Source organism: Marmota monax, unplaced genomic scaffold (genome assembly GCF_021218885.2).
Source record: "Marmota monax isolate L192 unplaced genomic scaffold, Marmota_monax_Labrador192_F-V1.1 WCK01_AAM20220418_F8-fsc00030, whole genome shotgun sequence".
Classification (NCBI taxonomy): domain Eukaryota; kingdom Metazoa; phylum Chordata; class Mammalia; order Rodentia; family Sciuridae; genus Marmota; species Marmota monax.
In genome coordinates, this window is record NW_026691988.1 from 6,395,260 (window position 1) to 6,683,617 (window position 288,358).

The following is a 288,358-nucleotide window of genomic DNA, read 5'->3' on the forward strand; positions in this document are numbered from 1 at the left end:
AGAGAGAGATCAGGTGAGAATGGGAATTTAACAGAAAGGCCATTTTAATAGAAATATGTATGGTACCTGAATTTCCCCATTATTGGAAGTTCACATTTTTGGGTCTTTTTTCCCTTTGAACTTTACTTTCATTGTTTATTAATTATGTAGGAAAGCAATACTTCTATTATAATCTGTAATCATTTTAAATGAGAAGAGCAATAATGTTCTTATGTTTACACTATTTCCCATGACATGTCCAACTAATGTAAGTTTTTTTTTTTTTTTTGCTGTTTAGGCTCTAGTTATTGATCTGTACAGTGGTATCTGCTATGTGGGATTATGTGTAGTCTGTCTCTATGTAATTTGTCAAATATAATAATAAAAATTACCTGGTGGCCTGTGGCAAATGGAATACAGTCATCTTTGCATTGGCATAAGGGACTGTTTGTCTTGCCCTCCCCAGTGTGACTCCTATCAGAAGAGGTTTTAACTAGGAAAAAAAAAATACAAGTAACTACAATAAGAGCTCAAGAAAACAAAACCTATGCTGTGAAAACTTAGCTGAATGTCCTGAAGGCACTCAGCAATACTGTGGATTTGAATTGCAAGTTGATCCAGGGTTTTTTGTTGTATTTTGACTAAATGAAAACATGTATCTATACACTTGCTTGTTTGGGGATTGGTTGATTTTTGTTGGCATGTTTGGGGTCTCTAAATATTTCTGTTCCCTTCCCTTCCCTGTCCTCTTTGTATTAGCTTTTCTAAGATATACATAATCAATACCTCTTTGCAGTTATACCAGAGGCTGTCTTCCTAAAAATGCATTAATGTTGCTTCTCCAGATAGTAACCAGCTCCTTGCAGTGTGGCTCCAGCCACAACCACTGTCCTGACTTGTGGCCTCAGTTCCTCTTATCAAAAGACAGCTGGACACAGTGTTGGGGAGGGGGCATCTGGCCTCCTCTGGCTCTGAAGAGAAGACTGTGCACATCTTTTTCAAACTCCATGTCACCAACGTCAGAGTGGTAGCTGGAAATGGGTCATGGCAGGAGGAGTAAATGCCACGTAAATAGTTGTTGTACTGTATTTTGAGGAGACTAATGGCAAGGAAAAGGAGTCTGTATGGGTTCACTACCCTAAGAATATCAACAAGGAATATGCTCATTTCTAGTAGTAGAAAATGTGACTCACAGCTAAGAGGGGTTATTTTTCTGACATTAAGAAAGAGGACCCAGAGGACTGGGAGCAGCATTGCACCCTCCTCTGGTTCTTCCTTTACATTGGAGACTGCTGTTATAACTTTGGAGGTTGTTGCAAGTCTTTTCATGCAGGACTGAGGCTGAGAACCACCATGGCCAACTAATCCTCCTGGTTGACCTCAGGATAGATACCAAAGCTCTCTCACTCTGGTGCCCAGGAAAATTGTGCCAACTTGTTGGCCAGAATGAGCTCACATGGCCACCTTTTACTAGAGGTCGTTGTGGGAAAGATCAATTTTAAATTTCGACCATATTGCCAGGTCTTTTCACTATTTATCTTGCGACTTTCACTCCCTCTTCATAGCTCCATGGAGTTCTGTCTCCACCAAACTAACTCCTATAGTTCCTAAGTGATCTGCTTAGTCATTAGACCTTAGTGAAGTTTTGCCAGATTATTTCCATGTAACGAATTCCTCATTTTCTAGTTGTTTGCATGCACATTTTACACCACCACAGGATGTACGCATGTAGTGAGTGCTGAATTTTAGGCCTATTTTTTTTCATAGGTTGCTTTTCAAAACGTAATTCTTGCAACTCCTCTCTGTTCAGAACAGTGTTGTTCCTAGTGATACCTGCTAAGTTAAACTGAGGAAAATGTACACAGTACCATTATTCTTTTCCACCATGCAGAGAGCACCTACTATGCTCTGTCGGCCATCCAAACACTACCTAGCAGCCAACTCTTCTGGAACTTTGGACACTTAATGTTTACACAAATCACAGGGATCACAGATACAAGTCATCATTGTAGGCCCCATAAAATTTCCATTATCTCTGGTGAAACATTGCATTGAGTGGACTGCAGGGCCTCCAAGAAAATTTTCCAAGGAAACTTGAGATTAGAATGAAGTGACAACATTCCATCTCTTAGCAGAGGAAAGGAACATGCCCACCGCCTGATGAGCATGAATCCTGGGCGTCATGGCCTGAAGCTCCACGGGTGGGTGCCTCCTGCAGGCTCCAGACGAAGCTCATGGCAGGCAGTGCCACGTGGGCTCGTTCATGGGGGAGAGAGTCAAGAGACTACTTATTATGTGTATTTTCTCCCTTTCCTGCTCCTCAGCCTTCTGTTTCAAGTTATTTTTGTCCTCATCTCACACGTTTTGTCTTTTTTCAGACATGCATTAACAAACGAGAGAGACGGTCTTTACTGGCACTTGCATTTTTTTTTTCTCCTGATGGATTCAGCCCCGAAACGTATGTGTGAAGCGCATTAGTTTGAAAACAATCACAAGTGGTGAAACGGTGATTCAGGAACTATGGGGTCAAAAACGAGAAAAACAAGGAAGGAACAGGGAGAGAGAATCGAAAAACCTACGCGAAAAAAGCTATGATGACACTCAAGAGAAAGTGAGAAAGGCAGTCAAATCGCAAAGTCAAAAATATCCCCTGCTTCTGTCTTTGTGGCATAATTTATCAACGTGGCACATGTCTGAGGACACATTCTGTTCTTCAGATCGTAGCTATGTCTACAAACAGAACGAGCTTGAGGGGAGAAAACTCAACCCAAAATAATACTGGGTTATTATTTTTAAATGACCTGTTGCTAATTTGTCTTTACTTTTAACTAGTTGGTATATAATCAGGTCACCTATTTACGCAGGTAAAAAATATTTGTCTCTTCTTATTCACCCATATGTGGTTTACCTGGTCTCTCATTCTAGATCCTCATTCAGAAGGTTTGAAGGGTCCTCTGGAGGAAATCCATGCTCACTGCACTGGGGCAGTTGCTATGTTCATCTGCCAAGGTGTTGTGTGGTTTGGGTCCTCAAGGCCCACGAACATCCAAGCAAGCACACACACCTCATTTCTGCATTGAATGCTTCACAAGTTCCCACGACTTCTTACTTTTTAAAAGGGAGTATATTGCCTTACATATTTTGTTTTAGAAAAATGTTTCACCAGGAGCAAGTTGAGGAAAGAAAGTGCCATAGTCATCACTTTTGTCAAGAGAGACCTGCTCAGATCTGTTTCAACAAACAATTGTTTCTATGGATTGGAGGTTCATTCATTAGACCAACCACAGAAGGAGAGAATAAATTAGTCAAATTCCATACTCATGCCATATGACTTCTTGGTAGAATATGAAAACCTAAGACTCAGGCTTATATTTGAAACATCAACTTTTTTTTTTCTTTTTCTTTCTCTTCCTTCTCCAACTTTTTTTTATATATATTAGAAATAGAACACAGGGGTGTTTTACCACTGAGCTATACTCAAGCCCCTTTTTTTCATTTTTTTAAAGTCTGAGACAGGGTTTCAGTAATTAATGAAGCTGGCCTCAAACTTGCAATCTTTCTGCCTCAGCCACCCAAGTACAAGTTTGCTCCATTGCACCAAATTTCAACTTTAATTCTTCAAGTTTTTAAAAGATACAAAGAGATATTCATGACCCATAATTTTATTCCTAGGTAAATAAGCAACAGATTTGAAGCCACATAAACATATGTCTATATAAAAACCTACATAAGTATTCACAATAGTATTATTCATAATAGTGAAAAAGAAAAAAACCCAAATGTGTATCAACTGATAAATGGATAAACAATGTGATCCATCCACATAATGGAATGCAGCATAAAAAGGAATGCAGTGGGGTTGGGGAGGGAGCTCTGTGACCAAGTGCTTGCCTAGCGTGTACAGGGCACTAGGTACCATCTCTAACACTGAAGGGGATGTGGAGGAATGAGAACTTATGCCACAACATGGATGAACCTTGAAAATGTTATTCTAAGTGAAGGAAATGAGGCATACAAGGGCACATAGTGCATGATTATGTTTGTACAAAATTTCCAGATTAGGCAAATCCATATGAATAGAAAGCAGAAGAGGGTTCCCAGTGGCTGAGAGGAAATGAAGAATGGGAGTGAATGCTAATGGATGATGGTATTTTTGTGGGAATGAATCAGAGGGTAGTGCCAGTTGCACAACTTTGTGAACATACTAGAAACTACTGAATTGTATGCCTCTAAAGCATGAATTATTTGAGGATTACACATCAACAAAGAAATAATAAAAGGTACAGTCTTGGTATCAAGTTTATGGTACCATATAGGTGATTCTGAGATGGATCTCACAAATAGTGCATAGGTTTTTAAAAAGAAAATAAAGCAAAAAGGAGCCTATTTCTATACAGTGGGAAAAAAATAACTAAAAAATGTTTGCTGTTTCTTCAATATAGAGAGCCTCGATTTTTCAGCAACTAAATCTAAATTGAAACTACGGTACACAGATTTACAGAGTCTGCAGTGGGCAAGCCTCTTAAAGGGACTTTGGTTGTCTGAGCTCCTTCTGTCTCATTTCTGGGATTTTCCTGCCTTTTTATTTGAGTGCCATGTAGGAACCCAGTACTCTGATGGGGTTTCATATCCCAAGCTGCTTCTGGGAAGAATGACTGTGCTCTCAACTTAGCAAAGCTTGAAATGGGGGATCCCATATTTCAGTGTTTTTATTTGAACCCATAGAATGATCCGCTGTGGGTGTAACTTCAGGCCTCAGGGGAGGCAAGCAAGGAAATAGCCTTAGACAGAAGGTAGATGCCTTGTGCTTCTGAATGAAGCTCGAGGGGCAACTAAGGAAGGGGGCCTTCTTAGCCCTTAGTATAGTTTGTGGTCTGGCAGCCTCAGTTTGCCATGTTGAGTGGTTAGTAGCTGGATGTACCATACCTCACTGGAGCCATCTCCAGAAAGTTAAAATACATATCCAGGAACTTTGGATAGTTTGGTGAACATTTCCTACATCAAGTGAAATGCTGTGCAATAGGGTTTAGTACTATACACGATACATTTTAAAGAACAGGCCCTATGCTGTCCTCACAAATGTCCCTAGAGCAGTGTGCATCGTAGGCCCAACCTTCTCTCCCTCACTCCCTCTTCCTTTAGGATATTCTCCACCTAGGATATTCTCCACCTACGCCCCCATGAGTATGGTCTCCTGGTAGATCCAGCTCCAATACTCACAGACAGGGCCAGGAATAAAAATGACAGTCCCACTCTTCCAACACTGGGCCTGATGTTCTTGTTCTCTTACCTGCTGCTCAGTCCTGGGACTTGAGGATTCATATGTATATGGACATTACAGCTCAAACCCAGGAGACCTGCAAAGACTGGCCCTTTAGCCACCCTCAGTCAAGGAGTGCAGTTTTAGCAGTGATTCTGTGACTTGAAGAACAATCTACACAGGTTCTGGAGGAAGGCTGGAGCATTTAGAAGGAAAATTTGAGTTCAAGGTACCCAAAACAGGAGCCAGAAAGAAGTACATTGGTTCCAAGTGGGCATATTCCCTTGGCTTCATGGATTTTTGTTTTCTGAAATGACAGTAAAGACACAGGACCTTACCTGTATTCAAGGGCAGAGCTGCCTGGAAATCTTGTCTCACCAGTTCATCAAACAGGCTCAGTAATGGGCTATGTCTTAACTCTGACAGGAAGTACAGCTCTGTCTTAAGCCACCTCCTAAGCCCACACTCTTTTGTCTATATTATAGGACACATATTTTATATATGTATCTATCATGCATGCATGTAGGCAAGAGGACCCTGACAAATCCTCTTAGAGAAAGGCAAGAAGTTCATGAGATTTGGGATAAGCAGGCGAAGGCTTGGATCCTGAGAGAGTGCCTTACAACACACACACACACACACCCCTCTCCTTACATATTTGAGTAATTAAGTTTTTACTGGTTCACACCAAGACACTCAGCAGGACTCAGTAACTTAATGGATTTTTCTCAGTTTTATTGAGCAATAAAGTTGAGGTTTTATTTATTAAAAAATGAAGATGGTTTTTAATACTGCAGGGATAATTTAGAAATTACCATGAAAGGTAATTGATTTTTATAAACATGTATATAATATATTTTGCACTAACAAGCATTGGCATTGTGATTTGTCGTGCATGTGTTTTGCTTGTACTTTCCAGATTGCTAATGAACAATGTGCTATAGTACATTTTCTAACAAGCAAAACATATACGTGCATTTTAAAAAATCAACTCTTTCCTCAACATGGGACCAATAGAAAGAATTTGGAAGGATAATTCTTGCCGAAAAAGATAAATTCACCTTTTTTTATGATCACATTTTTCCTCCCAACATTGTTCACAAAAGCTGAAAAACTTGTTTGTGATGCTTCCAATACTTCTAGTTACTTCTGGCTTTACAGCTATTTATTATTTGAAAAAGAGTATTTGAAAAGAGTACTTAGAAGAATTGTTTGTTCTGCATGTAATTAACCAATGCAAGGGCTGTGTCCTGGTTTATGATAGCTAGAGAATCCCTTTGGAGAACATGCTTATGACAACCACATAATCTCTTCTGCAGTGTGATGTCTTCAGGGACACACCCTTCTTGGGTTAAATTTGCTTTCTCAGACAGACCAGAAATAATCACGAAGGGCGGAGCTTCTTCTCATAAGTCCTCCCTGTTCATTTAATTGATACATATCCATCAATCTCTCATGCTCCTATGTGTCCTCATTTGGGTTGATTCCCTCGTTTGCAGAACTCAGGACATAAAACCCCTCAGGATCTCTTGTTCAAAGATCAGGAAAAAAGGAGCTTTCCTTTCTTTGTTTCTCTCTACCTGTCACAATGTTTTTAATTTTCTATTGAATATCATGTTCCCAGTGGCACAGGGGCCTGTGTAAAGTAAGTGCAGAATTTTCCAGATACCCCTGGGCCTGTCCAGAAACTTGGTGCATGGGATGTGTGTACATAGATGCACTTTTGACCCTCCCTGCACCTATGCTTAGGCTCCGGCCAGGGAAAATAGTTGTAGTCTTTGGATAGGGGAAGAGGAACCAGAGGCCAACCGCCTCATGGGGACAAGCACCTTCCTACTCACAGGCTGTTTGTCCCTTTGCACTTCACTGAATGAAACCCAAAGTAAAAGATAAAGTTCCTTAAAAATGTAAGAGGTAACTGCAGATCATCAAGCCCTAAGCACAAGGGCTGCTTTGGGAGTGGGGGTTGCCCTGGTGTCATGCCATACAGCTGGCCTCAGTTTTTACCTGTTACCACGTTTATATCTCCTCTGGGACCAGCCTGGATGGACAGTACACTTGCTGGAAGCAGTTCTTAAGCTACAAGTTGCTTTGGATTCACCTGAATCCATTGGGATCAGGGAGCATTTTCCTAAGACTGTCTCCTATCACATACTTGCCAGTGTCCACTACAGGGGAAATGAGGGAGCAGGCCATGACATTCATCTGTGATTCATACCATTGCTCTGACTTCAGAAGGATTCCAACCTACATCATTTTTGAGAGGTGAGGAACTCTACACAGTGTGCTCTATCACTTCTGCACTAGGTTAATATCACTGTGGTTTCTTTCCTTTCTGTCCGCAGTGATCACAGGGAAATTCAGGGAAAGCCTGGTCACCAGCACTGCCTCCTGGATGGCTGACTTTGCCTCTGTAACCACTGGGCAAAGCTGAGAAATGGGAGGACAGAAGGGATGATTTCCAGCCTAATTCTCTATTTATCTTGACCCTCGTTCCACAAGCAAACTGAAGGACTATTCCTTTTGACAAACTAGTATATTTGCTTTACTGTCCATCATGTGTAGATTTTGTTATTTTTTATTTTCTCTATTTCTTATTCACTTGTGTTTTTATTAGTGTTTTCTTTTTTTATTTTTATTTTTTTTATTTTTAATTTTTTATTGTGATTTATTAGTGTTTTCTATCACCCGGTACATGAAGTCCCCTCTCCATAGTTCAATGACACATGCACTATTAAATGGTTTTTGAAATAATGTAGTTTTTTTTTTTCCTCATGGAAAAGTTATACATGTTACAGAAAATGTGTAAAATTTAGCACAGGAGAAAAAAATCATAACAAGAATCACCATCTTACCAGAAATAATTGTTTAACATTTAAGCATATGTATTTTTCATCTTTTTTACATATCTGGCTATGGTGCATGTATTATTGAGATCTTGCAAACATTACTTTGTAACATACTTTTATACATTCAATAATATATCATGAATACTTTCCATATTACTATTAATCTAAAACATTATTTTCAAAAATTTTTAGTGCATAAGGTTCAACTGGAAAATAAAGATGCTAAGGTCCCTTACTCACTGAGGTTATAAATCTCAGCGGGTACTCATAAATCTGAGATGTGCATTTTTTTATTTTATTTATTGTTTTGTTTTTTTTTGTACTGGGAATTGAACTCAGGGGCACTAAACCACTGAGCCACATCCCCATTCCTATTTTGTATTTTATTTAGAGACAGGGTCTCACTGAGTTGCTTAGTGTCTTGCTAAAGTTGCTAGGGCTGGCTTTGAACTTTGAACTTTTGTGTCTCAGCTTCCGCTGAGTCATTGTGCCCAGCCTGAGATGTATAGTTTTTGTTTGTTTGTTTGTTTTTAATATTTATTTTTTTTGTTTTAGGTGGACACAATATCTTTATTTATTTTATGTGGTGCTGAGGATCGAACCCAGCGCCTCGTTCATGCCAGGCCAGCGCACTACCACTTGAGCCAAATCCCCAGCCCTGTTTTTTTTTTTTTTTTTTTTTTTTTGTGATGCTGGAGATTTAACCCAGGGCCTTGTGCATGTGAGGCAAGCACTCTACCAACTGAGCTATACCCCAGCCCGAGATGCGCATTTTTTAAGAGACATACCTGGTGATTCCGAGGATGTTGATCCTCAGAGCTTACTGTGACAAGCACCAAATTCTATAATATAATTTTTAATTGCTGCACTGTGTTCCATTGTAGAGATGGGTTAAAATTTTATTAAATCAATTTTATATTGTTCATTTCACTTTAGTTTCCAAATTTTCACTATCATAATTAATTCTTCAAATAAATCTTTTTGAACATCTCTGATTGTTCCCTTAGGAAAATTCTGCAAATTAGTAGAAATCTGGGATTGCAAATGTGAACAAAGTAGATGGTATTTTAATCAGAAAAGCAAATTCATAAGATATAAAATACTTTATGATATAACTGTTTCCATTTATCAAGGAGTTTTATATGCAAGGACAGTGTGCCTCAATTTTTTTTTTTTTTTGATGCATCAAGATCAGCTGGAGGGCTTGTTAAAAACAGGTTGCTGCCACCTCCTCCCTGTCCCCCTCTGGTTCATTTGGTCTGTACTGGGGCTGGCAATTTGCATTTCTAACAGGTTTCCAGGTGATACTGGTCTTGCTGCCCCCATGCCACATTTTGAAAACCACTCCACTTGTCATTATTCTGGGTGTCTTATGTAAGTTATTAAATTTCACAGCAGTCTTTTCTAGTTGAGGACTGAGATCCAGAGAGGGTCTGAGGTCATGGGGCTAATGGTAGCAGAACTGAGATTTGATTCTAAATTTGATCATTTAAAGGCTGATGCTTTTCCCATAAGGCAACATGGTTTCTTCATTTTACTGTCCATAAATAAAATACTTCAGATGGCTTCAGAACAAACAGCATAGGTTTCTGTGTGAACTCCACCCCCATCTAAAGGGGGTATAAAGGAAGAGAGTGGTGGGAAGTGTTTGAGAATTCTTAAGGGAAAACTGATTCACTGAGTTATACTCCACCATTCATATCTGAGCGAAGGGCTGCTCCCTACCCTCCTGGGTTGTGGCTGCCCTGTGGACATCAAGAGAACCTTTTCTTATCAGCTATACAACCTCGAATAATCCTCTCCTCTCCAAAAGCTACCAGCATTCTACTTCACACAATGCTTCAAACAACTTTTTACTAGAACTCAGAAAACAAATTGCAACAGGGCATAAAACAAGGCACTCCTGTCCAGCTGGATAGTTAATAACTCCCAGCAGAGCAGAGAGGTGAACATTTGTGAACCTACACCCCAAATCACCAAGTGACACACATCTTTCACAACTAAGGACCTAATTATGCAAATTTTACCTGTTTGTTATCTTGGGCTCTTACCACCCTGCTGTCTTTCAGTGTGTTGATGATCCCGTGTAGAGATTATTTATTTATGTATCTTTCAGGCTCCATTTATTCATCCTGTGAGCACAGGACTTGACTCTACTAGGCACCTGCTAGAAGAAATGGTATGATGTTCCTTTAAAATGTATTTTGTGTGGCTTCTAGTATAGCTTTACTGGACAGGATCCCTGAGAACAATCCATTCTTTCTGTTCAATTTCATAATGGAAAATTATATGACTTTCATCCATGTCAAATATGAGCTCAGTCTGGGATGTCATATTCGGTGACACATCCCCAAAACTATTTTGTCTAGAGCTTACAATTCCTGCTTTTTTATTTTTAATAACTTCCTAAGTGGATAAGGAAAGTTCCTAGGCAGAGAAGATTTGGGATGTCTGGGGAAGAGTGCATGCTCTTAACCTGAGTTACTCCAGGTGCCAGAACTAGTTCATTAATTGTTTTAGTGGATGAACAATTATGGAAATTATAATTGTCTGACAAAGGAAGCAATACTCAATAACATGAGGAATTCTCCATAATTTGAGAATAATTATCATTCACACTGGATCTTTGTATATCAGAAAGACTGTCAAAGACATGTCTACACTGAGAAATTTGTGGACTCTGAGGATCCTGTATCTCTGACTCTGTCTAGTGAATGAACTTAAAGGGGGAGTTGGGAGGCCAAAGTCACCCTCTTTTTATTTTCCCCACATTTGTTACAGGCCATTAGAGTTATATTTAATGGTGGGATTTGTGGGATATTCACACCTGCACACAATATAACTATATAATTTGGCCAATATCATTCCCCTGTAATTTCTCTTTCCATCCCTCCTCCCTCCAATTTAATCTATTCCACCGATCTCCCTTGGATATTCACGAGATCTTCCCCACTGTTTTTTTCTCCATTTCCCCTCTCTGGCTTTCACATATGAGAGAAAAAATATAATCCTTGACCTTCTCAGTTTGGCTTATTTCATTTATTTCTCAAGATCCATCTAGTTTCCTGCAAATAACATAATATCATTTTTCTTTACGGATGAGTAAAATTCCACCGTGCATATGTATCAGCAAAGCCACACTTTTGAAGGAGGATCTGGTTGGCAGGTGGGAGAGGGGTGTAGGGTGTGTCAGAAACAGATTATGGAAAAACCTAGCACCTTCCTTTCTCCAGTGCCTTCAGTTTTTGTACTGCATTTAGTGTCTTTCACTGGAGAGCTTTTCTCAAAACCCAGCAAGTCACAAAAATAGGCATTTGTGGAATTGTTTGAAACATCAGCATGTAGTCAAACCTTATTAACTGGAATCCAATTAGCCAGAATCATTTTGAAAATTCTATTTTTTAGAAAACATGGGGAAATTATCTAAAACAAACCCACACTAATGACTTACTATAAAAAAAGGGCATTTTGTGGATATAGCATAACTTCAATACAAATTCTGCTTAATAGGTTTTAGTGATGATTATTAATAGTATAATGATTCCATAAGAAATTCTTTCATCCAAAGATCTTACTCTTTTACTAAGAAAATGTGTTTCAGAAATATTTTCAGTAGTAAAGATGAGAACAAAAGGAATTTTCTATTTATCACTGATGTAGCCAGGAAATTTAATTAGCCAGTGTACTCTGATTACTTTTGGAGTATGAAAAACTCAGCTTATTAGTAATCTATAGCATGACTACTAAGCACTGTTGATACAATCAATATTATATAAATATAAATATACAGTAGCCCCTCATTATCCTTGGTTTTGCTTTCTGTGGTCCAAAATTATTAAGTGAAATATTCTAGAGACAGTGTAAGAGATCATACTTATATAACTTTTATTAAGTATAGTATTATAATTTCTTTATTTTATTACTAGTTATCATCATTCATCTCTTACTGTGCCTAATTTTTAAATAAAACTTTATCATCTATTTGTATGTATAAAGCCTAGTCTATATAGGATTCAGTACCATCTGTATTCCACTGGGAGAATTGATGCTTCTCACTCACCAGTAAGTGGGTGGGGGTGGGTGGGTGATAATGTATAGCCCCAAAATTCCCAGATCCTACTGTTAAATCACTTTTAGTGTTTGCTCCTTTGCATTTCACTATATATGTGCAATAAGTGGGAATGAATTAAATTTCTTTGGGAGCAGTTTTTCCAGGGGCTAACTTGTTTGAACTAGGGAGATTGTGAGGTCATGTTTTACACATGAGCCCCTCTGTTCAGGTTCAGAATCTCTGGGCTCTTCTGTTTTCACCTCTTGCTAGCTTCATGCCCATGGGTAAATCATTTCTATCTTGGAGTTCTCTGTAAATTTTCAAGGCAAGTGCCATAGTTGTATCGTTATGAAGATTTAGGAAAAGGAAATGAATGATAAAATTTCCATGGAGCCTGGCACTGAGGAGGTACCAAATAATGTCTAAGCTATGAGATTAAATTTCCTCCCAATTGTTCTTGCTATGATATTATAATTCTATTTTTTTTAATTTAAAGGAAAACTATGACCATTTACAGTGCATATCATCATTATGCATTTTAGCAATAAATACTGAAAAAGAAATCTGGCTTATAAAAACATTTGGTGTTGAAGTAACACAAAGTTCTATACAACTTTATGATTTTAAAATGAACTGTATAAAGCCCTAAATTAACTTCTTCAGAAGACTCAACAATATTCACACATTCAGGATTAAAAACACTCATTTTGGATAAGTATAAAAGTTATTTCTATACAAGGTAGAAAATAGAAACCATGCAGAAAGATATCAACTAAAGACAAAAGTCTTCCTTCCCCTATATGAGTCCTTTTCCTCCTCACTTCAAGAGTGCCATTTGTACTTTTAGGATTTTTAATGCATCTATAAGCATTTGAATCTGTATTTGTTTATAAATGAAATCACCATATCTATTTCTTTCCATTTAGATATTTTTAACTTAAAAGTTTATCTTAAAGATACTCCCATGCTTTTAAAAAACATGGATTCTGTTTTACAGTTATTTTGTAATTTATTGATAAAGTTCTTAACTGATGACATTAGATTTCCAGATTTTTTTCTCACAAAGGAAACTAGAAAATGTGTGTGTGTGTGTGTGTGTGTGTGTATGTTCACAAGTTGCATCTTCTAAGCCTTAGATAAGTTGCATTCTCTAAGCCTGATCCTAACTATTGGAGAATCAAATAACTTATTGAAAATAAGCTTTGTGAACAGTATTGTTAAGCACTGTTTGAATCTGTATTCGTTTATAAATGAAATTACCATATCTGGTCTTTTAGTACTTGGGCTGCTATCACAAAATCCCACAAGTGAGTAGCTTACAAACAATAGAAATTTATTTCTTGCAGTGTGGAGGCTTGGAAGTCCAAGGTCAAGATGCTGGCAGGTTCAGCGTCTGGTAAGGGCCCCCACAGATGGCAACTTCTCACTCTATTCTGGCCTGGCAGAAGGGATGACAGTTTTCTCTGGCCTTCTTTTACAAGAACAGTGATCTTGCCCTCCTAACCTAATTAGTGGCTCCACTTCTAAGCTTATCATCACTGTGGGGGTCAGGATTTTAACACATGAACTCAAGGAGAAAATAAACCTTTAATTCGTTGCAACTGTAACCTCTCAATAAAAAATAGGAATAAGGAGTTAATAAATTCTTACTAATTCATAATTATCTAGTGATAATGATTATTGTTAAGAAGCACTACACTAAGGTTTCCCAAATGTCCAGTGTTTTGAATATTGACATAATACTGACATTAGCTATCCATTTATTATTAATTTGAAATATGTTCCCCTTATGCTTTAAGACAATGAATTCTTCCTTGGAACTTTTTATCAGCAGGTTCCAAACACATTGTTTTCTCCCATAACTATAATGTAAGCAGGGAGATCATTTCCATCACCCACTTCAGGCCTTTCCCCAGTTTGGAGTAAGGTTGCATACACTTTCCATGAGAAACCTGGTCTAAAGTTGGAGACAGAGGAAAAAATTCAAATCCTTAAGAAACAATTGTTCACTGAGTATTTAGTAACAAGCAAAGAAGTGATTGCAAGAATCTCTGAAGGGTTGCCACATTTGTGGTCAAAACTCTTGAATGGGGCTGGGGACATAGCTCAGTTGGTAGAGTGCTTACCTTTCATGCACAAGGCCCTGGGTTCAATCCCCAGCACCACAAAAAAAAAAAAAAAAAAAAAAAAAAAAAAACTCTTGAATGGCTTTTTGGGGCTCCTGCCGCCAGCCTGCCCTGTACCGCTGCCCATCAGGCTTCCCACACTGTCAGAGGGAAGTGAAAAGCCAGAACAGTGTGAAGTCCTTTATTGCTTTATATATTTTTTTCCTGGTGAAGGTGACAGTGATGACTGCAGCTTCTGGCAGCAGAGGTGGAGGTTTCAGTGCCTGGTGTCCAGTGTCTGGACTTGGGCCTGAACTTGGCCTGCCCCTGTCCAGAGGCCTCAGCCATGGGGACTTCCCTGGGGCAGCTGTAGTGCTGTGCAGATTTCCAGTCTGGCTTTCCTGCAGCAGCTCCAATGCTTCTCGATTTCTTTGCTACTAAAATAAGCAGAAGAAGTTCTGTTATTTACAATTGGGTGCCCCAAATCCCAATTTTCTCAGCCCCCAAACTCCTCCTCTTCCCTTATTTCAGTGCATGGTAACTTCACCAGTTGCTCAGGCCCATCCAAGGCTTCATTTCTCTGAGTTTCTCTCAGTATTGTCACAATTGGTCTTTCATCATATGTTCTGAGCCGCTGCAGCCAGTTGTTAACACAGCTGCTAGAGTGATTTTCCATAGAGTAGGTCAAATAATGGTGCTCTGCTTCTAAGAACCCTCTGATAGGCCCCACTCCACTGAGTAAAGTCGAATCCTGCAGTGGCCTACAAGGCTCCAAAAGGAGTGCTCACTGGTTTCCCAACTCTGACTTTGTTAAGTAGACACTCCCTCACTTGATGCTTTCTGCACATGCTGACTCCAGGTCTACCCCATCCCAATGACCCCTCAAGCACAGCTCCCTCCTCACTGTCCCCTTGCTCATCTCAGCATTCCCCCAGCATACCCCAAGCACACTAGCACCTCAGGGACTTCCCCTGGCATATTTTGTGCCCAGAGCCCCTCTCCCTCTGAGATACTCCCCACCATTTCTGCAGTATTCAGCTCCCTTATTTCTTCAAATGTCCTTCTTTGAGCACCAGAAGATAATCTCTTGAGCTGGAATAGATTGCCCACCCAACTCATTATCTCTCTAGCTCTGCTCTATTTTTTTTTTCATAGCATTTCTTACCTTTCAAAATATATACTTATTTGTTTATTTGTTTATTTTCCATTTAGAATTTAATCTCCATGAAGACAGGGATTCTGATTCCTGCTATCTCCTCAGGGTGTAGAATGCTGCCTCACTTGTAGTAATTACTCAAAAGTAATTTTTTGAATTTGTTGAATAAATAAATGAATGAATGAGTAAGTGAATTTGAATACACATGGCATCCTCTGCTCTGAGAGTCGAGGGGGAGCTTATTAACAGTCACCTAAAAAAATATTGTGAAGGCATTGACCTTAACGGTAATCAGTCAGAGACCCTGAAGGAAATGACTGACTTCCTTGACATTCTTCATGTTAATGACAAAGCATTGGATAAGATTTACTAAGGTTTGACTGAAGGATTTCCTAAATGCCATTAGAGATGTCTAAGGTATGATTTAAGGAACACATTAAGGGATCACTTGTCCAAACAATTATTTTCCCTGATCTATTATATGTCCAACTTTCTCAATGTTCATTCTCTTGTTTAAATTCTACAAATATATTAGGATCTACTCTAAGAAACTGGAATACAGCAGTCAACAAGTCCAAGCCCAATCCTATCCTTACAGAACTCTTCTTTTCTTTGGGGATAAACAATAAACACACACACACACACACACACACATACACATGTACACATAAAGTGTCAGGTAGTATTTTTTTTTTTAAAGAGAGAGTGAGAGAGGGAGAGAGAGAGAGAGAGAGAGAGGGAGAGAGAGAGAGAGAGAATTTTAATATTTATTTTTTAGTTTTCGGCAGACACAACATCTTTGTTTGTATGTGGTGCTGAGGATCGAACCCGGGCCGCACGCACGCCAGGAGAGCGCGCTACCGCTTGAGCACATCCCCAGCCCGTCAGGTAGTATTAAGTGCCATGAGATAAATTAAACCAGGTGAGGGAAAGAGGTATAGAGGTTGTGTATGGCTTCTAGTCAGGGCAGTTGAAGAAGTCATGTTAAGGAGGTGACATTTAAAGGGAGGCCTGAATGAGTTAAGGGAGGAAGCCACACAGACAGTGGCTTCAAAGATCCTTCAAAGACACCTCCATGAGAGATGAGTGAGGTGACCTCTGGCTCTCTAGGAGATGGAGCTTAGGCACCTGTCATAGTCTTGGAGTTTATGTTTTAGCCTGAATTTCATGCACAATGTTTTAGTCTACACTACAATGTGTATGTTTTATTATAAAAATAATTTGTTATGACTATGTATATGCTGTGCGACCTTGAGGCTCTTTCTACATATCAAAGGACAAAATTATAACAGTTTAGATCTTCATCAATTTTATTTTGTATTCCTAATTGGGCAATTCTTCATTCCACAAAACAGATTAAGCATTCTCATGGGCTGAACAGAAAAGGTTAGTTTTATGACAGAGAAGGACTGAAAAAAGCATAAATGAAGAATGAAAAGTGGTTTGGTCACTTCAAAATAGTGTTCTGTAAATGATGAGAGACTGGAGAGTAGAAAAATAACTGATTGGTTAACATGAGCTGACTTCAGGTTACTTTTGGTAAAGATGAAAGGACTTAAGGATAAGGTGATTTATGCCAACTGGCCTGTTTGGAAAAATTTTGCTCTCTTTCTCCTGAGGAAGGTCAGTTACTCAATTGTTTTCAGTTTGAAACCTGAATATGAGTGATTCTATTTGGAATTTTAGTTTTTTTATTTTTTTGTTGTTTTTGTTGGGGGTCCAGTGAAGGAGCCTAGTCAAAACCTGTGGCTTCCTATAATTTTTATTTAAGTTCGTATACCTCAAGATTAGGATGTATTTTGCTACATCAATCATTGCCCAAGTGCCAGTCACCAGCATGATGAAGCTGGGATTGTCCAAAGTAATAGTGAGAGGATATACTTTTGTTTTATTAAAATGAACATGAAGGGACTGGGGCTGCAGCTCAGTGGTAGAGCACTTGCCTAGCATATGTGAGGCACTGGCTTCGATTCTCAGCACCACGTAAAAATAAATAAATAAAATATAGGCATTCTTTCCATCTACAACTATAAATTTTTAAAAAATGAACCTGAAAATAAGAAGCAAAGTTGAAGGAGCTATAGATATACATAGGTATAATTTTTATTTCTCCCTTACATATAATCCAAGTGCTAGATTTGAGGTACTAGCATTCTAATTTATTTTTAAAAACCCTGGTTTCAGTGATGTTTATGCAAAGTCAAACTTAAGTCAGTTTGGGGGATGTTTGGATTTTTCTCCTGCCAACATTGGGCTGATTGGGTCAAATTTTCTGTGTAGTTGTTTTGTGCAAAAAAAATAAAAAAAATAAAATAAATAATAAAATGTGTAGAAGGTGTAGCTATCAAGCTCTATAGCAACTTTTTGTTTCATTTCTGCAACCTGTGAATTGAGGATAGTATTTGATGTGCATCTTCTCTTAAAGATACTCATAAAGCATAGTTTATGCTCTTGGGAGGAAATAACACATTCTTACCACTTAGTTAATCCCCATCATCTCCACATAAGTTTTATATCTTCATGGGCTTTGATGGGTCTCTAGGATTATGGGGAAATGAAGAATGTAGAACTACTGTGGGAAATTTCTGGTCAGGGACATTTGAGGTACATCTTATTTTGGCCTATCTTCTTCCTTCTATGTCCAGGGGGTGACATACTGAGGAAGAGAGCATCAAGCTGGAGGGTGCTAGGTTCTGGACTTTAGGAATATGTTGCATTTTCTTGGAACTACCTACCTCAGGTCATCATTCATGTGAGAGAGACGTAGCTTTCTTTCTTGTGTAAGCCACAATTATTGGAACTTTCTATTATGGGAAGCCAGACCTAACTCTTATAAATACATACATATGATTTCAAAGTTTTTTTTGTTTATAAAAAACTACATATGCTTCCTCATTTCACTTCTTCAATTATGCATTGAAGTACCTGGAACAAGAATTATCATTTCCATCTTTCAAAGAAACAAATCTTTTAGGAAGGTGACTAACTAATGGACAAATAACTACTAAATAGAGAATCCAGATCAAATATAAATTTAGTATCACAAATTATACAAACATGTGCATGTCCAGACACTCCCCCCACCAAAGTCTTTGAAATCAGACAGACCTGATTTCAAACTTTCTGCCTAGCTCTTGTTGCCTTTAACAGATACCTACTTTTTATGCTCCTCATGTTTTATCTTCGAGGTGTATAAACAATATTTCAAAGAGACAGAGAATGCCAAAGGAGATAGTGTTTGTGAGGTCTGTGTGCAGGTGTGGCACATAGTATATGCTTAATAAATAGAGCTCTTAATGTTTATTCTTCTAAAGATTATTCAGGTATGGGAATAAAAAATGTCTGGAAGAGGAAGACTAGAAAAGATGAGCCTGCTTAAAGTTTTGTGTGTCTTTAAAGAATCTGAAATATTTTGACTTATTAGTGGTTTAGAAGACCAGATTACCAAGTGTTGGTGGCCAAGATTTTTTAATCCTCTGAACACATTCAAGGTACTTCTTTGCATCTATATTTAAGGTCAACATCACAGGAAATCTCCTTTGCTTTCAATCACGTCATGAGACTCGAGAAGATGGGAAAGTGGTCATTCCAAAGTGATTTTTAAATTTCTGTGAAATAAACAGAAGTGAGTGCCCTCCCTAGAGTAACATGTTAAGTTTTATATCTCAATATACATTGTTTGAATTTACCATGCAAATACCTACTGTCACATTACAGAACTTCAAGGAGATCTATGAACCTTTAGAGAAACTGAGACTTATGAATTTCCTGACTGGTCATTTTAGCTGGGATCAATGTGGCAGTGAGAGCTGATGCTGCCACCTGTGGAGTGAACAGATCAGATGTTATGTGATTTAGATTTTGTCTTAAATTGAATCCACTCCAGACTACAAACACAACGGAAAGTCAGAATAATAATGTGAATCAGCCCGTGTTGCAAGATGCATGACATTTCTGAGTCTGTCAACAATGACGAGGGTTCTTCGGTTTGTTTTCTGCTTTTCATACTCAACTAGATAAGTTAATGTTTGCTTCGTTCTTACTCAGAACAATTGGCCTGATCAAATAATCACAGTGTTTCTTTGCCACCACTATTAGGCAATATTTGTTTGATGGAAAGGACTCTGGTAATTCAATTGACTGTCTAACACAGGCCTCACACAGCAGGAGAACAGAGTGGTGGCTGTCAGAATGACTGTGCTCATCCCGCTCAGGTCTGACATTTCAAGGCAGGATTTGATTACAACTAGCAATTTGGAATTATGGGCAAGGAGATGAAGCACAGAGTCCAGGAAACATAGAGACTAAAATAACAAGACAGTGAGACAGTCTGCATTACATTCCCACTTCAGACTCAAAGTAGGAAAATGATCTTACTGAAAATGGCTCTCACACTCAGAGTATCAAAGCCACTTGCAGACACTGTCAAGTCAGTATACTTCTTAGCACAGGTGCCAATCTGTGGGGTCCCTCTGAAAAGTCCAATGCCTCAGGGAAGACTCAAACTCAACTACTAGACATTTCTGAGAAGATAAAATGGAAAGTTCTAAGCTTACTGGTGCTTATGTGTCAACTTCAATCACATTTCAGCAGTTACTCCAAATTCAGAATACTTTAGTTTCTTATTTTTTCTCTTTTTTAAAAATACTTTTTGTTGTTGAGGGACCTTTATTTTATTTATTTATTTATATGCAGTGCTGAGAATTGAACCCAGTTTCTCACACATGCTAGACAAACGCTATACCAGTGAGCCACAACCCCAGACCCCTCCTTCTCTTTTAACACAGTTGTTTTGTTTGTTTGTTTGTTTTTGTTTTTCAGGTGTTTCTGTTTCCATTTTTTTGTTTTACAATGTGTTATTGGTAAATATCTTTTTTTTTCCTCAAATACTTCTAAGTTTCCCTTATGAAGACTTAATGCCTGGGGAAAAAAAAGCAAGAGTAATAATGTTAACACATGCATACAATAGTATGTGGACATTTGTATATGTATATTTTGTATATTAATTGGCATACTATATGTAAAAGTTCTTTGTAAATTTATTAACCATTACATATATATACATATGTAAAAGTTCTTTGTAAACTTATTAACCATTACATATATATACATATATGTATATCCATGTATATATGTATATATATGTAATGGTTAATAAGTTTACAAAGAATTTTTACTTATAGTATGCCAATCAATCCTGAGCACAACAATAACATCCAATGCTCTATCTCTTCCTCCTGTGGGCTGAGTACAGTACTGAGTTCACCATGCAATGTCTCTAGAGATGAAAGTATCAAGGAAGAAAGACAATTAGGAAACACATTTGGATGTACAGGGGAGATAATGAGGAGTAGATAAACAAATGCTAGACTAGGCCTGAGCCATCCTAGGAAGAATGCTGTTCTGCCACTTATTTCTATTATCTGGCCTCTGTTTGCTTTTGTCTAAGGTTAGATGAGCCCACACCTGCTCCAACTCCATCTAATCTAACTAAATCAGATGACATGTTGGAAGATCTTCCTAGTTTTCCAACTGCAAAATAAATATTTTATTACTTTTTTTAATCCTTTACTTATCCCAATATCTGTAGAATCAACCGTAACAGAAGCCTCAGTCTATTAAAGAATAGAAAAGATTAACATTTTTAGAACTGTTGGGGCCTTTCAAAACAGTCTCTGGACCATTTTGCTTCTCTTATAATAATTACATTCATCTGGTAGCCAGATACCTGAGTTGCAATCTATTAAGAGTAGAGGTCAAGAAGAAACCAGGAGAATCCTATAGGATCTTTTACAAATACTTTTCACTTTTAAACTTTTTTTAATGGTGAAGTCTATAGACAGTATCTAAATCATGTGGCATGGTTATAAGCAGTTTTGTTTACTGTACCCTACCATTACCTATTAGCCAGAAGCTCCAGGGTTGGGCCCAGGAATCTGCCTTTTTGAGAAAACACACTGGCTGATATATTTATGCCCCATAACCCAAGAATTCAGGCTGAAATTTATAACTTGTAAGAGAGCATTTGTTCTTCATTTCTTCCTAGGAGTAACAAGATTTCTCTATCAACAGTCTATTAAAATCAGATATAAGTGCTTAAATAAAATAATGAAGAAAATAATAATTAAGGAAATAATATAATAATAAAAGAAATGAAAGAAAATAATAAGATAAGGAATAATGAGATAAAAGCAGCACTCTATTTATGTGCTGCCACAGTCCGGCTGGCTGCAGCAAAATAACCTGGGGGGGTGACGAATAACTTGTGTACGTTGATACAGCAGGAGTAGGAGCCCTTTATTGCAGGACAGGAGCAGTATTTATACATTCCACACAGCTTATCTAATTAGCATAAACTAGATACATCAGTCAACCAATCAGGAATCTCTACACTTAATGGCTCACTTTTGTTACTTCTCAAACCACTCCCTCTGGCATTTTGCCAGGCACCATCCAGACTTGTTTACGAACTCTAACATTCCCCTGGCTAAATGCCAGGTGTTATTTTGACTTGTTTACAGACTCTAACATTTCCCCCTTTTGTTTAATTTAAATAACAACCATAGTGGTTTTTACACAAACACCATAAATAATCTGCTACAAGCAGAAGGGGAGGATACAAAATGTCACAATACCAAGCCAATTGATGGCTCCATGCAAGAAGCCCTTGGAAAAATTATACCAGCAATGACACTGTTAGCAAAGATAACGAATTGCAATTTGTTATAGATTACAGTTTGTTGTCTCAGTCCAGGTAAAGCAGTGTCTCAATAGATTAACTCACAGTCCCGGTAAATCACAGTCCAGGTAAGTTCTGCAGGCAGCTAGCTTAAATCACAGTCCAGGTAAGTTCTTCAGGCAGCTAGCCTAAGCTGTAGCAGCAGAAACAGCAACAGATCCGAAGTCTCGTCCGTTTTTCAGCCGAACTTTCATCCGGTTTTCAGCAACACTGGAAATTTTTCCATCCTCGTCCTCACCGGCACTGGGACGAAGGCAGGAACTCTTGCAAAGATGCTAAAGAAAATCCTATAGCATTCCACTAAGAAAACAACCTTCTGAACAATTTAGTACATTATCTCAAGGTTTTTTACATGTAAATAAGCCTTAATGGTGCTCTTTACTCATTAGCTTCCAGGTGTGGGAGAACCATTGTAGCTTAGTTATTGGCATTGAAAATGACCAAACATCAGGGACACCAGTAGTGTCTTCTGAGGCTGTAGCGTCCCGGGTAGCCCCAGATGGCCCTGGGGAGAGTCCCGGTCTCAAACTGCTACTGGGCACAGGGAGCAAGAGCCTGCGAGACTGTGCCTCCAGGTCAGGTCTAGATTTGGGCTTGCGGCAGTGGAAGAGCCAGCTCCCCGGCCAGGAGGCGGGGAAGGGCCAGTCGCCGCCGCCTCTTGGAAAATCCTTGCTGCGCTGTGACCAGCTTGCACACTCTGACCAGCTTGCACACTCGGCAGCCGCCTCTCCGCTTCACGCACCCTCCGGTAACGAAAAGTATTTAGTAATAGCCTTTTGCTGCAACTTTTTTCCTGATAATCCTTCTTCTTCTGAACTTTCTTTTTCTTTCTGACTAGAGTTCCTGGGCTCTTATCAACACATGCCCTAACTATTCTTGGTTCCACTGGGGTGCCTTCTTCCCTTAGTAATTTACTTCTCACCCCTTCCATATTTTCGTCATAAAGACAATACAATACACTTAGACAAAACAAGACACAAACATACTGTATCAATCTTCTCCATTTTCTCAAAATGGTCATTTTTCCTCTCGCCCTATCTGCCTAGGGACGAGCAGATTGCTCCCGTCCTATCTATGGACTGGCAGCTTTTTTTTGTCACTTACCCCCGAGTGTCCCGGGGTCCCCGTACGGGCCACCATCTGCCGCAGTCTGTCTGGCTGCAGCAAAATAACCTGGGGGGGTGACGAATAACTTGTGTACGTTGATACAGCAGGAGTAGGAGCCCTTTATTGCAGGACAGGAGCAGTATTTATACATTCCACACAGCTTATCTAATTAGCATAAACTAGATACATCAGTCAACCAATCAGGAATCTCTACACTTAATGGCTCACTTTTGTTACTTCTCAAACCACTCCCTCTGGCATTTTGCCAGGCACCATCCAGACTTGTTTACGAACTCTAACATTCCCCTGGCTAAATGCCAGGTGTTATTTTGACTTGTTTACAGACTCTAACAATGTGCAAAATCTGACTTCATTTTTTATTATTTATATATGACAGCAGAATGCATTACAATTCTTATTACATATATAGAGCACAATTTCATATCTCTGGTTGTATACATAGTCTGACTTCATATTTTTAAAAGCACTTTGAAGTAATGTTTTCTCAGCATTCCTTAATTGAATGGTGCATTCACAAGAGAACTCTGTAAAATGTTTCATCTCAGTGTTATTTCTGGTCTCTTCTAAAGAAATAACCTGTAAGACAATAAATTGATAACCAACCAGTTATTTTCCAAATCAGGAGGAAGCCTCAACTAATTTTAAGAAAAAATACTAAAGTTGGGCCTGGTGGCACACGTGCCTGTAATCCCAGTGGCTCAGGAGGCTGAGGCAGGAGGATTGCAAGTTCAAGGCCAGCCTTAGCAATTTGGGCCCTAAGCAACTTAGAGAGACCCTGTCTCAAAATCAAAATATAAAGTAAAAAGGACTGAGGATGTTGCTCAGTGGTTGAGCATCCCTGGGTTCAATCCCTTGTCCCCCACCTCCAAAAGAAATAATACTAGAATCTCAAGGTATTGGCAGTCTGTACTGCATGTGGAGATAAAAAGGTAAAGATTCTGCCTCTAATTTTCCATGAATATGGAATAATGTAGGGCAGCTTCAGAAGCTATACACATATTAACAATCAGGGATTGATCATTACTAATTCAACATACATTTATTGCACAACTGTGCCTGGCACTGGTCCAGGTTTGGGGATAGAGGAGTAAATAAAACAAAGGCTCCCTAGCACTTACATTCTGGCAGAGGAGGAAGAAAATAAAGAAGCTAACTTTTGGTATTTCTAACATGTCATGTGCTAGAAGATGATAACAATGAGGAAAACTTATTTATTCTGAATCTGCCATGCTAAATTATTTTTAAATTCTGGAAACAAAACTAGAAAACAATTCACTTAACCACACACATTTCTGGTCACCTTTACACAATAGTCAACCTGTATTGTTAAAATTGACCTACTGTTTCTGAGAGGCAAAATTCTGTCCCCTTGTCATTCCTGACCGTTCACAACTGTGCCCTATGTGATGTTGCTCAAATAAAGTAGCCAATCAGGAGATTTGTTTTCTGTTCCCTTTTAACACTTCTAACTCAGGCAACTAAACCAGTTTGAGCCGGATAGAGAATTAAAGCCATTCTCTGGAGTCTATCCAGGGTCTATGGATATCCATTTAGCTTGCAAGACTGCAAACTAATACCCACATGTACCAGCCAAAATCACATCCTATTTTTTCATTGCTGAGTTATTAACATTTAGAATTGTAATATAACCCCAGGTGAAAACTGTTGCAGAATTTTTTTGGAAAGAGTTAAGAAGCTTGCCTTATGGAGTTCCTGTTATTTGGGGGGAAACAAACAAGAAAAACAGAATAAAACAGAATAAAAGCAACAACCCACTACCAGCTATATATTTTCTTTTTATAAACTGACATCATTTCTGACCAATGTGGGAAGCTACGTTTTTTTCAGGAATACATTAGCAGCAGAAAGCATGCTACCATTAGGATTAGAATTAGTTTGGTAAGTGTGTATCAGGTTTGATTTAGTTTTTCATATTTATCTTTGTGCTTCAGTAAAATTTTCCCTAGGGAAAAATATACAATAAAGTTAACCTTCATGGCAATTAAATAATTACCTACAAACTCCAGCCTTTGGCAATTTTAAAAACAAAACACCATCTACTTCACTATAAATACGGTTTCCCTTTTTGTCGTATTAATGCTATTCCATGGAAAGTTGCTGTCAGAAGAAATCCCCAAAACAAACATGGTTCAAAACTGCAGAGCAGCTGTGCAGAGGTGGATTCTTCTAATCATGATTGAACATGAACAAGAACAAATAAATCAAGGAGGAAACTCCTCAACTTCTGATGACCTAGTGAAGTCCGCTTTAAAGCCAGATCAATATCAAGCGAATTGCAAAAGAAGTTACACAGCAATCGGGAGAGTGACAGCAAAGCCCACTGCTTCTGGGGATACTCACAGGTGCCACAAGCATGGGAACTTTATTTTGAAATATGTATCACATATTTGAAACGGACAGTGTTCTCAACCTTAGCTTCTTGGCAGAAACACCGGCTGAGTGTGCACATAGCATAGGTGGATGATAGCAAACAACCTTTGGGCAAGCAGTGTACCTCGCAGCTGTGGGCAAGTTCTGCTTCTCAGGGCACACAATCCACAGGGCCAAGGCAGACAGGCGCAGTGCCAGGAGGGGGGAGGCATGCAGTTTAGAGATTTTGCCATGGTTTGTTTTTAAATACATAAGTGAGTTTTTAAAAGTTGATTGCAGCAGGATTTTCAGCTAAGGCCACATTATTGGGAAATGGCATGCTAGCAATAATCATCACCTTAGCTAGTGTCCCTCAAAAAGTTCAACTGGGGTAAGAATAATCACTTGGCCAAGGTCCCCATAGACTGCTCACCTCCGCTATGCTCTTCCTTTGTCCTGAGACTGCTCTGCCAAACATTCCACCTTTAAGCACTGTTTTTAGGGAGAACAGACCTTTCATCCTGAAGAGGGAACAGCTGAGAAAAGGCCAGCTGGGACTTTTGAACTGCTTTGGAACTGAGCCTCTGGGGCTAGAAATCCGTTTTTTGTTGCTATGTATGTAACCCTAGCAAAAAAAAGAAAGAAAGAAAGAAAGAAAAAAATAATAAATCACTGCTTTCTTCAGCCATTTGTCTTTTAGTTGTGAGTTTCTTTAATGATAAGATTGTTTCTGGGCCTGTGCTATTTCAAATGACTGCTTTTGTTTACCCACATGCAAAAGGTCCAAAAATTGCAGAATCAGAACAATTTGTGTGTGTGTTCCATGATAGATCTAAATAGATCTAATACAGCTTCCATAAGTGAATTTACTAATTTTCCCTTCAATAGGGAGTCTTACCCAGTCTGTAATGTTAAGCATGTGTTGGACTGAAAGATGTTTACAATAGTTTTTTTCCCTAAGTATTCTTTAAAAGAAAGTTGTCTTCCATTATTTTAAAGAAAAACCAGGACAAAGGATATTATTTTACACACAGCCATGGCCTTTCTTGAAATCCACTATCGCATCTCAGTTTTAGGAGTTACACAAGTTTTTTGCCTCACAGTTCATTGCCTGGCTTGTGCCTGAGATTCATTCCATCAGCCAGTTCAAATCAGGAGCGAGGGGCATTTGAGCTGGGCTTCTACTCTGCCAAGAAAATAATCCCCTCATGACCGGTCAGCATTTTCATTCCCCAAAGTTGGACTGACCTTTCAAAAACTGAGGTTCCTCAAAGTTTGCAAAAAATAACCTTAGAGGCAAATAAAATCCCCCTTGGGGTGTCATCCCCATCCTCATCATTGACTATAGTCCCTAGCTTTCTTTTTTCAATGCGGACATTGCAAATTTATGACTCTTCAAAGTGGCATTTAGTTCCTAAAACATTCGGAGTCAGGGCAAAATTTGCATAATTCTATTAAAAGGCTTATACCTCAGCTTTGAAAAATATTTGAGAAAATGTGATTTAAGGAAAGGCATTCTTATCTTTTGGTCCAGAAGGTGCTTCATGGAACTAAGCTTGTTAGTGTTAGTATGGCCAGTTAAGCAAGGAAAACTAAAAAAAAAAAAAAAAAAAGACTAGAAGGATTTCTTTTATCTGCACTTCAAGTCTGCAGTGGTTTAAAGCTTAAGATCGAGAGGGATTTTCTGTCTCTTTCAACTGTATTGCAGATTTGGAAACTGGAGTCATGGTACAGTCATGGGAAACACAGGTGCATTTCTGTAGATTTTAGAATAAGATTTATTGGCTCCTTTTGATTGAGGGCAGTTCACTTAGGTGTCATTTGGAAACTTGAGTTGATCTTAGCTAGATCAAATTTGAGGCCCTGTCATCATGTCTATTTTGATCAGATGATGCTGTCCATCATTCACAGGGTGACAGCCAGTCTGGCATACATTTCCCATATTCAATTTCTCAGCTAGTACCTAATGGACCTAACAGCTCCAACCATGTACTTTACCAAACTGACTGCAGTTCAAGTGTTGCCTGTGTCCCACCATTCTCCATTATCAGGCTGCTGCTCCCGGAGCTGAGGACTGTGTGTCCTGATGATGAGATGCTGCCTGAAAACTGGGTGAGGTCTCCTACCTCTACTGTGGCCGAAGAGAGTGCACAGCCCCCCTTAGCACCATCCACAGCCTCAAGCCTACTCACCTCTATGAGGACTGACATCTTAGCCAGAACCTGTAAAGTCTGGGGACCTCACATGATATGTGACTTCATTTTCATTCCCAGGTCACCTGAATTGTCCTCAAGACCAGAATAAGACTTTTAAAGTCCCTATGCTCCTAAGTGCATAAGTAAAATTCTAATTTTACTTTTTAAATAACATAAAATTTATAAGTATGCTGATAGCAGAATAATTGTCTTTTAGGTTATTTATTGAAAATAAAAGTCTGGGTGAATTTATTTCCTGTTGTATATTTATTTCACTTATCTGTGTCCATGGGATGCTCCAGGAGGACCGTTGTGTCAGCCCCTAGTGGCCATTCTTTCCCCCAAGAATCTTTTCTGCCCAGCAACATGCAAACTGAATTATACTTGTTTTTCAATGCTTAAGAGTTTACTGGGTCCTACTTGTATTTAGTGTCTAATTTATAACCTTTTCCAGATGATTCTGTGAGTCTCCTTACACAAGTTACCTGACTTTGCAGTCCCCTTTTCGGACAAGTGATGTTTTTTACCCGTCTTGCCATGTGACCTCAAATCACATTAAATGAACATTTACTTTATTTATTTTGCTAAGTGTCTAAATAAATGAAGACAATTTAGGAATTTTATTTACAAATTTTTTAAATATATTTAGGGAATTTACTTATGAATTTATTTCTAAGTTAATATGTTATTTATATCTATTTATTATTAATAGATTATTTTATTTAAGTTATATTTACTGAAATTTTTTTAATAAATTTTGCTTATCTATTTAGGAAAACTTTCCTACCATTTTTAAAAGGTGACTTGCTTACCTGGTAATTGCTCTGGGAAGACATGGCTGACTATCCATCAGAGATTGCACTTGCAGGTACTGCATGCGTACCACCAGTTCACCTTCACACACCGAAGACCAGCTGGTTAACCAGAGTGGCCAATTTAGGATTGATGCCTGAGAACCATGTTCTTATTATGTAATACACAGGCAAAGTCATGTTCCTCTATCTAGACACAGAGCAAAAATGTATAAAGTTCAGCCAAAATTACCACCCCAGGACACAGAACAAAGAAACAAAAAGTCCTGATCAGATTAGAGCTAATGAATCAGTCTCCAGCCTGTTGTGAACTACCAAAGTGCCAAGTCGTTTCAGTGAACAAACAGTGGAACAAAAACTTGGAGAACAAAAAGTTTTCTTAATTATTTGCATTCTTTTGACAGCTGTATTTACAAGATATTTTCTATTGTCTGCTACATCTTGCCTCCCTGTGGCTATGATTTTAGGTTGTAGTTTGCAACACATTGCAAGATAGTTATGATGGTCATGAAAATGAGTAAAATTCTCTTCTGAAATGTATAAAGGACAGTAGACACGTATGCTTCAACTTCACTAGGATTTGTAGATGTGTGGCAGTTACAGGTTAGTTTTTATATAATTTAGTACAACCATTACTGGACTTAAAACATAAGACATACTATATTATACATTATGTAGTTAGAATAATATCATGAATAATTCTCATAGTTAATATATTTTTATATGTTCCCTTTATTCCTAAGTGTGAATTTTTAAGGTGACACTTTTTGCTGATCACTACCAAAGCAATCACGGCTTATGTTGAAAGAGATGGAAAATACACAAATATAAAGAAAGCCAGTAAGAATCACCTACAACCCAGAAAGACCCATTGCGTAATGAGGTAGAGAAATTCTACTTCTAGACTTATTTCTCACATTTTATTTTACAAAATCACATCATACTTCAACTGTTTTGTAATTCTAAGAATATGTACATGGTTGTAAGCAGGTTTTTTGTTTTGCTTTGTTTTGTTTTTGCCAGTTACTGTTCTTCCACATCACCTTTTTAAATGGCTTCATAGTTATATTGTCTCATGCAAACTAAAATTTCAACAGCAATTCTGAGACTTGCAGGCTGTAGTTGCCAGTGGCCCACTCATGGAGTCTGAAGGCTCTTGCTTCTCTGGAGCTGGTACCTTCACTGATTTGCTTTGAATTCTTTTAATTGGTTAAACCCTTTTGTATTTTCTCTGTTCCACTTGCAACTTCCTCATTGCCCACTGTTTTATATCTACCTACTATGTGCATTTTAATTTCCCACCAGGGCTCAACAGCTTTGGTACATAATGTACAAGAAGTAAGGAAAAAGTTAAAGGATTATAAAATAAACAAAAATGACTTTCTTGGGAAGTTAGACACAGTTTAAATGGGAGAAACACAGTGTTTCATCCTTTGTAACTAGCATGATTTTGTTCTCTGTGGTTTCAAGCAGATTTGTAGAGAACATAAGAATAAACATGATGCGTATCGTGATAGAATATGTATCATGTACGTGTATACCCATGCATTTCGTACTATCTGTGGTTTGGGGCACCCATTGGGAATCTGGAAATGTGCCCTCCATGAATAAGGTAGTATTAAAGTATATTTGCTATTTTGAAAGGAAAGAGGAGAAAGTGGATTGTGATGGCTTGGACTTAGTTCCCTTGGTAGTTCCCTTTACCTAGAAATTGCTGTTTCTGCTTAGCCCTGGGCAGCACAGACCAAGGTTTGGTAACAAATTAACACTGAAGTCTCTGTGGCTCAGAAAAAAAAAATATTGTTCACCTACAGACAGATAGGGACTCCACTTTATCCCAAGATTGAACAATGCAGCCTCCCTTTACCTGGGCTGGTGCCATCTCAACATGTGACGTGGCTTCCACAGTGGCTGCTAGAGGGGAATAAAAGGCTATAGCATCACACCAGATCTTAATGACCTCTGCCTGACTAGAAATGACACTTGTCTCTTCTGCTCCTAGTCTCTGGGCCAGAATTAGTACCATGGGATACTGAGATGGTGGGAGTTCTGATTTCCAAGTTCTGAACATCAGAACTCCTTCAATCTCAGTGTGGGCCTCTCTTGTCTTTCTACACATGCTTTCTTCAACCCCTCATCAAGTTCTAGTATTTTAAATGCCACATGTATGTCATAATGAACCCATTGCTTTCTTTTGTCAAATCTCCTCTCTGGCCTCAAATATTAACTATCTCTGTGGCCTTCCATCTGGATATTTCATGAATATTTCATACTTGATTTATGAAAAATGTAACTACTGATTCCCTTTTCATCTCCTGCCCCCAAGTCTTATTCTCCCCAGCCTGCTCTTGGGCAGACAATGGCACCACCAGCTGTTTACCTGTTACTTAGCACCAAACTCCTGGCCTCCTTCTGCCTCATATCAGTTGCCTCCAGACTTGAATAAGTAACATATCATCCACTGGGTTTTCTCAAACCAGTAGCACATAGAAAATTCTTCCTAAATACTTGATATATGAGTGAATGAATGATCACCTGGGAGAAATAACAATGACCCACACAATTTACTTAGCATTCACCAAGTGCTAGGTGTTTTCAATATTATTACTGTATTCCTAAGAACCACCCTTCAAGGGAGCTAGCCAAGGAAAAAGGCTCGTAACACTAAGAGTTTTGTATGATTTTTGCTTTTATTTCTTTATTTTGGCCACTTCATATGGCTAAGTTATTTTTTTTTATGATATAACTAACTAACTAACTAACAGTTAGTTAGTTAGTTCTAAGTGTTTTATACATATTATCTCATGCAACTCTGACTTATAACATACAGTAGTTTTAATGCACCATTTTATTCATGAGAAAACTGAGATTAATAGAAGTTAAGCAACTTGGACTAGGTCAAATACCCAGAAATTGATGGGGCTGATATTTAAGCCCTGGTCCACTTAGTTCCTGGGGCTATGTATTTCCCTGCTATATCATAGAGCAAACTGCAGCAAGTATCTAACAGATAAAACATCTTATGAAATACTGCAGTAGATGATTTTTAAAATTTCTCTAAATTATAATTTTCATAATTATATTGTATAGTTATTTTTCTCTACTTCTTTAGATACCACTTCATTAGACATCTCTAGCACCACTTTGAAGATTAAAAATAACTTTCTAAGTTTCATAGAAAAATCTAGAAAAAAATGTTCTAAACCCATATGCAAATTGCATCTGATTTGATGGTTAAGATCTCCATAATTTTATATATTTGCATAATATAAACGAGAATTCCTACCTTCTTAACACCTGGACCACATTAACAAGTTTGGCAATAATTTCCAAAGCAATGCCAGTTGATACACCCTAGGATGTCACCCCAGGGCTGACTCACTCCACAGAATACCTAGTGACTCCAAGTATTGTTCTCCAAGATTCAAATTTGCTGAGAGCTATTCTAAGTACCCCTTGAATAAAAAAAGATCTTATTGTAATTAGCATATCTTTAAAAAGAGAAATGTCTATACTAAAATTCTCTGCCTATCTGAATATAGCTTCTTTGATTCCTTAGTTTTATTCCTATAGTTCTACAATTATATGGAAATTATTTCATGCCAACTTCTCTATTCACCATTACTTTTAAAAGGAAGTTAATGAAAGTGCTCCACTTGACAAACTTTTGCAATAGGAAAAGAGCACTGTAATATTCGAGTGAAATAACAAGGACAATTGAAGCCATGGGAAGCAGTGTCAATTTTCTAAGCAGTTCAAGCTGAGAGTAATAAGCCTGCATGTGAAGTCAAGAGATTGAGGTTGAGGAAGACGCAACAAGAGATCTTGACTCCTCTTCCTACTTCGTGCAAATGGTCTTGGAGCTCCTAAGCATAAATATTACTTTTCTCTCTGGTAACCTGTATCAAGTTAAAGACAATCACTTTAAATTGCTTTTTAAATTTACAAGGCAGCAGCATTCTGAAACATTTCCAGAAATTATTTGCATTCACATAATGATAGAGGATTCTTATCCAGTGCCTACCAGGTTCTATTCTAAATGGAGCTGGACCCAGGGAGTCTAGCTCCATTTCATTGAGCTGCCTCTTTATGACAGGCTATTTTAATAAGTTCTTTAGTTAGAGAAATTCATCTTTTGAACTCGCTTGGGTGTAAAAGTGAAGCAGCACATTAAATCAGAATGGAGATGGAGATGTACCATCTCCATCTCCACCTCCACTTCCAGCTCCACCAAGAGGCCTGGAGTTACCAGCATCAACACCCGCTAGCTGAAGTTCACAACTTCAGAAAGAATGTCACAGATTTGGCCCATTGCAAAGGTGAAAGGATGAAATCTCCCTTTGAGTTAGTGGGACTCATAACCCCAAGTCTTGGGAGGTGGATGGCATTGAAGAGAGGAATCTTGAGATGGATATACTTTAAGAAAGTGACGTTCTCCTATTTTAGGAAATGCTTCTAAAACTGTTTCCAATTTTTAGAATGAGGATATCTTCTTTGAACTGCTCACTGGTGTTCTTGCTTTGCACCAACTGAATGAACATGATGGCCAAGGAAGGCAGACTAATCCCACCTGCTCACTCCAGTGGCTTCCACGTAGGGTTATGTATGGCTCCTGGGCTAAGAGTGGAGTAAGACTCCAAAGGTAGTTTAGAACAGCACTTCTCAAACTTGGATGTACTTGTCAATCAACTGGGGATCTTGTTAAAATGCAGATTCTGTGTCAGCAGATCTGAGCCTCTGCATTTTTTTTAATTTAATTTTTTAAAAAATTCTAATTTGTTATATGAGACTCCACATTTCTAATAAGCTCCCCTGTGATGCTGATGCTGCTGGTCTACAGACAGCACTTTCAGCAGCAAGGAGTTGTAGGACATTCTTGCTTGGAAACAGAGGGACTTTACATGAGGTATCTTGACTCCTCATCTTATCTAGTGCATATTATCTTGGAATCCCTCAAATAATAATTTTAAAAATGACCTTATCACAATTAGCAGATCTTTAAAAAGAGAAAGATGTATTAGTAAGAAGCAAGGAATTAGAAGCTGCTATGCCAGGTGGGGAGGCCAAAGAAAAGTATGTGACAATGAGGAGGCAGAGAGAGTCAGAGGACCTGTCAATTGGAAGGAAGAAGGACCTTCACATCTGGGTTGTGCATGTATTTTCATTTGCTGCATATTTCTAAGCAGATAGCATGTGGGGAGGACTGTTCTTTGAAGCTGTTCATCCCTCTGCTGTTCTGTTTGAGTCAAGACAGTATTTTTTTTCTGGTCCTACGGGTATCTGTCCTGGCCCTGGGACATTTATCTATAAATTTTTCACCAGCAATGCTATCTTCCACTGCTGTGAATAATAGAGGTTATGGTCTATTAAAGGATGATTCGGGGTCAAAGCTGAAGGATAATGCCAGAACTAGTTATGTTTTAGTCTCCTCTCCCAGAAAGGTCAGTATGCTGGAGTGTGAGCAATCTCAGCATTCTGGTTTCCCTTAGCTTACCAAGGAAAATGATTGAGGGCGTGCATCGACAGCTAGCAGAAGCCCTAGGGAGAGAAAGCATTGAAGAACTTTGCCTCCTTAAAACATCAGCAAAGGGATGATTATTTGGATTGTCTAAAGTATTTCCATAAGAAACGGAATGGAATTAGGAAACCCAAATTTAGATTAGGTGCAATGGAGCAGTCTTCCTGAGAAAGAAATGGTAATTATAGAAAGGCCTTTCAAAGGAAAGTGGTGGAAAAACTTGCTAATGTTTCTCAAGACATGGTTAACTTATTACTTCTTTTCCCAAGCAGTTCCATGACAGAGTTACTATCACAGGGAACCAAGACAATGAGTGAAATCAAGCCATGCTCAGGGCCAAAATAAACTGGGTTAGTGTCCTGCCGGTTCTGGGTGAGTTGGTGCCTGGCTACCACCCTGTGAGCATTGTCTCTGAGAGCACTTCAGGGAATGCTGGTCCCCAAATCCTGCCACAGCTTCACAGCCAGGTGAGGTTGTGCTTGTGCAACCACCTCCCCTACACAAGGCTAGAATCCTTGTATATTTTACAAGTAGCAACACCCTTGTAGTATTTCTGTGGACCTTGACTATTTTCCCTTCCAAAAATTATTTTTAAACATGGAATCAAAACTAAAGAAGTACACATCTGTGGTTTAGATGTGGGTAGTCCTCCAAAGTTTCATGTGTTGGAAGCTTAGTCCATAATGTGATGATACTAAGAAGTGCTAGGACCTTTAAGAAGGGTCTCGTGGGGGGTCATTGCTGCCCTCTCTCCTCTCTCTGGCTTCCTGTCTTGCCATGTGGTCTCTTGTTCTTGCATGGGTTTTCACCATGAGGAAACTGTTGTGAGGTCTTTACCAGAGCAGAGTAAATGCCAGTGCCATGCCACTGAATCTTCACAACTGCCAATTAAATATACCTCTTTTCTTATAAGGGGTCTAGCCTCAGGTATTTTATTATAGTCATAGAAACAGTTTAATAAACACCCTGAGAAGTTTTGCTCTCCATTGTCCCATCTACCATCTTTCTTTCTCACCCATGCTACATTATTATTGAGTGTCTGCTTATTTTTACATTATTTGTTATAGACATCTGGTTGAATATTTTTATACCTCTCTTTTTTATGCAAAATGTAGAGCTTTGTAATCTGCACCTTGCTTTCTTTTTTCCACTTAATATAGAGCTTTCTGTCCATCAGTATGTAGACCTTCTCCTCATTCTTTCAGACAACTGTACACTGAACTCCTTGTTAATTTCCACTTTTTTCTATTGCCAACAATACTACATGTGATACCTTTTGCATATACTACTTTGTATGTATACTATTTTCATTAATGACTAGATTCTGAGGTGTATCATTACTGGCTTAAAAGGTAAATTCAATGTTAATATAATGATGCAGTCTTGGTAGATACATCCAGTCTCCTTTCCTTAGGGTTGGAGCATTTTTTGTTCTCCAGTAATGTATGAGAATAACTGTTTCTTTCTTTACAACCTTGCCAAAGGAGCATGTGTCACACTTTCAAATTTTGCCAATCTGATAGGAGACAAATGTTATCTGAGTGTAGTTTTCATATCTGATTCCTTACGGTGAATACAAGCTTTAAGGGTCATTTGTGAACTTTTTTCCGTGTCCTTTTCCCATTTCTATTATTGTTGGTTTCTTTAGTCTTTAATTCTGGGAGCTATTACTTATTAAGAAGATCAGGTTTTATTTATGAATTACAATATTTTGATCCATTTTTCTTTTGTCTTTGGATTTTGTAGGTTTTTTTAAGCCATGCTTAAGGTTTTCACAATTATGTATTTAATTTTATCATTATTTTTTATTTAGGTTTTGAAATTTGAGTCATTGGTAGAAAGATCTTCCCCCACTATAGTTTTATAACAACATTTACTTATATTTTTGAAGTACTTATTTGGTTTCATTTTTTACATTTAAATTTTTTATTTATTTGGTGATTATCCTGAAGTGTGCTGTGAACTGTGGGTCTGACATTACCTTCAGCTCATTTGTCTATATGCCATTTACTAAGAATGATCTGAGATGCTGTCCATACCAATTCAAATTCCTGAGATGCTGTCCACACCAATTCAAATTTGGTGCTCATTTCTGAAATTTCTACTTTGTCCCACTGGTCTGTCCATCGAGAGGACAACATTACAGTGTGGTAATCAGCAAGGTCTTATACAATGTGTTAGAATCTGAATGTTTTCAAGTTTTTCTTCATACTCTTACTCAGATCTTATTAGATTTATTATAGAGAATAAACTTTATAATGATATCAAGTCATTCTATCAAGAAACACTATGTGTGTTTTGTAATTTGTCCAGGTGTATTTCTTCTCTCTCAGGAATATTTTGAGTTTTCTTCATGTAGGTTTTGTCCATTTTATGGAAAGCTTATTTCCTAGATTTTATCTTTCTTGTTGCTATGGTAAATATTGGAAACATCTTCTTTTTCTGGATATTTGCACACATGAAAGCTATTGATTGCTGTGCATTAATTTAAATTTGGCTACTGATATTGCAGTATTTTTCCAATCAATTCTGTTATGTGTTTTATGAAAGAAAAATATATCATTTGCAAATGTTGTGAATTTAACCTCTCCCTTTTCATTTCCAATGCCACTGTTTTTCTTCCAATAGCATAAATTAATACCTGTGATGAAATATAAGATATTATTAAATATTAAATTTATATTAAATATAGTGGTATAGTGGACATAAAATTGTTTTATTATGAAAACAGTTGAAGAAAGTAGTTGAGGATTAGTAATTGAGAATTCTTGAATTCATAAACTATACTCACTTGGTTATGGTATATTATCTTTTAATATGTATATGGTATATTATCTTTTAATGTGTTGTTCCAGTAGTGATATGGAAAATAGATCTAGTTTTCTTTTTATGTCAATTTAAAATTAGACCTTGGAAATAACATTATATTTGCTTTATACGAAGCATGTCCTTTAGACAATCTCAATAGCATTTGAATATTCTGATGTATTTTCCTCATCTTTTTCACTGCTGCAACAAAAATACCCAACTAGAAAAACTGTAGAGGTGGAATAGTTTATCTGAGGGTGCACATTTCAGAGGTCTCAGTCCATATGTACCATCTCTATCCCTTGGGGCTCCAGGTGAGGCAGAACATCATGGTCAAAGAATGTGGCAGAGGGAAGCAGCTCACATGATGATCAGAGAGCAAAGACTCCATTTGCCAGATACGAAATATGGGCCCCCAAAGTCACACCCCCAGTGACGCACCTCCGCCAGCCAAGCCCTTCAGTTTCCACTCAGTTGATCTCATCAGGGGATCAATTCACTGATTGGGTTAAGGTTCTCATAAATCAATCCTTAGAGGTTTCTCCTCTAAACCTTCTCTCTGTTGACTCACACATGAGCTCTTGGGGACACCAAATACCTAAACCATAGAATGTTCTTTAAAAGTTTAATCAAATGCTCCTTTGAAACCTGACCTGGTTCTACATGTTTTGTGTTCTGACAATTAAAGGAATCTATGATGCTCTTATTTAACATGAAATTTTATTTCTTACCAAAGCTAATCTTTCAGAAATAGGCATCATCAAAGTAAAAGTGTTAAAATCCAAATCTTAGTGGCAAGGGAAAAATGACACTTCATTTATATGAAAACAATAATTTGATTAAAAGCTGATAATTTATGAAAAACCATGGAGGGCAGCAGAGTGGAACAACATTTTTAAAATGAAAGAAAAAAAAAAGTGCCAACCAGAAACTTGTGCCCTTTAATAACGAAGAAGCAATATGTTCTTAGATGAAAGAAAACTTAGAGAATTTGGCACAAGCAGAACTGCACTACAAGAAATGCTAAAGATAGTTCTTGAGACTGAAGAGAAATGATAAAAAAAATGAGAATCTCAGATTCACAGATAAAAATGAAGGGCATCTGAAATGATAATTGGATAAACAGACAGACTTATTTTTTTATTATTTTTCACCTTAATTTTTGTATGATCAGTATGACATTTTAAAGTGAAATATATCATTATCTTGTGGGAGTTGTAACATATCCACCTGTCAGTTACAGGAGAAAGGACTGGGATGAAGTCAATACAGATCTTATGCAGATGCAAGTCTTCTATATTTTATATAACAAAATAATGTGTAAATGGAAGTAGACTATGAAAACGTTGTTGTGTGTGAATGTGCGTGTGTTTATACATACCACCAACATACATAAAGCTAAGAAGCCAATAATAAATCTAAAATTTAAATTACAAAAACTATCTAAGGAAAGTCAAGAAAGGAGAAGACAGCAAGAAAAGTTAGAAGAGATAATATAAAATCAATAATAAAATGGAGAACCCAGTCACAAATATATCAATATGTACACTAGTGGTTTAAAAACTACACATAAAAAAAAGATAGTCAGAACATATATAAGGGTAATATCTCAAATATATGCTACCAGCTAGAGTTGCACTTTAACTATATGGAGAAAAATAGATTAAAAAGTACATGAGTGTAAAATATGCACCATGAAAATAGAAGGTATAAGGAGGCGGGAGCAGCTATACTAAAATGAGGTTAAAATATTTAAAGATAAACATTACCAGAGGAAAAGAGGGACATTTCGTAATGATAAATGGGTCAATTCATAGAAAAATATGACACTAATAAAAGTTTATGGCCCAACAATAAAACTTCAAAGTACTGGAAACAAAAATTGTAATTTCCCAATCATGGTAGAGGTTTTAATACCCTTCTCTCAACAATTAAAGGAACAGGAGGACAAAATAAAATTAGAATCACATAGATTTACAAATGTGCAATCTGAACCTAACTACTACTTATAGAACCCTACCCTCAGTATTTAAAAAATACAAAAATTGTATTCTTTTAAATTCAATACACTACATTTATCAAGAGGGATGAAATATTCAACTGTGAAAAGTGTCACCACCAGCTTTCTAAAATAATGAAACCAGACTGAATGTGTTCTTTGATTATGACAAAATTGAATTAGAAACCAGCAAGAATAAGATATCTAAGAAAAGTTCAAATGCTTGGAAATTCAGCAACATCTTCCTAAATAATTCATATATTAAAGAAAAAGTTGTAAGCGAGTTTGGAAAGTATTTTGAACTAAATAACAACAAAAATGCAACATCATAAAAATTCCATATTCCATTTATGAAATGCAGTGAAAATGGTGTTAAGGGCAATATTTACAGCTTTTAATTTATTTTTGGAAAAGAAAATGATCTAAAATTAATGATCTACATTTCAACCTTATGAAATAAGAATAAAAAAGGCAAAAAGTAAGCCCAAATCAGTAGAAGGAAGGATATAATAAGGATAACAATAAGAATCAATGAAACATAACTAAGATACACAATAGAGCCTCATTATTTGAAAACATCAATAAAATTAATAAAAGTCCAGCCAAATGGGGTTGGGGCTGTGGCTCAGTGGTAGCATACTTCCCTAGCATGTGTGAGGCAGTAGGTTCGATTCTCAGCACCACATATAAATAAATAAAATAAAATAAAGGTCTATCAATGACTAAAAAAATTGTTTTTAAAAGTCCAGCCAAAGGATGAAACAGTAGTTATCAAAAAATGGGAGATGATTTCAGATTTTATAAAAAGTAGCAAGACCATAACATACTGCCAAACATAACTTTTGCCAATAAACTTGACAATCCAGATGGAACGGACAGATTTTTTTTTTGAGAGATACAGGTTACCAAACCATATCCTGCCACAAAATTAGAGAAATCAAATATCCCTATTTAATAACATAATTTAAATCCACAATTTATAACCTTTACACAGAGAAAATTTGGGACCCAGAGAAATCTTGATATTTTTCTTAAATATTTAAGGAAGAAATAAAACAAATCCTAAAACAACTCAGAAAACAAAGAGAAAAACACCATTCAACTCATTTAATACGATTAGCACTATTTTGATAGTAAAAGAGCAAAAAAAAATGAAATTGGATGAAATTTAAAACTTATTCTTTCAGGACACAATGCAAGAAATGAAAAGGCAAGCTGCATATTGAAAGAAAATATCTGCAAAGCATATGTCTGCTAAAGGGCTTGTGTCCAGAATCCATAAAGATTATTTATAATCCATAGCAGGCAAGCAAACATGAGGAAAGATTTGGCAAAAGACTTGAACAAACGACTCATACAAGAAAATGTACAGATGGCAAATAAGCATATGAAAATGTAGTCAACATCTCTAGTCAGGAGAATGCAAATGAAACCATTATAATATTCCACTACACACCAATTACAATGACTAAAATTAAAAAGACTGGCAATACCAAGTGATGGTGAGGAGTGTGGAGTAATTGGAATTGTCATAGTGCAAATGCAAAAACGTTGACAGTCTTTTGGAGAATAGTGTGTTGATATCCTCTAAGTTAAAATGTGCATCCCATCCCTGGGTATTAAAGTGAAAAATTACACATACGTCCACTTTAAGACTTCTACGTGAATGCTTAGAGCAACCCTGTTTATAAGAAGAAACATGGAAGAAATACCATGTTTGTGCCACTATAACAGAATGCCTGACTGAGTAATTTGTAAAGAACAGAAATTTATTGGCTCATGTTTCTGAAGATTGGAAAGTTCAAGACCATGGCACCTGCATTAGGCAAGGACTTTCTGATTGTATCATTCCATGGTGAAAGGTACAAAGATAATACAGGCAAAAACGAGTCCAATTCCTGATTGGTGAGTATGTACTAGGAAACACTACTCAGTATTGTAATAGAGCAAAATACTAATATAAATAATCTGAAAACCTAAAATTATGCTGGGTGTAATAAGTCAAACACAATAACTATCTACTACATGATCCCATGCATATTAAATCCTAGAAAACATAAAAATTATGTCAGAATAGTGATTGTGGGGCCCAGGGATTAAAGGAGAGTGTTATGATTTGAATGTGTCCTTCAAATTCATATGCCAGAAATAAACTTAATTCTCAATGCAATAGTGTTGGAAAGTGGGGTCTAATGGGAGTGTTATGGTTTAGATATTAGGTGTCTTCCAAAAGCTCATGTGTGAGAAAATGCAAGTTTTAGAGGAGAAATATGAAACCCTTAGCTGAATCAGTGAATTAACCCTCTGATGGAATTAACTGAGTGCAAACTGAGGATGGGTATGGTGTGGCTGGAGGAGGTGGGTCCCTGGGGGTGTGCCTTTGGGTCTACACTTTCTATCTGGCAAGTGAGTTTCTCTCTGCTATCTGATCATGATGTAAGCTGCTTCCCCTATTCTTCTGGTCAGCTCTTTTAGTCAGAGCACTGAAAAAGCTGACAAAAACAGGGAGGTATATAGGTCATGAGGGCCCTGCCTTCATGTGTGGATTAATTATCACAGGAGTGGGTTTGTCATGAAGGTGAGTTTGACCCCTGCTTGTTTTTGCCGTCTATTACCTTTGTACCTTCTTCCACGGAATGATACAATCAGAAAGCCCTTGCCTAATGCAGGTGCCATGGTCTTGGACTTCCCAATCTCTAGAAACATGAGCCAATATATTTCTGTTCTTTATGAATTACCCAGTCAGGCATTCTGTTATAGCAGCCCAAAATGGACCAAGAGAGAAGGTATGAGGAGGTTTTTTTTTTTTGGTGATAACAATAGGAATATGTGATTCTAGTGGCAGTAATGTGGTTTTATAAAATTGCTGAAACTCATCAAACTAAACTCTTAAAATGGGAGAATTTTATTTTTGATATATTATATCCCAGTGAGTTTGAAAGGAAAAGTTCCAAACTAAATGACAATTAAAACATTACACATTGAAATTATTGCTTGAAACTAAATCAACCCTTAGGAAAATGTATAGCTTTAAAGGCTTATATAAGAAGAAGCCTTAAAAATCAATAATCTAAGTTTTTACACTAAAACACTAGAAAAAGAAAATTTTAAACTTATACTAAAAGAAAGAAAATATTAACTAAAAGAACAGAAATAAATAAAATAGAAAACAACACAGAAAATTTAAAAAGCCAAAAGTTAATTCTTTAAAAGGACTTTCTTTTTTAAGATTTTCTACATTTGTTTATTTTTCATTTTTTTATAGTGTGGTTTTTAAAAATCTGTTCTTTCAGAACAAACATGACAATAGAATATATTTTGACATATTATACATACATGGAGTATAATTTATTCTAATTAGGATCCCATTCTCTTGGCCGAACATGATGTGCAGTTACACTGGTCATGCATTTATATACAAACATAGGAAAGTAATGTCCGATTCATTCTACTGTCTTTCCTGTTCCTAACCCTACTCCTTTGTCTAATCCATTGAATTTTTATCCGCTCCCCCATCCTCATTGGGTGTTAGCATCTGCATATCAGAGAGAACATACTGCCTTTGGTTTTTTGGGATTGGCTTATTTCACTTAGCATGATAGTCTCCATTTCCATCCATTTACAGGCAAATGCCACAATTTCATTCTTCTTTATGGGTGAATAATATCCCATTCTGTATATATACCACATTATCTTTGTCCATTCATCTATTGAAGGACACCTAGGTTGGTTCTATAGTTTAGCTATTGTGAATTGAGCTGCTATAAACATGGATGTGGCTAGAATACTATAGCATGGTGATTTTAAGTCCTTTGAGTATATACCAAGGAGTGGGATAACTAGGATAAATGGTAGTTCCATTCCAAGTTTTCTGAGGAGTTTCCATACTGTTTTTGAAAGGACTTTCTAAAATTGATAACCTAGGAAGACTGACAAATATTACTTGCTAATATTGTAAAAGAAAGAGGGAATGTTACTGGATAATTTAGTCTTTAAAAGGACCAAAAAATTATATTTTAGAAAACTTTATGTCAAGATTTTTAACATCTTTGATGGAAATGGACAAATTCCATGAAAAACATTTTAATTTAAACTGACACAGAAAAAAATAGTAAGTCCAAATTATACAAAATTGGCTTGAAAATGAAATTTGTATTAAAAACCTGTACATAAAAATAATACCAGATCTAGATGGTCTCTCACATTAGAAAATTCTTTAGAAGTTATGAATGAGGAAATTAATTTTCAGTCAATTTTATGACGCTAGATTAATTTGATATCAAACTTTTTGATGCATTACAAGAAAATAATGGACCAACATTCCTCATGGTCATCAATGCAAAAATATTTACCAAAATATTATCAAATCCAGCAATCTATAAAAAGAACAATACATTACAATCAAGTAATGCCTACCCCCGTTGTGCAGGGTTGGTCCAATTTTCAAAAAGCAACTACTATATTTCTGACTTATGTTACAATATGAATGAAAGTTGAGTGGTTTTTTTTAAGTGAAACAAGACAGGCACAAGACAAATACTGTATGATTCCACTTATATGAGGAATCTTTTGACTACTTAGTGTAGTCAAAAGAACCTATTGGGAGCTCGACTGGAATTAGATCGATTTTATAGATTAATTTGAGAAAAAACTTACTATTTTTAAATGTTTTTTATAGTTGGAGATGGACAGAATGCCTTTCTTTTATTTGTTTATCTTTATGCGTTACTAAGGATCAAACCCAGGGCCTCACACATGCTAGGTGAGCCCTCTGTCACTAAGCTATAGCCCCAGCTCGCAAGAAGAAACTTATTCTTAATATCAACAATTTCTGTCTATAAATGTAGTATATCTCTCCCTCTTTCCATTTTTTGGGAGGTCTTCTTACATTTCTCTCAGCAATGTTTTATATTTGGTAGTTTTTAATACAAAGGCCTTACACTTATTTTGAAAACTTCAGTTCTTAGTATCTTATGTTCTTTAATATTTATTATAAATTTAATTGCTTTTTACAATTTCACATTTCCAATTATTTTCCATTAGTATATAATTTTTTGTGCATTCTCAAAAAACTAAGATCAGTTAGTTCTAGTAGTCTTTTCTTGTCATCTGTAAATAAAGATAGCTTTATTTCTTCTTTTCTTAATCTTCTGCTTGTTCTTCCTTAAATTTTTAATTGAATTTACCCAGTAAAGTCCTCTGAGTCTGGGGATTTCAATAATTGTTGTCTTAGGGGGAATTGATCAAACAAAGGCATATGAAATTTTTTAAAGTTATTGAAATATTCTATGTCATGACTGTACTATTGATTACATGGATATACCAATTTGTCAAAACTCATCAAACTGTATACTTCAAGCCAGGCATGGTGGTGCATGCCTGTGATCCCAGCAGCTCGGGAGGCAGAGGCAGGAGCATCAGGAGTTCAAAGCCAGCCTCAGAAATTTAGCAAGGCCCTAAATAACTCAGTGAGACACTGTCTCTAAATAAAATATGAAAAAGGGCTGGGGATGTAGCTCAGTGGTTAAGTGCCCCTGGGTTCAATCCGCAGTACCCCCACACCAACCCAAATTGTATGCTTAATATTTGTATACAAATTTTATCTCTATAAGATGTAGTAAAGTGAAACACTGAAGAAAAGGAGAAAAGACAGTGGAGATATTCTCACTCATGTGAAATACATTTTCCCATCCATTTTGAAACTTAATCCTTCTGTCATTTGCTTGCATTTTCGTACTTCTCCTCTACGTGCCAGAAAGTTTTCATTTGCTTGATTGATAATTCTCTATTTTAAATTCCTAGTCTAAATCCCTTTGATTTTGTTGAGTTGATCTAGTTGATTTAATCAGGATCAAAAAAAATGAAACTTCAAGGGACTATAATTATTATTTATTAGATTCTTAATGATTAGACTTTTACTTATTAGATCCTTAATATATTCTAGATAATATTTCAGGCACTGTGTATTGCAGGTTTCATTTATCCTCACAAAACCATGGCACTTCTCTTATTTACTAAAAAAAGCTGGCTGAGCTATAGAGAGGTTAAATGACTTGCCCAAAGGTGGTCATTTAATTCATGTTGAAGTTAGACTAGAGCCCAGTTCTCCCAGGTTCTCACTACTTTGTCCAGTTCAGGTAACACCACAGAGAAACTACTCTACCACCACCACCACCACCGCCCTCCCCACACTTTATGTTTTTTGGTTGCCATGTTGTTTGTTGGTTTATTATTTGACAAAGGTCTACTGTATCGAGCCCTTATTCTGTACCAGAAGTGTGTTTAGGTGCCTGCTGGGAAAGAATTCAAAACCTAGTGTGGATGAGAAAATAAACAAATTCTGACAGGCAGCCTAATAAAGAAAATTACAGTGTAAGATGGGAGCAGTCTCCAGAGGGACACCTCAACAGACTGTGGGAATAAGAGGCGGGTAGGGGCAGGTAGGGGCAGGCTGTGGGAGGGGAGACTTCATGAAAGAATTGAGGCCTACATGGAGCCAGCCAGGTGAGAGAGCACGGAAAGATGATCCTGCAGAGGGAGCAGCCCAGGCACAGACATGGCATCACCAGAAAATGTCTTTTCTAGAACTGCAAGCAATTTCGTTTAGTATTCAGGTCAAGCTCCAGTGAAAATGGAGACTGCAGAATTAAATAGAGGCTGAAGCACAAAAGACCTTGTGCGCTCGCTTAAGGTGTCTGAATTTTATCCCGAGGCAAGGGTAGGACATCCAAGGAGTTTAAGCTTCTTAAGCAAAGGGAATTCAACCTATTTGTGTTCTGGAAAGATCATGTTAGCAGGATTAGTGGGAGAAAGAAAGCCTCAAACTACTGTTGCTATAACACAGTGCTGGGGAGCCCCAGCAAGACTCTGTGGAGAACCATGAGAGAAGGACGAAGACGGCAGAGTTGGCATGCCTGCTCACCTTCCAGTGAGTCACAAAGAGAGTTCTTTCTCCTGCCTCCCTTTGTTGGCATGACAAGAAGAAAGAGTGATGCACTGATGGTTTTCAGGCTTGGATCCAAGTAGCTCATGGTAGTGCTTCCTGATAAAAGGATGCTCAAGAAGCAGGTCTTTGCAATCCTCCTTTCTTACCTTGGATAGACCCTAAACCACCTGCATGCCAGCTTTTCCTAACAAATCTGTGGTATTCTACAGTTATCCAAATAGCTAGCTCGTGGGTCCTTTTGTTATACTTCAATATGCATAGATTATACTTTTATCCAATTCTTTAATCTTGGCATTATTCCTCTATTAATAACCTCTGATAAGAATTTGCAGAAATGAGGCCATTGGACAAATGCAATTGATTTTCTAACAAAAATTACCTTTATTGGCTACCTGAAAGTTATTGTCTTCTAAGAGCAGGAAAACATGTCTGTACAAAAAGCACAACTCCCCTTTTTTTCTTTTTCCTTTTTTACTTTCTTCATCTTTCTCTTCTTCTCTTTCCTTCTTCCATTTTTCATTTTGCCTTCTTTCTTTCCCTCCCCTCCCCTTCTCTCCAGTGCTCTCTTTCTTTTCTCTCTCTTTCCTTTTTATTCTCTCTCCTCCCTTATTTCCTCCTTTCCTCACTTCTGTCCTCTTTCTTTTTCTTCTTGTTCATCTGGAAGACATTTTTCTCCCAACCTGAGGGATTCCAGTGGTTGGTTTTAGCGTGACCATTATGAACTCTCCAACCTGGAGCTACATGGACATAACCTGAGCTCAACTTTTCCATAGAGGGCTCCATCAAATGCCCTTCTTACCACCTCGTGCTCTTCCCATGACCCATGGTTTAACTTCTGCAGGATGGATTACATTCTCTTCTCTACTGCTATGTAGATATCACCTCATGGAAAGAAGTTTAAAAATAATTATAGGATCATCAGATGTGGCATTGTACCAGTGAGAGGGAAGATATTAGATGAGGGGAGAATGGACATGAGAGAAGAGAGAAGGCCCAAGTTTCTACTTTAAGAGAGGACTTTACCACTATGCTAGGCAAAGGTGGTGGATCAAAGTAGAGGAAGCACAGAGTGCAGATTTCCACATGACCATGATGAAATATTGACTGAAGCAATAAAGCAATTTGAAGTTAACCTTTTTGTGGACTTTCAATCATTGCACCATTGCAATCGGGCTTTTTATACAAGGCTTAGGAAGAGAAAAAGGTATTGGGACACCAGCCACAAATTCAAGATATGGGTTTTCCATTTATTCATTATCAGAATTAAAAGGGTTCATTCATTTAGGTTTCCATATGCTGACACATCCATAATTTCTACCTCACAAGATTTTGTTGAGAATTTACTTAGATAGTCTTGGTAGAAAGTTTCCAATTTAAATTTATTTTATTATTACAATTTATTATTATTGTTGATAAAAATATTCAGAGCAGAGGATAAAAAAAAGCAAAGCACAAAGAAAGTTAATTTGTGGCAAAAAATATTTTTGTATAAAATCCTGCTATCTCCCTAAAAGTCACATAAAATGGCACTTTTAACTTTAGTCGAGAGCATTGTTATAAAAATATCTTCTTGCATAGGTAAATTTTGGTTTGAACTATGCAAATAGATTTCAGTTTCTTTAAAAAAAAATCACAAAAGTCATGTTTTTTTTCAGTGGGGTAAACTTCATGACAGATAACCATGATATTGAATCTCCGCTATGATAGTTATATCAAAGTTTAAAAATTTTTGCTTCTTTTTAAAATTATTTATTCATTTTTACTTAATCGATTGCTAAGAGTAATATTATTTAGTTTCATTTTTATTTCTATTAATCATAAGCAAAGATCATGAGGTATATGTAAATCAAGGTCATTGGGAACCAGACTGGAACCACATCTACATTCTGGCCATAGATCTGGACACTTACCAAGTTTTGGGTTCTGCAAACAAGTTTTATTAAAACAAACAAATCAAACTTTCTAAATAAATTTGATGCAACATAGACCATTGCCTCCAGGCAGCCAAATCTGGTTTATCAGGGGTAAGGACTCAATAGGTAACAAGTAAACCTGTGTACACAATCTATATCACTAGACTGAACATAACAGCACACATATATTACTGGAGTAAATATTGAAACATTCCCCTTCAATAATGACGACTAGATTTGAGACAGATCTCAGTAATAAATAACCAGGATTCAATTTATTTAAAATCTATATGCAGATTTTTTTTTCCATAAAACCTAGCAACCCACTTAATATTCAACTCACTAGGGAGATTAGTGTCTAATGTGGCAATTAAAACGGAGACACGCAAGCACACACACAAAGAAAGTGCTATGACTGTTGTCCTTGATCATTCAGTCAGCTGGTTGGAGAAGATCATTCCATACAGACCCTTTTGCTGGATTTAATCAGGCCTCCTCCAGGGGATACCACAGTATGGATTTTACTTTGAAGAGTCCCAAAGAGAGCAAAATTCATAATTTATATTGTCATCTACCAACCGACAAATCTCATTTGAGAATAGTAGGGTAATTACTCTTAGGTTATGGACAAAGGTAGTCAGTTTTACTACCTCTATTGTTATAGGTAAACATAATTTCACCATTGTAAAAAGAGACAGCAGCATATGAACGAAGCCTGGAAAAAAGAACATGGGAAAAATGAAAAACAGTTCGTGTTGGAGCAATGAGATGGAGTGAATTTTATTTTTATGTTTTAAAATTACTTTTAACGTTATTTGTATTTTTAAGTTCTTAATGGATTAACGAATGCTCACCCAATGGAGAATTTCTAGTTATGTGAGCATCAACTAACTCTGTTTATTTTGCACTGTTTATTTTGCTCCCACAGCTATGAGAGACATTTTGAGCATTTTCTTTGCTCATTTCCACGTAAGCCTCATGGCAGCAATGCACAACCTAAATTCCTTGTCGCCGATTTGTCAGGACTAGAGGTGACAGTTATGTTTTAATCATGAGATCACATTATTCCAAGTACTTGAAGAATGATATATTTGATTTTCTTTAAGAATCTTCTGTAATTGAAGATTGTTTTAATAGCCTGGTAACATGTCATTCTAATTCTAGACTTTTCTCCCTCTTTCCTCCAACCTCCCACCCGCACCCCAGTCCAACTTTGCTGGATCAGTCTTCCCGAAGCTGTGCCTCTTCGTGGTACTCTGTTATACACTTCAGTGGCTCCCCTGAACACTTTTGATTGCTTTCTCTCCCCCAAGGCTTTCTGTAATTTGTCCCCAACTAATTATACAACCTTTTCTTCTAAATCCCAGTACAAAACTTTGGTTTCTTCTTCCTAAAAACCTCCCCTCTGCTTTCAACTTAACTAAATCCTGCCTTGAATCCCAGTTTATTTTCTATATCATTCAACATAAGAAGTCTTCCTTGAGAATCATGGCCCAATTTTAAAGCTTTTATTGGTTAAGTATTCCTTATTGGAAATGCTTTAGACAGAATATTTTAGATTTTGGATATTTTTGAATTATGAAATATTTGCAGATATATAATGAGCTATTTTGGGAATAGGCCCTATGTTTAAAAATGACATTTATTTATGTTTTATGTATATCATATATCCATAACCTGAAGATAATTTTATACAATATTTGACTCTGACACATCACATGAGGTCAGGTGTGGAATCTTCTATGTGTGGCATCTTGTTGATGCTCAAAAAGCTTCCAGTTTTGGAACTTTTTGGATTTCGTATTTTTGAGTTAGTAATGTTTAACCTGTCTTTCAAATTCCCATTAAAAACTTATTGCATATACTCCTATTACCATACAAGCATAAATAAACTTGGATTATTTTAAAAACTTAATATGTAGTTTTTAATCAGATCAACATCCCTTGTAACAGCTACCTTTTTAAATATCTATTTTATTATTTAGGCATTATATGTCTCCAAATTTTTAAATTCAAATAATATGGTCTAGAGTTGCTACTCCGTGAATACTTGTTGAATAAGTAGAGAGTGCAGTTCCCAGCCAGAAAGCAAACTGTTAAATTTTGACCATTATGATATCGGCCAAATGGGTTAACATTTTTGTTCCTCTGTATTTTCATGTACAAGAGGAACCAGTAAAAAGATGATCTTTTAATTCAGCTTTGTTTTATTTCCAGTGACTATTTCATTCTAAACCTAGGCTTCTACCATACTCTGTTAGCAAACTTCCCTTAAGAATTCTTGTCTGAGGTAATTTAAGAACTTCTTTCTAGCAAGCCCTTACTTGGCATTCATAGGGGAAATTTACTAAGACAACTTCCTCTTCATTACTTTCTTTCCCTTAGTTTCAACTTTTATCTGTAGACTTCTTGGGATCTGGAGCATGCCTCAAGCCTGGGAAACAGGCATGCATGGACTGGCTTCAGAGAATCTGCCAGCCTGGCTGTGTGGCAAGGAAATAGGCAGACCACGGCAGAGTTGGGGCTCAGTGCTGGAGGACAAATTAGTAGAACAAATGTAGGAACATTAGATCTAAGGAAAAGGCAAGGTTAAACTTTCAGATGTAGGTCAAAGCTCAGATTCAAGTTGGCTGGCTGCTCAGAGTTCCCAGAGGTCAAAGTCCAACAGGAGCAAAGGTGGAGGTGTCCTGGAGGTAAGAAGTAGGGGGAGGTGCCTCAAGATGGGGCAATTCCTGCTGGCCTGGTGCACACTTGAAAGAAGAGCCTGGGCAAGTCACATCTAAGTTCAAGCTGGCTTCTGGAATCAGGCAAGAATGGAGCTCAGAGTGGGAGGTTAGGCAAAAAGCTAGGAATCCAAGATCCCAAAGAAGCAGGCAGAGGCCTCAGACTCTGGTGAGGACTAGCTGTGTCAAGCCATAGGGGGTCTTTTACTCAGGCCTTGAGTTTACAGGAAAGATTAGTGGGGTCCAAGGTAGGTAGGATTCCTTGATGCTGGAAAGGCGATGCCTTCTCCATTCTCAGAGAGGTTGAACAATGGCCTACAGGACACAATTTCACACCAAATCATTATATTGTTGTTTGCTGGACACATATCAGAAAAAGAATATTAGGGTGTGCTGGGTGCAGCCCTAAGGACCACAAGGGGTTTTGGGGCCAAGATCTGGATCATCACTCCTTGACATCTGGCAATGTATCTCTGGTTAAGAGGGACTCACCATCTCAGTCCACAGGCAGCACATTGACGAATACACCAACCAAGTCCACATACACCAAGAGGACCCCACCAAGAGCATCTCTTCTAGTGACTGGGACCTGCTTCCTGTGGAAAACTTCAGAAGGAGGGAACTGAGACTGCGAGGGGGTGGAGAATGTGGCAGGAATCCTAACTTTCTTGCTTAAGGAAGTTCTTAACAAGTACCCATCTGCCTTCAGGGAAGAAAACTTCATTCATTTTAGTCTTTCCGATTCAGTTCTCATAACCAAATCCTGTCGTCAGCAATCTGTGTTTCCTCAGCAACAGCATGGTCCCTGCGGACTCAGTTGCAAATGTTCTCCCTGTAACAATCTATTGACGGGTAAAAGGAATCCATATATGCACCACCTTTTTATTTCCTTAGTGAGTAATCACAACATTTCTTTGGCTATCTAAATGTATTCTCTGAGTCAGGTAAAGGACATAGTAATAGTTAATCAACAGCAAGTAATTCTTGGGCATTTAACAATGTTCTAAACACTTAATCATACTTAAAACCAACTATTAATGAAGCTTATAAACCATTTTGCAACTCTGAAATGAATTTCTCTACAGGCTTAGAGAGTATTAAGCTCTTTAAATTTTACCAAACAAATATTATTCATACTTTAATTCCTGGGAAAAGAGATTCAGAAAATGAGGTTAATGCTCAGTTGTCCTTCCCTGATTTAATGAATGCTCACTTCATTTGGGGTGCTCCCAGGGAAGGCTGAACATTCTTCAGGTTATTCCCAAACTGGATGAACATTAGTGACCCACTTCATTATTATTATCCTTGCTTAACAAAAGAGTGAGAATGTAAATTGAAAATATTAAGGAATAGTTTTTATTTAATGTAAGCATTTAAGGTATAGAGGTAGCAATTTTTTCTTTCTTTTAACAATGACTAACTTCCAGAAAAATGAATCAAAAGCAGAGTAGTTTATTTTAATGCCTTTGAAAAATACTGAGGATTAATAGAAATCACCTTCTCCCCTGTTTTTAAAATAAAAGACTGAATACTAGAAATTATTTAACAAATACAGCAATATAGTAAAAGCCATTAGTTTGATAGCTAGGAAAGGTAAGTAGAGAATAAAAGAAGGTGAAGAACAAAATAGAAAAGAAAGAATATAACACCCTCCCACCTGTGCCCCAAGATAAGACTAATCATGTTTTTTTAAAGCAATTTTCAGAGCAAGGAAAGGCAATTTTTTTTTTCTATAAAAAGGACAGATACAAACTAATCTACAATTTGTAAACCACCCACATTCTCAGTCTCATATTCTTTTTGTTTATTTTTTCTTTTCTTTTTAAATAACCTTTAAAAATGTTGAAAATATTCTAAACTCACCCCTGTACAATAACAAGCAGTGGGCCCTTTGACTCACATGGTAGAGTTCGCTGGCTGCTGCACTGATTTCAGAATAAGGCAAATGTTGACAGAACTGGCTCGCTACTAATTTTATATGAACTTTGGATGTAAATGTGTTCTTGACATGGAAACTTACTCTTTTTAATAGAAAAATATGTACAGTTCCTTCTTGGAAAGTGAAAATTAATGTGTACAACTTCACTTTCCCAAGAGAAAGGATCTTATTTTAAGGAAAGGATTCTCTATCTTGTGACCTTCTAATTAGGTTAGTTCTGAATGCTTCAAATTTCCAGCTTCTAGAATAAAAACTACCTGATACCCTCACCTGCAGGCTGGCTGTGCTCTTCAGCTCCAGGTCTTCTTTCTCTGAAGGATTCTTTCATAAACTGGACCCTAAAAAAAAAAAAATCACTTAAAATCACTTCGGTTCCTTACAAAATTTTTAAGTTTCGTGCTTTCATTTCTAAAGAGAAAAATCTATTTGCTATGACCAAATTCAGCATTATGTAGGTTATCACTGTCAAGGTGGGTTTGGTCACAGGAATTTGGTGTTCTCTGAATTCAAGAGCTCTAGCTAGTCTATTTAGGCTACTATCACAAAATGACATAAATCAGATAGTTTATAAACAACAGAAATTCATTTCTCCCAGTTTTGGAGGCTGGGAAGACCAAGATCAAGGGAGATTCAGTGACTGGTAAGGACCTATTTTCTGGTTCACTGGATGATAGGCTTCTTGCTGTGTCTTCATATGGTGGAAAGTTGAAGGGTCTCTCTTTTATAAGGGTGCTAATCACATGCATGAGGGCAGAGTCTGACTACCTCTTTACAGCCCTAACTCCTAATGTCAGTACCTTGTGGGGGAAGATTTCACATTATGAATTGAGAGGGAATACATAAACTTTCATACCACAGTAGAACATTAGGTATAATGGCAAAGAACACTGTTATCACGGTATCCTCTAGATAGGAAGCCTTAGCTGTAAACAAAAATCAAAAACGCATGAGTGAATGCAGTCATTAGCTAGTTTAGTAGCAATTTTCTTAAGCTAAGCCCAAGTAGCTGTGGCAATAGAGAAAACCACATGCTGGTTACTAGTAACTTTGGTAAAGCCTCATCATTGTTCACACTAGACTCTCCAAGTTAACTTGAATTTTATTGAAGTGGTTTATGTAGTTAGTTTATAAATTTATTTTAGTTCTTTATTTGTATAATTATAATAATACCCAGCAGGTCAAGCACTGCAAGTCTGCAAGAGTCTGTATTAAGACACCTATATCTAACTTGGTGAAAAGAATTCATCAATATTGTACCAGCAAACTAAAAGCTATCATTCAGATATTTAATAAAATGACCACACATATATATGAAAATTTTAAACATTTTAAATCAAAGATAAAAGTATTTGACAAAATAAATTCTAATAATGCAAATTAATTGAGATGATCATGTTGAAATTTATTGCAATGTGGGGCTGGGGATGTGGCTCAAGCAGTAGCGCGCTTGCCTGGCATGCGTGCGGCCCTGGTTCGATCCTCAGCACCACTTACAAACAAAGAGGTTGTGTCCACCGAAAACTAAAAAATAAATGTTAAAAAAAAATTCTCTCTCTCTCTTTCTTAAAAAAAAATAAATTTATTGCAATGTTTAGCATTTAACCGAATCTCAGGCAGGCTGCCACCTTCACCAAAACAATATCTTCCTTATAGTATCATATATTTTGAATAAATGGTGAGCACTTATTTGTTGTACAAGTTTTAAAATTTACCTTTGTTATCTGAATATTGTACATGAATATGAGAATGCAAATAAAATCATTGTTTGGCTCCCAATTCTTTTGTAACTAAATCTGGTAGCACTAAGGAATAAAATATTTTGAAAATATTAATTATATCTCACTTAGATTCAAATTAGATGAATTATTTTGCACATTTAATGATTAAGCCTGTTTAGGCAATTATTCTTAGTTTAAATATAACCTACTAGAGGAGTCTGCATTCATTTGCTAGGTGGACTCTCAGCTAAAATGAAAAGAGTATGCCAGACAGTATTTGCATATGGTCTTTTTTATTTTTCATATGTGCAACTTGGAACTTTGGTCTTAACCAAACAGAGATTCACTTTGAGCATTCCTATATATTTTTTTCATATCTGATTTTTTTTCTTTTATAATGTTAACAGAGGTGTTATCCTACTTTAGAATTCCCTACCTATTCTATATGATAAAAAGAGATAACCACTCTTTTTATTTATTTATTTACCTGTTTACTTATTTATTTATTTTAGTTCTGGAAGGTGTGGTTCAGTGGTAGAGTTCTCCTGGGTTCAATCCCCAGTACTACAAAATTAATTAATTAATTAATTAACAAAGAGAAAATTAGTAATTCATAGGTTTTTGGTCTCACGTTGCTTTTACACTTTTTAAGATTTGTTGAGAAACCTAAAGAACTTCTGTTTGTAGGGATAATGTCTATTGCCAGTTATCATATTAGAGACTAAAACCAAAAACTTTAAAATCTTTATAAGTGCATTTAAAGTAATAATAAACTAAATATGTGCTAGCATAAATAATACATTTTCTGCAAAGCAACTATATTTTCCAAAACAAAAATAATTATAGAGAAGCGTGGTTTTGTTTTACAATTTTGCAGACATTAAAAAATGTCTGACTTATAAGACAAGCTAGATTTTTGTATTTGTTTCTTCATTCAATTTATTGTATTGTTTTGGCTAAAGTACTGTCATGTGTTCTTAATGATAGGGATATGTTTTGTGAAGTGTATTATTAGGTGATTCTGTGGTGTGGACATCCCAGAGTGTCATTACACATACTAGGATGGCTATGATGACATAATCATACAGGACCATGCTCATATATGTGTCCCTTCATTGAATAAAATTATGTGGTGCCTTGATTACATGAGAAAAATCTGACTTCATACAGATATGGAAAAGGGAGGACTCTTCTATCAGCCCTTTCAGACAATTATGGGTATTCTTTACAAAAACTCAACAAGTCATAATTTCTTAAAGGTTAGAACATGAAATCTGAAACTATATCAATGAAATCTCTGTACCTCATTACATCAAAATTCACTGGTCTAAAAAAAAGTTCATTGATCTTTTGCTTTAAACAAATATTTTATTCAATGCTTTTGTAATATCAAGTGTTGGTCACCTGGAAAACTTGACTCAATGATGTATGTAGAACTTAATGTTAGCAAATGTCATTATAAAAATCTCAAAAAAACACATCATCAGTCTCATCAGACCAACAACAAAAACACAAAGTGTGCAAGTTTTGATGCTGTCAAGCTCACAATAGCAGTTACAAGTTTAAAAAAAAATTCTAATTTTCTCTTGAAAGCTAAGATTTTATCATTTAAAACTGATAATGCCAAGTCTTTTTTGAAATGACAGACCCACTTTGTTCACTTTCAAAAACACATCTGCCAAATATAAAAGTCTGAAAAACCATAGCTTGTCCGTTGTTCTTTCAAATAAAAATAGTGTTTTATGACAAAAAGTGGCTACTTCAGGCTGGAACTTAATAGTACCAGTACTTTTCCTTGAGATGAACAGCCACTGGAATGTACTTCCTGAAGTGGCAGGAAGTACAGATAGAGAGGGGCCCTTGAGCCATTCACAGGAATTAGTGTCTTATTCTGTGAACATCCAGAAGCCACAAACATGTGGGTGGATGATGAGATTACATTTGCAGTTTAGAAAGAATACCTAAATCCTTAAGGATGTACAAGAGGAGAAAGAAATCCAAGGTCTCTTGGAGGTCCATTGCTCCCCTTCAAGCGGCCTCTGTGCAGGCTGCTTTCTTTCAGGTGTGCTCCCTCTGAATTCTTCTGTGCATGAAGTTACATCAAATTCAGGATGTCCAGGTGAAGCTCTCCCAAGGATTCTCTCTCCCCACTCTACCAGAGTGTTGGAGCCTCTGTAGCTCAGCACATACCAACTAGATGTGGAGATGTTTGTCTCCCTTTGTGGCTCCCTCAAATCTTTATAGCTTGTCAGGTGGTTAATTTCATGTGTCAATTCAGAGGGTATTTTTGATAAGATTGAAATTTAAATCAAGAACTTTGAGTAAGCAGATTCCCATTCATGTTGTGGGTGCCATCTAATCAGTAGAAGGTCTGCATAAAACAAAAAAACCTCAAGAAGGAATTGACAGCAGACAGCCTTTAGACTTTTTATTAATGTAATGACATAGAGATTTCTTTTATGGCTTTCCTGGGTCCTGAACCTGTGGGCCCACACTACAGATTAGAATTGTCCAACTTAATTCCAAATCCTTATAATAATAAATAAGTAACAAGCAAACATACTATTGGTTCTGTTTCTCAGGAGAACACTGACTTAAACAGTTATTATTTTGATAGTCCCCTATAGTTGGCTTGGAGTTTCTTGGTAGGGACGCATTTTCTCCTACAGTTTTAAAAATTTTACTCTGATGTATTAATCCAAATGTGGTTGTTGGATTAGTTTAGTTCTCTTTTTTTCTAACAATTTTTTTCCAGCATATTTCCTAAGAATGTGGGGGTTCTTTTTCTCTACTTTTTCTCATCACTAAACCTTAACCTAAAATTCCAAGATAACAGGAAAAGTCTCAATCCTTTAACAATCCTTTATGTAACCTAATATAGAGAAAACATATAGATGAGACATTTTATAGTTTGTTTGTTTTTGTATCAAGGATTGAAGCCAGGGGCAATTAACTCATGAAGTTGCTGAGGTTGACTTTGAATATGCAATCTTCCTGCCTCAGCCCCCTGAGTTGAGGAAATTACAGGCATGTGCCACTGCGCCTGGCCTAGATGAGATGTTTTAGATAATAGCTTATGTGGCTTTTTTTATTGCAAGGAAAAGATTTACTTGTTACCTCAAGAAATGTGGCCAAAGGATCATACTCCAGGGAAACACCTACAGAAATAAAGAAAACAGGAATCTTAACCATGTTTGTTCTTCAGAAGGTTAGTATCTAAATGAGAGTCCAGAAGGTAGCTCACAACCAGAAATCACAAGATTTTAGTTTCTCACATAGATTGGAACACAGTTAATGTTGAAGAAATTGACTCCTCTGGTGCTGAGGACTGACTGGGTTATTCCACTGGTGATCTCTTCAGTATTGTCTCTCCTCTGCATTTCTGTGTATTTATAATTTTCTGCTACCATCTAGCTAATTTTAACTAGACAACTTAAGCTCAGAGTCTCAGGAGAGAGGATTGAGTAGGTCTGACTTGTCTCCATCATTCCTAAAGAGCAAAGCTTTTAGAGTCAGACCACACCTCATGGCCTGGCATCATCAGCTCCCTTTACTCTAAGTATGCACGCTATTGCTATGGTTTAGATATGAGATGTCTCCCAAAAATTCATGTGTGCAATACAAGAAAGTTTAGAGGTGAAATAATTGGGTTATGAGAGTCTTAACCTAATGGGTGCACCAATACCTTGATAGGGATCAACTTGGTGGTAACTATAGGCAGGTAGGATGTAAATGGAGGAGATGGGTCATTGCCCTGGGGAATATGTTTTGTCCCTGGAGGATGGAGCTGTCTCTCTCTATTTCTTGGTGATCATACCCTGAGTCATTTTCCTCCACACTCTTCCATCATGATGTTCTGCCGCATCTTGGGCACAGCTGACTATGGAGTGAGCCCTCTGAAACCATGAGACCCAAATAAATTTTTGCTCTTGCTAAAATTATTCTTGTCAAATCTTTCAGTCACATTGGTGAAAAGCTGACTAAAACACCCTATCTACCATATCTCAGCTCAGTTTTCTGTGGGTATCAGACTGATGTGGAACAAAATGTGGTTACCTACTCCTAATGAACTTCCGAGAATAACTTCCTCTGCAGGTGTTTAGATATAGTGACTGCCTTTTGAAGAGGACCACAGGTATGGCTGCCATCTTAGGCCTGATATGCCCTGTAGATCTATGATTTTAATATAGTGTAGACTTACACAAAGAGTATGAAGAAATCCTTTACCACCTCTTTAAAGAACCATTTTTCATTTTTTAATTTATATATGACAGCAGAATGCATTACAATTCTAATTACATATATAGAGCACAATTTTTCATATCTCTGGTTGTATACATAGTATATTCACACCAATTTGAGTCTTCATACATGTACTTTGGATAGTAATGGTCATCACATTCCACCATCATTAATTACCCCATGCCCCCTCCCTGTCCCTCCAACCCTTTTGCCCTATCTAGAGTTCGTCTATTCCTCCCATGCTCTCACTCCTTATCCTACTATGAGTCAGCCTTTTTATATCAAAGTAAACATTTGGCATTTGGTTTTTGGGATTGGCTAACTTCACTTAGCATTATCTTCTCTAACGCCATCTATTTACCTGCAAATGCCATGATTTTATTCTCTTTTATTGCTGAATAATATTCCATTTTGTATATATGCCACATTTTTTTTATCCATTCATCTATTGAAGGGCATCTAGGTTGGTGCCACACTTTAGCTCTTGTGAATTGTGCTTCTATAAACATTGATGTGGCTGTGTCCCTGTAGTGTGCTGTTTTTAAGTCCTTTGGGTATAGACAGAGGAGAGAGACAGTTGGGTCAATGGTGGTTCCATTCCCAGTATTCCAAGAAATTTCCATATTTATTGGCACCAAAACAGACTGATAGACCAATGGTACAGAATAGAGGACAAGGAGACTAACCCACAAAACTACAATTATCTTATATTAGACAAAGTTGCCAAGAACATGCATTGGAGAAAAGATAGCCTCTTCAACAAATGGTGCTGGGAAAACTGGAAATCCATATGCGACAAAGAGATTAAACCTCTATCTCTAACCATGCATAAGACTCAACTCAAAATTGATCAAGGATTTAGGAATACAACCAGAGACCCTTCATCTAATAGAAGAAAAAGTAGGACTGAATCTCCATCATGTGGGATTAGAGCCCAACTTCCATTTTTCTTTTAATGTTTACTTTCTTATTATTTGTACTAATCAGATTACATTGCCATAACAAAATACCATACAGTGGAAGGCTTAAACAACAGAAATTGATTTCTCTCTGTTCTGTAGACTGAAAAATCAGGTGCCATCCAATTTGATTTGGTTTCCTGGTGAAGCCTGCATTCTTGTTTTCAGATGGCCATCTTCTCTCTGTGTTCCAACATGGGGTAGGAGAGAGAGAGAGAGAGAACACTTTCTGTTCTCTTTTTACAAGTATTAATCATCATGAGGGTCCCACCCTCATGCTTTTGTCTAAACCTAATTATGTCTCCATAGGACCCATCTTCAGATATAGAATTAGGGATGTCACATATAAATTGGGGGAGGCATGATAACATTCTTTCCCATTCTAATTCACCCTCTTTATGTTTGTAGCTCTGAATAGAGTTCCAGGCACCAAGCACCCCAGTCTTACCATCCCGACCTCACTTCACGACATACCTATTCTCTGTTTGACTTATTTGCCCAGAATCCTCATTTCTGTGATAGCATCTAAGTAATAGTTCACCAATCCCTTAGAGTGGGGTACCAACAAAAGCCAGCGAGAGCATGAGGTTTCCTTCTTCTCTACATGGTGGATGTTCCTGTAGCTGGTGGCCAGCCAGGACTTGAAAATAAGAAAATCTGGAATGGGACTGGAGTGAGTATTGGGCAGTGAAATGGATAGCATTGAATAATACTATCTCCCTAATTCATCTAAATATAGAGTTTGCTCAGGATGGGCCCAAGGGATCCTAAGAAAATGTTAGCAGAAAACTCAATTATTTGTGTTCTTACACCTGTAAACAACTCGAAAGCTGTTAACTTCTATTGGCCCATTATAGCCCTCAAGTCAATAATTACTGACTTGTTCTCATATTCTGACATACTCCTAAACAATATAATGAACTCACTTTTAGATCCATTATTTTCTAACTGCTTTTTATTGGTGCATATTAATTATACTGAATTATGAGTTTCTTTGTGTAATACTCATATATGCATATAACACTCGGTCCTATCCAGCCCCATATTCATTCTTACCCTTCCCTCCCCTCCTCTTGATCCCCTTTCTTTCCACTACATTCATGTCAACCTTTTGTTCCAGATTCCACATATGAGAAAAAAAACGTGATATTCTTCTTTTTGAGACTTCTTGCCAATCTTTAAAGTAAAGAATTGCTTCATTGATGTAGCATTTAATAGAAACATTGAACAAAATGTTACAATTCTACCAGAAGGAAGAACAAATATTTAGCAACCGATGTTGATTTTTCAGATGCGTATATCACATTTACTCAGTAAATAATTCAGCTTGTCTGGAAAATTAGTATTTTGATTATTGTTGAGTTAGATCTTAAATCTGTACACAGTCTCCAAGATTTAAAGTTATTGTAAGCAGAGGAAAAGTCTGTCTTGTGTGTATTTTCGGAGTCAAAGAGAGAGCCAAGGGGATCTTTATGACCAGGGAGGCTGTTGTGTCACCACACACAGCATTTAGCAAATTTTCTTCAGGTTCCCATTGTCTCTAAAACATTCAGAGAATTTAAAAAATAATAATAATAATCAGCTGCAAACTGTTAATGGTGCCCTCAATACTGCCTTGTTAAAAATCTATTAAAAAAATATCACTTTGTGCTTTTTGTAACAAGAAGAATGGTGAACTTTTCGTCTATTTTTAAGTTTTAAAAGTGATAACTGAGAGCATCTAATATCAGTCATAGAAACCTTTCCAGGTTATTCCAATCTCTCTGGGCCTTGGTTTCTTCAGATGTCAGATTGGGAGAACAGCGTCTGTTAATGTTGTGGGATTAGAGATAAGAGTGCATGTCCAGCGCCCGCCTGGCACATGGCAAGAACACTCCTCACATTTTTATTTGGCAAAGTGCTGTGGCCCTCTGTTTACATTTACAGAATGTGCACATTCTGTGAGTTTGATGTTGCTTGAAAGCCTTCTTTCCTGCCTGGTGGCCGACTTTCCCTTTTCTTATTGTTCTAAGAATACTTCTCCATTTGGGCCATTGTAAATAGTAACAATTGTTTGGTTGTCCCATCAGATGGGAGAAGCCTTCCTGGAGCCTGCCTGACACAGCTCCTGTCTGATCTGTCTACCAGCTCAGGAGTTGGAGACAAGGCCCAGAGCTCTCACTTCCTCCTCTAGGAAAAGAACAGTGTCCCCAACCAAAATAGATCCTCATCATCTTGCAAACACCACCCAGAATAAATACAAAGGAAGTGAGGGTAAAAACCTGCTGTGGTGGTTATTAAGGGAGAATTCTTCTGAAAATGGAGAGATTTCCTAGGCTTTGTAGCAGGCAGTGATTGGTATTACTGTGCTTGAACCGTAATTATGCCAATTCCAGCTTATAAATGGAATCATATGCAGAGGGGCTCTATTTTAATTAGTTGAACATAGGTATTTTGTCTAGAGTAATATGCCTGGGCAGCTACATTTACAAACAAAGATAATTAGTCAAAATTCATAAAAACCAAATTATTCATGGAGTTTTGTGGAAAATTAATTAATATTTTGGCATTAAACAAATAGTAAGCTTCAGGTCCTTCACATTTGTAACAAATCCTGGAATAGACAATTTCTGTATCTTTATAACATTTTAAAATTAAAGCTGGATACAAATAAGTATTAAAAGTTGGGGGAGACAGCAGCACATGGATCCTTCTCAAAAATAGATCATATATTATGTCACAGGGCAACTCTTAGACAATATAAAGGAGTAGAGATATTACCATGCATCTTATCTGATCATAATGGAATGAAACTGAAAATCAACAATAAAAGAAGGAAGGAAAAAGCATACATCAATTGGAGAATGAACAATAGGTTACTGAATGATCAATGGGTTATAGAAGACATCAAGGAGGAAATTAAAAAATTCTTAGAGATAAATGAAAACACAGACACAACATATCGGAATCTATGGGACACATTGAAAGCAGTTCTAAGAGGAAAATTCATTGCTTGGAGTTCATTCCTTAAAAAAAGAAAAAACCAACAAATAAATGATCTCATACTTCATCTCAAAATCCTTGAAAAAGAAGAGCAAAACAACAGCAAAAGAAGTAGAAGGCAAGAAATAATTAAAATCAGAGCTGAAATTAATGAAATCGAAACAAAAGAAACAATTGAAAAAATTGACAAAACTAAAAGTTGGTTCTTTGAAAAAATAAACAAAATCGACAGACCCTTAGCGATGCTAGTGAAGAGAAGAAGAGAGAGAACTCAAATTACTAGCATACGGGATGAAAAAGGCAATATCACAACAGACACTTCAGAAATACAGAAGATAATCAAAAACTATTTTGAATCCTTATACTCCAATAAATTAGAAGATAGTGAAGGCATAGATAAATTTCTTAAGTCATATGATCTGCCCAGATTGAGTCAGGAGGATATAGAAAACCTAAACAGACCAATATCAATTGAGGAGATAGAAGAAACCATCAAAAGACTACCAACTAAGAAAAGCCCAGGTCCCGATGGGTATACAGCAGAATTTTACAAAACCTTTAAAGAAGAACTAATACCAATACTTTTCAAGCTACTTCAGGAAATAGAAAAGGAGGGAGAACTTCCAAATTCATTCTATGAGGCCAACATCACCCTGATACCTAAACCAGACAAAGACACTTCAAAGAAAGAAAACTACAGACCAATATCTCTAATGAACCTAGATGCAAAAATCCTCAATAAAATTCTGGCGAATCGGATACAAAAACATATCAAAAAAATTGTACACCATGATCAAGTAGGATTCATCCCTGGGATGCAAGGCTGGTTCAATATACGGAAATCAATAAATGTTATTCACCACATCAATAGACTTAAAAATAAGAACCATATGATCATCTCGATAGATGCGGAAAAAGCATTTGACAAAGTACAGCATCCCTTTATGTTCAAAACTCTAGAAAAACTAGGGATAACAGGAACATACCTCAATATTGTAAAAGCAATCTATGCTAAGCCTCAGGCTAGCATTATTCTGAATGGAGAAAAACTGAAGGCATTCCCTCTAAAATCTGGAACAAGACAGGGATGCCCTCTCTCTCCACTTCTGTTCAACATAGTTCTCGAAACACTGGCCAGAGCAATTAGACAGACGAAAGAAATTAAAGGCATAAAAATAGGAAAAGAAGAAATTAAATTATCACTATTTGCAGATGATATGATTCTATATCTAGCAGACCCAAAAGGCTCTACAAAGAAACTATTAGAGCTAATAAATGAATTCAGCAAAGTGGCAGGATTTAAAATCAACACGCATAAATCAAAGGCATTCCTGTATATCAGCGACAAATCCTCTGAAATGGAAATGAGGACAACCACTCCATTCAAAATATCTTCAAAAAAAATAAAATACTTGGGAATCAACCTAACAAAAGAGGTGAAAGACTTATACAATGAAAACTACAGAACCCTAAAGAGAGAAATAGAAGAAGATCTTAGAAGATGGAAAAATATACCCTGTTCATGGATAGGCAGAACTAACATCATCAAAATGGTGATATTACCAAAAGTTCTCTATAGGTTTAATGCAATGCCAATCAAAATCCCAATGGCATTTCTTGTAGAAATAGAGAAAGCAATCATGAAATTCATATGGAAAAATAAAAGACCCAGAATAGCAAAAACAATGCTAAGCAAGAAGTGTGAATCAGGCGGTATAGCGATACCAGACTTCAAACTATACTACAGAGCAATAGTAACAAAAACAGCATGGTACTGGTACCAAAACAGGCGTGTGGACCAATGGTACAGAATAGAGGACACAGAAACCAATCCACAAAACTACAACTATCTTATATTTGATAAAGGGGCTAAAAGCATGCAATGGAGGAAGGATAGCATCTTCAACAAATGGTGCTGGGAAAACTGGAAATCCATATGCAACAAAATGAAACTGAATCCCTTTCTCTCGCCATGCACAAAAGTGAATTCAAAATGGATCAAGGAACTTGATATCAAATCAGAGTCGCGCCGTCTGATAGAAGAAAAAGTTGGCTACGATCTACAGTCGGTGGGGTCGGGCTCCAAATTCCTCAATAGGACACCCATAGCACAAAAGTTAATAACTAGAATCAACAAATGGGACTTACTCAAACTAAGAAGTTTTTTCTCAGCAAAAGAAACAATAAGAGAGGTAAATAGGGAGCCTACATCCTGGGAACAAATCTTTACTCCTCACACTTCAGATAGAGCCCTAATATCCAGAGTATACAAAGAACTCAAAAAATTAGACAATAAGAGAACAAACAACCCAATCAACAAATGGGCCAAGGACCTGAACAGACACTTCACAGAGGAGGACATACAGTCAATCAACAAGTACATGAAAAAATGCTCAACATCTCTAGCTGTCAGAGAAATGCAAATCAAAACCACCCTAAGATACCATCTCACTCCAGTAAGATTGGCAGCCATTAGGAAGTCAAACAACAACAAGTGCTGGCGAGGATGTGGGGAAAAGGGTACACTTGTACATTGCTGGTGGGACTGCAGATTGGTGCAGCCAATTTGGAAAGCAGTATGGAGATTTCTTGGAAAGCTGGGAATGGAGCCACCATTTGACCCAGCTATTCCCCTTCTTGGTCTATTCCCTAAAGACCTAAAAAGAGCATGCTACAGGGACACTGCTACATCGATGTTCATAGCAGCACAGTTCACAATAGCAAGACTGTGGAACCAACCTAGATGCCCTTCAATAGACGAATGGATAAAAAAAATGTGGCATTTATACACAATGGAGTATTACTCTGCATTAAAAAATGACAAAATCATAGAATTTACAGGGAAATGGATGGCATTAGAGCAGATTATGCTAAGTGAAGCTAGCTAATCCCTAAAAAACAAATGCCAAATGTCTTCTTTGATATAAGGAAAGTAACTAAGAACAGAGTAGGGACGAAGAACAGGAGAAGAAGATTAACATTTAACAGGGATGAGAGGTGGGAGGGAAAGGGAGAGAGAAGGTAAATTGCACGGTAATGGAAGGAGACCCTCAGGGTTATACAGTGGAGGGGGTAGAGAGAGAGGAGGGGAGGGGAGGGGAGAGGTGGGGAGGGGGGAGGGTGGATGATGGGAAAGGCAGCGGAGCACAACAGACACTAGTATGGCAATTTGTAAATCAATGGATGTGTAACTGATGTGAATCCGCAATCTGTGTATGGGGTGAAGGTGGGAGTTCATAACCCACTAGAATCAAAGTGTGGAATATGATATGTCAAGAAATTTGTAATGTTTTGAACAACCCACAATAAAAAATTAAAAAAAAAAAAAAAAAAAAAAAAAAGTTGGGGGAGAAGAAAGCATTGCATTAAAGAAGCAGCTCCATGAGCAATTAAATTTTGACTTTGCAATTAATTTATTGTCTAACTACAGGGAAAGGAAAAATATTCCAAAAGAACTGAGAGTGAATCTTCCCCTAATTGATGAGCAGGAGCTTTCAACTAGAAATTCATTTGAGCTAGAGAAAAACTAAATTATATTTATCCCTCGTCAAAGTTGTGGACTGACACCAACGGCATGCATTTTCTTTTTTTTTTTTTAATTTTTTTATTGTTGGTTGTTCAAAACATTACAAATTTCTTGAGATATCATATTCCACACTTTGATTCAAGTGGGTTATGAACTCCCACCTTCACCCCATACACAGATTGCAGAATCACATCAGTTACACATCCATTGATTTACATATTGCCATACTAGTGTCTGTTGTGCTCCGCTGCCTTTCCCATCCTCCCCCTCCCCCCTCCCCACCTCTCCCCTCCCCTCCCCTCCTCTCTCTCTACCCCCTCCACTGTGTAACCCTGAGGGTCTCCTTCCATTTCCATGCAATTTCCCTTCTCTCTCCCTTTCCCTCCCACCTCTCATCCCTGTTAAATGTTAATCTTCTTCTCATGCTCTTCGTCCCTACTCTGATCTTAGTTACTCTCCTTATATCAAAGAAGACATTTGGCATTTGTTTTTTAGGGATTGGCTAGCTTCACTTAGCATAATCTGCTCTAATGCCATCCATTTCCCTGCAAATTCTATGATTTTGTCATTTTTTAATGCAGAGTAATACTCCATTGTGTATAAATGCCACATTTTTTTTATCCATTCGTCTATTGAAGGGCATCTAGGTTGGTTCCACAGTCTTGCTATTGTGAATTGTGGCATGCATTTTCATACATTTATATATGAATATTTCAAAAACAAACTGTTAAATGGTTGCCTCTCCCAGCAGGGAAAGGTTACACCCATGGAAGGGGAGAGACTGTTGGTTTTACTTCGAACATTTCTGTAATGTTTAAATGTCAAAATAAATATGTATTACTTATATGTGTCAGTTGGCTATAAAATATAACATGGGTTCAAAATAATTTTGTAGTACATGATAAAAGTCAAAACTATTTGGGGCAAATTATTAGTTTCTCTAAATCTCAATTTACTAATTTATAGTATGAAGTGATTTGACTAAGGGATTAATATAATTGCTTCTTGCTCTAAAATTCTCTTAAGGCAGCAACTGTCCTGTTCTTGAAATGTCCAACCATATCGAGTGGAAAAGACTTGATTTTTGTAAGCGACTAAAGTAAGGATCCTTCTAATTTCATGTTATAAAGATAATGAGTAAGAAACTATGGTGGAAAAGAAAACAGAAGGAAAGAAGAAATAGGAGTTTGGTTATCAATCTCAGGTCTGCCGATGGTTTTGTGCATGGTTATGGGTAAGACAATTTCAACACTTTGGGTTACATTATATCTCACAAGCAGAAGATCCCAAACCTATTCTATGTGAGAATTGGTTGGAAATTTTTTAAAATTACACATTTCATACATCCAACAGAAATGTCACCAAAAGCACTATTTGTCACATTAAGAGAATGAATGAGGAAATGTTAGTGCATTCATGGGACTGCATACTACAAAGCAGGTTCAGCAGACTTTTTTGTTTAAAGGATCAGAATCAGCCAATTGATCTTTCCTGCAACTAAACACTTCCACTGTGGTGTGAAAGTAGCTGAAGAAAATACGCAAATTAGCCTGACAGCTTTGTGATAAAACTTTATTTACAAATCAGGAGCTTGGTCTTTTACTATACAGCAATGGAAATAAACTATAAGTACCTGCACTAGCATGGACAAATTTACAAACACACTCTGAGAGAGAGAAGCTAGATTCAAAAGAGCACATGCTGTGTGATCCATTTACATTTTGAGATTTGTCTAAAATAGGCAAAAGTAAGCTATGGTGTTAAAAGTTAGAATACAGTGGTCATCCTGAGAGCACCATGCTAGTAGGAGTATCTTTGGGGGTAAGATTTCTCTATTACTTAATTTAAGACTATGCTTACTTCATAAAAATTAATTTTTACATTTATAGGACTTGAACATTTTTTTGATGTAAGCTTTATTTCAATGGAAAGTTCATCGTGTGTGTGTGTGTGTGTGTGTGTGTGTGTGATATGCACGTTTATTTATTTCAGGGTCTCATCCTGTAGAATTTGAGTTAGTTGGTCAGGGTTATAACTTGAGGATCCATCTTAAAATCCAGCCTTGAAGAGGTAAGTAAGTAGCCTGCCCAAGGTCACATTATTGGCAGAGCTGAGACAACAGTCTTTTACAGTGTTGGGCATGGGGTGAGTGAGTCCTGCAGAAAGCCAGGACACAGCACCCGTCCTTGAGAACTGATTGAGATTTAGCTAATGGAGGCCAAGGTCACATTCCAGGCTTCAGCCTAGAGGGACATTTGCACCATCGTCTGAATATTCTCATCGATTTCTGCCACCTGGGTGACACCCAGTTTGATGTTGGCAGAGTGCTGCAGGAACTGGGAAGCTGCCAAGGGCCTTCAGAACCCAGCAAGGGCGCAGAAGCCAGCTCCCAGAGTGGATGGTCTCAGCATTCTTACCAGCTCCCTGCTTCTCTCAGCAGAAGGCCTTGTGGTGCAGCAGATGCACCCAAACCCGGGTTCAAGGAGATATGGCTTCACATTCTGGTTTTGTAACTTGGCAAATTACTGAATTTTACTCAACTTTAATTTTTCTTATCTGTAAAACAGGCATAGAATCTGCCCTCACGGCATCCCACCATCTTTCTCACACACAAAGAATTTTTTTGCCCTTTTTAATCTTCTTTGAGCCAACATGTATTGCTAGCACTGTTAAAACTTTTGTAAGAATTATCTCATTTAATCCTTTTCAGTGAGGAAGGTTCATTTATGATATTTATTTTATAATGGAGAAAATAGGAATTGAAGAATTTAAATTGACCTGTCCAAGGTCACACACATAGTTAAGAGGCAGAACCAGTTTCCTATGGAGGAAGCCTGGGACCCTGAGCTCTTAGCCATTGCTTGCAACAATGACAATGCCTGGCAACTCTCATTGTTCCTGTACCTCAGGCAAAATTTAATAGAAGTTAATTCTGTACTTCCTCTTTTTTTAAGGAGCTATGAATTGGATCTGAGATCTGGCAGTCAAAATACGTGGAGTCTAGGATGGGGTGTAGCTCAGTGGCAGTGTGCTTGGCTTGCATACATGTAGCTTTTGGCTCCATCCCAGCACCCCCAAAACAAAACAAAAAGAGAACCACCTGGATTCTAATGGCCTGATAAATCACCTTGCTCCTCACCAGCATGAAGGTACTTGAGGCAAAGCCTCTCAAGTACTCTTCCCTTGCTGAATGAATTTGTACTCCCTATGGGTCTGAATGCTTGCTCCAAATAGAAAATAACTTTAAAATAAAACATTTTTTGTCCTAAAATCTCCTTTAAAAGTTGCATTAGTTTCCATAATCTGACTTTTTAAAAAAATATATTTAGAACATAGTTGTTAAATTGTTTACTAGCTAAATCTCTCTTTATGCATGCATGTGTATACAATCTCTCTCCCTCCCCCCTCTCTCCTCATCCCTTCATGTAGTTCTTGTTTCTGCTTTTACTCTGGGCACACCTAGTATGCTGTGCATTCCCAAGGATAACCTTGAAGAAGGACTCTCAACTTGCTTGGAAAAGCAGAGGCTTTGGTTGAATTCTTCAGGGCTCCATATCTGTACTATTCTATTACTCTGTCAGTCTGTATGAGATGGAAACTTATGACACAGAAGTTGACTCCTGACCTGATGTGAATTCCCAAAATCCATCCAGATCAGAATCTGCTATTTCCATTATAGTAATCCATACACTTTTGACATCTTGCCAGCTTGGCAGATAATGCTGGATTTTCTACAAATTGAAAAGTGATGATGGGAACATGGGTGTTGGTGACATGCTGATAAGACATAACCTTTCTTTATATGGGATGCTTTCTCATAAAGTCAAATGAAAATTACCTATCAGATTTGGAAACCATTTGACCAGCAAGTACATTTGGAGGACAAGAATGATAATTTCACAGAATATATGATCAATTGCTTTTACTATTTGCTCTTATTTAAAACTCAGTTAAATTTAGTTGAGAGAGTATTGCTCAAACCACATACAGAAGTAAAAAATGAAGGTTAATTTTAATGAGCCAATATTTTGCTCTTGGTGCAAGGGTTAGCAGAATTTGGGAATAACACTTCAAATTAGTTATTATAACATATGGAATATAGATTGGAAGCATTACATTTTAAAACCAAGCCATAAAAACACCGTTAATTTTGGAAGGCACATTATCCAGTAGGGTTGAAAGATTTAAGGTTCCAGTAACCGGAGTTTAGAATTCCAGAACCCAGAGAAACTGTCATTTTTATTGTTTTGCTTAGTTTGGTTTTATTCCAGGAAGTTAGGAGACACTGGGCCAGACAGCAAAGATGACAAGCCACGATGTGAACGTTTCCTCTCTATGAGACAGGAAATGCTTTCAGACCTGCACATGACTCCCTGCAAAGCTTGCTCTTTGTTTTTCCGTACATCCACTTGTTTCTTTGTGCTTAATTCTATGTATAACGTACAGATGAGGCAGAGAGAAAACTGCAATTATAGGACAATGTGCCTACTAAAGAAACTGCTCTCATGTTATCAAGGAACAAAGGAAGATGCTTACCACTGATTTATGAGGAGACATTTAATATAAACTCAAGGTGTTTTATGAAAGCAGCCTCACAAAGGGCCTCATAATAAAAATTTGTCAGGCCACACACATACATATACACACGTGTATGTGTACACATATATATGGCTATCCTTCAGGGGATTTCAGACTTTAAAATTGCAATCACTAAAAAGCAGTTTGAACAACGAATACCTTTTGAATTTGTATTTTCTGAGCTCTTAACGTTTTAATCATGCAGACCTTGGGAATTAAGAGCCCAGAATATTTTTTAACATTTGATACTGATTAATCCTGTTTTTGAATCTGCCCATCTGAAAAAATGGAGTTGGTATAAATACAGCAATACAGCTATCACATTCCCTACAGTGGTCCAAAGGTATGCTCCAAACTTTTGCAAATATATATATTTAAATATATGTATTTTTATTTTTAAATTATTGAAAAATGCTGATGAAACTTGCAAATTTACCATAACAATGATCACAGTGTTATGGTGCAACTCTTCCTCCTATAAGTATTTCTGATGAAATCATAGCAATATTATTTCAAGTCAAAGTAAAAAACTGTAGTAGAATGGTAGTCCACCTCCTACAGCAGGTTTTTATTGAAAAAAAAAATCCTACTTTTACTTTAGCTTCAGTTTTAAAGGAGATATCTGGTTCCTGATTCAAGGGTGAAATGTCAGGTCTCAGGATTTGAAAACAGAATTGAGGTTTGACAGGATCATGCTCCTTCCAAAATTTGCCTGGGAGCACTTTTCCTTGTATCTCCAGCTCCTAATGACCCTAGGCATATCTTGGCTTATTTCTGTGTAACTCTGATCCCTAACCTCAGCTTCACATGGCTCACTTCTATATTCTGTTCTTTTAGTGTATCTCTCCCTTATTCTTATAAGCATAGTGGTCTTGGGGGATTAAAGATGCACCTTATTTCTTAGGACCTTAACTAATTGTATCTGAAATGATACTGTTCCAAATAAGGCTGTTCTGAGATATTGGGAGTTAGAACACCAACATATCTTTTGGGAGATGCAATTCAACACATTACATCTGCCACACACTGTTCTAGGTACTAGGATGTTAGTGTGAATAAAACAAAGTTTATTCTCTGCAGGTGCAAGGAGATTGACACTAACCAGACAAAACGCAAGGATGTCAGTTAGTGATAAGTGCTGCATGGACAATTATATAGGAGAGCATGCACTTAGATTAGGTAGAAAGATCATTCCAGGTGTAATCAAACTGAGCTCCAAATACAAGAAAAAGGTAGTCTTACAAAATAAGAGATGAGGATCCCAGGCAAAGGCTCCAGGAAAGGGAGAACTTTCCCTCATCCCATTTGTCACAGCAAAAATCTGTCAAAATGAAGAGTTTCTATTTCTCCTGTGAGTTTATGTTTGCACAAGTTATCTAAGTTTGGGCTTCTGGTGGGTAATTTTTTGTAAAGTTATGAATGGATGGGATGGCAACCCAAGAAATGGGGCCAATTAATGTTGTCAAGAAGGTATTCTTTAGTTTGAAGATGGTATATTGTCTTTTGGGCCAGGAGGCAATTTTTATAGTTGAATAGCTACTTACCAAATATAAACTGAAATGTCATTAAGTCCTACTTATATCTCCTTAAATGATGTTAGATCTGGTTTGCATCTGTGCTTCATAAGAAACATTAGAATAATTTATAAGACAACCATCCCCAAGTTTATCTTTAAATTATACCAGAAATAAAATAGAAATAGCCATTCTGATAAAATGTGGCCATATTTCACAGAAGTCACATTTTTCTTAGAATCCCGTTCCCTTTTTAAATTGTTTAGATCTTATAATATAGGGCATAGTGATCTAAGACTGAAATCTAAGTGGTCTTGTCTCAAGGAAAATTAAAACATTGCATGACAAAATGAAACACTGCAGAGATTTAAGAACCAAAAGCTCTTGCATCTTTTCTATGTCAGGTTTGGGTTTGCATTTTTAATGCTCTTAGGAAGATTCACAGTAAAAATAGGGCACCTTTTTTAACATCTCTGTTGTTTGCAGACATAAGCATATTTTACTTACTGAATTATTAACTTTTTCATATGCCTATCAATTTTTAGAAAAAGACCAAGAACTTGTAAAATAACATGTCAGAATTTGTGATTCAGAGAGAGAACAAACACACCCAGCTCCCAGAATAACTTCAGGACTGACCCAATTGAGTCTCAAATGGGAAGCTTTCTAAGAGTATGGATGCTTCCCAGCAACTTTCTATGAATTCCCGCAAATAAAATTTAATAAGGACCAAGATCTCTCTTAAGATACTCAAAATTTAAAACTGCTGATATCTTCATCCAATTTTTAAGGGAAAAAACACCAAGTTATAAATTCTTAAGAATTAATCAAATAAATGGAAATCTTTCTATGTATTAAGCATTTCAAAAACTTGCAGGAGAATTACACTGTTATGATTTGAATTTTTGAAATGTTGCCAAAAAGTTCATGTGTTGAAGTCTTGGTCCCCATTGCAGCAATATCCAGAAGTGGGGGTTTGGGGAAGTGATTCAATCATAAGGGCTCATTGGTGGATTAATTCATCTAATGGATTAATAATTTGGATTTCTGGAAGGAGGCAGAAATGGTAGGCAGGTGGGGCATGGTTGGAGAAAGTAGGTCACAGAGGACATATCCTTGGGGGCTATATCTTATCCCTGGCTCCTTTCTGTCTCTGTCTTTGCTTTCAGATTGCCATGAGATAAACAACTTTCCTCCTTTATTCCTTCCTGTCATGATGCTCTGCCTCATCCCAGGCCTAAAGCAATGGAGCTAACTGACAAGGGACTAAAACCTCTGAAACTGTGAGCCAAAACAAATGTTTCCTCTTCTAAACTGTTTGTGTCATGGATTTTGGTTATAGTAACAAAAACTGACTTACACAATGAACTTTTCTATTGAGCTGTATTTCAACTAATTACATTAGAATAGAGACAGGAAATTAAATACAAAGCCAATGCTATTCAACCCATTTAGGTAAATCTATACTGCTCCAAACAAATTAGACTAGTGACCCATTCATTCCTGGGATGATGAGAACCAATCTTCCATTCACCTTACCTCCCAACTCAACCTGGGGTAACTGGAGGCCATAGATTGAGGTATGGGCAATTCTGTTAAAGCCCAGAATACAGGTACCATGAAAGCTGAAGTTCTAAGCATGCTCCACCAGGGAAACCAAGAAAGGAGGTCAGTTTTTATGCAGTTGTGTTTTCTGTTGCTTTTTATGACGATTTCTCAGATGACTGAGTACAAAGCTGGTTCCCTAGAAGAGTTAACAAAAGAGCTATGAACACTTGATTAATATTAGCTTAACAAATAATTAATAAAGGCTGGTGACGTCAGAAGTCACATGTAAATAAGCTGTTCAGAGTGCTTTATCTGTGATTGCTTAGAATTAAATCTAATATATGGCCTACTCCAGTGAAAGGACCTATAAATGAATATTATTTCAGCAATAGAAAGCTGTGCATTCAAAGCAAAGAAGAAAACTTTTTTTTCCAACTTGTAGGAAAACTGTCATTTTCCTACTTTTAAAAAATTATATGAATTTATGATGTGAAGTGTGATAATTTGATTCATATATACAATATTTAATGATCAAATCAGTGTAATTGATATTTGTGTCTCCTTAAACATTTACCATTTTGTGGTGTTTGTGTGTGCTGGGAACCTTTAAATGCCTCTCTTCTAGTTCTTTCTAAAATAAATAGTAAATTGTTATAAACTATAGTTCCTTTCCTGTGTCATAGAACTCTACCTTCTATATCTCAATTAAAATGAGCCCTCTCTCTTTTGGTTCTAGAAGTGTGTTGTAAGAGCAAGCGCCGGAGCCTGTTGGCTCTTTCTGGGGGTTGGTGTTCCTTTTGTGCCTCTCAAGCTTCACACATTTGTAAGTAACTGAGGATAGCATGCATTGCAGAAAAAAAAAAAAAGAATCTTGCTCTTGAGGTAGTTTGCAATGTCTAGGGACAAAACAAACGTCAGCAGAGAAAGGGAAATAGCAACATGCTCAGTAACAAAACAAATGCAATCTGCTATTTAGGGGGAATGACCTGTTGATGCAGGTGAAGGAGAGCTTCCTTCACGTGAAAACTGCCATCCTGGTGCATGTCCAGGGAACCCGGCTGTGCTGACCTGCTTCCCAGAGACCTTTCATTGCCCCACTCAGATTTGCTTCCAGGAGGGTCTGCACACTGACTCTGCAGAGTTCCACGCATCATCAGGGACTGGGGATAAGAACAAAGGAAGAAACTTCACAAGTGGGGTTATTTTAGAAAAGTGGAGGGAGGGAAGGTAATTGGGGGGTCCTAGGCAGGACATAAGTATCATGAGTCAGCTAGACCTGTGGCTTCTGGATGTTTTGCAGATTCCATTTATGTGGTGAAGCACACATCCTCTTTCTTTTTCATTCTTGCAGGCTCTCTTCTTGATTCTCTGTCACACTTGAAAATGTCTTCTGATGGATTTTAAAGCTATGATTCTCAAGCAGACTGCTCTGGCCTGCCCCGATGGTTTGATCATGATGGCTCCCCAGACAGGGACTAGACCAAGGGAAGTAATAAATGGGATATACGGGGTGTATCAACATATATGGGGTGAATGGGTTTAGACTCACTATAGTTGTTAGACTCACCATTGGTTTAGACTCACAGTGAGTGTTTACCTCTTTAGTGGTTTTGACCACAGAGGGTCCCACATCTACTGTTCGGAGAAAATAAATCATCATACCCATTAACCAGAATGAGTCAGTTGCAAAGAAAGGCAGTGGGGAGTGGAAGCAGTGGAGAAAGCTCTGCTCTGCCTGTCATCCTGAAACTCAAGATCCTTTCCTCTAGTGCTCAGAAAACTATAGCCCACAGATGAAATATGGCCTGGGAACTAAGACAGGATTTTACATTTTAAAGGGGGAGAAAAAGGAGAATGAGGAGGAAAATGAAAAAAAAAAAAAGAGGAAGGCATGTAGAAGTAGAAGAGAAAACTTATAATACTACATAAGGTGTAAAAGATATGTCATCTAACCTTTTACAGGAAAAGGTTCTAACCCTGGATATACTCTGCAGTTTCCTAGGGTTTTGAAATCATTGGTTCCCTTGCAAGCAACCACCAATACAGAGGAGGGAAGGAGTTGTTAGAATTAGGCTTTGAGGAGGCATGTCCACCTGGTGGGTAGAACTTCATGACACTGACCTGTAAGAAAGGATAGGAAATGCAGCCAAGCTCTGAGCCCAGGAGGCAAAGGGATCTGGTGGGTGAAAATGCAGGTGTTCCATGGCACACAGGTTAACTGCTGGAAGAATCAGGCAGTTGTGGAGCATTCAGGAAGGGATTAGAGTCCTTTGGATCAAGGTTACCATGGTGACCCCTCAGAAGAAGTCACAGTATGTTGGTCAATGAGCAATAGGGTGGGAAATGCAGGTAAGGGGATGGAGACAGCCACAGCCCAAAGGTGGAAAATGTAAGGTTGCCCAGACAACCATGCTCACAAGGAAAAGACCCCACAGGGAAGTTCTGGGAGATTGAGGTCAGATGGCAACATACTTTAAACATCATGCCGAATGAATGCCAAATTGTAAGAAATCTTTCAGGGACTGAGGATGTAGCCCAGTGGTTAGTGGTAGAGCATTCCCCTAGCATTGGTGCATGACTGTAATCCCAGAGGCTCAGGAGGCTGAGGCAGAAGGATCACAAGTTCAAAGTCAGGCTTAGTAACTTAGCAAAGCCCTAAGCAACTTAGAGAGACCTTGCCTTTAAATAAAAAAATAAAAAGGGCTGGGGATGTGTCTCAGTGGTTAAGTGCCCTTGGGTTCACTCCCAGGTACAAAACAAAACAAAGCAAAACAAAAACCAATTATTCAACCAAGGATTTGTTTCCATTTTATTTATGTACTTCTTGCTTTATGACATCCTTTTCTGTAAATCTGGAAACCACAGCTTGGGAGCCTTTCTGAATAAAGTCTACCCTTGGAAGATTGGTATGCTAGGATTTCAAGAAATGAAATTATATAAAAGTTGACTCATCTCTTTGGGGGAAAACATCAAGCATATAATCATACATTCAAAGAAGTTTATGATAATATTTGTTCTCAAGTCAAGGAAGAAAAATAAAACAAACACCCAGGGACCTGTCACCAGCAGAAGTAATAGGACACTGACACTATGAGACTCCTTCTGCCTCCTCCACCATACCTCCCTCTTTTCTATTCCCACTTCCTATAAAACAATTCTAATATTCATTTTAGTCACTGCTGCTTTTCTTTATAGCTATTCCACTTTTGTATGTGTTTCTAAAAATAAATTGTTCGATTTTACCTGCCTTTAAGCTCTGTATGGAAGGAACCATATTATGTATCTTCTTCTGTGAATATGCTCCATATTATGTTTTTGAGATACGTCCAAGATGCTGTTTGTAGCTAGTAGCTACTTCATTTACATAGTTGCTATAGTCAGCTTTTCACTGCTGTGACCAAAAGACCTAACAAGAATAATGTAGAGGAGGAAAAGTTTATTAGAGGCTCACAGTTTCAAAATTTTTAATTCATAGATGTTGCTTTGAGCATAAAGTAAGGCAGAGCACCATCATCAGTGAAAATATAAACCCCAAAGGCACACCCCCAGTGGCCTACCTCCTCCATTTCACACCCTACCTGCCTACAGTTACCACCCATTTAATCATTCAAGTGGATTAACACACTGATTAGGTTAAGGCTCTACTAAACTGATTATTTCACCTCTGAACTTTCTTGCATTGTCTCACACATGAGCTTTTGAGGGACAACTCATATCTAAACCATAACAGTAGTATTCTACTATATGTCATCTAGTCTACGTTTAAAAACCATTCCTCTTTCTTTTTAAATTGAAGAAAAATCATCTCTTCTAAAGAAAGCATTAAAACTAGTACTGAAACAGAGACAAGAAATGAAAAAATAAGAAACTAGTTAAGGATGCACTGGTCTTAGTAGAACTTTCAAAATTTCAGTATGTCTCTTTGAAACTCCTTGTTCTTACAGGAATATAGAGTTTGGCTTTTCATATTGTGTTCAATTTGACTTGCTATGACATTGATCTGTACGTTTTTGTGTATTTTGTTGTTGTTTTCAAATCAGTAGTTTCTGCATGTGATTGAAGGGTTCTAACTTCTTTGGAGACTGCCCTCGTTCCTTGTCCCTCGCCCTGCCGGCTAAGAACACTTAGTGCACTTGGGTACTAATAGGTCTCAGATGACATTGGAGGGCATTTGGGCAGGGACCTTCCTGGGAGAATTTCATTGCACATATCAGGCTGCTGATAGTGCAAACTTTTATAATCCAGTTCTAAACATACAGTAAGTCTGACTGATAATTTTATATTATTCATCTTCATTGTTGGGTTTTTGTTCTTGAGTCTATTGAAGGGTTAATTTCATAAATGAAAACAATCCAGATGATTTCATCCAAATGCACCACAATCATAAATAAAATCAAACCATGTCCCTCTCATGTCTTGAGACTGGCTAGGGAACATTTCTCAACTCCTCTTGATAGATCCATTCATCCATTAGCCCAAGAAAGCTTGAAGTCCCTGTTACAGCACCACAGAACACTGGTGCACAGCCCCAAGAGAAACCTGCCATGTTCAGGTCTCATGATATCGTACAGCTCCCAAGAACATTGATCAGCCTTCCTATAGAAGGACACAAGAAAATATTTCTATGAGTGGGGGAACATTTTGCTTCATTGACATTTCTCTGAGTTCCTTTTCCTTTTTGTCATATACTTCACAGGCAGGTTTCAATTCTGAATAATTACCATATGTTTGCCTCCCCTTGAGAACAACCTGAGTTGCAAAAATCCATTTTAAAGCTTCTCTGCTTAAAGCAATCAGTTCCATAAATTATACATCTGTTACTAGATATGCATTTTCCAATAGGTAGTCTAAAGCCATCCCCCATGAATATTCATCTTCACATTAAAGGTGGGAGAAGCCTAGAAACATTCCCCCCTCCCTTTTTTTTCTTTTCTGCCAAGAGGCAGATAATCTTTTATGAAAAGCCTGTTTATTACTGGTGGGGAGCTTTATTTCTATCTTCAGAAGCATCATTTTAGATTTGGGTAATCGGTTCAGCAAACAGCTTCTTTTAAGCGATAAATATCAAATTAAATCTACAATTAAAGTTTACTAAAAATATTGGTTGATATAATTTTGTTGGTGGTAAAAGTATAGAAGTAGAAATGATTGGTGATGATTACTAATTATTCAGCTTTGTTCAGAACACACGTGTCCATAGAGCCATGGCTCTTTAGCTAAGAAGCCATTGTCCTGGGAAAGACCTTATGCAGAGCATCTCAGTGCAGCTGTGCCTAGTCAATACTTCAACACCCCATCAACTCTTGACACTCAGCTTCCCAAGAACAATCAGAGAAATAATAGAGTGAGTGCCAAAATGGCCATCCCATCTCTTTCGCTTTGTTGTTTTCTCCATTGTTAGATTTGACTTATTTTTTTTAAATGCCATCAGGACCAGGGTGTGATAGTACACAGCTGTAATCCCAGGGATTCGGGAGGCTGAGGCAGGAGGATGGCAAGTCTGAGGACAGCCTGAGCAACTTAGTGAGAGTCTGTCTTTAAACAAAACGAAACAACAACAAAAAAGTCTCACTCCTGTAGAAAATTTTGTCCATATTGAACCTGAAAGTATTGAATTATGAAGATGCACATAACTTTCCCTCACAAAGGTGGCGTGGGTGATGAAAGAGATAAAAAAAATTAACAAACAAACACCTTGTCTAGAAGTCCTGTGCTTCTACTGGAATCTGGTTCCACCACAGAAGCTCAGAGTGACCTTGGCTATGTTATATAACTTATTTACTCATTTCCTCAAATGGGAAATGTTGATAAAGTATCCATCAACCCTATCCACATCATGGGGTTATCTGAGGATCTGATGAGATCATTTCTGTGTGAACGTTGTGAAGCACCCAAGTACCATGTAACATATGACCACAAGGAATCTGCATGCCGTTCTTTGGCCTGGCAGTTGAAAAGCCAAACACAAGGAAAATGGAAGAGGTGGGTCCCATCATATTAAAGGAAATAAGCTGCTGGTCCTATTACTCACAGCCTGATTTTTAAGGCCACCTATGGTATTTTTTGAATCCTTAATATTAAATAACAGAACTAGGAATTTTCTCTTAGTATCATGAGCCTGAGTCTAGATGTTTCTTCCTTTTACTTTTCTCCTTTTCTTTTTTTTCTGCCTGCCTTCCTCCTCCTTCTTTCCTCCCTTGCTTGCTTTCTCTTTCTTCTTTCTGTTTGTTTCTTTTCTTTTTGGGGACAAAGTGGTCCCGATAGGCACTGGGAAAGGAAGCAAGGAGCTCATGACTAAAATGTGTTTTAAAGGGACCTTGGCCATTTGGTTCCCTATTACAGGAGCTGGGGACAAGAAAAAGAGCTGGCAATGGGGCTTCTGCATTTGTGTCTCTCTGTCTGCTTCTGAGGGACACGGAGCAAACTGCAGAGCTGGAGACACAGCAGAGAGCACCTGCCCGATGACTCCTGGTAACCATTCAGCCCAGTGTGCTTTCAGAACCAGCTATAGCAGTGACAGGCAGATGTGGTCAGAACAAGGGCAGCCACAGAGCCAAAGCTGCCAACACATGCTCTTCCACTTTTGATGGCAGTTCAAAATTTTGGATTCTAGAAAGGAAATAGAAATTTTGAAAAAGAGAGAACAAAGGTCTTTCTTTCCCTTTAACTGCTCAGCCTGTGGGACTGAATTTTGGAGGGAAAAAAAAAAAAAAAAGAAGAACTATTGTTTGTGCCCTCTCAGGGCTTAGCAAGTATTTTATCATGTTTTCATGAAATATACTGTTAGCTCAAAAGCTTTGTTTGCGTGAGGGTGTGTCTTACTCATGGGTAGAAAATTTCCATAAATTTTTCCATTCTGTTTTTTTCCTCCCTCCTTTGTTCACTCATTCAGGATCTTTGTCCCTTGTGATCCCACATGCACTAATCCTAAGGATTAACTATTTGAGATTTAAAATTTCAAAGATCAAAATGATGGGGAAAAATCAGAACTTGTTTGGTGTAGGACCAATTACTTGCCAGACATGACGAGTCAGGGTGACTCTCACTTCCTTAGTCCGTCAACCCATGTTTGTTAAGCAATTATTCAGTCAATACTATATCAAAGGCACTATATATATTTTTGTTAATTCTTCAATTCAGCAAATTAACTGATAGGAGTGATTTTGTCACTAAAGTGGCAAAATCGTTTCCGCACTTGCCTCCTTCCCATTTGTTCTCTCTTCTAACTCCTATGTCTGAGGCAGGTGTTGACAGTTGTTGTTCTGTGACGGGAATTTTTAGAAACACCAGCACTGTTGGGTGGACATATATCTTCATCAGGAAATCACAAAATTGGTTTGAGAGACGGTTGCTTTGAGAACCACCCTCTCCTTCGTCTCATCTGTATTTAGTGTTCCTGCTCTCTACTGTGAATTCTGTCTTTCTAGTCATGGCAAAGCTTGTCTTGTGAGCCACGATCTTACTTGTTTTCTAAGAGAAACTCTACAAAGATTCACGGATTGAGAACAGGTTGATATCAGCCCTCTCTGAGATGACAGACTAGGAACAAAACAAAAAAAAAAAAGGACTAGGATTAGCACATGGACAGGTCCCCAATTTGAGATGCTTCACCTTTCCAGGACAGTCAATTCTGAAACTGTAATGGTCAGTTCCTATAATGAATAGCATTACTGGCAGCCTAGAGGGTAAATTTTGAGACTCTCTTTTCATTACGATGCAGGAGTATATCACACTGCCTTTTGCCAGCAGCACATGTTTAAACTTAAAAGCAAAAGCAAATTCTTTGAAGACTGAACATTAAACAAAAAAAGGGAAAAAAGAAAGAAACCTTGAACCTAAACACATTTTCGTCTCTCTGGAAAAGCAATTGATAAATAATACACTCAAACTGTGAATACATTTTCACACTGTTAAGCATTTATTTATTAAAAAAAAATAATATGTTGCCTGAAACAACTCTGTTTTGTTAACCTCCCCAGGGCCAGAACACATACATATATTCTATGGAATTGGTGCCTTGTAGGTAAGAGAAAAGAAATGTGTCAGATGGAATTTTCAGGAAGGAAGATCATGCCAGGAGATGCCAGCTGCTTCTCTTATTTTTAAAACAGAATTCTCATCTCCATAATAATCTGCCATCAACTGTGTTTGTGGTGTGTATGTGTCAGCTTGGCTAGGCTGAACTACATTTCCCAGAATTCCTGTTCCTGTATGCTTCTGGGTAAAGTGAGCTACAGAGAGGTTCTTGTTTGAGCTAGGAGGGTGGAAGGGAAGCAGTAGCCACGTTGTAGCTCCCTCATGCCATGGCCCCCCTCCTGGCTCACTTCTCTGTTGTGAGGCAGTGACCAAGCTTACAGCAGCTGCATCTCACTTTGGATCCTCCTTTGGCTTCCTGATTCCTTCTCTGGTAAGTAGAAAACAGCAACTGCTCTGGACACAGATGTAAGACATCTAAATGGCAGAGGGTAGAAAATAAATCCCACAAATATCTAGGGGTCTAGTCTGAGGCAGGCTGGGTTCCATTTTTTACCACTTCTAAATCAAAAAGCTATCAACTATGAGTGGGGCCCAAGATTTCTAAATCTAGATTGTTATTAAAGCAGCTCTGCCACTTGGACCATATGATCCAGAAGATCCAATAGTGTGTAGAATGTCAGTGATAGATACGAATGAAGTTTAGAGCATTCTTCAACAGACGGATGCTTGGACATGGGTCACTCAGTTACTCTGTGACTTGAGCTACCCTTTATTAGTGTTGTCTGACCTACCAGGCCACAAAGCTGAGCATCCATGGCAGTGCTCCATTAACAAATGGAAGTGGGATATATGATCTGGGCTTAGGGAGGTCTGAAGGAACTAATGTATTGCACAAGCACGTTGCCTATGTATCCACCACCTTACTTCTGTTATATTGCTTCTTTCTCTCAAACTACGCCTATGACCTCTTGGAGAACTTCTTAGGAGCAATCAGTAGAGAAAAAATGAAATTTCAGACCAAGCTTCCAGATGATTCTGCACATTAGGAAGACACCTCTCAAAAGTGGACAGCTAAAACCAAATGGACAATTGAAACACAACAATCCCACTCTGGGATGGCCCTGTAGGTCAGCAGTGAAGGGAAATCTTTCCAGTGTACAGAACGACAAGCAGTACATCTGTTGTTCCTTTTACTTGAAAGAAGAGATGTCCAGAAGGGCAAATCTTCAATAATTCATGGGTCAGAGATTTGGAAAGAACATGATTAAAAACTTGGTGATGAAGAAATCTGCTGGAGAGGTAGCTGATAGGCTTCTCCAAGTGGGCAAGGTGTGTTAGGATATTCGTGTTCCATGTGCATGCTCACAAAGAATGAACTCAACAAAGGAGGATTTTCACTAGCAAGCAGATAGGAAGAGCCATTCTGTGCTCCTCAGTCCTCTTCCTTCCCCAGCAAATCCTGTCATTATCAAACCAGATCATTAAAAATGTAGCAATGACAGAGAGCATTGTGGAAGAGAGAACTTCAGCTTTGGTTCAGCAACATGGGCTTCTACCTACCAAGGCCTGTCTAGCTATAGTCACTGTTGTGTGCCCGATTTGCTAACAGCAGAGGTCCTGACTTGGCACCCTTTTCAACTATTAGCTAGCCACTAATTGGCAGGTTGATTACACTGGATCACTTCCCTCATGGAAAGGGCAAAGTTTGGTTCTTAACTAGACTAGACACTTACTATGGATATACATATAACTTCCTTGCTGACAAAGCTTCTGCAAAACCCACCACCAAAACCATGTGCAGAATGACTTATTCACTATCAGAGTATTTCACACAGCATCACTCTGACCAAAGAACTTATTTCACAGCAAATAAGATGTGGAAATGGCCTTGCATAGTCTACTGATCTTACTGTGCCCCTCATCACCCAGAAGCAGCTGGCTTGACAGAATAGTAAAACATTCTTTTGAAGGCTCACTTATAGTCTTTGACGATTAAAAAAGTGCTCTAAATCAGCATCTAACATATAAATCTCTATTTCTCCCTTACCGGTATCCATGGGTCAGGGACTCAAGGGATGGAAATGGGAGAGAATCCTCTATTTTCCCTAGTGATTCTCTAACAAAATTTCTGCTTTCCATCCATGTGACATCAGACTTTCAAGGTCAAGAGGTACTAGTTCCAAAAAGAGGAATGCTTCCATTGGTGTACAGATAATTATCTGATTGAACTGGAGTGCCACCTGACACTTTGACTCATGTCATTGAATTGTCAGGCAAGAAAGGGAGTGATTGTAACTAGGCTGCTTCAACACAAAGGGAGTAAGGAGGAGTACGTCCTGAAAATTAAAGATCTTCTAGGTGGCCACTTAGCACTCCCACATCCTGGGATTAAAGTCAGTAGAAAACCACATTAACTCAGTTAAAAGATTGCCCGTGACCCAGTGCCTTTGAGAATGAAGATTTGGTTCATTGTACCAGGCAAGGATCCATAATCAGCTGAACAAAAGGAAGAAATGACCACTAGGGCCACATGACCAGTTGTAGACAAAAATACTGTTTGAGTTATGAATATCTATTCCTCATTTTGCTATGGCTCTGTATAAATATGAATATAAGTATATATATGTATATATATATATACACACAAATATACATATTTGCTTAACCAATTATCTTTGTATTTGTCTTTCTCCTCATTCTCTTATCATCTAATGTAAGATATGTTGACAGTAGTAACTTGACATGTCAATGTACAATTTATAAGACATCAAAGGAGAAGTGTGAATTAACTACATGAATGAACATCATCCAAATTAAAAAAAAAATTGGATCCTCTATTATAGAAAAGTTCAAGTGGGTATAGTTGTATCACAGTAGGTAGAGGCATGATTCTGGGTTTTTTAAAAATATTTTTTAGTTTTCCTCATTTCCCTCTCAGAGGATTTGTCACTGATATACAGAAATGCCTTTGATTTATGGGTGTTGATTTTATATCCTGATACTTTGCTGAATTCATTTACTAGTTCTAGAAGTTTTCTGGTGGAAATTTTAGGATCTTCTAGATATAGAATCTTATCATATCAGCAAATAGTGCTAATTTGAGTTCTTCTTTTCCTCTATGTATTCCTTTAATTTCTTTTCGTCTGACTAATTGCTCTGGCCAGTGTTTCAAGAACTATGTTAAATAGAAGTGTTGAAAGAGGGCATCCCTGTCTTGTTCCAGTTTTTAGAGGGAATGCCTTCAATTTTTCTTCATTTAGAATGATGTTGGCCTGGGGTTTAGCATAGATAGTCTTTATGATGTTAACATGACTTTATTTTTAGTTATTTACATGTGGTGCTGAGAATCAAACCCAGTGCTTCATGTAGGCTAGGCAAGCACTCTACCACTGAGCTACAAAACCAGCCCACGACTCTGTTTTCACCTTTCTTTGGAAATCAAGTATGACTTAAAGAGACGTCAGAGTGCCATGTTGTCAAGGGGTGGTGGATTTCTAATGAGCGAACTTGACCAGGCTGAACTCTGGTCCCCAGAATTCCCTTTGCCGTATGTTTCTAGATAGAGTGGGTCACCAGTGAGATTCTTGGACAAGACTCAGAGGCAGAAGTGAGGTGGCAGCCATTAGATATCTCATGCATGTTGTGTCCTCTCAGCTCACTTACCTCCTGCCACCAGACCTGCCGTTGTTCCACCTTCTCCTGGATAGATACTCTTTAAGCTTTTCTAACTCCTGGGCCAGGTGTGTGTGCTAGGCTCTGATAAGGGCCCTGCAATCAAAGTCAGAGGCTTTAAGAATTGAGATAATATTTGGCCTGTGTTCATGAGCTCTAGCTGTGTCCAGGATTCTGGTATGTTCTGGCTCTCACCCACCTTTCCTCACATCCTATCCTTAAATTTCAAGCCCCAGCATCAATGTGAAGACAACAGCTTTACAGATGATTTCATCACACACTACAATTATGTAAGGTCAAATCCCTGCAAAAACACACACACAGTTACATTTCTGCTTCTCTTATTGAACACTGGCTCATTTGGTAATTTGTTTAAATTTTAGAAGATTACAATCTTTAAAAATAAAAGTCTGCTGAGGTATAATTGACATTTAATAAACCACACATATTTAAGTTGTACAATTTGATGAGTTTTGACATATGCAGATACCTATGAAACCAACACCATAATCAAGACAGTGAGCATATTCATCACCCTCAAAAGTTTTCTTGTTCACTTTTCTAACCCTCCCTCTCCTATTTTGCCTCCTCTGACAGCCACCAATGTGTGTTCTCTTGCTTTAGATTAGTTTACATATTCCTTAGTTTTATGTAAGTAGAATCATACACTATATACTCTTTTGTCAGGCTTCTTTCACTCAGCATAATTGTTTTGAGATTCCTCAGTGTTGCTATTTGTTCATTCTCAAGCAGTTTATTCTGAAAGGTTAAATTCTTAATGAATGACATTTTGCTTAATTATAGGACAATCACAAGCATTTAGATGCATTGTGACTGAGCATAATTTAGAGAAACAAAAATCCAGGCAGTCAGAAGTGATATGTTGGGAGTATTTCCTCATAGCAGGAAGATTTATAGTGTCATTACATCAGCCTTACCATTAAGTGGAGAGGAATAAGTTTCTTGGGAAAGGGCTTCCAAAGACTGGACTCCTCCAAAAATCTTGGCCAGTGGAATAGAGCTAGACAGCACTATCTTCAGAGGTTATCTCAGAAAGGGATGGGACACTGTTCGCACATTGCTCAGATGAGCCAAGTGACAGATTGCTCCACAGGGGGCCTTAAAACCTCCCAAAGTGAGTCATGGAAAGTAACATAATGCAGTGGGCATTTTACTGCCAATCAAGAGATCTGGATTTTAACCCAGAACTGTCACTTACTTATTACATATGTGACTACAGATAAATCAGATTCTCTCTTTGAATCTCTTTTCCTCAACTGCAAATTGAAGGAATCAGACTATATGATCTTGGAAACTTCTATATTCTACACATCTAAGAATGAAATAATAAAGGCCCAGAGGACCAACAGGTGTGGTTATGCCAAGAACTATATAGTCTGAAACAAATCTACATTAGAAACTATGCAAGGTATCAGAGTACAGCTATCCAGCCAGCCATCAATCCACCTAGTAAATGTTGACTAAATACCAAAATGTATAAGACACTATGTGTAAACCTGGAAATTGGAAGATGAATATGTCCTCGCTCCTTTTCTCAAGATGCTCATAGTTTGCTGATGGAAGATAAGCTTATTCATGACTAATTATAACGTGGTTATTTCAGAAGTACTTTCACAACAAAGATGGTGTTTCAGTAAATATATCGATCCTCAGAACCTTGTACAAAATTGGAGGAGAATTCTTTTGTTGTTGTTTTCTGTGGAAATAATTGAATATGAGTATTTTTATGATAAAGGGCATATCAGAAAGTTCCATGTGAAGATGGGAAGGAGGTATTAAAAATGTTTCTTTTGGAAACTCGTGGTCACCCTTACTCCTGGATATGTTTTATACTTCTTATATGTACTGATTGCTACAGTTGCTGAGGCTAGTTTTGAACTCGCGATCCTCTTGCCTCAGCCTCCCAAGCCACTGGGATTACAGGTGTTTGTCACTATACCTGACACATGGTATATATTTTTGAGATTTATATCATAAAGGCTCTAAATCACATATTGGTTCTAAATCAGAGAGCCAGGCACCACAACACATGCCTGTGATCCTGGTGACTTGTGAGACTGAGGCAGGAGGACCATGAGTTCAAAGCCAGCCTCAGCAACTTGGCAAGGCCTAAGCAACAGTGAGACCCTGTCTCAAAAAAAAAGGGTGGGGTGTAGTTGGGGATATAATTCAGTAGTAGACTGCCCCTGGGTTCAATCCAATTCTCAGAACCAAAAAATAAGTTTTAATTAATTATCCAGAGATGATTATAAATCATTAGATTTCTGTTTTTAGATCACTTCTTTATTCTTTTAAGTTTTATCAGACTCAAACAGCTGTAGGTTAAAAGAAGGGAAGAAAGAGCTTTTGCCAACAAAGGAAGCTTGGATATTACTTCCATTTTTAATTGCAATTGAAGATATCATCAAGTAAACAGTATTAACTAGTATTTATTATAATATGCATATATTAATAAATAAAAATAAAATATGCATATTTTAATAAATATAAATAAATTTAAACTTTAAGTGTTTAGCTATTCATCATCCAGAAACCTGGGTGATGTTTGCTCTCCTCTCTGACTTGCGTGAAGCCAGCAAGCTGGGTCACGTGGCTGGCTGACCTCCCAGCACCACCTACCTCCAACTCCATGAGATGCCATCAGATCCCACCCAAAGGAGCCAGTCGTCCTCCTGAAACAATGAGCAATTCTTAGGAGACACAACTGGGGCTCTGTTGCTGTGGCACAGGAAGGCTCGATAAGATCTCCTAGCCACAGCATTCTTTTGTGTCAGCAGACGCAAGTGGGATGTTCCTTCCACAGCTCTTACTGAGCAAGAGGAAGCAGGCTTTGAAACACAATGTTCATTGAAATCGGCTTTCATCTGAGGAATCCCAGGGTGGCTCCTGCTTCATGATGTGCATTCTGTCTGCAGCTGAGCTCTCCTGATGCATTTCCGTTGTTTGTTCTGGGGGGAAGGCAGCACCTTTTTGAGACTTACCCTGTTACTAGGTAAAGGGCATCACATTGTGCTGGGCAAGGCATTATGTGTCAGGATGTCTCCAGTGAGTCTGGAGAGTAGGGGAGCATTAAAAATAAAATAGACAACAATCACGTCCTCTGCCATCCTGCTTTCTGAGGGGGCAGAGGAATACCAGGCCACCCTTATGACTCCTGAGGATGCTTGGTGACCTTAGGAGCAGGAAGCTATTCATTGCTCTAGTGGCTACTTTGTGAACAATGCCACATGCTACAAATATGGAACTGAAAGTAGGGCTCAGTATGGACCCAATAGAACCTGCCCAGAAGCAGGGTGGGCTCCATGGTCCATTGTGGAGAAATTCTGGCTCTTAAAGGATTAAAAAAGGGAGGTGGAAATAATTTACAGTGTCAATCATGGGTAGGAAGTCTCCCTATCCCATTGTCCTTGTTTTAAATTTTAGTAATGTATCTTTTTTATGGAGAAAAATCAGCCTGGATCCAGAAAAGTTGTTCCTTTGATTAAGAATAGGTCTAAGACAGAACATAAGGAAGCTAAGCAAAGATGATTTAGTCCATCTTTTTTCTTGCTAGACACCTTTCTCCATCTATCACTGTCTCTTCCTTCTTTGTTCCAACTTATCTGAGCCAATCAGCTTATAATGCAAAGGGAGATAATTAACTCTGAATATTGATAAAAAGATGAGCATTGCTTTTCCCTTCCATGGGATTTTTTTAACTCTCTATATTTTTGTTCCCATTTAGACTCTCAAAGAAAGCTGGCCAAGTTATATAGGCATTGACTATGTCCAGCAGTAGGAGTCAGAGACAGAGCACAGTTAGAGAACTTTGAACCTCAAAGAGAGATAGCAGCAAAACATGGAGAAAAACCCACTTTTCAGGTTCCAAGCAAAGGCTCCCTAGGCATGTGGACAAGCATCTACTCTCCATCTGACAGATAAGGGTGACATTCATCACCACCAGAGGGCTAAAGTCCTCCAAATGTCTGTGTGCTTATGGCAAGGTAGAATTGACTCACATAAAAGGAGACACCATACTGAAAAACTTGAAAAACCTGGAAGATGTTTCCTGGAATCCAATGTACTTGTTCTAGTCTGAAAGAACAAACCGTCAATCTTGTAACTGACGTAAGACACTGACGAAAATGATAACCCAGGTAGTGAATTTTCCTAAGAATTAAATGAACTGAAGAAGTACTAAGAAATCAAAATTCTAGCTAAAACCCATGAAGAGAACCAAAAACTTCTCTTTAAGTGGACAATCTTTATCTGAGCTAGCAATAAATTCTTGAATTTCTGCATTTTGTTGAGTTTTCATGAAATATTCTTGGGAATGGATTGTCCAAACGTAGGTACAGTGGAAGTTCTCAATTTCCCTTTCCCTACCCTTTCTTGAATATGTTATTCCTGATTGTGGAGTGCAAGTGTGTGGATAAATACTTATAAGCACAATTTATACTGCACAGTGTGAATGTGTATATATGCATATGCATATATATATGTATGTGTGTGTGTGTGTGTGTGTGTGTGTATATATATATATATATATATATATTATGGGATAGGACCACACTAGTAATGTCCAGAAGAGAGATCACATATCATAGTAGAGCAGTTCACTTTAATTCAGCCAAAAAATGTACTAAATACCGGTGTGTCCAGGACTTGTCTTATAAGGAAACAAGATAGGCTTCCAGGGAGGAAATGACTGAGCTGATACCTAAAGCTTGAAAAGAAATTGTTCAAGTGAAGAAGGTAAGGATGGAAAATCTATATAAAAGAAACAATGTGAGAAAAGGTAAAGGGTCCTGGAACAAAAAGGCATATGCAAAGAGCTATAGGTAGCTTGGTATTCCTGAAAATTTAAGAACAAGGTAGAAACGGCCTGGGGGCAGGAGACAAGCATGAAGACAGACCGAAACCCGCTATCTTTTATTTTTAAAATAAAAAATATAAATATTTCTAAAAGTAAAAATAAATTAAAAAATCTTTAAGAAAGTAAAATATATTAGATTGAGGTCTCTGAACTTCTGATGCTAAAACTCTTGGAATTTGGTAGTTCGAGGTAAGGAATCAAAACCAAGATTTTGCTGTGATCAAAAGACTTAATTAAAGGTGATGAATGACAATGAGAGTTAAAGTCAGGGGCAAACAATTTTTGAGATCTTGGCCAGTTGTTTATGGTCTCTTAGGAGAAATTTAAAGAGCCCTAGAAATATAACTCAATTCTTTCTCCCTTGGGTATAACCAACAGGACATCTATGAAGACTATGGTTCTGACTACAATTCTTTTCTCCATAGGAGAACCTAGAAATATGTAAGGAACTTTGCCACCTTTGAGTTGCAATACCACTGTTTCGGGAACACTGCCTTGGAATGTAATTTGCATTAAAGAAATTTCTTGGTGGTAATATCAGTATCTTATATAATTTTCTTATGTAGATCAACTAGCACCTAAAACTTTGTACAGTTAAATAGGATGTGCTAATGAAGAAGAGTTAATATTTGAAGTACCCAACAGAAGGCATGCTGGACATATTTTCCTTACCAGAAAAAAAAAATGGGAGGGCACACATCCAGGAACTCAAAACAGACTCTGCTGGAGCTGATTGGCAATTTTAGCCTCTGCATCTGGAGAGCTATTTATATCCAAATCCTGATAATTGGTGGTAAAGGAAAAAAAAAAAGGAAAGAATAGATTGTTTAAAAAAATCCATCATTCACAAACTTTTCATTTTAAACAGTTGTTTTAACTACTACATTTCCCTAAAAATTTCAACTAGACATTAATAAAGAGTCGACTTACAACCTAGTGTTTAATATCTTTTTATGTTATCTGCTGACCCTCAGGAATAAAAGTCAAAGGCTGAGTAACATCATTGTTGGATCACCATAAACAAACAAAGGATAGCAAAGGAAGAATCATTGCTATGATCTGCTTTGACCTCCCATGACCACACTATACAAGTTTAGGAGCTCACAGAGAATACAACTTAAGCACTGAGCCTAATTACTTGAGGAATACTCACATCATATTGCACACATCTTTTAAATGCCAAACTGTGCTTTTAAAAAAATGCAAGTTCACACAAAACTAACAAAAAGTAATTGACTAGAAAATAATTATAGATCCTTTAGCTTTTTAATCTGAGTCATGATATACAGCCAAAAGGCCAAGTCTCAATAATTCTAGAAGGGATGTTTCTGAAAGAAATTTTATCAAGGCCGTCTGCAGAGAACAGCTTCACAAAATGGTACGTTTGCTTTAGGAACTCAATTTGATAAAAGCCTTGGGAAAGGAACTCTCCTTAGGGTGCATCCTTGCTTTAATACCCAATTTAATTAATTATGACTGATGTTAAGTACACCACAAGTTTATCTGATGCCTTATGACTAATGGATTCTATTTAGGCTCTCTCACTTATCAGAATTAAAGTAGGCTTTTGTTCTGTGCCCTTTGCTTTGTGGCGTGAGCCAAGAAACCTGTACACTCAGCCCATGGTTCTAAGGTGAATATCAACCCATCTTAAACCCCTCACCACATCTCTAGAGGATCACTACAAATAAGACATGGAGAGTGTATTAAATTTCTTTCCATTTAGGGTACACTTTCAAACTCACTTACTTGTTTTTGTTTGTTGATTCGTTTAGCAACACTCCTTGAGTGTCCCTTCTATCCCATGCTCTATTTATGTAGTTTTCAAGAAGTTCAGTTTTATTGACCACAAACCTATGAAATAAGTTCTATTATTAAACTCATTTGCCAATAAGAAAACAGAGTCTTAGAAAATAAATGCACTTTGCCTAAAAACACTCACTTATCAAATAGTAAAGATGGGACACGACCACAACTTTCTCACATTGAAACCTGAACTCTTATTCAGCATTCCACATTAAGCCCTATTTTATTGCACCAAAAGATGTTATATGTGATAGCATTAAGCAAGCTAGGAAGAATATATCTTCAACAATCAGATCACTGAACTTCATAAACTTCTTTAGGTGAATTCTCTCCAAATTTTGCAACATGCTCATACAGTATCTCAAAAAGAAGAAAATCCCTAATAGGAGCATAAAGGAAATAAAGTGTGGGTTCAAGACAAAGACGTGAACACTCTTGGAGCAACTGCAATGAAGGCAGATTGATGAAGAAGAGAGGAGACAGTGGGCCTCTAAAAAGATTGGGTACCCTTCTATACCTGTGCTCGAGAAGGCAAGAGCACCATTTTTACTAGAACATGTATTGGTTGTTACAAGTAATTACTTCCTCAATTATCACACCTAAGAATGGATCCTTCCAACAGCAAAAGTCAACTCTATTTTATATTTCTCTTATTTTCTCATACCCTGCTCTTATTCTTAATCTGCACAGAATAAAATGAATCTCTAATCTAATTCGTAAAGTTTTGACATGCTACTTGTTGAAAGTAGTTAATTTTCAGTTTACAAATTCACAAACTAACCATTAATTTCCAGATCATTTTGGAATTGACTAGATGATCATCCTCAAGTTTCATGTCAAAAGTTCAGGGCTGGAATTCATTTGGCAGGGAAGGACAACCAAGTGATGCAATTGATGTTGAATAATTTCTCTCAGAGAAAGTTTTTAAGATTCAGACCTTTCTCTGAAATGATATTTTCTATCCAAATCAAGAAAAAGGGAAGATGTATAAATTATATCTAATAGTTCCAATGACATAAATACATCTTGAAACATAAGATTTAGTAGCATGAAAACCTTTCGTGAAACTTCTTTTTTGACTTAAGGAAAGATAATAGATAAGGAATAATTTCTGAAGACTGTAGAAAAATTTCAACTATTGTCTATCTGCACATAAGTAAAATCCCTCAAATCCTAGGCTGCTGATTTGGAAAGTGAGCTGGAAAGTGGGAGATTTTAGTACATTTTTCCCACTCCAAAACTCTGTTAAAAAAGAAGCTGAGATTTGAGATGAAAGACCTTATGTATATGTGGTAAGCTTTCATTTTGGTTATATAATTCACCTTTATTTTTTTAACAGGGACTCTTTTGAAAATCGTAATTCATCTATAATTCCAGTCATTCAGTGCTGATATTGTTTTTAGTAAGATAATGTCTAAAAGAATGAGATCTATATATCCAGATGAAAGTTTTGATTTGTATTAGATGATAATTTAAACTAAAGCCATACGTTTTTATTGTCAGAGGGATTGAACCTGAATTATTTTTTTTAAAAAAATAATCTGGATATTGCAGTTTTCAACACTGCTTATAGCAGTCCTATCATGGAAATGTAGAAATAATTTCTCCCTCAGTTTTTTTCCAACCTCAGCATCTGAGGTGATTTGTTTTATTTTTATGTCCTCAATGCCATTAAATGATAACATTTAGTAAAGTCACATTTCACTGTGGCTGACAATATCTGGTGAGCACAGAGCTTAACAAAACAAAGCTGTAGTAAGAGTTTTGGCTTTGCTTCATATTTCATTTCCTGTCCATAGCTTATTGTTCACAAGGCTGGAGAGCCTTTTGACATTCAAAGAATATAAAATTCATTTACCATTTTCAAACATTTATACCAGAGTAAGAGAACTGAGGACACTACAGTTCTAAAAAGAATGCAGCAACCCATTAAAAACACTTTTCCCTTCATTCGCTTTTATAATAAATTAAAGCTTAAGATGACTCGATTATACCAAATTAGTTGACTAAAGTTTGGGGGGCATTTTGATCCTGAAATATGTATCAGACCTTTCTTTCTATCCATCCTACCTTACACCAAAGATTATCTAATTCCAAGATAAAATTTTCAATGAGGTAAAACGAAAAGTTCAAGGACTGTTGTCAATAGAAGAGTCATTGGTTTGCTATGATTTTTCCCGGGGCTGACTTTAAAAAAGCATTTACTGCATTTTGAAGTATATTTTCCACACACTGAAAAAGCATTTATGGAAAAATAACATTCAAGTGAGAAAAGAAAAATCTGCTCACTGCTGCTTCATCCTCTCTACACAGAAGGATATCTGGGGAAAAGTGCTCATCACATCTCTGGCTACACTCAAGGAAACAAAAAGAAATTCTATTGGATGATATTTCTGTTTTGAAAAAGAAAGAAGAGGCAGGGCTTGAAACCATGGAGGAGTACTTACTTCCTGCATAGAAGTAGCTGTATGAATGCAGTAGCTGGCCATCCACCTTCCTAGAACCACACCAAGGTCAGGAATTTCAACTGAGTCCTAATTTAGGACAATTCTGACACATTTTATGTTTGTAAATCCAGATACATACAGACCCACCAATTTCTTAGCAAAATCACTGTTCTTACTCATGCCTTTTTTTTTTTAACTAAAAAAGAGCAAAACTGGTGAAATGGTACTTCTCTTCTAATACATGAGGACACAAACCCCTCCCCACTCCCAGGGAGTGAAATGAATGAGTTTTTCTGGAATTATGAAAAGAGACAATTACCACCAACATCACAAAATTATTAAGTTATGTGAAAACATAACAAAAATTGTTTTGAGTTTTGAAGTATTATTTTTAAGGTTTTCACTAATATTCACACTCTCAGGGTTTGTTCCATAGTCTCAAGGTCAAATCCAAGCAAGGGTCCTTAGCTGTGTCCAGATACTTAACTATGTTGAAGCCATTCCATATATTATTGATGAAATGTGAAGCGGTACATCAATTTTGGAGGGTAATTTGGCAATACCTATCAAAGTATCTTGCCAGAAGATTTCCAGTTTCAGCTCTGTGGTGAAGGATCTTAGAAGCTGTCACCATCATCCTTATGAATAAAATCCTCATGATTTTTCTTGTACACATCAGAGAAATGAGGGACAAACTTCCCCCTGCCCCACTCAAAATACAATTTGGAATGCAGAGATGAATCCAGCTCAGATCTTCTCACCAGAAGCAGCTGTTTCTGGAATCATAAACTGGTAAGAACTTAAATGGCAATTTTGATAAATTGCTAGAGGCTGGGGCTGGAGAATGAGCAATTCCTGGGGGATGCAGCCTTAGGAATAAAGGATGTAAATGCTCTTGAGTATTTGGAGAAGCCAAAGCTCTTGAGGCAGATTTTTAAAAAAGAAAGAAAGAAAAGAAAACTGGAGGAATCCAAATCCTCCATCGCCTATAGTTACTTTAGACTGAAAACACAGCCCAATTCTAGAAGATTAACATGAAAACCTCTTACTAGAGGTCAGTTCAATTATGTGGTATTATGAATAATGGTACTATAAAATTTCACATGCAGGTTTTTATGTGAAGTTAACTTTTCATTTATCTGGGAAAAATGCCCAAGAGTACAGTTGTTGGGTCATACAATGAACACATGTTTGGTTTATAAGAAAATGTCATAATCTTTTCTAAAGAATCTGTAGCATTTTACATTTCCACTGGTTTCTGCACAAACCTCACCAGCATTTGATATTATCATATATTTTTCATTTTATCCATTCTGATAGGCATACAATGCTACCTCATTGTGGCTTTAGTTTACATCTGTCTAATGACTAAGGATGTTAAACATCTTTTCAAATGTTCATTTGTCATCTATATATCTTTCTATTTTTGTACATCTCTTCTGTCCATTTTCTAATTGTATTGTTTTCTATTCTTGAATTTTGAGATTTCTTCATATACTTTAAATATAAATCCTTTGTTGAATATATGGTTTGCAAATATTTTCTGTGAGTATGTAGCTATTAGCTTTCCATTGTTGTAACAAACTATTCTAGATAATCAACTTAGATAAAAGTATTTTTTGGCTTATAATCAGTCCATGGTCCATTGGTCCATAGTTGTTTGGGGGCCTACAGTGAGGCGGAACATCCTGGTGAGAGCACATGGTGAAAGAAGCCCTCATTTCATGGTCTGAACCACAAAAGAGAGACAGGAATAGGTGAGTCCCTCTATCCTTCCCAATCGCATACCCTCAGTGATCTAAAACCTCCCACTAGGCCCCACCTTCTAAAAGCTCCACCAATCCCCAGTAGCACCAAACCCTAGACTGTTTAACATATGAGCCTTTGGGGACATTCTAGATCCAAACCATGGCAGTAAAGCTTTTTTTTTTTTGTGGGGAGGGGATACTGGGGATTGAATTTAGGGGCACTTGACCACTGAGCCAGATCCCCTGCCCTATTTTGTTGCCACAGTCTGTCTGGGCAAAATAACTGGGGGGGGGGGGACAAGCAACCTGTGAAGCGGGAGCCGCTTTATTATGGGACAGAGAAGTATATATACCCAACTAATTACACACAGCTTAACTTAATTAACATAAACTAGATAGAGCAATCAACCAATAAGGAATCCTCATCATCTTAATGATTACACACAGCTTAACTTAATTGACATAATCTAGACACAGCAGTCAGTCATTAAGGAATCTCCATCATCTTAAAGGCTCGCTGGCGTTACTCAGAAACCATTCCTCATAGCATACTGCCAGGCGCCATCTTAACTTGGTTGTGGCCCTCATCATTTTGTATTTTATTTAGAGACAGGGTCTCACTGAGTTGCTTAGTGCCTCACTTTTGCTGAGGCTGGCTCAGCCTCCAGATCCTCTGGGATGACAGGCATGCACCACTGCACCCTGCTAAAGCTTGTCTTTTCATTCTCTTTGTAAAGTCTTTAGCAGAGAAAAAAATTTACGGGATGTTTTCATTCTGAAAACAAATATCCATCAATGGGTAGATAATTAGACAAGCTCTAGCATATACATGCCATGAAATACTGTTTATCATTATAAAGGAATGGACTAGCAATCATATAAAATCTTGGATGAATATCATGGGAATTGAGGAAAAAAGTCAGTTTGAAAAGGTTATATATGACATGATTTCATGTATAAAACATTCTTGAAATGTCAAAGTTATAGAAATACAAATAGATTAATGGTTGTCAGAGACTGGCAGGGAAGATTGTGGTCATGAATATAAAAGGGTAGAACAGGGAATCCTGTAATCAAGTTCTTCAGTATCTTCACTGTAATAGTTCCTATCCAAATCTATATAAGTGAAAGTTGTCTAGAGCTAACTGCACAAACAAATGAGTGCATATGAAATTGGTAACTCTGAGAAAGATTAGTAGATCGTATCAACATCAATTTCAGTTATACAAAATGTTATTATTGTGAAAAACTTTGTGAAAGACATGTAGGCTCTTTCTATATTATGTCTTATAAAAGCATATAAACCTATATTTATTTGAAAATAAAAATATTAAATCCCTTTGTTGTCAGTTTTAAAGGGTTTCAATAGAGAATAGAATGCAAATGAGTTCACTTGCATTACGAGGCTTACCTGAAAATCTGTGAAATGAAATTCTTTAAAGGAATACATTTGTGTTATGGAATATTCAGACAAATAGACAAGGCTTCTAAAGAACTTTTAACAGTAGTTACTTTGGATGTAAATATATACAAAAATATGTATAAAAATAATGAAAGGTTTAGATAAAGAAACAAAACAAATAGCAGGTTGGCATACTTAAAATCCAACTATATCAATAATAATTAAGTGTAAATAGTCAATCAAAAGGAGAAAATGTCAGATTGAAGAAAAGGCAAGACTCAGCTATCACTACCCACAAAAAAAAATACTTTAAATGAAAAAAATAAATAAATGGAAAAAGATATGCTGTGCTAAATCTAGTCTAAGAAAGCTCAAGTGACTCTGTTAGTACAGGAAAACATAGATATGCAAGCAAATAATATTATCAGGGCTAATGTAAGTCATTTTATTGTGATAAAGATATCAACTAATCAAGAGAACATGAGTTTTAAATATTCACATACCTAATAACAAAGCCTCAAAATATATTAATCAAAACTGATAAAACTTTAAAAAGAAATAGGCAAATCTATAATTAAGTTGGAAATATCAACATCAATCTTTGAATAATTGATTGAGTACACAGGAAATAAGAAATGATATAAGAGTTTATATCATTGAACAAATTTATCTAAGATTCCTCATTTTTAGTGTCCTTATTGAGTGTATACAATTGACTCTATCCATGAAGAAGTTTCAGAAACAGAGATAATGTGTTCAATTCATTTATACTATTTGTTGCCGCACAACTTTTTTATCAGTAAAGTTTTGGCGACCCATATCAATTATCAGAAATCCAAAACAGTTATTGAGCCTGCAGTGACCTGTCAAGTGGAATGCATTTATAAATTCATAGTTATCTTATTGACTGCAACACTTGCAAGATTGGAATCTGAGCCAAGTGATCCTATGTATTAGTATCTGCTCTTGGGTCATCTACTGTCCTTAGAGTCCTATACTGAGAAGAATCTTCAAGCTCTGTAGTTCAAAGCAAGTTAGTGTATTCTGTGAAGTTGAATCCCAGAAAAAACAAAAAGGCGTAGAACCCTTGTGTAAAATATTAAAAGAAATTCATGGAAAAAGTAAAGGATGGGTGAAAATGTCAAGAGTGATTCAAATCAAAAGGATCCAAAAGATGAAGTAAGAAATAGGTGTAAAGTTCAACATAGAATCAAGAAGCAATTTTGATGGATTCCTATAACCACGTGATTATCTACCTTGAGTTCTAACAATCTTTTTTAAGAAATCCTAAATGGGGAATTTAGATTATTTGGGGACCAAGGTGAAGGATAAGTTTACTGATCCTTTATTTGAAGGGCTCGTCATTATGGAGTTTTGTGAAAAACTAGAAAAATAGAAGTTAGATGAGGCTACTCACAACTTCATGACAGTTTTTCAGTGTATTTTAAGTCCCTACTCACTGTGTTGCTTTGACAAGTCATTTAACTTCTTTGAAACACAATTTTCTTGCCTATAAAGTACAAATAATAATATCAACCTACTCATAAGGTTGCTATATGCAGAGTACGGTATTAGAAATACCATATGCCACAGAGAAGACTGTCCAGTGGATTTTGCTTCAATGACAGAAGTGTCCTTTACTTTATGACACTCAATAATGGTGGCCACTAGCCACATGGTCTATTGAGCATTTGAAACCTGGCTAGCTAACACAACTGAGGAACTAAATTTTGAATAATGTAGACTTATTTAATAAGTTAAATAGTCTCAGTGGCTAGCGGCTACAATACTGGATAACACAGGTAAAGAGCTAAAGAAAAAAATCCCAATTCATTTTTTGGGGATTCTCTTTCATATGCAGTGGGAATGTTAGAAAGTCTATCAATTACATTCTGTATTAAATCTATTTTAGAGAAGAAAAAAAGAAATCTGGCGTTTAACTTCCTAACTTCATGCTACAAATGTAATATTGAAGATTCCCCCTAGAGAGAGTTCACATTTTTGTTTTGTTTCACTGTTTACTGTAACTGGGAACTTGCATCCAGAAAACAGATTGAAAAGTACTTTCTCACTTGTTTGTAGGTGAGGAATTTCAGTTATTTTTTTTATATTCCTAAGGTCATAAGCAATACCTTGGATACAATCCACTTACTATGGCTCTCAGCATAAAGGTCCCCAAGGCCATTATTGATAGGCCACTCCATGGTATGCAAAGTCATTTCTGAACAGATCCCTGAGGAGTGTGCTGAGATTTGTTTCCTTGACAATGTTAAATTTATCCTTTCTCAAATGACTAGGAATGGTTTCAACAAAAGACAGATAGATAGAATTATGTTCCTTCAAGTCAATTAAGTAGCCTCCATGTTTCCAGAAGGATTAGTTTGATTCTTAAGTCATGCTAGTCCTTACCTTTAATTTTATTGGAATGTTCTTGACAAACATCTTCTACCTGTGCCTTCAGTGTTTAGTCGTTTGTATGGGTATGTTTTCATTTCAGATCATAGTAGTAGAATAATTTTTACGTGATTTGAAAATACTTGACTGAGTGAAAAGAAAATTGATAGCTAGTGAGGATAAAACTTAATTGTTCATACTCCTCTGATCCTTTTCTACCCAAAATAAAAGAAGAAGTATCTTCTTTTTTATCTTAATCATTTAGAAATTAGAAAACCCGAATATATGCTTTTGCTGCTGAAAGAGTCTGAGTTACCTTTCCTGTGGGCACACTGGCAGGATTTTAGTTCCTTCTATGCACCTAGTCCAGATATTTGGTATCAAGGAGCTAAATCACTTCAGACAACCCACTCAGTTTTTAACCTTTCATACAAAAAATATGGGGAAAAAATCTCCCTGGGTTTGAAAGGAATTGAATTTCAAAGCCTGATGTGGTTGGTAAATTTACTTTGATTATTTCATACTGGGAAAGAAAATGCACTGTGCCTATCTCAACCTTTTCACTTATTGTTGCTGATTATTGGTATTTACTCCCTTTCCCAACAATCTTACATACTGCAATGAAAACAAGTTTAAAAGCATTCAAATAGATTTTCTTTTATTAAAGATTTTTGACAACTTATTCTTATATTATTTTGTGCATTTACTTCCTTCTCTCCTGCTGTTTATTTTGTTCCTATCAGAGAAATTTGATGAAGATTGGGAGGCTATACCCTTTTTAGCTAATTTTGGTAATATATTATTGAATTTTATTCACAATTTTCATTGATATTCCCTATTAGAATATCTTCCATCTTACTACTATTCAATCATTGCCCTACCTCCTTTTATTCTCTTTATGAAAATTTCAATATAATTAGCTCTAATGTTTCCCTGAAGATTATTTGGCATTACAGACTTTTGGTAATATCTCCTCTTGTGAGTTAAGAACTATTCCAGAATTACTGCTTTGAGTACAATTTTTAACAATCTGATCTGCAAAAGTCTTATTTAGTATAGATAATGAATCTCTCTCTCTGATTGCCATGGAGGTATACTTTGCATTGAAGACAGAGAGTACTTAAAGAATGAATAGAATATTTCTTAGATGGTTTTCATACGTTTTTAAGGTGTAGATTGACTGTACTGACAGATATATCCTCTTCCACACTATATCCCACCATTGCAGCTAGCCTCTTTTCTACCATAGCTTGTCTGGTATGTAACAAACCTTTTTATTGAATGAAGACATAACCAGTATCTCTGAAACCATGTGACTATGATTCAGACAGGGTATGGACTGAAGCTGACCGGCTGTGTCATTGACAGTCTAATAAGAAGCATTGCTTATATAATCTCTTCAGAGTCTGACTGATCCCAGAGCATGCTGAAGCACATCACTTTCAAGTAACATAATCATCTCTAGGACACATATATGGAACAAAACAGAAGCAGGCAATTGATCCCAGTTCTTAAACTAAAGCTTATTGTTGGACTAAACTCTTTAAACTCTTCTACCAACAAATAAACTTGTTTGTCCTTTCGGCATAACTGAGAAGGAAATGATATGTTACTGGCAGAATCCCATTCTTTGTCTTCCAAGACCACACATTGAAAATAGTTATAATTATTGATTGAACCCTATGTCTCTCTCTCTCTCTTTTTTTTTTTACTGGATGCGTTCAGTGTGTACTTGGAGATGAACTATGAGAAATATCTAAAATATTTAGTCTTCTTTTTTCAACTCTCTGCCCTTTTTTTGTGATCATAATAAGACCATTGGTCTTGCCCTGATTAGGGTTCATTGTGAATAACTTACTCTAGTACATATCGTGTTCCAAGCATTTACAACAATTTTGGCCTCAAATAGGACTTACTCCAGTTCCTCTTATTCCTGTGTCCTCTGCCATTGACTCCTAAATTATTCTAACCTAAGACCTGTTCATGGAAACCTTATAAGAAACTACTAAAAGGCATTTTGGGGAAATAAACTGCTCTTTTAAAATTTTTTTTAGATGTTATTTTTGTGTGGTGTTGAGAATTTAACCCAGTGCCTCACACGTGCTTGGCAAGCTCTCTACTACTGAGCCACAACCCCAGCCCAATAAACAGTTTTGTTTTTTTTTTTAAAGAGAGAGTGAGTGAGAGAGAGAGAGAGAGAGAGAGAGAGAGAGAGAGAATTTTTTAATATTTATTTTTTAGTTTTCGGCGGACACAACATCTTTGTTTGTATGTGGTGCTGAGGATCAAACCGGGGCCGCACGCATGCCAGGCGAGCGTGCTACCGATTGAGCCACATCCCCAGCCCAATAAACAGTTTTTGAAAGAAAAAAGAACCATGTTTTGTATGGGATATTTGAAATGGAAATAACAGAAATGAAAAGAATCTAAGTTCTGTCATTTTGAGTGAATGGTTCATGTCAAACAGAGTTTTGGGTGGCAAAGGTAGAAATGAGATACCTTTTAAGACATTATTTACAAACAAAAATTAATACCTTTCTTAATACTTTAATAAAAGCTGTATTTTGCCTTTTCCTGTGGGGCAGGGGGAAATGCACCAGGTGTACTTTTGCTAGTAAAAAATCTCAGCCCAGAGGCCTGGGATTGTGGAAACAAGCCCAGTTTGCTTTATGAAGTTTGCCAAACCTTGTAGGATTGCAAACCTACTGTCATGGGGAGAAGAGCAGTGGATGGCTTTAGAACTATGAGCATGACAACCTAAGGGGGCCAGTAGTCTTCAAATCTGTAGAATACCTTGAGGTTCTCAGATAAAATGAAGCAACTTTTATTTTCTTATATGACAGGCCAACTGAGCCTTTTATTGGATTATGCAGATTTTAATGACTGCAGATCACTTTGAAGGACAGAGGGTAGATGCTTTCTACAAAGTGATGTATGAAAGTTCTGATATTGTATTTGCAGCTGTTCAGACCTTGCATGGGCAGTAAACTGTCCATACTTAAACTTTACAGATTTCTCCCCTACAAAAATTGTCATCAGCAAAGAGGTGTGGTCTGGTCTGAGTTTAGTTTCACATGAGCCAAGGAGCCTAAAAAGAAGGAAGAATTCAAGGAATACTGATGGGGTGGAAAAAAGATATGTGCTCTTTGAGGGTATCAAGCATGTTTACTTGCAGTCTCTTTTCTTTAATCCAATAAAAGTATTGGCAAAGTGTTTGGTATTTGAGGCAGAGTCGTGGGAGTACTGTCACGATGTAACTAAAGATGGTGGGAAAACCAGTTTGAATAGAGTGAGATCCAACTTGAACCTTTGCCCGTGCCAGGAACTAAACCCAAGTCTACCCACTGTTGAGTGTCAAAAATGTTGAGTCATTAGCCTCCTTTGTGGTTCATCTGTTTCTGAATGTCTCTATGTGCCTGCTTTTCTTATAATCTTAAAAAATAGACTTGCTTGTGGCATTCAGGAGGCGATCCTCAGCTCACTATATCCTCATGATACGTAAGGGATGGGTATTAAATGAAAATTCTCATTAAAATATATTTTATGAGTTTAGATGTTTTCATTTTATTCCTGATATACTTTTTAGGACCTGTGTTTTGGTTTTATTTAGATTCTGGAAACAGTCAAATGGTACGAAATCTGCTTGTGTAGATTCCATTTCAGAGAATATTAGGAAATAGAACTGTGAGACATATTTAAATACAAGCTCCAAAACCAGTATTTTTTTTTTAAATCTTAGAGTAACCACTAATTATTCAGTGGTGCAAGGTAAAGTCTAGGTCTACAGTTCATCCCATTTTCTCTCTCTCCATTTTTTTTTTGAACTGAAAACACTGCTTTTTTAATTATTTTAGTTTTTTCGTTAGACCACCTTAGAGAGGTGAATGACCTCAGAGTTATCCTATCTTGGTCTTAGATAATCTCTGCTATAAAAACCCTTGCTAGAAGGAATGGCAAGAATAGGGCTGCTCTAGAGAGGATCGTAGGAAAAATCATGAATTCGTGTCAAAAATAGAATTGTAATTATTGACATGTTATGTTTCTGAATCCATGAAGGAGCCTGTCCACTGATCACTGCACTGAAACTCTTCTAAAAGCATACTACCCATTAGAAGAAGGAAATCTATAAATGATTTAAAGAGCTAGAAGATTTTATTCCATTTTATAGCAATAGAACCATATAGAAATATGGCCAATTTTGTTTTAGCAAATATGAACATTCAAATATCTCCTTACCCCCCCCCCCCACACACACACTTTTATCTTCTTGGTTCAAAACAGCTAATTTTTTGTGAAATCTTCCCCAACTGCTCCAGGCAGAAATTAGTAGTCCCCTCCTTTGTGTTTTCTTAGTTCCTCAGATATATCTCTACTCTGGAATTTCTCTTTTTACATTAGAATCATTTATTTAGATTTCTATTTCCCTTCACTTCCAACTAGATTATGAAAGCAAGGACCATTTCTTATTCAGATTCATGTCTCAATGCTCAGAACACAGTAAATATTATATAAATACTTAATGTATATGCAAGTGAATGAAGGAATTCATCAAATTCCTAGAGTCCGAGTAGCTATACCTGGATTCTCTTGAAAATCTTCCAAACAACCCATCTTGGCTCTGCAGCTGAAGATATTGCTCTGTGCCTACAGCATATGTCATTAATCACTCCACCATTTGTTTGTCCCTGGATTGAAGGAGCCGCCTTACTTAAAGCAGGGGTGGATAGATTGTACCATGTCTAACCCAAAGAGGCTCAGTGGCTTCAATAATTAATTAACCCTTACACTTTACTTAGCACAGGGGGGACTCTTTAATCCAAAGCTGAGAGCTAAGAATTATTAATTGTTTCTCATACCTAATAAAATGAAGACTCAGAAGTGGGATCTTTCCCCAGATCACATAGTTAGCTAGGATGGAACCATTAGTAGAACCCAGACCTCTGGCTCCAACCCTGTCATCTTTCTCTGACAATGCCTCACTTGATCATGTGAATGAACAGGAAAACCATGGGTGTACTTTGAACTCCCAGGCAAAATTCTCATAGCTTACAGACCAAGACCAAGTGCGGGAGGCCATTTTGGAATCAGCACAACCTATTTCTACAAATAGTCCTACATCCTCTGGATACAAAACCATCCATCCTTTCTGGTTTCATTAGAAAGGGTACTGGAAATTATCTCAAAGTTGTGCTGAATTAATTGCTAGAATCTTACTATGTGAAATTTTTGTCCCTAGACTTCAAGAAAGCCAGATCAGAACTATAAGAGAACCCAATGATAAAAGTGGCCAAGGGATGGACAGTGTCTACAAATATGATAATTGTGGGCTTATTTCCCAAATACTATGAGTAACTCTTGAAACCTTAAAGTCCATTTTCCCAGCACCATGGAGTTAGAGAAGATAATGCTAATCCCCAAAAAACAAATGCCAAATGTTTTCTTTGATGTAAGGAGGCTGATTCATATTGGGATAGGGAGCAGGAGCATGGGAGGAATAGACAAACTCTAGATAGGGCAGAAGGGTTGGAGGGGCAGGGAAGGGGTATGGGGTTATTAATGATGGTGAAATGTGATGATCATTATTATCCAAAGTACAGGTATAAAGACACGAATTGGTGTGAATATACTTTCTATACAACCGGAGATATGAAAAATTGTGTAACAAGAATTGTAATGCATTCCGCTGTCATATATAAATTTCAAAAACAAAAAAAAAAAAAAGAGAAAGCAGAAGAGCAGAAAGAAGGTTATTGTGATAGTCAAACTAAGAGGTGATAATAGCTTGGAGTAGGGAGGTGTTCTAGTTATTTATTATGACTTAACAACTCTCCTATATGTAGTGAGGAAAACAACCATTTCATTTTGTTCACAGATTCAAGTCAGAGCTTCGAACAGGGCACATTGAGGGGAGTTTTGTTTCTGCTGCATGATGTCTAGGGCCTCATTTAGGAAAATTCAAATGACTGTGGGGGGGGGGTGGAATGGCTGGGGGCAGAAGGAATTTGGAGCTTTCCCTGTCCACATGTCCCATGCCTGCCCTGAGGTGATTCAAAGCCTGGCTCAGCTAGGGCTGTCCACTGGACCTATATATTACTGCACGTGGCTGGGTGTCCTCACAGCTCAAAGGCCTCAACAGTACTGTGTTGTTCACATAGCTACTTGGCGCTCCAAGTACAAGGGTTCTGTGACAAAGGCAGAAGTTATATTGATTCTGACAACCCAGCCTCTGAAGTCACATAGCATCACTTCTCCTGAGTTTTGTTTTCTGAAGCAATTATAAGCCCGTCAGAATCCAGGGAGGAGACAGACTCCCCTCAAGAGGATAATACTATTTACATGTGTGCATATATACCTACATGACATATTTGTGGTCCCAATGTCTGAGCTAAAATGTCTATTGTGTGTCAAAATATTTTAGGTTGATGAATTGCTCTATATTAAAAAGTAATATAATTTGAAATTTTGGTGGGAAAGCAGATCCAGATATTCAAATTTGCAAGGAGGACAATTTCTCATTGAAATATACGAAGAAGCTTTTATAAAATACCAAAATATGGTCTTTTCTCTTGAACAGAGGTACCAAAATAAAGGATATAAACACACTTGGGAAAAAAAGAAATAAATTTTATTATAATTACTTACAATTATATTTCAAAGTATGGTCATATGTGCCCCTGTTAGAAGTGAAATTCAGAGCTTTCTAGTTCCTGGGTTACTGACCCAAGATGACAGTTTTAAAATACTTTTTTCTGGTCTAATGGTCAGAGTTTCTTACTATACCCTGCCTAGGTACCCTTCCAAGGAAGAAGATAAGCAAGATTGGTTCAATCCATACAGCATTTTAATAATTCTAAGCACCCTATGACTCCTCAAATAATGAAACTTAGAGTCCAAATAACCAATAAAGGCAAAAACATTGTAGAAAAAAAAATTTAGGCTCTTGTTTTTGGTTTTTGTTTTTTTCCCCCATTTCCTATACCCCCTGACCTTTTGTTTTTCACCAACAGTTTTCCATGATTAGATGATACAGTAGGAAGCAGAGAGCAAAGGGTCAGTTCTTGGCTTTTGGGTTTCAAAAGCTAGATGGTATATCTGGGAGAGTATTTATTGCATAAGAACAAAGGTTTCCCAATCCTCAGGATTCTGGTGAAGGTCTTTGGTTGAAAGAAGGAGGAGAAAATCTTGAAGAAGAGACATTGTACACCTCTGAGAAAGATGAGTTCTGTTCCTTGTCCCCTGCCAAAGGCTAAGATCCCAGATAAACTTGTGGTACCTGAGACTAGAGGGACCTGACCTTTCTTCCTTTACAGCTCTGGGGAGGGAGCAAGGCCAGAGTAGATATAGCTGCACATTATGGATAGAAAGAGAAAGCTCTCGACCTCCAGGCATCCTGTCAATTTGGATGAAGCAAACAAATCTGAAAATATGAAAGGGTGCAGATCTCAGGGAGTCTTCTAGTCCCTCCAAGTCCTAAAGTGATTTATAACTGAGAAGTTCTCCTCTGCATGTGAGAATTGTTCCCAGGTCTGCAGGACATGGATAGGCTCAGAGTGTTTCCTGAAGTCAGCATGGTCCAGGAGCAGCAGCATGACCTCTGTGCCCCCTAGAGGGCCTTGGTAGTATCTAAGAGAGAACAAAATGCTGTGAATCTTTGCGTTTGGGAACATGGGACAACCCAGCACCAATGCACGAAAGGCCAGTCAGCAGGATCAAGGATATTTCAGGGCATGCAAGTATTAGGAAAAGGACCCACAGACCCACTGCTGTCCTTGAAGCTTTGCCTGGGGAAATGCCACACACAATCCAGGAAAATGGGGGCTCAAAATAGACATTAAATAAATTCCTACATAGGTAAAATTATTATTTATGCACATCTCACTTTGAAGATTTTTAACCCACTAAATGCCATAGAAAGCATCTCAAATAATTTGGTCTTCCTTAGTAGTACTTTTTTAATAAAATCAAAAGTGGAGAGGAAATATGGTAGTCCACAAACCTTCAGACATATAGACAGTATTGAGCCTAAATATCTCCTGCATCTACCCAACTCAGTGCTTTACTTTGGGAAATTGTATATGTTTAATGAGAATGAATTTTAGGAACTTTTAAATTATCTTCAATGATACTTCATGCTTTATTTTATTTAGTGTCTTCTAAAATGAAAACTGCATATATATGTATATATATATACATATATATATATACACATACACTTTACATCTTATACATATGTATATATATATATATATTTACAACTTATCTTATTATTTGAGAATTTGAAAATGAGAATTACACATTACAGAATTTTTGTCTTGTGACAATGATTTTATTTTGAACTCAGGGAACAAGATTTGGCTTGCAATAAACTAAATCTGCAAATCCGCAGTGGAGAAGAGCTCTTTAAGACAGAGTTGCTTTGTATTCAGCAGTAGAGATCACTAATAAAGACACCAATAGAAACTATTCAACCTCCCGTTCAAATATTTTCTAAATTATTGGTCTCTTTGCAAGAACATTTTCCTCTGGTATAAACAGTGGCCGTGAATAGGATGAGTGTTTGAACAAAACAAAAGTACCAGGTTTCTTCTTGTTACCCAAAGAGCAATAAACATCAACGGTACAGCAGCGCCCTACACAGCAGCTTAGGTCAGACAATGGGGCTTATATTGGAGGGGCCGAGATGTTCAGTTCTCTGGTAACATGAATGTCCAGTCCCAGCTGGGCAGACACCAATAGCCAAAGTGAACAGTTGCAAAAGAGCTATTGAAGAAAACTGGAAAGGCTCCCTTTCCCCACAAAATTATTGAAAAATGCAATGAGGCTGCATCTGGGTATCTGAAAATGAATCCTGTCATTATTTTGAGGAGCCATGCTCTGCTGTCTTGCCTTACCCCTGCAACCTATTCACAAGATGTTGTTCTATTGATTTATCTTATCAGGGCTGCTTGTATCGTCGGTCCATGTTGGTGCCAATGAACAAAGAAACACAAGGAACCAGATTAACAAGAAAACTATGATTTTCTTTAAAGTAATTTTAAAACACTGAAGGGCAAAATGATGATTTACATAATCTTTAAAGTATGATAAATATTTGATGTGTTTTCTAAAAAATATATACACTCACACATATATGTACATTTCAAAGAAAACTGATTTTCTTCATTTTTCAAATAGAGAAGCTTAACCACAGAGGGGTTTAATAATTAAAAGTTTGGTGGCCAAAATGACAGCCTGATGTGCCTGATCCTTTCCTAGGAACTATGAACATAACTGTAACAGTGACCTTCATTGTTTTTATTTTTATTGCAATTCATAAGAAGAAATTCATTTTCTTCTGCAATTTAGCACACAATTCACATGTGTAACAAAAGAATCATGAAGCAAAATAAAATAATATGTACCTTTTCTAATGCAGTGGTACACTGTTAGTTTTATTTCTCAAATTGGTCTTGAACCACAGTTTGAAAAAGACTTAACTAAAATATCTCCACCAAATGACCCCTGGCCTTTGTTGGAACACCCCACTACAGGACTCTGATTTCTGTAATGGTTCATTCTGTTTCTGGACGTTTCTATATGTGGAGCTTTCCAGACCTTAGGAATGACCATCAAATCTCTTATGAGCCAGATTGGATATTCCTATTTTTTTTTTTTTAGGTGACATGCATTCTATTCTGTCCACTCATCTTAACAATACATCTCATTTTAAGATATTCCAGCTGTACCATCAGATTGAAACTCCAATCCTTTGTCACAAATACCAAACCTAGATTTTGGTATGTAAAATGCAGAACTATTTTTCTATTTACAGTTCAAAATCACATTAACCTTTTTAGAGGTTGCAGGCACACTGGCTCTTAATGATCTTATCAGCTTCACCAGAAAATCCATTTGCTCATGACAATCGATCTCACTGTGGCCTAGTGCCAATTTGATGTGGTTGTTTATGATCACAAGTTAAATATTGACAGACTTTGAACACAGAATCTGTGCCACAGATAAGTCACTAGATGAAAAGGACAATTCCACTATTCACTTTATTTGGTTATCTTATTTTTGAAGTTAAACAATACATAAAATCTTAGAATGAGTTTGATGCCTGCCATTACACTATTTCTTTGTATATTAACTATGCTTCATTCCTATATAAGTGTGCTTTTCAGAAAAGAAAAATATATGCTCGTTTGAGATGAATTTGCTTTTCTTTTTCTTTAATCAATTTTTATTACTAAGGACATTTTATTGCTCAGTTGTTTTTATTTTGGCATTCCAACCCCAATCAGATATTTCATTTTAGGGTTATTCTTTTATGTAAACACATGCTTAACTCATTTGTGATTTGTTTCCCAAGTCCCATCGAGATTGCTCCAAGCAACCTTTCCTTTTCCAAAATTAATTGTACTTTTTTTTCTGTTTTTATTATGATAATGTTTGCAACAAGGAATTGGGCATAGACATAGCCCAAGTACATAGGTTCGGAGTTCTGTAAAATCCTTTAACTCGAAGCACAGGCTCCCAGAATAAAATTTTATATCAAAGAGTGCTCATAGATAGATGCTGTTGAAAGACAAAGCTTCATATGACAAAATAAAGGAAGAACTGGCCAAAGACTGACTACTGCACATCGGATAGGAGATTTCTTCTGTGCAAGTGGGCAGCTATGTAACATGGATTTCAAAGAATAGGGGTAAGTATTTAGTGTGCTAAATTGCAGAAGAAAATGAATTTCTGCTTATGAATTGCAATAAAAATAAAACAATTCTTATGAATTACAATAAAAGTAAATGTCATTTTCCAGACTCTGCTCTCTGGGCAGGAAATGAGTGCTGCTGAGGATAAGAAACTATCCAGCAGAGATCCTGGTTCTGTGTTCCCAAACATCATCTTTCTTCATCCAAAGACCTTTTGGGCCTGTGTTATATATTGTACCTCTGTGCAAACTGGGTTTGCCCATGGTTAAGTTTCAAAATCAGTGGAAAAGATGGAATTGTTATTTTTTTAACTTCTTTTTCAGTTTGATATTTGGAATTGTTTCTGTATGGGCACTATTTTATAAAGTGGATGTATATAAATCTCTGTCCTACCTGCTTTAGGGCAGGAAAAAAAAAGGTGTCTGCAAGGATCACTAGTATTTTTACTTACTAAGTTCAAAACATTCTGTAAAAACAACAACAAAAAAGATAAAGAAGAGAGAGAGAGAGAGAGAGAGAGAGAGAGAGAGAGAGGGAGAGAGAGAGATATGTAGTGGAATAAAGTAAAAGCTGACAGCTAAGTTAAGGATAAATAATTCAGCAAACTTTAAATGTCAGGTGTCAGTATATTTGCATATTAGCTATCAACTGCCCCTTAGCTTTTGTTTGCTTTTCTACTTCCCAAGATTCCCAGGAGACTCTTTCATCCCTACCCATATTTGTAGGTCTTAGTATTTGTTATTATTTGGATCTTAAATGTCCTCCAAAGGCCTATACATTTAAGGATTGGTCACCAGCCTGGGGTGCTACTGGAAGCTGGTGGACCACTTAAGAGGAATGCCTAATGCAAGGAAGTCAGGTCAGTGGGGAGCAAGCCCTTGAAGTGGATACTGGGGCCCCATACTCTTCTTCTTTCTTTGCTTCCCAACTATCATTTAGGTGAACAGCTTTGCTGTACCACATGCTCCCACCATCATACTCTGCCTTGCACAGGCCCAAAAGCAATGGAGTTGACTATGAACAAAAACTTCTAAAATCATGAACCAAAATAAATCTTTCCTCTTTCAAGTTTATTATCTTAGCTATTTTGTCACAGCTATGGAAAACTGACTAACAGTATTAAATGACTCATCTAGACCTGGGAGGAGAATTTTAGTTCTTATTTGTAGCCTTGGTTTACTTCTTTTCCAGTTTGTCCTTGACTTAAGACATCATTGACCACTGGACTCCTTTGTGGTAGATCTCCCAACTTATAGCCACCTTTTTATGACTGGTCCTATTTTGGTTACTCTCTCAGATTCAGTACCCTTCCCCTCCCTAAAACCCTATCCTTCTCTGAAAATGGGAGTCCAGAGTTCCCACCACTTATTGTGCCCAGTTTTTCAACATCTGCTTATTCCACCCAAGAGCGTATGACCTGGAAGAGGTCATGCCTCCTGAGATCTCTTCTTCCCCATTTGGCTGTTTCTTCCACCTGGGTACAAGTAATAGTATTTCCATCTCAATCTCAATCTCAATCTCTCTCTCTCTTTCTCTCTCTCTTTCCATTTTCTGAGTCACTAAAGAATTCTGAAAATGGCAGGTAGAAGAGTTGAGTTGTTTTTGGTGGTAGTGCTTTGTTCTGTTTATCTATCAAAAATTGTCAAAAAAATGTTTTTAACATGGTTTTGATTGTGTGGCAGGTCATCCTTCTAGTTTTATATCCTAGTTCTGTTTACAGTCTGCTTTTGCTTTTATCTTTCCCCACGTCCTATTAAATAAATTAAATATCAGATGCAAATAATAGTCTACCCATGTCACCCCTGACATACAAATCAAGGCCAATCAGTCTAGGAATCTATGTATATAGGCTCATTTATACCTCAACACCAATTTGTGAGATGGGTATCATTAGTTCTCCTTCTTTCTCCTCCTTCTCCTCCTCCTCCTCCAATTCTTCTTCTTCTTTCATTTTTTTTTTCTTTGTAGATAAGGAAAACTCTATTGTGTATATACACCACATTTTATTTATCCATTCATTCATTGATGAACATCTAGGCTAGTTCCATAGTTTGGTTATTGTGAATTGTGCAACTATAAACATGGGTATGCATATCACTGTAGTTTGATGACTTTAATTATTTAGGATAAATACCAAAGAGTGATATAGAGGGATAAAATGATGGTTCCATTCTTAGTCTTTAAGAAACCTCTATACTGCTTTCCATAGTGGTGATACTAATTTACAATCTTATAATTGTGGATCTTCCTATTTCTCCTTTTACTGTTACAAGTTTTTGTTTCACATATTTTGCAGCTCAATTACTTAGGGGTACACATTGAAGATTACTGTATGGTTCTTTGATTCTTTTATCCTTATATATAGTTGAAGGCAATTTCCTTAGTCTGAATTCTGTCTTATCTGATCTGATGTTAATACATCACTTCTGTCTTGTTTATTTTGCTTTTACTAATATTTTCAGGGAATATATTTTTCTACATTTTCACTACTGACCTTTCTATACTATTATATTGAAGTGAATTTCTTACAATTTAAAAAAATTTTATAAGCATATAAAATTATGAATAATTTTCTTTTTATCCACTCTGCCAATCTCTGTCTTTTACTTAGTGTATTTAGACAATTTACATTTAATGTCACTATTGTTAAGTTAGGACTTAGTCTGCCATTTTGTTGTTGTGTTGGTTCAATTTCTTCTGTTCTTTGTTTCTCTGATTTCTTTTAATTGCCTTCCTATAAGTTGCTTGAATGTATTTTCTAATTTCATTTTGATATATCAAGAGTAGTTTTGTTTCTTTTGTACAGAGTCCTTCAGTGATTGCTACAGATATTTGGTTTTACATAATTTATCACAGCCTATTGTGTCAGTATTATACCATTTTGGGTGAAATATAGAACCCTCACCTCTTTGTAAGCCCTTTCCACACTTCATTACCAAGCAATATTGTTCATCAAAGTTCAGAGATAATGTCCAACTGTGCCAAATAACTGCATATTAGATAGGCAAACTTATGTGTATCTCATTATTTTCACCCCTCACCCATGGGCAATGGTGGAAATCTATGGCAGTGGCTTGCCAGGTGAACCTGATGTGGGATTTAATTTGCTGTGTTCAGAAGAGATGATCCCAACATACTCAAAGCAAACACTATTCTTTGACCAAATCCATTTCATAAATTTGCTTTTTCATTTTGAAAATAAGAATCATTTATGCCAGGGAATAATATTATTAGGTAATAAAATAAGTAGAAATGTTTTGCATTCCTTAGATAAGTTTGTTTTCTCAAGAATTTCAACTGTTTTCAGATATTTCTGCCTTTCAAAGCTAATGGTAATGACATGAGGTCAAGAATTATACTGGTAAGTAAAAAATAAAAGAAACAGGAAAGGAAAGAAAGAGGAAAGAAAAGCTGAGAGGGACCAGTCTTACTATGAAAGTAAGAATCAGAAAAAGTTTTCTGATAAATGCCCCAAATTCTAAGACATGTGCGGGGTCTTAAAAACTGATCCAAATGAGAGGCCTGTCCCCCACCTCATTTATTTGACTAGTGAGCAACCCTGCAATGATTTGAGACTGATGTCATTTTACAAGCCTCCTGACAGAGAAGCTTCTGGGGAATGTAAATCAAGCCCCTGCAACAATCCAGACAGGCTTTCTTCAGCATCTTCCATTAACGCCACCCTACGGGTCAGTGCAGAAACCTCAAGGTCCGAATGGGATGGAAAAAAAATAAGTCCCTCAATCCTTTAATCTATTCCTAGTAGATAACTATCATTATCTGCAATCACTTCTATATATAATTAGAGGGTGCATTTTTGCATTACAAAAACTATCCCTAATTATGTGTTATTTGCAAATTGCTGCAGATCTACATTCATCCTTATGATGAAATGAAAGTCCTTCTCACCGTATTAGTATCATTTCTACACTCTTTCTCCCCTATCCCCAAACTCCTAATTTAGTGATAGGTAGCATTCAAAATGTTTTTTGTTAAAGTGCCTACCTGCCTTTCCAGCATCCATACAGCATGTTCTGTGTCAAACCACCCATTCATCCCTTGTCATCCTCTGGCAAAAGCAGGAGATAACTCATGATGAGCAAAGCACAGACCCAGGCAGGTTTTTATGCAAATGCTTTATTCTCTACTTGGAGTTCAAAGACATCTGATTACTCTAAGTACTTTTTAGTTCCATTATTTTAAAATAGTCCTGTAAAGTTATAATAAAGTTATCCTTTTGGATGGTCCTCCTTCAAGGGAAAAGGATTTTTTTTTTACACCACACCAATATATCCAGGTTATCCTGTGACTGAGAGACAGGATAATGAAAAAAAAATTCATTGTTTTTACAAACTTTTAGCATACCCAGGGATTCGTGAGCCCACAAAATTTCTTTCAACAAGAACAAACATTTCAGAAAGCCAAGGCATATGCAACTAGAGCAAATGATTTCACAGTCTTCAAAATTTATTTCAATGATTGACTACATTATTGCCAAAATATTATTTTATCAGCTATATTGAAGTCACTTATCTTTCTGTCTCCTAACATGAATTAATGTAATCCTGCCCAAAGTAGCAGTCTTTATTCACTGACAAATAAGGGGAAATTCAAACTGTTAAAATCTGTTCATGTGATTGGAAAAGGATTGGGAACACCAAGAATTAGTAAATTACAGTCATTCTTAAATATAAATAAAACCTACTGCATCATCATTTATTTGTGTTAGAATAAGATGACTCCATAGGAATAAAAGCATTTTTCTTCATATTGGTGTCCATTGTTTAACATTTACCAGGAAAACACTTATTTTTTTTTCTCTTAAATATTAACAAAGCTTATATTATCTCCAGGTTATTTATTCCATTTCCAGCAATTAAAAAATCTAGCACAGCTGAAAATATTATGAGGAAACATTCACATTATGCTATTAAATAAATTTAGGGAAGTAGTACCTTAGGTTACCTGAGGATACTCATGGTTTCATCATCAACAAAGTTATCAAAATGTTTATTATGAGCTCTGCATTTATATCCTCTCTGTTAAGATATCTGATGTTCCTTAAAAAAACAGGCAAAGATACAAATGCTTTTTAGTCTCTTCTAATCCTCTACTTTCATCTACTGCTCATATTTAGTGTTTTCCATGATTCAGTATTGGCATATATTCACGACACTTTCCTGGGAAATCTCATCCCCTTTGAATTATTATTACTCTTTCCACAAGTAATATGGCAGAGTGAGGACTTCATAGCACAATGGCTAAGAACACAGGTTTGTGCAATTAGGCAAGAGAAGGAAATAAAAGGGATTAAAAATAGGAAGGGAAGAAGTCAAATTATCACTGTTTGAAGTTAATATGTTCCTGTTCTTAGATGATCCTAAAAACTCCTCCAAAAGACCACTAGGGCTAATAAACAAATTCAGCAAAGTAGCAGTTTACAAAATCAACATACAAAAATCAGTAGTTTTCTTATATACCAACAACGAAATCTGATGAAGAAAAAAAAAAAAAAACAAACACTGGAAAACAATTCTATTCACAATAGCCTCAAATAAAATGAAAGACCTAGGAATAAATCTAACCAATGAAGTGAAAGACATTTACAATGAAAATTATAGATGAATAATTTTGAAGAAATCATTGAAGAAAGAATTGAAGACCTCAGAAAATGGAAAGAATTCCCATGTTCATGGACAGGCAGAATTAATATTGGTAAAATGGACATACTACCAAAAGCAATATACAGGTTCAATGCAATCCCCATCAAAATCTAAATGATGTTATTCACAGAACTAGAAAAAAAAAGCAGCTCTAAAAGAGTTCATTTAGAAGAATAGAGGACCCAGAATAATCAAAACAATTCAAAATCAAATAAACAATGCTGGAGGCGTCACAACACAGGACTTCAAGTTATATTATAGTGCTGTAGTAACGAAAATTGCATGGTACTGGTATAAAATCAGAAACATAGACCAATAGTACAGAATAGAAAGCACAGAGACAAACCCACACACCTACAGTCATCTAATCCTTGATAAAGGTGCCAAAAACATACCTTGGAGAAAAGACAACCTTTTAAACAAATGATGCTTGGAAAACTGGTTATCTATATGTAGCAAAATGAAACTAAATCCTTATTTTTCACTCTGCACACACATAAAAAAACTACTCAAAATGGAATTAGACCAGAAACAATAAAACTCCTAGAAGAAAACATAGGGTCAACATTCCAGCATATAGGTATGATTTTCTCAATAGGATCACTAAACTCAGAAAATAATGCCAAGAGTTAATAAATGGGATGGCATCAAATTAAAAAGCTTCTACTCAGCAAAGAAAACAATTAGAAAAGGGAAGAGAGAACCCACAGAATAGGAGAAAATCTTTGTGAGTTATTCTTGTGACGAAGAATATATGAGAGAAAACGTACAACCCTTGAACTTCTGAGTTTGTTTATTTCACTTCATATAATGTTCTGAACTTCCATCCATTTTATGTAGTAGAGTATATAAAAACCAAAAAAAATTAACACCCCAAACCCAAATAATCCAATTAATAAATGGGCAAGTGAATTAAACAGGTACTTCTCAACAGAAGAAATACAAATGATCAACAAATGTATGAAAAATATTCAACATTATTAGCAAATAGGGAAATGTAAATCAAAACTATGCTGAAAGGCAGTCATCAAGAATACAAATAATAATAATAAATAATAATAAATTCTGGAGGGCATGTGGAGAAGTAGGAATACTACTGATGGGGTTGTAAATTTCTCTAACCATTATGGAAATCAGCATGAAGATTCCTCAAAAGTCTAGGCATGGGATCACCTTATGACCCAGCTAAACAATTCCTTAGTATTTACCCTAAAGAATTAAAGTCATCATACTGTAGTAATACATGCACACAGGTGTTTATAGCTCTACAAGTTCCAGTAGTCAAACTATAGAACCAGCCTAGATGCCCATCGATGAATGAATAAAGAAAATGTGACACATATACTCAATGGAGTTTTATGCAACCATAAAGAAAAATGAAATTATGTCATTTGCAGGAAAATGGATGGGAGTTGAGAACATTATGTGAAGTGAAATAAACAAAACTCAGAAGTTCACGGGTTGTACGTTTTCTCTCATATGTGGAAACCAGAGAGGGAAAAAAAGGAAAAGAAAAGTGGGGGATACATGGGGGGCAAATCTCACAAAAATCAAAGAGAAATCAATAGGATAGAGGAAAGGGTACATGGGGAGAGAGTAAGGGAGGGAAAGGAAAAGTAATGGAGAATGATATTGGCCAAATTATATTGCTATATTTTGTGCATGTATGAATTTTCAAAAACCCACAATTATACTTGGAAACTCCAACATCCTTCTCTAGTAATTAATACATAGAATGTTTAGGCAGCTGGATAAGGGATTTGTGCTAAAACGGTCAAAGATGGTGGTTGTGATGTGCACTGAGATGGAAATATTGGGGAGGAACAGATTTGGGGGCAAGGATGAGAAAGAGGGTGAGCTGAATTTTTGAGATATTTGGAGAATAACTGTCAAGGTAGATCTAGATATACGAGAATGTGGAAAGGACAGAAATAATGATTTTCAGTCAACCACATGCAGGTGGTGATTGAGGCAATGGGCTTAGCTGGATTTCTGTAGGAGGGAATATAGATGGTTGATTTTTTAAAAAAATAGAGTCATAAAGTTTTAGGAATTCTGGCATTTTAAGTCTGTGTAACGACAGATTAGCTTGTGAAGTAAAACAGAAAAGTGGTGAAATATGTTAGTGAAAAACAGAACATGTGTGACATTGTAGACATCAAGGGCACGTAGTATTTCAAAAGGAACAGAGAGTGTCCAAATTGAACGTGCTGAAAAGTCAGAACTAGCCTGCCGGCCACAAAATTTCTTGTGACTGAGGTCACTGGTGACCTTAGCAAGAAAAATTTGGTGGAAGAAAGAGATTAGAATTCAGTGCAGAGAGAGGGTAAAGGAGTGAGGGGAAAGATTAAGACATGGAGATGGTAAGTGTAGGCCTTTCTTTTCAGAATTTTGGAAGGAGTGGAGTGAAGGGAGAGGTTTGGTTGGTTGATTGGTTTTTCAATTTATTTGTTGTTATTAAATACACATGACAGTAGAGTGTATTTTGACATAAATACATGGTGTATTTGTACATGTGCTGATTGATGGTTACAGGTGGCATTTTTATTGTTTTGTTTTCTTCCTTCCTTCCTCCCACCCTCCCTCCCTCCCTCCATTTCTTCCTTCCTTCCTTCTCTCCTTCTTAAAGACCAAACAAAGTAGAGAGCAAGAGGCTAAGGTAAAGGCAGAGTTGATTCTGTTACTTTTTGCAGAAGGAAGGAAAGAAGTAGAAAGCAACTGCAAAGGGGTGGAATTATGCCTAATCTTGTCAGGAAAATCAGGAGATGCTGAGCAAGGGATCTTGGCTCTATTTTCAGCTATGTTACTGCCGTCATGGCTAAGGTATAAAATGGCAGCAGTGTGCTGCTCTGTGCTCTGAAATCCACATCCATAAGGAAAATTCATAATATCTTTCCCAGAAAAAAATCTAGCAAAATTGCATTGAATTTTGCTTTGTTGACTTGTGTCATATTTGAAATCCCGAAATAATAACTGAGTTGAGGGAGAATGAGATGCACTGAACAACTTGGATCTGTGGTCAAAAGTGGGGGTGAGTGGAGAACCACAGGGCCCACAGTGGGAACTGGTAGATCCCCAAATGGACAAGGAGGGTCAAATCCTGATCACTCAAAATATTATCAGTTAATAATTTCACTTTTCTGCCTATAATATAATTTTTAATAGAACTATTCATAGATGTGACAAATTACTGATGTGAGTTTTTCTTCTTCTCCTCTTTATTTGAAACTTTTGCTGAAGCTGCTCGAGCAGAATAATATAATGGAAAGGAAGAAGCTTGGTGCCTGAGGTCTGGATTGTGGTGAGTGGTTATAACACTAACCAATAATTAAGACGAGAAAACAATTCTTAGGGGAAAAACATAACGAATGTTTCTCTTTTTACTTAATTTTAAATATGTAAAGTTCACTGTGTTTAAAAATGCAAAAGATATAATTCCAATGCTATTAAACATACCTCTATTATTCTCTGAGTTATATAGATACCTTGCTAAAAGTCGTTTTCTATCAGTTGCTGGCATTAAGCATATTTTGGCATAGAAGGATATTTGCATATTTTGCAAACATATTTTGCAAGCATATTTTGTTTACATTTGGTAAAATACAGAGCAAAATCTCAATCCAGTAGGAATTCTAGTCTAACCCCATGTAACCATATAAAGACTTTAGAACAATCAGCTCCAGTGACCTGTGAGTTCCTCAAGAGTCCCCATTAAACTTCATTTTTATTTGTATTTATTTTGTCTAGCCCTGGGCTTAGGATGCAAGAGATGTCCATACCAGGGTTTGCCAATTTAATATGTTAGCAGTTTTTGTTTTTGTTTTGTTTGTTTTTTTTCTGAAATCTCTGTTAGGCATAGCTATTTGAAGGATTCATGAGCATCCTCATTTCACTGGGTAAGACTATTAAAACATTTTGATTGCCGATGGGGTATTCTGCTATTTCCTTTCCTGGTTTTCTCCAACAGTTCTTAGGTGCATCTTTCTCTCCTGAATTGCATGCTTCTTTCAGTAGAGAAAACATATTCTAATTATAAATATATTTGTTCGCTGCCCCATTTATTCATTCTGCAAATATTTATTACTTGTCCTCTACAGGTTAGAAACCATATTATGAAAATAAATGGGAGACAATCCCATGAGAACATTTATTGACATGTCTAACCTGGACTGTGTGAGTGACTTCTTCCTTTCTATCCCTGCCACAGTACACAGCAGAGGATGGTGGCACATAGTAGAGGTTCCAGAAATGCTTCTTTAGTTGATTCAGGAGAATTATACCAAAGTAACTCTGTCTGCAGGTCTTCTCTACATGAGATACCAAATTAAATCACAAGTCATATTATTCTTCCGTCTTCTTCAGCTAAGAGCTAATTCATAAATACCATTTATTCAAACCTATCATGTACAAACTTACATACATTATTTTTTTAAACATAACAAGAACTTTATAAACTTCCTCATTTTATACAGGAGGATTCTAAGACTGAAAGAGGGTAGAAACTCTTTACACATTAAGTATCAGAGGTAGGATTTGAACCCAGGGTTGTCTGGGAATGAAGGTGATAGTTCTTGTCATCCTGACTCCAAAGCCCTCTTAAAATATCCCCTTTCCATACCCTGAGTTCCGATAAGCAAATCCCTAATTCAGAAGCTTCCTTCTTTCTCCCTGTACCTGAACTTTTGATAAGAGAAATCTAATTGTTCAGGCTCAATATTAACTCATATGTTTGATGATATTAATAACGATGAATCTTCTGCCGAAAAGACTGCATATTCATCTCTCTTTTTAAGAGAGGGGCCATTTGGTGACTGTTTTAAACATTCTGTTATGCCTCTACCTGTTTGGGCTCAGTAGTAAAGGAGAAAGTTTCAGGAGCCACCTGAGGAAGTCTTTCTTGGCCTGCAGTTTCTAGGCCTGGGCTGGTAATCAGCTAGTGGAAACAGAGTCACCTTGGTGATCTCTTGCACTCAGATGGGAATACCACTATTGCGCACAGTAGGCTCTTTGAACTCCAAATGTTCATGATTCTTCTCACTCTTTAGAGGTTCACATGTGTAAACATCATCAAGAGAGCTTTGTTCTCATTGTTCTTGCACGTATACAACACCTATATTTTGCTCTTGTTTATGAAACCTATTTCTGTTACATGTTCTTACAACCACAATGGGGTCCTTTTCATTTTGACGTATTATCTCAGGGTTGTAGTGGGAGCAGATCCAGCTGAAAACCAGGCTTGTTGGAAACAATATAAACATGGGCTCCCAAAGCTTGGTTGCTAGATTATCCACACAATGAAAAATAGCCACATAGGGTTTATCACCAGGAGATAATAAAGGGCCAAGGTGATGAGAAAAAAAAAATCAATTGCCAGTGATTCCATTGAGAGATGGTCTTTGAGGTCAGTGTCAATGAGCATCTTCATCATTGCCTTTTTGAAAGGTTAAAGTTTCCTGGGAAAGAACAAAAATAATGTATGTCCTGAAACAATAACATGCAGAGACAAGATAGCGCCAGAAAGACAGCGCCTGTCCAGCTGTGTTTCCTGCCGTCCTGGTCCAACACACCCCACCCAGACTGCGAGCTAAGTTTCTAAAGAATAACTATACCAAGCAATGTCATGATGGATGACCTCTTTCCAATGGCTTCATGGCTTATCTTTGGGGACAGAGAGTTAGGAGAGATAGCAGGCTGTGCACTGTTGTCACAGTATGATGAGGGACCAATGGAGATAACAGGAGTTCTAGCTCACATGGGAATATAGGGGCTGAGTTCCACCTTCTGAGGCCCCTGAAGTCAACACTGCCTGATACCACTCCTATAACAAAACAAATCTCAATTTCATTTATGTATAAATGTTTTTTTCACTGATTTTATAGTTTCTAAGTAGTAATTTACTAATTTAATTAAATTTACTAATTTAATCAACTCCCCTATAAAGTACGCAGTATCACTCCCATTTTACAGTTGAAGAACATAGGGGGCGAAATAACATGTGCAGGTCACAAGTCTGATAAGTGGTAAAACTCTTGAACTCTGGAACAGTACTTGGTCACATGATTCTGCCTTTTTTAAAAAAAATTGATTGTTAAAAATTATTATTATTTTCAATAAACTCTTAGGCAAAGCTTACAAACATAAGCTGTCATGTATTTCTCAACAAAAGTTCAAGAGTCATAAGCCTTCATTATAGGATGCCATAACTTGGTAATTTTGTTTTTATATTTAAATCACATGTCATTAATGCTGTCAGGCGTAGGTGAAGCAGCTGATTGTCTAGAACAGCAAAAGAGTCCGCCTTCAGGCATTCTTAGCTCTTGCTTCTTCTGCTGAAGTGTGTTTCAATGTGAGTGTGCAGCCTGCTCACAGAGAAGCGCCATCTAACCCTTGGGAGCATCCACACCTATGTGAGAGATTCAGAGGAAACTATAGTAAAGCAAATGTGGAGATCTATCATAAGACAAATAAAAATAAATATAATAAAACAGGGCACATCCAGGAAATGTTGGGCCTATAGCAAATTACTTCCAATTTGAGACTGGGTCTGGGTGTTTTGGGTTTGTGTTCTTGACCATTCTTTGTCATTTGGTACAGAGGTGAAGCTTTGGTGGAAAAATGGAACATGAAACTGAAAAAGAAAACTCAAGTGCTACTTGTGCCAAAAGGAAAGTTCTGCCAGACTTGTTATCTTACTGCCTGCAGAAGGGCTTATACCTTCAGCACTTTTATAATTTGAAGGGATGGCTAGAAAAATTACATGAAGAAAATAGAAAAGAGGTCCTTGATGTGAGACTCATGAACAAAGCAGTTTATTAAAAAGCAGGAGAAAAATAAAATCAATCTCTTGAGAAGGATATGGGGAAGATAAATGGAGGGAGGGAGTGAAAGAAGGGAAGGAAGGAAGAGAAAGAAAGAGAGAGAGAGAGAGAGAGAGAGAGAGAGAGGAAGTTAAGTAAATCAGTCCTAAGTACCACAGTATTCGTTGAACTCTCTGTGAACAGAACATGATCTAGGGCAGTATGAGGAGCTTTTAAGGAAAAGAAAAGTTTTTAACCTATGAGTAGCTTCCAAGAAAATGGAACAGACAAGATCAACATAAATTATGATGCCTAGAATTATAAATACAGGGAGTGAAGATAGCAGCCGAGGCCAGTTTGGTTTTGGTGATATGGTTATTATCTATGGGCAAGAAAGGAGCTCCAAAGGCCTGTGTCTATTCATTTAGTACTTCAATGCCCAAAAGGTAAAACCTTCATCAATCCCAACATGTCGACTTGTGCGTGCACCCTATAAAGTGTCCATCACTCTTTGTATAACAAAACAAATATAGATGAAAGCATTCTCTGGATCAAGGGGTTTGGGCTGTTATTGGGTCCTAGGAATAGCATGGGTTGTTTCTACAGTCCCTCCATCAGGGAAACACTGAACATCAATCAAAGCATTGAGTGTACAATGGCTAGAGGCGTGGATGGTTGGCAGAGTCCACACACCCTGCTCTGCCTCCTCTTCTGCTCTCTGATCCCTCATGGCCAGGATTCAGTGAAAGCCCCACTCAGCACTGCCTGCCACCCCAGGAGTCATCCTGATGAAACAGGCGGATATTCTGTTATTTTGGATACAGCAACTCTCACTGAGATTTTAGTGACCAAAATGTGAAGTTTGTCTCCAGCTTAAGTGAAATCTCAACTTACCAAATACAAAATAAAATTCAATTTAATAACCTAGCTTTGCCATTTTTCCCCTCCATCTGCTTAACATCTTGGTCTGAACTTGATTATGCTTTTTGTTAAAAAAACTAAAGTTGAATAAAAATCCATTTGAATATTAACCAAACTTAGGTACTATCTCTGGAGATGTTATTAATCTTAAAAACAATTCTGATTCACTTGGATCATAAAACTGATATCATTATATAAATCTAATTCTAATTCAATTACATAATCCAATTTTTCAAATGGGACTCAGTAAAATCTTCTCAAATTGCATGAAGGAAAAAAGTGTCAAACTTTTTTAATTATTGAAAAGAATAATTCTTTTAAAAGAATCTATTGAAGACTCCACAATTATATTTTTTAAAAATAAGTTAAATTTTAAAACATTTCCCAAGTTAGAAAGTTGAGTCCAAGAAAGTTTCAAAGAAATATACTTGAAAGGAAACAAATAAATTATTATGCAAAAGAAACAGAGGCTCTGTTGAAGGGAAGCATAATTACTTAAATATTTATTTTTAAAGATTTTGTTGGCCTGAATAGCTAGCAACATCTAATTAATGTTTTATAAATCTGTTGCTATGCATAACATTCTACTTGTGGCATATTTTAATACATTATTGGGTCATGTTTTTGCACAGTTATAAAATAAGTGCAGTGTTCTTATTACTCAACAGCACATAACTGATTTCATTAAAAACATCATCATTTCTGGGAAAGACACCATGCCTACACTATTACTAAGGATGACAGGGGTGTGGCCACCATTTGGTTTCCATCCTCTCCATCTTTCCTGTACTAGATCTAACAAACATTTTGAGAAACAGCAGACTTGGAATTTGGGGCACTCTAAGACATTTAAAATATCCTTTTTTTTTTTTTTTTTTGCAAGGGAGATTATTTAAATTTGAAAAATTTATCAGCCTGTTAATGGCTTGGGGGCCTGTTTAAACTGTTCTGAATAATATTCTTTGAACCCTGAGGAACAGATCTCATTTTACTTCAGCAAAGTGGGGCAGGTGTTATCTGACTATTTATATAAACTATTAATATATAATTATTCATACATGAATATCTGACTATTCATATAAACCACAAAGAATCAGTGGACATTATTTTCTTATACTCATATACGAATACATGATCAGTGTAGCTCCACATCATGTACAATGAATGGAAAGAATGGTAAGTTATATTCTGTGTATGTAAAATATGTCAAAATACATTCTCCTGTCAGAAAGTCACCAGGCCCTCCATGTCTCCCAGTTGTGAGTCCCGATTTCTGTCTTTTGGTCTCTTTCATGTTCTTTCACATTGCCTGTCTTTGACAGTATCCATCAAGGACCTTCTTCCCCAACCAGCTTTTTCTCTCTCTTCTCCACACCACTTTATAATTGCATCTTACATGTGAGTTTGGTTTACTTGAGGCTATGTCAATTGTAAAGCTCTAATAATTTTGCTTCCTGGCAATTTATCTTTTATTCCTTAGTCCAAAATTCCAAAGGAAAGTTCTAGTTGATCCAATTCATTTTTGTGCATCGCCCTGGGGTAGGTGAGTATGAGCCTATGAAGTGACTGTCCTAATATCAGGCTTGCTCAATTTTTGTGCAGGCGGGAGTTCAAGATGTTAAGGAACTAAGAGTGTGGATGCAGCGTGTTCCCCAAAAGACTGATGGCAGGGCTGAGTGGACAGTTATCTCTAGGAAAATTTATGCATGCATTTAGTTATTAACTTATTTTTAATTAACAAATATTAACTGTGGATAATTTGGGGGCAAATATGATGATTTGATCTAAAAACTATTATTGATATGACCTCAGCTTTTTATTAGAATATTAAATTATTCATTCAACATGTTTTTATTAAGTGGGGGGAAATGAGGCTGCTTAGAAAGTGAGCCTACCATGTCTCCTTAACCTGCAAGCCTCACCTTTTAGCAATGCTGTGCATGGTCAGGCAGTAGGCTCTCATTACTCACAATAAATTTTTTTTATGTTTTTTTAAAATTTTTTGTTCTTTTTAATTATACATGACAGGAGAATGTATTTTGACATGTTTTACATACACAGAATATAACTTACCATTCTTTCCATTCATTGTACATGATGTGGAGCTACACCGATCGTGTATTCGTATATGAGTATAGGAAAGTAATGTCCACTGCCTTTCTACTGTCTTTCCTATTCCCACTCCCCTTCCCTTCCCTTCATTCCTCTCTGTCTAATCCAAAGTACTTCTATTCTCCCCCCACTCCTTATTCTGTTTTAGCATCCACATATCAGAGAGAACATTCGGTCACAGTACATTTTTTATTTGACAACATTATGAAATTTATCCATTCTGTCATCATGAAGGAAAAAAATATCTCTGTATGCATAATCTCCCTCTTGACATAAAATCTAGACTTGTGTCCTTCACAGCACAAAACTTAACATTGGAGCCTCCAAAAGATGCTGGAGGCTCTGTGAATTTTAATTTCTGAAATGGGATAAATATAATTTATAGATAATTTCACTAACGACTAAATAGAAGCCAATAGAGGAGTCCAGGCACAGAGGGCTGGGGCAGGTGGATATATGGGGAGGAGAAGAAAGGGGACGCATAGAAGAGTGATGTGTCCTTAATAAATCCTGGAGGTCACAGGTTAAAGTCTGGCTATGTTTGTTTGCTTGTTGCTTTTTTCCCCCACCATGTTTGTTATGATTACTTTCTCGTGGTAGATACTTAAACACTGAGTTGCTTAAAAAAGATCTTCTACTTGCCTGGACCAGGTGACCAAGGTCAACATCAACAGTGTAAGTTATGTTGGTAGCACATACTCTGGATGCAATAGGTAGGAGTGATTCTCCATCTGTGGTCTTCCCTACAAAACCCTATAATCCCAGTAAAAATTGGAGAAATACATTAGACAACACTCCACTGAGAAACACTCCTTAAAAAAAATAAGCCTAACAAGTATTCCTCAAAATAGCCAAGGTTCTAAAACAAGGAAAGTCTGAGAAACTGTCACAGCCATGAGGTTCCTAAGAAGTCAACTGCACGAAAATGTGGCATCTTGGATGACATTCTGACACTGTTAAAAAAAAGGAAAGGACACTGTTAAAAACTCAGAAAATATGAATAAATAATAGACTTTAGTCAATAATAGTGTATTGGCTCATCAATTTTAACAAATGTAGCCATTCTAATGTAAGATGTAAATACTAGGAGACCTAGGATACAGGAATACAGGATTTCTCTGTACTAGCTTTCTAATTTTTCAGTAAATTGATAATTATTTAAAATCAAATATTATTTTTTAAAAATAAATACTAGTTAGAAGAAATTGACAAAAACTTTTTGTTTGTTTTCATGAAAAATTTTAATATAGTCATTTTTATACTATATCTGTATTCAGAGATTCTGCTACAAATTCTCCAGATTAGGATATGGATACTTCATGAAGTCATCTTGACCATGGGTATGGAGATTTAAAATAGAGAAAGAAAGGGGGAGTAGAAGGCCTTCTGTTAAGTACATGCCCTAAAGAACAATCAAGAATTTCAGGACACAGTCAAGCCTTTAAGAGCAAGATCTATTTTTTAAAAGCAATGCAAGTATACTGTGAGAAATATTGTAAATATAGGAAAGTGAAAAAAACCCACATTTTCTCCCCCTATAACATATCACCTAATTAATTATTATTATTCCATATTTCTTCTCATTTGCTGTGATGATGAAATTGGGCCTTTGGATTTTTATATTACAGTTTTATCATAAAAACTCCTAGATTACTTCCTTTCTTCCAATTTTTACTTTAAAATACTGTAAAATAGTCCATCAAGTGGATGTACCAAAATTCAGTTAAACAATGTACTAATGCTAACATTTCAAATAACTATCTCTAACACAGAAGAATCAAACTCTCCCTAATCCTTTCTGTGTTACTCAGTCAAATCTGAGATGATGACTGCAGTATATTTATTTCTTGGAAAAACAGTCAGCATCTGAACCCCTGACCCTCACCTCCCCAGGGCCCAGGACCGAGGTTGCACAGTTCATGCTCAGCAGTCTGGGGCTGCAAAGTATAAGCTCTGCAGCTGGGGACAAGCAGGCCTCACCATTCCTTTTATAGTCTTCATGATGCTTCACTCTAAAATCAGAGTTACCTGGCCTCAGGCATCTGAAATACCTCTTGCTCATAAAAGAGAAGATGAAGGTTGCCAATGTTAATTTTATGCATCTTATGTCTTAAAAATGAAATCTTTTCGTGGGCAGGAATTTTAAAAGGGAGTATAGGAGGTGAGGGAGGCAATGGTAGATCATCAATCATAAAGTACAGTGTATTGGAAGGTGGAGGCACCATGTTGTTTATAAGAGGTCATCATGCCAAGATCACCTCCGAAGCTCGACAACTCCAGAGAGGGAGAGATGCTCGATGCCGCACCTGGATTTTTACTGTGTTTGTGTGTGTGTGTTTAAATCACATATGATTAAACACGACTTGTTTTTCTTAACTTCACTGAAAAAGCCCAATTTCAAGTTTGGTCTTGCTACAGTGAGAGAAAGGCAATGAAGTGGATTTACCACCAATTAAAAAAAAAAAAAGTTCTGAAGCAAAAGGCACAGGAGACTATGGGTTTGGACCAAAATATGTAGGAGTGCTCAGTACCAACTCATAAAAATGATCACTACATTGGCAGAATTTATGTCAGGAAGATGAAAAGCATGAGTAATGTTCTTGTCAAAAGAGGACATTCTGGACTATCCCCTACAAACAAGCAATAGAAGGAGCTGGAGGCCTGCCCACCCTGCCTCATGAGTAAACATGAGTGAGGTCAGTCCCCGCAGGGCCACACAGGCGGTTCCTTTCTTCGTGAATTAGAGTCAACACAGGGCCCATGGCCCATCCAAAGAGGGAATGGAAGAGCACAGAAAACATTTAAATGGATGGAGCCACATGGGTCATCTCTGATCCACCCTGGGGACTATGAGCCAAGATACACATGGGGACAAATGTGATGTGACAGGCAGGTCACTATCTGTGTTCTAGCTGCCTTGGGTAAGGCCTGCTCACCTTGTGAAATATTTCAGAGAAGGGAACTTAGTCCCTTTTGTGTTAGTTTAATAGAATACTTTTTGCTAGATAACATAAAGAAAAAAAGTTTACTTGACTCATAATTCTGGAGTCTGGGAAGTTCAACTAGCATCGTGCTGTTTCAGGTGAGGGCCCCCTGACTGTCACAATATAGTATAGAAGTAGAAAAGGAAATGGCTGTGGGAAGAAGGAACCAAGCACAGAGCATGGTTTCATTTTATAAAAACCCATGCTTATGCAAGCTAACATGAGTTTGTGAGAAGCTACACTAGCCCTTCTAAAGGTGGTACTTCTATGACAACCACCTTCCACTCGGCCCTTACTCTTGAATATTTGCCACCTCTCAATACTGTTATGTTGGGGACCAAGCTTCCAGCATACAGACCTCTGGGGAGACACTCAAACATATCCAAACTACAGCAGGGACCTACCACATATTGAATCTTTTACAGTTGGGCATGATAATGATCCTTTCTTTTTAGTTGGACTGGTCTACATTATGTAGGATTCCTTTGTATGGCAATAGACCCCAATCCAACATTGGAGAATTTAAAGTCCTGATAAAGTCCATGCATCCCTTCTCCCTCAGAATATTTTTGTTCTTTTCATATTTTCTTGTGTTCTGATTATTTATCTCTTTCAAAAAATTCTAGGAACCTTTTTTATGTTTAAATAAATAAAAGTTGGACAATTTATCATTTATTTTGTGTAGCTTTGTCAGCCTTGTAGTGCCAAAGCTTCTTTCTTCATAGAAAATTAATCTGGCTGTTCAAGAACTTGCTTGACTCATTGTCTAACTCAAACTCTAGTTCACCCTAATCAATCAGGCTTCAAATCAAGTTTAGCAATGGAGAAAAGGCTTCACGTCTATTTAACTTTTCAGAAAAATTATTTAGTGAGTTCCCCAGGCACTGTATCTACTTTATCTGTTTTGTATTACTCACAAGGCCTAGCTGAGATCTTGGCCCATAACAGGAGCTCAGTAGTATCTATTAACTATAATGAATAAAAAAGGAAAAGAAATGGAGGAAAAGTTAAGATGTGAATATAGATTAAAAACAGAGGATTCAAATGGAGGTTATAAATAGAAATCTAACACAAAAGTCATGAAAGTGGATTCTCATGGCTTGCTTCATTCCCATGCTGGGCAGGGGCCAGTTATGGTACAAGGGAAGTCTGGTGTTCCTGCCCTAGACAGCTTTGACTTCTGTTTCTGGCTGCTTGGGCTGGGTGCAGGTGTCTGGTGAGGAGAAAAGAGCTTGGGAGGCTAAACAAGGCAAAGGTAAGATAGTTCTGTGAATATATAATGAACCCCAGGCCACAAAGCTACAAGGATCTCAGTGCATCAGTCTTTGGAAGATGACATAATGTTGTCAGGAGGGACAACCTTGCCCCAGGTTATATACCTTGACTGAGGAGATGGCTAGGATTTTAGCTCCATGTGTCCTCTCTGAAGGGCTTCTATATACAGTGGACAGTGGTATGATCAATGAGGTAGTCTTGCCAAGGCTGGTGGTAGAACATGTGAGAAATCAGTAACACTGCTTTAGGCGATAAAGAGATAGACATCATGGAGAAGTGGAGCGGTAATAGAAGATACCACCAGATGCTCAAAGTGGGTATTCTGTTAAGCTTACCAGGTTGCTTTGGGTTTCACTCAATGAACAAGTCCACCTAAAAGGGGTCCCACAGGGAGCCTGCCAGACCAGCACTCTAAACTACCCAATGGTCCTAAGTTTAGGAACCAGAGGCTGCTACACAAGACCTAAGGATTCTCCTGGGGCACAGCAGTCTCACCCTATGTGGAAAAAGAGACTTCAGTATGTGCAGTATAAGTGAGGTTTTCCTCGTTTAATGAAGGTCTAGGTGGTTTTACACCAACACCTCTTCAGATCAGGAATCTATTTACTGCACCTAGAGAGGCAGCATTGACCTTCCTGGGTCATTGAGTATCTGTGGGCATGAAGAAGGGGTGCTGTGGGGTTGATTGATTACTAGGGAAGCCCACGAGTGTCTCATAAGAGGGGTCTATTCTATGTCCTGCTGAGATTCTGACCCACACCTTCAGCCTTGCACATGGGTCAATTCTGGGGGGATGCCTCGGGCTTCTGATGGCAATGTATCTTGCAGCACCACCCCAAGGACTCCTTTGAACTGAGAATCTTGATGCTGAGTGAGAAGAAACTCCATGACTCAGTGATGAATGACTGCCCAGTGGTAGACATCCTAACACAGGCTTCCCCGTGTAGAGCTTGTTCTTAGCCCTTTGCTACTTCTGAATTGCTTGGCATACATCCTTGACAAACACCTCTACTAGCTATTTAGAGTGACACATAGATTTGCCATTGGCTATTTGCAAGGGGGAAACAAAATATGGTGTGCAGAGAAGGAAATACTCTCAGATCAAATTCAAATTCACAGCATCTCCTAAGCAAGTATCTTTGCTTTGGAAATTGGAGAGATTCTGGATTTTTGAGTTTACAGATTGGAAGAAGAGATGTTAGCACTCTTTCCCCTTCCCAGTTTCACTTTGCCTTCTGTGTGGGAACACCTTATAGTGTGCTTGGACCTCTGTCCATATCAGTTAGATTTTGGACTAAAATTGCCATGCCAAATGTGATTGCATTCAAGGACTAGTGGAAGGCAACTATTTCTTTGAACATAGCATTGTTATCTATTAATCCTTAATTCAATTCTTAAAATTGAAGAAGTCTAATATAAAAAACAGAAGTCCAAAACTGTAATTAAGACTATATCACTTGATTTTGTCATCAACATTCTTGTCTGATTTTGATTTGGTGTTTATTTCTTTATGTTCTTTTATGAAAGTACAGTGATGTTTGCATCATAGGTACTTGAGTTTGGGAGCCTTGGAAAGAATAGCCAAAGACACAATTTGCAGGCATGAAGTTTACTGAAAGTGTGCATTTCCTGTGCATCTATCTACTGGATTCAGGTACTTTCGCTGATCTCATTTAATTTTCACAACAACCTTGAAAAGGTAACAATAGCAGGCAAACTCTAAATGGTGCTAGTCTAAACCACTCACAGATATTCACTAAGTAGTAAGGGCCAATGTTTTTAGTACTCCCATCTTATAGAGGAAGAAACTGAAGCACAGAGCAGATAGCAAATTTTCAAGGTTTCTAAGCCAGTAAATGGCATGCTCAAGGCTAAATCCAAGGAATCTGCTACCACTGTCTTTGCTTTTAGCCACCAAGCTCTACTCTTTCCTGAATCATTGGATATTTCCAGAAGAGGAAACCAAGGCTCCAGACACCAGATATCTTTGCATTAACTAATCACAGATTCTTACACCAAGCACTCCTAGAGTCCCTGTGGCCAAGGGGACATATTTTTATGTGATGTTGTCCTGTTCCTTCCTTGTCCTCTTCATCTAGCCTCAGGTGATTAGACCAAAGATGGATAAAAGGCAAAAGCAACAATAGGCTGGCCAGGAACCTCTGACATACAGACTGCTATTTTAATCAAACTGACCTAAGCCAATATCATTCCTCTTAGAAAAACTGAAGTGAGGATGAAGACAATTTTAATTAAAAGTCAGAGAGGTAAATGGAACAGACCCGAGGAATGGGCCAGAGTTATACCAATGGTAAAATTCTAGGCTCATAATCCTAAGGGGTTTCTAGAGTTGCCCCAAATCTAGTACAGCTCCACTTCCAGGTTCAAATACATTCACCATCACTGTGATTTCTGCCACCGTTTCCCCTGAGATTCACCTCCATGTGAAGCTTTCTTGACTAGCTTTATCTCTGCCCCTTAGACATAAACTCCAGATCAAAACCACAATATGGTTCATAGTGGACCCAAACTTTGAATCCATATTTACCTGGCTCAATAGACAATGAGATTTCACACCCTTCATCCAGACCAAGGAGAGCAGTGTATCTATTCTGGCATTTTTGATTACCTTCACAAGTGCTTTGAAAATCCCAATTGGGTGGCAGGCACAGCCTGGTTAAACAAAAGCTAGGTGGACACAGCACATTACATACAACATGAGTACCTTAAAATGGGACCATTGCTCAATTTGAACATAATCTTCTGGAAGATGTTAGGGTACCTTTGCCCAGACTGGAAAAGCTCTGCTCAAGGAGTACTTGTGAGGCACCCCACATCTTGGAGAAGGCAAATAAGGCAAAATGTCAAGTTAATACACATATGGTAAACATTCAGCTTACTCCACTTCTTTACTGCCATAAAAATAGAATCTAGTTTTGTTCCTTAACCTCCTACAGTCCCTAAATATAACACATCAATTTTTAAATAGAACTGTAATGTATGTTTATTGTATTTCTAAACTGTTTATTTTCCTCTTATTGGTTATTTTTCTAGTTTCCTATCATTTTATATTTTTATTTACCCTTTCTCTTTTTATCCTAGAATTTAATTCAATTTTTTATTATTATTTTCCTTCAGATTATTTATTAATCACTTAAATTTATTATTTTTTCTTAATTTGTGAAATGGATGAAAGGAAACATGGTTGAAAAGAGAACAGCTATAAACACACTCATTTCTCACATCCCATGAGGAGAACTGTCCTGTAGGAATGATGATCCTTCCTCTTTCCTATTGATTCTTGAATAATAGTCTTTAGACGAAGACATAATATAATATGAGATGAGATTCATAGCCAGGCTTTTGGAGTTCAGCTTTCTAATCTTTCTGCCTCTAACTTGTCTGTTGCTGGTCTGATGAGCTTCTTTCATTCAAATCAGTTACAGGAAAATGACTTGAACCATGGGCGTATTCGTAAGTGTAGGGTTTTTTTAATATATATAAAATTAAACATACACTTACCATATAAACCAGGAACTCACTGCTAACCCCACTCAAGAAACATAAAAACTACGCTCACACAGAAAAAGTAAACATGAATGTTTATAGCAGCTTTGGTTGTAAGATAGAAATAATCTAAATATACTTCAACTAGTAAAAGGATGCCCAACCTGTGATACACCAATAAAATGGAGTATTATTATTCAGAAATGGAAAGCATTACTGAAATGTGAGACACAACAGATGAAGCTCACAAATGCAGTATGCTAAGTGAAAGAAGCCAGACTCAAAAGGCTATGTTCTCAAGAGACTTCTATTTGTATGACATTTAGGACAGGAGAACAGATCAGTGGTGGTCAGGGAGAAGGTGTGGGAAAATGGGCTGACCACAAAGGGCCAGGAGCAAACATTCCTGAGCTTTGAAACTATTCCACATCTTGATTGTGTTTGTGCTTACCCTACTGCATGCATTAGTCAAAATTCACAGAACAGTACACTAAACATGGTGAATCGTGTCATACGTAAATTACACCTTAATAGGAAACCATCTTCGAAGTTGAGGCTTGAGACTCAGACTGCTTTGAAAACCAGGCTCCTCCACATTTGGGCCACGTGACCACATGTTACATTACACACAGGTTACATAGCCTGAGTCTCATTTTCTTGACTTATAAAACAGAGCTAAATAGGGAGCCTACATCCTGGGCTCCCTATTTAGCTCCTCACACTTCAGATAGAGCCCTAATATCCAGAGTATACAAAGAACTCAAAAAATTAGACAATAAGATAACAAATAACCCAATCAACAAATGGGCCAAGGACCTGAACAGACACTTCTCAGAGGAGGACATACAATCAATCCACAAGTACATGAAAAAATGCTCACCATCTCTAACAGTCAGAGAAATGCAAATCAAAACCACCCTAAGATACCATCTCACTCCAGTAAGATTGGCAGCCATTAGGAAGTCAAACAACAACAAGTGCTGGCGAGGATGTGGGGAAAAGGGTATACTTGTACATTGCTGGTGGGACTGCAAATTGGTGCAGCCAATTTGGAAAGCAGTATGGAGATTTCTTGGAAAGCTGGGAATGGAACCACCATTTGACCCAGCTATTCCCCTTCTCGGTCTATTCCCTAAAGACCTAAAAAGAGCATGCTACAGGGACACTGCTACATCGATGTTCATAGCAGCTCAATTCACAATAGCAAGACTGTGGAACCAACCTAGATGCCCTTCAATAGACGAATAGATAAAAAAAAATGTGGCATTTATACACAATGGAGTATTACTCTGCATTAAAAAATGACAAAATCATAGAATTTGCAGGGAAATGGATGGCATTAGAGCAGATTATGCTAAGTGAAGCTAGCCAATCCCTAAAAAACAAATGCCAAATGTCTTCTTTGATATAAGGAGAGTAACTAAGAACAGAGTAGGGACGAAGAGCATGAGAAGAAGATTAACATTAAACAGGGATGAGAGGTGGGAGGGAAAGGGAGAGAGAAGGGAAATTGCATGGAAATGGAAGGAGACCCTCAGGGTTATACAAAATTACATACAAGAGGAAGTGAGGGGAAAGGGAAAAATAATACAAGGGGGAGAAATGAATGACAGTAGAGGGGGTAGAGAGAGAAGAGGGGAGGGGAGGGGAGGGGGGATATTGGAGGATAGGAAAGGCAGCAGAATACAACAGACACTAGTATGGCAATATGTAAATCAATGGATTGTAACTGATGTGATTCTGCAATCTGTATACGGGATAAAAATGGGAGTTCATAACCCACTTGAATCAAAGTGTGAAATATGATATATCAAGAACTATGTAATGTTTTGAACAACCAACAATAAAAATTAAAAAAAATTTCAAATAATAAAGCCCCTCAAAAAAATAAATAAATAAAACAGAGCTAATGACCGCAGAGGGTTGTTGGGAAAATATAAATAAAGTAACATATATAACTGTTTAATGTTATGCTGTACCATGCAAATGCTCTATAAATTTTTAGCTATTACTATTTTTGTCCCCCATTAAAGTTAAGAGGATATTTAGAGCAAAGATTTCTAGACAGAGTTGTATGAGTTTCTCCTCTAAATAGGAAATAGAAGTTTATTAGCTACTTTGTGAAGAACGCTGGAGCCTCAGGAAAATGAGGACTTTTTTTTTTAACATTCTGAGCAAAATTTAATTTCCCCATAAAAAATCTTTTCAATTTTTTCTCTAGAATACTGAAGATGTCCCCATATACCACTGTCTGAAACACTAGCCTCTTCTACTTTCCCCACTCTCAGTGTCCTTTTCTTCAGTTCACTCTTCTACCTTTTTCCTTTATCAACATTTTTTCAGCTGGATTCTGTGAAATTCCTGCTTCATGCTGATTCACTTTCTTATAGAGACACAAAAACACACAGCACAGACACAAACACACTCCTAAACCTACTTTCACAGAACAACAACTTTATCTTAAGCAAAACTAGATTTTTTTTCACAGTTGTTCCCTACCCCGGGAAACTTTCTTAAGCAAAAGATGTTACTTCTTCCTTGTTTCATATCAGCAGAATCCATCCAAATGTCAGTGCCATAAACCAACTGTGAGACTGAAATGGCATCACTGCATCACACCCAAAATATATGACCCAGGGTTCTACAGCTAGAAAGCTTAGCACTAGTCTTTGGCTGAACCCTCAGCTCCTTTCAACAAATATCTTTGTATGTCATGATAATCTACTGCTACCTCTTCCATTCTGTGATTCTGCCAATTCTTCACTATCTCCTCAGTCTCTCTATCTACCATGCATCTTCACCACCTCTCTTTAAATTGACAGATTCATATGTAAGGGATCACTCCAACAGCAGTGAAGAAGGTACAGGAGCTAGCCTCTGACATAGCCCTGATGAACTTGGCCTTCCACTCGTCACACCTTTATGTAATCTCCTTCTTTCAACAGACTGCATATCAACAGAGTTCTCTAGAGGCAACAGAGATGACTCCCAAAGTTAGATTATAAAAAGAATTGAAGCTTCTTCCTTGGAATCTTTAGTCACTATTCTGGTAAAGACTAAGTTCCAGGCCATGAGGTCATTTGAGCAATTCTGAGGATAAGATCATCAAGGAGGAACTGGGGCCTCCTATAAACTGCTCACATCAGTTATATGTAAGCCATATGAGACAGCCACCTTTCAAGTGGATACTCCAGCTCCTGTCAAAGCTTCAGACAACTGTAGACTCACCTAACATCTTGACTGTAATGTCATGGAAGACTCTAAGTCATAACCACACACTAAATATCTCCCAAATTCCTGGCCCCCAGGAAAATGTGAAATTATAAGTGTTTATTGTTGTTTTAAGTTACAACATTTTAGAATAAGCATGCCGTCAGAGATAGCCAATACAGATAGATTTAACCAAACAAGACCAAGGGAAGGAAACTGGTTAGGAGGTCATAAACTAGTCCATGCAAATGCCAACAAAGCTTGAATTAGAGCTGTGGGGGTACAGAGGAATAAAAGAGTAGGATTCAAGAGCTATTTAGGAATAGAGAGGAATAGAAAACTGTATAAAATTGAGTGGCTGTAGGCGTTCCAAGAGCATATCATTATTCTCAGCTTTCTAGTTTTGGTGGCTAGGTGCCAAAAATTAAAATAAAAAATGCAGGAGATGGAGTACCATTGGAGAAAAGGAGGATGAGCATAAAATTGTGACTTTGAAATTGGTTCTCTGTAGATGTAACACCAAAGACCTCCAATGGTGCCTACTTTGATGATCTCTTTCAGTCTTTAGCTTCCTGATTCTCTTCTGCATTTGAACTTGTTAATTACGTTTCTTATTTCTGCACATTTTCTACTTCATTGGATCAAGATTCTTTGGTTCTTCCCTAGCTTTCAGATTTTCTCCTCAGTCTCCTTCATTTCTGTGTATACTCAAATATGAAAGTTCCACATGATTCCACTTCAACCTGCTATTCAGCTTCCTTCAAATACTCTGCAATAAGTTTCCAGAACCTAAGATTTATCTCCTGAAATTCAGCAGAATGAGATTTTGGAAACACGTAAATGCGATATTATTTCTTTCCATGGATCTATATTCAAGTTTCTTTTTGACATAGCTGTATAATCTTTAGCATTAACTCTAATTTTCTGTAATTATTATAACTCCATGTGTATGTGTACACATACACATATATTGAGTGTGTGTACCTATATACATATACACATATATCAATAATATTGAGTAAGTATGGGGTTTTCAGGAGCACATGTCAGAGGATCTCTAAGTTAGTCATTAGAAATATTTGGAAATATTCTTCTGGATACATCATAGAATTGAACTTTCATGTATCTTTACCCTTTTAACTAAAGTATGGTCATTTTTCTTGTTTCAGCCAATGAAATAAATGTAAAGAGAAATGATACATGAAAATTCTGCATGGAACAATTAAGAGCCAGTGCTCCATATACCAAGTTCTTTTTCCTTTGTTTTGGTTCTAGTACCTGAATGATTACAGGGAGCAGGGCTCCTTGCTGATGTACGTTAGATGCGAACATGGGAGAGATAAGAATTTTCATTGTGGAGTCATTAATTTATTTTAATCAAGCCATTACCCAGCCTATCCTAAGTGATGCATCTTCACCTTGATTCCAGATAATGCAAGACTATGTCTCCTCAAGTTCTGAGGCTCTTTGTTATCAAATAATATCTGAGTCTAATGATCTCAAATACTTCAGTTAGTTAAGAATCACTGTTATATATTTTTTTTCTGGGTAACATATGCCACTTCTCAGAGTGGTAACTGAAGACTTCTTCCTGTTTTCATTTTTTTTAAAGGACATATTTTTTGGCTGAAAATTACTTCTTTCAATTCAATTTTAAAATTCAGGTAAAATATGGAGCATACTTGAAATTTCTTTTGAACATCTTTTGTGCTATCAGGGCATAAAACATTCAGGATACCACTTAATATGTAAAATTACTTAAAAGATATAGTAAAACATCTAGTTTCTTGGTGGTGGTAGGATCAAAGTATCAAAAAATTGAAGAAATTAATTTTGGTTTATTTCTTCTGTTATCCCTATATAGCCATTGAATATTTCGTGTTATAAGTTGTGATTGTCAATTTCTTATGAATCCAGGTAACTTGGAACAATATTGGCCCCAGAAAACTTTGAGAATGCTAGTAATCCATAAGATTGGACATACATTCTCTTTTTATTCTTTTATTTATTTTTATTAATTATAATTATACACAATAATGTGCATGTATTTTCTTTTAAATAAAAACTTTGTAGGAATTTTTCAATCATTTCAACACTGTACCTGCTGACTTACTGCCATACAAGAGATTTACTATGAGGGCAAAACACAGAAGAACACTCAAGTGAATGGAATCTTGCCAGAGTTCTCTGGAATCTCCGGTATGTCCACATCTTTCCCAAACAGTTACCTTAGGTAACTTTTTCCAGAAACATTGAGGGATCCCTTAGAATTTTCAGCACTCTGTAGAACATATGATACATACCTTCGTCATCTCAGGCTGATATAAGAAAATATCATAGACTGAGTGGCTTAACAACAGGCATTCATTTCTCAATGTTCTGATCTTGAATTTATTTCTCCTATCTAGCTGAAGTTTTGTATCATTTGATCAATAGCTTCCCAATCTTTTTTTGCCCCTAGTTTTTGCTATTCTTAAATTTGAGAGCAAAGTAGACAAAAATGTGCTGTGACTTAGCTCATACCCTAGATGTGTTAAGAAAACAAATTTTAATATACAATTTAAATTTAAAATACCTCCAATTTCACCTCTTAATCTTCTACTGAGATCAGACTGCTGATAGATGCAGGTTCAAGTGAGGGCCTCTTTTCTATCCTTCCTGGCTTGTAAACAGCCACCTTCTAGCTGCATGCTCTCATGGCCTTTCTTTGATGTATATGGAGACAGAGAGAAAAATCTCTCACTCTCCTTCTTCTTTAAGGACTCTGATCCCATCATGAAGGCCACATTCTCATGATGATAAAAAAGGAATTGGACAAGTAAATTTCCAAACACCAGAGACTAGATCCACTGTGCTACAAATGAGGGTTCTTGTTTGGGGTAATCTGACCATGTACTAATCAATCCCTAACCCTTCTTTTTCATTACACAATTTTTCATAAAAAGTTATGCATAATATAAAAGCTGCCATCAGGCAGCATAGTGGAACAATTTATTTTAATATGAAAATGAATATACCTTATTATTATAAATGAATCTTTAGTTTCTTGGCAATTTATTATACTATACTGGATATTTGGCATGATACAAAAAAATTTTGATCTAGAATGTGAACAAGTCATTTGTTCAATAAGGGATTAAAAAAAAACAGTGAACAAAATTCCAATCTGACAGTGATCTCAACAAGTGAATAGACAATCACAGTACAGTTGGCTAAGTGTTTTGAGAAGGACAGATGTAGGGGAGCTATGGATACATCCAGGGCACCTGACCCTGTCTAAAGGTTTTAGGGAATCCTTCTTGGTGGAAGTAGAAATGTTAGTTATGGAAAGAAATGGAGGTAGAGAGAGATGCCCTGAACATCTCTTTGGTGTTTAAAGAGAAGGTTAGAATATTCTAAGCAAAGAAAAAAAGATAAGGAAAAGTGAGTGGAGAAAATTCCATACCCTAAAAGAAGAACACAGGGTTGCATTTGCCAGGAGCACAGCCTGGGTAGGAAGAGGGTTAAGAGGTGAACTTGGAGGTAGCCATTTTAAATTGTATATTAAAATTTGTTTTCTTAACACATCTAGGGTATGAGCTGAGTCACACAGTACATTTTGTGTCTTGTTAAAAGGTATTACTTTGCTCTCAAGTTTAAGAACACCAAAACTAGGGGTATAAAGAGAGTGGGAAGCTGTTGACCAAATGATACAAAACTTCAGCTAGATAGGAGAAATAAATTCAAGAAATATATTTTACATCATGGTGACTATAAGAATGATAAATTGCATATTTCACACCATAAATATATACAATTTTGTCAATTAAAAATAAGTGGCTACATACATAACTTTTTTTAAAAAAAGAGAATGACTTTATTTATCTTCTATCAGATATTTGTCCATCAAAATGTGCTTAGCTTTCCCAAATAATAATCCCACTGGTAGCTTGAAAGCTTGGGGTGCTGTTCTTTAACTTGTTTTTGTTGAATTTAACCCAATTTCATCAACATGTTGGAAAAACTGACCAATCAGCTGTGGCCACTTCCTATGTCTGAAATTTAGATGAAATATTTGAGAATTTTAAAAATATCATCAGTTGGTACAAAAAAAAATCCATTCAACATATTTGTTGACATCTATGTTCCAGGTATTGTTCTAACATCAGAGAAGCAGCAGGGAACAATAAGATGAAAATCATGGAGCTCACTTTCTAGAAAGACAAAAACCAAACAGATAAAGACAAACAGTGCAAAGTAAATGGGTAAAATGTATAACACATTTTGGCAAACACCACCTTAACTAGTGATCAAGGTTAATGTCAGAAGTTAAGGTTAAGGTCTTAAGTACCACTGTGATGGGACAGGCCATTCCACCTCTGTGCCAAGCATTCTCAGATCCAGAACCACCATCTAATAATAAGAAAATACACAAATCCACACTGGGGAAGGGTACTCTACAAAATATTTAAAATTCCTCAAATCTTTCAATGTCATGATAAAGAAAGACTGAGAATCCCAAATCATAGGGGACTAAGGGAACAACTACTGAATGCAATATGGCACCTGGGATGGGACTCTGGCACCTAAACAGAACATTAATTTAAAAATGAAATACAAATAAAGACTGAGGTCTAGTTCATAGTACTATAGCAGTACTGGTTTATCGGCTTTGATGAACATATCATGGTAATGCAGTATGATAACATTAGGGTAACTGAGGCTAGATAGGAGGTATAGGATAATCCTCTGTTCTGTCTTACAGCCTTTCTATAAATTTAAAAATCATCCACAAAGAAAAAAGCCTATTAAAATAGTCATAAAACATAACATTAAAATATGTTAAATATAGATAATCATAACAAAAATGTGTATGACCTTTAGGAGAAAAAAATAAAATTCTATCAGACAACATTAAAGAATACCTAACTAAATAGAGAAAAATGTGACTTCATGCATAAGAACTTTCACAGTAATAAGAATGTCAATTCTCCCTAAATTAATATATAATTTTTTAAAATTTATTTTATTTTTATTTATTTGTTTTTTGGTACTGGGCTTCACACTTGCTAGGCAAGTGCTCTACCACTGAGCTTTATTCTCACTCTCTAAATTAGTCTATAAATTCAATGTAATTTCAATCAAAATGCCAACATGGATCTCATGGATCTCAAGAAACTGATTCTGAAATATATATATAAAAATATATATATAAAATATATATATATATAAATTTTTATATATAAATATATATATAAAACAGCATAGGAACAAGAAAAATCAGTTTCAATATCAAAGAAGAAAAGAGTTCCATAAGGCTGTGGTAATTTACTCAGTTTGGTATTTTTACAAATGTCAACAAATTAAACCACTGGAACATGATAAAAAGCATAAAAGAAAATACGGATGTATATAAATGTCTGCATGTTCATATAGATATATATTTATGCATATTGTGTACTTATACCCACACACACACACACACACACACACACCCACATATGTGGAAAAAGGAGAGAATGTTCAATTTGCTAATAAAGAGATGAATAAATAGAGCAGTATGACGTGAGGAAGCAAGCTAAGGTTGAGATTTTAGATAGCAAGGCCAGGGGAGGCATTCCGAGAAGGTGACTTTGGAGTAGAGACACTAGGGAGGGAGGGAGCCACACAGCTATCTGAGGAAGAGCACTGAGGCAGAAAGAACAGCAAGTACAAAGAGTCCCTGAGGCAAGATTGGCCTCCTGCATTTGGGGAACAGCAAGGAGACCTGAGGCTGGAGTAAAGTGAAAAAGGAAGAGAGACTGCAAAAGACTCAGAGAGGTAGTTGGGGAAACAGGCCATGAGAGGTCATGGGTCATACCCTACAGAGGGGAACGCTGGAAGGCCTTGAGGAAAAGACATCATCTCTCAGTATTTTTTCTGGCTGCCTTTTTCAGAACTGACTAGAGGAAGGAGCAGGTATTACCTTGGTCCAAGGTAGCAGGGGTAATGAGAACGATTGAATTCTGACTGCATTTCTACAGTAGAGCTGACTGAATTAGGGAACAGACCAGAAGTAGGGAAGAGGAGAGGTTGACTCCTAGAGTTTTGGCCTGAGCAATGGAAGAATGGAGTTGCTGGTAATGAAGAGATGGAAAAATACTGGAGGAGCAGGTTTAGTGGGAAGCTGGGAACTCATGTCTGCACTCACAGGGTAAGCCGAGAATGCCTGCTACACATCCATGTGGAAATGTTGACAGGCAGTTGGATGAATGCATCAGTATTTCACCAAGATTCTTGATGAATTTGGGAATCAAGTCAGTGAATAAGTGGCATTTAAAGCCATAAAAATTAGATAGGATCACTTAGGGTGATTATAAACATTAATGTGAAAAAAAGACCAACTGGGGATCTTGTTTAAGTTCAGATTCTGAATCAATAGATCTGGGATGGAGCATTTCTCATACTTTACCAGGTGAAGCTAATGTTGCTGGACAACAGGGCTGAGTGTAGGAAGGACATAAGGGGTGAAGAAAAGAGATACGTAAGTCCTGAAATTCCCCCACTGTTCAGAGGTAGGGGATTATCAAAGAAAACTGAAGAAAAATAGCTATGGGCAAATGAAAAACCAGGTACGTATGTTTTCCTGGAAAAAGGAGAAAGTAGTTACTTTGAAAATGCTTCTGATAGGTCACATAAATGTAGGAGTTTCTGAGGTTTAGTCTGTTGTTAGCCAACTCTTTTTCTCTGGGCTTGAGATGAGGTAGAACATTATGGCAGAAGGGTATGGCCAAGGAAGGCTTCTTAGCTCAAGGCATCTAGAAGCAGAAAGTGAGAGTCAGAGAGAGATTGGTGGGGAGGGGGGTTGTAGGGAGGGAAGGGACAAAATATAGCCCAAGGCCTTACCCTAATGACCTACTTCCTCTAACCTTTCCCCACCTGCAGACAGTTACCACACAGTAGTTCATTCAAATTATTGATGCATCAAATAGATTATCCACTGATGAGGATAATGATTAATTTATTATCCTCTCACAATGATTAATTTCATCTCCGAACCTTCCTGCATTGCCTAATACATGAGCTTTTAAGGGGACACCTCATATCCAAACCGTATGGATGACTTAAACAAGAATAGATTCAGGGGCGTGACAGGGCCTACTCCTAATTGGAATGAGTTCAAGAGAGATGGGAAGAAGAGAAACTATAGACTGCTGAGACAGTCAATTCTTTCAAGGAGGTTTGCCTTAAAGGGAATGACAAAAAATAGAGGTGTAACTGAAGAAAAAAGAAAGTCAAAATATGATCGTTGAAGGTGGGAAGAAAACAATCAAAGTATATAAATGCCAAAGGGAGTGGTCAATAGAATGAGCAATGTCAATGATGCACAGAGAAGGGAGACTGCTGGGGCAATGTGTGGGTGGGGTGGAACAGTGGTCCACTTTATGCTTTGAATGTAGCCTGTCCTGCTCTGCCACTGTGTTTCTTTCTCCTCCTCTCTCCCTGCTGCTCCCTAATCTTTTCTCCTCCCTAGTCCCAGGGAAAACAGGATTACCTTTCTTCCCCATCCTAGGCAGATTAATCTCTCCTTGAGCACACACCCACATGAATGAATTAATCCAGACTTAGGGGATGGCACCAGAAGAACTTGGAACTATCACCCAAGATAACGAGTGAATCACAACTCCAACAGATAACACAAGGAATGCAGCCTTTGAATCACCTCTTGAAAAGCCTCCTGTTCCTGCTGATGGGCAGAATCATAGCCTTTGGGACAGGAGTCCCCTGTGTTTCTCCTTTGCTAGCAAAGCAATAAACCTTCTTTTTCCTTTTACTCAAAACTGTATCCTCAAAATTGTAAACTCAAAATTGTTATCAGATTGGCATCAGAGACAAGGACTGAGCTTTCAGCAACAAGGATGGGACTAATACTTGAGTGGGGAGGTTGAATTTTTCCAAGGGCATAGCAGTCTATCCTTGATTACAGGAGATAATGTAGAATACATGGGCCTCCAGGACATGTAGGTGAAGAAGCAAGGATGAATAATGGGAACCATCCCCTCTAATTGCTTCTTCTTTTTCTTATATTATTTATATTTTTCTTATATTATTTATTATATTATAGACACAGGATTGATAGCTAAGAGTAAAAATAGGGGAGGTTTGCAGCTACAGAATAACTACAAACTATTCACCTTAAAAAGTGGGAGGATGTCTGAATAGGAGAAATACAGTATGGTTGCTGGCCAGTGTTAAGTGTCCACTTGAGATTAATTTGAAGTGAGGCCAGTGAGCTTGGCAGTTTTTCTTCTCTAGCCACATTCATCCCTGTAGGTCAAAACACAGAGCAGGCAGAGAGTTGGATGAACAGACTTGTGGTTTAGCTACAAAAAAAATCAATGAGTCAATGACCATGCTAGACACTAGCATCACAACAATAATAATAACAGCAGAACTATTAAGATATGCCAACACCATTCCAAACTTTCTCCTCTCACTTATCTCCCCAAACACCTACATCAGAGATTGAATACTATAACAATTACCATTCTTTATATTAAGAAACTGAAGCTAAAGAAAGTAAATAACTTGTCCAAACTGTACATCTAACAATAAAAATACTAGAGTTGGACCCAGTGTTCTTGATTATCTCAGAGTCTAAGGAAGGCCCAGTGAAAAATGTAGTCAGTTTTGAATAAAACATGCAAATTGCAGGCGTGTGCTGGGAGCCCCAGGAAAGCTGAGGAGAGTCACTTTTATTCAAAAGGACTAAAAGAATAAATTAACATTTGGAACAAAAACAGGTAGATACGATGATTCAAATGAAAGGGCACATTCTCATATTTGTGAATATATTATTTGTGCTCTAGTTAAATAGCTATAACTCCAACTCTGACAGGAATGACAATGATCCCCCCACCCTCAATGTGGGAATGACCAAGAACGACCACGCACTCCATGCAGATCTCCCACAAATTCTCTCCTTAGAGATGATTTCGGGGACAAAAAAAATCTCAGGACTTTATGTCCCTTTATTTTAATATGACCCACATAACTTTGGATACCAAGACCCATAACGGACAACATACGTGAAAGGAGATTCTCATGCTAGGTTGATTTTAGATATTCCTAATGTAAAAGATTGGAGGGTATTTTCTTGACCCTCTCTTGTTCTGTTATGATTTGAAGAGATTTTTATGAAAAGAAAATCCAGCTGCTGATTTGTGAAGCCTCCTTTGGAAAAATGGTGACTAACTTCTAGCACAAGTAACTGGAGAGGAATCTCTATGCTCTATTTAGACCTATGTGCCAGGCTGGACTGGTCAGTTCTCAAATATGATCTCATTTAGTCTGTACATCAGCCCACTGAAGTGGCTTAGGGCTTGAGTATATAATCAAAGGACTCCGCTAGGAAGAGGCAGAGCTGGGATTCCAACATGCCCCTCAAGGAACAAAGACCCCAACTGTTAGCAGAGAACTGTGCCTTGATTAGCTCCTGTGTGTGCACACATAAGAGCTGAATGGTATCTCCTTTGAGAGTTCCAAAAATGATCCAACTTTTTCAACACAATCCAAAAATATGCTTCCACCCTTTTTACTTTTTCTTCCCTAAATCAGAAAATAAAACATTATTAGCAGATGAGTGCCGCAGTCCGGCTGCAGCAAAATAACCGGGGGGTGACGAACAACTTGTGTAGATTGATACAGCAGGAGTGGGAGCCGTTTATTGTAGGATAAGAGCGGTATTTATACATTCCACACAGCTTATCTAATTAACATAAAATAGATACAGCAGTCAACCAATAAGGAATCTCCACACTTAATGGCTCACTGGAGTAACTTCACAAACCACTCCCTCTGGCATTTTGCCAGGCGCCATCCAGACTTGTTTACAGACTCTAACAGATGAGTTTTCTCCTAAGCATTTTGTGGGTTAGAAATGAGGCCAAGAATAATAGTAATGGATTCTTCCTGTACTTGCTAGACGATCTCTACAAACAGAAAAGTCAACTCCTCATGTTGCCAGGCAGTGTGAAATTGCTAGATGAGGCTCATAATTTTTAAAAGATAAAGATCATTCTCTGGACAGCAGAGAAATTGATAAATTAATAAATACTACTAGGTATTGGGAGGCTGCTCCATCCACATAATTAAGGAAACCTTAAATCTAGTTCTCTATATTTCTCACATAATGCACAATGCTTCATAAGTGTTTTTATGAGACTAATTTCCATTCTAGGGAAGCTTCTTCAGATAGACAGAAATGTAATAGCCCATAGAGAGTTAGGACAACACATCTAGGGTACCACACAGTTATGAGAATTTATGCCTCTCTTGAAAAAAGGAAAGAAGCCCATGGTGCCATAAATAATGTGAAATATGTCCTGAAGACCAAAGAAAACCCCTAAGTTTCTCTCTTGTGTCAGAAACAGCTTTTCCTGGAGCAGGCCTTGTACATTCCACAGATGCACACATCCCAGTTCTTCTGGGGCTACTCACTGGTAAAGGCAGTTCCTGTAGCCCTTAGCCCTTACTAGCAGCAACTGGGTTCTCAACAAGATCTGGTATACTTGAGTCAAGCCTTAAGGCACTGTGCAGCTGCCAAGAACATCCAGTCTCCACAGTGGGGAAAACACGTCTATTAACATAACAAGATTAACGCAGAGGACAGGTGAGGTAACCTGTGCCTCTGTGCCAACCTGGCAGCCCAGGCTGGTGCTCATATATTAACATTCCCTGCCTGGCAACAGCCCTAATACCATGTTAAACTGGCTGAAGCTGCTTGGTAGTTTCAGTATTTTCCAGCCACCAAAGGCTGAGGTCCTCAGTGGGTCCATTCAGAAAGACTACTAAGATAATATTAGAGGGAAAGGTTGTCAGTTCCCCAAATCTTCAGAGGAATGGAGAACTTAGTACTAATAGAAGCCTTTTGGAAATCATCAGAGAGCAGAATAAACAAACAGGTGGGCCAGTCTGGATTGTCCTCTTGCTGGTGTGTTTCAGTGTAATTGACCAAAAAAAAAAAAAAAAAGGACCATCTTCCACACATTGAAAATTAAAGTTTCAACCCCCCCCCCGCCCCATAAACTTGGGCTTTGAAATTCACACAGTGACCAGCTTGCTATTTAGTTTGAGAATCCTCCCTCCTCAGCTCTTCTCTCTGGCTGAGAGACTTCCATTAGAGTCTTTCAAAGAGAAAGGCTCTCATGACACTCAACACTCCAATCCCTCAGTCTGATCCTCCCTGGCAAGTGCAAGTGACTGAACTTGCTAACTCATTTTGTCTCTGCTATAGGACAGCTTTCTCACAAAAGTATAGCAAAGACTTGGGCACACAGGTTAGAATTCCATCATTTTATCCCTGAGGAGAATGGAAACTCTTCGAAATGGTGCTTTGCATCTGAGCAAGGTGACAAATAGAATGTGGGGAACTGCTGGTGGGTACAACCTCTGAAAAACAGACAAGTAATTCCATTAAAGAAACTGGGGCATAATCCCCAAAAGACATCACCTTCAGAAATGGGATTGAGCAGCTATAATTTAGCAAGTGTATTGCTAAAGTAATTCCAAGGTTACTCAGCAGCCTATTACCCTTTTTTGGAATTTCCCTAGATAAGATATTTCATTAATGATCTGCAGGTGCTCATCTTCCTAAATCTGAGAAGTCTGGAAACTAGTATCACAACCAGAGAGAGTGGAATCATTTTCTCTACTTGACCTCTAAGAAAATGGTTCTGTAAACACTACCATTTCATTTAGATACTCTGTCCAGTTTGAGTCTTTGACTTCAAGTCACAAAGATCCACTGAAATAGTTCAAATAGAGGCAGGAAGGAGGAGAAGAAGAAGGATTATTTAAGATATAGATCTCTCACAAAAACCGTAGAGTCACATGCAAACTGGGACCCCTGAGGGTCCAGGAGTGGGGTTGACTAGCTGCCCTTCCCCCTGTATCACTGTGTCTCCTGTCTTCACCACTCATGTCCATTTTCTGCACTTTCCACTGCAGCTGCCTTCTGGGCTTCCTGGAAGGCAGAATAATGCTCACAGAGATTTTGTCAACTAGCTTGACAGCTGCATATCTGAATTGCCTCTGCAGCTCTGCCACTTACCAGTTGTGAGGCCTTAAAAAAGCGATCACATCCAAGTCCAATTGCCTCACTTTATAATCAAGATAGTGACATTACCCACCTGATAGGATTAACCTAGAGCTTGGCACACAAGAAGCATTTCAGAAGTTTGGCTATTATTGTTGCCACTGCTATCATCATTACTACTTAGAGTTACTTCCCCCTGATTCTAGCTTTCCCATGGTTTTGGCTTTCCATGGCCCAGGTGAGCATTCATTCTGGCCCCTGCACAATTCTTCTTGGTCTTAAAATGTTGCCAGTCAAGCTTACATTGGCCTTTGGCAGGGTTCCATCACTTATATCCTGGTATGGTGGCTGTGGTATAGAAACGAACTAACCTAAGCCCTCATCAGAAGGGTCTGCTGGTGAAGGATATTCCTAAGAAAGTGTCCTTTGGTTGAGACAAATCCCTCAAAAACATACCAACTGGATTCTTCCTTGAATTTTCAAACAAACATTTCCAGTACTCCATTTGACTACTAGGACTCAAATGTAATGTGAATGGTCTTGGGAAACACCTAATTCTGAAGGTCTTATATATCTTTTAATTTTAGGGTGCAATATTCTCAGTCATTAATGCTTGGTGCAAAAAAAAAATATTTGTCAGCCCTAAGACTGCATTCTCTTCTCTCTTTAAATCCACATTTAAACATAGTTCAAATCAGTGAGCTGATGTCTGCTGGACATTCTCATATTATTATGAGAATGGTGTCAGACTCACCCAACAACACTTTTTCTTTTTCATGCAAAAAAAAAAAAAAAGCCAAAATCAATAGCTTTTATCTTCACACTAGTTTCCACTATGTGATCAATTCCTAGCTACTCCCACATTTTCTGCTCATCGATCAGAATGGATGCTTTATTTGAGTATTCAACCTAGAGTTTAGCCATATTTCCCCTCCATTCCCTGTGTGATGTAAATGACCTGCTCAGACATGCTGTGGCTGGAAGTGCCCACATGTTCCTTTGCTGAAGACATCTCATTCTAAAGCATTCCCTAGGTGTGTGATGGGTAGCCATAAATGGGAGTCACTGAAAAGATGATCTCAAACCTTCTTCGAATGAAAAAATTATGTGACTTCTCCAGAGTCACGTTTCTTAACAGCCAAAAGTAGGACCTAGGTCACCCTTTCTCCTTTTTATCATGTCCCAACACATACCACTTATTCCAAAATGTCTTTTGTGTCCACAGGGTTCCTTCAAGTAAAAGCAAACCTATGAAATGACAATAAAATAAAATAGAAAAAAAAATCAAACAAATAATTACCAAATTAAAACAGAACAAAATAACTACAACACATAATCCTGAGACTCCCTAAATTAGTCTGAACTTAATTCAGAAGCAATCACAGAGAGGAAGAAATGATTGTACCTCTTTTCCCTCTTTCCTTCCTTTTCTTTTCTTTTTTCTTCTGTTTTGCAAAAACTCTGTGTCCTGCCCCATGCTAAAATATACCGACAGTGAACCACCTTCAAGCAATACCCCACAGTTTTACTTCCTTCTTCTCTCATCCCTCTGAGCTGGACAATGGAAAGGGACACACATGAAGAAAATACATGCCATAAATATCTGAGCATGACTGGCAGATGGACCTAATCCGGTTATGGCCTTGTGATTAGCCTATTAGCAGCTTTGCCTGTTGTAGCTGAGCTTCCCAATGACAGAAGCTCACAGCTCCACCCAGGGGAGGGGACAAGGAAGGCCACAGAATTTTAAACCCTTACATGTTTTTCAGAGGAAAAGCACTAGAGCTCCATGTGGGCGTGCCTGCATATGGCAGCACAATGTGTGAGAAAGATCCATGCTGGGGGGTAAAGAGCATTGCCTGCTTTGCTCTGCAGATGCCAGAAGCCAAAGTCAAGAAATCATTTAGAACCCTAGGCCTAGACTCAAAGGAGAACGGTGAGCAACAGTCGTCCCTTATCCCTTCCAACAATGAGAACCTTTCATGAAGCCTGAAGTAATTTTCCACCCAGATATTTTTTCAAGCTCTCCCCTGGCTCTGTACAGGAAGCAACACCCTACAAGGGCCCTCGGTTCCCATGGGTCTTTAGGGTTTTACAGAACATCAGGAATTAACCTTAATTGGTTTCCTTCCTTTTATTTCTTTGGTTCTATGATGCCACTGGCACATTGCTTAGGATCATGGTGATCCTATGAAGCCTTGGTAGGAGCCCTTTCTGTGACCTTGAACACAAAGTCATATTCATAGAACAATTAACTTCCTAACCACTTGCCTAGTGCCCTCTGAGCTGCATAACTTGGCATTTAAGTAACTAGATGCTGGCACCAAACCACCAGAGTTTGAATTCTGACTCTACTATTTCCCTACCATGTAAATAAAAAAGTTGGGTCTCAGTTTCTTCATCTGAAAATCGGGTGCAATGGTAATACAAACCTCAAAGGAGGATTGTGTGCAAGTGATCACTACTGTCTTGTGGAAACTCAAAATACTCCAGGCCATGCTGACTTCCTTAGGAAACATTACATCTGAAATATCTCTTGCTGGGAACAGGCAACCGAGAACAAGCAGTCACACAGAATTTATGACTACAATGAAATGTTATCTTATGGTGTTACATCAAACTATTTAAAAATGTATAAAAAAGATCAATTTATCCAAAAATTTAAAGAAGGTCTGTAGCTAAGGAAATGTTCTTTTGAATGCTCATATGTTTTTGCTATCACTCAACCTCCGAGGCCATCTCATCCATTCCCAACACTCCTAACAAATACAGCTGGATTTTGTTGTCTGAATTTAAAAACAGATCATTCCTCCTTATTGTCCTTGCAATCTATTAACTGCTACACAGGACAAATGTGTTTTCCATGTGTGCTGGTAAGAAGCATATAAGCAATGATTACATTTGTGCTGTTTCTAATCTCCCTACAGTTTTTCACTTTTCTATATGCTATGTCTCAGAAGTATCCAAAAGGTTCCCATGTGGGATGAAAGGCAAAATTTGCTTATCTTCAGTCTCTGATTCTTCAAATTTGGTTTGAGAAAGCAAGAGTTTGACTGTGCCACCCAAGGTTGACAACTCTTGGCAATGACATCTGAAAAGGCCCATGCTTGATGAACTCTGCCTCTCATCTTTCCTTGAGGTTTCTTCAATGGAATCTGTATAACAGCAGCATAAATGGGTACATAAAAACATTCAGAAGTGTCCTATGAAGGGAAAAGACATAATTATGGAGTTAAAAGAAACTGATTTGAACAACTTTACTGTCAATGGCTAGCTGTATGATCTTGAATAAGAGACTTAGCCTCTCAAAGCTCAATGCTACTCTCTGTCAAATAGTTTGCAAGATCATCAGAAGAATTAGATAACAACTGCAAAGTACTGGCACATAGTAGATACTTGAAAAATTTAAGTGTTTACCACTATGAAACTTCAACTGAGTCCTTTAGCTTTAAACATCAATGCATGGGGATTAATGACTTAGGGTAAAAAACCAATTTTGTGTGGTTAGGTTCCACTCTATCACAGCAACAGAGCTAAAAGCAGGCAACTCTCAGGTCATAAAGAGTGCAAGGTAATAAAAAATGGTTAATTTCAACATATGAACAGATAGTAATGAATATAGCATATTAGAATTAAATATTCAGATATTTTTAGTTCTCAAATATTTATGATTCAAAATATGCAAAATTCTCATATACAGTAATACTCCTTTTCAGAAAGAGGGGTAACTTTATTAACTAGATGGAGATGTCTTTTTAAAAAATCACCACTGACCTTTAAAGGATTAGTTATGTGGTTTTTCCATTTTTTTTTCCCTTGACTTGTTCTCTGTGTGATCAGACTAGAAGCTAGTTGGAACTAGTTTTCTAAGAGCTGGTAAAATTTCCTGCATCAACATGGAAAACTTAATTAATCGTAATAGCTGTTTGGGACATTGTGCATACACCAAATTAGAGGGCTTATTTTTTTACCACAAGGCCAAAGATTCATGTTTTTATAGTAACCTGATATCTGGTACACTTGTCTCTATTCTCAATACAAACATTATCTAAATATCTTTAACCTGGCCAAGAAATACAGTTGTAGACAGAGAAATGAATTGGCATTGTATTTAAATGCACAGAGACATACCAGCTGATAGATGGGACATAAGATCAAAATATTTCAGATGAACAAACATGTTTAAAATGATTACTAATGAATCCCAAGCATTTATTTAAAAACATAATTCTATATGCTTTCTTTAACCAATTTTATATGAAGAAAAGCATGAAATTCATTCTACAGGTGGAAAAAATTACTTGAATGAGAAATCTTATCCATAATCTTTTTAGCATGTTCCTGGGCTTCACAAAGAAAAACAAATTTGACACATGTGGAATCATCTAACTTTTGGTATAGATATTCAGCATGCTAAATGGAGGACTCATATTATTCTAACTCCAGAAATGCTTATTTGGAGGAAGATACAATTGAGGAGAAAATCATGTACTGAGCAGAAGGTAAACAGAGACAGGGCAGAGCAAGGAAGAGGAGGAGAAGAGGCCTTAAAACGGGTGGAAAAAGCAAAGTCTGGCATTATCACCCTTATTCAGAATGGATCAAAATCCTTAAATAGTTGGTATCTTTTAATCAGTTTTAAGATTTACAATAAGAATTGTAAATTCTTGCTTCGGCAATTTAGCAAGGCCCTAAGCAACTCAGTGAGACCTTGTCTCTAAATACAATATAAAAAGGGATGGGGATGTAGTTCAATAATTAAGCACTCCTGGGGTCAATCCCCAGTACCAAAAAAAAAAAAAAAATGGCTATCTCTAAAAATACACACAAAAAAATTTTAACAATTTATATCAAGAACAAATTTGGTGCCATCTGAATATCAACTAATAGGGTATTAGTTAAATTATGTCACATCTTGAAAGCAGTACATAATCTATAAAAATTATGCCTCAGGAAGCTAGTTATTGACTTGAGAAAAATGGTCATGATATATGGCTAAGTAAAGTGAGATACAGAGTAGTATGTACTATAAAATATCAAGTTTGTAACATTTGTATATAAATATGGATATGATAGGAAAAATATGATTCTGCTCCTTATCCTGAGGTAGATGATTTTTTTGGCTCAACTGGATGAAGATGGTGAAGAAGATGATGATGAGCCATTACAAGAATTTCATTTCCATTTTCTGCAAGTCCTGAAAACCAGGAGCCTAAGTGTAAGAAATACTATATAATTTTTTTTTTACAGATATCAAATGAATAATCCAGTGTTACCTTCTCAGCTCCCAGAGTAAATAGATGAGTTAACATTCACGAAGCATTAGCAAAAGGTGTGGGGCGGGGCGTACATAAAAGAAAAGCCCAACACTCCTGACATCATCACCTCACCAAAATTAATTTGTGCCATAGGAAAAATGTTAATTAACTATCATGAAATTTAGCTGAAAAATAAACAAGTTATTTAAATCTAGGACATCTGTGAGGAACACAAATAAAAAGGCAAGCAGACTAAAGGAAATACCAAGAGCGTGCGTGCCCAGCTCTTGACAGAGATCTTTCACCTTTATGTACAAAACTCAAAGTTCCCACTGATCTTTGGTGCAATAAAAAAATGTACTGTACATTGTGAGATGAATCACCATAAACATTGCAGACTGCCATTCTGTGCAAGCATGGAAGGCCACCTGTTCTTGTGCAAAGGACACATGCACTGGGGTTGGGGCCTGAAACTAAGAAGAGGAAGAACTAAATAAGGACACTGACCCAGACAAGTGTGGAGTCAGCTCCGGCCGCCTCAGACAGCATGGCCTTTCTATTGCTTAAGTTCCAGGTCCACTTGCTTAAAACTAGAGACCACAGCCAAAGAGGTGGAGGCTAAGGCAAAATGCTGTTCCTGGGTTTAATGACGATTATTCTTGGCCTTCCAAATCACTAAGTCTTCTGAGAGAAAGCTGTTAACTTTCTATTTTCACACTATTAAAGCTGGTGTGGTAAAAACTTTAGGCTTTTAAGACAGACTTGGATCCTAGTCCAGTTCAGCCATTTATTAGCTGTTTAAGTCTATGCAAGTCTCTTGTCTTTCTGAGCTCATTGTCTGATCCGTAAAATAGTGCTAATAATATCTACTTGATAAAAACTTAGTGGGGATTAAAAGAAATGTGAAGTGACAAATATCTAGATTAAATGATTGACATACAATAGGAGTCTAATAGTAGTCAGAAGCTTTCTCCTTCCCCACTTTTACCTCCTTCTGTAGGTATAGCTCGACTCATTATTTGCTTTAAAATAGTGAGAAAGGGGAGGAGGAGGAAGAAAAGAAAGAAAATTATTTTAGTGAGTTCAGACATTATGCAAATCTTCCAGTGAAATGACAGTTTCTTTCGGACTCCAGAGGTTTGCTGTTTATGTCTAGGTTCCCTTTAATGCTGTGTGTGTGTGTGTGTGTGTGTGTGTACCCTTTTACTAGAATCATGCTATTAGCTAATCGTTTAACTGCACGTTTCAGTAGTACATGTTTCACATTTTTTGTGAGTATTTGTTTTTAGTTTATCAATAGTAACAAAAATTCCTAGGCATCTTTCTAGAGATCAAAAGAAAGTTAAGATCTGTCTTCAGAAGAACTTTACCACAAACACCTGATGAGATGTTCAATTTCATTCAGTTAATCTGCATGAAACAAATAGTTTAAGGGAGATTGACAGAAAGTATATATTTGCAGCAGGGACCTCTATCACAACAAATTTATTCATTTAGCACATATTGGTTAGGAAACTCAGGTCGCAGGATTGTTCTGTGTCCATGTGCCAAGACTGCACTGGGGACACCAGTCTTCCCCAAGGCACTAATTGTACGTGGTCTTTTAGGAAAGTGCTGCAAATGCCCAGAGTCATTTTCTAATTCCATTCCTGCTATTTTTCCATTAACTGTCACCATTTGAGGCTAATTCAATATTCTATACCAGACCAGAAGCTTCCAGAATATAATGGATCCTAGCATGTAATGATGAAGAACTAAGAGGAATAAGCAAAGGGTTAGTCACTTTTATAAGCAGCAAGGAATAAGGACCATGAAGCAATACACCAATACACCAGTGAAGGCCAGTCCTAGGAAACTCACTTAAAAGTACTCTCACCTAGGCTGGGGATGTGGCTCAAGTGGTAGCACGCTCGCCTGGCATGCATGCGGCCTGGGTTCGATCCTTAGCACCACATACAAACAAAGATGTTGTGTCTGCCGAAAACTAAAAAATAAATATTAAAAATTCTCTCTCTCTCTCAAAAAAAAAAAAAGTACTCTCCCCCAATCTGAGACAAGCATGATCACATGATCACAAATCATGGCAAACTCACTTCCATGTTGCCTGTCCCTAATCAAATGCTCACCCAATCAATGCACAGCTGCTCCCTGCACCTGAGTAAAGTAAGATATTTCAACACAACAGTTGTCAGTTTTGAGAGGGAACTTCTTTATAATTGTCAAAAATAATTATACCTGTTTTCCTGAAACTGCAATATGTCAACATACTAGTCAGGTAAATCACAGTCATCTACACTTTCAAGAACAGAAAGTTTGCCTGGATTGTGTTTTCAATTCCTTCAGTAGTGAGAGTCTTGCTTACTGTTACTTTAGGAGCATGTAGCTCCCCCGTCATTTTTTACAAGCAGAATGTTGTAGAAAGAATTTTCCTTAAAACAATTGCTATGATTTGATAAGATGGAAAATAAGGCCTATATAATATTTATAATCTTAGAAATGGACCTTGTTTTTCCTTAAAAAAAAATTTTGATGGAAAAGTTAGCATAAAGAAAAATCTTTAAAAAAAAATTACTTCTAATCAGGGGACTGAGGGTGTATCTTGGTGGTGGGGTACAGGCTTAGCATGCATGAGGACCTGGGTTCATTCTGCAGCACCAAAATAAATAAATACATAAATACATGAAATTTAACTGTTTCAGACATATTTGTAGATTCAGGTTAAATAATTCCTTCAGAGCTTCAGCTTTAAACCACTTTTCCTTGTCTGGGTTGTCCTGGAAGTTATATTCTCAGATGGTGTCCGAGTCCCTGCCTCTTCTCTCAGTGATCACGGTCGGTCCCCAGGGGTAGACTGCTGAGAATTAATTGAGCTCCAGAGTATAGAACTGTTCAAGTCACCTGATGTCATTTGGGAAAGGAAAATTACAGTCTAGATCACCTTTCTCCTGACCAGAGTGAGTTTCAGAGTGTGTGGGATCTGAAAGCAGATTTTTATTCACTCAGCTAGTATTTATTCAGACCCCTCTATGTTCATCTGCCATTGTGCTACACGTTAGGAACATGTTAGGAAGTAAACCCTATAACCCTATAGAGCTTACATTTAGATGGATGAAAAATCTTAAAAAGTAAAGAAAATCCAAAAGCAGTCCCAAATCTTCTTTACTGTCATTGCAATAAACTGGGGTTGAAATCATACACTACAAATACATGTATGTTTGAAACTGTCACAAAAGATTTAAAATTCTTTTGTAAACTCAGAATATTGCATTTTCTAGTGCAAACTATATATTCTCTGTAGACAAAACACTGAAAGATAACAGTGTCCAGATATACTCTAGCCTTAGTTATAGAATAGAAGGCATCCCTTAAAATGTTTATTTTAATTCATAGAAAACAAATTCCCTAGAACTTTGAAGGAAATTGTCCAAAAAGTGGATGATATCATTTTGGACATGGCCTTCCTCTAGTTATAAAAGCAGGAATGGTAAGCAAAAGGCCAGATAGTGTGTTCATCAAATAGGGAGCTATTTAGGAGACAGTGGGAACTGCAATATCTACTGATATGAGAACGGGTGGGTAAATCATAATGTTCCCATTAGAGGGCCTATTATGTGGCTATTAGAGTGAATGAGTAAGCTCATATTTACTGACTCAGGAAGATAACCATGATGTACACATAAGTGAATAAAAAAAAAGGCTAAAGAGCTATATTATCCTGTAAATAGGATAATGTTATTTTGTCTTTAAAAATTAAAAAAAAAATGTTAGACCTCTCCATATGTTTGAATATGTTTGTATGAACATGGAAATAGGTATGGAGAACTACTTACCTAACCATAATGATTACTTCAGATATTTGAAAGGGAGCAGAAGTGGAGAGATGATTATTTTATATACAGTATCTTTTTATGATAAGCAGGTATTTTTTTTAAGTAGTAAAAATAAAGCAAAAAGTTATAAGATGGGTGGGGCTAAAAACACACCACTGAAAGCACTTTATTGTGACATTAATTGGTATTTATTCAGAGTATTTATTGTGTACAAGAATGAGGATACAAATATTAGACTTGCTACCTGACAAAGGGTTAATAATTTGACAGGAAAATAAGACTATTCACATGAAAATATAACAATTTCCAGGCAGAGAATAGAGCTGACTAATTTATATTTATTCATTTTTTGAAATCAGTAGAATGGAAGCAGTGTAGAGTATAGCTTAGACCTGGCTATTCTGCCCAACTTGGCTACCCACTCACAGGTGCAAACTTGAACTAGTAACACAACCTCTCAGTTTAGACAGAAAACCTCTGCATGTAAGGAAATGAACTTTGCCTCAATAGCATGATGAGATCCCCCCCTACCTTGGGATCTTAGGGAATCCCAAGATTGGGAATTTGGGGCCTTTTCTCCAGGATTTATTCTTTGAAGTTGAGTCCTTAGTGCCACAGTCATTTGGAGACTTCTGGGAACCAAATTAACCCCAACAGTCAGTTCAGAATTCTTGGCTAAGCACGAGCCCTTTTATTCAATGGTCAAAATGCAAAAGCAGGCAACTCTTGCTCAGAGGGCTAAGCTGCAAACCATCTGTCTCTAGTCTCTAGTGAGTGCTATTGGGAAGCAACTGAACAAAAGTTACCATCCAAAAATTCCAAGTCTAAGTTTCTCTTGGTCTGGGCTTACAGCCAGAGGCAATTTTCCAGAGGTGCCACGCCAGTGCCATCTGACTGCCTTCATGGACTGTATGCCGGGGGAGGAAATAGGGTGGGTAGAACAGAACTCAAGGGATTGCATGTTAATTTTTAAATGTGCAGGATGTGCAGGGAAGACGGGAGAAGAATGCAAAGATAGGCTCTTGAAGCAATGTGTGTTACTGAGAGCATCAGCAAGAAATAGTTAGCTGGCTCTCAGCCAGGGAGTTCCCCATCCAGCTGCTGGATGTGTGTCCCAGGTCTAAAGAGCAGCCACAGCTGCTAATGCTGATCAGTCCAAGTCTCCATTCTAATGGGTTACAGACTGTGGTTCATAGGCCTTGTGTTGTAAAACAAATTTAGGAAAAAATAAAATGATAGCCAGTCCCTCTATTTTCCCTTATATATTTTTTAAAATGTCACCATCAAAACCTCCAAAAATGGTTTTGATGCTTAAATCATCTTTTGGGCCTGTGTCTTGTTATTTTCCTTTCATGTTCATTAATTGTCATATTGCTAGATGTTATACAAGAAAAAGAACAAAGACACTGTTTCTTAGAAATTGCCTAAACGCCTGTCTAAATGTGAGAGAAGATGGAAAATAAGGCATATCTAGTGCAAGGGCTAAGTCAGTGCACTTCAGGGATGGGGGTAGAGCTCTACAGAACTGTGTGGGAGCACTGAAACGAACCACCAATCAAAATCTCAAAATCTTAAGATTGCTTAGCTGTCAGAGGGAACGAATACCTGGAGATCACTTAGTTGAGTACAAAGGGAATACCTTGTGGGTCTAGAGAACGTTTAGAGGTGGGAATGTGAGCAAGAAGCCCACATTTTTTTTCTGCTCCCACCACCTTCATCACACTAGTTATTTTTTCTTCTAAAATTTTGTTAATTAACCATCAACTGGGCAACCTTAAAATTCATCTGAACTCATACACCCAGAATCTGTTCAGTAGGAAAATGGCTTTACATAAAAATGTTTTTTTTTTAAATCACAACTTTATAATCTAATTAGGCCACTGATGTTCTCTTAAGCTCATTTGTGTTTTCCATTTAAATTGTACTCGAGGAGGAAGTATCCAATGGAAAGAGCACTCACCTGAGAATCTAGACTTGTAGCCCGGTTACCCATTTGCAACTCAGAAATTCTGCAACCTTGATAAGTCTTGGCCTTTACTTTCCTCACCGGGATAAAATAATGGGAATAATTCAATTCCAAATTCCCTTTTCACTTCAGAAGTCTCTGTTCGCCAAAGAGCATTAGATGAAGACCAATGTTTTAATGAGGTTGGCTTCACTGGGTCAGCTCATATTTAATTGAGCATCTACTATTGACTTCCTGGCTTAAAATAATCAAATGTAATTGAGAAAAGTACTTCGTTTTTTTTTTGGAAGTACCAAGGGGAACCACCAGGGAAATGCACCAGGGGAATCCTGGTTGTTTTATCAACCTGCTACGACTATGTTTTTACTAAATCCACACACAAAATCTCCCAGGTATCTCAATGCAGTAATAATGTTAATATTACAAAGACATTCTCATTGTACCAGACTCAGCTATCATGTATGTGATTGTGGCAGGACATTGAACTTCTCCAACTCTTAATATTCATATCTGTGTAGCGGTGATTATGAAGTCAACCTTGAGTGGTTATAGTGAAGAGGAGGAGCCTAAGCTTTCAGCCCAGCAGCTGAGCAGGCTGAGAAGGAGTATGTAATGCTTTGGGCTCAAACAGACCAGGTTCAAGGGCTAGCTTCATGGTTTCTTAAAAATGTTACTGTCTGAAAGTTACTTAATTTATCTAAGCCTCAGTTTCTTCATATTTCCAAGCTTGAAAATCACTGTGCATTACCCACACATTCAAAAATTGATTTAATGTAAACACAGCAGCTGCAATTACTGTTGTATTGCAAAGACAGGGGTCTTGTCAGAAATAGGACAAATGGTAATGTAAGAAAAATTCTACCTAGAGGATAAACTATTACATAGATGTAACAATTTCCCAATGCTGAATTTACATAATAATATCAGTCACAATGAAAATAAAGGTCAACATTGCTTTGATTTGTAAATTATTCTGTTTATTACAAGGACTTCTATCTATTCTATTATTTGTGCAGTTATTTCAGTATTTGAAATGAAGGTAAAAATATTGTACTTTCTTGGAGTGATTGGGATTGAATCAGCTGAAAGCACATTTACTTTAAAGCATTAGGTTCTTTGGTCATGAACAACACTGGTTCTACTTATTAGGATATTGGTGAGTATAATACTCCAAATTGATGGACATCTGGGGAGACAGGTGTAGAGGTGGGACAGAAACCAGGACAGTGACTCCTGGCAGGGACAGTTTCTTCCTTCCTTATGTCGGGATTGAGTAGGGAGAATCCAGTTGGCCAGATTTGGATCTTAGAAAGCCTTCCATTCGGATCCTTGCCACAGGAAGAATCTGGCCACAGGCTACTCCTGGCATCTCTTTGCCTTCATGGAGGAAGAACAGATTGTGTGGAGTTTTTGAACTACAAAACTACCCACCATGGAGGAGGAGCAATTCCTCCAAAGGAAACACAAGGTGCTGACTGGATTTGAGGATGGGCACTAGGCCATCAATATCAACAAGATTCCCCGACAGCATCAGAGACTGGTTTCTACATCTGATACTGGTACTTGCCATGTAAATTACTCTACTCCTCCAAGTCTACTGTAACATGAGGGTGATAATAAACCCAACTCCACAGTATTGCTATGAGATATGGTACCGTGATGCCTATAGAATGCCTAGCACAATTTCTGTCTCATATCTACAGTATAATTTCTATAAATTATACTGTCTTTTATAATTTTTATTGTGCCTATGTTAGATTTTGCTGTATTAGTCCCATGCACATTTACTTATTATGTGTTTCTTGCCCAATGCAAATTAGTATTGTTATCAAAATATGTGCTTCCCAAGGAAAGAGTTCGTGTCTTACTTTAAATGGTGCCATTTGTTTTTTTGATGATGACACTGACAATGACAATAATAACAGGGAACCATTGCCTTAGTAATTAGCTTTAAATACTGTTTGAGACTTTAAAAATATCTCTGCCATGTGGCATTTATAAACATAGTAGATGCTCATAGTTATGCTTGAGATATATAGGCTTCCATTTTCTTTCTCGTGATCATTATGAGGGACCCTGATGACACATAGACCATACTGTCCATACAAGGCTCCTGATGACAGAATGGTTGGCAGAGACTGACTTTCCTAAATACTTCGCTGATTCACTTGTTCCATTTTTAAACATCAGCAGATTGGCATTGGTGACATCTGCTAATTTTTTGGCTTTACTCGTGGATGGCATGAGACTTCCATCTGCAGTAATAAGTAAGAAACAATCAATGTGAAGTTAATACTTCAAGTCCATGACCAATTTGTAGTAATGAGTCAGTGGCCTTGTCTATTTTTCTGTTTTCCCTGGAGGGATCATTATTTTTCATGTGTTGGAAACACAGTGGCCCAGAAGTTTAGCATAAACTTGGTGAAATTCATCTAGCTTCATCCAAGTGGAAGTTGCATTTTCTTCCTAATAATAGATTATCAACTCTCAGATAGTTTTGACTCACCAATTGCATATTTAAGACCTTTTACATCTTTCCTCAGATCTCCTCCCAAACCTCATTTCTATGTGGAAACAATCTGGACAGAGCTGAAGACTATGTTTATATTGTTCGTGCTTTATTTCTTCCTGGTTCAAGATTTTAAGAAGTCCTCTCAAATGACTCCTTTGTTGTTGTTGTTTTTTAAATCATCACCCATGTGAATACCACAACTTCATTAAGAAACATATTAGTTATGCTTTCTGGTTAAATTCAGAGTGAATTAAATCATATCCAACAAACTCATAGTTTTTTGTTGTTGTTGTTTGGGGAATGCTCCATTAAAATTAGAAAGGCAGTTTCCTCCAACTATGATAGTGGCTTCATTTGCTAATTCTTTATTCAACATTTAAGGTCAAAATCAGTTCATGGGTTTTCACCATTTGGTGGTTGATCAAAGCAAATGCAGGAGAATGCTTCCTGCCCCCTGGTGTTCAGTGTCTGCAACTGCAGCAGGTGACTACAGAGACCTAGACATTAGGATTTGTGTCTATTGCTAATGGCACATGGAAAAATACCCCAACCTTTGAGGGCTTCACATATCAGGTAGGTATAAGTATCAGGTAAATAAATATACAGGAACACTCAAGCCAGTAATGGTCAGTCCTGCTGGGGAGAAAGGAAGAGTCGACTCTGGTTCTTATTGCCCCATTTGGGAGCCAGGTGGGGTGCTACCTGGGCCATTTCTCAGTCACTTAATTATGCTAGAGTGCTTCCTGCTTCCGCACATGCAGAGTTGCTCCTTTTCTTAAAAAATCTCCCTGACTTCCTTTACTCACTCAACCCTATCCTTCCTGTAGAATATAGCTGAAAGGCTCCCTGCGAAGGATCTCTGAATCAGAACTCCATTAACTCTTCTGACACCACAGGATTCCTCTCCTTCAAGGCACTGATTACAATTGTAACTGAATAATTAAACTGCTGTTTAATAAATGTGTGATCTGCTGAAATGTAAACCCCTCAAGGGTCTTATTCTGTTTGTACTGATCAGTTTTTATACATAGTAAGAGTACAGTGCATATTTTCAAAATGAATGAATGAATTCTGAATTGAAAACTCAGCCTGCTTAGATTTGACAACCCTACTATTAGGTTTTGCAGATAAACCAGCCAGGTTTATCATGGAGTACAATGTCAAAGATAACCAGGAAAAGGAGAGAAGAGAAGGTAGGGAAGGAATGGACAGAAGTAGGTCAACCTTCTCTTCATTCTGTTTTACTGAGGAGTGGTTGCATGCTAATGTAATTAAATGCCCAAACAAGACTTCAGAAACTTTTCTCTTTATGCAAAAGCTTCTCTTACAGTAAAAAGAACAATGATTCTTTTCAAAGCCCATTGGATTTTTACCCTTTGCCTGCAATACTGACCCACCTTCCCAGACTCAGAATGTTTTGGGTGTCCTAGTTACATGTGGAAGAGAAGCTTAGGTACTAAGTCAGTGCCCACTTTTTATGTGAATCTCACCACTGCTTCTAATGGCTGGGCCTAAGGTCCTCTGTGGTTATGTTCTCTACAGCCTTGTGCTATGATTTAATTGTGATTTTTTCTTTTTTACAGATGGAGGTAATAAGCACAAACAAATATGCAGCTGCTGCCCATTGTCAACCAGAGCAGACTGTTCCAGAGCAATGATGGAGGGAAATTCCCAGAATGCCAGGAGACAATTCCAAGGCCTGCAACTGATCACAGATTCAGGGTTTCCTCCCATTGGCTTAAAGTATAAGAAACACAACATGTAGCCTGACTTCCTTTGTAATAGTTAGTAGGGGAAAGTCCAGATGTTTGATTTTTTAAATTTTATTTTATTATATGTATTTTTTATTGAACTGGGGATTAAATGAACCCAGGGGGTTTTACCATTGAGCTACATCCCCAGTCCTTTTTATGTATTTATTGTTTTATTTTGAGATATGGCTTCACTAAGTTGCTTAGTCCCTCACTAAGTGGCTGAGGCTGGTCTTGGACTTGCAATCTTCCTGCCTCAGCCTCTCCAGTCACTGAGATTACAGACATGTACCACCATATACAGCTTAAATGTATCCTTTGTCCCTGCTCCTCTGAGTTGAATGCTAACTTTAGAGTAGCTTAAAAGACGACTGAAAGTACTTTCTTTTATGAGCCAACCCTGGGTTGGGGTGCAGACTACGCAGGGTAGTTCTGCAAGGACATGGGTGAATAAGGGGAAGGGAAGACACACAATTTTTTGTGGTCAGTATTATTATCCCACCTATCTGAAATGTAGCACAGGAGAGGAAAGACTAAAAATCAAAAGCCACATGTGGATTCCATTGCATCAACAGTGCATTGGTTTCTTATTCATTTCATTTCAATGAGTATTTATTGAAAAATGACAATATACTAATCTTTGTGGATACATCAAAGAATAAAATGAAACCCCTGTCTTCTAGACTTTACATTTCAGGGCCATGGGAGTGGGGGGCAGATAAAGAATGGGAGGAAGGCAATAATGCAATTAAACAAGCAAGATAATTTCAAACACAAATAAGTTCTATGGTAATAGTAAACCAAGGAAACAAGAGAGAGGGTGACTAGAAGTGATTTCTTAATTTTGGGTCTGAGCTGACCTACACAGTAGTCACTAGCCACATGTAGTTCTTGAGTGTTTAAGATGTTACTAGTCTAAATTGAGATGTACTCTAAGAGATGGTCTGGATTTCAAAGACCTACTATAAGAGAAAGGGGGCAAAATATCTCATTAATAATTTTATACTACTTCTTGAAATGATAATGTTTTGTACAGATTAAGCAGAAGTATTATTAAAACTATTTTACCTCTATATTCATATTTGTAGTGAGGCTACTAGAAAATTTAAAATTATACATATGGTTCACCATTTTCATTTGTTTGTATATATATATATATATATATATATATATATATATATATATATATATATATATATATATATATATATTGGACAACAGTATAGTCAGGCTCGGCCTCCCAAGGAGATGAGACACTTCAGAGGGATTGGCCATGTCTGGGAGCCAAGTTGTGTAGGCAAGGAGGAGCACAACAGTTTCAAAGAATCTGAGGTGGGAACCATCTTGGTGAGCTAGAAAGCAGGACAGACAACCCAGTGTGCCTGGAAAGAAGACTAAGAGAGAGTGGCAGGAGATGAGGTCAGCCCCAGGATGAAGCTCCCTTTGCTCATATAGGACTTTGTGGACCAGAATAAGAAGTTAGGATTTTATACAAATACAAATTTTCCATAAGAGATTGCAGCAGATTTGCTTCTGTGCAATTTCCCAGGAACAGTTCCAGAATATCAATATTCAGCATGAAACCTTGAATAAAAAATGCAAGAAAACCCACTCAGCTTAGAATATCTCCATGCTAATGAAGGTTTGCACTGGAATATGCATTTATTAAGCTCATTTATTTTCATATACAGTAACAGTGTGATGTTTATATGTGGGTGCCTGTGTGCTTTTTTTATTAAAAAAAAAGGAAGAACTTAAGTGGACAGAGAATGTACTCAAATAAATGCTTCAGTCTCATTTCCCTTTACTTTATTCATCTAAAGCTCACATTTTGAGTGTGATATAATCAGGGAAGGTAAGCAAACCCAAGTGCACACAGGAAGTATGGGGTGCAGGTTGGGAGAGAAATATTGAAGCTTTCCCTTCCAGTCACCCAAGTGTGTTTACTGTGTTTTGATTTCCTCCTGGGCTACACCCAGGAAGAGGAAAATAAATTTACTGCACATGTCCCCCCACCCCCAATGGAGTGGTTCTAAATGAACAAGGTATCACTTAATGACCAAATATTTCCAGTACATTTTACTTTGTATAATGAATTTGTTGTCATCAAATCAAGATTTTTAATTTCACAAGAAAAGTGGAAAACTTGTTCTGAAATGTCAAAAAGAAACTGACATCCATATTTTTAGGCAGCTCTCCGATGTACAAAAAAATAAAAAATAAAAAGCCACACATGTCCTCACTCGGGATATATGACAACTAAATTAAAAGGGAATGTGCCTAGGTGTTCAAGATTGATACCTGTTAAAATGTGTCAACCCTATCAGTAACCAGGCCATGAACCAGGACCAAGCACTTGCTGACCTGGGTTACTGGAAACCAATGTGTGTGTGAGGCAGTTGTGTTACAGGGTAACGGGGGACTGGGTGAGTCACCTAGGTGTAGTCCTGTTATTCCCAGTTTCTTAATCTCTGACATTCTGGATGGATGCGATCAGAGTTCTCTTTATCTCAGTGTTATAATTATTAAGATTCTATGTTCTTAAGGCATTTGTAGACATAAAACTTAGATTTAGCCTTATTGGTGGCCCAACAAGAAGTGGAACTTCTGAAAGGTGGTGGGTTAAATGGATTTTTAAGTATATCAACAACTTCCTTTCTCAAAAGGAAGTTCACCAACATTAGTATTTAAATCATGAATTGACTTTCCCAAAAAAGAAATTGCCTGTTTATTACATTGTACATTCTCCATTATCATTATTGATATAAATTCCATTAATCATACTTATGAAAAAGCCTCTATTTAAACAAAAGACAAAAGATCTGTGAGTGTCTATGTTAGTGCCTTGCACAGAGCAGATACCTAAAAAAAAAATTTGTTGAAAGTTAGAATGTACAAACGTTGACTAAGGTTTTGGGGAACCTTGTTGTGAGATTAGTCAACACCACAAAAAGAAAAGCCCCAATTCTATTTTTGCTTAATCAATTCCTAGTGAGTTTCCTGGGTCAGCAATATATATAGAACAAGTGAAAATTTTAAATTGATGATTTCAGTATCCCAATAGTGGCCTCTCTGACAGGGTGCCCTGGAACCCTTGTTGTAGGTTCAAGTGACCATGGGCCTTGCTATACCTCTAGGTCCCCATCTCTCCACAGCCCAACTATGGAGGCTGAAAACAGGAGCTCTCCGGAACTCTAAAAGCTCACTCCTGTGGGGAGAGAGAAAACAAAATGGCTGAAACACTTACACTTTTGAGGCAGTGACCCTGCCTGACAATAAGCATGGCCTACATCTTGCCTTTGAGTTCAACAAACAGATTTGTGACCCCTCCTTTCTGGAGCCGAAGGGTTCTCAAAATAGCAGTGACCTTCAAGGGGAGAAAACTAAAATGGGAATCAAGGATAGATAGTGGAATCTGTAACTGAAAAATTAGAGAACTTTGAGAACAACAGTGAAAGCAATTTTGAAAATGTGGGTGCACACAGTAATTACCATTACCAAGAACAAAGCCTGCAGAGTAAATTTTATGATAACTACTTAAAATTTAATTGATTTGAGGTTCATGGTAATTAAGGCACTTGCTGGGAACAAATAATAACCAAGTAAGTGGAGAAACAGACGTGTGATACCAGGTTTGTGACTTTTCTTCCCTACCGTGCTACACATAGGGACATTTTTGTGAATTAAAATCACATCAGAGTACTTCACCAACATTAGTATTTAAATCATGAATTGAATTTCCCAAAAAAGAAATTGCCTGTTTATTACATTGTATATTCTCCATTATCATTATTGATATCAATTCCATTAATCATACTTATGAAAACATGAATAATTAATAGGGTAATGTGCAGTAAGGAACAAATATTCATAATGTCAGAACTTCCCCAGATCCACAGCAAGAAAAGAAAGTGTATTTGGCTTTTGGCCTTATTTTCTAGCAAGCTAGTCCTGAACCTTGCACATTTTTTCACCTGACACTCAACAGGAATGCAAAAAATTTGCCTTGTTAACTTCTTTCCCAAGCTGGCTCATCTTTTAAATGTGTCTGTGTGTTTCACCCCATTCTTTCAAAGATCCAGGCAGCACTAGACTCTCGGTCATATTTCTCCTTTCCATTGATAATCAGTTGATGGTCTGTTCTCACCAATCTTATTGAAGCAAAGGTTTGTATCTAGGTCTAATGTGTTTGACCTCCACTACTTTCCTTCTACTTCAGTTCTCATTCAAAATTGCATTATTTCTTGCTTTAACATAAATGGTTTAGGCTACATGTGTTAGAAACACCAACTCATGTTGACATAAACAATAAGAATTTTAAAGTAATGTCTGAAGGGAAGGCAGTTCCAGGTTTGTTTAAAACAGCTGCTCAATATCATCAAGGAACCAAACTCCTTGAATACTGTTTTTGTCCAGACTAGCTCCTCTTATTGTATCAAAATGGTGGCATGGCAGTTTCAGTGTCACATGGAAACAATCTACCTCTGGCAGCAGAAAAGATTGTCTCTTCATGGAGAAGACATTTTCCAGAAGGCCCCTAAAGTACTTCTATTGCATGTCATCGGTTAGAAATGGGTTCTGTGAATTAATCCAAGGCTGGATTCATTCTCTCGGAAGATGGCACTTCCTCTTTTGAAGTCCATGGGAGGAGGAGAAGCAAGGCGAAATCATGGAGCAAAACCAGACTCAGTGAAGAAGGAGGAGGTAAAGATAGAATGTATGGTGCAACCAATAGTGTATGCTGTATCTATCTCCTGCCTGGTCGGTCTGAGTGGACTCTAAATTATGTCTTTGACCCTAGAGTTTCTTCATGCTAATTTATTCCATAGACCCTCTTGAGGTTAATTTTCATAATGCATGGCGTTGCCATAGAACTGAAAGCCAGTTTCTCCATCTGGCCTTCAAGGCTCTGCAATTCACCCAAACTTCCCTACTCCTAGTGTCATCCGATGCAAGATGCCGTCTCTTCAGATAGTGTCTCCTTCCCTCCCCTGTATGTCTTGTGTATCCACCTCTATCCTGTCACCAAGTGATATCCCCAAACAAAGATCTGAACTGCATTGTTGGACTTAAAAAATTTCTTACAGTACAAAGTTTAAATTTCTCAGCATGGCGTTTAGAACCTTTCACAAATTAATCCCTACATGTTTTTCAAGGTAATTTCTCTCTTCATCCCCATTTCCATCCCAACCCCACCCCACTCCAACCACAGAGAAAGTTCTCACCCTCCCTAAACCCACTGCCCTCTTTAGTGTCTTCATGTCTTGTCACATGTTGTACTTGCTGCCTGGAACCTATTTCTCATCTTTTTCCATCTGGTAAAATTCCATTCATCGTTCAAAGCCCAGATCAAAGCTCATTTCCTTCATGAATGCTTTCCCAATTCCCCAGGCAGAACTAATTTCTTCCTCCCTAATTGCTTCTAAAGAGATCTATTACACCAGTCAACACATTGTATAGCAGCAATTGGTTTACATCCTTGTCCCCCACCAAGACATTTTTCTATAACAGACTTTTATTATTATATTTTAATATTTGTGACCTTAGCTCCTGGTACAGAGCAAATTCTCAATAAAAACTTGAGGGTTATCCAGAATACCCTCTCCGTCTGTAAATTCTACTTATACCTCAGTGCCCATCTCTAATGCCTTTGTATTGATTCTCGGTTCTAGGCCTTTGTTTTGATTCCTCTACTAAAAAGAGTTTTTCCTCATTCAAATCCCCATAACTGTGGGTTGGTGAACTGAAAGCCCTCCTTTATCTGTGGGTTGGTGAACTGAAAGCCCTCCATCGTATCTCGCTTTCCTTATGGCTCACCTTGCACCCTCCCAGCCCATGGTATCCTTCCATAAGGCTGCATTTTACTATTCTGTGCCTCTGTTACCTGGAGCCCAGTGGTTCAGCCAGTATTAACAGTGATACTAATTCATCATATGGTTTGTTAACATGAGTTCAGATTATCAAGGGAGAGCAATTGTTTCTCTTTCATCTCAGCTTCAAGGTCAATATTATTTAGTGATTCTTAGTCTTACAAGATAGGAAATTAGAGGACTTGGGTTGTGGCTCAGCAGTAAAGCACTTGCCTAGCATGTGTGAGGCGCTGGGTTCAATCCTCAGCACCACATAAAAATAAAAATAAAATAAAAGCATTGTGTCCAATTACAACTTAAATATATATGTGTGTGAGTGTGTGTGTATATGTATATATATATATATATATATATATATACATATACACACACACACATATATATGTATATATATATATATATATATATTTTTTTTTAATTAAAAATGTAGGAAATTAGAAAACATAGTTATGCCAATACTATGCCAAATGTTTATATCTGAGGTATGGGGGGTATTGTATGTATTTTTTTGTAATCTAGATATTGGATAAAAAATTTTTATTTCAATATTTTACTTAGATAATACTTTTTGTAAATATGCAAACATTTTTTTATTACCTACATGATGATTTTTTTTTAACCAAATCCTACCCTACCACAAGATACCTTGCCTTTAGTGGCATTGTATTTGTGATCTTATGGATACAAAGAGACCAATTCCAGGGACTTCCCTTAAGTTTAAAGACAGATTGGAGTTACCAGTAGACGCTTATATTTGGGGAAGCTTGAAAGACTTTCTTTACTTTAAAAATCAACATTAGGTATAAATATCTCAAGATCAGTTATATTTATTAATATAAGGGGCAAGTTGGTAATCGCCAGTGATTTATCTGTCTTACTTCAAACCACCAAATAATTTGGTTGACTTAGTTTAAAAAAAATCAACCAAAAAGTCAAGGTTTAAAAACCCTCAGGCCTAACATTTCCCAGGAACTAATGCTTCCCAAGTTTTTATCACTTATGTAACCACAGGCCCACTGTGTCTCACGTGTGTCCCATCTACTGTATCACATACCATAAGTGAACTCAATAGTACTTGGAACCAAGCATAAATTAAAGACTAACATCATTTATAAAGAATAAGAAGTAATTGTGTTTAATAAGTAGGTAAAAACATTGTACTGTGATTGCCATTCCAGCTGAAATGAAGAAAGCACTCTGTGCCCAAGGTCTGTTTTCTATTTTTAAAAAAGGGAAATTAACAAATGTTAAAGGGTCGAAAAAAGTACTAACACTGAAAGAAAGGACTGGAAAGAATTTTAAAAGGACAGAACTTTCTCTATATATAATCCATTTACTTTTAAACATAGTTATTATGTTCCTCCCTGCAAAAAGTCATCTTCATACCATGACTGGCACCAGCCTATATTTGGAAAATACAACCATACTGCAGTCAATTGTTGAACTAAAATTAAAAATTTTAAATCAGCGTTCTGACTTATGATCATGTGTTTTGCTAAAGACGATAATTCACTTGTTAAGGATTTGTAGTAGGTAGGCAATACTCAGAAGCTAAGAGATGAATTCAACTCTACAAAAAAATAAGTTGCACTTAAATAAAACTTTGGAAGAAAGAACAATGGAGAATGTAGGTGGATTTAGAAGTTTTTTCTTTTAAAATTTACGCCTTAAGAATATTTCCTCTATTATTGGGCTCTTAAGGGCTCACAAACTAGAATATTACTTCTGAAGGATAAGTACAGAAAAGATTAAACAATAGCTTCTATCTCCTTTATTTCCTTCAAACCCTATAAAAATTCAAAGACTATTACTTAAAGATATCTTTGGGGAGTGCATTTTCATGCATCAGCCTTCGTTTTAATCATTCTCAGATTTTTCAAGTTCAAAAATTCACCTATCTCCAAAGATATTTTTTATGTATATTCAAAGCAAAAACAGAAATTCAACTTTGGAATTCTGGGAACAAAGACAACCCCAAAGATTTCACTCAGCATCCAAGTGGGCTAGAAGCAGCAGCAGCGGGTGCTCAGGAGCACGTGGTTAGGACTTCACAGCAATGCAAGCTGGTGATGGAAGACACCAGCTGGGTTTTTTGCCTGGTGGAAGAAGACAGCAAGAGAAGGTCACTACCACTGCTAAACTGTGCCATACTTGTGTTTGCATCTACACAATTCACCTGTAGCTAACTAGGACATTTGGTGTAGACAGGTAGAAATTTAGTCATGGACTTGAAGAATTCTAATTTAATTGACATGATAGAAGTTTTGTCAAGGTAATTATGAGGACAATGTAAAATATATAAAGTGTTATAGAAATTTAAAAGAGGCAAAAATGTCTTAGAGGATGAGAGAAGGTCTTGTGAAGAGGCATCCACTATGCTGGACCTTGAAGAATAGGTAAAATTTCCATGGGCAAGAAAGATGATCATTTGAATGGATTTTTTTTCAGGTATTTGCCTGAAATAAAGTATTCAAAAACAAATTACATTGTGCTAGATTCTTTCTAATTTTAATACAGTCTGTGTCAATGGTCATAGATTAACATTCTAAATTAAATAAATCAGTTTTTTATATTTTCAACAGGATAAGTTACTATAAATAGTCATTATCACAAATTTACCAAGTACCTATTATACCAAAAACATAAAACTTGTCTACCTTTAAGAAGCTAGCAAATTATAAGACATAGAAATTATAACTTAGGGCTGGGATTGTGGCTCAGCGGTAGAGCACTCGCCTAGCGCGGGCGGGACCCGGGTTCGATCCTCAGCACCACATAAAAAAATAAAAAGGCATTGTGTTGTGTCCATCTACACCTAAAAAATAAATATAAAAAAAGGAAATTATAACTTAGAATATATTTAATATTTCTTCATAAATATATTGATAATGGTCTGTATTCTTTTCAACTTGATCTCCTTCCTTCCTAATCCATGTGATCTGAAACTTTTTATAGATCGCTTTTTGGAAAAGATGGAACAGTTTTTTTTGTTTGTTTCCTCTTTGGTACTATCAATCAGCAATGTTTCCTGGTGTAATAACCGAGAAACATTTTATATTCTTTTTTCCCTTATTCCATTTGTAGTTATAAATAATTTTGAAAGTGTCCCTTTCCTCTCAAACGTTCCATTTCATCTCCTGCATTGCTTTCCAACTTTATGTCAATATGGCTTTGCTATTTTTTGGTTATCTTCACTTCCCTTATTAGATTCAGAAACAATGTGCTCTTTATATTAGCCTCAAGCTCTTCTTTCAAAGTACAAAATTAAGTTGGAATTTTTTCAGAACTTTTTCAAATAAAAATGCTAATGACAGTAGTATCATACACTCTGTATATTGCCTTTAAAATGACAGCTATAAAGCAGTTGTTTGTGCTCTGGGGTTACAAAGAAAGGGAAAGTATTACTATTCTCTTGGGAATCTGTTAGAGAGGAGAAGGATCAATAAAGAACATAAATTGTGAACAATAAATATAAATACATACAGAAATGACACAATACAGAAGATAAACTTTAGACATTAATGAAGATACAGGGTTCTGATTGTGCTAGTTTTGGAAATACATGTACACACTGTGTTAAGCAGCTTGTCATTGCTATGACACAGACTTGAGAAAGATAACTTAAAGAAGAAAAAATTTGTTTTGACTCACACTTTCAGAGGTTTCAGTTCATGGTTAGTTGGCTCCCTTGTTTCTGAACCTGTGATAAGGCAGCACATCATGGCAGATGGGTATAGCAGAACAAAGGGACTCACCTCATAGTGACCAGAAAGAGAAGAAGGAGTCAGGGACAGATAGAGTCACCAAGAATATGCCTCCAAGGACCCACCCTTCAGCTATGTTCCACTTCCTATAATTTCCACCACCTCCCAATAGACCATCCATTTATTAATCCCTGAATGGATTAATCCATTGATGAAGCCAGAGCCCTTGTGATCCAATCACCTACCCAAATCCCCACCTCTGAATATGGTTGCGATGGGGACCAAGATTTTAATATGTGAGTCTTTGGAGAATACTTCCTCTCTAAAACATCACACACACACACACACACACACACACACACAATTGTGTCATTATTGTGGGATGGATAGACATGGTTTTCTTTTCAACTTCACTCAACTGCAATATCTCCTTCTCTTCTCTACAATCTAGCTGGTCTATTTTTCCTTTTTTTGCATACTTCTTTTTTTCTTCTCCCATCCCCAATCTCTTCTCCATTCAGTGGAAGAAGTTCCTCATCCCTTTCTGGTTATACAAAGAACATTTATTCCTCTCTTGGGATAGTCCTTGCCCACTAACATTAAGGGTGAATGGACGTCTCTGCTCCTAAATAATGGCTCTCTGGATACTCCTAGTCAGTTCTACTCTCAGCTGACTGGGATCCTTGCTGAGGCTCTCTGCAGAGGGAATCTGTCCTTCAAAGAGCACCACCATTTCTTCACGGAAAGCATGAAAGACTGACATTATGGTGTAGTGGGAAGAAAACTGAGAGTCAGGAGCTGTGAATCTGTAGGTCCAGCTTTGCCACTAGTTACCCTGTATGCATGAGACCAAGCTGGCATGAGCTCTCTTTATAAAATGTGGGGGTTTATTGGCATGCTACATAATGGCCCTCCAAGATGTCTACTTTCTAATTCATGAAACCTGTGAATATTACCTTATATGGCGAAAAAGACTTCACAGATGTAACTGGGCTTCAACTTGAGAGGGGGAGACTATCCTGGACTATGGAGTGGGTCCAATGTAATCCTGATAAAAGGGACCCCCAAGGAGTCAGAGAAGGAGGAGTAGGCAATGTGATGACAGAAACAAAGGTTGACATGGTGGGACTTGAAGATGGAGGAATTAATTGACCATTAGCCAACAGACACCAGAGTCCAGTAGGAGCTGAAAATGCCCGGAAAGAAATTCTCCTCTCAGATCCTCCAGAAGGAATCAGCCCTGCAGATGACTTGACTTTAGCCCAATGAAACTGATCTTGGTCTGCTGATCTACAAAACCATAAGGGAACATATTTGGGTTGCTTTAAGCCACAATGTTTATGGCAATTTGTTTCGGCAGCAACAAGAATCTAACACAAGGTGACTTTTATGATTGCTTCCAACTCTAATAACTACTTCATAGTGATGACCTATCACTAAATGGCCTAGATGTTGAAATACTTGAGTGCCTTCATAGATCTTGTTGATAGGAACCTCCTCCAGCATGACTGCTCACCAGGTGTCTTCAGGTCTCCTTGCCAACAGTCTTCTCATCATTTTCCAGACAGGTACTTCTGTGTTTGGTCAGTGCTATGTAGGAAATGCCCTCTCAAGTCCCTCCTAAGCTCCAGTCAGTGAACGCCTCCCCAAAAGTTCTCCTGACCATTGGGGCCACATTTAATCTTTTCTTCCTCTTTTTCTCAAGCACATCATTTGTTCTACTTCTACTCAGACTCTTTAATTCACCTTCTATTTGGTGCTTACACATCTGTCTCCTCCATTAGACAAAAGGAATTTGAGTGCAGCATCTGAGTTTTGGCATTTTGGTAGCTCCCAGGAATGGTACCTACATAGAGTAAATGTTTGATGTTTCTTGATTTAAAGCCACAGAAGTCTGGAACCAAGAAATCAATTATTTCTTCTTCTCGGAAAAATGTATAACTTAGTACATAATTCTTCCAGGGAAAATGTTGCAGAGGAACAAGCATTTGTCAGTGTTTCTATTCTTTCTCCTTACTTTCCACAGTGCTTTATAATAGTGTGAAATTCCTAGGCTTACCCTTCTGACATCCCATAGACAAGAAGGAAAAAATGAAGCACATCTTACTTGCACAATTTTTTTCCAGTAAGAAGATCAAAAGTTAACTTAGGAGCCTTAAGAGATTTGTTAAAACACCCGATGTTGCAATTTATAGGAAGGACATAATCCCTTCTGATTTACTGTCTCCCCATAATTCTTTCTTTTCTTTCAAATTCAGGATTAGGCACATTTTAAGAACTTAAAAACTGTTTAAAAGTGTCAAGAGTAATCATTGATAAAACCTCTTTACTCCCTTGATCCAAACCAAATCCTAATTAACTAAAGCTCTTCAGTGCCTGAACAAAGGCAATTTATTCCACCTGCTTAATATTAAACTATATCCCAGCTTGGATTCCATCATGGAGAATCCAGAGGTAAAGTCAGTTCACTCCAGAAATATCTTCTAGCAGGAATACCTGTTCATTTACTCATTTTCTTAATCATAGTTGTTGCTTATGCCAAACCTTTCATTTGGATAACTAAGGAGTTTAAATCTTAAATCCTCAATGCACCCCAAAGGAGGTAAGTAGGTAAATCTGAAGTGCCCATGACTGTTATTTTTCAGACAAGTAAATAAACATAAAGGTCAGATTCTTATAGTCAGTCTGTAAAAGAACCCCAAAGAGAATAGAAGTAATGGATGCCCAATTTTGTTTTATTACCATTTGCCCAATCTAACATTCAGAGGAAACCCTCTGCTTTGTTGGACAGAGGTACAGGAGCCAATGATACTGTACCTTTGATTCTATTGTCAGTGACACTGCAGGAGACCCCATATGACAGCTTAGATGTAGCAGCTCTATAAATAGCTTACCTTTATAAACAGCAAGTGGAAGCTCATTCTTTGTAGAAAAAAAAAATCTGCTAATCCCTCTGTCTGGAAAAGAACATCCATGTTATGCCACTATGTACAAACAAATAAACAAACCTCCCAGACCAATCTCAGATCACCCTCACATGGTAACATCTTCTTTCATCATTGATCCCAGGGACACTGTTGGTGTTCAATGGTGTTTTCTACTCCCTTCTCCATCTTTAGAACACAGGACAAACACCACAACCTCAAGGGTAAGATTATGGATTCACAAGTTTACTCTGCTGATCCCAGTTCCCCTTTAACAAACTACAATGACATTGAAATCTGAATTTTCTTTTTAAAAGGCCAAGGGAAAGAGGCCTTTGTTCCAAAAAGAATCAGTGGCTAAAGCAAGACAGAATAAAGAGTGTCTAGTTCAGGAAATTCTGGCTAATTTGGTGCATCCTATGTAAAATTAAATACATGTTTTGTCTGCTAAGAAAAAAAATGTAGTAACTGGTTGTAGTTATAAAATTTCAATAAAGATATGAAGGTTTTGCATTAGCTATTCTATCACACTATAATACCTTAAAAGGCAATTTTAAGCAACGGTTTGATCTGTATATATCAAAGACGGAAAGATCCAGAGAAAGGATGGGAAACTTCCAGGCTAGTTTTGTTCTTGGCAGAATTTCATCTAGCCATCGGCTGATTTTCTAAAATTAAGTGTTCCTTGCTTCTATCCCTAATTATTTGGATGAATCAAATTTTAGAGAACACAGGCATGTCATCTCAGACTTCATAATACTGGGTGTAGCCAGACATGTAATTTACAACAAGAAGTATATTATGAAACTTTCATAAAAAGCACAAACTGAAGGTGGGACAATATACGTTCAAGTTCTCATTATGTCATTGTTATTTCTGTGTTACTTAGGGCAAACAACTCGAAGACTCTGAAACAGTCTCCCCATCATAAAGTGGGAATAACAGCACTCATTTCTAATGCCAAGTAAGATGAAATGCATCAGAAATCCCCTACCACCTGCAGATGCTCCCTAATTGGCAGCTATTATTAATAGTCATGGGAAAAATAGCATTATTTACCTACAAGATACAAAATATATCTTTTAGGACATCATAAATTCCTTGAGAGAGGGTTCTGTTACACATCTATGTATCCTTTTTGGAGTTCAGCAGACCTCATATATAGTAGGCACTAAGTATATATTTGTTCATTTGACTTCGGTATGGATTTTCTTCAAAACAAAGTTATACCAGCTTTCCCCACTTCCATTTCATATGCTTTATTTATTAATTTTATTGATGTCTTTTGAAGTCCTTGGTCAGTAAATGGCAAATAACTGAAGAATGAGAGACTCAAAATCAAACAAAAGGCTAAAAGCAAAAACAAAACCACTCTGACCATAGAAGAAGAGATGAGCTTCAACTGCATTTAAAAGAAGAACCCAAAGCAGGCAAGGCTGTCTGAGGAATGTTGGTCTCAGTCAACCAGGACAGCATTGAGAAAAGATGGGAGAAGACACAGCAAATGGTTACATGTGCAATGAGGAGCAGTGGACAAATTAGGGTCGTTTCAAACTCAACACCAAGGAATCACAACTTTAGCAGCAGAAGCACATTTGCACAGTGACGGCTCAGATGACAGGTCACTATCCATAGTGTTTTAAATTCTCTCCGCTGCAGCCTCCATCTGAGAACTTTGAAAAACCCCTCCAAATCTGTTCCAAAAATCCATAAATTGAGAATGTTGGTTTAATGGATCAATTTATTAACCTATGACCATAGACTTCTATAAAGTACTACTTGCCAACCTAGATGATAAGACCTTGCATTTTTGATAGTGTTCACCAAAACCTTTTGCAGTTATCATTTCATTTGATCTTCACAACACTTTGTAAGTCATGTATTCTCCTCCCCATTTTACAGATGAGGGAACTAAATCTCTGAGAAATCAAGAAAGTGGACAATGTCATAAGATTTGCCAGCAGTGGAAAGGTGCTCTGGCCCATGCCTCACAAGATGCCTTCTGAGGAGTTGAGTGTTAAAAGTACAAGTTCACAATACAGAAGACAAAGGCTCAAGTAAGTAAGCTAAAAGGGAGTTGGAGGAAACATGGCACAGAATGAAATTAGAGGCTAAAGGACAGACAGAAGTATTTGTGCAAATACCCAAGTACAAGGCTTTTTTAAGAACAAAAGAAAAAGATCAACTAATTAGGCAGATGGCACAAAATTAACAGATGAGAAATGTCAGAACTACTTCTCTCCTATTTTGTTCCTGTCCTTGAAGAAGAGCATCTTTAAACTGAAATGTGTGGCACAAACAGTAAGAGTTTCAAGATCAGAAAAATGAAGGAAATAATAAAAGCATTTTTTAAAACCTGCTCTATATACCCAAGGTCAAGTTTCCAGGCCTCAGATAAACACATTCTCTGTCTCTCTCTCTCTCTCTCTCTCTCTCTCTCTCTGTGTCTCTGCTTCTGAGCTTCCTGGCTGCCACAAGGTTAGTAGCTTTCCTCCACAATGCCCTTCTACCATGATGTTTCTGCCTCACCACTGATCTAAAAGCAATGGAGCTTGCATACCATAGCCTGCAACCTCCAAAACCACAAGTCAAAAGAAATCTTTCCTCTTTTAAGTTGATTTTCTCAGGTATTTTGTCATAGTGATGACAAGCTGACTAGCACAGTTCTCAACCAAGTTTGAAAGAAAGCAGCTGAAAGGAAGCACAGTTATTCAGTGTGTTAGTCCATTTTCTATGGCCATAAAGAAAAGAGGCTACATTAGCTCACAGTTTTGGAAATTTAAAGTATAGTATCAACATCTGCACAGCTCTGGTGAGGGCCCCCTTGGCTGCATCACATGGTGAATGGCATCATGTTGGCAGCACATGGGAGAGGGAAAAACCATGGCAAGACAGGAAGACAGAATGATCAGAAAGGAGTCAGTCTTATACTTTTATAACAATCCACTTTCAAAGGAATTAACTAGGGTCTCATGAGAACAATATCAACCCCTTCCAAGGACAGGGCCCCAATGACCTTTATTAGTCTCCTTCTTAAATATCTCACACCATCTCCCAACACCACCATGCTGGGGAGTAAGCTTCTACCACATGAGCCCTTGGGGGACAAACCACATCCAAAGAACAGCACTCTGTTACTCCTCCTCCACTTATGGTAGCCAGCCATGAAGAAGGTTTTATCCCTCTACTGTAAGCAAGGCTCTATTCTCTCTGTGCAAACCTTGGTGCTCTTCCCACAGTAGGAGAGCTAATCTGATCACTCAGTATGTGACACTCAAGGACATATTCCCTCATAGAAAATTTAGACATCTCCCCCGCCCCCTTCTTTTTTTTCCCTTAACTTCCTATGACAAGTAGTCCTTTATATGATGTAAGGACACCTGGGAACAGTCTGCCTTCAGATAGAGAAGATGTCTGTCCTCTCCCTCCTTTTGGACGTGATGCCTGCCTTTTGGTGTTTTTAATTCTCAGAATAGAGTGAAAAGCTTTGTTCTGGCCTCAGAGTTATATTAGACAACACAGTTTATCAGGAGTCAGGCATCTTAGGGATTCAAGCATGCTAGCCCAAATTAATAAAGAGGAAGCCGAGTGTTCACTCAACTAGAGATCTATCTGTATGTTCTGCTAGCCACATGCCCAGAAGGAAGCTGAGTCTCTCAAACCCTGACAAAACAGGAAGATAAGGTCTCTAAGCCTGGTGAAAGGAGGAGAATTACCCAAAACAGTTCTAGGTGGATGGAAAAAATCTCATTTATACTCCCATCCCTGGTACCCTGGGACTTTTTCATATCTAGCAGCCTCTGAGATAGTTCCCATGTTATAAAGAGCAAACTAAGTCACACACAAGATAGTCCTCCAGCCCAAATGGCATTCTCATTATTATTCCTCTGTGTCTGTAATTATTGCCTCTCTGAATATGTCATTTTTCTCATTTAAACAATAGACCAGATGAACTAAGAAATAGAGATTGTATAAAAAGATCTTTCCCATCAGGAAATTGCAACTATAATATATTTTATGATTTCGAGTGAGCTTTGTCATTCATTCATTCACTCATTCAATAGTGCTGGATGCTCTATTTCCAGTTACTTTTCTTAGGTGCTCTTTTGGCTACCATAGCCTTAGAGTTTAAAAAAAAAGTGTTTAAACAGATTTTTCTAACTAAATACTCTGCACCATTCTCTCTAGCAGAGTGTTAATCTTTAATTCTTTCCTATGTCCCCTCACATGCATATACTCCAAAACATGTACACGTAGATGGGCTTGTGGTTTGGAGCATCAGACAAGTTGTAGAGAGGAATAAAAAAGTCAACTATAATTTAAAACTCTGTGTTTCTTATCTCTGAGATTATCTTCATGTTTTAAAAGCTAGGCATTTCCTTCCAAACAGATCTTTTTTCACTGGCCTTTTATTGACAGATAGCCTTCTCTTAAGGGTATGGCTAATCTTGTTGATTCAGCTTACAAGTTTGGGTATCTGTCTGGTCTCTGGAAGAATGAGGAAGTATCGTATTTGGATCCAGGTATCTGGACATCTTGACCAATATATCCTTGGTTTTACCTCCCTTAGGAAATCTAATTTCTCTCTTTCTCTCCGTTTGCATGTAGTATGCATTCAATTTAATTGTATGATTTGTATAACGCCCTCTGCCCTCCTTTGAAAATGTATTGAGACTTACTCTATGGATCAGAACATTATACGTTTTCATAAATGTTTCATGTGTACTTGAAAGGAATTTCTATCCTGTATTCATTGGGTACAGTGTTATACAAAGGCTCATTAGATCAAGTTTACAAATTCTGTTAATCAAATATTATATATATATATATATATTCATTGTTCAATAAATCTGCAGTTAGCATAAAAGCATTTCAATATGATATTTTTTCTATTTTATATTTTAGTTTCACCAATTTTTGCTTCTAATATTTTAAAGCCACCAACTGGAGTATGAAAGTTTAAAATTGTGATTTCCTCCTGGTGATTTTGTAGGCAAAAAGAAGCCATCAAAATATGAAGAGACTGAAATAGCAAGATTAGAACCACATATCCTTATATAGCCCGATTTAATGAAAACATTCTTTCTTTGCATTTTCATTCCTTTGGTTTTCATTTGTTTTATTGGAATGGTAAGCTTATCCTAGGAATGAGAATATTTCATCTCTAGGTATCATTTTGAAACCTAATTCCTCTAAAGTTCAAGAAAAGAGAACCAGTTTCCTTGGTTTCTGATAAATTGGACTCTGGCTTCAAAAGCTATCAAGTTCTATCATAAAATCAAAGCTACTAGGCTTCATCATGGTAGTAGTGCTGGTGGAAAGATAAAAACATTGTAGGAAATGGGAAGACAAATAAGTTTTGGATTTAGTTTGCTTTATGTGGCCAGATAGGAAATTAGCAGATGATAATTTAATTTGGAACTCATTGCTTTGGGGCTTGTTACACATACAGTATCAGAGGGGGTTGTCAAAACAAATGATTAAGATGTAGCAGGAGCTTAAGGAAAAGTACAGAGAAATAAAAAAAAAATAAAAACAATTTCCTTTTGCAATACTCATTAGAAGCAATAATTAAAACAATAGCTACTTGGAAAGTATATTGAACACAGTCAGATTGGGTTTTTAAAAAGAATAACTGTAGCCATAACATGAAAGAAGGCCTGGGATAGAAAAGATCCTCAAGCTGAGAATACCAGGCTATTAAAAGCATCTGTCTGGAAGTGATGAAGGACTAAATTCAAAAAGTGACCATAGGAATGAAATGGGATGGCTGAATTTGAGATTCACTTTAAAGCAAAGTTTTATTGAAAATACCAGGATAGGAAGTGAAAGAAAGGAAGTTTAAGGATGTTTCTAAAATTTCTAATTTAGAAAAAAAGGTGGGTACACACTATTAATCAGTCCAAGAACATATTGAGATTTGCTTCTATTATTTTTCTTCCCTTTGGAAAGAAAATAAATGACTTGCCTATTTAGTTACTTATAATTCCTAGTTCATAAATAAATTTCTTGTATTAATTGAGAAAGAGAATTAATAAATCATGATGTGGGACTGAGAGTAGTTTAATAGCTACTGGCAACTAATGATTCTATTGTTTAACTCCATCACTCACTGTCTCATGAGTCTTCACAGCATCTCTTACTTCCTAAGTGGAAGATAATACAGATTGGCACATCCACCTCCATGTTAGCCTAAACATCTCCATCCTAAACTCCTTGTCACAAATTTTATAGCATCCTAGTAGCTGAAAAGCTGAAGACCTTAAATCATTTCTCATACTTATTTACAGCACCAGTTCCTTCCAAGTCCTACCTTCCACTGGACCAGATGTAAGCTCATGAGATTTGGAAGGTAGAGCTGAAAAACACAATTCTAAGGCCCTTCTTTCACTTGCACCCTTTCTAGTAGCATCATTACAATGGTGGTGCATGGTAGTGGGGTATGTTCTGTCGCAGTTGTTGCAAAGTCCTGTCATGGTTGAAATGTGCCTACCCCTACCCCACAACCTTGAAGTCCTAACCTCCAGTACTGTTAAATGTAATCTTAATTGGAAATAGAATGTTTGAAGATAGTAAAATTAAAATGAGGTTATTGGGTGTCCCTTAATTCCGTATGACTAGTGTTCTAATTAAAAGGGGGAAATGTAGGGAAGAGACAGACACAAATAGAATGCCATGTGCACATGAAAGTAGACATTAGGGTGATGCATCTACAAGTCAAAGAAGAGTAAAGATGGCCAACAATGCCAGAGCTAGGGGGAACATGGCACAGCTCCTCTCTCATAGCCCTCAAAAGAAACCAAGCCTGCTGACACTTTGTTCTAGGAATTCCTGTTTCCAGAACTGTGAAATCACACGTTTTTGTTGTTTAAGGAATCCAGTTTGTGGTTCTTTGCTACAAAATCCTTGAAAAAATAATAAAATTTCCATTGTATATTCCCCAGCTTGGTAGGTGCTGAGAGACTGGTGATGGATGACGTACAGTGCCAAGGAGTATTCTTAAGCTAGTTTTGGTGGAGTCGGCTTCATGATTTCCTAGTGTCCTTATTATGTTAAAGGCAATGAGTTGGCCAATTCAGTGGGTAGGTTCTGTAAAATTTAGACGACAGAACCTGTTCTCTTCCCTTTCTGCTTAAACCAGGTCCAATGGCTTTTGATGTCTGGAACATGTATTCTGTATCCTGACTAAAGAACACAACAATACTACAAAATGCATTAATGATCTTTGCCCATAGAGGACAAAGGAACATTTGATTTTTTCTTTGTACAATACAATATATGGATTTATCACAATATGAACCAACAAAAATGGGGTGATATTAGTAGTGAGCCTAATTGAAATTAGGTCACAAACCCCCAAGAAAAGTTCTATTCCCTTTATAGATTTCTGTATTTTAGGAAGAACCCTGACTTTTCTACAGTGGCGAAATAGTTGTTTCTAAATAACTAGACAGAAGGACCGGTGACTAGATAAGAATAGAATTTGTAAACATGAGAATAGATGCTGTAAACTTGGTTGGTCAAACAGAATTTTTTGTAGTCTTATGGTTTTGGAAAGCTTCATTCAAGACTATACAATATAAAACTTCAGAGCAAAACCCATCACTAAAATGCAGGCCTAATTAATACGTGAGTTGTATTCAACTCTTTATAATAAACAATGTGAATGAGATACAAGACTAAAACACATAGTGGTATTATTAATCACAATAATTTAGATTGGTTTTTAAAAAGGCCATAATGCTTATTTAGTGAGTCTAGACCTTTCTACTTCAAACAGATTTAAACCACTGTCAGAAAGACTAAGTGAGTTACCTAAAGTCTAGCAAACAGAACAAATACCCAACCCTATGAAAAAAATAATTCTTCTCTTCAGCATTTTAAGAAAGCAAATTTTAATAGCTAGTTGTATATTAAACTTGGAAAGAATGCACAGAGAAATTTTGGCAAACTCCTGCTTATCTAATGCAGGTAGCCCTGACTCAAATGAAAAAAGAACATTGTCGAGAGAGTTTAGCCAAAGCTCCAAGGCCTCTCTCAGGTGCAGCCTCTGCCACAAGCCTTTTCTAATCTGCCAGTACACAAGTCTGCCTTCCAGCTCCCGTTAGACAAACTTCTCAGTTAGGATAGTTGTCACTTATTTGTTTAGCAAGACCTTATGTAGCACTCACCTGGTGACAACTCCTCTGCTAAGCACTTTTCCTCAAGATAACCCTCTGTGATAGTACTGTCATTATCCCCATCTTACACATGGAGACCTAAGGGACAGAGGTGGTAGATAACTCTGCCAAGGTGGAGGAGGAGGCAAATTAAGGCAGTCTGAGGTGAGTGTCCATCCTCTAACCTCAGCCTGCCCCTCATAGCCATGCTAAAGCTACAGGCATGCACGCCTAACCTCTTCTCTGCAAGCTTTCTGAGAACAGTTCGTTCTGATTCTTATCTAAATACTTATAACACTTAAAATAGTGCCTGGAGCAGACTTGGAAAATCGAATAATTAACTAAAGAAAGGAACAAATATAAATCTGAGTAAGATGGAAGGGTACCCAGGATTGGACAGCAAGAACTCATCCATGTTAAACACAGGATGATGGTGGTGAGCTGCAGAAACACAGTCCTTTCTCTTTGATCACCTCATACCAAGCACTCCCTGCAAGCTGCTTTGCTTGGGCTTCTAAGCTAAGATTTATTAAAATGGATGAATTGCAGAAAAAAATAGCCAATGGCAGGATGTGCAGTAGCTCTCACTGAAACAGAAGTGGGACTTAGCTGCTCTTTCTTCCCAGCGTGTGCTGCACTTGGGCTCATTTGGTATGTTTAGAGAGGTTACCGCTGGGGCTCCAGGAAGAGAATAGTTTGGCCAATGCCCTGGGATAATTATGTTAAGGAGTATATTCATGCAGACCTATGATTCAACTGCTCAAATGTTCCCTGTAGTTTAGATTTGTACATTTGATTTACCCTTCCTTCATAATCATCGTAAAATCACACTAGTGCGTGACTCACTTTCTTCCATTTACTCACATTTCAGTGATGCTAATTAACCTTGGCTAATAGTTTTCTGCACTAGACTGACTCAGGGATTACTAAAAGCAACAAGCTCACATCATGGAATGGAAGAAGGTGGAGACACAAAATGCAGTTTGGCTCGAATGTTCTGGAATTGTGATCTAACACCCTCTTATTCATTACAGCTTTCTTCTGGGAGGAGTCCTGATAGCAGATCTGGAGTCCAAGTCCCCAGTTTTGGTCAGCTCATCTCAAGGAAGCAGTAGTGCAATAATTGGCATCAGGGACAGAAAGGCAAGAAAAAGAATGAAAGTGTTTCCTTGCTATTACTCTATTTTAACAATAAGCTATATTATTACTTAGTTGACTTTCAATTGCATGTCTTTTCCCTCAAAAGGTTAAACACAGAGTTACCATATGATCCAACAATTTGACTTCTATCAAACTAACTGAAAACAGGTTTTGAAACAAATACTTGGGCATGTTCATAATGACACTTTTCACAATAGCTTAAAAGACAAAGAAGCCAGGGTTTCATCAACAGATGATGTAGACATGCAGCAACTGTGGTGTATACATGCAGTGGAAGATTATTCAGTTAAAAGAAGAAATGAGTATTGGAACATGCTACAGCACTGATGAACTTTAAAAATATTGTGTTAAATGAAAGAACCCAGAACAAAAGGTGATAGGCATATTTTACAATATGATTCCATTGTATGAATATAATATAAAATATTATAAAATATAAAATATTCATAATATAAATGTGGAGACAGAAAGAAGAGAGATGGTTTCTGTGAGCTGTGAGGAAGGGGAAATGAGAAATAGCCACTTAGAGGATACAGGCTTTCCATTCGGGAGGATAGAATGTTTCAGGTCCAGGTAGATGTGATTTAGCACATTTCAAATGTGTTAAATATCATTAATTATTCCCTTTAAAACGGCTGACTTCATGAAGGTCTGAGGTAGGTGTTGATTTGATATAATTTTTTGCCCAGTGCTTGTAGTGTCCAAGTGAAGAAATTTGATGTAGAGTTGATAAATGCCAGAAGTAACTGTCTCCCTTAATGTAGCTAAATGCATCATCATCTAATTAGTAAGATACATCAGTGATGAGTGAGGAACCCACAGCTCCAACCTCCTGTCTAGCAAAACCATAAAAATATCCCTGACACACAAATAAAGAGAGAGCTCTTGAGTTTGCAGAAGAAATGGAAAGTTCATGGAGACGAAGGGATTTGTTTACTCAAGATCACACAGATATCCAGGGGCAGAACCAGGAGTCACATTTAGGTGTTCTTATTTCAAATCAGGAGCTGTTATCCTCCACACACACACAAAAAAAAATTATTTCTCAAGACAACTTGCAGCAAAGTAACTCAACTGCACCACAGATTTTTTAAGTTATTGGCCCTCTAAATTCTCTCCCATATTTTAAGTTATTGAAAGAAGAGAGTAAAATCACCAATGAAAAAGCAAACCAGATTTTCTGGAATAAGACTTAACGATATGGTCACATGAATAAAAACTAGTATTTCACAATTCAGTATTTTGCAGAAACGTGCACCTTGCATATAAAGACAACCAAAAATAACATTCTCCCACCAGCAAATCTGATGATAGTGCAGTATTCAGGGTCAGCCTTCATGAGCCTGCAACCTGTCCAGGAACACAGGGCTGGTGCACTGGGTTTAATTGTCTGCCATTGCTACCTTGAAATTCTCAATCATTTCTTACAAAGGACGCTGCTTTTTCATTTTGCACTGTGCAACACCAATTATGTAGTTAGAACTGCCAGTATGCAACTAATTTCAAACCTTATCTCACCTACCTAGAATAGTTATTACAAAAATCAAATGGAGTAATATTGCATGATTCTTTAAAGTTTTCAAGATACATGCACATAAAAGTTGTTCTTCAGTTTATTGGTAAATATCAGGTGGGGAAAGAGATCATAGAGGGTAGGAGATCCTCAGAGACAGAAACCACGTGCCAGCGAGAACAGAGTCTACCTACTACCAGGCCTCCTGATGTCTAGATGAGGCTCTTTCAGTAGGATCTGTACTTCTGTCACCTCCCCAGAGAGGCCTTGCTCTCCCCTAAGCCATATGAAGGATCCCCACTCCTCAGTTTCTTCCCACTTTCTTTCATGTCACCCTGTTTCCTTTGTAACATTGTCACAATCCACACTGATTTTTTTTCTTTGTTCATTATCTGTCACCTCCACCAAAATGTAAACCCTATAAAGGCAGAAACTGGCCTTTCTATTATTAATAGTGTGTATTCCCAGCGCACAGTGGGCACTCAAAAAGCTCTTCAACAAAGAAAGAAATGAATGAATAACTGAATGAATATTCTTTTCCATCTGGACTTGAGAATGCAGCTTTCTAATTTGACTCTAAAGCACCATGATGTCCTTTGGCCACGTGGCCAATGGGTGGATTTGGTTGGAATGTATTGGTTTACAAATGTTTAACTATCAACTTATCTGTCTACTCTGAAAATTAGATTCTGAGTGATAAAAAAAAATGACTTTGGAATTTGTACTAAGTCAACTGTGCACATGGTACAGAATGTTCTCAGAAGCATCGGGACTCATGAATAATAAGGCTGACCACTTCCTGGACTTCCCAGGCTCCCTCGCCTGGTGTCCTTTCTTGCCCACAAACCTTTTGCCTGCTGACCTGAATCCGGATTCTCTCCTCTCTCAAGTGAGATGCCAGATGAACTCCAAGGGAATTGTCTTTATCCTGAATCTTGGCTGTCACTTGTGCTCAACCATTTCCACCCAGCTCCATACTTAAAGATTTGCTATTTTATGAAAAGAATGTAATTAACACCATACACCACAGACTTTGCTGCCGGCAGAGACCTTGACCAAAGCAGCATTATTCCATTGAGACTGTTCATGTTGGATTGCTCCAGATGGCCAAGCTGAATCAACAGAACCCGACAGAGAGGTTGGGTTTATTTCACAGCAGGTAGGAATGTGCAGTTGCAGCATAAACAGAAAATTGCTTTGACCTTCCATGAATTATGTGTTTGTGATGCTTGATAACATGAGGATCCATGACGCTATTTGTTCCATAAATAATTTTTTTTATTAACGAAGCTTCTGAATCTACAAGTAACATTATCCATATGAACCAGCATCATTTACACACACACAAACAAAAAAAAAACTACCTGAATACATCCTCACTGTAAAAAATTTGAGTAATAAAAAATCATATAGAATAAAAATGTGTAGGGCACCTTTATCTGTCCTATCCCACATCCTGCTCCTAGAGGTTTCTTGTTAACATTGTAAAGTACATTTCTCTCTTAACATTTTAAAATATATTGTTTTGACACTTTTTGTGTCTAAAAGCATTTATAAAAGCCATTTATAAAACTGTTTATTGAATTTAAAATGCCTAAGTTTTCACATATTTCTGAATTTGGGCTATAGCTTACATTTGATGGCTTGTTAGATGCAGTGAAACACCAATTTTTTTAATTTTTACTTTTCAAGTACATGACTCACACTTTATGCATTGTTCTGAGAGTCGCTTTTCAAAAGAGCCTAAATAAGTTCTTTACATGATATTTAACATTCTAACCACATTTATATCCACATTTTGGTGTGATATTTTTAAACTGTTAAATATATGGTTATAGTTATCATGTCTTCAAATTGCTTCTAAATTTATTCTTGACCCCTTGCATAGTGCCATAAACATAAAGGTCCAAGTACTGTATAAAAGGTTTTTCCAGTTAAAGAATTTTGGTCATACTCTTGGGAGGATCCACATAACCTGAAAATAAGATGCATATAAAATACATTTTTTTTTTTTTACTGCTGAGGGTAATAGGTATGTCATTTGACTCACACACTGGTTTGTTTACATTTTCTTCCATTAAGAATGTTCTACTAGGTCATATACATGCACCCTGTGAAAGAATTGTAGTTCTGTCCAATATTTCACCATTTTTCCAGGCAGGAAATGGGGAAGTGAGACATATGTGGACTCCATTCCAGCTTGGGCTCACAGTTGTCCCAGCCTAGGTTGCACTCCCTCCCCTGACCCTGTCCTCTAGGTAGTCCAAAGTCCTTGATTCTCTGGAGACTGAACAGGAGTTCAAAAAGACTCCAGCCACGTAGAGGACTAGTGGAGAGGCAGGACTCCAACCTGGACTCTGAAAGACTCTGGCTCAGAACAAACGTCTGAGAGGTGGGTTGGCTCTGGAGCCTTATGAGTGCGGTAGGTCCCAGAAGTTTAGGTAAGGTGAGGACTCCTGGTGCTGCCTCTGTGCAGGATGGAACTAACATCTTCCAGGGATACCCGTAGAGGAGCTGCCCCACACCTAAGGCAGATGCCTAGGGGCTCATGCAGTGCAGACTCACTCTACCTCTGATGTAGGGGGATATTCTTGTGAGCAATAAATGTTCCTGGAACATGGAGTTCAGTATCTGGAAACTGATCCCTGGGCAGGAACACTGTCTCACCCATTGGAGACAACAAGGTAGATGTGATAGCTATTCTAATGGTCTTAAAAGACAAGTAAGAACTTGCAGTTTGAACCTGTGAGATGAATTATCATTCTTGCAATTTACCCTCACAGGAAGGAGATGCCACTGTGGCTTTTGACACAGTGGTCTTATCTACAATTGTCACATAGCCATTCTGAACCCATGACTCTGCCACAAATATGCTGCTTTTACCTCCAAAGATACTCTAGCATGGCCTGTTTCTTACCATGCCCTCGGCTACCAGCCACATCCAAGGCCATGGCAGTAGCCTCCTGCTAATTTTCTCACCTCTGCGGTTACCCCCCCCAACAGTCAGTCTCCATACATTAGTCCAAGTCATCTATGAAAACATAATGTCCCTGATGTCACCTCACCATTTCCCACTTACAAGCTTTCCATGGTTTTCTACTGTGCTTAAATAAAGTCCTTATCTGAACACAAAGTCCCTGGGCATCCATCTCTGCAGTGTCCCTCACACATACACTCCACACACACTAACCTCGGACAAGCTGAGTTCTTTGCTATGGCAAAGCTTTGGCTATACCTCTTGCCTGGAAAATATCCACCTCTGTTATGAGCATGACCTTCTCTCTTTGACCCTCAAAACCTCCATTCTGATGTCCCCTGTTTAGCATTGCTGTCCCTGGGCACCTGTCTAAAGCCTCCTGTCCCATTACTTTGTTACATCATCCTAATTATTTTCTCTTTATATAATAAGAGCACTTATTACTTTCTGTAATTTTTAGATGTGTTCCCTTGTTAATTTTCTGCCTCCCTCTGAAAATTTAAGCTTCTAAGAATGAGGAACTTGGCTAGTTTCAAACCCTGTGTTTCTGTTTACTAATGTAGAACATTTCCTGGATCATGGGCCATTTTTGGATGAAAGAGTGGGCATTATTTGTATATTTTAAATTAATTGAGGGCTGGGGGTAGACCTCAGTTGGTAGAGTGCTTGTCTAGTATGCACAATCCCCAGCAGCACACAAAATAATAATAATAATAATAATAATAATAATAATAATAATAATAATAGATAAGGGTTACATACCTTACTTATAAGTGAATCACTAGTGTTTTGTATCTAAGGGACATGTTGTTAGGTAACATGAACCTTTACCCTTCATCCCTTAATCTAAATGGAGCACGTGTGTACAGACATTTTTCTTGTCATTATCCCCGAACATGCACTAGCCCAGGGCTGCCTGGGTCAGGATGTGGGAAAATGTTGAGTGAAAGCAGAATGAATTGATTGTTCAATTCAGATGAACGAGTGAAAGCAGAATGAATTGATTGTTCAATTCAGATGAACGTCAATATTACAAATCTGTGGGCCCACTCTGACCTGTTAATCACAATTCTAGGGATAGAGTCTGAACATTTTTGGTTTGTAAGTGCCAAGAATGATTCTGATGTATCTTTGTCAACAGTGTCTGGGAAGAGCCCTTCCTTTCCACTAAATCACTGTTGCTCCTGGGAACTGTTGTGGGTTTGTTGGAGTTTTTTGTTTGTTTGTTTTTGTTTTTGGTTTTTTTAATTGATACTGGGGATACAACCTAGGGGCACTTAACCACTGAGGTCACATCCCCAACCCTTTTTTTTTTTTTAGGTCTTATTTAGAGACAATGTCTTGCTAAGTTGCTTAGGACCTCCCTGAGTTTTGACGCTGGCTTTGAACACACGATCCTCCTGCCTGAGCCTCCAAGCAGCTGAGATTACAGGTAAGTGGCACCAGTTTGGCTGCTGTGTGGTCTTGATACATGTTTAAAGTGGATACTCAACAGCCCTGTCATAGAAGTAAGAGCAAGCAGAGCACGTAAGAGCAAAGCTCTCAGAAGTGATGTTCTGCCCACAACAGAAGCTTGCAGGGAAGTCCATCCACCAACTCAAACCAAAGGGCTTGAGTTTTCGTGGCATCTACGTGAGCACGTGTCATTCAATGAGTTTCCTCCCTTACTTTTGAAATTGAACATTTAGCTCATTTGTTATCTTTTCTTCTTTTTTAACATAAGAATTTAAGGCTATAAATCGATCTCTTTACACAGTCTTAGCTATATCCCACAAGGTTTGATTAAGCATTTTTATCATTATTTCTAGTAATTTCTCTTAATTCTTCTTTGATTTGGAAATGTATTTTAAATTTTCTGAATGCTTAGAACATTTTCAGTTATCTAATTTAATTGCATTGTAGTAAAAAGTGTGATAGATATGCTATAAGTTCTTCAAAACAATTTCAAATCTTTTTTAAGGGCTAATATCACAAACTTTCAGAAATATTCAGGTATATTACAAAAAATGTAAGTTTTGTGCAAATAACACCACAAAAGTCAGTTTATACACCTACTACACATGCTTTTCCTGGTCTTCAAAGTAGTCTCTTATTTTCTTGCCAGTAAGAAATGCATTAAAATAATATTTTTAAAAACACGTATATTCAAAAATCTTTACACATGCAAGACAAGGAAGGGAATTCTACATTTGGAAATAAAAAAAAAACCCTAAAAACTTAAGATGAATTATTTTCTCTCTCCATCATGCAATTTTACTTCTCTTGTATCTCTGTTTATATTGTGTTCAGAAGTCTGCCTTCCACTTTTGATATTCAATACCTTGGGAAATAGGTCTACATCAAACACATTTTGTAAACCCCTCGATTTCCTAGAACTTAGTATTTTGCTTATCTTACATTAATGTAGTTCATCAATAGAAACCCTGAAAATGGGTCAGCTCTTGTAGGCAAAGGGTTTCTTACCCTCTTACCCATCATTGTACCCTGAACCCCCTGTGATAACCAACTAGCACACAGTTAAGGGTTCAAGGATTCCACTGACCAAAACCAGAGTGGTCACTTTTTCAAAATGCTAAGAGGCAATACATATTACAAACTCAGAAGAACACATAATGAGTCAGCCTCTGAAACATTCAATTCTGTAACCACAGAATTGTTGAGCCAAAAAGGGAGTTCAAGTTTATTTCCTGAAAGAATTTTAATTGGGCACAAGTATTTAACTCTGCCTTTCCAAGTACTTCTACTTGAATTAATTCACATCTGTATTTCTAGAAATAGTTATAAAAACTGACAAATAGAATCAAACTTCTAATGCTCCATTGCCACACATGTAACAATATAGAATTTATGGATAATATTTTCCCCCTGCGTCACACCCTGAATGCCAGAATCCAAGACAACTCAATTCCTGCTGTGGGTTTCTGCGAATTGTTCAAGTTCAGTTAGCTATCACCTTAAGTCAGAGTAATGGGCTATTTCTCTTTCTGAAGAAATAGTTTAACTCTCCTAAACTAGTTCCCAGAAGTAGAAACCTGATCTCTTTTGGACTTTCTAAGCCTAGTATGATTGTGTGCACACTTTACAGGACTGAGATCCAAACCTTGAATACTTTTTTTCATCTGTTCAACAAGTATTGACCTCTTACTATACATGTAGTACTGTATTCCATCAGTCATTGATCTATCTATCACCTGTCATTTAATCTTTTTGAGGGTCCATTACTTTTCTTTCATCAATAATAGAAGAATGCTGAAGAGCAATAGCATTCCAAGTCAGAGGTAAGGACTCATATCTCAACAGTCAGGAGAGATTATATTGAATATCTTCTGTAGTAAAATATGTTTACTGTTAAATTTCATTAAACACTTATAAGGACCAAGAGCCTACAAACCTAGTAACTGAACTCATAAAGTATAAAATCCATATCTGTCTTAAAAGAGAATTAAATGAATAAGCAAAACACCCTGCACCATCCTGTACAAGATAAAGATTCAATCAGTAAGTATTTTTAAAGTGTCAGCCTTCCACTTGGATTCATGCAAGGATTTCAGATTGGTGTTTGTAAAGATTATAAAGATTTTTTTAAGTGTTTGTTTTTGTAATTGGTGTTTGTAAAGATTATTTTGGGTGACTGAGATGAAGTGACTTAAAACCAGAAGAAGAAGGAGGAAGAGAGAGAGAAAGACAGAACCATAAGCCTGTATCCAATCAGAAAATCACATTGTAACCTGCAAAGGCCTTGGGTGTGATCCCCAGCACGGAAAAAGGAAAGCCTGCAAAAGAAAACTGCATTTTTTTTTTTTTATAAAACTATGTTCAATGAATATTCCAAAGCTAGTAACCTCAAAATTGGGTGGAAAACAATATATTTACTTTATGTTCAATGAATTAACTTGGCTTGATTGTTTTCTCTGCAGGAGATCACATAAGTACTATTGAACTAATTTACCAAAGGCTTTTATTTCATTTAATGATAGAGACTTGCTTTTTTCTTCCTGTCAAAAATTTCAACGCCAAAACAGATGAAATGCTCTTCAGATTGTATCTTTTTGTATTAGCCTAGGTTATTCTTTAAATTTTATTTTACAGCTGACTTCACATGATAAGAATTAACATAAAATATTATGGTTTGTTTTACATATCCAAACAGAAATTGTATCTCTGAAAATTCTGGGGGTGGTGGAACAATCCACTTTCCTTGATTTCCAAATGACTTTATCATGATAGGGAAGTCATTTTATAGTTTTCTCTTCTAAGCACAAGTTCACTTTAGACTGTATTTCCCAATATGTTCATTAAAAGGGGTGGGGGGAACCCATCTACTTGAAAAAAAGAGTTTGTTGAGCTCTCTGGTCCTGACAGACAGACGGCAAGGTGATGTGTCCTTTCAAGTTAGCAATTGCTCATTTTCAGCACATCTCTGTCACATACTCTGAGAGTAAGTGGTGGATTCAAATGCTTGTTAGCACTGTCTGTGATAACTACATCAGCAAATGTGAGTGCTTGTTTTCCATAATACTCCTAACCTCTACCTGGCCACTAATAACATGGGCTTAACAGAGCTCTGGGAACTGCATCAACCCAGGGGATATGATAGGGGCATCTCTGGAAGTAAGATTTTGAATAGAGTAATTCTTGAGGGCTGCCTGAATTTTCTGGATACAGTTCTTATTTTGTACCAAAAGAAGGTTCTCATTGCCATATGTCATCCATAGCAACCAATTACACCACAATAGAAATACTAACAATGATGATACCTTTAGAAAAGTCAAGGCATGTGCAATTAAGAATGTATCCTCAAGAAATTTGCTTCCCTATTTGCTGCACCTGTTATTTTTTTTTGTTGTTATGCAAAATGTTATGAATGCACCTAAGCTATTGTCAAAATATTTACACTAGGCAATGAAAACATGCTTAGAAAGCCATAGTCTGTAAATTCTAATGACTGTTCTTCTGGGGTGCTGAAATACACAATTTTAGTCTCTGTATTACTCAGGAAGAATACTGAAGTACATTCCACTAAATGAATAAAATCAGTTGGAGCTATGAAAAGGCCTTAAAAACATCATAGCATCATTATCAGGCTCTCTGGCCCTGGCTCAGACACATCTACATTTTAATAGTAGCCTTAAGCAAAATGTCTTAACTTGATAGTGGTTTAAAAATATAATACATTTATTTTGATGAAATACATCCACTGGGTTGGCAACATTTTTTATTACAAAATATTAGATGTCTATTGTTTTATATATACAGAAAGATGTGTATATGTGTATATATCAGATAGATACATAGAGAGATGGAAGGGGAAACTATGTAACCCCTGCCTTCCTACTATCTATTCTCACAGTTATTTACCCTTCCCTAAATATGTGTACATACCACACAGCCACTCCTTGTTAGATATGTATGTGTTTATATATGTTCTTACATACAATATAAAGGGAGATTGAGTTGTTTTTATTAAAATTGAATTATGACTTACATATGATTCTGTAATAATCTTCATTTCCTATAATGTGGACATTTTTTTAAAGTTATTACTTCTACCTTCCTCAATATCTAAGTAGTACATTACATTTGATTGAATGAATGTATCATCATTTATTAACTATTTTAACTAAGTTGTTTCCATTTTGCCTATCATAAAAATATTACAAAGAATTAACTAATTTTTAAACCATGAGTATATATAGCTTAGGTGTATTTATATTCTTTAACTCTCCTGGCCATAATAAATATATATATATTTCTTCAAGATCCCAGAATTATCACATTGATGCAAAATGTTTGGAAACCAAAGACAGAACTGCCACTGATCGGTCACATTGCAAAGGAGAGCAAGTCATCCTTAGAGGTCATACGTGCCTCAGCTCTCCCTGCATGTGAACACAGGAAGTCTATATTATGTTCCTCTTAATATTGTTTCAACTTCTTCCTCTTGAACTATATTTTCTATTGCAAGGGAGATCAAATCATAAGCTTTAGAAATCATACAAATGAGAGAATTGCTACATTCATTTCCTCATTAGAATTGAATTTAGGTGTGACAGTAAGAGAAGAACCCATCTAGTTAACTGAGGAGTGGGTTATGAAAGTTTCCAACAATTTCATAAATGGAGTGTGAGAATTTGAATGTTCTGCTCAGAGACAGCGGTCAGGAATCAAGTACACAATGCAATCTGCCCCTCTCCTTAGAGAGAAATCACATTGTTGGCAAAGAAAAGCTATATTAGAATCACATCTCTCTTCTGCCTGACTTTCTGGTTTTCAAAGAGGACAGCAAATTCCTAAAAGTTAACAAGTTAAAATTTAACAACTTATTTAAGAACTTTATTTTTTAATAAAATATTTGCCATTTCCAAATCTATATTCTGTGAGGATCTAAAGGATGCTATGAGCTTATAGGTGCCATACTGACAAGCCCAGAAACCAAGACTGCAGTAATTGGTGTCTGTCTTAGGCTTCCCAGGTCTGTGATGATGCTTTGTCATTGTCACTTGTCCCCCATCACCAAGAGACAAGCATCACCAGGATAATTCCTCCTTTCTCAGTCACTAACAATTACAGAGCTGTCCCTTCTAGTCCCCTGAAAGTGCTATTTTTCACTTAGACTGGCTTTTATCTTGCTAAATGAGACAGATTCTCTACACCCTCCAAGATTTTTTTTTTTTTTTTTGGACAAGCTCTTCTTCTGGGAAATTGATATATTTTCCTGGAGTGACATCCAACAGTGGAACCTTGACTGATACTTCCCCTAGAAAGGAAGCAAGGAGCTCAGAGGTCCAAGGCACAGTTTTCTTTGCACTTGACAATGTTTTGAATCCCAAGAAGATTCTTAAAGTGTGACTACTGTTAGCAGGGTGAGAGGGAGCAAGGAGCTCTGAGAAGGGGTTGGGATTTTACAAATAACCAGATACCAATAGCAGGAGACTGGCCAGAGAAGCCTGTGGGTGCTGCCCTGGGGCCGGAGGTGCCTCTCTCTGCCAGGGACTGGGGATTAGATGTCCAGGAACCTGGAACCACGGTTCCTGGAGAGATCCTGAGAGTGGGAGGAAGACCACTAGGAGTGGGTTCCTTGCAAAGCCCCTCTAGCTGCAAGCTCCCCATCCCTTCCTTCCTACCCCATTTGAATGTCCCCCTGTATTTAAAGTGTAGAGCAGAAAAATCGATTCACCACTTGACATATCCTGATGGATTTTTTTCAGGAAATATCTAATTCTAACCAACTCCATCCTACATTTTGGGTCCAATCCAGGCTTGCCTTTCAAAGGGAGGGGAGAGTATTCTTTATTGAGCATGACTATGCATTTGGGGGATGTGATCTATTACAATATCCTGGAGTGTAAATTCCTGAGGAGTAGGAATTGTGTTATCTGCACATTTTTCAGTGTTTGATTCATGAACACAAAGATCACTCAACAGAGACTAATCTTTTGCCCCTCCTTGCTTCTTGGTTTAATTGAACTCACAGGCACTAGGGCCACTGGGTCAATGTGAGGAGCCCAAAGAAATTGGGGAAGAAATATGCTCCACATCTCACTGATCAGCCACCTCCTCTCACCCCACCTGCCCTGCTCTTGTTCAGACACTCACATTCTCTCACCTGGTCCTGTCCGTGTCATAGTGCTCCCTCCCAATGCACTATCCACCCTGAGCCCAGAGCAATTTCTCCAGGGTGGGGGAGGACAGATCCCAGGACTCCCTTCCTGAGCCCCTCTCCTGTGTCCCCATTGTATACTAGGGATAGCTGAGGGGACCTACTGCGTGATCCTGACCCACTATGTACTGAGAGTTCTCAGAACACGCCAGCTGTTCTGCCTCCACACTAATTCCCACGGCCATCACCACCACCTGGGCCCCACCCACCCCACCCCAGGCACCTGCTGGACTTAGAAATATGTTTTCTTTCCTATCACACAGCTCCCACCTCATGTGGAATGAGCACTGTCTCCCATGTGTCCCTTGTTCTGTGTTCATGTTTCCATCTTGCTCCTGTATTGTCAGTCTCTCCTACTCAAATGCAGAGGTGAGGTCTTGTCTTCTTCTGTCTGCCTTATCTCAGCACCATGCTGGGGAGGTGGCACTCACGGAACAAATGAGTGTGAACCTCCTGAGGAATGATTCTGTGCTCCTGACTGGGGCCAGGTGGAGCTTCAGCTATCAGCAAGATATCTTGTTTCTAGGCATCCTCTCTGCCCAGTTGGCTACTCTGTCATTGCCCTGTTGCTGTTGCAGTTACTGCCATGTCACTGCAGCTGCCAGGTCCGGGGCCCTGGTCAGCTGTTCTGCTGCCTTAACTTGTGCTCCTCCTCTTAATACTTTGCAAAGCAGTTCTCAACCCTGGGTCCCTCAGCACTACTAAAATCACCTGGCTCTCTTTCATAAAATATATATGGATGTGCAGGCCCCATCCCAGACCCAGGAATCAGAACCTCTTGGGGAGAGCTCAGACATCATACATTTGTTTTCTAGAGCTCCCTAGGAGATGTCACAGCATAGTGGGGTAAGTGCACGGCCTCAGTGGTTCCAGAGACTACTGTTTGGGGAACAGAAAAGCAGAATAAACATGAGAAACTAAAATACCAAGCATCCCATAGCAAGCTCTGTGCAGAGTCAAGAAAAATCTGGCTCAGAAATATCTCTCTCCTTGAGCTCTGTGCAAAAGGGATGCCAAGTGTGATCTCTGGATGGGGCTGTTTTTTTTACAGTTTACAACACCTACTCCTGATGTCTGGCCCCAGGCGTCCCCATGCTTGAAATTACTGTCGACACTCTCTGAAGGATGGTGGTGTAATTTCCCAGACATCGCTTCTTAAAGACAGTTCATCTTATGAGGTTGTTTGTTCACCAGGTAGTATTTTATCCATCCTTTTCATGAACTAGACCGTCTAGGGACATTCACAATGGCTTCATCCTAAATGACAATGATAGATCTTGCAGTGCTACAAATAATAATAACATACATTGGCTGAATGTCCCCTTTTTTGCTATGTCACTGCAGCTAGGTGTTTAGGCTGCTCCAATCTCCAGACACTGAGATGGTGGCCAGTGCAGAACCCAGACACTGAAGACCGGGCCCCGCAAGTCCTGTGAGATGAGCATCAGCTCCTGAGTTTAGATGAGAAATCAAGATCTCCATGACACCCACTCTACCTCATGTCTATGGAAGGACCACTGCAACGATGCTCTTGCATGTGTACTATGAACTTAAAAATCTTTCAAAATACAAAAGATTAAGATATTAATCTCCTGAAAGTAGACCTTCACAGTGAAATAAAATGAAATGAAGCTATCCTACTAGCAACTGGTTTTCTCCAAAGGTCCAGAAAGTTGTATTCAAAACTAGGTGATAACTGACCATCCTCTCTATGCATAAGCTGAGCATCCTAGGACTTCAAACACTAAAACATGGTTCCTGCTTCCCAAGCAATCACTATAAAGTGAGCTAAAAAGACATACGCACTCACAATATTTCACATCCAACTATGATAACCAGCAAAATTAATGTAGGTTTAAGAAAGTATAATACTGCACAGAGTCCAATACCTAATTTTGACTGGAAGAAAAATAGGCTAATATGTTACTTATGTTTATATTTAAATAACTTTCCTGAGAAAATAAAGATCTCTTAAAATAAATTTTATTTTTCTTGTCTTTGAATGTTACTTTCCTTTCATCACATCCCAATCATGGATTTCCTTTGAAATAGCACCATGAGAATTTGCCATATGGGGGATGGTGGGAGGTTGGAGATTCAAGCAGTCTAAAAATAAATTTTTAAAGAAACTTCAGCCTTGGGGCATCTACATATAATAGCACAGCAATCTGTTCACAGAAAGAAAGTTGACTGCCATTTTTTTTGTGTCCCTTCAACATGTTTTCCAAAGAAACAAATCAGGACATACCTTATCCTATAAGTGAAATAAATTTAAAATCAATCAAGCCTTTGCAAACTTATCTAGATGCACACATACTGTTTTATACAGTACTGAAAAATGAAATTATTTTTATTTAACTTTATACAAAGAGACAACCATCTTAAGGGTCCACATATAACCAGCTCTCTTTCAGACAACATTTTGGCTTAGATGAAATGATTGTATCACCTAGCTCTTCCCCTGTATTTTCACTTCTATTTTTACTGTAGCAAAGAGACAGGCCATCTGTCTTGCGTATTCAAATGACCAGGTTAACATAATATCAAAGTGCAAGATACACACGTTCCACTGGCAGATTTGTCTCAATTCGTTGCAACCCTTGAAAAATCAATTTATTTAATAACTAAGGAAATATTTAGATCAGTTCTTCTATGACAGGACAAGGACAGGAACAAAAAGTGGGAGCCAGAGGTAAGATATACTTCCTGGGATGAAGACTGCCAGGATCAAAACATACTGAACACTCTTCACCAGGATATCTCGATCAGAAATTTGGACTAAGCCAATTCAGATCTTTAGTCATCAATGAACTGTTTTCTTATAAAGTCATTCTGTATCCATGTTAACCTCAGAAGAGCATAGACTTTTTAATATTTATGCAAAATCAAGGAATTAACACACACCAAATAAACATGCTGCCCCCCCCCCACACAAAATGGTGCTAGTACTGACTACCTAGTTTGTAGAGAATCCACTCAGTATGTTTTCTTCCTCTGTCTCCCTCTGTAGTCACCATTCCTTTGTATTTCTTTCCTTATTAGTATTTATATTGTAACAGGATTTAGACAGGATTGTCTAAAAAGAAATTTGAAGGCTCTCTGCTGATTTTCTCCAGGGGGCAGAGATAATATAAGGATTATGCAGTTATTTTCTTGCCTCAATAAAATTATAAGTGACTCTTAAAGGCTTTGGAAGACTGAATTAATTTTGTTAATCACTACATGCTTTGTGTATTTGACATATCAAATTTTAAAACAATAAGTCATGAAGACCTAGTGGACAGAAATTATATCTTGTAGAAAAGAAGACTGATCTTTTACAACAAAACCAACTACAACTGGTACAGGTCCACACATTAAGATTTCAGGGATCTTATTCTTCCAGAGTGTATTTCCTCATCAAAACTTCCCAGGAGTGGGAGACCGGAGCAGGCCTTTGGCTCTAGCTCCAGTTCCACTGTAGGGAAAGGGGATGGTAACTAGAAAACAAAACACTGTGCCTGTGGGACAAGAACCTGCCTCTCAGTTGTTAATTTGATTTTGCTTAAAATAAAACTACATTTGAATATTCAGCTGTTTATTCATTCACACAGAAAGGAAAAAATTAAATAAAAAGGAGGAACTAAAGACTAATAAGAAAAGTCCAGTTTTGAGGTCAAAGGAATGATTTTCAGTGTTTTTGTTTACCACAATGTACAAGGATGATGGGGTAAAATAATAATAATAATAATAATTATTATTATTATTATTATTATTCATAATTTTCAGAATATATAGTTTTCAGAATATATTTGTAACAACCACATATTTGAAAAAAAGACTGCCGAATTTAATAACAAACCTGCCTTTTTAGAGCCAGCATATTAGTTTTATGTTGATTTTATGACAAGAAGGCCACATTCTTAGTGTAATTTGTGTTCACTATGTAACAAATTGGGGTCCTTTGTATAATCAAAATGAATAGTATATTAGCAAACATTTATTGAGCCCCCAAATAATTTTAATATCTTAAATGATTATTGGAAGTTTAAAACTGATACACTGTAGTTTTGTGAAAGTCTGATAGAAACAGGCATACCTTGATGGGAAAAGTCATCTCTGATTATAATTTGTCCCCAGAGACAAAGATGGCCTCCTTTCTGACAGTACAGAGGTGACTTGTGATTTGACCTGGGGCACTTTCAAATACACTTAGAAACCACAGGGGCTCTGTCGAGGTATGTAAATGACACCCAAGGCTCTCTGAAGGGAACCCATGCGTGCCTGGCCAACAGACATCTCCAGTGGTCAGGGGTGGCCACTAGGAAGACTGAGGAGTGAGACTCAGAGGAAACCCACAGGTAAAGAGGAGAAGCAGCCCAGAGTGACAGCCAATAGCAGGGTGGAAGCTGGGACAGCAGTAGCTCTCATTTGATGTGTCTTCTAGTAACTAACATATTTCATACACCGTTTTTTAGCCATATGATTTAAAATAAATTTCCTCCTTCACTTTCAAGATTCTCATTCCTTTATCAATCAGATGCATGCATTTGGAGAGGGGAGATGATTATGATAAAACAATGTTTCCCATTTAATTTTGAATACCCATAAATATCTACTTAAATATAAATAAGTTCTAAACACCTGTATTAATTACACTTTCTTGAAAATGAACTTCAAAAAATTTTTTTAAATCCTGATATCACAGATTGCACCTTCTGTCTTTCATAATTTAACCTCCCCACCCCCAGGACTATAGTTATGTATTTACTGTCATCCAATATCTCTCCTCAGAGAATATTGGGAAAACTTTAATATGGGCTTATCTAGAGATGAAAAATACTTGTTTTCTGACCACAGCAAGCTTCCCATTAAGTGCCGGGGGTGGGGGGGGGGCGGGGACATGGAAAATCATTTGTGGGGGATTGATTCTAGGACCCCCTGCAGATACCAAGATCTGTCTACCCCCAAGTCCCTTACATAAAATGGTATAATATTTGCATATGACCTATATTCATCCTCCTGTATACTTTGAATCATCTCTAGATTCCTCGTAATACCTAACACAATGTAAATGCTATGTAAATAGTTGTTACACTGCTTTATTTCGGGGACAATTACAAGAAAAAATGTCTGAAGACGTTCAGAGCGGAGCCAAAGGTTTTTTCAAATACTTTCCATATGTAGTTTTTTGAATCCACAGACATGGAGACTGAGGACGCAGAGAACTGACAGTACTTGCATTATGTTGCGTCTTGTGCAGTGATGAACCGTGAGCACTGGACATGGCTTGGAGGTGGAGAGGTAGAGAGGACACCAAGGAAAGCTGCCTGGAGGAGGACACACACGAACTCAACTCCAAAGGATGAGTGTGAGTTAGCCAAGAAAAAACCTTTTTCAACTTGCAAGTTTCGTGGGTCCAGCACTGCTTCTCCCCTCAGCCTGGTCCCTTTCTTCCTCTCTCTTTCCAGCACACTAGCATTCTTAGCTTTTCAAATGTCTTTCCTGCCTCAAGGTCATTGGGAATGTTCTTCCGTGAACCTGGGCTTTCCCTGCACCAGGTTACTTCCACTCCACCTTGGAAAGCTCAGCCCACACTAGTTTCCCAAGGGAGTTGTCCTTGCACACCCTTGTCTCCTCCCTGGCTTCCTACACTTGTTTGCATTTGTCATCTTTTAATTTATAATATATTATGTAACTGGTTGTTTACTTTGTTTTCTCCACAAACCAAAAGCTCTAAGAAAGCAGGCACCATTGAGATAATCATGTGATTCTTATCTTTAAGTCTATTAATGTGATGAATTACATTTATTGATTTCCATATGTTGAACCCTGCTTGCATCCCCAGAGGAACCCCACTTGATCATGGTGCACTACCTAACACACTCTACTGTCATGAACATCTAAAAAGAAAAAATTAATTTTTTTTTAAAGAAAGCAGGCACTCATGTGGATCTTTTTCAATTCTAACTAAGCACTTAGCACGGGTGATACAGAGTGGACATTCAATGGCTATTTCATGGTGCAGCTGTCCAGTCTGGAGAACCTGAACTATTGCCATGGGAGGGAGAGAGGAGAGACTCTGGAAATAGCTGTAAGATGCACAATTGTGCAGCCAGATCAGATATTTGATGGGAGAGGAAGAGTAAAGGAGGATTGGTAGATTTAGCGCCTCACCTGTGTCACTTTCATATCCTCTGTACTATTTCACGTAAAACATACCCCACCGAAATTTACTTGTTGCTTTTTGATGTTTCGCATGGAGATTTAAGATTTACATGTAAAGTTGCAAATTTAAAAATAAGTCATCAGATTAAAAACCCCCTATCTATACTTGACTCCAAATCCAAAAACTCAGTGGCTTGACAGTCTCCTATCTGTGACCAGAAGTAGTGAAAGAATTCCAAGTAGTCACAGGTAAGTTTTGGAGGGGATTTAGAGCAATGCTCTGTAAAATCTGTTCTTCCCCACCCCAGCCCCTCTCCCCTGTCCCTTCTTTCCTTCTCACTGTGCTCAGGGACGATCTTCTTTCCCTCTGCCTCGGAGGGAGCTAAAGCTATGGAGTGGTGACTTTGAGACAGGGGACAGAATTCCACTGCTCTCTCCAATCCCAAGCTTGATGTAATGGGGATTTACAATTTCACCTTTCCCTTCCTCAATTTCACAGCCTTCTCAACCAAGAATCAAATTCTTCTCATTAGATTTTATCTTAGTTTATTACTTTTAGATGCAAAGAAAGATGGCAAATAAGAAAAAATAAGAACTGAAGTTGGCAGTTTACTCAATACACTGCATTTTCCAGCATTTCAAACACTTCTTCCCAATGCATGTTCTTTCCCCCAAACTGCCCAAAGAAACTCCAGAATTTTGTTGTCCTGTGTGTGTATGTGTATGTGTGTGTGTGTGTATACATACGTGTAAGTAGATAGATAGATAGATAGATATCCATCTTTGTTCCTTATGGAACAAATTTCAGTATTTAACAAAGCAACTTGTCACATATTACATGTTTATTCCAAGTTTTCACAGCCTAATCCATGATCCCGGAGGAATTTCAGGAACCATTTGTGTCACTAGAGAGATCTACTGTAGATGAGGCATATCTCTTTAAGGAGAAGAAATCTGTGGGCTGGGGTTATGGCTCAGTGGTAGAGCGCTTGCCTCACATGTGTGAGGCACTAGGTTCAATTCTCAGTCCCACATATAAATAAATGAATAAAATAAAGGTCCATCAACAACATAAAAAAAAATCTTAAGAAGAAAAAAGTCTAGTTTGCTTTTCAGAGACTTATGTTTACCAAAGTGGAGATAATTGAAACATGGCCTAAAGATAAAGAAACCCCATATACTCTTAAATCCCTGAGCAAGTATGCCACAGAGCCTAGGAATTCATTAAGAATTTTCAGAATTGTCTCTCTTCAGCTACCCAAATCCACTGACGGAGAAACTCCTGTGCACCTCAAGAGTTGCACTTGGCTCTATGCTTGTTATGTGGCTCCCATCATCCTTCCTCTCTCCTTTTGTCCCTCTCTCTCTCTCTCCTCTTTCTCTGTCAAATGCTATCCTGTATTCTTTTTATTTTCCCCCATTCAATAATTCTTATCACAAATGCCCGAGACTAAAAAGGCTACAGGCCACTGTAGGGACACACCAAACACCATAGGGCTCCTCACAGAGCTTTAGGTAAGGTCCGAGTTGAGGAGGTAACCACAGTGACAGATCAACAAAACAGTCACACAGAGAGAGGCTTAAGTAGCAAAGTTATATAACTGTATTGTGGGTCTAGAGGCAAAGCTCCACTTAGATTAAGGGATGAAGGTTCAAGGTTCGGGTTACCTAACAACATATCCCTTAGGTACAAAACATTAGTGATTCACTTCACTTATACAGTAATAGTTAATGTGCTCAGTACAAACTTGCTCAGAGCATCGCTAATCCTAAGAAAGCAACCAATCAGCAACGGAGAGGGCTGTGCCTAAAATCACCAGGTCTGCCCTTGTCTTTCTATTATGCAACATGCTGTGACTTGGGAGAAGCACCCCATCATCTCAAAGTCCCCCAGCTTTGACTTTGCTCCTCTGATGCAGCAAGTTCCACTGACCCTGTTTGTTCCAGATCCACCCTGCAGTGAAGTTCTGTTCCGCCTGATCTTTGGACAATATGGAGGAGTTCAGATTGTTTATTGAGATTGTGATGATAACTCATATAAAATCAGAATAGTATTACCAGCTGCAGACCCACCCCTGATTCACCTCTGCTCTTGAAGAAGGTCACTGTAGACAAATGTCACTGTATGGGTGTGACAGACTCAGACTGTGCCATTCTGAGTTCTCTTTGTCTTTCAAGACCACTGTTGCTACACTGTCTTGTCTCACTAATGTTGTTACCATACATGTGGCTCACAAGCTTTTTTCTCCCACCTTCCAGCATATTCCTAGCCATAGTGAGATTAAGAATAACATAGGCCCAGCTAATGGGGAGGCTAAGGTTGGAGGATTGCAAATTCAAGGTTAGTGCAGGCAACTTAGCAAGAGCATGCCTCAAAATAAAATTTAAAATGGTTGGGGCTATAGTTCGCTGAGCAATCACTTGACTAGCATGTGTGAGGCCCTGGATTCAATCCCCAGCACTATAGAAAAGGAAGAAGAAAAAAGAAAGGACCAACTAGATAATAAAGGTAAGAGCCTATTGTCCATCCCTTTAATTCCTATCTCATCAGCCTTCTATCCTTTTCTCTAACAATAAATACAATAAGAATATAACCAAGAAAAATAATATTCCTCTCTTCTTTATTTTTTTAATTTGTTCAAATTAGTTATACATGACAGGAGAATGCATTTTGACACATCATATATAAATGGAGTATAACTTCTCATTCTTCTGGTTGTTAATGATATAGAATTACACCAGTTGTGTAATGCACATAGGGTAATAATGTCTGATTCATTCTACTATCTTTCCTACCCCAATACCCTCCCCTTCCTTCATTCCCCTCTGTCTAATCCAAAATACCTCTATTCTTCCCTAGCCCCACTCCCTTATGTGAATTAGCATCCACATATCAGAAAAAAACATTCAGCCTTTGGTTCGTGGGGATTGGCTTATTTCACCTAGCATGGTATTCTTCAGATCCATCCATTTACCAGTAAATGTCATAACTTCATTCTTCTTTAAGTAATATTCCATTGTGTGTGTGTGTCCATTAATCTGTTGCAGGGCACTTAGTTTGGTTCCACAGCTTAACTATTGTGAATTGAGCTGCTATCAATACCCGATGTGGCTGCATCACTGTGGTATGCTAATTTTAAGTCCTTTGGGTGTATACCAAGTGAGTCAAATGGTGGTTCTATTCCAAGTTTTCTGAGACCCACACTGCTTTCCAGAGTGGTTGCACCAATTTGCAGTCTCATCAGCAATGTATGAATGGACCTTTTTCTCCACATTCTCCCCAACATTTATCATTACTTATATTATTGATGACTGCTATTCTGATTGGAATGAGATGAAATCTCAAGGTAGTTTGTTGACAATTTGTATTTCTTCCTCTGTGAGGTGCCTGTTCAATTCCTTTGCCCATTTATTAACTGGGTTATTTGGTGTTACGTTTTTTTTTTAATTTTTTTTTATATATCCTGAAGATTAATGCTGTATCTGAGGTGCAAGTGGCAATAATTTTCTCCCATTCTGTAAGCTCTCTCTTCACAGTCTTAATTGTCTCCTTTGTAGTGAAGAAGCTTTTTAGTTTGATACCATCCCATTTATTGATTCTTGATTTTACTTCTTGTACTTTAGGAGTTTTGTTAAGAAAGTCACTTCCTAAGCCAACATGGTGGAGATTTGGGCCCACTTTTTCTTCTAGTAGGCACAGGGTCTCTATTCTAGTCCTTAAGTCCTTGATCCACTTTGAATTGAGTTTTGTACACAGTAAGAGATATTCTTTTTTAGACATTTCATTACTTTTTTGAGAAAGAAAAAAACCACTAATCAGACATTGTATATATTTTCTTCTCTTTATGTGTGTATGGTATGAATAAATGAATATTTGATATTTTTGCAAAATAAGCTCAAAGCCCAATCCAAAGGATGGTCACCTCTAGATGAGAGTTTCATTGTGATGAAAATAAATACAAGATGTTGGACAGGAAAGATACTTATCAATCACTCACCATCCAAATTGCCTCCTTGCCATTCTGAGCACACTTGGTAGAAAAGTTGCTATTTTCAATAAAGTATCCATAAAATAGCTGTGAAGTGATTTGCTTGTATTGAACTTAAATTCTTCAGATCTAACTAACTAGCCCTCACCAGAATCAAACCTAAGTCCTTACAGTATTTCATCCCAAACCTCAATCACTAACACTCCAGGCCTGAGAAGGGGACTCAGGAAGAGACCATTGGTAGACCACTCAAAAGGAGGAAGAAAATACTGAATACTCCACAGTCTTGCATCACAAGTATTACTCTTCTGTTTTCATTTTTGAGTTGTTCTGTCATTGCTATTTGTTTCTTAATGAAAAATCAGTGATCTGTTTTCCTCTTTCTTAAGGGAAATTTCTTTTTCTCAGAATCATAGAATCTCAGCATAGGAAGGGATCTTAAAAACCATCTAGCCCAAGCCCTACACTTTAATGAACAAATTGCCTCTCGGACACTGCTAAGAAGCTGTGCCTACTCTCTTCTCAGCCTCAGCTGCTCTACAAACAAGAAATTAAACTGTATTGGTCATTTTATTTGGAACAGGTCAAATTGATGAAAAATTCTATATCTTGTATGATCTTAAGAGTCTAGAAACCCTAAACCTTAAAAAGACTATCATGTTCCCTGCCTTCCTGGCAGTAGATAATCCAAAATTTAAAAACATCAAATTGTAAAATTGGGGAACAAAGTAAAATTCTGAATTTCCTCTTAATGAAAGATTTGAGGTTTTCTTTTTCAATTTCAAATGTCACATTCTTTAAAAGATTTTTCAATTTCCTTTTGGCCTTTGATGCCCCATGTGGCTGGCATGTTATGCACATGGTTAACTTGCTGATAGGCTTCCATCATGGCTGTTCTTTCCTTCTTCAGACTAAATATTCTTCTTTTCATCATTCCTCAGAGATTGTAGTTTCCAGATATTCACCCTTTCCCCCTAGTTTTCCATTGTTCTCTTCCTGGTCTCGATACGTCTAGATCAACTGGAACCCAGACCTGATGACCCTTGCTTTGAACCCAGCTCTTCAAGAAATGCCCTCTCCAACTCTTGGTGAACTATTGCACTAATAACCCACTGAGCTCATAGGTAGCCAAAACCTCCACCTGATATTTTTTCAAGCACACACCCTTCTGCTTCATGGTACTTTTGAAAATCAAGAAGACATCCCTCTTTATGTAGACCCAGCCCCTGTTTTTTCAATCAGCCAAGCTCCTGCGTGCAGGATATAACCTGCTTCAATCTGCCAGTTAGTTCTACAATATGCCGACCCTCCTAGGCTTGTGTTGTGAATTTTCTAGAACTAAGGGCAGCCTTTCCATCGCTCCCTTGTACTTTTTATCTTGTTAGATTTGGCCCATTGTTCCATCCTGTCAGCTATTTTGGGTTCCAGCATATTTGCCCTCCCATCCAGGGGCAGAATCATCAAGACATCATGAATTGTTAGTCGGCCAGCTCAGTGGCCCTATCAAAAAGGAAGTGAGGTCTGGCACAGGAGTTCTTATTCATTTCACTTTGACTTAAATGGCTGCTGCTTCCTTTCTTTTGGCTCAAAATGGCAATCTGTTCCAAAGATTTTTTTCAGCATCAATATCAATTTTTTTTCATCTGTGGTCTGGATAGTCTAAATTTCTTCCCCTTTCTGAAAACTAGGACATTGTCTGATCCCTATCCAGTGTCAGGACACATCTCCTGGGCTCCACAATTCCTTAACAATCACTGAAAGCCATTTTCAAGAGAAATCACACAGAGCCAAGGGCAGAGGCCTTACGAAATTCGTTTGAAGTAGCTTAACTAGGGATTTTTACAGATAAGTGGGAAAATTACATGACACAGGGTTTATCTATTTATTTTTTTACTGCAGTTTTAGAATTTCCTTTATTCAACATTTCCAGGAAGGGCAAACTCCTATCATTCATTTTAATGCAGTTTTTTTTAATGAAACAATAAAATTCCATCAATTATAAAGTCAGTGATTTTCAAAATAGTATGCAATTTTCTGTTCCTTTTCATTTGTGCCATTTTTTTTCTCATTTAAAACTCAAGACTTACAACAGAAAAAATAAAACCAAAACTGATATCTCATAAAAAAACAACAACAACAACCTCAAGACTACTAAAAATATAATTAGTATCACATTTTGTACATGGGTTAAAATTCCAGTACAGAAATCATATTTGCAATTTTACATAATCACATAGCTGTAATTTTATCACTTTCTTATCAATGCATTGATTTTTATTTATATTTAAATTGTTATCAGAAAGCATGGACTATACTATACTTTTTAGATCAAAGCTATATCACTAGATGAAAAAATCCAGTCTCTATTCAGCATTATTTCTGATTGCCACAGAGAATAAACTAGGGATACTTTTTTTTTTTTTTTGTACCATACATGAGCTTTTTCTGACTTAAAAAAAGGCGGGGGGGGGGAGGTGGCAGAGCTGAGGTTGTGGGTTAGCGGTAGAGCACTTGCCTCCCATGTGTGAGGCTCTGGGTTTGATCCTCAGCACCACATAAAAATAAATAAACAAAATAAAGTTTAAAAAAAAACCTTACCAAAGAATCCATTTCAGCCATTAAACTTTTACTTATATACCAACATTGTCAAGAGTCATACCATCCTTTCTATCATCTCATTTCTATGATTACCCAATGTGCCTAAATAAGAAATGGTAAGCCTCTGCCCAGCACCTTATAGTCAAAGCTGTTTCTATTCCCACAGGAACTGCAGAGTTAGTTATAGTAAAAAGCCGAAGGAAGAGATCTCAGATCTTGGATCTAAACAGCAAAGACTTCACCAAAGTTGGTCTGGGGGGATGTATCCTGGGATTGAAAAGTGAAAATAGGGTATCAGTGATTGACAGACTGGGAAACTTGGGAATTAGAACAGAACTAAATAAAGGAGAAGCTGAAGTTTTTAACTTAATTAATCAAAGTATACTTTTACTACTATTAATAATATTGTCAACCAATATTTTTTGTTTTAGACACTGTGCTAAATCCATTTACAAGTCTGATCCTAATAAATTCTCATCATGCACTATCAGGAAAGCACTAATATAATATGTTATTGTCAGGTAGATGAAGGTGACTTAGGAACAACGATTCCAGTCCGAGCCCCCATGCTGTTTTCCTCAGACACTCTCCTTATCCGCTCTGTTGTCTGAGAGTTCCACCTGAGAGCAAAATCTCAATAAAGCCTCGATCATTGGCCTTTTTAAATCTGTCTCCTTTTGGGCGCCATTGCCTGACCTTACAGTTATAGATGAGAAAACTGAAACAGAGATGTTAGGTAACTTGCTCAGGATCATACAGCTAGTAAGGGACAGCCGAAATTCAAATTTGTGATAACCCTGTGCTTTTGCTTTCTTCCTGTTCTTTATAAATTTCCTGTATGGTTACTTTCAGAAATAAAACATTTTCTTTTTTAAAAATAAATTCAGGTAGACAGAATGAGATCACCCATAATTATACTTATCACTGACAATGTATGGCTTTTTGAATTAGTTTTTTAGTTAATTATTTCTAATAAATATGATTATCACAGTGAGTGTGCCATCCAGAAGAAAAGCTAGAAACTTGAGACCAAACTCCATCTAAGTCCAGAGTTCCCACCTCTCAATCTCCAGCTCAGCAGATCTCAGGTAAAGCCATCCTGAATCCTTCACTGCTTGTTCCCTTGATTTCTTTTAAGGTAGTATGACTGTACCTAATGCATTTCCAACAAAACACAAAGTTTCCATTTCGTTATTTTTAGCTTTAGCTCATCTGTTATCTCATGTGCTTACAGTTATAGATGAGAAAACTGAAACAGAGATGTTAGGTAACTTGTTCAAGATCATACAGCTAGTAAGGGACAGCCGAAATTCAAATTTTCTAGCTTTCATTATTTTTTATTGATTTTGACAATTTCCCATCATTTTATATTCATTTCTCCAGAGTCTTGCCAATGGGTATCCGGGCTAGTTCCTGGGTTTTTTTGTTGTTATTGTTTGTTTGTTTGTTGTTTGTTTTCTTTTGTTGTTGTTTGCTATAGTGACTAATTCTGTTATATATATTTTATTTTATTTTTTTTTTTAATTTTTTTTATTGGTTGTTCAAAACATTATAAAGCTCTTGACATATCATATTTCATACATTAGATTCCAGTTGGTTATGAACTCCCAATTTTACCCCAAATACAGATTGCAGAATCACATCGGTTACACATCCACATTTTTACATAATGCCCTATTAGTAACTGTTGTATTCTGCTACCTTTCCTATCCTCTACCATCCCCCCTCCCTCCCCTCCCATCTTCTCTCTCTACCCCATCCACTGTAATTCATATCTCTCCTTGTTTATTTTCCCATTCCCCTCACAACCTCTTATATGTAATTTTGTATAACAATGAGGGTCTCCCTCCATTACCATGCAATTTCCCTTTTCTCTCCCTTTCCATCCCACCTCATGTATCTGTTTAATGTTAATCTTTTCTTCCTGCTCTTCCTCCCTGCTCTGTTCTTAGTTGCTCTCATTATATCAAAGAAGACATTTGGCATTTGTTTTTTAGGGATTGGCTAGCTTCACTAAGCATAATCTGCTCTAGTGCCATCCATTTCCCTGCAAATTCTATGATTTTGTCATTTTTTAGTGCTGCGTAATACTCCATGGTGTATAAATGCCACATTTTTTTTATCCATTCATCTATTGAAGGGCATCTGGGTTGGTTCCACAGTCTAGCAATTGTGAATTGTGCTGCTATGAACATCGATGTAGCAGTATCCCTGTAGTACGCTCTTTTAAGGTCTTCTGGGAAAAGTCCAAGAAGGGCAATAGCTGGGTCAAATGGTGGTTCCATTCCCAGCTTTCCCAGGAGTCTCCATACTGTTTTCCAGATTGGCCGCACCAGTTTGCAGTCCCACCAGCAATGTACAAGAGTACCCTTTTCCCCACATCCTCTCCAGCACTTGTTGTTGTTTGACTTCATAATGGCTGCCAATCTTACTGGAGTGAGATGGTATCTTAGGGTGGTTTTGATTTGCATTTCTCTGACTGCTAGAGATGGTGAGCATTTTTTCATGTACTTGTTGATTGATTGTATGTCCTCCTCTGAGAAGTGTCTGTTCAGGTCTTTGGCCCATTTGTTGATTGGGTTATTTGTTTTCTTATTGTTTAATTTTTTGAGTTCTTTGCTCACAACTTAAACAGACCAATAACAATAGATGAAATAGAAGAAGCAATCAAAAGACTTCCAACCAAGAAAAGCCCAGGACCGGATGGGTATACAGCGGAGTTTTACAAAACCTTTAAGGAAGAATTAATACCAATACTTTTCAAGTTATTTCAGGAAATAGAAAAAGAAGGAGCTCTGCCAAATTCATTCTATGAGGCCAACATCACCCTGATTCCGAAACCAGACAAAGACACCTCAAAGAAAGAAAACTACAGACCAATATCTCTGATGAACATAGATGCAAAAATCCTCAATAAAATTCTGGCGAATCGGATACAAAGGCACATCAAAAAAATTGTGCACCATGATCAAGTAGGATTCATCCCTGGGATGCAAGGATGGTTCAATATACGGAAATCAATAAATGTTATTCACCACATCAATAGACTTAAAAATAAGAACCATATGATCATCTCAATAGACGCAGAAAAAGCATTCGACAAAGTACAGCATCCCTTTATGTTCAAAACATTAGAAAAACTAGGGATAACAGGAACTTACCTCGACATTGTAAAAGCGATCTATGCTAAGCCTCAGGCTAGCATCATTCTCAATGGAGAAAAATTGAAGGCATTCCCCCTAAAATCTGGAACAAGACAGGGATGCCCTCTATCACCACTTCTATTCAATATAGTTCTCGAAACACTGGCCAGAGCAATTAGACAGACGAAAGAAATTAAAGGCATCAAAATAGGAAAGGAAGAACTTAAATTATCACTATTTGCAGATGACATGATTCTATACCTAGAAGACCCAAAAGGGTCTACAAAAAAACTACTAGAACTAATAAATGAATTCAGCAAAGTGGCAGGATATAAAATCAACACGCATAAATCAAAGGCATTTCTGTATATCAGCGACAAAACTTCTGAAACGGAAATGAGGAAAAACACTCCATTCACAATATCCTCAAAAAAAATAAAATACTTGGGAATCAACCTAACAAAAGAGGTGAAAGATTTATATAATGAAAACTACAAAACCCTAAAAAGAGAAGTAGAAGAAGATCTTAGAAGATGGAAAAATATACCCTGTTCATGGATAGGCAGAACTAACATCATCAAAATGGCGATATTACCAAAAGTTCTCTATAGGTTTAATGCAATGCCAATCAAAATCCCAACGGCATTTCTTGTAGAAATGGATAAAGCAATCATGAAATTCATATGGAAAAATAAAAGACCCAGAATAGCAAAAGCAATTCTAAGCAGGAAGTGCGAATCAGGCGGTATAGCGATACCAGACTTCAAACTATACTACAGAGCAATAGTAACAAAAACAGCATGGTACTGGTACCAAAACAGGAGGGTGGACCAATGGTACAGAATAGAGGACACAGAGACAAATCCACAAAGCTACAACTATCTTATATTTGATAAAGGAGCTAAAAGCATGCAATGGAGGGAGGATAGCATCTTCAACAAATGGTGCTGGGAAAACTGGAAATCCATATGCAACAAAATGAAACTGAATCCCCTCCTCTTGCCATGCACAAAAGTTAACTCAAAGTGGATCAAGGAGCTAGATATCAAATCAGAGACTCTGCGTCTGATAGAAGAAAAAGTTGGCTCCGATCTACATATTGTAGGGTCGGGCTCCAAATTCCTTAATAGGACACCCATAGCACAAAAGTTGATAACAAAAATCAACAAATGGGACTTACTTAAACTGAAAAGTTTTCTCTCAGCAAGAGAAACAATAAAAGAGGTAAATAGGGAGCCTACATCATGGGAACAAATTTTTACTCCTCACACTTCAGATAGAGCCCTAATATCCAGAGTATACAAAGAACTCAAAAAATTAAACAATATGTTATATATATTTTAAATACACATGTCCTGTTAATGGTACACAAGTTTCAGAAGATTGCTGGGGGGTATGGAGTATAGGGTATATGATGTTCAACTCTAGGAGATAATGTCAAACTATTTTCTAAAGAGATTTCACAGATACATTCTCCTACAATAGTATTGAGATCCTTGATTTTTCCAATACTTGATAATATCAGATTCTAAAATTTGCCTATTGTGTAGGTACTAATGAGTATTTATTGAACTTTGAATATACCTCTCCCTGATCACTAATGATGTTGAATACCTCATCATTTGTGTATTATCTAAATATAATGCTCTGACCCAAGGGCCAAATCTTTGCTAGAAAACTTGCCCTTACTTTAGACTTGGTTTTGGTAACTTTAGAGTTAATTCAAGATCTGATAGAAATGGGTTAGTAACCCCAATAACAACTTAAGAAGTGACTTACTGTCTAAATTTTTCTCCTTTCTTTTTGCTAAGTATCATCACCATAATATAATAGACCCATAGGACACTTTACATGTTAAGATGATTTATTTTCCCAAAGCATATGAATTTCTAATAGCCAGGAACAAAAAGTTTCAGGTCAGAAGCCCGGTCCCTGATTCAAAGGCTAACTTGCAAAGGCTGACAACTGAAGAAGAGTTTTTGCCTTTTTAAGAATGTCATGAGCAGTCTTCCATTTGACAGGAAGACATTAGTGCATACAAATGCTATTTTAAGGTCTGGAGATATTTAATTGTACCTAATCTTTATTCTTTATATTTTCAGGTGTCAGTGTCCACAACTATTGTCCAAAGTGTAACAGAAACAAATCCGGAGACAGGAAGCCCAGAGCCCACTCACAGACACATGTTGCAACTTGAATCAAAAGCAGCATTTGAAGACAATGGATGAATGTAGACAACAGAGCAGGGAGTGTAACCACTGGTTCTGCCTTACTCACATAAAAGGGAATTATCACCTGCTGTCCCTAGTACCTTAGGTGGCTCTGGAGGCCTGGAATAGAAAACAACAACAACAACAACAACAACAAGGTGGTAAGAAACAGGACACAACTTGAGAGAGAGAAAAAAAGTGTTAAAAAAGAGAAACTTAGAAAATGACCATAAAATTCTCCTTTTCCTGACTAAAATAATAGATTCCTCTAAAATTCTTCTTGCTACAACAATGCATAGTAAGAAGCATTTGCAATAGAGAGAAATGTGTAGAAGAAATGTCCTTAACAAGAAAACCAGACTTAAAAGTAATTGAACTCAGAGAAACAAACAGATATTGTTGTCATAGTGGAATTCAGTTTTCCTTAGTGGTCTTTGATACTGGTATTTTCTCTTATCTGATAAAAAAACGTCCTTCACATATCACCTGGTCATTTTGAGATTCCCCAGGTGTATATAATCAAGCATGGTTATAAAACTAAAAGATTACCTAAGGGTGATATTCTTTTATATAAAATAAAAAATATATATTCAAGCTATTCTGCTTAGGAATATATAGAGATTAACTGAAATTATGTTTTTAAAAAGGAAAGCAAGAGAACAATGAATACAGAATCAGGCTGAGGTTATCTCAGTTTTCTTCAGTGGTCTTTGATACTGGTATTTTCTCTTATCTGATAAAAAACGTCCTTCGCATATCACCTGGTCGTTTTGAGATTCCCCAGGTGTACATAATCAAGCACGGTTATAAAACTGGTAAGTTACATGTGGTGACAAACTTCTTTCTTCTACTCCTATTTAGGGCCCTGTCACCTGGATCAGAGGGGAATATGTCATTATTGAGTACCTTATATTTGTCAGGTCCTGTCTGCTGCATATGGTCTGATTCAACAGACATTTTCTCTGGATCTTGAAGGAATCAATGTCAACCCTGGTTTGAAGTAGAAATAAACAGTTCTCTGAAAGTCAAAACCAGTTCTTTAGAACTCTTAGAAGGAATTATCAGTCAATAGTCTTAGACTTGAGAGTATAAAAGGATAAATTATATAAACACACCTGCTAACCTATAAAAGTTTTTTAAAAAAGCATAAACTCAACCTCATTAAAATAATGAAAGTAAAACTAAAGAATTTGTTAAGACACCTTTAAAAATGGAAACACAAATTATAAACATAAATAAAACATTAGAAACATACAGAATTAACAAGAGATTAGTATTAAGAGTATAGAAAGCAATTCTGTAAGTCAGTAAGAAAAATACAAACAACCTAAAATAAACAAAAAGCAAAGAACAGTCATCCCACAAAAGAGGAAGCACATATGGTCAATGAATAGATGTTTAACCTGTGTTTAGGGAATAGAAATCAAAGTCATAATAAAGGGTCCTTTTCTGCCCTTCAATTAGCAACAGTTGGAGAGCCTGATAGAAATACCTGTTGTTGGAGAAATATATGTCCATAATGCATTTCTTCAGTATTTCTGGTGGGAGTACAAGTTGATAAAACTATCTGGAGAACATTCTAGTATTAACTCCTCTGCCATATTCATCAAGTCAGTAATTCTATTCCAAAGGATATACTTAAGAGAAACTGAACATCTGACCAGAAGATATACACAAGAGTATATGTGATTCACAGTAAAAAAAAAAAATTGAAAATAGCCCAAATTCCAGTCAACAGGAGAGTAGAAGAACAACCTTGACATAGTCACATGATGGGATATTAGGCAAAGAAAAAAAAATGAATGATTGCAAGATGAAATAACATAAATGAATCTAAAAGATTACCTAAGGGTGATACTCTTTTATATAAAATAAAAAATATATATTCAAGCTATACTACCTAGGAATATATAGAGATGAGCTGAAAGTATGTTTTAAAAAAGGAAAGCAAGAGAACGATGAATACAGAATCAGGCTGTGGTTATCTCAGGAAGGTGAAAACAAAGGGCATCTTTGACTAAATAAAAGTTATAGGGTGGTAGGTTCCTAGATTATTGCATTATAAGCAAACAAGCCCTGTCTTGCATAGATACCAAGGATTGTATTCAATTTGATTCTAGCTTTAAAGAAAAGAAGAAGAACAAAGAAAGAAAATAGCATCTCGCCTTTTGGTTACATGCTGTTAGCCACAATGCAAATTTTCTAAAAGAAAACTTATAATCATTTACTTGCCATCCTCCCATCTTCAACCACACAGGAATATCAGACACAAGTGGAACCAGGATGAGACCTTTCTGATTGATAAATTCCATACATGCTCCTGACAACAGTCTAGGTTTCCATGATGGGCAAATTGGTCTGTAAAATGGGTTTTCCACAAGGGGACTTCTAATCCTTGACGGTCATGAAAATGAACCCCCTTCTGGACAGACATGCCTAGAAGGTATAAATGCCAGAGTCCACCAGTTTATCTCATTAGCCTGCACTGGGCTGGGGATGGAGCTCAAGTGGCATGGCATTTGCCTGACATGGGCAAGGCCCTGGATTCAATTCCCAGTATAAAAAAATAAAAAATAAAACAAACCAAACCCACTCATTATCCTGCTCTGGGAAATGCAGATGAGCCAAAGCAACAGAGGATGGGGTCTACAGAAGAAAGAATGATCATGATAGCCATTCCTGGTTACTGTCCATGTTTCTTTTCCAATGTGGTTCATTTTTTTAACCATTTCTTTTATTGGCCATGTAAACCACCAAGTTCAACATATTATTTAGAAGAGGCATTTGAGTAAGAAGTGCCCGTCCAACTTTGCTGTCAATCTTTTGGTGTCCCAACTGGAAAGAACAGAAAATTGCTCTTTGGGAAAATTTATTTTCTAAAGCTCTCCTAGAAATGTGTTTCTGTGTGCTCTCATAAAGAAAGAAAGAAACATTTATTGTGGGATGTATTTCTGCTTAAAAAAATAGAAGTTTGGTAATTTTAGAAAAATATAAAAAATCAAGTAAGATAAACCCATTATCCCCCAACATAAAAAAAGTAAACTTGTGTTAACTTCTGTTTTTCTCTCCTATTATTTTTTTTCCTTAGTGTATACACATACATGTTGTTTTTCTTATTTTCCTATACCCTCTACCTCCCCAATATTCATATCACATTGTCTTGTATCTTGCTTTTTGTTTTAATTTAGAAATATATTATTAGAATTCCATTTTGTCCTTCTTCTTAGAAACATGATTTCTAACAATTGCACAATACACCATCATATAAATCTATCACATTTAATTTTATTATTTTCCCATTGTTAAATATTTGTTGTTTCATAACATTCTATTACAAAACACAAATATACTTGCAGTTAATTTATTCTTTATATCTCTTATTATTTCCTTTGGGCAAGGCCTTAGAAATATAATTTCTGGATCAAAGGATAAATTTTTAAGACTTAAAATGAATATTTCAAATTGCCTTTCAGAAAATTGCATCCATTTATATCCCTATCATCAGTGCTTACAGTGCCTCAAAACACATGGTATTAAAATTTTTGAATTTCTGATGAGTTAACTGGAAAAATAGATATCACATTTGCTGCAGCCGGACTGCGGCAGAATAACCAGGGGGGTGACGAGCAACTTGTATAGATTGATACAGCAGGAGTGGGAGCTGTTTATTGTAGGACAGGAGGGGTATATATACATTCCACACAGCTTATCTTAATTAACATAAACTAGATACAGCAGTCAACCAATAAGGAATCTCCACACTTAATGGCTCGCTGGCGTTACTTCACAAACCACTCCCCCTGGCAAAATGCCAGGCGCCATCCTGACTTGTTTACAGACCCTAACACACATTGATTTCATTTACAGTTCTCATTATTAGAGACTGATTTTGTGATATTTATTAGCCATTTGCACATTTTCTATTGTCAACTATTATGTGTATATTTAATATTTTGGTATTTTAATATTTTCTTGTTGATATTCAAGAGCCATTTTATAATGATAGTGACAGTGTATTATATATGATGTCAATATTATTCAATGATTTTTGCTATTAAAAATCAATATTTCTGTAGATATGCATATTTTCTAAATGTCCTTTATTTACCTTATCAAATTTAACTAATTCCCTTTGAAATTTTTTTCCCTTAGGAAGTTTGTCCACAGTAAGAGTAAGAAAATAGGAACATATGTCTTCTTGCAGATGCTTAACATTTTCATTTTAGTATACAACTACTTTATTCACTTTGATCTAGTCATCCATGATAGTAGAGGAAAATCTAGTGGTATTTTTATTCAAATAATTAACCAATTTTTCTGATATTGTTTATTAAATATTCTCTTTTCAAACTGTTTAGTGATGTTACTTTTAGATACTAGATAATCTTTCACAGTATGATCTGTTCCTAGGCAACGTTGATTCAGTAGGGAGTCTCAACTTCTGTCAGCATCATTTACTTCCATATTATAACTTTACAATATGTAGACAGTTCTACCTCACCTCCCACAAGTATTTCTCTTTTCCAAATGATTTTTTTCACCATTAATTCCTATTTATTCTTCCAGATGAGATATGTCTCTATTTTAAATTGGCCCTCTGGAGAATAGTGGATTCAACTCAGAAATAAATTTGGAAAGCAAATTAAGATAACATTTATAGTCATATCATATTTATAAACTGAGCTGATAATTTCACTTAGAGACGTTTCCCTTTATCTGGGTATAAACCAGAATTAGTTATCCATTATTGATGTATTCTAGAATTATTACCTATACTGAGTACAATAGCATTCCTGGATAAAAATTAGTATCTTTGACTTCTTTCCCCTTAAACTTTTCAGTGTTATTAGAAGAAAGTCAAGAAAAAGCTTTAAATTGCTCTTTCTCTTTCTGTTTCTCTCTCTCCCCCACACACCTTCCTCCCCACCCTCCCACATCCCCTCTTTTTGCAGAGATAACATCAAATCCCAAAGCTAATTAATGACACAGTTAGAGACCCCGCAGGTCTGAATAATCCTCTTACTGGAAAACATTCCCTAAAAAGAAATCAAGAGCAGAAACTTGAAAGCCATCTGTCAAATATTTCTTCAGAATTAAGGAAATGCAAAGTATGAGAATAAACTGTGGAGCTTCAGTTGAAATCTCATTGTGTATGGTAAAAGAGGATGGGGTGGAGTTTGAGAGGACCATCTGGTCAGTTAGCCACTGCCCCCACGGGGTGGGAATTCCATGACATCCCATGGTCAATTGACATTTTTTACCTTCACCAACTCTTTCAGGGACAGAGAGCTCTTTGACCAACACCCACCTGTTGAAGCAAAAATCTAAAAATAGAAACTAGAAATTATTCAACAAGATGCCCCCAAATTTGCTTAAAGGTAAATAATTTGAGACATTCTGGGAGCCAAAATAACAACTGTAGAAATAATTGCTGATACTTTTATTGATGTCACAATATTGGGTGCTTCAAGGTAGAGCATTGTGAGTGTGGAGAAACTCAGCATCTCCACCACATGAGCAAACAGACTGGAAGTGAGACTGAACAAAGTGAGGGATTTAAAGCAGCCTAAGACAGAGGCCTTGCCCTTGAAAAACTTATAATCTAGTTGAGTGGTCAGGGCACAGGCTCAGGAACACATGGGCACACAGAATCAATGCCAAACAAGTATCAGAAGAAATCCATCTTCACTGTATGTGTTGGGAACCAATCCATTTGGAGCTCCAGTTTGCTTCCTACCCATATTTTTCTTTTGCCTGAATGTTCTGAGCTCTTTATTTATCTGACTTTGCTGAACGACATGCATCTGATTCAAACACTTCTTTTAAAGATGTGGAGGTACTACTGGGGAGTACAGAGGCAGGACACAAAGAGCTTATCCACTATAATCTTTACGATCCCTGCTCCTGCTCAGGGGTGAGCCTTAAACCTCCAGCCCACTGCCACACCTTCTGGCCACAGCCAGTCCTCCCACAGACATCCGACTCCTTAGCAGCAGCATTAATCTCATTGCTCAAAATTCAGTTCTGAGAAGCTGCAGCAAAACCTAAACAAGGTTCTTTACACAAAATAAAGAAGGAATTAAAAAAAAATGTTTAAATCAAACTAATGTCAGTATTGCAATGCAATTTTTCAGAACTTTCCCTTGTCTCATTTGCTTTTGACCTGCCCTTTGACATTTTCTAAAAGAATTTGTATCCCTGTGATGTGCATGATATCCACACTGCCCGCAACCAGTATCAAATGAAAGACCTAACCGGTTACCTAGTGCCCTGCCTACTAAAATAGTGCTGTCTAATCAGGCTTCTCTCTGCAGGAAACAGGCCTTCCTACAGCAGGAAGCGGAGGAAAGAGGACTGGAGACAGCAATCCCAGCAGCTTTTTTGCCAGAAAGGACAAAATGGCTCTTCTGGCAACTCCTGACTCAGGAAATCGCTGAATTAAGTAGTCAATCTGCAGAGTAATTTAGCATGTCATCTGCTTCCTGCCAACAGATATTTGGAAGCATTTATATTTTAATTCGACTCTGTCATCATGGGGTTAGAGCGGCTTCTCTCTAAGGACCTCAAGGTCAGAGATTTTTCTGGAGTTTCTACAGAGTCTCTTCTTTTAACTTCTTCCTCTCCTTTCCAGGCCCCATCCGTCTCGCCTCCCCTTTGATTTCAGTCTAGGTCAAGCAGACTCTTGTCTTTAGAGCTAAATATGTGAGTGGGTAGAGGCTGTTGCAGTGGAAAATAGACTAGTGATTGTGCACAAGAGTGAAGTTGTCATTGCACAGTGAAATTGTGGTAGCATTGTCCTCTCTGCGGGATGGGGAGCTGGACAAGAAGTCAATAGTATGTGTTCTCATTCCTGCTTCCCCATGGACTGTCTGTGTAACATTACACAAGTAATCTTCCTCCACCCCTCCACGTCTCCATTTTAGGAGCAAATTTAACAAGCTCCAGTTGTCTTCCAGACACCAAGTTGGGTGAGGCCCACTTATCACACACAGCCCTAATCGCGTACACTGGGGGAGATCAGTAGACACATGCTGTGGGTAGCAAGAATTCAGTTGTAGAGTAGAGCAGTTTCTTACAGCTGGTGAGCATGTGTCCACAAAATACCTAAAATCAAAGTGTATAAAATCTCTGCAGCAGGACAATGCAGTTCTTATTACAGGCCTACACCTATGGGGACAGCTATGGACAATCCAGGGGAGGGGAGGATTTCTCTGGATCGTGGTTACTTGGATCTGTCTTAATAGGGGACTGTAGCTTCAGCCCAGGGCCCAGAAAGCATGTCCTGATCTCGTGAATGTCAGAGAAGAGACATCAGTCAAATACCCATGTAGCACTGAGTTTGGAGTCTCCTAAGGTCAAGTTCCACACCTTCCAGAAAATGCTAAACCTACCTATTGGCTCTGGGTCTCACAACAACTCTGTGAGGTCAGTGGAATTATATCATATATATATATATATATATATATATATATATATATATATATATATATATCATCCATCTGTCTGATTAAGAAGTCCATCTTTCTTCCATTTGATCATGCTGTTTTTCACACACTGTTTCTGTTACTCTCTACACCTTGGTTTTCTAATCTATAAAACTCTATTAATAACACCTAACTTGGGGGAGACTATTAGGACAATCAAAAGAAATTACATATATGAGGGCGCTTTACAGAAATATAAATTATTATTCTGAAAGCAAATCCAAGTTCACTTTTTTTGTTATCAGCCTCATTGTAAACACATGTGAAAGGTTTATGCTGGCCAGATACATGGATCTTGTTTGGCAGATAATGAAATATCACTTTACATTTTGTTGACTTTAAAGATTTTATAGATTATAGATTTTTGACCCAATTCTGCTATATTTTGAGGTGCTACATCTCAAAAGATCTTAAAGATATCTAATTCTACATTACCATTCATTTACCTTTAGTTTATTCCTTCAAAGGTCTCGGGATAGATAAAGCTATCAAAAATACAATAATTTGTTTTTCCTTTGATCTCAGGTAGTTCTTTGTTTTTGTATGTCCTGTGTCAGGTATCTTGTTATTATTTGCTGTAGTCATTTATATTTGTTTATACCATAAGAGTTAAACTCCATAAGTCAGGGATTGTTTCTTTTTCTAAGATAGCTGTACCTAAAAGAATGCTTTGTATAAGTATTCAGTATTTGAATATAGCGTTTTAGATCAATGTCTGATCATTCATGAGACACTTTTACCTAATCTTTGAAGCTATAAGCTTTTCAAAAGTCTGTAATCATTTGCCATCTTAAACAGATTAAACAGATTAAATCGAACAGGATGAAGCAAAGAAATGCTTAGTGAAGAAAGTAATATCTGAAATGATAATCATAAAAAGTAGAAAAAAACTAAAGGTTCATCAAATGAGAAAAGTTTTATAAATTATGAAACATTCATAGAAATATATCAATGACATTAAGAAAGCAATTTATATATGATATGTCAAGAGCTTTGTAATGTTTTGAACCAATAAAAAAAAGAAAAATAAAATAAAAATTAAAAAAAGAAAGGAATTTATAAATAGTAAGATATAATAGGATTTCTTAATTTCTTCTTTCTTTTTTTAATTCATGCTTTTATGTTTAAATGCATTAAAAGAACAGATAAATGAAAGCAATATTAATAATTACTTCCTTGTACCTCTCCATATGGTCTGAACTTTTAACATGATTTTACAAATGGTGAAATTCATAGAAAATGATTTTTTTAAATACTATATTTTCACTTAATTTAAATGAGTAGTATATCATCTGAAAGGAATTTGACAAAAAAGCCTTAGGGAAATTTAAAAAATATATACAATAATGATAAATGCTGAGATAAATTCTTTTTCATTGAGTCTCTTTTTTATTTTTATTTTTAGATATACGTGATAGTAGAGTGCATGTTGACATATTAAACATACATGGACTCTAACTTATTCTAATTAGGTTCCCATTCTTGTGGTTGTATGATGTGGAGTTTCACTGGTGGTATACGCATATATAAACACAGGAAAGTTACGTCCTATTCATTCTTCAGTCTTTCCTATTCCCATCTCCTGTCCCTTCCCTTCATTCTCCTTTGTCTCATCCACTGAACTTCAATTCTTCCCTGTCATCCCTTGTTGTAGGTTAGCATCCACATATCAGCAAGAACAGTTGTCCTTTGGATTTTGGGAATTGGCTTATTTCACTTAGCATGATAGTCTCCAGATCCATCCATTTACTAGCAAAAGTTATGAAGTTATTCTTTTTATAGCTCAGTAATATTCCACTGTGCATATATACACTTTTTTTAATCCATTCATCTGTTGAAGAGCACTTAGGTTGGTTCCATAGCTTAGCTATTGTGAATTGAGCTGCTATAAATACCAGTGTAGCTACATCACTATAGTATGCTGATTTTAAGTCTTTGGGTATATACCAAGGAGTGGGATAACTAAGTCAAATGGTTCTATTCTAAGTTTTCTGAGCAGTCTCCATACTGCTTTCCATGATAGTTGCACCAGTTTGCAGTCCCACCAGCAATGTATGAGTGGACATTTTTCCCCATATCCTCCTCAACATTTATCATTATTTGTATTCTTGATAATTGCCATTGTGAGTGGAGTGAGATGAAATCTCAAAGTTTATTTGCATTTTTCTAATTGCTAGAGATGTTGTACATTTTTTAATATATTTGTTGACTATTTGTATTCTTCTTCTGGGAATGTCTGTTCATTACCTTTGCCCATTTATTGACTGGGTTATTTGGTTTTTGGTGTTAAGTTTTTTGACTTCTTTATATATCCTGGAGATTAATGCTCTATCTGAGGTGCAGGCGGGAATGATTTTCTCCCATTCTGTAGGCTCTCTCCTCACATTCTTGATTATGTCCTTTGCTGTGAAGAAGCTTTTTAGTTTGATACCATCCCATTTATTGATTCTTGATTTTACTTCTTGCACTTTAGGAATCTTGTTGAGGAAGTCAGTGCCTAAGCCAACATGATGGAGAGTTGGGCTTGCTTTTTCTTTAATAGGAACAGGGTTTCTGGTCTAATACCTCTCTCCTTGATCTACTCTGAGTTGAGAATAACCCAGAAATTCTTAAGCACCATCATATTCTTGAGGAATAATCTTGCACAAAAATCAGATTATAGATAACTGGGTATGAATTCAAATTCATGGGCAAATATAAAAATAGAATAGAGGGACTTTCCCTGTTCTTGTTTTCTTCTATTTTTCTGTAGTAACCTTTCTAACACAGAAGGAACACTAGTACACAGGGCACAACTTGCCTTTCTGGAAAAACAGAAAAACCACAAATAAAGATTGCTTGTGTATGATTATAAACAATTTGCTATTCCAATTCACTAATGGGGATATTCATCAGGCAAACTATCTAAAACCTTCCCATTAGGAACTAAATTCCAAAGTTTAGCATTTCAAAACTGCATAATTTGAATACATTTTTGAACTATCCAATGGAAAATTCTATTGATTCCACATGTGCAGAGCTTGTAAATAGCTCAGTAATTTTTCCAGTCTTCCCAGATGCCAACTAATAGCCTCTTTTTCTTTCCCTGAGAGAAAAGGAAGCTGTGTTTTTCAGGGTCAGAGGAATATGGAAGAGTGAGGAGTATAAAGAAATAAGTAATTCACTCTGGACTGTGGGACAGTACTAAAGTCTTGACTTCCCAGGATCTAGTTTTTGCAGAGAAACTCCCCCTCCTCATTACATCAGGGATTAGCCCATAACCATATAAAAAGACTAACTTTTTTGTCTCATTTGGAAAAAAAAAAAAACCTTTGAATGTATTGTGGGCTTTTATAATAGTGATAGAAAATAGTTTCGATGAAGTTCACTAAACAAATAGAACAGAGATTTACTGAAAAATAATTTTTATATTCAGGAATTCTTTCTCTCTCATTTTGAAATTCTCCAGTTGGAGACATGTTAAATCATGAGGCAGGAGATCAGAATACCTGATTTGATCCAGACATTCTGATCTCTAAATCATCTTAAGCCTTTGAGTAAATCTAGCCCCACTTGCTCTACCACGTATTTTCTAACTTCCAGGATCCCACCGCCCACGTTCTGGGACCTAAAGTTAATAATGGTACTTATGAGGTGATTGTAAGGATGAAACAAGTGATAGCTAACATGTAAAGCTGAGAATCATGCCAGAATGTACCGTAAACATTCATTTTTGGTTTTAGCTGTTATTATTATTTAGATAATGGTCACTAAATAATGGGACCTTTAATTTCAACTCCAATACCATGTCATTTAAAAGTAATCAAAGTAGAACTAATTACCCTGTCTCCTTAGATAGGAACACACAAATATCCCTAAAATCTTTTCTGTTTATTCTGTAGCAGCTGAGCTCATGTGTTATCATATCAGTTTAATTTCCTTTATTAAAAAGGCCAGTGGACAGTCCCAATGTGGGAGACTTTACCTACCACCTCCCATGGCCTTTGGATGGTGCCTTGATACAATTTTCTCCATTCATATTTAGGGGAAATGCTTAATAACTGCAAATCCAGCAAGGCCTGGGGCCCTCCCAGGGCTCCTGTGGAACTCCTGGCAGGGTCTGCTTTCCAGTAAAATCAGTGAGTGAGCCTCAGTATTGCTACTGGACAAGGTCATCAAAGAGTTTAATAAGTCCAACTTGTAAAACCCCTGAAGATGAAAGGCATGTGTGACAAAGGGCTACAGATACTCTTTGTCCCTCAGGGTCCTTCACGCTTATGAAAGCACTTTCTACAACAGATATTTAAATATTATTCATGCTGTAAACAAAAACCTTTTGAAATTATTTTAATTAGGCTTGGTGGGTTTTTTTTCTATCTTGAGAATGAAACAGAGAGATTTTTGTTCAAAGAAATTATTGTTCAGAAGTCATAAGAAGGACAAGGTAAATTGATAAAAAGGCGAACAGCTCCTGTCTCAGGGGTTTCCTAAGCCTCATTCCTTAGACCAGGTACTTAGCATTAAATTTGATTAAGAATGAACCAGGTTTTGTTTTAGAAAAATAATCTTCAATATGCAGAAATAGTCTCAGCAGGTTTTCTTGCTCAATCAAAACCCATTTCACATCTATTCAACCTTCTCAAAGGTTCAAAATCCCAAGCACCTGATATTTATAACAAGGGCACTATTCCAGGTACTTCATTATATTAATCATTTAATTCTATGACAGTTCCGTGAGAGTCATTATTCTCCCCACTTTACAGACAAGGAAGAAGTATAGATACCTTAAATCACCTGCTCAAGACCTTTCACAGCTTGAAGATGATGAAACTAGAATAAAAACCCATAAGATTTGGTTCCTGAGTCCCTCATCTCAACCACTTATATACATTCCTTTTATTCCAAAAAAAAGTGAAAGTTAATATCTTTGAAACTGGGGGTGACATATAGCATATTTTAATAAAATTTTGATTGCTTTCCCTTAAACTACAGTTGAAGGTACTATAATAAGGTATCCCTAGAACCTAATGTGTCAACTTAAGGAATGAGTCTGATACCTTTGACGTCTACATCATGTCCATCAACCCACGAATCGTGTGTGTGTATGTGTGTGTGTGTGTGTGTCTGCAAAGAAAATTGTTCACCTACACATTTTCTTTGCAACATATATTTTTCCTTAGGGTAATTGTACCAACAATTATGCTTTTCAAGGTCCTCAGTGTTGGCCCTTTCATGAAGTAAGAGTTCTCAACATTTACATCTCAGGCACCTTCTCTCTTAGAGGTTTTGTGCTATAAGTCAGTTGCTTGAAACATATTGCTATTTATACACTAGGAAGTGATGTGATTTAGTCTATAATTATTTTTGCAGAAACCCTGAGTACAATAGACAGCTGCATGAGTGTCAAACCAATGATTAATTTACAATACATAACAGAAGCTCTTTATTGGTGACTAGTGATTATCAAATGTTGGAAATAACCTGACTTACTATTTATAGGCACCAAAGTCCCCCAGTTACATCGGAGGTTAGGGCTTCCCTTCCAGTTGCTATAAACACAGCTTCCTCCCAAGACTCTGTTTATGAGTCTGCTTGTCAACCCTGCGCCAGGCACTGGCGTCCCCTTTCCACTGTGGCTGCTCCTTCATCCTGTTTATAGGCCAGGGAGGATGACCACAGACACAGAATTATCTGAACTTACCAAAGACTTGGAGAAACCAGGAAGTTTAGCTTTGCTCCAAGAGGACTCAGTCTTCAGTTGGGTCTTTATTTAGATACTGCTTTTCTAACGGCCTGTCACTTAAAATTCATTGAGCTAGGTAAAATATTGCCACTGTTTTAATAATACTAAGCCTGGTTACTAAGAGTCACAGAGTCTTCTTGAGCTCCTCAGAGCTAAGGGCAAAGGACCCTTTTATTTTTCACAGTGAGTCTCCTTATAATATACTAAAGAGTATTTTTTTAAATAAATAAACAGCTACTTTGGACCCCACACCAGACCCATTAAAGCAGAATCTCTTTAAAAGCTCCCTTTGAGTCTATGGTGCAGATGGGTATAAACCAATTTTCATTACAAATGTTTCAGGAATGACTAGTTTTTACCAAAACCTTCCAAACTGACATAAAATGGCCACAGTGGGTGAGTACAGAAAGCAGTGCTCAAGCATGGAGGACTACACTGTGTCCTTCCATTCATCCCCCCGCCCACCACCTCATCTCATTCTCACAGTAGCCCAGACCTCTTGAAGAATGGAATCACCACACCAAGGCTGAGCTTTCAGAGCCTTGTTAGCATAAAGAAGGAATTGGGATATGATGCTTGCCATGCACTTCCAGTTAAAAGAATACGGACACCCCCTTGAAATTAAAGGCAGCTCCCTTCCAGAGATCAAAAGGCAGCCTTGAAAGAAATCACATAATGTCTTCAGTGTAAGAAAGAAAGAGATCAGCACTCAGAGGTCCTAGTTCCTGGAATGTTCTCCACCCACCCAGGATGTTGAACAAGGAGCTTTAATGAAGACATAATGCTGTTGAAAATCAACTCAATATTGACAAAAAGCAAAGCAGCCCCACGAAGGTGCTGGCCGGCACTCCCAGCCGAGCCTTGGTGTTCTGACGTTAGTTGTCAATGATTTCACAGAAGACCAACCCTAGACAAGGCCCCTCTGTGACCAGGATGGATCAGAACAAAAACCAGACCACTCTATAATAATGTTTAAACACAAAGAAATGGGAACATTGTCCAAGTCACAGAAATGACCCAAATCCTGCTATTCTGGCTAATCTGAGGACTGCTGCTGCTTTACCAATCACAGATTTAGCTCAACCTGGTTGTCCTGGCTTCTTTTTTCTTTTTAATATTTATTTTTTAGTTGTAGTTGGGCACAATAGCTTTGTTTTATTTATTTATTTTTATGTGGTACTGAGAATTGAACCCAGGGCCTCGCATGTGCTAGTCAAGCGCTCTACTGCTGAGCCAAACCCCAGCCCTTGTCCTGGCTTCTTGATAAGATGTATTAAGCTCCTCAACCAAGGGATCAACCCCCTTCTTGACACCATCCAATCACAATAGAGCCTTCCTTCCTTAAACCTGCCCCAGAATCACCTGATACAAGACCAAATCCTAAAATTACTCACGTCTGTCACCCTGCATGGCTCCCCAAGTTACTGCTTTCCCTCACTTCAATGAAACCTAAGCAGACCATATTCAAGTGCAGATGTGTTCCTGCTGGTCTCCATCTGGAAGGTACTGAGAGTGTTTTCATTAAATATCTAGGATAGGCCTCTTCAAGAATAAGAGAAATAGAAAATCGGCTTTATCACTGTAAGTTTTGAAGTGGGTTGGGAAGATATCTAATCACAGAGTCAAGGCTATGCACTGGTAAGGAGGTGATTCTGTCAGAAAAAGCAGGGAGAGAGAAGTGCTAGGGAGTGAGACTGGGCAAATTATATTGTTATATTGTGAGCATGAATGAATATATAGCAACAAATCCCATCACTATGTACAACTATAATGCAGCAATAAAAATTGTGGAAAGAGCAGAAAATTGTCAGGAAGAAGGTGAGACAAGAGAGACACTTTGAGAGAAGTTGCTTGTGTTGCTTGTGTTTTTGAGATTGTATTGGATTCACAACACAAAGAATTTTAAAAAATAATACATAAATAGGTCACTGTTGACGTCATGTGGGAGATGCACGTAGTGTTTTTGAAGACCATTCACTTGACTAGGAGAGATGTCAATGAATCAGCTCAATAAAATCATTCCACTGTCCCTTTTTCTCCCTCTCATCTTCCATTCCAGAGACTAATTGGTTTAGATGACCAAACAATACATCCTTGTGTTTCTTAAACGAGTAACCATCTGAATATTTTATATATTTAGTCACTACTTTATTCTTTCAGTTCAGTGACTTTAAAAAAACAAACTACAGAAATGTCTCTTCTTCCTTTCTTAATGAAGCTTCATGGAAATCAAGATGTAAACTGAATAGAGAATGCTCTGATTGAAATGGGGTAGGATAGAGAGACCCAGAATCACTCTCCCTACTTCACCTCGGTGCCCTTGTCCGAGAAGTTTCCAGGTCTTCAAAGAACATAAAGCAATTGCTATTCCTAAACAACTCCATAGCTCATGGATACGGTGTCTACATTTCGATGTCAAACTGGTGTCTCAAACCTGTATGTTAAGAACCTATGCCTATATCTCACTGCTCTGTCCAACCCAATATTTCTTCTTTCAGTAGATGACACCATCCTAACACCTTGGGTGTTAGGCCCATGACCCATGACTTTGAAGTAGAAAAACTTTGAAAGAGCATAAACCAATAATCTCCATTGATTCATATGATTTCGTTATAGCAACATAAAACCTGGTCTTCATTTTGAGATTTAAAGCAGTGCATGAAATCACCTTTTAAAATAATAAGATGGAAAAAAATAATGAGAGGGATTTGTTACAATTTTGCTCCTTTTTTTTTTTTTTTTGGTGAGAAGGATCTCAAAGACTCTTGCTATGAAGAATAAGCCTCAAGTATGAATTTTTTTAAAACCAAGTGTCTCCTATTCTGAAAATGATTTTCTGTCAAATCTCAAAAATAAATATGAAATTGGCTCCAAACAGGTTGGTCCATCAAAGCCCAAAAGAACTATAATAATGTTCTGAAGTAGGCCTTTTATCCCAGTATTTCAAGGATGGGATAATTATTCTGACCAACAATATAGCAGCAGACACCCTTTACTGTTGCTATCTCTGTTTTACAGAGGCAGAACTGAGGCTGGAACATGTTCAGTCTCTTCCCCAAGCCCAACAACCAGGAAGTAGCAGAGGCTGCTTTTGCACATGGCCTGGTACCTCTAGGAGATGGCTCCTAGCCTCTCCAGAATGATCATCTATTCAAATCATCCCCTTTACGGTTTCCCTCTGGTGTCAGCCTCTTTCATCTACACCTGTTTAATCAGTTCATGCTTCTCAATCTCTTTGGGAAAACAATAGAAAATTGCTATTTCTCCTGTATTGTTTCATTATATTTCTAATTCTCTAGCAAGGCTTTGGCCAGTTACAAGATATTGGTAAATTACAAAAAAAATAAAAAATAAACCCCAGATGGATACCATGAAACCAGTGCAATTCAAGTTGTTTGCTTTACTATTCTTAAAAACAAAACAAAACAAAACAGGAATGATAAAGGCCTGATATTGTGAGCTGGTTTGAAGGAGTTAAAACCATACCAAATGAGATGTTTTCTCTGCCAGTTCTTTTGTAAATTTCTATTTGAAAACATGGAAGCACTGCCCCTTACTAATCATGCAGGAGCGTCTCTCGGGATGCAGGTGTGACTCAGTGGCCTGATTTGCATTTCTATCTGAGGATATCGTGGAGCATTGGATAAAGGAGATGAGAAACCACTTTGGTTCCAGTAGAGTGGGTGAGGGGGGAAATAGCTGAATTACATCAAATTGCTAGTTGTTTCCTTACCCCCACTTCACTGAATTTAACCATCTATGGGCGTTGCTCCCCTAAATCTGTTCCTATGCATAGTCACAACCATATTTAGGAATCAAATCCATTTTTCACTTCAAGACTCTTGATTCCTGATTCATCTCAGTCCACATACCCTGGCAGGCATCCACTTACACACACAGCCATGCAGCAAATGCTGCTTAGTAAATTAGATATTTGAAGTGCCAAACACATTTTCCTCCATACAAAGTGTGTTACAGATGGTGATTCCTTATCCAGTCCAGATAGCAAATGACTGCGAATACACTACTCAGGTGAGTGATGATATTAAGAGATTTAGAGGCACTAAGCTCTCTACCTCTGTTTCCATGGCAAAGGAGTGGGGGCCTAGAGCATGTCCCACTGTGCTGGCACTGAGACTTCTCTGTGTCTCATGATTGATCCTAGGCTCTGAGGCTCTATTGAGAGTGCTAGGAGGATAGTTGTGGTGGCAGAGATGCTTAGCTATGTAGCTGTTCATTTAGACACACATCTAACCCTAACCATATTGATTGCAAAAGAGAGGTCACCTAAAATCAAGGCAGGATTCTGCCTAGAGGAGGGAAGGATGCCAGATATTTGTTGGCAACCAGCTGTCTCTGACCCGACACGTGTAATTTTAGCTAATTGCAAACAGAGTAACTCAAATCTAGATGTTATTCAGGAGACAACTAAAGCCATATATAATAAATTTCAACATAAATGTTCCTGAAAGCATATTGCTTAAAAATAAGACAAGAGCAACATCTGGTGAACTTCCAGAGCACTCTAGCATTGAAATAATTGTCAGAAAGCAAACCAGGATGTATACATTTTTGTCGTCTCTTTTTTTGTTTTTTAGATTTTATTGGTTCTTTTTAATTATACATGACAGTAGACATAATTATAAAAGCATGACATAATTATAAAAGCATGAAATATATTTTGTTCTAATTCAGTCCATAGTACCTCTACTTCCCTTCCCACCAGTGATCTTTTTTCCATTTACCTATTTGCCATCTCTTGCATTAGAAAAAGACCTCTACTTCCACTGCTGACTTGTTCAGAGTTCAACTCTTCTTTGATTCTGATTTCAAACAATTAAAAACAAACTAAAGGAGCTTTCCATTGGAAAACAATTCATGCTCTCTCAATCAATCTCTCAGGAAGCCACAGCAAACCAGGTCTGACAGCTGACCTCCATAGATTTTTTTTTCCTCTCGTTTTGGATGGAGGAAAGCGGAAAAACTGACTTATGATAAAATAGAAGCATTTAATTTCAAAATTTCCCATGGTATTCTCAATAGCTGATGTTTCTCTATTAGTATGTTCTACCACTGAGGGAGAAGGCAGAGTCAAGGATAATGGATTTCCGGCTTGGGTATTTGGGCAGACAGGAGAAAATGAAAATTAGTTCCATATTAGACATATTTAGTTCATGATGCCTATGGGATATGCAAGTCATTACGCAAATCCAAATGAATGCCTGTCTCTCAAAGATTTAGGTAATGAAGTTAGTTTGAAAGTTATAAGGCTATATATGTCAAAGTCTGGCACTGATGTGAATATCCAAAAAAAGGTAGAAAGGGACAGAGGAAAGGGCTTTAATGAACACCATCATTTAAGCCCATTAGTCTCAAATCTGAATATGGAAATGGATTGCCTATTAATCTTATTGAAGTAGAGATTCCTACATCTGGGATGAGGTTTGAATTCTGCATTTACATTAAGAGCTCCCAGGTGTTGCTAGTGCCACTTGTCCTTGCAAGGATTTACAGGACAGTAAGTGCAGAAAGCACTGGGAAATGGAACTGAAGAAGAGACACCAAAAGGAAAAACAAGTGAGAGAAACAGATTGGGGCTGTGGAAGTGTAAGGAGGAGAGGGTTTCAATGAAGGTATGCTCTTATGCTACACTGGCGACAAGAATAAAAAGAACATTGACCTGACAATTAATATTATCATCATATGATGATGACCTTTGCAAACACTTCTTAGAAGGCTGACTTTAGAAAGTAAAAATAATGAATATGGATTTCATATGTCTGCAAGGAGTAAAAATACCAGTAGAGATCTCAGGACCATCTTGGAGATTCCTGAAGGGGAGAAGTGAGGCCTCCTGTTGGTGAGGTCACAGTGGTGTTTTGCAACTATCACTATTAAAGGAACTTTCTATCTTAGATATGAAGGTTTGAAATTAGTAAAGCATTTGGATATAATGTGTGCTTCTTAGATTTCTGGGTAAAAAAATAATAATAAATCTTTACACAGTTGAATACTGTGCATCATACTCATAAAACTATATTTTATGTACAAACATATGGAAAGTACAGGAAACATGCAAAAAATACAATTGTTGCATTATTGTGAGAGAAAGAATTTTCAATATTCCCTTAAAAGAAAGTCAGCATACATCCATGTACATCCTTCATTTAAAAATAATAGGACAAATATTTTGATGTACAATAAAAATCACAGAAAGAACCTAAAACCTTTATTTACTTCTCAGCTACTTGATACAAAACACCAGACAATTTTTTTTCCCTACCAAATAAACATGGGAACAGTTATTCTAAGCATATATGGGCTCATTTATTTCCCATAGTGTTATTTCCTTTCGATATTTATTCATTGCCAAGAAAATAAAGTTAAAGATTCTATTTGTAAAAGAATAAATGTTCTTGCTTGATAAATGTAGATAACTCACATTACAATTTACTCTTGGAATCCTTCCCTTTCTCATCCATTCATTAAAATATAATGCATTTCTGATTTTCTCCCACTTGAAAAGCCATATATGGAAACCAATTAGTGAACCACACAAATCTGCAAAATCAGTTTTAAAGGCCTAAGAAAAAGCCCCTTTGGCACCATTACATTAACAATAGAACCAATTTTACTATGACTGGATGGGACAAAGGTTTCTTTCTAAAGTATATCTGAAAGTAAGTTAAAAGCACAAATAGTGGATCTAATTTATTTAATCATGAACAACTTGGTAGAGGCCACTACATATCTCCGTCAACTTTGTTCTGTCAAAATAAAAAGCTGTTCCTGAGACTTTAAATGCCTTCAAGAAAATGAGTCGAACTGGCTCTGGTGTCAAGTACCTTCTGCAAGATGTGGAAGAAGCTTCAGCACAGTTCTCCACAGCAAGTGAAAAGCTGTTAACATGTCCTCTAGCCGCAGACATCATTGCTCATAAAGCCCTATTAAATACAGGAAAAGGTCAAAGCAAAGAAATTTCTGCTTTGCTAAGGCTCTGACCTAAATTTCTCCCTGGGATATAGCATAGAGCAATATTTTATTTTCAACTTTCTATCTCATGTATAAAATATCATTATTAGTGAAAATATCATTATTAGTGGAAAAAAGGAATAAATTTTCACTGAAAGAGAGAATTTCTCTTATTATTCCTTTCCATAAATTGAGTACTATCACTTCTTGGATCTTTGTGAACTGGTAAGGGAATAATTGTGTATATCAATACTTTTAAATAATGAATAAATTGAAAGAACCAGGAATTGTTGGCTCCCATATCCAGAATCCCACTTCCAATTCACATCCCTCCTCCCACTGCCTCCTCTTGCTGCCTCAGCTGGTCCCTCTCAAGAACTACCTCTCGCCTCTCCAAGATGGTCCTAAAGGAGTGTTGTAAGATTAATGTTCTTGTAACTTCCTTAGTCTTTCACAGAAGGTATTACTGTGCAAAGAGTTCTCCTCCCTTATTGCCATGTGCTTTACCACCCTTTTAGAGTTCCCAATGTCTTTATTCTTTATTTCTCTATTTATTCTTGTAGAGGAATGGGGCTTCAAACTGCTTATCAGTTATATACTCTGATGAGTTTCAGACACATCTTGCATACGTGTGAACTGGGAGAAGGTAGGCCTGAAATCCATGTGTAAGAGGGCCTGAGAATCTCCAGCTCTGTGGCGATACTTTGGTTGTTAGAGGGGAGAGACAGTTTTGACTCCAGCACAGCATTTATCCACAGCTTGGTCCTCTGTAGACTTATCAGTCTGAGCCTTATGGTGAAAGGAAAACATTCAAGATAAGAAACCAGAAAACTGTTTTACCACGAGTTCTGTTGGAACACAAGCTGCAGAGATTCTGTATTCGTTTAACAGAGAATAACAGCCAAAGGGATGTGCTGTAGTCCATTCAGGCTGCTATAATAAATTACCACAGACCCAGTAGCTAACAAAAAAAAAATGGAAATTTATTTCTTACAGTTCTGGAGACTGAAAGGTCAAGATCAGGGTGATGGTATGATTGAGGTCCAATGAGGGTCCTCTTTTAGGTTGCAGACTGCCAACCTCTCTTTGTATCCTCAAAGAAAAGAGTTAGCTAATTGCCAGACCTCTCCTTATAATGGCACAATACCATTCATAAGGTTCTGCCTTCATGACTAATCATCTCCTAAATGTCTTCTTTGAATACAATCACATTGGATTAGGGTTTCAACATATGAATTCTGGGAAGACAAACATGAGATGATAAAAGGAGAAAGGTCCTCTCTGGTGCATCGCACCACCACAGACCACCAAACCTGGAAGTGCCTCTGGGGCTACTTAGTGGAGGCATTTTCCAATGGGGGAGAGTCATCCCTTTGGGAAGAGAAAGAATACCTGAGAGGTCCTGCAGAACCAAGGACTCTGGCTGTCACTGGATAAGGAGATACTCATCATGAAGATGTCAGAACAGAAAAAGCAGGCAAAATTCAAAGAAGTCACGTGGGAACTGAATATAACCAATAGCACTGACCTTGGGGGTTACCAGAAATAGTTGAGAGAACATGGAATAAACTTTTACCAAGGCCTGAAGTCTGGGAGGAAAAGCCAGGAAAACATGTTTCCACTCTCATAGGAATGATTTTCATCCACTGCAATTAATATATTTTAGAATCAAATTTCTCTGGTTACTGAAATACAGGCATCACTTTTATTTAACTTGGACTTTAAATTCAGTAAATTTTCAATGCCAGAAAAAAAATGCAGTATACCATTTGCTATACGTAACAAACTAAAACAGAGCAAAAGTGTCAGGAAGAGAATATTATTGAGAAGGAAAAATAATCTTTTCCTATTTAATTCATAGTTTTAGAGATTCCCAGGTATTTTCTTACCCATGCAGTAAGATGTCTGAGTGCAGGTGAAAGGTTGGAAGAAGAGATCTGGACTCTGAGGAAATTCATTAAATGCTACATGATCAGATTTATTCAATTAAATGGAGAAAATACAATATGGTAGGAGGTGACAAAATCAAAATGGTGTTAAGAACTCTTTCAGGTTGCATGAGGGAAATTTATTTCCTCTTAAAAAGTACTTGAGCTGGAACTGCAATCATGAACAGGAATGGAAGGAGCACCCAGCTGCCATCATGCGTTGTACCATCTGTTTCTTTTCATTGTATGACAGAGGGGAAGAAAACATTGTCACAGAATGCCCTGGGCATCTGTGAGTTGTGTAAGGAGCCAGGAGAGTCATCAGACACTTTATTATGGTGGCTGAACTTCCCACCAAGACCAGTTTTGCAGGTGGTATTTCTCAAACCAGCAAGCACAGAGGCTGGTTGGCATTCCAAACTCAATTCTCATTCAAGCAGACACAGTATCCACCATTGCCTAGGGGACCCGAGTTAAATTTCCTAATAGCCAGAGATTACCAAATTATTTGTATAACTTCTAATTTTTGACATTTCCCACTTCCCTTCCAATCTTTACATATGATGATGCTATTTTAATTCCTTCTTCAGCTTTTTTTGGCTCTTAGAATTGGTGCTTAAGATAAGTTCCTCAATAATGGAAGAAAGAAAAAGAAACTCTCCAATGAATACTTTCTATCTAGAGTCAGTCGATTGGAATTGGAAGCACTCCATGGTGCAAGACACCTCTTCACTTGAAGCATATGTAAACACATGATTTATGCATCTGCCTCTTACCTGCAGATGATGTCTATGTCCTGCCAGAAACTTCAAGTAGAGATTTTTAGTGGCGTGTTCTAGGAAAGCAGTGAACAATAAGAGACAGGTATTTTTCTGAAGATCTGAGCAGAAAGAATGATGGAAGGGATTTTTAGAAGTCAGAAAATATAGGTTACAAGGGAAACCCAGTGGATTGCATAGGTCCTCACTAATGGAGGGTTCCTGCCCATCGCCCTTTATTTTTGGTTTTGGTCTCTTCCCTAACAGCCCTTCCTGCCAACAGCCAGTGGAGAGGACCCCCAAAACACAGATGCTAATACGTGGATGTCTTGGTGGCAGCAAGACCAGGTCAAGTTGCAGTAAGGCCATTTAAATCTCAATAAAAATATTTTTTTTCAGGCTACTCAATGCTATATTCATACCAACTGAACAGGAAGCAGACAAGTTCAGTACAAGTTCAGCTTCTACCCCACCTCTTCCTTGTACGATTCAATTTAAGACAGGACCTAAACCTAGTTTCACATTACACCCACACACACTTGGGCTCAGTTGCAAAGCAAGGTCAGCAGTCAGTATATAAAACATGAAATATAAGTCGGAGTTCTCTTGTCCATGTTTCCAGGTGTTTTAATCACTGTCAAACACGACCTCTGGAGACTGTAATTCTCTGACTCCCCTCTGCTGCCTGCCCCAGATGGCCAGTAGGTGGGGAGCGCAGGACCTTCATATCACAGACTGAGTATGTTCATCACGTTTTCAGTGACGAACAGCCTCAAGGGAGAGTGTGACAGCAAAAGCAGATGGAAGTCATTTTTTCAGTCATTTCTCACATTATCCTATTTTTTCACAAGCCAAGAAAACCACTGATATTTGAAATGAGAAGTTGGTGGCCAGCAGGGATCCCACTTTAAAGGAAGTGAAGCATCTTAGTACATGATCTAATTGTCATTCCAGGAGCAGTGATGGCGCCTGACATGCCAAACGCCAGACCAGATCATATGTGTGACAAATACAGACGGCAGCAAAATATAAGGAAGATCGCAGATGTTTATCCTTGATGAGAGCACAGCAGCATTTCCAAGTTTCCTCATATAGAAAAGGGTTTCTAGGGCCAAATTTGAGGAAAATGGTAAAAACTGGAAACAAAGATGGATTTCTCAGATCTGTTAGTGTGCTATTGTGCATTACAGATCACTAAGAAGCACTTTCATGATTGTTTATATTCCATTGTATGGCTGTTTCTCCATTTACTTAACTTTTTAACAACTGTTGTCTGGTTTCAAACATTCAGATTTTATTGGCTTTTATTTTTGCTTTTAGTTATTTTGCTGTTAGAGAATTGTTGCAGTAACTATAGCTGTACATATTTGAATGTGTCTGAGTCTATTTTATAAATTCCTAAAAATAGCACTGGGAATCCTAGTACTTGCATTTTTAAGTTACTAGGTATTGTAGAATTGTCCTCCAAAAAGGTTATACCAATTCACATCAGGACCAACCGCACTTAGGAGGGCTTGATTCCCCTCACGTGTACCTAGTTCTACTTCCAGACTCTGGCCTGGTCCCACTAATAAATACCATACCATTTAATTACTGTAACTTTGTGGCAGGCTTTGTTTTCTGTAGTGCCAGTTTTCTTTCTTCATTCTTTTTTATTCTGAATTGCCCTAGCAATACTCCAATATTTATTTTCCCATATAAACTCTAGACTCAGTATTAATAAATGCAAAAATTTAGGAAGAACTGGTGCCTCTGTGATATGGAAGCTTCTATCCAGGAATAAAATATGACTTTCTATTTATTCACTTATTTTAATATTTTTCAGTAGAATTTTGCAATTGTATTTATGTAGATCTTAACCATATTATTCTTTCTATGTCTTTGGAAATGGGACATTTTTTTCCAATATATTTTCTTGCCAAATTTTGTGTAAAAAAAATCTTGATTTTGGTTTATTAATTGAAAATATCTTTCTTAGTTCTTATTGATTTGTTTCCATTGATTATCTCAGATTTTTTGTATGATAATATCATTCTCTTTTATAACCTAATTTATTTTATTTATTTAATTGCATTGGCTAGTATCTCTAGAATAAATAAATAAATATATATATATATATATATATATATATATATATATATATATATATATATTACATTTCTATATAAATACATGTGATATAAATATATAGATCAAACCCCTAACATTAGTACTTTGGTAATGTCTCACTTTCCTAATAATCCTGTTCTCTAGATTACTATAGTATCTTACCTTTAGGAACAAAAGAAACATAAAAGCAAGTTTTTTCCCATATAATAGTGTTGTTTTAATTGTTTAATTAGCAGTTTTGACAGATTATATTTAAAGTTCATGACTCCATAGACAAATTATAAATCTTAGAATTCCAGGAAGCTCAGTGAAACCACAGGCACTTTTGAAGCATCCTGGGAGATTTTAACAAATATTCTTCTTTAGCCAGTTGTTTGAATTCCTATCTAGAATACTAAAACAGAGAGCTGATAGAGTACAAAGATAATGAAGTGAGAATTATTTTTTGTTGTATTCTCAGATATGTATAAGAAAAAGTATTTTCTCTTCTCCATTTTAAGATAATAGCCAAACTTCTGTCCCAAGTCCAATCTGCTCTACCAAAACAATTTATGACTTTTTTTTTTTAAAAATAGATGTGTAAAGCAGACAAGTCACTCAGGCTTTATTTGAAAATATAAACCCAATTTAAAAGGCTTTCTGCTATGGAAAGACTGAGTATTCTAAAACAGAGAAGGGAGAAATTTGGGAAGGTGGTCTCCTCTAGAGCAAAGACTCATGTCTCACTCCCACATGACGCCTGATAAAGAATGACTGCAATATCTAGATCCCACTGTCTGTAAAGCCAAGCTTAAGGTGGGGAAACTCTTTTCAGAGTTTGCAAGCTCAGGTTAATGAAGCTAAAAAAAAGGGTGGCAGAGTCTTAGAAAGATTCAGACAGTGCAATGCTATGAGTTACTAGCTGGATACCAATTCACAAGCCATGAAAAAAGATTGCATGGTCCTCCAAAAGTATGTTCACTTGGCATGAAGGTCTTCTCCAGTGAGGTTTGTAAGAAGGAACTATACCTTATTTTAAAAAAAACCACCAAAAAAAGTAAAACAAAACAAAACCAGGTAAATTATCTTGGATCATGCTATGGTTTGAATATGGGTGATAACCCCGAAAGGTCCATAAGTTAAAGGCTTGGTTCTCAGGGTACTGGCAATGGGAGGTATTGTGGACCTGTATGAGGTAGTCCTAGTGGAAAGTCCTTAGGTCACTGAGGAAATGCCCTAGAATGGGATTGTAGGTTTCTGCCCATTTCATTCCTCTCTTTGCTTCATGGCTTGAGATTTCAGCAACTGTTCCTTCGTGTATTCCTTCACACCATGATACCCATGTTCACTAGAGGCCCAAACCAATGGGGCATCCCGATTTTGGACATGAAGCAGGTCTTCAAGACAAAATAAATCTTTCTTCATAAGCAATATCTGCCCAGTATTTCATTACAGTGACACAGAGCTAACTAATACATATGCCTCCAATTTACCATTTCCCGTTGATCCAGGTTCACCCCATAGGGAGCCATTTCCTCTGAATTTGTGCATATCACCACCATCAGCCCTCCTGTTCTGGCACCCAGTAAGTCAAATCCTACATCCTGCCATTGGTATATCACTGAAGCCTGAAATAGAGTGGCAGTGAGGTCTAAATGTGGCACTAGTTGACAAGAAAGATGAAGGAGGAGGCAACTTGGAGAATCTGAGAAGTTATGCAAGGTTTGTATTTCCATAGAGCGGAGTGTAAAGCCTGAGAGCAGCAACAGTAAAGATAGTGACAGCCATGATTCAACGTCTCGTTTTTCATAAGGTCCTTCTATGATCCCAGGATCCAAACCTTGATGTCTTCAAGATTGGGAGAAAAACTACACTTAATTTGATGTTTTTTAAATAAAGCAATATGGCATCTCTTACTATTAAAATTGGGAAGAAATGTATCAGAGTAAGAAAATGTAGCCTAATCATATAGCAGCAGCTCATTCTATTAATTTAAATTTCTTTCAAATCCCCATTAACCTTCATAAAATTAAGTGTGTGCACACAATAAAAGTGATTTTGATGGCATTTTTCACTTTGAATTTGGAAGAAGGTAACAAAAATGTGAGAAGAGCTTACCTGTGTCTCCTGCTGTCCTTACCTTCATTTGACTTTGACATGTAACCTCTGCTTTCCAAAGAGAAGTGACTTGGTGCAAATTCCACTAAGAATTGTATATATACCAGATATTATGTAAAACACTTTCACTAATATTATCTTTTTTGATCCTCTTAAAAGTCCCCTGTGGTAGTATTTCCCATATTTTATAGAATCCAAATGTAGAAATAGGGATCTAGAGAGATTGGGTAGCTCAAAGTCACACTGCTGGTAAAAGGCACTATATGAAAAAGAGGAGGAGGAGGACCAGAAACAAGAAACCATTACTATTTGTAAATATATCAAAGGGAAGAATAAGAGCTAAATATAGGATTTTCACTTGCCTGCTATGAACTTTAGGAAAGAGCTGCTAATTTAACAATAACTTTGCTTTACAATAGAGTTGGTCATATCAGATTCCTTTTTCCTCTCAGTGAATCACGAGCTCTCTTTTAAATAGAATTAGCACTAACTTGTGGATTTTTCTTATGCTCTAAACTGATTAATAAGTCTTTCATCTAGAGAGGTCAAATGCAGATCACAACCAGATTCAGAAATTGCAATCTTAGAATTTGATCAAGTTAAGTGTTTTCTATTCACTGACGATAAATCTGGTACAGTGTTATCTTTTAAGAATGCCTCCATATTTTTCAATATTTATTGTACATGTACTTAGTGTCATATGATGAAATCTATTGCAGATATTCATCATTATTGGAAAGGATGATGAAAGTGAGGTTTTGTTTTTTCTACATTTGTCTAGAGAGGCCAGTGACCTACATGTTAATGGATCTGAACACCAAGAACTCAAGGAATATTTGCTACAGTTGGAGAAGCCTCCATTTACATAATTATCTATGACAGTTTTAGTCTCACAATTCTGAGGTAGCAAAGAGAAGTCACTGTCATTTGTTATTATTTTTTGAAAAATAAGGATGTGACTCCATGAAAACACTTGCTTCACATTGGCAAGGCCCTGGATTTGATTTCTAGCCCTACAAACATCAACAGAAAGAAAAACTACCTTCAACTGTGATAAGAAAGCTTTAGAATTGGTTTAAAGAAATAATCTTCAAGGCAGAGCCTTTGACCTTTCAAGAAAATCAGAAAGGTTTTCATCTTTTCATGTATGTGTCTGGAAAATGGAGTTTATTATTTGTCAGCATAAACTATATTGCACTTCCTGCTCAGTCATTGAAAGTTTTCAACACACACAGGTGGATGTGCATTAATATTTAAGATATTTCAATGTCCCAAATTCACAATAAGAGTAGTTCTTATTCACTGGAAGCAAATTATACCAAACTGTTCAAACATACATACACACACACACACACACAAACACACACACAATTCTACTCCTCCTACACAACTTCAGGGCCCTGATGTAGTTGTAATAAAGCAAAGAATCTTGTGGGATTTTTTTTTCTTTTAAAACTTTCTAGTATTTGTTATGAATGAAATGAAAACAAAAAAAATGTGAAAAAAAAGACAGTACAAATTTTTTAAACCTCATCGAAAATCTCTCTTTAATACTTCCGATCCAGAGAATTCAGGCTGATTTTTCTAAAATATGTGTCTGATCACATCGCTCCCTTTATTAAAGCCATTTGATGGATTCCCATTGCTCTTGTCCAACCAGCCCTCCAGCTTATTTCTGGCTGTGTAATCCCTTAGTTAATATTCTAGACAAGCTTCTTTCCTCACATCCCACAATACACCACGCTGTTTCTTACCCTTTGGCTTCAGCATGTGTTTTTCCCATCCATGTAGTGCTTTCCCTCCCCCTTAACTTGCTGAAACCCTGCTCTCCTGCAGTTCATGGCTTAGAGGTCACAGCCTGCAGGTTGTCTTGCCCGACCTGCCTTTCTTTGGTGGCATCCTCTAGGAAATCGCTTGCTTACCTATTGACTTCTCACTCTCCTCCCATTGAACATGTCTCTTGAGGACAAGAAATGGGATTTGTAGCATGTTATATTTCCAGGGCTTAGCTAATACCTGAAATATAATAGCCGGTCTTTTGATGAGTGAATGAATAAAAATTTTACTATTTTCAAACTACCCATAAGGATTAATATGTGACAAGAAAATATTTTAAATTTTTAATTAATCTAGACTGACTAATTGCACATTATTTTCCATCTTCATTCTGTGGGTCAATGTGATTAATATGTATTATGATGAAGGCTGAGAAACTCAGTATTCCATTTTTCAGATTCTTCTGGAGTGAAGCATAGTACATGACATCAAGAAGTCACTTCACTCTTCTGTTCCCAAGTTTCCTCTTTGGTTAAATAAAAATATTTACAAATCTTTCCTCATTGTGCTGTTGGGAAGATTAAATGTTGATAGAGCATAAATGATGCTTAGCAGTAGGCCTGATGTGCAGTCAAAGCACCACCAATGTTTGCCATTGTAATTGGTGTCTGTCACACACAAAGGACGGTCAATAATACTTTTTTATTTGGAAGTTTTCATTGGGGCAATTATTTTCCTATATTTTCTCCTTGTTTCCTCTTCAGTGGAATGATAGAACTGAAGTAAACCATCTCTCAGGTCCTTTCAGAGGTAAAATAGATTGCAAAACATGCCCAGAAAACTATGTGTTTGCTATAACCCATAAAGAAAGGCTGGCAGGGTTGGAGAGGGGTGTCTAGCATAGCCTGTGATGGATAGGAAGAACAGAAAAGCAGTTCCAAACATTTTTCAAAAGAGGCAAAAGGGAGATTAAAAGAAGGAAAGAGGGTCAAACCAAAAACAGGAAAAAAAAAAACATAGAAAATACTATGCTTGTAGTTCTACCTGCCAACTGTTTCAGGTACCTTAAGGAGGTACCCCTCAAAATAACTTGAGCCTTTTTGAATTTGTAACTCCAATTCTAGGCAGATTGAAACAAACAATGAAATAGTTGGTTGCCAGTTTTACCAGGGAAGTAGCTCTTAAATTAAGTTGAGTCACTTAGGACTGCATTTGGCTGCATAGACCCAAAACCAAGAAGAGTTACTTGAACAAACAGGCAGCTAGAGATCTCATTTTATAAGAATGCTAAAGGAGAACAATCCAGGGATGAGACAACTGTCCAGGGAAACAGCTTCCTTCTGTGTGGTGCTTTGTCATTCCTAAGAGGTGAGCTTTGTCTTTATGATCACAGGATGGCTCCTGCACCTTTGGGCATAAGTCATCACTGCAGGTAGGAAAAATGAGGAAGGCCAAAAGACACATGCCAGCCGAGCTTATCCTCTTTTATTAGAAAAAAAAAAAAAAAGGAAGGGTTTATTTCCCAGAAGCTCCACTTACTGGATTTCCTTTTATATTCTATTGGCTAAAATTGGGTCATATGGACAGCCTTAACTGCATGTGATTCTAGGAACATTGCCACTCAATGTGTGGAATTCTTTTACCAAAGAACATATAGGAAATAAATATGGTGTAGGAAACCAGTGCATTTATCACCTGTGTCCCGATCCATGAAGTAAACTAGTCTTGACTACCATATAATGAAACATGTACTGTATACTTTGTGTGGTGACAGCAGAAATTAATTAGATGAACACAAATAGGCTGTCAGCAAGACAAAAATCTTATATCACTTAGAAATTAGATGGAAAATTAATTAGCAAATCCTCCTTAACCTTCTATTTCTTGGTCTCCTTTCTGTCTCCTGTCCTTAACCTAAAAGGAAAACCGTGTGTAGTACATCAAAAAATCTATTTCTTCTGAGTCACAAAAACTTTTCAAATAGATTTGTATGGCGTGTGATTTAACATTTTTCAAGTTAACAGCTTTAAAGTTTTCCTACTCATTTTTATCAGATCTCCTTCATAACACATTTCTATGTTAAATTTATCACATTGTTTCTCAATTTCTCTTTCCTTTCCACCATCACTATTCTGAGAGTGAGGGAAGCAAATGTCCCCAAACTTTAGGTCCCAGGAGACTCTGGTTGTGGCTCATCACAATTACTTCATTGTCCTCCCTGGAGCTTGTGATAAGTATTCTCAAATAGAGGATGGCTCAGCCTCGAGAATACACAGGATATGTTGAGAAAATCTCCAGAAGTAAAAATACTGTGTTGATTTCAAAACGAAAATAAGTGGGAGAACATAAAAACCAGCAAGTTTCCTAGGTACAGATATGCATCTAATTCGAAATATTTGTGCAGAGTCATCTAGGAGATATTCAAAACGTAATCAAAAGAGATAGCCCTAAATACCCAAGGCTCTAAATTGTTTTAAACAAGAAACTATGCAGGAAGTTCAAAGCCAGAATTGTTAGAGCAAAAGTTGCCCTTGGATTTGGAAAGTCAAAATAATATCATGAAAACAGGAGAATAACTTTGTGCAAGAAAAGAATTAGAGAGGCAAGAAAAGAATCTGGAGGCCATTGATTATCTCCCTAATCATTAAATTAGGCAGAGCTTTTTTGTGAAAATTGGATTCTCTAGATCTCAGGGATTATCCAACAGACTCCAAGTGCTTTTTTTTTTTTATATATCAGGGATTGAACCCAGAGGCATTTAACTACTGAGCCACATCCACCAGTCCATTTTTATTTTATTTTATTTTTTTTTTGAGGTAGGGTCTCACTAAGTTGCTTAGTGCCTCACTAAATTGTTGAGGCTGGCTTTAAAATTATGATCATCCTGTCTCAGCCTTCCAAGCCACTGGGATTACAGGCATGTGTCACCACACCTGGCTCCAAGTGCTTCTTTACACACTCACTAAAATTACACGTAAGGTAGAGGGGAAATAATCACACAATAATTTGATTAGGATTTTAAAGTAGGATGAGAAATCATATTCAATCACTGTTATAAATCAATTCCATTACTATAGAACAAGCTTTTCAAGTTGTTGATAAAAAGACAAAGCAACCTATAAAACCATCTGTTGAGACTCATACAGATACAAGTTTCGGAACCACTCAAACCATCCTATTTGGTATAAACTAGATAAGTGGGTACTTGAGCAATGGGAAAGATGTGCCCTGGCCTCAGTCCTTGAATGATAAAAAATTATTTGCTCTTATTCTTGCTGTTGCTGCTATTATCGTTTATTAATCTTTGGATATTCTTTTGAATTGCTGGGTAAAATGTTCTCAGTTTCCCATTCCATCATCTGGAGGGGAAAGTACATCTACTTTGGAAACATAATTAGTCAATTTCCAGGATCAGTTAAAGAACTAATGACACATTTGTCCAGATTGCATTCTGGTAGGGCTGGTTAAAACCAGCATCAAGGAAATCAAAAAGCTTACTCTGTTCATAAAAGTAGGGAGAGATTAATGGGAGCTACTTGTAAGCCAGTAACCTATCAGAAGGAATACATTTTAACAGGATCCAGAGAAATGCCTATCAGCGGGAATAAAAGTCCACAGTCTTTTTTTTTTTTTTTTTTTTGGTGGTGCCGGGGATTGAACTGAGGGCCTCACACATGCTAGGCAAGTGCTATACCACTGAGCCACATCCCCAGCCCCAAGTCATTTTTTAATTGGCTAAAAAACCAAAATATATCAGTAGCTACAAATGAGAGACTCCTCCCTTACCCACTACAGATATCTCCTCTAAACCACATGTAAATATCAAATCTGCAACTTAGTGAGACCCTGCCTCAAATAAAAAAAAAATCAATATGGACTGGGGGATGTGGCTCAGTGGTTAAGTGCCCCTGGGTTCAATCCCTGGTATAGAAAAAAAAAAAAAAGCACTTGGAGCCTATGGAATAATCCCTGAGATCTAGAGAATCCGATTTTCACAGGAAACTCTGCCAAGTTAATGACTAGGGAGATAATCATTGACCTCCAGATTCTTTTCTTGCCTCTCTAATGATTGTACAAAGTCATTCTCCCGTTTTCATGATATCATTTTGCAACTGACCCTGAGATGAAGAATCAATTCACATTCACTACATTTCCCAGCCTCCCTTGAAGTTAGTGAAGATCCCATGACTGAATCCTCATCAGTAGGGATGTGAATTGAACTGGTGAGTCCTTGATGGTCCAAGGCAATTAATAGGGTTTGTGGATTCTCCATACTGTCTCCTATCTGTGCTGCTGGAAGCAAAGATCTCCAAGATGACAGAATTCCAGGAAACCCAGATGGGGACACAATCTTGACGGGTCTCCGACAGGTCAAGAGGAGAACCAAATTGAGTTGCAATTAGATTTGAACTTGTTAATGTGCATTCTCACATTCTCTTCATTAAGAACAATTATTGGTTCACATGGTGAAATGGAAAAATCTCTTTATCCCCCTTTTATTTATTTATTTTTATTTTTTAAGAAAGAGTAAAAGAATCTACCAATGTGGCAAGTGAAGAAGGAGATTAATGCTCTTAATAGCATGATTGGTTGTAAATAAACAGTTGGTCCCTGAATTCTATCAACAAATATTTATCAAGTACCTGAGGAGTGGCAGGTACTGTTCTAGGCATTGAGCACATGTCTAAGAACAAAACAGAAAAAGAGTGTGGCCACAAAAGTGTGAACATCTCTGCCAATTTCCAGGTTATCTTAAGTCAACGCCTTTCTTAATTATTTTTCTCTTTATCAAGTATTTCCAAAAAGAAGTTATTTTCCAACAGTTCATATATGTAGGCTCAGCACGGTCTTTATCAAGCAACTTTACTCTCCTTATCCCCAGTCCCCCAAAAGAAAACCCAGATATATGGAATATATGTATCTCTTGCTTTTCTATGAAATCAGAACTTTGACTGTGAGTAGTTATAGCCATTTACACTTGATAATCCAAAAGTTTTAAAAAGGAGTTGCTATCACTAGTTTCCAGGGTTTTCTTTGCCATGAAGATAATGTAGCTGAAATATTATACATGAAATCAGAAAGAAATGAGAACTCCAAGGGTATTAGCAATAATGTCCCTTTCTCTTTGTGCACCAGGCAGAAGCCTCTGGTTGTAATGTGAAAAGAAAGGGAATTTTGAATTAGTGTCTCACAGTAATAAAACAATTGACTATTCCCTGGTTGTATTTCAAAATCTTTGGTACTGCCAGGAGCCCTAGACAAGCTGAAGTGAGATTTTCTTGTTCTGGCCCCTTCAAGCATCATCATCATCATCATCTCGCCCTGCTCAGCTCCTTCCTAATGAAAGGCCAGGGTCGCAGTGAAGGCGTCCTGATATCTGGCATCTCCGGGAAAATCCTGGAATCGTCTTAAAGTGGCACCTTCTAAAATCATTTTTAAGATCTAGGGCAAAAACTCTGGGGGAGAACAAACTTCCTGAGTGTTTCAAACTAACGTGGAACTTTGGATCAAAAAGACCTTTGGATCCTTGACTCAAACTTAGCTCCTGGGACTGTCAGAATACAAAGAGGGTTGTTCTGTTCTGGCACAACCCTTTGCATGAGAGATGGAAACAAGATTCAGATGTCTCTAGCATCCATCAGCATAGATTTTTGAGAGCACTCAATTATGGCAATATCTCATTTAAAAGAGCCAAAATTTAGAGGGATAAATTTAGCCTTCCAAAGGCTCTTTAAAAAACTATAAGAAGTAAAGACATTGGGAGACTTCCTTATGGGTGTTCAAAGAAGGAAAAGGAAGATGTTTCTTAATGTAACACACTACTTTTGCACATTACTATCAAACCTGCTGGGTCACATTTTAATGTTCCTAATAACTTCCTCATTTTTTTAATCTTAAGAGGTAACATCCTGTTGCCAACATTGAGGAGTTGTCCTCTTTCAATATGCAAGGAATCAAATTAACTTGTGGGTGAGTTCACTCTTCTGAAATTGGCTATTAAGAGTGGAATTCATAGACTAGTTCTTGACCTTAAGTTCTCAGAGACACCTTGCCAAATATTTCTCTACATCAAAGTTGGAGAGATTAGAAGAAAGCATTAGAGCTGTTAATATAACTGATAATCCTGAAATGTGTACATGATATTTTGTGACACAATGACTTTATTTTTCTAAGTTGATAATCAAATTAGTAGGCAGTGTGTGTGTGTGTGTGTGTGTGTGTGTGTGTGTGTGTGTGTTAAGGACTGAGGCAGAACATGGATATTAGAGATAATATTCTCCAAAAACATATAGAATAGCAAGAAGGGAATATTGAGTGTTATTTCTGATAATATAGAACCTATCATTTATTTGATGTTTGCTGTGTACATAATTTGTAACATTTAACTCTGACCATTTTCCCCATTTTTTAGATGAATACACAGGAAATCGGAGATGTTAAACAATACTTAACTCTGGAACACACAGCTAGTTGTTGAAAGGGCTGATGTTTGAAAGTTGGTCTATCTGATACCATCGTCAATATTCTTTCAAATATGCCACAAATCCTTCCATTCCAAGCTCATCTGCATCAACATAATTGTTTATCATAAAAGAATACAAAATTGGCCAAATGGGGATGGTTGCCTGAGGATCTAGACTTTAGATCAGACAAGGGTTAAAGGCCACGTTACCATAGAAACTGAGGGAGGGCAGACTTGCATGTGGATGGAGAAGGAGTATAGGATACTACAAGGAGTTCAAAGAGGCAAGCCAATGGGATAAAATTTTTAAAAACTTGGGGCATTGTCTAACCTAACTCACCAAATGTTGATTGAGTCAACTTCTGAGCCTCTAACCTTTTTCCTGGAAGAAACCCCACACCTGCAGTTGCTCCAAGCCCAAAGGCTTTTCCAGAGAGTCCATAGCCTCTCTTTTGTTCTGAATACCAGCATTCTAGATGAAATCTAAACCTCAAACCTGTACAACAGGTTCTGACCATGTAGGAATCTCAGCAACAGAGCAAAGCAGATCCCATCTTAAAAACCCTGTTCAAAATAACCCTTATCCTGGTGTTCTCCTTGATGCCCATTAGAAAAAGACAAAGCCACACATTTAAATAACCTAACCCTAATATCCAAGCAGCCAAGATGAGCCCCTATATCAGAAGTTGGGTAATTCACTGGGTGTGTTGGTGCACGCCTGTGATCCCAGCAGCTTGGGAGACTGAGGCAGGAGGATTGCGGGTTCAAAGCCAGCCTCAGGAAAAGCGAGGGGTAAAGCAACTCAGTGAGACCCTGACTCTAAATAAAATACAAAATAGGGCTGGGGATGTGGCTCAATGAGTTAAAATCCCTGGTAATTCCCCCTCCAAAAAAAAAAAAAAAAGAAGAAGTTGGGTAATTTAACAGAATCAACTGGTATTTAAAGGATTAATTAATTATATTCAGTTCCCTATCAAGTTCAGAACAAATTGAGAAAAATACACAGGAGTCAAATGAGGATGAACATCTCAACTTCATTCCAGCACTGCTGGAACAAATTAGGCCAAAGGGACTTCCTCAGATGTAGCCTTCACCAAGTGACCCGTCTCTGTCATGGGTCCAGATATAAATTTCCTGACCCATGGGCAGAAGTTGCTCAGGGAGGTTGCAAGGTGGAGATGATAACTACCTTTCCTGGGCAGGGCAGCTGCAACAGAAGAGAACAAAAGTGGCAGGTCACATGCAAGTCACATGCCTCTTCCCCCATAGCTCTCTTCCCAGAAGGATCATGGGCAAATACATGTCACATTCTTGCTCCTCCTTTGATTAGGGAAATCAGTCTTCCTCCTAAGAAGTGGTGGAGAGAGAGGCCAACGTTGAGTGTCATGCTACTCAAAGTACACCCTGGACTAGCATGATCACCTGGAAGTTTTTCAGAACCATACAATATCAGACCTCACCATTGCTGAGTTACAATCTGCATCTTAACAGATGCCAAAAAGATGCAAAGCAAAGAACCTGTCAATTGTACTGCTTTCCGAGGCCTCAGCTTCTACTGCCTGGAGAACTGAGAATCACCATCAAAAAAAATAATAATTAAAATGACAAACTCTGCTGAATGACCATAACATGGAGAGTTTTCCTGGCCACTTCTGGCCTCAGTGAATCCTTACCATGTGATCTTTATTTTACAAGCAGCTTAGAATTAGAAATACAAGTTGACCACCCTTTTTGAGGGCAGTTGAATGCAAACTGGAAGATTTTGTCATATTTGATTGAACCTTGAACAACTCAGGGATTAAGGGAAACCATACCTTTTGCTTTGGAAAATTCACATAACTTTTTTAGTTTTGGGGGGGGTTGGTACCAGGAATTGGACTCGGTGACACCCGGCCACTGAGCCACTTCCCCAACCCTATTTTGTGTTTTATTTAGAGATAGGTTGAGTTGCTTAGTGCCTCGCTTTTGCTGAGTCTGTCTTTGATCTTGTGATCCTCCTTCCTCAGCCTCCTGAGCCGCTGGAATACAAGCATGTGCCACTGCGCCCAGCTTTACATGACTTTTGACTCTCCAAAAACTTAACTACTAATAGCCTGCTATTGACAGGAAGCCTTACCAATGAAATTAAATATGTTACTAAATTTTGTACACAAGAACCTTGAGTGATCACTTCTTTTACGTTTGTTCCCCAGTTTTACACATTTGTTTTACATATTTGCTCCCCAGTTTCTTGTCTACATAGTTAGTTTGCTAGCTTTTTCAAATTGTCACAAATCCTTAAAAAAATTTTTAAAAAGGGGGTGCACACAATTCAAACTCCAGTTTTTCAAAGCTCAACTGTACTTAAGTGAATCCCATTATTTACTCAATCCTTTAACAACCCAAGTATGCACTATATTTAATTTTCTACCCCACAGAGAAGACAGTGCAATCTGTTTTATGACTTGCACATATAATTGTTACCTAAGAATGTTTTCAACCGTGTTTATTGGTTTATTGGCATCCCTCAGATGCCAATGGTAAATTTTTGCAAGCAAGAGGCCCTTGTCTGTGACCAGGAACTGCCTCACATCTGAAACCCCTAGATCTCAGGCTGCCAGGGCTGTTTCCATGACTCCTCTTAGGTCTCCACAGAAGATGCCCTGCTTTGCCAAGAGCATACTCAGCTCTCTTCCCTGACTTCTGAGCTACTCTGGGCTGTTAGCTGACCATTCTTTATGACCTTGGACAGCACAGGGGGAAGATGAAGTCTCCAGGATTGGGGATCACCTCCAAATGGAGAGAGAATGGAGAAACTGTTTCCTTGGTAAGAAGAGAAATAGATCGTAAACTCTTGCTTCCCAGAATTGAACTGGTATAAACTACTACATTGAAAATGAGTCCTTTTCAGTTTACTTAACATTCCACTCCATTAGGAATTCAATGTTCAAAACATTCCAATATTCCTTGTGGCTTTTTCCAGTAAGAAGCCCAGTATAAATAATTCTAAAGGGTGTCATTATCATATGGCAAATGGCCTTTTTTATTTTTGTGATAAAGAAACTATCACCTTATTATTCAAGGCATATTAGCAAAAAACTTTTAAAAACACTCAAGGGAGAGAAGAATATGTGATGTTGATTTATTATTTTTTTTCTTAAAATTAAAATATGAGAGTCCTGGGTTATTTGAGGAAAACATCATTCTCCTTATATGCTGTTCTTTCTGGATGAATCTTTCTTTGTTCTGGAAGGTATATTCAACAATTTGCCTCTGAAGCTACATCAACACCATACAAAGACAATTTGATATTTGTTCCCCAGTTATCTTATTTGTTGGATCAATGTAGTCTCTCTGAATCATCTGAAGCCCAGAGAAACTTTTGAGTGGTGATTTGAATCAGTTACTCAAGAAACTATAAGAATGACATGAACATTAAGAGGTGAAATACAATAAGAATTATTCAGATCAATTGTCTAGATTTTTCTGGGGAATTGGCCCTTTCACATTTCATCTTGCATTGTATAAAATAAGCCAAGTTACCTAACCAAATTGCTTAAAAGTTTGAAACTAACTGCTAATAATACTGAAATTCTACCCCAAGAGATATTTTTTTATACAGAGAAAAGAGAAAACTATTTTTAGCAATAATAATCAAATAGCCAATGGTCCATCTTCTAATACTTTGAAGTAATGAATTCCAATTACATTTGAGTAGATATTACACTAGAGATGTTGCACATTTTAGTACCATATCTTACAGGCTTTTGCAGGCAAACATCAATATAATAGTTTCATTTAATGGTACATTTGGAAAAAATCCCCCAAATGAAAAACCATTATTATTAATAGTTTTTATTATTGTTTTTAAAGTCCCTTTAAAATATAATCAAACTACTATTAGTAGTAGTACCAAGAGACTGTTGTTATATTTGGCAGATTTTCATTGTAGCTTACTAGTGGTTATATACATTTTCTCATTGGCTTTCCACAAGAATTCTGTCAGATAAGCAAATTGGGTAGCACTATTGTTTTGTCTGTTTGAGAAACAGGCTCAGGTGTTTCTGAGTATATAGTTCATGATAAATATGAACACAGACTCAGGTCTTCTGGCTCCTTTTCCAATTCTGTTAGGTTGTAACAAAGGTCCCAGGAAATGTTTTTTATACAATGATTATAACAGCCAAAGAGAAATGAAAACATTTTATTTCTGCTTTGAATGTGTTTTAACTAATTACCAAGGAATCTTGTTAAAAGTAGCTGTGCCAAAAATAGGAAACTCAGAATGGTTTTAATTGGATAAAAATTCTTTTGCAGTTCCTCAGAATTTCCACCAATCAGACTTGTTGTAACTTTGAGAAACAATACCTTACACTTATACAATCTTATATTGTATAGGACAATTGTCTATAGGCTATCTCACTTAGGTGTATGGTAATACAATTGGCGAAAGGGCAGATGTAAAATCTGGGTCTTAGTGTGTATAAGTGAGTTCTTTAGTGTTTTCAGAGGGACACCTGGGGCCAGAACCCTGATCTTTCAAGGATGATATTCTTTTCACTATCTGTAGCTTTTTATCACCTTATTATGTAAGGTGAGACCAAAAGAATTAATTAGGCTCCTGGTCTTGTTCTGTGACTCTTCCTGTCCCCTAACCCAGATGATTGGGTCACCAGTTGATGAACACCATGTAGTAAATCTGGTGGCACAGAAACCTTCAGCCAGGGTGCTAACTAAGCTGCTGCAGTTACAGCAGGCACAACTCATACATGAGACAAGGAGGACCAGCCTCGTAGTTACTTCTCTCCGCAAGATGGAATAGTCATGGCTTCCTACTCAGACAAGTTCTTTCTTAAAGCATACCATAATAAACATTTTGCTTTTCTGTGCTTGAAGATGGCCCAAATTTTATACCCATTTGGCAGGGAGGACTCAGAGTCATAGAAATGTTTTAAGAATTAATTTTCACTGAGAAACCTTCTACAAATGCCTTCTTAAATGAAGGATACTCCAAATAGAGATTGGCCACCTGCTATATTAAACCTTTATTTATTTTGCTTTAGCCCTTCAACATAGAGTGCCACAATTTACAGCTGATATCAGTAGACAAAGGGACTAAGATGATAAACTTGGTCAAAATCACTTCTAAGTCCTCCGAAATCATACTGACTTAGACTACAGGAAGAAAATACCTATATCACAAGATTGATAAGAGGAAATTTCCAAGCATCCACATACAAGGACTTGGAAAGAACAAGATAACTGAGGAATGCTAAGGAAAATGTTTCAAACGTCCTTTTCTTCTCATTTTCCCGTAGCCTCAGCATCCAGCAAGAACATGTTCTGCACAGACGATAAACTTGTTAATCACTTTTCTGCAATAAAGCTTATCTCTGTGAGTACATTACTCATTTAAAAAGTTCTAATGTAATAACTCTCCATGAGCATTTTATACTCCCAGTTATCTTGATTATCAGTTTTACTGCTGTGTGCTCAACTGTCAGTACACAATTTGCAAAGAAAAGCTTCTTGAAAGGTATGACATTCTTGAGTGTTAAGAAGTCTACAATCTTGATGGAAATTTGAATTTTATTGTTAAACTTCCTCAAACCCTCACATCCTCCCAGTTATACCTGTTGGCTTTCAGCACTGTAGGTATTTACTGTCAAATAGTGTTCAGCTCCTGCTTCAGACACATGCATTGGCAATTTCATTATAAGATAACCCAGTCCAAGACACTTGGGGCTGCTCCCAGATTTACCTAAGACAGACACCCATAGAACAAATGGTGTACTGGGGTAGGAGGATGAAAAGCAAAGCATATCACTTTGCATTTCAAGAACAAGGTATCTTCAAGTCTCTCGCTAGGTATAATCCACCCAATCACCTATTTAATTGTTCACTGAAGCATTCATTGAGCACCACCATAGCAAACCACACTCAGCTCAGGAACCACAATAATGATTTAACTACAATTTTCCCACCCACATCCTCCCAGCTCTCCTGCACTGATATGTAACTTTGCAGAAAAGTTGCAGTCCAAAGATGCTGTCTAATAAGCACTAAAGTAGATATGAGAAGTAATAAGACTAGAGCAAAATTCAGTTGAACTTGCAGTGTGATCTTAAGTGTGCATGTTGTGTGTGTATATCTGTACATGTATATGCACACATATATATATGCATGATTTTTCTCCTGCAAGTTTTCCCTAACAAAAACTGTGGATTCATTCAATATTCTCCCTGGGCCTCAAATTCTTCACCCACCACCATGGAGCTAGTGTCTTCATTTAAGGAATTCTCAGAAATAAGATATGACTATAAATCATCTTGTCTTATGCATGGCTTAACAGTTTGGGTGACATTCTACCTGCAAAAAAATAAACATTTATTGATTTGATAAATTAATGCAGAGTATAGTCAAAGGCCAAATTCATATACTAGTTTTGCTACATGTTTTTCTGTTCTTTTATGATGCTTGAAATGCTTTAAAAAATTGAAGTTAAGAAAATCTGATTTAAAAATTAAGTAGTTATCCAAATTTATTTTTGAAACAACTTGATTTTATTTGAAGACTGCTATTCTTTGTTTTTATGAATTTTAGAATGAGGCTAGAAATGGTAGAAATGACTGTGTGTGCGTGCATGCGTGTGTATGTGTGTAAAATCTTATGAAAGCAGAAAGATGAACAGGAAGATCACATTCAGCATGGGGAAGAAAACACCTTCATCTGGGCAGTGAGTGGAGTTCATCCAAAGTTCAGGGAAAAGCTAGCCCTAGCCAATACTTGGTTCTTTCAGTCAGTCATCATCCTCTTCTTCCTCCCCTTCCTCCTTCTCATTTTCATTGATACCATTTATCAAAACTTTGCTGATTCAAGGCACTTGCTGAGTACTTTTTACCTCATCCTCAAAACCTTCTCGGAAACTGATACTTAGAGTCAGTGACTTGCCTATGCACCCTGATGGAGGGTCAGAGCTAAAACTAAAATGATGTCTGAGTGCCCAGGTTGTTCCCACTGGTTTCTTAGTGAAGGTGAAACTCTTGCAATTCAGCCCGGTTGCAGGAAAGTCCACCTGCCATGCATGCTTCCATGAGACCACTGGTCCAGCAGACCCCCACATCCTTGCATATTACCCTGGTGTCTGTACTTTTCTGCATCTGCAGGGGCAGTGTGACAGAATTCTAGAAGAACGTGTCCTCAGAGAAGGTCATCTTTCTTTAATTCTTCAATGGCCTCTCTGTGCCTCTCAGATTTGTGGGCTGATCTTGCTTGAGCATTCATTTTCCCTCTAACTGGTTCTTTTTCCCTCTTGCTCACTTTTTAAAAGAAACTTAATTTGCAGATAAGATGCTGTAATTTAATAGAGTCTAAGAGGTAACTGCACACGGTCAAAAGGTGCCAGGAGCAGTTTCTCCTGGCTCCTGTCATGCAAGTCCTGCAATGAATGTTGTCACCTGCTATCAGGGGCAGTTCAATAACAAATTCCATGATTGGAATTAAATTGCTGTAGCTTCAATACAATCACTTCCTTTGTTGGGAAAAGAGTCGTCAAGTTTTGCAGTTTATTGACTTTTCACCAATCTCTTCAGCCTTCTGGTACCTTTGTAGAATGTGTGCTAGATATGAAGCAGGAGTTAAAGAAAAATGTGCTATATTTCTTAGTCAGATATTAGCACTAAAATTACCATCAATTCTTGATAAGAAAAGTCTGCAAAAACACTTTTAAAACATAGTACAAAAGTAAAAGAAATTTTGTCACATATCTACTTCCAGATGTGCTGATTAACTTAAAGATTCAAATCATATTTGAAATATTTACCATGGAAGGTGATTATATGCTAATGAGTATTCCTGTAGTCCCAGAAGATCCCAACTAGGTTTATCTGCAGTGAAAAGCAACTTATACTTAGATTAGCACTGATACTTAGATTCAGTGACTAAAATAATGTCTGAGTGCCAAGGTTGTTCCCACTGGTTTCTTAATCAAGGTGAAACTAAACTGTCTTGCAATTCAGTCCAGTTGCAGGAAAGTCACCTTAGCACTTTTTTCGTGAACCTTGATGCCCTTAATAATATAAGCAAAAAGCTGCACAGCTGGGATGATTCCAAGTCAGTGGCAAGGAAAAAAAGAAAAAAAATCAGCAAATTTATCATCATAGGGCCATCCATATTTCAACGAATTCTGACAATAAATCCCATCAGCTTAACCTCTAAACTGATGAAGAATGATTACTTTCATTAGAACTATCAGGAATATCAGAAAGGTAAAGTATTATAAAACATAACAAGTAAGAAGCATTGGTTGCAGAAATAAGCAAAGGTGACAGTAAGGATGATAACACTATAGATGAATATATAAAGCCGAAATAAAGCGACCAGCTTTATTGCATCAAAGAATGCAACAGACTAGGGTTCTTTTCATAATACCATATTTCTTTGCTTCTGAAATCCATTCACAGAGACATTTGTTAGCCACTTACAATGTGTTAGATTAGATGTTAGGGATAAATAGTGGGGGGAAAACACACACACACACACACACACCAGTACTATTCTACATTTATTTTGAGTGCATCATACTGTTGGGGGAGGGATCATAATTTAAAAAAAAATAAACCAGGGCAACAAAAAAATGTTTTATGTAACAACAATTATGGGATGATCATAGATGAGGTATCAAATAGATTTCTAGATTATTTCCATGGATCCACAGCTTTAAAAACTCCTAAAATATAGGAAAATGTACTGCAAAAGAATTTTAGCCATCTGCTTATCTTTCCCACACTCATTTGCCTATGTCTGGAAACAAGCTTCTAATTGGTTAAGGGAGGTGACAATCTTGCATACCAGTCTTCATTGGAGAGGAAGCCTTAAGCAGCTGCTTCTCAGCCTCTTTAATGAAAAGCAAGTTACTCCCCTCACCAAGATTAACCCAGTGTGAAACCTCCTCCAAATGGAGATGAGATTCCATGGTTAGACAGTCAAAAACACAACAGATGACCATCTCACTCACCTACCTTCCCCTGTCCAGCGCTTATATACACTTTCATTACCAAATCCTTTCTTCAAAAATAAATAAATAATGTTTCTCCCTATGATAATGCAACTCCACCCCTACACACAAAAAAATTGCACTCTCCCATTTCCTAAATTGAGAAAACCCCAAATTAACCAGTCTCTGAATTCAGCTCTAAGCCTAGAATTTCTAGATTCTTCCACCTCTGGTTATCATTATTCCACTTTGGTCTTCAAAACCTACGGACTCAGTTATAAATTTAACTCCAAAACAAAGTAGTTGGGGGAGGGACAAGAAGGGGTAATAATCGAATATACACCAATGAAGGATACAGGGAAGAGGCTCCCTGGTGAATGTGCATGGGCCATAGCTGCTATTTCTTACTTGCTTCTATGTTGCCCAGTTATTTCATGTACCGTTTCTCTTCAGTCAATATTCTACCACTTGGGAAACTTCAAACACAGCTTTATTCTTTTTTGGGGGGGAGTACCAGGGATTAAACTCAGGGGTACTCAACCTCTGAGCCACATCCCCAGTGATATTTTGTATTTTATTTAGAGACAGAGTCTCACTGAGTTCTTAGCACCCTTGCTGTTGCTTGAGGCTGGCTTTGAACTCATGATCCTCCTGCCTCAGCCTCCTGAGCTGCTAGGATTATAGGCATGCACCACCACGCCTAGCCAGAGCTTTATTCTTGAGGAATTTTGAGACCTATAATTGTCCTGTTTACATGTTCCTGAAATTTTTCTCTAATTTTTATCTGGAGTTTTGGTAGTTTGAAGGGGCTTCCAAGGATCCTAGGAGTTTCATCTATTCATTTCTGCTATTTTCCTCCTTGCTTCTCCTTTAATGTGAAAACCATATTTTCAACTGAAAATGAAAGTCCTCCACTTTAGGCAGTCCTCTTTATTTGCCAATTCACCTAATGTGACAAAGAACCCAGGTAAATAAATGAGAGGCTCAATTTTCGACTCAGCAGAAACACTGCTGTTTCCTGGTGGAGGCTCATCTCCCCTGGGATCTAAAATCTCTAAATCAAGCTCCTTGATCCATTTTGAATTCACTTTTGTGCATGGCAAGAGAAAGGGATTCAGTTTCATTTTGTTGCATATGGATTTCCAGTTTTCCCAGCACCATTTGTTGAAGATGCTATCCTTCCTCCATTGCATGCTTTTAGCCCCTTTATCAAATATAAGATAGTTGTAGTTTTGTGGATTGGTTTCTGTGTCCTCTATTCTGTACCATTGGTCCACCCGCCTGTTTTGGTACCAGTACCATGCTGTTTTTGTTACTATTGCTCTGTAGTATAGTTTGAAGTCTGGTATCGCTATACCGCCTGATTCACACTTCCTGCTTAGCATTGTTTTTGCTATTCTGGGTCGTTTATTTTTCCATATGAATTTCATGATTGCTTTCTCTATTTCTACAAGAAATGCCGTTGGGATTTTGATTGGCATTGCATTAAACCTATAGAGAACTTTTGGTAATATCGCCATTTTGATGATGTTAGTTCTGCCTATCCATGAACAGGGTATATTTTTCCATCTTCTAAGATCTTCTTCTATTTCTCTCTTTAGGGTTCTGTAGTTTTCATTGTATAAGTCTTTCACCTCTTTTGTTAGGTTGATTCCCAAGTATTTTATTTTTTTTTGAAGATATTTTGAATGGAGTGGTTGTCCTCACTTCCATTTCAGAGGATTTGTCGCTGATATACAGGAATGCCTTTGATTTATGCGTGTTGATTTTATATCCTGCCACTTTGCTGAATTCATTTATTAGCTCTAATAGTTTCTTTGTAGAGCCTTTTGGGTCTGCTAGGTATAGAATCATATCATCTGCAAATAGTGATAATTTAAGTTCTTCTTTTCCTATTTTTTTGCCTTTAATTTCTTTCGTCTGTCTAATTGCTCTGGCCAGTGTTTCGAGAACTATGTTGAACAGAAGTGGAGAGAGAGGGCATCCCTGTCTTGTTCCAGATTTTAGAGGGAATGCCTTCAGTTTTTCTCCATTCAGAATGATGCTAGCCTGAGGCTTAGCATAGATTGCTTTTACAATATTGAGGAGCTTGATATCAAATCAGAGACGCGCCGTCTGATAGAAGAAAAAGTTGGCTACGATCTACAGTCGGTGGGGTCGGGCTCCAAATTCCTCAATAGGACACCCATAGCACAAAAGTTAATAACTAGAATCAACAAATGGGACTTACTCAAACTAAAAAGTTTTTTCTCAGCAAAAGAAACAATAAGAGAGGTAAATAGGGAGCCTACACCCTGGGAACAAATCTTTACTCCTCACACTTCAGATAGAGCCCTAATATCCAGAGTATACAAAGAACTCAAAAAATTAGACAATAAGAGAACAAACAACCCAATCAACAAATGGGCCAAGGACCTGAACAGACACTTCTCAGAGGAGGACATACAGTCAATCAACAAGTACATGAAAAAATGCTCACCATCTCTAGCTGTCAGAGAAATGCAAATCAAAACCACCCTAAGATACCATCTCACTCCAGTAAGATTGGCAGCCATTAGGAAGTCAAACAACAACAAGTGCTGGCGAGGATGTGGGGAAAAGGGTACACTTGTTCATTGCTGGTGGGACTGCAAATTGGTGCAGCCAATTTGGAAAGCAGTATGGAGATTTCTTGGAAAGCTGGGAATGGAGCCACCATTTGACCCAGCTATTCCCCTTCTTGGTCTATTCCCTAAAGACCTAAAAAGAGCATGCTACAGGGACACTGCTACATCGATGTTCATAGCAGCACAGTTCACAATAGCAAGACTGTGGAACCAACCTAGATGCCCTTCAATAGACGAATGGATAAAAAAAATGTGGCATTTATACACAATGGAGTATTACTCTGCATTAAAAAATGACAAAATCATAGAATTTGCAGGGAAATGGATGGCATTAGAGCAGATTATGCTAAGTGAAGCTAGCCAATCCCTAAAAAACAAATGCCAAATGTCTTCTTTGATATAAGGAGAGTAACTAAGATCAGAGTAGGGACGAAGGTCAGGAGAAGAAGATTAACATTTAACATGGATGAGAGGTGGGAGGGAAAGGGAGAGAGAAGGGAAATTGCATGGTAATGGAAGGAGACCCTCAGGGTTATACAGTGGAGTGGGTAGAGAGAGAGGAGGGGAGGGGAGGGGAGAGGTGGGGAGGGGGGAGGGTGGAGGATGGGAAAGGCAGCGGAGCACAACAGACACTAGTATGGCAATATGTAAATCAATGGATGTGTAACTGATGTGATTCTGCAATCTGTGTATGGGGTGAAGGTGGGAGTTCATAACCCACTTGAATCAAAGTGTGGAATATGATATGTCAAGAAATTTGTAATGTTTTGAACAACCCACAATAAAAAAAGATAAAAGATTAAAAAATAAAATAAAATAAAAAAATAAAATCTCTAAATCAGCTGAGCTCAGAGTTTCAGACATTAGTTGAAAGACTTTTGAAAGTGGTATATTATTACAAGCCTCCCATAAGGAACCATTTCAATTGACATCCCTTGCATACACCTATGTCTTCTGGTTTTGGAAGAATAGTACCATCTACTATTTGCTGACTCTTAGTAAGTGCTACATCCAGCAAAACAAAAGCTAGCTTTGAAAAACAATATCCAGCTGGTATTTTAACAAAATTTTTAGTAGGCTTTTCCATTGTTCTATAAAGCCAGATATTTCAGAGACATGATCGGATAAGACCAATGAACTTAAAGACATTATACTTGTTTCTTTTTCTATAAGTGAGTTCCTGGCAATGTTGTATAGGACACCAAGAATATATAGGAAGCATTTTGTAAATTCATGACAGAAACCTAAAAGGCAAATTCAAATTCAGAATAATTACCTAACATCATAAGGGTAAATTGATAGCCCTCCCATGATGGAACTTTCCACTAATGTTGACTAAGGTTGACTGGAAAAGTCAAGAGGCAGGCTAGTTTCTCTAGGGTATAGTGTCATAAGGGGGGGGGGGGGTAGTGAAGACCCTCAGAGTTGTTTGGCACTGTTGCCACCACCAAGCTTGCAAACTCAGAATATCTTTCTGAGCCAGAGTGTCAACACACCACTAAGCATCCTTCTCACTTTTAGCAAGACAGAAATGACTGGTGTAGCAAATTAAAATGCAGTTTTTTTTCTTTTGAAAGAGATGTCCCAGAATGTTCCCCATAGTACTGGTATGCTAGAGGTACCAAGCTCCAATTTTTTATTCCAAGGATTATCTCCCACCATATATATAATCAATATGGCAAATTAAAATGGTGCCCTAGAGGACTGTGAGACAATCAGCATCTCCAAAAACAAAAGTGTGTGTGTCACAGAATCTGCAAACCAAAATTACCTGGGGATGGGATAGTCAAGGAATGTTTCTCACCAGCCCAGATGAAAGTAAATAACTTCTAGTGTCTTCTGTTTATTGAAATAAAGAAAAAAAGGCATTTACTATATCAAAAACTACATAGCAGATATATTTTAAATACTGTTTTGTTGTCCATAGAAGACTATTATAGTAGTAGTATTTACAGTTATCATTTAACTATGCTCATGATAATCCACCAGTATTCTCAAATCTATGTATCTTCTATAAATTCCAAACTGAAGATTAAGTGAGCAAGTAATATCTTCCCAGTATTTGTATTTGCTTGGTATAATTTCTGCATTTCATCGAGGATCATATTATTGTTTCTGATTTATTACATTGATAAGTATGAAGAAATCCTCAGTGTCCTCCTGATCCTCCCTTCCAAAATAGGCTATGTCTACTGGTAGGCATTCTGATATTTATTCTATCCAAACTTCTTTTATTAGATATGGCAAAAGTTCTTAAGAAACCATAGTACAAGTAAAACCCAATAAGGGGTCAAGTTAGTGGAAGTATAGGGTGGGAGAAATGTTAAGAAAATCATAAGACACACCACGGGAATATATCAATAGTTTAACAGTTGCAAATTTCAACATATAAGCCAGGAAAGGATATCTCAAATAAGTCCAGTAAAGACCTCAAGTTCAGCATAAGGACCAATATGTGAAACTGCCACCCTTCACGGACATGAAGACAGTTGCCTATCCCAGACACTACTTGGGGAAGAATGTGAACATCCCAGGAAGAAGTTCAAACTGTGAACTGGACTGAATATTTATCTCAGATAGAATATCCTCACTGAAGAGTTTTCTAGACCAGGATAGCCGTTAATTGGCAAATTTATTATTTTCTCTCCTTCCTACCATTAAAGGGAGATTTGAGAGTAAAATTAAATTGATTCTAGAATATAAGAATGTTTGCTTGTGTTATGGTTTGGATGTGAGGTGTCTCCCAAAAACTCACATGTGAAACAATGCAAGATGGAGAAATGATTGGGTTATGAGAATCTTAACCCAATAAGTGAATTAATCCCCTGATAGAGGTTTACTGAGTAGAAACTGAAGGCGGGTAGGGTGTGGCTGGAGGAGGTGGGCATTGGGGGCATGGCTTTAGGGTATGTATATATTATATCTGGCCAGTGGAGTCTCTCTCTATGCTTCTTGATCATCTGTGAGCTGCTTCCCTCCACCATACTCTTCTGCCATGATATTCTGCCTTACCTCGAGCCCCAAGGAATGGAGCCAGCTGTCCATGATCTGAGACCTCTGAAACTGTGAGCCCCCAAATAAACTTTTCCTCCTCTACAATTTTTCTGGGCAGATATTTTAGTCACAAGCAGTGAAAAAGCTGACTATAACAGCTTGTTTGTACACAAAAGCATAGGATGCAGCATTGACTGCACTACTCATTACACATATGGGCAGTGCTAAATTACAGCCCTAAAAACATCATTCACCCCTTTCCTGCTAAATGAAGCTCAATAGACATCCTTTGCTTGGTAGGTGAGGGCATTCTTGTGATAGTCCCAACAGATCATTCCAGATTCATCTCTACAATTTACTTCATTCACTCAACATTCAACCCAAACTGCCCAATATTCTCTTTTCTTATACATAATTTAGGCTTGCCTGTTTTCATGTAACCAGGAACAAAACACCTTTAATATGCCTCATTAAGAATTGTGAAGAAAATTGGAACTCAACAGGTTTAGAGCTAAGGGACAAATAAAACTACCATATTAATCCCATTGCAAAGAAATAAGCCTATCACCTGTATCAATGTCCAAGGAATCCTGACAATCTGTGCAGGGCATGCCAGCACCACCCCAAGTGCACCTAGGTCTAGTAATTGGACTTCAGAGCCTCTTGACAGGAGCACCTTTGGAAATCAAGTGGGATGAAAAATAGGTGAGTTCCAGGGGTCTGTACCATTTGCTAGAGAGCCCAGACAGTAACTGAGTATCTGGAGGACATGGTCATGTCTTCAGAAAAAAAAAAAGGCTAAGCCTAAGAAGGGTTCAAGAGTTCAGAGTGGAGCTCAGATCCACAGTAACATCACACTCCAAAGAAAGTAATTCTGGTCTACTAAGTCATTGATTTCAGGTGACAAGAGTGTTCTAGATCACATCTATTGGTGAGGCCAAGGCTAAGAAGACCCCACAGAACTGGAAAAATCAAAGATTGAAATTACCCTTCTCTGGGTAAGTCACTGGTACATAGTAAATTCTCCCTTACTTGTGTGTTATTCTGTTTCCTCTCTCCTTTTCCATAATAATTTCTTTAAGTATATCCCACCCCACCCCACTACACTCTGGAATAGATAAGGCCCTTAATATCTGTTTGTTTGTTTGTTTTTTAATTTTTTTGGCCTTTGTTATTTTTACATCCTCAGGAGGTAACTTGTCCATAGTGGTACTCAAATATTGAACTACATACATTCTTTTTATGATATGAAGATAAAGTGATAAGAATTTACTTCCCAGAATCATATTCAATCACTCTGATATAAAGTACTATTGTAAAGGTTGCCACTTCGACATGAATATAACAGCTTGAACATGCTTGGATAGTGTTTTCTTGTTCAGTGCTGCTGCAATTGCTAAAGCAGTCACATTATTTCTAGCAAAGATTCTTTGAAGCAGTCAAAAACCTATGGTCATTGTGTAGGTTGGCACGGCCCTTGAACTAACAAAAGACCTTTTGATAAATGTTCTTAGTTACAAGTGTTTCTATGGATGCTTGAGGATAATGGGCACAGATTTACACTCCTGGGTGTACAATTGACTCATCTCTTTTGTGGCTCTTCCTGTGAACAAACAAGAATGAAAGTGGAAATGAAGTGAATATATACTGAGTCATATTGGGGACATTTTATTAAGTTTTCAAAGAAATGTTTTAATTCGCGAGTTCCGGATAAGGAATTGTGGGAGTTACAATGCTTCAGAAAGTACCCACAGATGTATTCAGCCCAAGTTTGAATCAAAGAATCCACAACAAAACTTACATTATAGTTTTTGTTTTCAGTCAAAGTGAATCAAATTATAGCTATGTGGATTTCTGAGGCCTTTTCAAATTAAATCAACTATTGGTAAATAGAAGTTGAATAAATGCCAAAGTAAAACCTTGTTTCAAAACAAAACATTTCAATGGCAAACAAAGCCACAATTTCTAAGTCTCTAATTATCTAAACTGCTCTTGGGGCCTTCAAGGCTATCGGATCCTGGTTTTGACTCACACACCAACCATACTTTAGTCCTTTTCCTTTTGCTACATAGGCCGCCTTTCTCCTCCTTGACCTCATTAAAGCCTTTTTATTCTTTGAGTCTTTGCCCAAGAATTTCTTTTTTAACCTAGAAAATTCTTTATCCCTCCAATCCTCACTCTCCTTACATAAGTGGCTACTTCTAATCCTTTAGGGCTAAGCCTAAAGGTGACTTTCTGAGAGAGATCTTCCTAAAATTTGAATTCAAGGCAATTCCAATAGGAGGAGGCTTTTCATGGAAATTGACAAGTGGATCATAAAAATGTATTTGGAAATGCAAAGAGCAAAATACCCAGTAGATCTTGAAGAGGTACAAAGCATTAATGATAAAAGAAAAGGTAGATTGAAATACAATAAAATGAGAACTTATATTCATCCAATAACACCTTTAAGATTCTTAAAGAGCAAATTAAAATGTGTGTGTGTGTGTGTGTGTGTGTGTGTGTAGTCTTGTGTCCAGAATCTATAAAGAATTTCTACAAGTTCCCAAGAAAAATAAAGAGAATCCAGAAGGGAAAATAAGCAAAAAATATATGAACAAGTAGTCCACAGAACAAAAATTTTGAAATGGACTTTTAACACATTAAAAAATGCTCAACTACATTCATCAGGAAATGCGAATTTAAACCACATTAAAAAATACATTCATACCTTCTAAAATAACAAAAATTTATAATATGTCAAAGAAAATTAAGATTCTTACTAATTTCTGGTTGGGGTTGGAGTGTAAATTAGCACAACCACTTTGGAAAGCAATGTGGTCCATCTACTAAAGTTGACTGAACATATACACTTAAACCAGTAATTTCTCTCTGAGGTATACAAACAAAAGAAACATATGCATATGCTTACTTATGTGAAAACGTACATAGTATATTTTCATCATAACACCAAACTGGAAACAACCCAAATATCCACCAACAACAGAATGAGAATAAGTAAATAAAATGTTTTGTATTCATACAATAGACTACTGAAGAGTAACAAAAAATGAACAAACTATACTCAACTATATGGACAAATCTCACAAACACAACATTGAGTGAAATAAGCCAAACACAGAAAAGACACACTCTATATAATTTCATTAATGTACATTGAGAACACAGGCAAAGCTAATCTATGGCAGCAGACACAGAACAGGCAGCCTAAAGAGAGGAGAAGGCAGATTTTGTGAGATGTTCTCTTTCCTCATCTGGGAACAGCAATATAAGGAGGTTCACATGGTAAGACTCACTTACTTTTATTCTTGTTTGTGTACTTTTTCTACATATATATTCTACTTCAATGAAAGATTGATTTGAAAGTATATACACCATGTTTATGCAGTGAGTTCAATTTTTAACCACAAATTTAACGTGTCCAAGAACTAGATCTCTTCTTATTTTATATAACTCAATTTCTATGTTGATTCTCTGCTCCCTTGTCTCTGGGGTGCATCTAATTCTGGGTAACTTTGTAGGAGTTAACTTCAGGCATGCAAACACCTGACTTCTGTCTATCATCTCTCCATCTGCTGAGATGCTAGCACCTTATTTTCATCTTTAGCACACACAGGTTGCTGCTAACTCATCCCTTGGTATATAGGAATTCTAATATTGCCCTCCCCGCACAACCTTTCTTGATATCCCAGAGGGAGAGGACTGAAGGTTCCATTGCAAATAAAAGCACCAGAGTTCTGTGGCTCTCCCACCAGAATGACCTCATTTTTAGATGTCATGTATTCCGTCAAAGCCATGACAACACTTTGAGTCCTTTCCATCTCCCTTTGCATCTCAGGATCCTTGTGAAACTCATATGCCACGACCAGATGGGGATGAATGGAGGAAGATGATATCACACCATTGTTTAATGACTCTTAATTGTTTTTCCTTACACTTAAAATTCATATATGGCAATAAGTCTAAGGAATTAAAAGTGGCCATAAATTATTGGCAAATCCTCCCATCTGGAAGTGTGATCTATTTCCCCACATCCTGAATCTGGACTGGCCTTGTGTCACTTTTGTACCAATAGAATGAAGTGGAAATGGCACCATACAGCTTCCAAGGCATCAAGAAGCCTTCTGCACCCACTTTTTCCCTCTTGCTACCTTGAGATGGCCATGTTAAGAATCCCATGCTAGCCCCTAAAAGGATGCAAGAGTACAGGAAAACAGAGGTCTTGCCAATAACTAGCATCAGCAGCCAGACACATGAATGATGTCATCCAGGACCACCAGCTTATACTCACCAGCTGATCACAAATGTGTGAGTGAGTCCAGGCAAGGCCAGCAAGAAAATCATTCAGTTGAACTCAGCTCTAATTGCTGACCTATGGAACCAGGAGCAAATACATGGTTGATATTTAAACCACTGAATTTTAGGCTGGTTTGTTACACAGTGGTAGACCGTTGATACAATATGGTCCATGGAGCTGTGCGTAATCTGGCTGTGTCTTCTTCTTCTGCTTGCCTAACCCCACCAGGAATTCTCCTGGCATCTTACACCCCAGGGATGCTTTGAGTTTTCTCAGTGCTCTTAAGCTGCTTTCTGCCAAGCACATTTGTACATTCTACCTACGCCAGGAATATACTTCCCTCAACCACTTTCCTAGCTAAATTTTTCTCATCTTCCAAGTCCTAATTCAAATGTCAAAGACGCCTTTTCTGATGATCCAATATATATTAGGTTCCCTTGCCTTTTTAATGTATTTTTTCCTTAGAGTACTTATAATTTATAGCTAAAATGTTCGTGTGTCTGATGGTTTAATATTTAGCTGTCCTAATAGATGATAAGATCCATGAGGTCAGAAACCATATACATTCAGCCCAGCACCTATACCTAGTGACTCACATGTTGTAGATGCTGAATAAAATTTTGAAGAAACATGAATGCCTTTTACTATGACTACATACTTAAAAGAGAAACATTCCAATCAAAATATCCAATAAAATCAGTTGGCTTTACTCCATCTATCAAACAAGGACACAGTTGAGAATCAGAAATATTGGCTTCTTCTGTTTTGTTCTCATCTTGAAAAAGAGTCTCCGAGAGTTAGTCCCAAGTAAAATGATTCTATTGTCAAGTGAAAGGGGTATAGCCATTATTATTATTATTTTCAAGTCCCCCTAAATAATTGTCTCTTTCTCTAATATTAATTTCAGTAAAAAATAGAAACAAATCAGACACCAGTATCTAAAAATTATATATTTGAAAATTGTTTAAGTCTAACTTTTTTGGTTTCACTACAGAAACAAATCAAGTTATGATGACATTTCCTTATACTTTTATTTGAGGAAATGTCATCATAACTTGATTTGTTATAAAGGCATATAAAGATTTCCAAAGGATAATAGGATAGTCAAATAAAGAGGTTCAAAGTGGCATCAAAAATTAAGATTCAGAATCTTTAAATAGAAGGAGAGATTGGTACAACTGGAAAGTAAAGCTCATCAAACAAACATCATGGAGCTGATGTTTCTCTATCAATAACACATCTTCTATCTTTAAGTTTCTCTGATGATCAAAAATAGTTGCTGGAGTTCCAGCAATCATATCTAGGTTTCCAGCTCCAAAAAGAACAAAGAGAAGAAGGGGGAAAAGACTCCTCCTAAATGTCTTAGCCTCTTTTAATGCTTTTTTAGAATTCCTACTCTATGATTTGTACTTTCTCTCATTGGCTATTTCTATTCTCAAGGGAGACTAGGAAATACAGTTGAACACATTGTCTTCCAGAATAAAATTGAGTTTTTTACTTAAGAAGACAAAAAACAAATCGAGCTCAGGTTGGAAACTAGCAGGCTTTGTCAAGGATCAAACTGTTAGAGCCATATTCCAATGAAGTAGAGAGGGAGTTCAGAGCAAGACCATCAAGATTAAACAGGAAAGGAACAGTCTTCCCTCCTCCAGGGACAGGGACAAATACTGAAAAACAGACGTCCTATGTCACTGAGTTTTCAACACCTCACAGTTCAATACCTTTTCTACTCTCAATCAATCTTTCAGGTTTTCTTCTATTTCACAGAAAATGACTAAAGTGGATTTATTCTTGACACTCTGGATTTTTTCCCAAAGGAGTTTCTGTTAATCTAGAGATTATCATACGGTTTGGGGCCTAGAAACAAATTATCAAAAAAAAAAAAAAGTTTGGCTTTTCTAGATTTTCTTTGAAGACGTTTTATTGCTTTGCAACAAAGCCTGAAGCTAAGTGCCTGGCAAACGTTTTTGTACTCAGCCCGTGCTGTTGCAGACAAGCACAGCCTTATGTCATCGCCCCTCTTCCCTTCCTGCACATCTCTGCTGTCCTGTAATTCCTCTGTCATTGCCACCTGGGCACACAGCACATGCAGGACCATCTCTCTTTCTTTGTGTTCCACAAAGATTTCTTCTTACCATTAATAAAATACATTTGGGACGTGCAATTGAGCCTGGTGTTTCTAATTACTTATGTGGACTCAATGGAGTTTAATTTTAATTTTCAGACAGACATTTGTTTTGTTTTTGGTTTTGTTATTTTGTTTTATTTCAGGACACACATCCTGGGTTTCCCTGGTCTCTACTATAATTTCATTTCATGTTTACCACTTCCAGCCTGAAAAGTAGCTCCCTTTCCAAAGGACAAGCTAGTTCCAGGAATTTCTATAACCACTGACAGACAACTCCTTGAGTCCGCTTTTCTGCCTCTGTTATCAAGAAGTGTCTATTCATGGAACTGTCATAATACATTTAGACTGTGCCTGTATACTGTGTCTCCTGCAGAGTTCTAGAACATCCTGAAGTCAAATTTTAAAATCACATAATATTAAAATTTCTTATATACTTTTGGTTTCAAAAAAAAATAGTTCATACCTTAACTTTTTGCCATAGTGAAGAAGTTTGCCTACATCCAAGATAAACTAATAAAGAATTGATCACTCACTCTGTACACTATATTTTCGCTCTTTTCTCCTCCATCTCCATATAGCTATTAAACAGACCATTCACCATTTAGAGTTTTCAAATCAGGGCCAAGTTTGGGGATATGCAGAGTTTAAGAGCTAGTAAAGATTCTTCCCAGTAAAAAAATGAACATTTCTATTAAGAATATATATAATCCACCCCACCGAAAAAATATTTGTTGAAAATACTAAACAGACAAGACAGATTTGCCACTAAACTTAAGGCTTATAAAAGCAATGATAAAATGGCCAGATATTGTCATCTCTTGTATTTTTACATCCAGCACTCCTCTCTCTTCTTCAGGTAACTGATACATATCTTTCCTAAAAAGGTTTATGCTGTTTGGAGGAGACTGATTGGACAGTGAGGGAGACCTTGTGAGGGAGACCCAGTTGTGTAAGGATTGGCCTGGTTGTTTGTCGAGATTTACTACATAAAAGTCATAAGAAAGGGCCTCCCTCTCTCTCAGGTGGCAAATTACATGATAAATGAAATCTGGAGTAGCCCACTCTCACCATTCCTAGCCATGACAAATACGTCATCTGCAAAATAGATAAAAATGAGGCTAAAACGTAAAGAGAAGTCAGAGACACAAGATGGAGAGAGAAAGAACATTGAATTCAAAGTATTTCCTTTTCTGGAAATTTGTATGGGGTTTCTGTTATTTGCAGCTAAGAAGCCCTGTCTGTGACAGATCAGAAAACAAACGGAACAAAACATGTTCCAGGAAAATTAAAGGTGTCAGCCATGTATGCAGTTATCTAGGTCTTAAAAGGCAGATTGTGAAGACTTTCCAGGTTGTTTTAGCAGTTTTTTTCTTCTAGTTATTCACAAATTATTTATATTGAATTGATTTGAAGATGTCTGCCATTTAACTCTTTCAGATACAATCTAAATTGTTCACTCAAAAAATACATAGTGGGCACTTTGCATAACTACTAAAGTCACGTTAAATATTTTACTTCACCCAAGTTTAAGAGATGAAAAGGTCAATAAAATTCAAATTAGTCAGTTTCACAGTTTTATTTAACTTTGTGAAATAGTGTGTCAAGAGAGAATATTATAAGTTGAAATGGTTTTTCTGTATTATTTAGAGATTTTGTTTACCCATGGTATTAACGATGATTTTTTTTTTTTTTTTGGAAAAAATTCATTAAGATGCTTATTTTAGATTCCAAAATTAATTTATTTTCTTCTGGATCGTTAACATTTGCCCCAAATCATGTATTAAAATATCTTGTATTTCATGGATTTTCACAAGAAAAGAGTATTGATTTCTGGTCATCTTATATATGTTGTTAAAATTCTCAGCATATGACTTTGGGTGCTTTGATCTAAAACACTGGTTTCTGCTATTTAATAACCTACCATTTGTCTGGAGAAGCAATATCTTCTTGTGAAGTGAGTATTCACGAGGTGAAAAATAATCATTGTTTTCAAGGGCAAAGTCAAGGGCAGCTCTGGCTGCAGGGATTATATCTGGTTCAGTGTCTAGATCTCACCTCTTCTAGAAAGTATCATAGGCAAGGGAGTGGGGTAATGATAAATTTAGAACACAGGAAACATGGAACTTGATTTATATAGCTCTAAGAGAGAAGAGAATATGATAATGATGTCCCTAAGTGTAGATAACTAGTATAACTCTTAAAATCTAAGTCAAAACTCAAGAAACAAACCTAAAGAATTTGAACTAACGCACACATTCTTAATCTTCCCCCACACTCACCTTGAGAATCTTTATCTAGGATCGTTGGGGCCATGAAAGCAGAGAAATCAGCTTTCATTCAAACCCAACCAACTTAAAAAGTGTATCCCATGGATGGGTGATCATGCTTATCCACCATTTGTGTTAAGACATGAAACCTCTTTGTTATTGATTTAGTCAAGATGAAGGACCTTCTCTACCTTAGGAAAATTGCATTTATACATGCATTATGTTATTATTAACCTTTATGTTGCCTTTTTAAGTTTTGTAAACTATGAACAATGATTTTCAAAATTAAGAAGAAAAGGCATCTTCTCCAGGAGTCAGGACCATCCATGTTCAAACAATATAAATCCAACAACAACACATGAATCATACACCAGATGAGTCAGTCAAATCAAAGTCTATGCCAAGTTGTGATTCATCATTAAACTGAATTCATATTCATGTCTCTCCATGCTTGTAGGAAAACACAAGAGATTAAATTATTTTTAAAATCCATCTTTTTGACAAACACATCAGACTTGCAAGTGAAAGTGGTAACTTTGTTTGATGCCAAGTTTCCCTAAGTAAATCAAATCTCCCTGCCCAACACAGGGCCATGTGTTTCAAAAGCACTGAGAGGTGTGAGCCACACAGGGCAACACAAGAGATATATAGGAAATGTCCAGGTCTTGACCTACTTGCACATCAGGAGCTTAGTAGAGGATGTTTCAATGAAGGAAGAGGGAACACTAAGCTCAATGATCTTCCTGTGTGATTTAGGCAGATGACTGCATTTCCCTGAACCTTCACTTCATCATTGATAAAGTTTAAAATGTCCTAAGTCAGCCTACATGTCCCACCGAGTCATGGCAGATTGAATATATGGTTTGTTCTCCCCAAGCCCAAAGAAAAAAAGAAAAAGAAAAGCATCCTCACTCCGGCCCTGTCTCATTACCTGTAATTCCCACGCATTACTCTTTGTGAATTAAGGCTTTCATTCTCAATCCTGCTGCATGACAGTATCACCTGGGGAGATTTTTAAACTGTCATTACCCAAGCCACATCTCAAACCAACTAAATTACAGTCTCAGGAGGTGGGACTGAGGCACCACTCCTCAGTAAGTTTTTTAAGTTACCCAGGTGATTTCAGTGAGCAGCCAGGGTTGTTGAGAGCCACGAGGACAGTTGGTTCTCATCATGTGCATCCCAAACCAGCATTAGCATCACCTGGTAACTTGCTGGGAATGAAACTCTTGGGCCCCCACTCACACAGACTGAGTCAGACACGTTGGGGGCAGGATCCAGCGATCTGATCTGCATTTTAACAAGCCCTCCAGGGGATGCTGATGTAAGCTGAACTTGTAAAAACATGGCAGTAGAATAAAGCATTAAAGATCTCGGTAAAAACTGAGTGTTACCTAGAAGTGATAACATGTTGAATTACTAGATTGACAAGAGCACTTTTTAAGTTGAGTGAGTTTGCCAGTTTAACATATTAAGCATTGAAACTGTTCCTGAAAGAATTAGACAGGATAAATAGCATAGATGGGAAAGTAAGTAGAAAAGGGATCCAGTCACTGCTGTCCTATGAAAATATGATGTAAGACACAAATATGAGCCACAAATGCAGGGCACTATGCAATATGAATAAGACTAAAAAGCAAGCATAATTGTATTTACCTATATGTTTATTTTACCTAATACTAATATACCCAAAATACTATAATTTCAATATCAATATAGAAATTATTAATGTTATAGTCTACATTTTTAAACTGTCATTACCCAAGCCACATCTTTAAAATCTGGTATGTATTTTGCATATAGAACACATCTCAATTTGGACTAGTCACATCTGGTACTCCATAGCCACACATGGCCAGTGGCTGCCCTATTGAACAGTACTACACCTAGATCCATGTTTCTCAAATTTAATGTATACATGAATTATCAAGAATTCTTGAAAATGTACATTCTAATTTAGTAGATGGCTTAGTCCATTTTCTGTTTTTATAACAAAAGGCTTGAAACCAAATAATTTATAAAGAACAGAAATTTACTTAGCTCACCATTCTGGAGGCTGGAAGTCTAAGAGCTTGGTGTAGCATCTGCTTTGCATCTGCTAAAGACCTCATGCTGCATAACTTGGTAAAACGTATCATGTGGCAAAACAGGGAATGTGTATTCCATCCGAGACCACCTTCCTCTTCTTATTAAGTTACCAGTTCCATCCTGATACATTAGCTAATCCTAATCATTTTCCAAAGGCTCCTACTCCAAGTACCTCAACATTTGAATTTGAGTATTAGATGTTCAATGCATGAAATTTACGGAACACATTGAAACCACACCAGTAGGTCTGGGATGGAGCTGGAGATTCTACTTGCTCCTAAATTCTCAGAGCTGGCCAGCTGTGGCATAGTGCAAAGTGAAAACAGTGGCTCTTGTTCAAAAACCAGGGGAAACAGTACCTTTAAGGTTACTAAAATAAGAAAAATATGAAAATATTTATCCTTTCTTCCATAGTCTGTTTTCAACCTGAAATAATTTTTTTTTAATTTCAGATTTAATACTATATTTCCTGGGTCTGGGTGGGATAGAGGGGCTGGGGAGGAATATCTCAAGGTCAAGTACAGACCTCTACAAGCCAGGGAGATGCTGCCCCAGAGAATGGCATGTGTGAAAGTGACCCTTCTTCTAACGTGTTGTAGCTATTGTTGTTTTTACCTTGTAAAACCTGGAATGTTACAGAAGATAGGAAACTAGGAAAGTAAAAATGATCCCTTCAAATAACACAGGCTTTATAAATTAGGTTGCCAGTAGAGAGAGAGGAAAACAAAATTAACCTAAAACTTCCCAAGATGGCAGAAAAGTTAGATCTTTTGACTTCCCTATAAGAGATAAATGGCCTCTTTCCAGTCTGGGTACTTTAACTTCCAAGTCAGTGAGGCATAGCTCTGAAAATTCTAAGAACTTGGTTCAGAGACAAATGAGCTGCCCCTTTAAATAGTCTAAGAAATCTAACTTTTTCCTCCCCATTCCTCCTTCTTACATACTGATCCCAAAACAACCAAGGTCTGATCATTTGTCACAAATGGTATTAAAAAACTGAAGAATGATTAGAAACTCGTATCCTAAATTTCTTATAAATTGATTTATAATCTTCCTTATGGACTGATAATCTTCTAAGTCACAAAGTTCCTGAAGTTACTTAAAAATACATATAACTAAAATAGACACACACACACACACACACGTACATGCATACACACACCAAGAAAAACACAATTTAGAATATATTGTTAGAATCAGAAGGAAAAAAATAAGATTCCCAATTTATAAGCCAAACCATCCAACAGAGTAACAATGGATGGTTTGCAAACTGTTTCAGAGTTTCTTGTGACCCAAAACAAAAATGGAAATACTGACATTTACATGATTTTCTCACATTGTCCATCAGAAGAAAAACACCAGTTTCCTGGAAACAGCGAAACATTTTTAATATTTAAGTTTAAAAAAAATTATTAACCTGGATGCTGAGAGTTATGATGGATGACATCCTCATTAATGTTAGCATGGAACTGGATTCCAAAGCAGTTTTCATTGGCTATTTCTTATGGTTTCTTTCAGTATAAGGCAAAAGCTATTTCATCTTTGGTGATTAGTACCAGTGTATATATTCCCGCAACTGGAAATTGGTATGAGGAGGTAAGGGAAAACACAGTGTCTAGGACATAGGACTTGATAACAGGTATGTAGAAGTTCTTTGAGGAGACAAGGTCTACCACTGGTTATCTGACTCTGTGTCAAGCTGCAACAGAAACACAATTCCTTAGAACATCTATGATTAATGAAACAGGATCTCATATTAAGGCCAAATCCTTAAAAACCCCTACTCTTCATCTAATTGGAAAACACCTTCATCACCAGTCTTTTAGAAAGCAAGTCATTTCTTTCTTTATACAGAGACTGGAGAGTGAATGACGCAAGAGATGGTAGACACTGACAACCTGTCATAGGGACTGGTGGCCTCTTGAGAATGTCCAGACTTTTAGGATTAGTGTAAATGATTCAGGCTATAAATAGAATGTCAGCCTGGGCAGCATAAAGCTACTAATGCTAAAAAAGGTATCAAAACAGAACCATGAGACATTACTAAATGAGCCCACTCTGACATGTGTAGTTATGACTTAAGCCCTCAGCTGAGCACTAAGTTAATTCCTGTTACAGACAGAAATGTCAGTAAAAGGTTTATCACTCCAATAAAGTACAAATTCCATTACTGCATTAATAGTTGGTAGACTTTACACAGGTTAATGTGTGACATAGTAAGTGGACAGGACAACAATGAAAAGATGGTAGGCGTAGGTGTCTTCTTTCAGGAACAGGGAAAGTAAAGATTTCACAGTCCGAAGAGAAAAATTGATGTAGGGTAACAATTAATTAAAAGCATCACAAATTTAAAGTTCTAAAATTCCATGAGAATATGATTATAAAGAAAGTAACATATTTTAGTCTTAACTTTCTTATTTTTTTTAATGTTTGAAAAATTCTTAATGGTCACTTAATTTACAGTAAAGTTAGTCTATAAGCTCTGAGATTCAAACGAAATGTTTCTTCATTTATGTTATTTAGAATTTATTGTTTCACCATAAAATTGGAAATCTAATTTCCTGTGAATTTATTGAAGCCAATTTTAAAATCCCATTGAAGAGTTAAAATATGTGTTTATAGTTACTCTTATTTTAATTAGATTTTTTATTTTGGCTGTTATACTAATTATTATTTAATTAAATTTTTTACTACCAGCATTCATGTCAATGCACTAAATGTTATTTCTAACTAAAGGAAAGCAGCTTAATATTATCTGAAATTCTGAGGAGCCTTTGTAAAGTTAATTTTTCTCCAAGGACAGAAAATGCCTCAACCTCACAGATTTGGAGCCAAAGTCATGTCAGTTTAACTTGAACGCCCAGTGACCCTAGAAGAGGATTACTAGCAGCTTTACTGGGCAAAAGAATATTGCCCTGAGTCTAATAAAAGTTTTACTGTCCAAGTAAGTCTCTAGCAATTGAGTTCATCTTCATTTTCCTCTTTTCAACTTCGCAGCACGAAGAATAACCTTTGGATACAGGTCTCCACGGAGCCCAGACATTCCATCCAGAGCATGCCATGGCTACCAGATCAACATCCCATGTCTTACAGTCTGCAGGAACGTGTTTGAGTGTCTAGCAGTAGTAGCTCGTGCCACAGTTTGTAATCATATTCTCAGGTGATTGTTTAATTAATATCTACCTCTTTTAACAAAACAGATGTGCCCAAAGATGAGCATTGTTGTGCTCTATACTGTGCCAGGCACTTACACGAGTATTTTTTGACTGAATGAATGAAAATTTATACTAGGAATAGAAGAGCAAGTTTCATTATATCTACCACACCCTCAATCCAAACAGAAACTCAGAGAGATGCCATCTTAATTTTCATTTATATCTTAAACTCCTTCATTGTGTTTTATATAATATTTTAGTTGGAAAATTATGCTTTCATTCCTTAAGAGTGTTTACCACTAAATGGTAAGAATGAATAAGAATGAGCCACTGTATAGCCCATGATACTGTTTCTATAATAAAGTAGTTTTCCAGAACATTCTAGGACCCAAAGGCCCAACCTAGAGAAACTGAGGATCTTTATGGAACAATCGGCCTTCCATCCAAATTATATCAATACTGGGGAAATTTCATTGTCACTCTGAGATGGTTCCTACCCTGGAATGTACCATAGACCTTTCCCTCTGGTATTTTGCTCTCTTAGTCTTAAATCTTCTCTCTCCTCCTTTTCTACCTCCTTACACCCTAAACTGAGCACTAAGGGATAGCATGAAATAGGCCTGTAGGTGAAGAGATTTATCATATTTTCCTGTTTCCTGCCTTCAACTCTTATCAGGGTACCCTGATTTTTACCCTTTTGGATCCTTTATCAAGTATAGATATATCAGAACCACCCCCCACCCACCCTCACCAACTTAAGGCACTTTTCAACTTTTTAAATATTTTTTTTCAAAGATAAGTGAGTCAACTCAGGTGGGCAAAGCCATTGGAACATTCACAAAACAGGAGAATCAAAAGTCCAGATGGATAGTCAGAAAGACTTTGTTCAGCTAATTCTTCCTAATCTAAAGTAGAAGGGATCCACAGGGGAAATTTTGAGATAGAGTCATTTCTTGCTGGTTGGCCCACATTTCCCTTCTCAGTGCTCTTTGACCAAGCTCCAAGGCACATCTGGCACCCAGTTCTTAATGCTGATCACAGCACATTCTACACACTTCACTCTGTACTTTCTTTATATATATATTTTTTTAATTGATTTTATTTTTTAAATACATGACAGCAGAATGTATTACAATTCTTATTACACATATAGAGCACAATTTTTCATATCTTTGTATAACGTATGTTCACGCCAATTCCTGTCTTTATACATATACATATGTTTTTTTTGCATTACAATTCTTATTATACATATATATCACAATTTTTCATATCTCTGTGTATAAAATAGGTTGGCACCCAATTCGTGTCTTCATACATGTACTTTGGATAATGATGTCCATCACATTCCACCATCCTTGCTAATCCCCTGCCTCCTCCCTTTCACTCCCTCCACTCTTCCCTATCTAGAATTCATCTATTCCTCCCATGCTCTCCCTCCCAAACCCACTATGAGTCAGCCTCCTTATATCAGAGAAAACATTAGGCATTTGTTTTGGGGGGATTGACTAACTTCACTTAGCATTATCTTCTCCAATGCCATCCATTTACATGCAAATGCCATGATTTCATTCTCTTTTATTGCTGAGTAAAATTCCATTGTGTATATATGCCACATTTTCTTTATCCATTCATCCACTGAAGGGCATCTAGGTTGGCTCCACAGTTTAGTCACTCTGTACTTTTCATACGAAGAATTTTAGTTTCCTAAGTGACCTGACCCTTTCCATCCATCCTCACCCATTCTAACTGTACACAGATCTGGGCTATCCAGCAAGCTTATTCACAGTGATGATAAGCTGATAAGAGCTGAAGAGGTTGGTTGCTGAAGTATTTGCATTGGAAAGCAAGAGTCTTACCTTAAGCACAGAGAAGTAAATCCCTAAGGGTGACAGTTCAAGGAGTATTGGGTAAGATGGCTCACTAAGTCAGTGAAGGTAGCAGAATATTAGAGGCTAATAATGGTGGATATTGGGATTTAGGGACCACAATACTTGGAATACACAAATGCATGTAAGAAGGTCAGTTTACTTGGTAGTACTTGAAGCTGGTTAGACCAAAATATATATACAGAGAGAGAGAGAGAGAGAGAGAGAGAGAGAGAGAGAGAGAAAGTATATGGAAAGTGCAATTAAAGAAGGATAGCAGTTGAGACTCCCCACCAGATTTTCCATCACTGTGCACTGAAATTCAGGTGACTGAACCCTGAAAATTTTTTCTCAACTTACACTTTTTATTGATCTCTATACCTTAGCACAGGTGGTTTAAACAATGTTTATTAATTTCATATTAATAAACTATGTTTATTAATTTCTCTACAGAGACACTCCTTACTTTTCCATTCTGCTAGGGCACATTAACTGCTTTGCCTTATCTCCTTCACCTTTCCTTATTGAACTTTCCCACAGATAAATGGTGAAAGGTTGGGATTTCTTTAAAATCCTGAGAATTCACCAGTTTTCATTTCTCAGCGATGGCCATGAAGTTAATAATAACTATTAAAGAAGGTCAGTATGACTTAAAATTGACAAGAGAACTGACTTTTTTCTCAAAAGAACTCAAACTCTTCAGACCCAGCCCAGTTTTGCAGTGGGAGCCAGATGACAGGAAGGGGCAGACCCAGGCAGTGTCACATGGACTGATTATGAGCCAAGCAGTATGACAACAGTGAGCATCACCATTATTCAAGACAGGCCCCAGTTTGTTTTAGGGTAAATGGTTGCACAAAAGTAAGTTTTGCTACCCCGCTGCCACAACTTCTCCATCCCATTTCTTCCTCTCCTTTTTTGTGTTCAGAAAAAAATATTAGTGATGAATCACAATGTGTCACCTTAGTTTCAATATTTTAACTTGCTAAACCTGTGCTGGGAGTACCAGGTCAGTAGCCTCTGTGCCAGATCTCCTCCCTTCCTCTCTCTTTGGTCCCCCTACCTACCCAATCCAATCTGGCCGCTCTGCCTTCTTTGCTCCCTGGGTTCTCTTTCCATCACTGAGACTGACTTGCGCAGGGTCTTCTAACCTAACTACCAGTTCCTTCTTTACCTAAGATTATCTCACTCGGTATCATATCCCATAATCAGTTTTTCATAAAATTTGGGGAAATTTCAGAACAACTGTTTGATGTAAACCAGAAGCAATCTTATGTAGATGTGTGCTTACAAAGACAAATAGATCAGTAAAATCTAAGTTTAGGCACAGATTTGATCAGAAAATAAATCCAGTTCTGAGAGCAAAGGACTATAAAAGTGTCATGCTTCCACCTAGAATTGTCATGTGTCAAAGAAAAGCAGGAGTGGGAAAGGGACCTCCCTGGGCCACACTTGCTGAGTATTTTGCATGCCTTAATAGCAAGAGCCATCAACTGTGATAGGCAGAGATAATACAACATGACTTTCCTGTCCTCACAGGGCTTATAGTTTAATATAGGGCAAGAGACAGTGTGAGATGACCTGAAAATAGCTGTGACAGCAGCAGAGAGTGGAGGAGGGGCCATAGCAGAGATTCCTTCCATACAGCCCGGAGGTGGGGGGGGGGGGGACGGCTCCTGGAGGACTTGACATCTCAGCCAGAGGAAAAAGGCTAAACTGGTCTCACTCAAATGTGGGGGTGGGAACAAGGGTCGTTGATCTTAAGCACAATCCTGTGAAGTTGGTATGGCTTCTTCTAGTTTCCCAGTAAGGTATTTTAGCCCCATTGGGGTTAAAAGTTACCCATGATTATAAATTCAGCCAGTGGTGGGTGTGGGTTCAGCCCTCAGGACAGCTACAGCCCACAGCTAAGCTGGTGCCTTGTTCTGCCACCCCAGGCCTCTGGCTTTACCTTCCCTCCTCACCTGTTTTAGGTCTTAGAAGAAGCATCTGCCAGGATGGAAATGTTGGATCAGACAGGAGGGTAGCACAATGCTATAATCAGATTATCACTGAGCCAAAAGGCCCTCGGGGTGTCCTTCAAATTCACCGGAGTTTCTGTATATTCTCTCTCTTCTCAGGACAGATCGTAGTGTCCACGTAGCCCATTGTAAGTAAATAATATTCTAAAAAGTACATGCAAAGGATTTATTTAGAAGCCCTACTTAGAAAAAAACTGTTAAGGACATCTTTTTTCCCTTCTCCTTAAGTGAGACATGCTCAGACGATTGGGGTTGGCAATTCTCAGATCAGAGCCTGTCGGGGAAGAAAGACCTGGATAAAACAGTTGGTTTTCATTCTGGCCCCTTCCATAGGCTCAACATACCTTGAAGAGAAAATAAAGTGACTGACGTAAATGTCCATCACTGAGTATATTTATTTAAAACCCCAATGGCAAAAGGCAAACTTTGTAGATATTAATGAAGAAATAAAACAAACATTTGACTTTTTTTTTTCTTTACCCAGTGATATTCTGCTTGTTCAGGAGCCTGCCTGCTGGATTGAAAGCCAAACTCTTGCAGGTCACAGATAGGACTTTCTAGGCCAATAAAATGTCCTTTTTCTGGGAGTCAAGGTGAGATGCAGATGTGTAGAAGTCCTTTCCATTTGAGGTCTGTTGACTGTACAGGGAATGAAAAGTAACAGCCGTGACTGTGAGCTTGTGGCCTTCACTCACTAGCCCAGGTACTGAAGCCCAGCAGTGGCCACTGAGCTTCATAAAGAAAGACATTCTTCAGTTCTGCCACTGTACCCAGATTTTTTTAATCTCTCTATTCTGGAAGGCATCTGCTTTAAATTTATCCTGTTGTCACTTGTCCCTCGCTAGTTGCATCCCTGTTCCAACCCCAACCACCAATACTGCCACCAGGATAAAGTCTGAGTTAAGTCAGAGATAAAAAGCAATGAGCTGAGGCTTGTTATTTATTACATTTTTCAGGGCTCATATTTATACAACCCTATTCTGGAGCTGGCATCTAGACTAAACAGCTTCCTCTTTCTACCTCTACCCACTGCCTGCCTCCACCCCCCAACACTCACACTAGAGTCCTTGACCAAAGAGAGAGAACACCACCATATCATTCTAGTTCTTGTATTTCAATTTCTTCTCATTATAAACAGTAGAGAAAGTAATCGGAAATGAATCAAGACATGACCACAGGAAGAGAACTGATGCCTACTAACCACATTTTTGTACCCACTGCTTCTCCTAGTTGAGGATAGTGGTTAGGAGTACCCACTCTCAAGCCAGGTCATCCAAGTTCACAGCCCAGATTTGCACTTTCCAGCACTTTGATCCCTTGGCCATATTGCCTGACTTCTGCACCTCTATTTCCTCATTTAAAATAAGGAAAGCAATAGTGGCAATCTCTTAGGGTAGGTATGAGGGTTAAAGGACTTTATATGTATAAAGCAATTAGTACATTGTAAACCACAATTAACATTGGATTACACCAGAAGAGAAATGTGCTCTGATCTCAGCCAGGAAAGGTTGCTATTTCCCCACCCCCCCAAAAAAGTATAATTTAAACAATTCTTTGTTCCTCTTTCATGCAGCTTTCAAGTTTTATTTTAATTTAGTGTTGCATTTGGAAACATGTAAATCTTTCCATTTTATGCTCTAGAGAAGCTCTACATGGATGAGAAGAACTTACAATGTAAATGTAAAGTTAGGTGGCTCCTCCCACTGTGGATGTGAAAAGACTAGAAAGTGAGTAGATTCTCCTGGGATTTCTTTGTGAAAAAATGAATTGGCCAGCCAAAGCTTGAGCCCTGGTAACCTATAAATAAATCTCTTTCTTCAAATCTTGTTGATGGAAGACAGCTTTTTATGCTCTGGTTTTTTATAGAAATAATTGATGTCCTTAGATGTCTAGAATCTTTCCTTCTACAAAGAACTGGCTTCATCTATAATTTGCTGCCATATTTACATTCTATCTTTGTCTAAATGGTATTAAATATCCAATTGCAGGGCAATAATCAGTGCAAAAGCAGTCAGCAAGTCCAGAAAAGCACCATTCTTGCAACACAGTGAGCTCTCAGATATGGGTTGAACAAGTGCCTGAAACAGTCCAGAGTGAAGAAATACACTATTGCATATATTGCTTGGTAATATTAAGGATGGTTTTCCATATAACATTTAATCCAAGTCATTATTTCTATGCATAAAACTACAAAGTTGCAGAGAACCTCCACATCACCACCACCAGCCCAAGTACCATCTCAGACATTCACAGGCTTTTTATAGCAGGCATCTGAGCAAAGAGCTCCCATGGCACCAATCTGCATTGCAGAAGAGTCAAGTTGCAGTGTTCCCAGGATTTGTTCGCTTCAAGCTGTAAGACAATCATGGTCTTGTTTAATCAGTCATTCATTTTTCTGAAATCAAGGAAAATAAGCCCTGGCTTTTCTAAACCAGTGAGTATCTTAAAGTAAAATTCTAGGACCTGTTACTGGATATGATTTCTTTCTGGCTGCAGCCTATGCCATCAACCTTTGGGATGCAAATGGGTCTTACTCGCCCCATTTTTCATGTATGAGCTTGACCTTCAAAAGCCTTCAGCTTCTGCCATCCTGGCTACTGGCCAGGTCCAGAGTCCAGTTCAATGAACATCTATTTCTCTATGATGTGTTATTCTCTGTACTCTCTGAGAAGCATTGACTTTGACCCCTTCCCACTTAAAGACAATCAGGCTACCTGGTGAACCAAGGCGCCCCACATGTGGGATCCAGCCTTACCCAGTCAAGGTCTTCAATGATCAACTTTCTTTCCCCTACTGGTCGTATGCCAAAATCTAACTGAAATGCATGGATACTATACACTGATTTCATCTCAAAACTTGCCTCTCATTGATCATTACCTCCTGGTCTGACAATTCCAATCTCCAGTTCTATCAGTAACTAATAGGAGCCTTCTCTAAACTCTAGATCCCAAACCTGCTTGACTCTGTCAGCCTATCTAGAGGTGTTGCTTATCTTACCCCCGTAGACTTAGAGAAAATTGCATCACGTCTGAGCCTACTTGGAAAGAGAGCCTGCCTGGAAACTGCAGGCCTCTTTCTTTGAGGTTTCTTTACTTTTCTTTTACTTCTTCTTCTTTAGTCATTTTCTTTGTGAAAATTTTCCCTCTGTTGTTATCTGCCAATAAGAATGAAAGCCCATCCATTAGTGTATTGCTATAGAAAAACCTGACTGTACTTTTAATATCCATCAACTCAGTGCTGCCTCATCCATCATTGTGGACCACACATAAAAAGATGGAGCAATAACTTCTGAAATACACACAAGGACAGCTCAGTAAAACATGGAAGTTTCTACAATATTTGAAATCTTTCTAGCTAGATTGTAATTGATTTATTAAAAATAATAAAATAGATTATTAGTCCATGCTCTGGGCAGGTTTTCTGTTTGTTTAGTATAGTCTTTTGCAAGAACATAGAATTCCCTCAAGAGGCAGGAAAACCTGAAATGAAGTCCCACAACAAGAACAGGTGCTAACATCTGCCATTAATGTGCATAAAAGGAAAGTGAAATCAAGTTGACTTTCTTAGAAGTTTAGATTGGGTATGGCAAAGGGTACCTGAACTAACCGACAAAAAGAGTACAAAAGTTTAATAGCTCTTTCTCCAAGACCCAACCAGTTTCAAGTAAACTTTGCATTTCCCTTGTTCTTTGCTATATTCTTTCCAATTTTGAAAACTCTTGGTACACAGAGGTATTGCTGTAAGACAACAACAAAGACTCTAATGGGGAAAGATTGGTCATTCAGTAATAATGGTGACTTGTTAAAAGCCAGATGCTTACTTACAACATTCCACAGGAAAATTGTGGAGGCCTCTTCCCCACCCCACTCAAAGTTTAATGCTTAACCACACTATGGTCCAATGCCTTCAGTTCAGTCCTGCCCTGCAGCATGTACCCAAACCTCCCAGAATTAATGGGTCTTTCATCACACTGGATTTTCTTAGTTCACCCACTTTCCCAGAATTCAGAATTTACTGCCAACCTTGTCACTTTTCCACAAAATTAATATAGCACTGTTGAAACCTGATATACTCTGTAATTTAAGTGTACTTTCACATTTAAACCTCTTAATACAAAAAAAAAATTAAGATAAAAAAGGAAGAGCAAAGGGAGCATTGTGTGTAATTACAGAGTTTTAAATGTTT

At 37.4% G+C, this 288,358-nt stretch overlaps 3 long non-coding RNA genes across 4 annotated transcripts; 2 read left to right on the plus strand and 1 right to left on the minus strand.

Annotated features, from left to right (window-relative positions):
* The first annotated feature begins 81,817 nt into the window (after window positions 1–81,817).
* LOC131424409 (uncharacterized) lies at window positions 81,818–165,555 on the plus strand. Its single transcript, XR_009227350.1, has 3 exons — window positions 81,818–81,964; window positions 119,474–119,534; window positions 164,244–165,555. It is a non-coding gene; the product is annotated as an uncharacterized LOC131424409 (long non-coding RNA).
* A 5,863-nt stretch (window positions 165,556–171,418) lies between these two features.
* LOC131424355 (uncharacterized) lies at window positions 171,419–185,233 on the minus strand. Its single transcript, XR_009227222.1, has 4 exons — window positions 185,081–185,233; window positions 176,880–176,942; window positions 173,933–174,036; window positions 171,419–172,377 (listed from the first exon to the last, which is right to left on the minus strand). It is a non-coding gene; the product is annotated as an uncharacterized LOC131424355 (long non-coding RNA).
* A 3,331-nt stretch (window positions 185,234–188,564) lies between these two features.
* Window positions 188,565–200,328, plus strand: LOC131424356 (uncharacterized). 2 transcript variants are annotated; one of them, XR_009227223.1, is made up of 3 exons: window positions 188,565–188,901; window positions 192,040–192,151; window positions 199,724–200,328. It is a non-coding gene; the product is annotated as an uncharacterized LOC131424356 (long non-coding RNA). The 2 variants fall into 2 exon arrangements; XR_009227224.1 differs by lacking the exon at window positions 188,565–188,901 and adding an exon at window positions 190,056–190,134.
* Window positions 200,329–288,358: the final 88,030 nt, after the last annotated feature.